This window comes from Hemicordylus capensis, chromosome 10, assembly GCF_027244095.1.
Source record: "Hemicordylus capensis ecotype Gifberg chromosome 10, rHemCap1.1.pri, whole genome shotgun sequence".
NCBI lineage: Eukaryota > Metazoa > Chordata > Lepidosauria > Squamata > Cordylidae > Hemicordylus > Hemicordylus capensis.
In genome coordinates this window covers 26727787-27016144 of record NC_069666.1, presented here as the reverse complement: position 1 = coordinate 27016144, position 288358 = coordinate 26727787, and the positions used below count along the sequence as shown (strand labels likewise).

The following is a 288358-nucleotide window of genomic DNA, read 5'->3' as shown; positions in this document are numbered from 1 at the left end:
TGTGATGTGCATCATTGCCCATTAAAGATTGAGAAGACACAGCATTATTCCTCTGGTATCGTTACTCGGATCTGAATCACAAAAGCGTCGTAATTCCCAGCATGAGATCTCCTCCAAAACGAGTTAGTCCTTAATTAAACAGAGCTTCGAGCTCATTCTTTAATTAAACAGATGTAAATGTCCAATCATTCAAGCCTTCCCAGCATGCACTGTGCATCCGTTAATGGCATTGCCTTCAAGATGAAGGAAGAGTTGGAGACTTTGGCCAGTTGTTGTTCTTGTTGTTGTGGTTTCTGCTGCTGCTGCCCTTTTAACCTGCAGGATTCTTCAGAACCATCTTGTGGGAGGAGCCACTAGTCCAGACTTGTCACAATTCCAGTGATTTTCACTTTCACTGTATGCTCAGGCACATCAGTGTGGACTGGGGAACTGAAATGTGCCTTGAAAAATTAAGTGCCCATTCTGGATACATCCACCACTATGTGCTTCTGGAATTCCATCCTATTTCTTTTTGTTTTTGGAGTTCCCCTCCATTGAGCAAAGAGGCACCTTTCAAGGTTTTGGTGCTCTCATATTTAGCACGGGGAGAGGAACTGGCCCTATCCAGCCCAAACACAGCATCCCTCCAGTGGCTGTTGCTTGTACGCACCCGTGTTTCTTTTTAGGTTGTGAGCCTTTGAGGCAGAGGGAATAATCTTCTTATTCTTTTCCAGCTTGTGTAATGTAAGTCCCTTTGAGAACTTTTTTTGGTGAAAAAGTGGTATGGTACAAATTCAAAATAATAATTAATAATAATTAATTATTATTATTTTAATAAATGATGGTGATGATGTCAAAGAAAATGAAGAGGCAAAAATCCTTTGGGATTTTCGAAGACAAACTGATAGGCACAGCACAACACACCTGATCTCACAGTCATCAAGAAGAATCGGGTTCTGATCATTGATATTGCAATCCCAAGGGATAGATGAGTCAACGAAAAACAATTGGAGAAAATAACTAAATACAAGGACCTTCAGATTGAAACTGAACGGCTTTGGAAAAAGAAAATAATTGTTGTGTCAATAGTTGTGGGTGCCCTTGGTGCAGTACCAAAAGAACTTGAATACCATCTCGACACCTTGGGTATCGTTAAAATGCAACACATCACCTACAGAAGGTCACACTACTTGGGACAGCATGAATACTACGACGATATCTTTAATTTTTCTTTAGTTATCCTAGACCCTTGGAAAGGGCCCGATAATTAAAGCTCCATATCCAGTCAATAACATCTTGGCAGACTGTGTGTAAATAGCATAATAATAACAATAACAACAACAACAACAACAACAACAACAGTGCAGCAAAAATAACAACACAAGAGCTCGGATATAAGATCAATGGATCTGTAAAAAAAGAAAGTAGTACATCACCTAAATGGAAGATTAGATTAGAAAATAAAATCTCCAGGCTTAGATCAGATGCTAGTAAACTGAAAGATATGAAAGACAAGAAGCTGAAGAATGAAAACACCAAACAGTATCTGATCCAAAAATACCACCTAGATTCAAGAAAAATTAGAGAAGTCCTGGAAACAATAAAGCAGCAAATAACAGCAGTGTCAAAGAAGATTAGCAGATATGGAGCCAGAATTACACAACACAGGCAGAATCTCCAATTCCAGTCGAATCAGAGACGTTTCTAGCAAAGTATAGAAGGAGAAACTGCAAGAAACGTAGAAACACCAAACAAAGAAGAAACAGTGCAATTCTGGGGGAAATTATGGGACAATCCAATAGATTATAATAAAAAAGCAGGCTGGATGAAAGAGGTCAAAACATGTAACCAACAAATGCAAGATCTAATAATAACACCAGAATTAATAAGTGAAAGAGCAAAGAAAATTAAAAATTGGACTGCGCCAGGCGACGATGAATTGCATGGCTTCTGGCTTAAACACCTAACAAGCCTTCATAAACAACTAGCAAAACAGTTCAATCACATTTTGCAAGGAGGTGATATTGAACAATGGCTAACAACTGGGAAAACTCATCTCATCATGAAAGACCCAGCAAAAGGTGCAGTTCCAAGTAATTATAGACCTTTAACCTGTCTGCCAACCATGTTCAAATTATTAACTGGAATAATAGCAGATGAAGTGATGCAACACTTATTAACTAACAAACAGCTTCCAGTTGAACAGAAAGGAAATTGCCCGAACACCAGAGGCACAAAAGACCAGCTGCTGATTGACAAAATGATTTTAGAAAACTGCAAGAGAAGAAAAACCAATTGAAGTGTTGCATGGATTGACTACAAGAAAGCCTTTGATTCATTGCCTCGCACATGGATACTAAAATGTTTAGAAACAACTGGTGTCAGCAAAAACATTCAGATATTTATAAAAAAAGCAATGAGCATGTGGGGTACACAGTTAACAGTCAATGGTGAGACACTTGGACAGGTTAGCATTAGAAGAGGCTTTTTCCAAGGGGACTCACTATCCCCTCTGTTGTTTGTAATCGCCATGACCCCACTTTCACAAATACTAAACAAAACAGGCCTCGGATACCAAACATCTAAAACATCAAGTCAAATCAACCATCTGCTGTACATGGACGATCTGAAGTTGTATGGAAAGTCCCAGTCAGAAATTGAATCACTGCTAAACACTGTCCGTATATTCAGTAGCGATATAGCAATGGAGTTTGGACTAGACAGGTGTGCTGCATTAATAATGAACAGAGGGAAAAGAACAAAAACAGAAGGAATAGAACTGCCCAATGGAAGCAAGATCAAGAAACTGGAAGAGAAAGAACATTACAAATACTTGGGCATTCTCCAGGCTGATAACATTGCACACACTGAAGTTAAAAGAAAAATAAGAAGTGTTAGAAAAATCCTCAAGTTCAAAAATCATCAGGAGAGTTAGAAAAATCCTCAAGTTCAAACTCAATGGTGGGAACACCATACAAGCCATAAACACCTGGGCTATACCTGTTATCAGATACACTGTAGGAATAATAGACTGGACCCAGGCAGAGCTAGAGATGCTAGATTGTAAGACCAGGAAAATAATGACCATCAATCATGCTCTGCACCCCCGCAGTGATGTCAATAGGCTATACCTCCCTCGCAGCTCAGGTGAAAGAGGAATGCTGCAAGTCCATCAAACAGCGGAGGAGGAGAAAAGAGGCCTTGAAGAATATATAAAGGACAGTGAAGAAGATGCACTTCAAATGGTCAATAATGCAAAACTATTCAACACCAATGAAACAAAGCAGGCCTACAAGAAAGAACAAGTCAAGAACCAAGCAGAAAAATGGAAAAATAAGCCCCTGCATGGTCAATATTGGCACAATATAAGTGGAAAATCAGACATCACCAAGACCTGGCAATGGCTTAAGAGAATGGCAACTTGAAGAAAGAAACAGAGGGTTTAATACTGGCTGCACAAGAACAGGCACGAAGAACAAATGCAATAAGAGCAAAAGTTGAAAAATCAACCACAAACAGCAAGTGCCGCCTTTGTAAAGAAGCAGATGAAATCGTGGACCACCTAATCAGCTGTTGTAAGAAGATCGCATAGACTGACTACAAACAAAGGCATGACAAAGGAGCAGGGATGATACACTGGAACATCTGCAAAAAATACAAGCTACCTGTAGCCAAAAATTGGTGGGACCATAAAATTGAAAAGGTTGTAGAAAATGAAGATGCAAAAATATTATGGGACTTCCGACTACAAACAGACAAACATCTGCCACACAATACACCAGATAAAACTGTAGTCGAGAAGAAAGAAAAACAAGTCAAAATAATCGACATAGCAATACCAGGGGATAGCAGAATAGAAGAAAAAGAAATAGAAAAAAATCACCAAATACAAAGATCTACAAATTGAAATTGAAAGGCTGTGGCAGAAAAAGACCCAAATAATCCCAGTGGTCATTGGCGGGTGCAGTTCCAAAAGACCTTGAAGAGCACCTCAACACCATAGGGGCCACAGAAATCACCATCAGCCAATTACAAAAAGCAACTTTACTGGGAATAGCCTATATTTTGCGACAATATCTAGAATAATAGCAACAATATTGATAACAAAATCCAGCCATCCCAGGTCCTTGGGAAGGACTTGATGTCTGGATAAAACAAACCGGTCAATAACACCTGTCTGACTGTGTAAACAAGAAATGATAATATAATAATAATAGCTGTACTTGCAGCCCTTTGACATCTTCATGCCTTGGCTGGCATTGGGAAATGGGAGTCCACCCCAGAAGTTCCTGTATCATTGGGGTGCTATCTGGGAAGATCTCCCATTGCCCTTACAAAGGCGGAGCTAGGTAGTAATTGGAATCCATGCCTAGCTATGAGAGAAATCACGACGCAGCTTGCTTGCATGAGCCATGCTCATTTCTTCTTCTTTCTTTTCTTCTTCTACAAGATCCATTCTAACTGGGGGGTTCCTGTCTTTGGGATGGTTGGGCAGGTGCAGAGTTGGCTCCCTGTAGAAGACGCAGCTCAAATAACTTCCTGTTCCTGCCAGGGCTACATGCCCATTGCTAGGAGCCCAGCACAGCAGGCAACAACCAGCACCTGGGGAACGTGCAGGGGAGGTGAGCATACTGAGGCTGCTGGGGCTGATGGGAGTTGTAGTCCAGCAGCGGGAAAGCCTCCTCAATTTCAGCTTCCAGTGTGTCCTTCATTAGTTCTGAAGTTAGCAACAGAAGCTCACTGTAGAGACAGAGCAGCTCGGAATAGCAGGCTGTTGGTGAGAACTTATTTATTTATTTATCTTATTTATTTGTTATTCCTCTGTGTGTAAACCGCCCTGAGCCATTTTTGGAAGGGCAGTATAGAAATTGAATTATTATTTCTTGTTTACACAGTCAGACAGGTGTTATTGACCGGTTTGTTTTATCCAGACATCGAGTCCTTCCCAAGGACCTGGGATGCCAAAATTTTGTTATCAGTGTTGTTGCTGTTATTATAGATATCATCACAGAATATAGGCTGTTGTTGTTGTTGTTGTTGTTTGATCACATAGGTCAGAGAAAGATGTAATTCCAGGGTGTTCATTCACTGCTACTACTACATTTTTAATAGGGCAGTTCACACAACCATAAACTGGGTAGGAGACGTTCCCTAGCCTAATTCAGGAGCTGGGCATGCTCCCGATGTTCAACAAATAGAAAAGGGGTCGGAGACAGGGAGCTTGATTGGCAGCCAAGCCCCAAGTGGGTAGGGATAATGCACCTTAACCAGATTCTGTCCCCTGATTCTGAACGAGGTAGGCGGGGAAATCATCCTCCCCAGCTGCGGTTTGACTGATGATCAAGATCCCTGCCTCCAACCTTGTTTTTATCGCAACCCGGGAGGGTACCCAGCTCCCAAACTAGGGTAGGATAGGAGGCATCGCCTTCTCTTGTCATCATCATAGCAATAGCAATAGCAATAGCACTTACATTTATATACCGCTTTATAGCCGAAGCTCTCTAAGCATTGCCCCCAACATTCTGGGTACTCATTTTACCGACCTCGGAAGGATGGAAGGCTGAGTCAACCTTGAGCCCCTGGTCAGGATCGAACTTGTAACCTTCTGGTTACAGGGCGGCAGTTTTACCACTGCGCCACCAGGGGCTCATGTGGCCTGCCCTAATATTTATGATATTTAAAAAATGAATGTACGTATGTTTCTATGTATAATTGTGTCTGGTGTGGCTGGCCGTCCTTACCTCTGAGGGTGAGGCTGCGAGATGTGCCGAGGAGGCAAGGACGGACGGCAATGAGGGACAGGAGAAGAACGGCCCACCAACAGATGGAAACTTGGCCCCAGCGGCCTGTTACAGCCTGTGGCAGGCAGAAGCCTCAACCTCAGGGCCAAGGAGGAGCAACCGGAACCCTGAGAGGGCTGACAGGGAGGTGCCCAAATCATCATCATCATCATCATCATCATCATCATCATCATCATCATCATCTCATTATTATTGATTTCTATACTGCCCTTCCAAAAATGGCTCAGGGTGGTTTACACAGAGAAATAACGAATAAATAAGATGGCTCCCTGTCCCCAAAGGGCTCACAAGCTAAAAAGAAACATAAGATAGACACCAGCAACAGTCACTGGAGGGACACTGCTAGGGGTGGATGGGGCCAGTTACTCTCCCCCTGCTCAATAAAGAGAATCACCACATTAAAAGGTGCCTCTTTGCCAAGTTAGCAGGGGTGAGGGGGTTAGGAAGATAAAGGGTGGCACAGCCGGACAAATTGTTATTTTCACATAATAAACTATGAGTGGGCTGGTGCTGCTGAAACCCGTCTCCATGCTGGGCTAGTTGCAGGAAGTTTTTTTGCATGGCAGAACATTAAAAAATGGTACCCACATTTGCAGCCTCTCTGCCACCTGAGGATTGTACCACCTGATTCTGCTTAAGATTAGGCCTTAAGGAGACCCCCTGAACTCCACTTAGACCTCGGCTGTTGAGCAGTGGTCCTGGGGCTATCAAAGCAGGGAGGCGTGTTCTGCATTGGAGGCTCTTGGCAAATTGCCCTCCATGGGCCCCAAGAGAGTTCCTCCTCCTCCTCCTTCCCCTCCTCCTCCAACACCATCATCACAGAGTGATGGTCTCAAGGATCATCAATGGGCCCTTGGCAACTGCCCAACAATATCTTCTCCCAACAAGCCCTGACATGATACATCGGTTGCTTCAAAGGGGATGTAAACTTTCCTAAATCTTCCATCTGTTCAAGAATAACTAGTTGACGCCCCCAGTCTCGTTACAATGGGGAATAAGGCCAGCTTCCCCCATCATTAAACTGGATTATCCGTCACATCCACAAGAAGGAACGGAGAGCAAGGAATGGAAGTTCCCATCAAGACAGTTTGGTTCCAGTAGATCTCCATCGATAACCTTTACTAGTCTCAGTAGGGTCATTACATCCCATTAGGCTGTGGACTCAGCACCGCTTGAGCTCTTAAGTTAACAGAAGAGAGGCTTTTCCTCTCCTTCCTGTTTGGAAGTCGCGTGTGCAATTTCAGTGATTTCTTAGATCATGCCATAAGTAAATCAAATATTCTTTCAAGCCCAGTTATCAAAATGGGACCCTTTGCATCCACCTCCTCCATCAAAGTGCAGTAATCCAGATCAACACATTTGAAACCTCTGCTAGCACGCCTAATATCTTCCTAGCAGATAGAGTAATTAAATTTGCACTTTTTTTCCTAAGACATACTCAATAAATCTGAATAAATTAACAACGCATTACTAAGGCTGCTACATTAAATTTGCATAGTGCATCTAATGAATATGCAGCAGCCAGTGAAAAGGTCTGCTACTGTGAACCCTCCGCATTAGCATAAGCACTCCCAGCATCTTTCTTAAATAATGCACTCATTTGCACATCACTGACTTGGCTAATTCTGACTTCAGTCAGGGTAGCCTTGTAATTAAGACTCTTGCTTTAATTTTTAATGAAGTTTATGTTACATCAATCCTGACATTAATGAGGGGGACATGGAAACAAAAAGGCTCCTAATAATTAAATTCACAAACCAGTTTGAGGGATAATAATTCCTGAGGAGAAATTACATGACTAATTATTAATTAAATATTCATACCATTGCAGGCCTGTCTCCCTTAACGGCTCGTCTTGTTGGTAATAATGCCAAAGCTATGGACGCCTTCCCAACAACCATGCCGGGTTTTAAGGTCTTTGGTTAATTTTAGTGCGCCATTAATCAATATGACACACGGAAAAAAAATAAAATTGTTTTAATTGGTCTCATTTTATTGTGTCTAAATATTACTACAGTTGGTTTAGTTGGTGTAGAATTAATCTAGTTAGTCGGAGCTCTCTTTTATGGAAACATAAATTCACTTTATATCCATAAACCTCTAATGGCAGCAAAACTTGACCTTTTTGGGTGCCATTACTATTTACAGATAATTACATCAACTCTTTAAAAGGTTGTTTAATAGCTTTGCATTTATCATAGCACAATGAAAAACACCCACTATTATTTAACTCTCTACCATTCTAAGGAGGTCTATGAGACTCTCATTTCCTCCTGCTGGAAAGTAAGCAGAATTAATTTGTGTGTTTTAAAGAAACATATAAGAGCTTTTCTTCAAATGTGTACTAGGAGGATTTAAAATGTTTGTATATGGTCCAGTATTTGTCTTCGACATAATGCCGAGAACATCATTAAAAAAAGAGGTACTGTTTTAGTGATAGCTTTCAGAGACCCTGCTTTTCAAGAGAGATGGTTCAAATGCACAAAAATGTTCTTGGAAAGGGGATGATCTTCATTTTAAAAACAGGTTCTCAACTAATTTTATGTCGATATTCCGAGAAGCCAACTCAATGGCATGTGTGGGAAAGCATAGCAAAAGCAAGAACAAGATTAGATGTTTCTTAAAAAAACAATACTCCAACAAATCTCAGCCACATGAAATTTTGTCCAAACTTATTATCTATCAAATCAGACACAAGCTTCTGCAGCATCCGATTGATCGTCAAATTATTAAAAAGACATCATAATTCACAGACTTTCCTTCCTGAAGGGGCATCTGGAAATTCTCAACTAGGGCAAACATTTTGTTTCATTTTTCTAATAATTCCAACTCGTGGGCTCATCAAAGTGAAGCAAGCGTCCATTGCCGTCCATTGGGCACCCACACCCGTTAGCGAGCGCTTGTCAGCGTACTACGAACTGACAGGCTCACAGGGCATGATTACGGGCTCTGATTTGCACCCCTCTTATCCCTTTTACGAAATCTTAAAAATCTTTTTAACTTTTGCTTTTTTCTCTACTCTCTTAAACTAACACCTGAAGGCAATTTGGAAAGGAGGGGAAAACGATGGCTCCATAATGAAATACTACTTTGGTTCTCCTCAGTGTTAAGGCCTCATTATAAGCCATCTGTTTCCAGTTCTGCTCTCAGTTTCTTCCATCGGGGAAATTATCCCAGGCATGAAGCACCTCACTGGAGCAACACACAATACCTGAGACTGCTGGGATACAGTGCCACAAAAGGAGGATCAACTCACTTAGATCCATAGAGGAAAACATCCAGTGTGGCCCACTAAAATAAGGCTGTTGAACAGACACACACACACACACCTACCCGTGACCTCCAGCTCTTCCAGAGATTTTCATCAACACCACCCTATGATAGCCAAAGGTTTCATGCTTCCTCCCCTGGTGCCTCTTCTTGTGCTTGGAAGAGTCTTTAAAAGCACTGTTGTGATGTAAAACCTTGTGATGTCTCCTCTCTTACTTTGCTTCCTCTTTAAGACCACATTTTCTATAAAAACTTTAGCGAAACATCTTGGTCTCCATACCCTACCACAGGGGTCGCCAACCTTGAATCCCCAGATGTTGTTGACTACAAATCACATCATCCCCAACCACCATGGCCAGGGGCTTCCATTTCTCTCCCTTTCCTTTGTTGTCTCCCTTGTGTCGGTATCTATCTATCTATCTATCTATCTATCTATCTATCTATCTATCTATCTATCTATCTATTATCATATTTCTATACTGCCTGATATGTACATCTCTAGGCGGTAGTCCAAATGAGTCCCCCCCACTCCCACCACCATCTCTAACTGTTTTCTCCCCTAGGCTTAAGGTGCCGTGGAACTGTCTAAAACTGGGCATTCTCACAGGGTAGGTGGGCTCAGGACGTTGACCTTGCATCCTGATCTCTCAACCATTCTGAGCCCTTTGTAAAGATCTCATACCTGGATGACATTGCAACGGTGACCACAATTTTCTTGCACACATTTGAAGGACAACCATGTTGGGAATCGGTGTCTCCCCCATTGCAGTCACCCAGTTATGGCCCCGTAGGATTCGACAGAGGTAAGACGTGGTGCTTTTCACTTTTTTGCTGAAACTCCAGTGATATGAAACTTCAGTCTATGCATCTATTTTAAATGGCTTTAATAATTTAAAGAACTTAAATAATTTAAACGCATGTGTTCTTATGCAACGTCAGTGCTAATTTTCATTTCACACTGTCAAATCAGAGTTATTGGTATGTTAATAGCACCATGGAACATAGGAACACAAGAAGCCGCCTTACACCAAGTCACATCATTGGTCCATCTTGCTCAGGATTGTCAGCACTGGCTGGCAGCGGCTCTCCAAGGTTCCAGGCAGACATCTTTCCCAGGCCTGCCTGGAGATGCTGCCAGGGACTGAACCTGAGACCTTCTGCTCTTTCACTGAACCGAGGCCCCACCCCCTCAGCTGAATATCTTACAGTGCTTGGACATGTCGTCTCCCATCCAAATGCAAACCAAGGTGGACTCTGCTTAGCCAAGGAGACAATTCATGCTTGCTACCACCAGACCAGCTCTCCTCCCCTGGCTAATGCTGGTGCCATGTAATGCTCAAGTGTGAGATTAACGCTAGTAAGGGTGGTGAGAGCAGAACACAGGAAAAGGAAGAAAGGGTTTATTTTATTGTTATTTATGGTTACAGCTGTATTTCACCGCCTTTCATTAAAGCAATCCCAAGGCAGTTAAACAATCCCAAAGCAGTTTATCAGGGAGAGGCTGAGAGATGATGAACTTCTCTCCCAAGCACAGGGCAGCTGCGATACAGACGACTACCTAGCCCTGGCTGAGAGAGCCGGGCGCAAGGCCAACGTCCTTCCTGTGCACCCATCTCCCCTGTGGGAGATGCCCAGTTTTAGACACTTCCCCGGCACCTTAAGCCTAGGGGAGAGAACAGTTAGAGGGAGGGAGGGAGGGGGCAAACTCTTCCTTTGGACTCTTCATTTAAAAGGCCTGAGCTGTCAGTCCCAACGCATTTGGCCTGCCCTATTCGGCTCTGGTTGACTGCGGAGCCACGAGGCCTCCCTGACAGGCAACCCTCGTCGGCCGCAGTCATCCCCTTGGAGGGGCTCTTCCCGTCAGAGAGTTCTTAAGGGGGAGTCCCAGCAGTGGCAAGTTTGAGCCTGATCATACTTGCAAGGGCTCGACCAGGATCCATCATCTGCTGCCTTTTCATGCTTATGGTATGTCAAAAGCAGCAGCAGCTGCTGCAATGCGTCCTAATGAGCTGTGGGGGGGGGGATGAGGTGAAGGCAGCTGCCTCTGGTTCTCTGCACCCCAATTGCGCCTGCTTCTCCCATCTGCACAGCTCTACCTGATGAATGGCCAGTCTACCCACACAGCTCTACCTGATGAAGGCCAGTCTGCAGGCTGCAAGGATCCAGTGGAGCCTGCACAGCTCTACCTGATGAATGGCCAGTCTGCAGGCAGCACAGTTTCTCATTAATGCAGGAGCCCTGCTGCTCCTGCATTAATGAGAACCGTGCGGCCTGCAGACTGGCCATTCATCAGGTAGAGCTGTGCAGGCTCAGCAAGAGCTGCGCTATCTGCAGGCTGGCCATTCATCAGGTAGAGCTGTGTGGTCAGCCCAGGCAAGAGGTGAGGGTATGCCCTCTCTCTTGCTGTTGCTCTTCTCAGAGGTGCCACTTCTCAGAGGTGCCACTGAGCTATGGCCCCATGATGGCGGGGTGTGCTTCCTGTTGCTTTTCTGGGCCCCAGGCAACTATGAGGTTCTACAGTTCTAGAAGGTTCCTCGGAAGTCTTGTGCCTCAGAACCACACCATCCAAGTGAGAACACCATTCTGAGAACATTCCCCTTTCTGAATTTTCTCTCTAATATTTAAGCTTTATGCGGTTACTCCTGTTCCACCTCTAACCCTTATGCCAATACTTCATACATACACAGAGGAACAGCGGAAGCTGCTAGACAAGTCAGACCGAGTCATCTGAAGGCAGTGGCTTCTCCAGGGTTGCAGGCAGGAGTGTCTCTCAGGCAGGGAACTTGGAACCTTCTGCATGCATGCGTGCAGGTGCTCTTTCCAGAGCAGCTCCATCCCCTAAGTGGAATATCTTGCAATGCTCATATGTAGACTCCCATTCAAATGCAAACCAGGGCAGGCCCTGCTTAGCAAAGGGGATAATTCATGCTTCCTATGGCGCAGTGGGGAGATTACTTGACTAGCAAGCCAGAGGTTGCCAGTTCGAATCCCCGCTGGTATGTTTCCCAGACTATGGGAAACACCTATATCAGTAGCAATATAGGAAGATGCTGGAAGGCGTCATCTCATAGTGTGCGGGAGCAGGCAATGGTCAACCCCTCCTGTATTCTACCAAAGACAACCACAGGGCTCTGTGGGTGCCAGGAGTCGACAGTGACTCAACGGCAAAGTTTGCTTTTACTTTTACCACAAGACCAGCTCTCCTTTCATCACTGATTACATTTCTATACTGCCAAAAGCAAATGTCTCCTGTGTAGAGGGTATAGAGGGTTGCCAGTTCATGAAACCAAAAATTCTTATACCTGGATACTAGGCACTGGGGGCAGAGCTAGAGACTGGTAAGAGAATTCTTTGCCAGAGTACAGCAGTTTGGTCCAGGGGGCAGAACTGCCAGCATCGTGATGAGGAGAGACCCGTCCCATGGTTCAGGGCCTTTTGGAACATAGTACTCCATCCTAAACAGGAAAAAGTAGAGTGGGGGAGAGTGAAGGAGGGAAACCAATCAATCAATCAATCAATCAATCAACCTTTATTACGGTCCTAGACCAGCATAAAATTACAAGTTAAAAGAAAGTGATACTAAGGGCGCTAATAAAATGTACAAATTATAAGTTACATGTTTAAAATAATGTTGATTGCAAGTACAATGCAAAATATCATGAATAGGAGAAATTAAAAATAATTGCAATTTTAAAGAGACAAGCTAAAATAGATAAAAATTACGTATATTAATACTAAAAAAATTAAAAACCTGCTAAAAATAAAAGAATACTATATCTATTATAGAAAATGCACAGAGAATATAAAATGGAAAAATCCAGTTTAAAAATTAAAAAGCAATAAAAACAATAAGAGAGGAGGCGTGGGCTGGCCAGCATCATCAGGAGTCAGATGAAGGCTAAAAGGGCTCACAGCCGATCATCCTCAGACGAATTCTGATCGCAACCGCACAGTATCTGGCAACGCTATATGTGATGGAAGGCTTCATGTCAGAGAGTAGCCAGAAGCTGTAGAATCGCCTACATCCTGGGAATTTGTTTAACAATGGGAGAATGAGAGAAGCACAAATGTCTCTATAAAATGAGCAGTTTAGGAGGATATGCTCAGTAGTTTCGATCTGTCCTGAGCCACAGGGGCATAGTCGCTCTGCAAATGGGCTCCTTCTATACCAGCTGGAGGGAAACCAAAATGATCAGGGAGATGATGGAGCACCTTCCATACAGGCATAGCTTAAAACATTTGGAACTTCTTAGCTGAGGACAATAGATGGGGAAGGGACTTCATAAAACATGATCCAGTTTTCTAAAAGGGTTCATGGCAAGTGGAGCGAGAGAAGCTCTCTCTCTCCCCTCCTCACTCTAGGGCTCAGGTTATCCGACGACACGGACTGCCGGTAGATTCCATGCAGGCAACAGGGAGGCCTTCTTCATACAAGCCAGAATGAACTGGCGGAGTCCACCGGCCTGGCACAGCGTGTGGTGATGGCCTCAACTTTGGTGGCATCACAAGGGCTTCGACACATGTATGGAGAATGGGAATGCCAGCTGGGCCTCTGGAGACAGTTTGCCACTGGGGGAGAAAACTGGGGGCAGGTCTGTCCCTTCATGCCCTGCTTTGGGGCTTCTGGGAGGGATCTCATTAGCCCCAGTGCTGGACAAAGCAGACTCTTTGGTCTGACCCAGTCAAGCAATGTCTTAGGCTCTTCGGTCCTTCTGCTCGCCCCCTCGCTGTTCAGGCAAACTGCTCCAAACAGACAAAAACCCAGCTCCATGTGTTTTTTCCTGGTTGATTGACAGCCTCACTCATCAGGAGAGAGAGGGAAGTGCATGTGTAAGGTTTAACCGTGGGTTTGGGCATCGTGTCTGATGAACTGTTCTTGTAATCCATTTAGGTTTTTTTATTCCTCCAAATGCAGTTCTGGGGAGATCGGACGTTTTAGACGCGACACGTGTGATCTGCTTCCCAGCCATCTTTGTCTAATTGCAAAACATGCTACACTGTTTCAAAACATTCTCGTTGCTGGCGTGTTTAATTGAGCTCCTGAGAGGCAGCGTCAGGAAGGCTAGGGATAAATAACCGGGAGTCCCATTGGTCTCCCCAAGAATCCATTGATGTTTCATAAATCCAAGTCGGTACAAATCTAATTGAGTTACCATGCTGAATTAACTGACATCTAAATGGCATTCATGTCTACAAATGGAATAATTAGAGGCTCGAAAATGGGATACATCAAGTGTTATCCCAAGTGACCACAGTGAGGCATTTGTATTCATTCAATTGACTGCTTTAAAGGAAAAAGGAGCGAGTAAAAAAGGAAAAAGGCCAGATGTAACACTCGATTTAGGGTTGATGACCAACAGTGGTTTTATTAAGTCCTAAGCAAGACCCCCAGAGAATTTCAACTATGCCTCTGTGTCTCTTTATTGACATTCATTCCAAAAGGCTCTGCATTGTTTCATATTCTTTTGAAGGATACAGCACAATTTTGCTGAAATAATTTTTACTTAATTTCCAAGTAATGAAGGTGGCACTCTGTAGGATTTTCCTTTTTGCTGGAGTTAGGAGATTTTCCCCCTTACATTGATACCCCATCCAGGGTGGTGTACATAGTTCTTCCCCCCACATCCATTTAATCCCCACAACAACCCTGTGAGGTAGGTTAGGCTCAGAGATAGTGAGGGATCTCCTGACCAATGAACTGCTTGCAGAAGGACACTGGGTGCATGCAAATCTGTTGTGCTAGCTAATTGACTCCGTCTGGAGCTTTTGTGGTTGTGCTACCACAAGCACGCTTTCATGGCAGTTGTGCAGCCCACAGCACCCCTCATTTGTTTTAAGTGGAACTTTTGTGCAAGAGGAAAATTCCACACATCCTAGTTGTTTAGCACTACAGTCTTTTTGCAACTAAGCACAATAGAGCCCATTACAGTCTGTTGCTCAGGATGCCAGCCTGCAATTGGTCCAAGGTCCCCTGGTGAGTGAGCTTCATGGCTGAGCTGGGATTGGAAACCAAGTCACCTGCCATGACCCTAGTCCAACATTCTCAGCCAGGCAGGCCCTAAAAATCAGGGGAGGAGAGCTGGTCTTGTGGTAGCAAGCATGACTTGTCCCCTGAGCTAAGAAGGGTCCACCCTGGTTGCATATGAATGGGAGACCCGATGTGTGAGCACTGCAAGATCTTCCCCTCAGGGGATGGAGCCGCTCTGAGAAGAGCAGAAGGTTCCAAGTTCCCTCCCTGGCAGCATCTCCAAGATAGGGCTGAGTCAGACTCCTGCCTGCAACCTTGGAGAAGCCACTGCCAGTCTGTGAAGACAATACTGAGCGAGATGGACCAAGGGTCTGACTCATTATATGGCAGCTTCCTATGTTCCTATCAGTGGCAGATGTATTCAAAACCAGATCCTATAAATGTCAGTGCCCCTGTTGCTATTGGATCTACACAAACCGAGATATTGTTGTCACTGTACTTGACAGAACAAAATAACCTTCTGGTTACAGTCCCCTGCCAACTGAGCAAAGCGGCACCTTTTAAAAGTGATGATTCTCTTTATTTAGCAGGGAGAGAGCAACTGGCCCTGTCCAACCTCAGCACAGGGGGCCATTTTACTTAATTATTTATATTTATGTAAACTGCTTTGGGAACATTTTGTTAAAAAGCAGTATATAAATATTTATCGTATTCGTATTCCATCTCAGAAGCCGTTGGGTCCATATTGTGCTTAGCAACCGCTTTGTCCACCAGCTGTTTCCATCCCTTGCTTTAAATAATGACTTCATTTGCAGCATTGTGGAATGTCATGGGACCCATAATGCAATGAAGGAAGGTCACCCTTCCACTTTAGAATTCTGGTCCTTGCAAATGTCATGCTCAGTCCACCGATTCTTCTGGGAGCAACTCAGAGGCAGACAGAGGCAGCCTCTGGAGAAGTGGGTCAGCAGGAGTCTACACCAGAGATGCCAGACCCAGTGGTGTTTGAGGTCAGTCCATTCCTTGATCCAGGCCAGCTTTTGAATGGGGCTTTAGTTACTTGTATTCCAGTCCTGGAGTGGAGGCGGGGCTAACAAACAGCCAGCAGCAAGAGCACTGAAAAGCAGTCTGCACTGGCCTCTCTGTACATAATATCTGTTTCATTAAACTGTTAACATTCCTGATTCCACTCCACTGCCTTGCCCTTGCAGACCACAACTCTTTCCCTTGGATTCTGCAGACCCCAAGTTAGCCTGAGGCTGGGGCTAACTTTTCTGGGCCACCCAGAAGAGGACTCGACGTGTCTGACTCTACCTGTGAGGCAAAGAACCGGAAGCTGTCGGTCTCTTCTCTCCTCAGCTGCTCAAAGCCCTGGCTCACATCTAAGCTCCTGGCAGAAATGACAAAGAAGGCCCTCCAGTGAAGCCGCCATACCTGCTGGTCTTCAGCCAAGAGGTGGCCCTGGAGGACACTCAGCGAGCTCAGTTGCTGAGTCAAAGTGGGAGCTGTCCAAGTCCTGCACAGCCTCTCTCAGCCAAGAACCTGCGGCCTGATACTGTTCTGGCCAGGCCGGTGGACAACTTCAGATTGACCCAGTGATGCCAGCCTGGCCAGAACAGTGCATGCACACACACCCCTACACCTCCTTTAAATTAGCCCTCATGAAATGGTCTCATGCCATCCATGGGGAAATTCCAAAATTCCTCAGCAATTTTTGGACATAATTTTCATCTTGACTGCTTAATGATTGGATGTTCACCTGAGGCTGTTAAAGAGACTGCTGGTGGTTCTCTGATCCATGGAGAAAATAAATACTACTGGTAGCCAATGCTTTCCTATCAACCTTGGGGTTTGCATTGGGGGCTTCCTTTGAGAGCTGCTCTGAACCATACTGTGAGTGCATTTTCAGCTACACTGAAGCAGCTATCAAATCAACTTAGCTACATGGGATAATAGATTCCTCTAATTCAGAAACCAGTCTCATTTGCATGCATATTTTATTTATTACACCAATTAAGTTTGGCAAATACTTTGCAATGAGGTCTCTATGACCTCATAATTTACCATTTCTCTTGGGACTACCAGCCCAAATTAGCACTTTTTTGAATAATATTGCAATTTTCCCCTACAGAAAAAAAGAATACAGTTTTACCTTGATGGATTTATTGTGTGTGCATACCTTGCCTTTCACGAATTTTCACTCCAATCTACAGCTAGGTTAAGGAAGTCGAGCTTGAGCCAAGTAAGCTTGGCCCCCATGAGTCTATGAACATCTTCTTAAAATGAATTTCTTTGTATTTCTTGGATTGGAGATTAAATTTTAAACAGTAAATAAAAAAGACTTACCAGCACTAACATATTTGTATAACATATGTCTCAGAGCAGTATACAAATACGTTAAATAATGTCATTCCTGTAGAGCCAGGGTTCTCAGACTTGGATCCTCAGATTTGGACTACAGCTTCCATTAGCCCAATGGCTTTTGGCCATGGTGGCTGTGGATGATGGGATCTGTAGTCCAACAAAATCTGGGGACCCAGATTTTAGAACCGCTGCTTTAGATTTTTTAAAATTAAAGTGCTTTCTTTGACAAGGTGGTATCAAATGTTTTATCAAACAGTTGCCCAACTGCTATTATTTATAATGACCCAAAGTACACTGTTGTGATATTGTCAGAGTGGAAACACAGAGGCAGCTTTAAGTGAGAGCTGGGAATCGGGGACCAGAAACCCAGCACTGAGTACCACAGAAGGGGAGAGTCAGAACAAAATCAGCAAATGCTATCATTGTCCTTTTAGTTGATCAAACATGTATTTAATCTCTTAGATTACACAACTAAACACCGCTGCTGTAGTTATAAAGAGTGAAGATGCTTATCTTTGTAGCGCACAGTGGATTCTATTAAAGTCTCTTACAGTTGTCAGCAAGCTGAATGAGAAGCCATCCAAATACCATTGTGTAGTTTGTATTTATTGACCACAGGATATTTAATCATAATTCTTGTTATTCTGCTTACATCTCTTTCATTTTCAGTCTGCATATTTTTTTTAATACAATTTTTATTAGCTGTATGTGTTTGGTATCTAGTGTTTGTTCGTTTTATTCTTTTTAAACAAATTATTATTTTATTATGTTGGGTAACCTTTTATCCTGTCTTCCAAATTAATTGATCGTCTTATGCTAATTGTGTGGGTTTTAACATTCTCTCCTGAAATTATAGTAAATAAAATGTAAGGTCATACACACGGCCATGAGAGGCATGGGGAGGGAGGGCAGGGGGTGGGGGGTGGGGAGGCAGGGATGAACCTACCTCCCCCCCAGATGATCGATGATCTCTTTGATGCCTCGTTGCACACCCACACGATCCGCGCTGCTCCAAGCAACGTAGATCACTGGAGGCTGGGAAAATGAGTCCCAGCCTCCAGGAATCCCAAAATGCACTGCGTGAGCAACAGAAAGCACTGGGGGATCCCCCCATGAGTCAGGCACTCTAGGATCCCAGCTCTATGGCTGCTTGGGCTGTCTGCAGCCAGGGCATTCACACAACCCCAGACCTGGGGTAAAGGGCACACTGGTGCCCTTTAACCCAGGCAAAAGCCCAGGTTAAAAACTCAAGCTAATGGGAGGCAGCGCTGGGATGGGTCTCAATCCCAGCGCTTCACATGAGCAGCCCTACCCAGGTAGGACTGTTCAAATCTGGGTAAGGCTGCTTGTGTGTAGCCTTTGTGTGTGTAACATGGCAAAGAGGAACCTTTTAACATGGTGATTCTCTTTTATTTAGCAGGGGGAGAGTAACTGGCCCTATCCAGCCCCAGCACAGTATATCTCCAGTGACAGTTGCTGGTGTCTATCTTATATTTCTTTTTAGATTGTGAGCCCTTCGGGGGCAGTGATCCATCTTATTTATTTATTTATTATTTCTCTGTGTAAGCCGCTCTGAGCCATTTTTGGAAGGGCAGTATAGAAATCAAATAAATAAATAAAAATATAAATATAAATATAAATAAATAAAAATAAAAATAAAAATAATAAATAATAAATAATAAATAATAAATAAACATGTGTAGGAAGATGGAACTGGGAGATTAATGTATTGTTTCCACTTTCATTGTTTCTGATTGCAAGGGTTATGAAAATGCAGCAAAATAAGTTTAAAAAGCTGGGGGTGGGGAAAGAAAGTTGAAGACTTCCTCCTGATTGACATGCTGTCAACTGGACTACATTTCCCATGCTGCAATCTTTTTTAAAGGAGAAACTGACAGCTGGCATGAGTCGCTGGGCGAGGAGTCAGGGAGGCAGAGGCGTGAAAATGCAGAGTGCTGTTTCCAAAGGACACAGCCTAAGTGATTGTTTATCAGTATACAAAATACCCAATGAGATGTTCCCATAGGAGCCGCAGCCTGAATAGTATTAACAGTGCTTTAAACTGTAATGAATTCCCAGTCTAATTCATGGCGAGGTTTCAATTTATACCACATTTAGAGTACTCCAGGTTCAAGTAATCACTGCAGTAATTAGCTTACTTCCAGTCCTCCAAAATAAACCCACTAATTTTTGCAATCAGCCTTCATTTGGTTAATCACCAGTTTAATTGATTTAATTAGTTTGATCTGCAAAATTAGTCAAGTGTAAATACTGTTTTGTAAACAGAGTTTCGCTCCAAGCTGTAATATAGGGAATTCTAATTCAAAGCTAGAGTTAATAATAAAACCAACACATACACGGGTTTGTCGTGATATCCAGCAGTTTTAAGTCTCCGAGACACAGATTTATGCTTTCCTGGCTTTTGCTGAATATTCTGTGGTGGCAGACAACACTTTCTGCATCCCTCTTGGATCTTTCTTTAGGCTCTACACAATGTGCCAGGCATGCATGCCTGCATGAAACTTGCTTGTACCATGGAAAACAATTAACTCTCTAAATGCTTTTTTAAAGGCAGTGCTTAAAGGTGTTTAAGGGAAACTTAATTAAGAGTAGCTTTAAATTGCAGCACACTCCATTAAAGCTGTGCATTCTGGAAGCTTTGACTGCACAAAACCGAAAAAATGTTCCCTCTAGTCTGGGGATGGCCAACTTTCATGTGTGTGAGGGCTTCTCCGGTCTCCAGAGCCAGAAGTGTCTCATCCCTATGGCAGGAGTTCTCCAACTTGCGTCCCCAGATGTTATCAGAATGCAGCTGTAAATCTGTGATGGCCTTTGGCTGGGGATGATGGGAATTGTCGTCCAGTAACATCTGGGGCCCCAAGGTTTAAATACCGCAGACTTGCTGCATTTGCATGTTGCATTTCTACCAATCCACACATGATGGTTTGATTGGTTGGTTGGTTGGTTGGTTGGTTGGTTGGTTAAGTGCCATCAAGTCGGTATCGACTCTTAGTGATTACATGATGGTTACAATGTAGAAATAGTTGCTTCAGTTCTGAGAAACAATTTGGAAGGAAAAAAGTATGAGGCAAGAGGAAAATGCGCACATTCAAAGTATCAAGCTGTGCTCTACCACACTGCATTTTTCAACACTGTGGTTTTCATGCTGTCTAATTGCTTTCACTCATTTGTAAACCGCCTTGGGATTGTCAGTTGAGAGACTGTGCCCTAAGTTCAGGTAAGTACATAAAATGCTTACCTACATAATGAGGTTTCATAAAGAAACTGCAGGAGACGGTTATGGGCAAAGCCCAGCGGAGATACAGCAGCCTTCATGGTCTCTTCTTCTACCATTTTTATTCTTTTGCTTTGCTGTATTGCAGAGGAAGCGTTTCCCGGCAATGGGCACGGTCTCCACTCTTTGCCAATGTAGCCTGCAACATGTGGTCATTCAAGGTCTCCAACCTTGGGGGACCCAGATGTTGCCAGACTACAACTCCCATCGTCCCCCATCATACTTGCCATGGTGGGCATAGCCAACACCTATGGCAGATCTTCACCACTAACTTATTTCGATTTTATATCAGCTTAATAGTCATTTGATCTTGAAAACTGGAAATAGTAGTTTGGTGAGGCTTGAGATGGGCTCCCTGCCCCCACCCTATGCCACTGACCTGTTAATTGTATTTATTATGGGTGCTTATATCCCACTTTTCCATTTCACAATCCACCACAAAGTGACTAACAGCACACAAACTAACTTAACAGTAGGGACCATGCAAGCATAGCAATAAAAAGCAAACTAAGCTGAAGAGCAGCAGATAGAACACAGCAGTCAAAAATGGTAAAAACCATAAAAACAGATTTTAAAAATGGACACAGCAAATGAAGTGGCAGAGTGGGGAAATGCTTGACTAACAAGCAGAAGGTTGCCAGTTTGAATCCCCGCTGGTATGTTGGGCAGCAGCGATATAGGAAGATGCTGAAAGGCCTTATCTCATCCTGCGTGGGAGGGGTCAATGGTCATCCCCTCCTGTATTCTACCAAAAGAAAACCACAGGGCTCTGTGGGCGCCAGGAGTTGAAATCGACTTGACGGCACACTTTACTCTACTAGCAAGGGACTGCTCAGCCAAAGGGCCACCACTCAATAGAAGGATCCCACTTCGCTTACAGAAGGTCCCTGGTTCAATTCTGGGCTTCTCCAGGTAGGTCTGGTAGAGAGACCCTTGCCTGAAACTCTGGAGAGCTGGTGCCAGAGTAGGCAGTATTGAGCTGGATGGACCAATGGTGGTCTGACTCAGTAGACGGCAGCTTTGTATATTCTGGTGAGGGTATATAGCACCTGCTTTGCCTGCCACAGTTCTTGGGTTCTGTCCCTGGCAGCATTTCCAGATGGGGCTGTGCAGGCGATCCGGAGAGCTGCCAACAGAGTAAACAGGATTGGGGTTGAGGGACCAAGGTTCAGTGAAAAGCATTAAAGAGATTAAAGGCCTGGAGAGGCAGGGAAGTTTGAGGCACTTAAAAAAAAAGATTCTATTGTTGTATTAATAGTTTTGTGAATAAGGATGTACTCACGTTTTGCTGGTGAGATGTTTCGACTTCAAATGGGCTGTTTCCTGTGTTTTGAGCTTGAAATGGAACACCCTTTAAATAAAGGGCCTGTTTCGAGCTCACAGCTGAACAACCCCCATTTCAATTGAAACATTTTGACATTTTGAGTGCCATTTTGGAGGCCTCCCCCCAAAACACACACACTTGCTGATGGTTTCCCAGCACTGGCTTCCGATCTTGCTTCTTGGTTGGCTTGTTATCATACAACACAAGTGCTGTCATGGGCAACTGTGCCCCCATTGTCTGGGGAGAAGGAGGGGGGACACAAAAGTAGGGACTTTTCAATTCAAAATGTATTCAAAGGGACTGGGAGGCAGAAGAGGATACATTAGGACAGGAGGAAGGAAGGTTTAATTTTGTGGTTTTCTTTTCTCAGCACTGAGTATAATACACTATTCTATTGCTGCAATAACTAACTGGTTTTGTTGGATCTCAGTGTGACAAAGGCAGAAGTTGGTTGCTTGCCTTCCTTGAGTTGTGGTTTGTTTTGTTTGTGAGATAGTGTTGTGGCAAGAAATGGGAAGTGGCAGCATTCTCTCTGTGTGTGTGTCCTATTCCTTGGTGATTGCTTTGATGAGCTCCATGTCTGGCCTTGAGACTAACTTGTGCTTCAGTCACTGCTCTGGTCTGCTCTGCAATCTACATTGCAAGGAGTACTCAGTCAAAATGTGGCTGAAATTGCTCTAGTTGAGAGTATATGGCTGTGCTTGTTGCTAGGGATGTGCACAGAATCAACTGGTGGTTCAGGAGTGGCAGGGGTGGGGCTTTAAGGGCGGGGGAGGGTGCACTTACCCCTCCCGCTGCTTTTCTCCCGCCAGCATCATTTTTTCGTAAAAACCTTTGGGGCAGCAGTGTCCCTCCCTGCCACACTGTTGCCCTCCTCAGCCAGAAGTGGCCAGAAGTACTGGGTGCATGTGCGCCCGTCGCATGAGCGTGCATGCATGTCAGATGGGAGCGCATGCGCACAATCCTATACTGGTTTGGGGGAAAGGTTAAAAATGTGTTTAAAATTGCCTACTTGCCCATTTCTTTTGTGAGTTGGATGGTAGGTAGCACCCATCATGCACTACCACACAACCCACTTTGGTGTCCCTATGAGCTACCCCTGGGGAACAATGGGGTGTTTCGTGTTTCCCTATTGTTCGCTATGGCCAAAACACTTGAAACATTTTGAATTTGTTCACTCGAAACAGCCGGCTTGACTGCTGTTTTGATGGAACATTTCAGCCATTTTGCATTTCATTTCGAACTCAAAATCAGTTTCGTGCACATCCCGAATTGTGAGCCACCTCACAGATTCTAGAATAAAAAGGCAGGGTTATGAACCATTACTAATAACTTTGCTGTTAGAGCTCTGCTCTCCCATTACAGATTTATAGTTCCCACCAGGGTTCTCTGGGGAGAGGGAATGAGTGTTAACCCATTTAAATCTGTAGCATAGATCTGCGCTTAGAAAATGATTCATGAAAGTGCACCGGTAATTGTGCTATGATCCAGAGCAGCAGGGAAATGGACACAGTCCTGGGAAATTGGTCCCATTGGTGTTTGTGGGCGAAATGGAAGCAGAAGCCTAATTCTCCCACTGGCATCAAGAGTGCTTAAATGTGCCTAAAGGTGGCTGGGTTATGCCTCCCCACTCTTTTTTAATGAGGAGAGGATTGAGACATTCGTATGTGTTTGCATATCTGTTTCTCATTTCCACTCGGGGTTTTTCCAATTCAGGGTTCTTCCAATTCAAGGTTCTTCCGATTCAGTTGTGGCCCAAATAGTTTTGGTGAGTGAAGCCGTAATGGCTGGTCCTAAAGATCCGGCAGGGGGCACCAAAGGGGGCAGCTTCAATGGCTCACCTCTCTCTTCAGAGAGACGCACTGCCTGCAGGCTGGCCATTTGTCAGGTAGAGCTACCTGATGAATGGCCAGCACAGATCTCAGGAGAGAGAGAGAGAGAGAGAGAGAGAGAGAGAGAGAGAGAGAGAGAGAGAGAGAGAGGAGACACCCAAGCTAGCCCCTTCAATGGCCCCCATGCCCCCCCCCCCCGCCGTTAGGACCAGCCACTACTGGAGTGAAGGCACTAATGATCAAACCAAGATGTTGGAATTAAGTCAGCCTCTCTGTAAGGAACTTAAGGCAGCATCCAGACTAAATTATCTCTGTAATTGAAATTAAATAGTCCTACAGAGTAACCTAGTCCCTGTTTCATGTCGCATGAATAGAGATCAATATAGTGCAATCCATTATCCTCGTCTTGCATCCTACCTTTTAGACCGGATGTATGACAGAAACATTCCCACCTCCTCAAGATCTTCTCTTCTCTCCCATCCCCTTGAGGGCTACTGCATGGAACTCTTTTTTCTGGAGGAAAAGCCACTGAAGCAACAGACCCTAGGGGGGAAACAGGACTCTGTAGAATAGATTACAGGGTTGTGGGTTTGTTTTTTTTAATCATGCTAGATACATTTGATTTCTTTTTCCCCCCTTATTGCTACCGGTGCTTTTAAGAGGGTTACAAACTACCCATTGGGCACTCATTACGCAGCACAGGAGAATGAGATGCCTAGTAAATATGCATTAAATTGTGGTGATGTTTGCCTCCACATCATGCTGTGCCTGTGCAGAGGTAAAACACATGCTCGCCTGAAAGCTTGTCAGGGGGATCTTTTGCTACACATGGCAAGGGTGTGTGTGTATTGGTCCAGCCCTCCCTCTAATGAGCTCAGGTAGCACACACAGGGGCTGCCCTTTTATCCTCCACACAGAGAAGAGAGTGAACCTCCAGGCTGAGAGGGCATTTAAAACCAGGCGTCCCACACCACACCTGGTACTAGCCACTGCACCACAGTCGTTAGCCCCGCTCTGAAATGGTGTTCAGGCAAGGCAAGCCCTTTGATGCCCTACAGAGCTGAAATCTGGGAGGCCTGTGATGAGATTACAGGGAGCTTGGCAAGGCTGCAGAATTCATTTCTTAGATGACTCTTGGCACTTCCAGTAGGGGGTGCCAGCCACTTTTTTCTGAACTGAGCGTGGCTGCCTTTCTAGAACCTCAAGACTCTTTGGTTATTTGCTGAAATTCCATAAAAGAGTGTTAGCCCTGTTGGCATTCCAGCTGCTTAGGATGGCCTGTTTAGATAATTACCCAAAGGATATGTAGTCCCAATGAGTTCCAGCCATCAGAATAATTTGGGCCCCAGTGAGTTGGAATGATGAGTACGTGTCCAAACCTAGGTCAGGACAGCACCATGGACAGCTCCAAGTGGTGCACAATTCAAATGCCTTTGTAGGCTGGAAGGTGTGGGCAGAACCAAGGGCATTGCATTGGGAGTGGGGCCTCTGTGGGGACTGTCTTGAGGGGATCCATCTCCGGGTCCGGGACCCTCCCAGACGCTAACCTGAGAACTATTCCTGTTCCATAGTAGCGATGCTCAAGTCATTCAATTAGGGCCTTCTCTGCACCTTGTTGAGCATGGCAGTTTTCAGTTGTAGCAGATCATGACCAAAATATCAGCGTGTGTGGAGAGAGAGAGAGAGAGAGAGAGAGCGCACACACACACACACAGAATTTTTAGCCTACTTTCCAATAGGCTTATGAGATCACCTGGCTTTCTGTGTGTGTGTCCGTGTGTCCGTCCGTGTGTCCCCTCTATCAACTTCGCAATACCTGAAACAATATGAACCAAACTGTGTACAGTTGTAGGGACACATAGGGAAACCTCAATGGCGTAGTTTGTGATGATGTCATCCACCCCGATCAAAGATGGCGGACACGTAAACTTTTGATGTGCAAGTGGGTTAACTTGCGAACTGCTTAACCAATTTGAACCAAATTTGCTACGGCTGTAGGGACGCATAGGGATACCCAAATGGTGTGGTGTGTGATGATGTCATCCACTCCACTTCACGATGGCAGCTGTGTGAACATCTGAGGCGCAGGCAGGTTAATTTGTTGACTGTCTAACCGATTTAACCCAAATTACAGTTTCAGTGAGTGACACATGGGGACACCTCAACGGCATAGTTTGTGAAGATGTCATGCACACTGATTCAAGATGGTAGATGTGTAAACTTTTGAGGTGCAAGTGGGCTAACTTGTGAACTGCTTAACCGATTTGAACCAAATTTGCTACAGCTGTAGGAACACATAGGGACACCTCAACAGTGTAGATTGTGACAATGTCATCCAACCCAATTCAAGACGGCAGACACGTGAACTTTTGAGGTGCAAATGAATTAACATGAGGACTGTCTAACCCATTTGAACCAATTTTGATACACTTGTAGTGAATGACACACAGGGACACCTCAATGGTATAGTTCAGAATAATGTCATCCACCCTGATCCAAGATGGTGGATGCATGAACGTTTGAGGTGCAAGAGATCTAACTTGTGAACCTCAATTTGAACCAAATTTAGTCCACTTGTAGAGACAGTGAAAGGAAAGTAGGCTGATTAGTTCTTATTAGAACAACTTGTTTTTCACTCCTCAGCCAGTTCAGTATTATTTTGAAAAAATGCAGTTCTTATATGTGTCCCTTTTCACGTCTTGCAGGGCTGTGCTGCTCTATGAGCAAAGGACTCACCAAGGGAGTAAGGCATCGGATGCATCAATGTCACAAGCAGGGAGCCAGATAAAGCAGGTCAAGTGACAAACCAGGGTCAGAAGCCAAGAGGTCAGGTCTACAGGGGAGCAAGGGAAAGCACAAGGATCAGGTTGAGAGCCTGGCAGCAATGTTGCTTAAGCAAGGTGCTGCTGCAAACTAAGTCCTTTTGAAGGGGCAGTGTGGAGCCTGGCCATGCCCTTCTCTCTGTTCTGTGATGCTGTAAGGCTTAAAGTACCTGTGCCTTGTTATGCAGTGGCTGGCTGCAGCAGAGCTGATGCCGGGGTGCTGGAATGGGGGGTGGGGTGGGGGGCTTCTGCCTCTCCTTCCAAACTAGAAGAGGAAGAAGAGCGCAATGGGGCATCCTCAGGCCACAGGGGAGCTGCAGGAGAGATAGAGGACCCATCTCTCCTGGGAGGCACCCTCAGGTCAAAGCAGGGTTTCAAGAGATATAGGACCACCTGGGTCCTGGAGTTGGGGGATCTCCCAGACTGCTTGTGCCTCTGCATCATTGGTCATCTGTCTGTCTCAGATGAAGGGGGCCAGACCCATGGACCATGACATCTACACTGTGCAATGAGTTACAAAGCCCAGCACCAACGAGCCACCTCCATCCTGCCCCACACAGCAGACCAGGTGAACTAACATGTTCAACATGTTAGCCAACATGGTGAACTAATAGCAGGTCTGGGGCTGGATCCAGTCCTGGCCCCACTTCTCTGGGGTCTAACTTGGAGTCATTAGTCAGGGCCAGCATCATGCCAATGCTGTGACCTCAATGCTAAGAAAATCCTGCTCAGGCCCAGCTTCCCTTCATTGCCTGCTCAAGTCAGGCATGCCCTCTCTCCTGCAGTTTCTCCTCTGCAACTGGGACTCAGAGGCATCCTGCCTTTGAGGCTGGAGGTGGCCTTTCGCCCTCTGACTAGTTGCCCTTGATAGACCTCTCCTCCATGAAGTGATCCAAACCCCTCTTTCAAGCCATCCAGGTTGTTGGCTGTCGCCACATCTTGGGGCAGAGAATTCCACAAGTTGATGATGCGTTGGGTAAAAAAGTACTTCCTTTTGCTGGTCCTAGATTTCCTGGCAATCAATTCCATGGGATGACTCCTGGTTCTAGTGTTATGGGAGAGGGAGAAGAATTTCTCTCTCTCCACTTTCTCCACACCGTGCATGACTTCATAGACCTCTATCATGTCTCCCCGCAGTTGTCTTTTTTCTAAACTAAAAAGCCCCAGGTGTTGTAGCCTTGCCTCATAAGAAAGGTGCTCTAGGCCCCTGATCATCTTGGTTGCCCTCTTCTGCACCTTCTCAGGTGCAGACAATACTGAGCTAGATGAGCCAAGGGTCTGACTCGGTACATGGCAGCTTCCTATGTCCCTAAGGCACTGGGAGCCCTGGCTTGTGACCAGCCCTGGTACCTTACAGTGGCAGACCACCTGCCGTGGCAGGTGGTCCTTGATGGACTGAAAGCCACAGGGCCAGCCTGGAGCCTCAGCTCCCTTTCTGAATGCTCAACTCTCAGCAACCTTTGTCCAGCTTTCCCTTCGGCTTGTCCATTCGCTTTGCCTGGCAACAGTCCATAGTCCTTGTGCGGCTCCTGTGAATATTCAAACACTGTAATTGGAGATGATTTACATTGTTTTGAATTAACTAAAATTCCATTGTTAAGCACAAATACGGCTCCACTAAATCACCAAGCTCTTAATGGGTCCGTGTGTTCAGGTTAGCGAGCCTGCTCAGATTTATCGTGCTCCCAGGAAGCTGACCAGTGTATTATGCGTCCTGCTGCTAGGTAATATGCATGACACATTTCTAGACACTAATTCATTTATTTAATAGAAGCCATATGCAAAAACAGGAGTGCAAAATGAGGCTGACAAAGAAGGTATAAAAGTTTTATTAATCCATAGCTAATCAAAGGCTGGCAGGAAGCACCTAATGGTGGTATTTACAGACCATATCGAATGTGAATAAATTAATTTTTTTGTTTTCTAAAAAAAAAAAGATCTTACTAATAGGATGTATTCCATTTGGAACATTTATACTTTTAATTGTGGAGACTGGCAATTTACTGGGAGGTGGCTGCCTGGGATACTTAAAAAGATGCAACTCCACATCAGAAAGATGCACGCAATCTTTCCTTCAGATAATTGTCAGAGCTTTCTCTGTTACTACTTCCGTCAGGTGCTGCAACAAGGTTCAACCCAGGAGACCTGCAGCTTTCTTCACAAGAGGGCAGGGGTCTCGACTGAGGCCCTGAGCAGTGGGGCTGGGTATGTTATTCACTATCCTGGAGCAGGGAGACACTAACCTCCCCTCTGTGGCATCACCACTGCAAGTGGCTAGGGGGCAGTATTGCCTCTTCCAGCTCAGGAGGGATCAGGTGACCTCAAGGACCAATAAGATTCTCTTTCATCCTATAAAGCTGCTGGCCCTGGCCGGGTTCCTCAGTCATAGCGATGACTGAGGTCTCAGACTGTCCATGCCTGCCTAGTACCCACTTCATGGCTCACTGCCTGTGCTGGCGTTCCCTGGTTGGAAGGGAACTGGAAGCAGCTCAGACTAGGGTGTTTATCTCTTACCCAGGTGGTCTCCCACATCCTGCATTGCTTCTTAGGAACTCAAAGCAGCTTACACAGGATTCCTAGGTGGTCTCCCCTCCCAGCAGCTCAAAGGTCCGGGTCTGCTTTGCTTCTGCAGAACTGCACCCCACAGTCATAGGCGATCCCACTCCGTTCCTCTTCGGAATGGGTCTGCCTCAGATACGTCGATTTAGCCCAGGACACACCTGAGGTCTAGTCGGGCATTATGTTGTACAAGTGTGCAGATGTTGGTACACTCATACTTATTCTCAGCCTCAACCCAGGCAATTCTCAATGGTATGTCATAAGGAAGATTTGCCATATTCGTGGAGGAAAGATCTATCAGTGGCTACTAACCGTATATAACTTCTATATAGAGAAATGCAACCTCTCTATTCAGTGACAGAGTGATTACTAGATACTGGGGGCAAGCAACATGGGTTAACATCCACATCTTGCTCTGATGGTGAATTTCTCCAGGGTTCTGACTGGTCACCACTGCAGACACAGTGAGGCACTAGATGCCACACCCCAACTCGGTCCAACTCAGTCTAAAGGTTAAGTGTGTCGTCGATTCCTGGTGACCACAGAGCCTGATGGTTGTCTTTGGTAGATTACAGGAGGGGTGTACCATTGCCATCTCCCACACAGTATGAGATGATGCCTTTCAGCATCTTCCTATATTGCTGCTGCCCAACAGAGGTGTTTCCCATAGACTGGGAAACATACAAGTGGGGATTCGAACTGGCAACCTCTGGCTTGCTAATCAAATCATTTCCCCGCTGCGCCATTAGGTGGCTTTGGCCAGCTCAGCCTAGGTAGGTCTTACGTTCTTCATGGCCACAGACAACTTTAACTTTAAAATAATGACTTTATTATTATCTGCCCCCTCCCCTTACAAAATCAGTTTATCAGAAGGGCCAGTTCGGAATAAGGAATAAATATCAGAACTGTGCTTATTTTCCAATTCTTATTTTGCCATACAAACAAAAAACTTTAGTTGGGTAGGAATTTTTCGTGAAAAAATGACATTTAGATGGTGTGGATATTCACTTTCTAAATCTCATATCTGGTGTCCTTGTTTCCTTCTCGTGGCTGGTTTACCTGCATCCCTTTCCCCCGCCTGTTGCCACTTCCTGGATTAATCAAAAGGGCACTCCCAGCCAATCAGGGGCGATGCTGTGAATGGGATGATGTCACAATGCTACACAATGACATCAGAGAAGGCAAGTGAGAGTAAGGGCAAGTGAAGGCAAAGTAAACAAGCGAACATTTTAGATGCAATGTTTAGGCGCAATATTTTGAATGCAAACAAAATAAATTTTCAAAGGCGGCGGCAGGGGGAGGGGGGAATTCACCATTGTCATTAACGTTTGGAGTGGGGAAAATCCTGATTTCAGTTCAACTCTAATAAATATTACTGCCTGTGGACTTTGTCCAGTATTTCTGCCAAGCAGCAGCGGCAGCGGCAGCTGCAGCAGCAGCAAATGTCTCAGAGATCAAGTTATCACTGCCTTAAATCCCTAATCATGTTAACATACACTCCATAAACCAGCTGGACAAGCAGACAACATGGAAAGCCTAAAGGTTAAGTACATATGATTGACCCCAAGGAGGCTGTGTTCTACAGATCATTAAATATATCGTGCTCTCCTGCTTCAGCTGGTTGCATTGAAAAAGTGCCCTGGGAACATTATTTAATGCTTAGATCTCCCTACCTACCTTTGTGTGACACAAAATCAATACCTTTCCCCATGTCCCTCCCTGGCTTGGATTATTCTCAGCTTTCCACGGCCTTATGGAGCTTAATCAGTGCTGTGAGTATTCAGTGCCTGCAAAAATCCTGATCATGCACCCAGGAGACCCCAAATTCTCCAGACTGGGTGGATTTGCATACAGTCATTTCCTATAACTGGAAGAGGGAAAGGAGGCATTGGACTTAAGCGGCCTGTTTGGAATTCTCTGTTTCTATTGATTGGTTGTTTCTCGGCAACACCGTAACCCTGTTTATGTGACATGGCATTTTACTGATTAATTTCTACAAAGATCAACAGCCTCCCCTTTCAGTCAAAAAGATGTTAAGAGTGGTTGGCTGGCTGTCATTAAAACACAACAACTGTAAAAATTTGTTTGCAGTCGAATAAAAGCCGGCTATGATCAACTACAACAGGGATGGCCAGTCTGAAGCTCTGCATCTGCAGTCAGACTACAACTCCCATCATCTGCAGCTGCAATGTATTATAACTAGGGGTGATGGGAATTGTAGTCCAACTACAGCTGAGGAGCTTCAGGCTGGTCATCCTTGAACTACGACTCCAATGTAAAGCAAATAAAAACTATCAGTGGTTTTGGTTTGGTTTTGTTTTTTTTAAAAAAAAACATTCAGAAGTCCTGGTTAAATAAAAAGTCTTCACTAGGGGCTGAAAAGACATGATGCTTGGCATGAGGGAAACCATTTTGGGCAGCGTGTTCCATAATCCAGGCACTTCCAACCTTTGGGTCCCAGGGATTACAACTCCCATAGCTGCTATGGCTGAAGGGATAAATATGATGGGAGTTGGAGTCCAACCACAGCTGAGGATCTGAGAGCCCCTGGAGTGGTGGATTCTGTAAGCTGATCACACATTTGCATGGAGAAGCATTTTCCTTTTGTCTCTCCCGAATCCACTGCACAATTTTTTAGGGGTTCTAGCAGCATGAGAGAGGGAGAAGGATTTTGAGGGAGAAGGGCTGGTCTTGCGGCAGCAGTCATGAATGGTCCCCTTTGCTAAGCAGGGTCTGCCCTGGTTTGCATTTGGATGGATGACCATACATGAGCACTGTAAGATACTCTGCTTATGGAATGGGAGCACAGCTCAGTGTGGTAGAACATCATCTTTGCATACAGATGGTCCCAGGTTCCACCCCTGGCAGCACCTCCAGGTAGGATTGGGAGAGACTCCTGCCTGAAATCTTGGAGAAACTGCTGCCAGTCAGTGCAAACAATACTGAGCTGAATGGACCAAGGGTCTGACTCAGTCGAAGGCAGCTTCCCACATCAGGCACAATGTTGTCCGCTTCTATCTTTCCTCCTCAGTTGTCTTGTTTTCTAAACTGAAAAAAACCCAAATGCTTCAGCCTCTCCTCATAAGGAAGATGCTCAAAATGCTGGACCATTCGAGTTCCTCTAGGCCTTTTCTAGCTGCTCACTCCCCTGCATTTTCAAGGGTAGTTTCAGGGCTTGCTCTGTGAACCTTTCCATGAGGCGCAGTGGGGCAGTCCCCTCAGACCTGGAGAAAGACGCAGGGGGCAGCAAGGCCCAGGCCAGCATCCCTGTCTCGTCTGCCCTTCCTCGCCCCACTGAGGCATGCTTTCCAGTTTTCCCTCCTGGCCCTGGAGGGGGGGCACCTCTTCTTCCCCTTCCCTTGTTGGCTAAGCAGCCTCATCCGGGAGTGCTTGTGCATTGCTCCCATTGCCTTGGCCGAATGGCCTGAGAGGGATGCTGAGAGGGAGTGGCCTGAGAGGGATGCAGCCCACCAAGAGGGGGGCAGCATCACATTGCCTTTCACCTTGGGCAGCAAAACGTCCTGGGCCGACCCTGCGCGATGCACAACCTTGCCGAAGCTAAGCAGCTCCAGGTGTCATCAGGGCTTGAAGGAGAGAAGAGACTCCACATAGGCTGCCTATTATATAATAATAATTATTATATTATTCAACATTTGTCTGGCCATCGCCATAAGAATAAAAATGGATTCACAAACTGCCTAGTTGAAACAATAGAAGAAAATCACAGGGCAGTCAGAAAGACTATAAGGGCATTCGCATGATCTTTCAGTGGGCAGAGAAGCCGGGGGCAGGGGAGCCAGGATAGTGCCTACCTTCCCTCCAGATGATCTGGTGTCTTCTTGTGGCTGGGTGGTCCGCGTGCCCTATGTGCCCACATGAGCCGCGCTGCCGTGGGCCGTGTGATCGTCTGGAGGTGAGGGGAAATGCAGCCCAGCCTCCAGAAACCCACAATGCACCATGTTAGGAGCACAGCGGATTGGAGGATTTCCATAAGCAATCGCTTACTTATTTATTATTTCTCTGTGTAAACTGCCCCAAGCCATTTTTGGAAGGGTGGTAAAGAAATCAAATTAATAAGAATAAGAATAAGAATAAGAAGAATAAGAATAAGAATAAGCCAATTACAAAAAGCAGCTTTACTGGGAACAGCCTATATTCTGTGACGATATCTATAATAATAACAGCAATAACATTGATAATAAAATCCAGCCATCCCAGGTCCTTGGGAAGGACTTGCTGTCTGGATAAAACAAACCAGTCAATAACACCTGTCTGACTGTGTAAACAGCAACAATAATAAATACATTGTGTAACTCATTACAGAAGTTACAACAAAATCCATGAATCAAGTCGTCTTCTTCCGCGACCCACATGGACACAGACATTCTACAGTAAGAATTCCAGCCATGCGGCCTCTTATTGTTGTTGTTATTAATTGTTATTAAGTATATTTTCATTGGTAGCTTTGCATACCACCCCAAACCTGCATCTCTGGGCAGTTTACATCAAATACAACCAGGAATTAAAACAGCAATTGAAACATTAAAAACAGTTTAGAAACAAATTAATCATACTAATCTAGTTAAAGGCTTGGATGAACAAATGTGTTTTAGGAGACCTCTTAAAAGCTGTCAGAGTTGGGGAGCTCCTATTTTGACAGCCGTGGGATGGCAACAGAGAATGCCTGTCCCTGAGTAGCCAACAACAACAAATATTTATATACCACTTTTCTACAAAAGGTTCCAAAGTGGTTTACAAAGATAAATAATAAATAAATAAAGATGGCTCTCTGTCCCTAAAGGGCTTACAGTCTAAAGAAACACACCAGCAACAGTCACTGGAGGGTTGTTGTGCTGGGGTGGATAGGGCCAGTTGCTCTCCACCTGCTAAATAAAGAGAATTACCATGTTTAAAAGTTGCCTCCTTGCCCATTTAGCAGGGGACCACCAGACGAGCCCCCAGATGAGCCAGTAGCAACTGCGGGTGGACCTCCTCAAATGATCTCAATAGGTGGCAAGGCTCATAATGAAGATAGCGTTCTCTTAAATAGCCTGGGCCTAAGCTGTTTAGGCCTTTATAGGTTATTTATTTTTATTTATTTACTACATTTCTAACCATTATAACCATGTTTTGCCCCAAAACATATTGGTAGCCAGTATAGTACTTTTAATATAGGTGTAATGTGGTCTCTTCAAGATGACCCAGAGACCAACCTGGGTGCCCCATTTTGCACCAATTGCCATGTCTGGACTACAACCAAAGGCAACCTTATTTAGGAACACCTTGATTTCCTTGGAAGAAAGATGCGATGTAAACATCATAATGAGACAAACCAACAAGAAACGAACAAGGCCATCGTCTGGGGAGCCTGGATTCAGGCCTAGGTGAACTCAGTCAAAGCCTTTGCCAGTTCCACTTCTGCGCGTTAACTGCTCGCCAGTTCAGTTGCAAAACAGGGACTCTCCCTTTGGAAGGTGGCAATATTTATTGTCTACCTTGCTTGTTCACATCCGTCAACCGTGAAAAGTCACCACCGCTTTCCAAGACAATCAGTTTTGAGTAACACCATCCATCACAAAACAGAATGGAGTGAGCAACATTTCCTCAACTGCAATGAATTATCTAAGGGTCAGTTCACCGGGAGTCGCGGTTGGCAAGACAGACATTGGCCCCAGGTAGGAAACCCATCTTTCCAGCTGTTCTCACCCATATGGGTTCAATGAACTGCAGACGGCAGAGGCCTTTAGCTTGTCGAGTGTGGCTGCTGGAACTATTCCATCTAACTGGCATTGTAAAACAAGTAGGGAGGAAGGTGAATGCAATTCATCTCCCCCTCATCTGGTAGCCAACTGCTGACAGAGGAGGAAAATGGAGATGGAAGGGGAGTCGGCAGATGTGATTAAGGAAATGCAGGTGTTCCTGCATTTGAAAACAAGCAACGCTTTTGAATTCATCACCTGCGATCCGTAGGCATATGGACACTCCACTGGTCTAGTTCCTTATGCTGGGAGACCACTTTGGTAAGATACATGTCAGTGACAAGGCTAGCAATTAGATTTAGCAACAGGATGAGGCCACCATTAAGAGCAAGTGAGAATAAAGCCAGAGAGAGGAAACCCTCAGATGCCTCACCAATGCTTTACTGGGCCCGACACATTTTGGATAAATATTATCCTTTTTCAAGGGGACCGAAACATAAATGCAAATATTAATAAGCAAGTTATATACGATTCAACACAAAAAGAGAATGTAACATGTAAATAAACTGTGAAGGACAACAGATAAAGAACACACTTTGCGAGCCTCACACGTTGGAAAACACCATCAAAATATCATAGGGCCATAGGAAGCTGCCTTATACTGAGTCAGACCCTTGGTCCATCTAGCTCAGTATTGTCTGCACAGACTGGCAGCGGCTTCTCCAAGGTTGCAGGCATGAATCTCTCTCAGCCCTATCTTGGAGATGCTGCCAGGGAGGGAACTTGGAACCTTCTGCATGCAAGCATGTAGATTCTCTTCCCAGAGCAGCCCCATCCCCTAAGAGAAATGGGGCTCACACACATAGTCTCCCATTCAAATGCAAACCAGGGCAGACCCTGATTAGCAAAGGGGACAATTCATGCTTGCTACCACAAGACCAGCTCTCCACCCATCACTTATCACGTCACTTAATCAAATTACTGTGCCAAACTCTTGCATATTTCCAGGCTGCCTATTAAAGCAGACTTCTGTGAAACAGTAAAGTAAAGGTAAAGTGTGCCGTTGAGTCGGTGTTGACTCCTGGCGATCACAGAGCCCTGTGGTTGTCTTTGGTACAATACAGGAGGGGTTTCCCATTGCCATCTCCTGCGCAGTATGAGATGATGCCATGCCTTTCAGCAGCATCTTCCTATATCGCTGCTGCCTGATATAGGTATTTCCCATAGTCTGGGAAACATACCAGTGGGGATTCAAACCAGCAACCTCTGACTTGCTAGTCAAGTCATTTCCCGCTGTGCCATTACCCTGCTTATAATAGCTATTCAACCAAATGTGAGCACACAAAATATTTGTTCTTGTATGAAAAACCCCACCCGTTTTTTCCTGCAAACAACATCAGTGCAACAACAACAAACTCAATGATAACATCCACATCATTTCTAAAAACTCAGTATGTCAAACCCTGTTCTATCCAGGTCGTAGCAAGCTGCAAAATGTACCACAAGTGATGGGGCCATTCGAAATGTGTGGCATCCCTCCCTGCTTTTGCCTGGGGGAGCTCAGAACTTTCAGACATGCAAATAGGAAAGAGCAGGGGGACAGGATTGGCCAACTGGTTGCTGCTGTCACAAAGGTCCTCTGCTGTATACACAGAGACCTTATCGCACTTCCCAGAGTGAAAGGTCACAGATCCCACCCCCCCACCCCAAACAGTAAATTCCCTTCCCCTTCCTTTCAGTTTCCTGACAGTTCCTCTTCTTCCTGGAATGGTAAAGAAATTCAGGAAGAAAGGGGACAGATATACTCACAGGTATCTGGAACATTATTAAGGAGAGGACTTTATACTTTCACACAGAGTACCACATTCTGCAGGACTCTGTACACTGCACATTAAATTATGTAAATATATTAACAGTCATTCAAAATATTTTAATAAAAGGCTGCCACATCCTTTCATACCTCTGATGTGTTGTCTTTTCATCCTTAGGGCTTAAAGTTTTCTCTTTTACTCTTTAAGGACACACAAGGTTATCCTCCTAGATTTTTTTTTAAAGCACCACTGTTGATATTTTAAGCCACTAATGATGTCAGGTGTCCTCTGATGGAGATCATTCCCCATTCCCATTTTTGCTGGGAGCACTCTCTATCAACAAAGGAATTCTGTTTCATGAAGAGGGTCGACGGTTTCCGAGTTCTCTCTACTGCACGGGTCTTCTTGGAAACAGAACATTTTACTTTATTTTTTAAGGCTAGTGAAACACTTGAAACCAGAGGTGTTTCACCTGTGATCAAACCTCGTGTTGCTTCATGGAATGGAACAGCTTTGCCCAACTCTCAAGAGAATCCTTGCCATGTATATTTTCAATGAATCTCTTCCTTGTGTCCCTAGTAAATGCTGGTTTGATACTATGCCTTGAATAACGTTGGCTCAGCAATTAAAACAGAGTTGCTTGACAAAATTATAAGCTAACCTATTTAAGGGCACCCAAAGATGTGGAGGCTGGTCACCAGTGGAGGAATCTAGTCACAGTGGAAACTGGGTCATAAGAACATAAGAACAGCCCTGCTGGATCAGGCTCAAGAATGCCCATCTAGTCCAGCATCCTGTTTGTGGATATCTTTCAATATCCACAATTTCCACATGGAGAGGAGAGCTGGTCTTGTGGCAGCAAGCATGACTTGTCCCCATAGCTAAGCAGGGTCTGCCCTGGTTGCATATGAATGGGAGATTTGATGTGTGAGCACTGTGTGATATTCCCGTCAGGGGATGAAGCCGCTCTGGGAAGAGCAGAAGGTTCCAAGTTCCCTCCCTGGCAGCATCTCCAAGATAGGGCTGAGAGAGACTCCTGCCTGTAACCTTGGAGAAGCTGTTGCCAGTCTGTGAAGATAATACTGAGCTAGATAGACCAATGGTCTGACTCAGTATATGGCAGTTTCTTATGTTCCTCAGAGTGGCCCACCAGATGCTGCTGGAAGCCACAGGCAGGAGTTGAGGGCATGCCCTCTCTCCTGCTTTTACTCCCCTGTAACAGCAACCACCACAAATATTTATATACTGCTTTTCAGCAAAAGCTTCCCAAGTGATTTACAGAGAGAAATAATAAATAAGCAGACATCTTTACTTGGCCCTGGCTGGATAACAGTGACCAGGGCCCTTATTTCAGAAGGCCTGAATGTGTTGGGTACCCAGGGGTCTGAACACCAGAGCCTGATGCCCATCTGGTAGCTGAAAGGTGTTTACATGGAAAGGCAAAGGCATTTGAGGCTATTTGGTCTAAGCAGAAAGATGAGCAGGGCCCAGCAGAAGCTTGCAAAACGATACATGGAGTGGAGAGAGATTGCTGCTTCTTCCTTTCTCGCAATACTGGACCTTGAATGTCGTGGAAGGTACCATCAGGACAGACAAAAGGAAGGACATCTTCATTTAAGGTATTTGCTGCCACATGATGCAATTATGGCCCCTAACTTTGAGCCAACGGACATGTCACCTTGAATGCATACTTTGGCTGTGTGTGTGTGTGTGTGTGTGTGTTTTCAATTAAACAGCAGCTGGGGGGGGGAAGCAATTGCTTGCTATCAGGACCATCAGATGCAGGAAGAGTCTATTCAACTTTCCCCTGCTACTCTGTGATCACACACACACACCACACTCCCAAAGTGGCTTTTAGCCCCGCCATTGGCACTGATATCAGCTTCCCGTTCAGTGCTGACAGCAGTTTGGGGAGTGTGATGTTAATTGGCATTGCGGTGCAAGGAAATGGGGAAGATGGAATCGCTGCTCCTGATATTCTCCTGCAATTGATAGTTAACTGAAGAAAATGAGACGCGCAGGGCCAAAGTGTTTACACAACCTGAGCTGACTGTAAAGGGGGATTTGACAAATTCATGGAGGAGAAGGGGCAGGAGGAGGAGGAAGAGGAAGAGGAAGAGGAGGGAGAGGGATATATCAATGACTATTAGTCATTATGGCAATAAAGAGCTTCCATGGTCAAAGGCAGGCTGGAAGCCGTAGTAAGGTAGCAGAGCACCTGCTTTGCACGCAGAAGGTCCCAGGTTCCCTCCCTGGCAGCATCTCCAGGTAGGGCTAGGAGAGACTCCTGCCTGCAGCCTTGGAGAAGCTGCTGCCAGTCAGTGTAGGCAGTCCTGAGCTAGATGGACCAAGGGTCTAACTCAGTAAAAGGCAGCTTCCTATGTTCCTAGCCCACTAGGCTGACACCATGCGTCTGATCATGTAGATTCTAAGGAACATCCTAAAAGGAATGATAGAGAACGCTCACTGGAATGCACGGGTTCCTTCCAAGTGACCATAGGAATGCATGCAATTTCTGAATGGCCAAATTCAATGCATTCCATGGCCATTTGGAAGGAACCAGTGCATTTCAGTGGGCATTCCCTGTCATTCCTTTTAGGATGTCCTGACACTAGTCCAGCATAGGACTTGCACGCTAACGGTCCCAGGTTCAATTCCTGGCAGAGTCTCCAGGTAGGGCTGGGAAAGACCCCTGCCTGAAAACTACGCTGCCAGTCAATGTAGACGCTACTGAGCAAGAAGGACCAAGGGTCTGACTCCGGATAAGGCAGCTGCCTACGTTCCTATGAAGGCATTGGTTATCGTGTTCTGCTTTCCTGGAGGTCTCTGGCTGGCCACTGTGCAAAACAGAGTGCTGGACTAGGCAGGCCCTCTTGGGTCTCATCCAGCAAAGCTCTTCTTGTCTTCTTATTCCTCTCACTTGTGCGTCCCAGATAATTTAGAGAAGAGAGCTGTATGAAGGGGATGCCTTGCCTGCTGCTTACTTGGGCTTCCTTCCCCTGGGTCTTCAGGATGGCCACCAGCAGCGTCCCTCTTCCATCAATTTACAAAACTGTTCTCTGCAGCGATTCATTAAAGGGGCATCCTTTCTGTGCTGTACGGGAACAAAAAGACAGATGGGCTTGTTCTCAGAAAACAACACAGAAAAGAAAGGAAAAACCAATTAGCAGCACACAAAAAATAGATTTTTTAAAAAAAAAAAATCATACATGTCAAACAAATACTTAACAAATCTTCAGGACCCCACAGGCATCAGGAGAGCAAAGGTCACCTGAAAGAAAAAAGTAACAAAGAAAAGCAAGCCGAAGAAGAAGAAGAAAATGGTATATAGCAATGATTTCTGCCAAGCCAGAAGAAGGACTGAAGCATTTCACAGATGAAAACCGGGACACCAAGATAATATCCTGGTTCTCCCCTCCTCCTGAAGCTTCCTGCCCCAACCTGCCCCCTTTTACAGGTTGCTGAAGGTTTGAGTCCATAAACTTCTTTGCTGGATCTATTTTCTCTGCAACAGCCTGAACTAAATCCAAGAAGACGTTTGTTCCGTAGGTGAAGGATATTCTGGAAACGCATCACTGCCCAACAAAGTGGTTTCGTGGTTAAAATACTAGAATAGGAGCTGGGAAACCCGAGTTCAAATCCCCATTCAGCTGTGTAACTCACGGTGTGACGCTGGGCCAGGCAATTTATCTCTCAGCCTAGCCTACCTAACAGGGTTGTTGTGAGGATAAACATAAAACCAAGTGCACTGCTCCAGGCTCCTTGGAGGAAGAGAGGGATAAAAATGTCATAACTCAATGGCAATCTGTTCTCTGTGGTTCAACGTGAGCTTCGGTGCCGTGAGAAATGGCAGGCCGCACATGCACACTGCATGCTGTGCCTCCTTAGTGTTCATGTGCATGCATCAGCGTGGATGTGGGCAGGAGACAAGATGCATCTGTATGCACCCCACTCAGAGAGATCGCTTCTGTCTAGCTACTCCGGGGAGAAAGCTAAACTCAGAAGACACCTCAAACATGCCAAGAACAGGTTTCTAAGAAAAACGTCCCAACCTCTCCCCCAAAGGCAGAAATATGGATAAAACAGGACTGGAGGTTTAGGAACACACATAGGAACATAGGCAGCTGCCATATACTGAGTCAGACCCTTGGTCCATCTAGCTCAGTATTGTCTACACAGACTGGCAGCGGCTTCTCCCAGGTTGCAGGCAGGAGTCTCTCTCAGCCCTCTCTTGGAGATGCTGCTGCCAGGGAGGGAATTTGGAGCCTTCTGCTCTTCCCAGAGCAGCTCCATCCCCTGAGGGGAATCTCTTACTGTGCTCACATATGTAATCTTCCGTCCATATGCAACCAGGGCAGACCCTGCTTAGCAAAGGCAGGTTCTAGGAAGCTAGGACAGTTGGGATGTGTGAGCAGGTACTGCAGCAGTTGCCAGCTCACCTGACTGTTGTGGGACTACAATTCTCATCATTCCAAGCCGCAGTTGCAGCTGGAGATTATTATTTCTCCTTCTCCTTCTCCTTCTTCTTCTTCCATAAATAAGGTGGTCTCCTGTCCCCAAAAGGCTCACAATCAAAAAAGAAATTTAAGGCAGATACAACAGCCACTAGAGGGATGCTGTGCTGGGGCCGAATGTGGCCAGTTGCTCCCCCCCTGCTAAATATAAGAGAATCACCACTTTGAAATATGCTTCTCTGCTCAGTTAGCAAAGAGCAAGCAATTCACATGCCAGCAGGCTTGCTTTTTTTTTTTTTTTTAAAGTCCCCAGTGTCTGTCCCAAAGGCAAAAATAGGGACAAAATAATGGGAATTGTCATTTCAGCTGTAATCACAGTTCTGAGTTATGTCCAGCATTTTGATCACTCCTGATGTACTGGGGGAAATATCCAGCCCCATGTTAGATGCAACCATTACGAAACACCCACAGAGCAGGGAAGCCCCATATTTTGGCTCACCACCATCTGATTTATTTATTTGTTATTTCTCTATGTAAACCGCTTTGAAAACTTTTGTTGAAAAGCAGTATATAAATATTTGTTGTTGTTGTTACAATATATGGGCAGTGATATTGTCTCAATGGAATGAGTACAAATGCCCCCGTATCTCCTGATGCACCTTCGGCTACAGCTGACAGCTATGGGGGAATCCCAGGAGCATCACTGTTGAAAGCAACGCCCACACCTGTGCCTTAATTTGACTAGTCCGGGGCCCTCATACTTGTGTTGTTGGACTACAACTCCCATCATCCCCTGCCACAACGGCTGTAGTTATTGGACGATCTTAAATAGTAGAAATAATGCCAACAGTAAAAATAGTAGAAATAATATTTTTCTAAAGAGAGACAGATAAATAGACTAGAAGAAAAATAATTTGACAAGGAGACTATCAAACAACTACCTGTTGGATTACAGGCAGGCAGTAACTGGAGTGAGCCTTTACAAGCCTGGGCCAATAAGAAGGTCTTAGCCTGATACCTAAAACTGATTGAGGTAGATTCTAGGTGGCCATCCCTAAGGGGAGAGCATGCCAGACCTGGTGCCCCACAACCAAGAAGATCCTTCCCATCCCTGTCTCTGTACAGGCAGTGGGAGACCCTGAAAAAGAGACTCTGAAAAAGGTGCTTCCTTGATTGCAAGAAACCCTGGAACTGGGCTACGTAGCTGCCTAGTGCTATCCTGGATGATGCTTGGTCACACCAAAGAGTGACAGAATCTTGGAAGGCAGGAAAGAATGTTGGGGAACTGCCTTCTTAGACAGAGATACCATATTTACCCAAATAGACTTTAAGACAGCCCCTTTAAAAATAGAGCTTAAATATAGATCATACCTGTATATACCCAAAAGAAATTGGACTCTGAATTTAAGACATCCCCCTGATTTCTAACATCAAAGAATGGGTGGGCGGGGGACCTAGTCTTGAATGTTGGTACTGTATAAAAGTGTATAGGACCCCTCCCAATCCGGCATTCTCTCTCTCTCTCCTAAAACAGGCACAAAACTGCTGTTTCCTCCAAAGGAGATCTCACTCTCTCCTTGGAATAGTTGCTTTCAATTATTTAAACACGCAGCTGGTAAATAACACAGTATTTTTAGGATTAGGATAAACACAAAATGTGTCGCTTCTTATGCCAATTCCAAGGGGAATGTTGAATTATACAGTCTGGTTTATGTTTTAATGGATAAGGAGGAGTGCTGGAGGAACTCTATTCATCATGGTTGAAAAAACAAACTGTTAAATATCTCATTCAGTGGGAAAATAAATGATGGCTCAACACTTAGGCAGCGACTGTTATTCACACGGAGGTGTGTTGTTTTTTTACAGAATCAGCGTGGTGGGAGGAAGCCAAGGGGTTCTCACAGTGGAGGCAGGGAGAACTCCCTTGAGCATGAATATAGAGTAACATTTTTGCCACATGTTTAGAAAAGAAATACAAAAGCACACAAAGAAGATTTTGCATGACTGCAAAGGTGCAGCTCTCTTTAGTCTGACCAATGAAACTTAGAACATCCTCAGCTGTGAAAGTCTCCTGATCTCTTGTATGATTCCACCCTTTCTCTCCCTTGCTGCCCCTGGAGGACCTGGAGTTCCTTCCCAGAATTCTATATGATGTCGCCTCTCTCTCCCGTCAAATCTCCTTTGTTAAGCAGGGTCCACCCTGGTTGCCTTTGAATGGGAGACTCCATTTGAGCACTGTAAGAAATTCCTACCTACCCTCTGTTTCCTGTCTTTCAACCAGTTAGCAGTCCACACATGTACTTGTCCCCTTATCCCATGACTGCTCAGTTTCCTCAGGAGTTTTTGATGAGGAACTTTGCCGAAAGCTTTTTGGAAGTCCGGGTATACTATATCAACTGGATCACCTTGATCCACACACTTGTTGACATAAACATAACCAGTGTACATGGTTATGTTTATCTTCACAACCATCCTGTAAGGTCAGGCTGGGGAAAAGGTTACTGGCTCCGTCACCCAGTGGCTGGATGGGGATTTGAACTTGGGTCTCCCCAGTCCCGGTCCAACACTCTAACCACTCCACCACACTGGCTCTCTCCTAAGGCTTGTATGCTAAGTGGAAGGAACGTTGGGAAAGTGAACTTTCCCATCCCCTTTTCAGCACAGCAGCCTCCTGCACACACACACACACACTGCTCCTGAGGGCTGGGGAATCCTTTGGATGAGGAGCGTACCACATAGGAAAACACTTCTCCCTTTGTGTGATTGCATAGAGGCTTATGATTAAGACGACTGTGACAGTATCACTATACTGCAAAATCCACCACAGAATAAAATGTGTTGTCTACATATAAAGGCCTTTGCCAACACTGCGGCCATCGCAAGGTGAAAACTCACCTCGCAAATGCACATATGTGTATGGGAGAAAACCAGGCAATAACTGACTACAAGTTAGTAATAACTGTAGCAGGCCCTTTGCACCCCCAGCCCCGATGAAGACAGGACATGTATAGTTGGAGTAAAATAGGGCCACTTTATTAATGTATTATAGCAGAAGAAGACTTGCAACGAGGGACCTAAGTAACCAGAGGGCAGGTACTCCTCCCATGTGGGACCACCTCCTAGGGAGGGCCGTCCCACACCAGGGCGAAGGGCTGGGTACTGATTTGGTCAGGCACCAGGTCCTGACTTCCTCTCACCGCAAGGCTTTATCCCACTATGGGGGGGGGGGCAACTCGACCCACCCCCAACTCAAGCCACCAAAGCTCTGAGTTGGTGAATCGAACCAGCAGCCAGCCCCGAAGCAGGAGCCATTCCCAGCTCTCTGGGCTGCAAAAACCTTGAAAGCCTGCCCAGTGACCAGTTACCTTCAGTGACTCTCTCTCCCTCCCCCGCCCCCAATTGAAAATAACAAGATGGTGCCAGCCTGTTTGAATGAAACCAGAGATATCACCGGCTGTGACACAAGAACCCTCATTCCCGCTCTGCAGAGAACCTGGAAATGGCCTTTCTTTGAGCTCATGGATTCTTTCTCTTCCTTCTCTTCCCCCAAAGGAGTTTTAGACTTGTTCCTCATGCGAATGCAAAGAGCAAAGTAGGAAGAGGGGAAAGTGATTGTGTGGGAGCCAGGAGCTGGGTAAACAGGGCACAGCCAACACATCTTCCATCCCCGGCATTTTACTGAGGCTGGAGGAAAAGCTGTCCTACCCACTCTTGGCTCCCCCCCCCCCGTGATCACTCTTCCCTCTTCTGCCCTTGATGCTTGGGTTGACAGGACTGCTGGTTGGGAGTGCAGAGGGGTCTCTCCAAGGCTGGCTGGGTGCTCCTCCAGTCCTCCTTTGGGGTGTATGAACAAGTCTCTTTGACTGCACGCCTCCCGGCTGGGCCTGTTCTTTTAATTTCTACCCAGTGCCTTGTTTTGCGAGCCGTTTGTAAATAAGTGCCATTACAGAGAAGTAACATCCTTACCAGACTAGAATTCAGGGGCGTAACTATAATAGGGCAAGGGGAGACAGTTGTCTGGGGGCCCACTGCCTTGGGGGGGCCCCCAGAGGCAAGTCACATGACCGACTCCCCCAGCCGCGCACCCGCCCGGGCTTCCTTCAGTTGTATTCATCCTCCGAAATGGATGTGAGTGTTAAGACCTGGAGCGACCAGAACCGCATGTCTTTCTCTAGTACCTTTAAATGACTTGCATCATCCACAATTTTATTCACAAGATTTTCCAAGGGACAGCAGTTAAACAGGCAGGAAACGGGTATATTTTTGTGCAGATACCGATACAGGCAATGAATATTCCGCCCCTGACTTGAAGTTCTGTCCCGCCCAGGTGGCTGCAACCACCGTGTCTAAGGGGTGGATTTGCAAAACATGCAAAAGGGCCTTTTGAATGTCACTGGTGCCCTGGAGGGCCCACCCTTCTGATTCCAAAGGGAAGCCGGAGCCTGCTTCTTGAAAGGAGCCCTCCCCGCCCCCTGCTATGCTAGCAGGCCCCTCCCAGGCAGGCTCCACCTGCCCCACGCTCCCTCTTCTCAACTGCTGCCAGCCTCAAGCGCGCTCTTTTGAAGTTCACTGTCCTCGGGAGATGATCCTGCAGGCCCTTTGGAGAAACACAGCCAAGCGGCAGCGTCTAAAATATGCATTGGGAAAGTGGCAACAGCAAGCAGAAATGGAGCAAGAAGAAGGCAAAAGAGCTCGGCAGCCGCCGAGGGGAAAGAGGGTGTTTGAGGATTGCACACAGAGCCCCTCCTGTTGGGAATGGCTGTATTGTTATGCTGCACACCTGTCTACTTTGAACATCCCCCAAAGAGAGTGGGAGAAATCACAGCAGGCTCCTCCTCCCAAGCAAGCAGTCGGCACCCTCCTGCCTTTACTATCTGAGCCACAGCAGTAGTGGAGCCGTGTGTGTCTGTGTCTGTGTCTGTGTGCAGATGCCGGGGTTCCAGGCAGTGGAACCGCCTCCTTTCTTTCCCATCCCGCCCCGGCATGAGCCAGAGCTGTGCTGCCTGCCGGCTGGCCATTCATAAAGCTGCACAGCTCAACCTGATGAATGGCCAGCCTGCAGGCAGGCAGCAAGGCTCTTGTTAACGCCAGGATGGAGCAGGCTGGGGGAGAGAGGAGAGGCAGGCGCACCTCACCTGCCACTCTGCTGGCTCTTTAGAAGGAGTCGGAGAAGATATTTTCTTCCAGGCAGAAAATGTTCCTATCATTTGTTCTTACACTGCAGAGCTGATCGGTAGATTGAAGCAGGTCTTCCCCATTATGTCGTCATTCCTCAATTAGGCATAGTGCCACCTAAAGGCGCAGCGGGGAAATGACTTGACTCGCAAGCCAGAGGTTGCTGGTTTGAATCCCTGCTGGTGTGTTTCCCAGACTATGGGAAATACCTATATCGGGCAGCAGCGATCTAGGAAGATGCTGAAAGGCATCATCTCATACTACGCGGGAGATTGCAATGGTCAACGCCTCCTGTATTCTACCAAAGACAACCACAGGGCTCTGTGGTCGCCAGGAGTCAACACTGACTTGAGGGCACAACCTTACCTCTCCTTTCCTCTAGGCATCGCCTACTTAGCTGGCCTGCAACATAATGAATTAAGATCAGCACCACTCACAAGACTTTAGACCTCACCACTGACCAGCAGCTCATGTTCAGCAAAGGCGTCCTTGCTTGCAGCCGCTCAACCCAGATCTCAGCCAGCAATGGGCTCGAATGAACTGGAAGTCAGTTCCTCTGGACTGACTTCCTGGTGGGTCTGCCCCGTCACTCCACCCACAAGGTCCCGATTCTGCGCAGATGCCAACAACTGCTTGCGTGCAGATGTTGGCACAATGCCCCTTCTTCAGTATTCCTCCTCTTGCACGGTCTTTCTTTTGAGCACAAGGATGTGTTCTGTTCCTCCCTTTATAAAATGTTAGTTGACTCTGTGGGGTGTGTGTGTGTGTGTGTGTGTGTGTGTGTGTGTGTGTGTGTTTTGAAGTCGATATGCTAAGAGAATTTACCAACAGTGGTGGCTTCTACTTTATTTGCTCTCCATTAATCATGCTTCACTGTAAACAGAGTGTCTGTTTTAGTTCCGCTGACAATTATCCACGTGTCAACGTCTCCCTCAAGTATCTCCAGCATCTGGCAACTGTAAATAAATAAATTAATTAAATAATCCTCCATCAAAAAGATCATTTTGTCTCAGTCAAAAGACAGCCATGTGGCAGGTTCTCATCCATTTTCAAACCCTTTCACAGGCAAACTTCAAAATAACTGCTTGAACCGCACGAGAGGGAGGTTCCGAGTGCAATATGTCTTGATTTGATTTAGCAAAATCTACACCAGCAAAATACTAATGCAGCTCAGATATCTTGAGGAACCACCTTTAAATCTTGGTTCCACATGACATCCCCAAGCCTCCGGAGTGTGAATCCCCTCCCCGCTGCCTGTGTGAGCTTTGGAAGAATTGTATTTCCAATTGAAGTTAAAAAGAAAATAAACCAACATCAGCTGTGCTGTCTGAACTGGCTAACCTTGGTTTATGCTAACCAACTTCCTTGAAATAAACAGACCTGAAACCCAAGGCTTGAAGTGGGTTCCGGTCTCAGTTTATTTCAAGGAAGTTGGTTAGCACAAACAAAGATCATTCAGTTCAGACATCACAACTGATCCTGGTTTGCTTTTTAACTTCAGTCAGAAGTCAAATTCTTGAGGCTCACACAGGCAAGGGAACATGTGCTTCTTAGGTTCAGGAGCAGTTCACAGAGCCAAGATTTAATTGAGGTGCCACATGGCATCTGAATTGACCCACAGCTATTTTGTGAGAGCATTCTGTAGACAAAGAATTCCAAGCATATCTCTGCCGCTGTGGCTGAAGGTTCAGACTCCCCAAGCAAAGAATCAGACTTTGCAGGTCTGCTGTCTAACTAGATATCCAAGAGCCCCGGCTTCCCTTTAAGCTCCTGGCAGTGGGCATCCCAAGTGGATCTCCAGAAAAGCGGCAGCCAAGCACCAGGCCAGGCTCTAACCCTTTTCATTCTGGCTAAAGGATGAGCCTTAGGCACTCACAGACACAGTGTAGCATTGGAGGAGACTGGATATCTTGGCATTTTTATTTTATTTTGTTATGTATCTATTTAAAAGATGTATATCCCCACACAGTCACAACATGTCTCAGGGTGTAGTAGTAGTTGTCACAAAAAGTCTCAGGATGGCACAAGCCCTTCTAACACGGTAAGGAGGCACCTTTTAACGTGGTGATTCTCTTTATTTAGCAGGGGGAGAGTAATTGGCCCTCTCCACCCCCAGCACAGGACCTCCACTGACTGTTGCTGGTGTCCATCTAACATTTCTTTTAGATTGTGAGCCCTTTGGGGACAGGGATCCATCTTATTTATGTATTATTTCTCTGTGTAAACTGCCCTGCTCCATTTTTGGAAGGGAGGTATAGAAATCGAATCAATAATAATAATAGTAATAATAATAGTTGTTGTTGTTGTTGTTGTTGTTGTTGTTGTTGTTGTTGTTGTTATTATTATTATTATTATTATTATTATTTTCATCCCAGGTCCTTTCATCCCAATAATAATTTCCATCCCAGGTCCTTGGGAAGGACTCGATGTCTGGATAAAACAAACCAGTCAATAACACCTGTCTGACTGTGTAAACAAGAAATAAATAATAATTTTTACTTGAAAGCAGCCAGGGAGCTCTGAATTTGATCAAACCGGTGCCACTGGTGGAGAGGTGGGTTTATCCTTTTCTGGAATGCCCTTTCCTCCTGTACTGTTCTTCCTGATCCAAATCTCACCCATGGTGGGTAGAGACCACTAGTAGAAAGAGATTTCCCAAAAAAGCTTTCACTGAAGAAGACTCAAAAGAGTGGAAATGCGTTGGGCAAGAATACAGGCACATCAGAAGTCACTACATGAGATTTTACCTCGGGAACGTCCACTTGTACTTCTCCTGCTTCACCAGCAACATATCTTCAATATGAACCATTGGATCCAATATTTTAAGTTGGATATAGAGACTATTTTAATGACCGTTTTGTATAAATTTTATTGAAACCTACAGATCTATATTTATTTCAGTATTATTATAATGCATGCGATTGCATAGAGGCACTTCACACAATGCGTGTGAAGCGCCTGATGGGCTTCTGTGGGGAAAGCTGGCTGCGCTGCAGACGAGCGGATGAGTCTTAGACGCAGACCCGCAGACAAGCAGCAGCTCATAGCTGGGCTGCCGGATCGGCCGCCCACATGATTGCCAGCTCCGTCATGGAGCTGGCAGGGGCTTCGGGGATTGGGGGCCACGAGGCATCCTGGAGAGATCCCCAAGCTTGGGAGGCTGCTTGAAGCCTTCTGGTCGGGGGTCTACTCATGTGTCGCCAAACGCCGCAGTGACACATGAGCACAAAAATAAGGTTAACTGAGTGATTGCTCCATTAACCTTGTTTAAGCGGAGGGGGATTTGACGCACGGCTCCTGTTGAAGCACATGATCACCCAAAAGTGGGCTGGGCTCCCTTAGCCCACTTTTGCGCTATCGTGGGAATAGCCTCAAAGTCTTTTAATCACATGGTTTTATTACGATTCTATTAAAATCAGTACATGACATTTGGATTCTCTGTTAATAATACTCTTACCCAAATTTCACCCTGCCCAGTTGCTCTTAGCCCTGCAGGGAAACAGAATATAGATGCCCACTTTGTCATTTAGATATTCATTTGAGTTCAGAGCACAACCACCATGTTCTCTAGGAGCTGTCCCTGGTCCTGAAGAACTTCGTTGACCACCTGGAAGCTATACTTGCTGCTACCGATAAAGCAAGCTTATACCTATACCTGCTGCTACCTATATTGCTGCTACCTACCTGCCTACTGCTGCTGAGCAACTTCTACTCCAAGGCAGTTGTCTTCAGGCTTTCCACAGCATCTCATGGGCTCACAGCCTGCCTGGATCAGGACAGTCGGTGGCATGGCTGTCGTAGGAATATGTCTAGGATTCAGCCCTGTTTGCATACCACTGCAAAGACACCATGTGTATTTAAAATATGCCTTGGATATGTATCAGTCATATATTTGTTTGTTTGTTTGTTTGTTTTAAAATATTTATACCCCGCTGCTCCAGTGCACTACTGCTCGGAGCGGCTCACAACAATAAGATAGACACAAGATACAATAAAAGTAATAAAATTAACTAAATTAAACAAACAAAAAGTTGTCAGATTAAAAACCCCAATCATTATTAGGTTCAAATTAAAACTGAAAATTATAAAAAGCTAAAGAACCTACAAGATATTAATATTAATAATAATAATAATAATAATAATAATAATAATAATAAGCCTATTTTAAAAGGTGCATTTTAAGATGCTTTTTTTAAAACACTGAGGGAGGGAGCATGGTGAAGTTCTTCAGAGAGGGACTTCCAAAGCCGAGGGGCCACAACCGAAAAGGCCCTCTGTCTCTAGTCCCTGCCAACTGGATCTCTGTTAGTGGCGGGGTCATGAACAGGGCCTGAGATGATGAGCGGAGGGAGTGTCTTTATCCCCAGACACTGCAGTTTCTTGAGTCACCTGGACTTCTAGTGTTCTGAAAGCAGCTCTGGCATAGTGCCTCTTTGTTAATTCTTGTCTTTTTACCTGATAGCTTATCTTGAACATTCCAGGGGGAAGTTGAATGGGAAGCAGTTAGGGAAACTCTAGGAAAAAGAGTGCCATCCTTAGTTCAGCCAAGACATTGATCCCCCAAAAGTCTGTCTTTGGGTCCCATAGGACAGAAGTGCTGCTAGTGCTACCAGACATCCAGGGCATCTGTAGCAGAAAAAGAAAATGATCACAGCATTCACCACTAGGTGGCTGCACGTCTCCCTCAGCAGTGAGGAGGTGTCGCAGTAGCCAAAAAGCTGCTGTGCAGTTGTGCATCCACTCTGGCTAGCTCAGAACAATTTGCAGCCCGGGATGCACAATGCAAAGGCCACACCTGGAAACAGCTGCAATTTGTTACTGGGCCAAAATTTCAACCCAGCGGCCCTGCAGTTCACTAGGCACCCTAGTAAAAGTTCATTCAGAATCCATCTTCCTTGGCTAGCGTGATGGTCAGTACTCAGATGCTTGTTGCATGGCTGCATTCCTAGTGCAGCGACTGTGTCGGTATAACAGGAATTGCTTGTGTGTAAAGCAGATGGCTATTTGGGTAATCAGCTTCCTCATCAAACTGAAAAGTACTGGAAACCCCTCCTGCTTCATATCTCCTGCAACATGTAGAAACGAGGCTGTCTGCCGGTTTCCATTTCTCTTGTCCACTCCACAGGCAAGACTATAATTCAGAGCCTCACTGCCACTTTCTCCAGTTTTCAGCGACATTCCCTGCCAGCGAGAATTTATCAGGAGGCTTTCACTGATCCATTTTCTCTCTCCTCCAGCACAAACCTTGTGATATTTGTTCCCATTCCCAACAAAGATATGAGAGTCGAAACAGAGGCCAGACACAAAACAAACAACTTTTCCTGTCCGAGGCCGCAGCTGACGAGCTTGCATACACACAGCTGTCTCCTTGTGTATCTCTGTTCAGTGCTGCTACAATGATTGATTCATCAACTTTACACAGGAGTAATCCTCACACTTTAGGCATGAGTCATTTCTATGAGTAACCCCTGCTAACTGAGCAGAGAGGCACCTTTTTAAAGTGCTGATTCTCTTTATTTAGCAGGGGGAGAGCAATGGGCCCTATCCAGCCCCAGTGGTTGCTACTGGTGTTTATCTTCTGTTTCCCTTTGGGGACAGGGAGCCATGTGTGTGTGTGTGTGTGTGTGTGTGTGTGTACCATTTTGGGAACTTTTGTTGAAAAGCAATATATAAATATTGTCATATTCACAAACGCACAGTCCTTCATACACCTGGTACTGAGCTGAGTCACAGGAACTGGCTTCTGTCACAAGAACGCCTTCTGAGTTAGTCAGACTCAATGGATGAGGGTTTTTTGCCCTGTCTAATTTATTTTTAATGGCGGGGGGAGAAAACCTAGAATATTTATGTTGAAGAGTGGCATAAAACATAAATTTAATTTTTAAAAAAATGAAGGGGGAGGAGGAGGAAGAGGGAGGGCAGGAGCAGGAGGAGGAGAAGGAGGAGGGGAGGGGAGGGGGAAGAGAGGGAGAAGGAGGAGGAAGAGGAGAAGGAGAAGGAGAAGGAGAAGGGTGAGAAGGAGGAGGAGGAGATGGAGGAAGACGAGGAGGAGGAGGAGGAGGAGAAATGGCCATATTTTGATCATTTCATTGGGGTTTCCAACCTTGAGTCACTAGATGTTGTAGCTGGAGACGGGAACATAGGAACCTGCTTTATACTGAGCCAGACCCTTGGTCCATCTAGCTAAGCACTATTTACACTGACTGGCATCAACTCTCCAAGGTTCCAGGCAGGAGTCTCTCCCAGCCTTACCAGGAGATGCTGCCAGGGAGTGAACCTGGAACCTTCCGCATGCCATTCTGACACTGAGCTATGGCCCTCTCCCCAAATAATGAGAGCGCCAGCCCCACATCTGGGGACTCCAGGGAGGGAACCTCTGCCCTATGAGAATGCTGCTTTAGGGATGCTATGTGGCCTTAACCCATTCTAGCTGCTATTCCGTGCGGGCCTTTTCTTCTAGCAGGTCTAGGACTGGTAAAAGTTTTGTCACTTCTTCCCTGTCTCTCAGCTGAGCTATGGCTTACCTGCATCCCTGTCTCAGCCCTCTCTTCTGGGCTTCTAGGACCAGGAACTGGCCTGCAGCTGGTTCTGCTCTTGGATTGATCTCCCTGTGGGCCTACTTACCCCAGCACTCTAACCCACCTCTGGTCCCAATCCTGCCAGGACTCAAACCTTTTGCTGCCAATACGGTAGGCTCCCTAGAACCAATCACCAGCTTCATAGGGTTGGGCACCCACTTCCTGTGGAACATCACCCACCAGGGGATATGGCTCACTCCTGTATCAACACACAGTGGAGACTGGTTAGATTCTCCTCTTTTTTCTTCTTCCCCTGACAAAAACTAATCAATCTTGAGATGTATAATTGATTTTAATGAAGTGGAGGGTTCTTTCCCCCCTTCGTTTTTGCATTAATGATTGCCTGGAGACAGCCACAAAATCTGGGCACCCAGCACATCTCTTGCCAGCTTTGCTTCCGTGGCTGCTGATGGTTCCCTCCATCAAATGACAAACAACCAGCCAACACCAAAAAGACCACAATGGAATCCCAGCCCAGCCACCCAAAGAAACAGCCCAAGTGCCATCTTCTGGTTGTCACTGCTGCCCTCTTTAACCTCGTAATTTATGCACAATTAATTGAGATATCTTTTATACTTGATGTGTTGTAAAATTAATGCCTAATTTATGTAATTAGTCAATTAACTCTAATTCCAGCATATGGTTCCAAATGCCCAGAAGGTTCCCTTCTACTCGCTCCTGCTTCCCCCCCCCCCGTGGAACTTATTTTGATGTCACCAAATGCAACTAATTAATTTTACATGCATTTTAATTTTAAATGCATATTTAGCAACTCCCTTTGTGAAGGTGGATTTAATATTTGTCTTTCTAACCTTTGTGGGCGGACCAATTCTGGGAAAGATGCTGAAGGAAAGGTGACTTTCAGAATGTATCCCCCCCCCCTTCGTCTAAGGGGGCTTTTTCAGCAGCTTTCCATTGTGGGATTACTGCTACCATTACTGGATGTCACACCTATTGAATTGGAATCCTATGAATATTTAATATTAAACATTTCTGAGGGAATTTTTGTTTGTTTTTTCCAAAGCACAATATCCTACAGACATTTTCTTTCTTTTTTAAAAAAAAGGTCTTCTTAATACAATGATCCCTGGGAAAAAATATATGCATGTTTAAGGACTGCCTAATTAGAGGAAGCATTGATTCCAGAAGAAGAGTCGTGTGTGTGTCTGCTTATAAAAGGGAAGAGTTAGGGTGCTCTAAGGACCAGTTTATTAGATTCTTAGAAAATGTGGAATTCTTCTTTGGACTTTTGATTGCTCGTCAGTTTTAATCCATTCACACAGATTGACATCAAGCACTGCAAACATCTATATTGTGTAATGCAGTAAGAGAGTTTGTGGAAGTTGTGGTGATGAAGCCTCTGACAGTGATTGGCTTGCTTGCTCTGATGTCACAGAAGGATGGGGCAAGCTGAAATGTTCTTTGGTCACTAGCTGAGCCATTCAGATACTGCTAGAAGGTGGCAAGGCTGGCCTTGGCAGAAGGTTCTAGAATGGAGGAGGAGGAGCAGCAGCAGCAGCAGCAGCAGCAAGGGGCTAGGGAATTTGTGGCCAAAGTCCTGAGAAGGAAGGAAAGAAGCTGGAAGCTTAAGAAATGAGGGCAGGGACTTTGGAGAGACTGTGGTCCAAAGGGTAGAAGAGAAGCATTGTAACTGTCTGCCATGCGACATTGAGAAAGGATGGTGAGCCAGTGAGGTAGAGCTGTTTGTATGTTGGACTAGGAGTGGGAAGACTCGAGTTCAAATCCCACTCAGTCATGAATCCCCCCTGGATGACCTTGGGCCAGTCAATTTCTCTCAGCCTAACCTACCTAACCTACCTCACAGGGCTGGGGAGGGATAAAGGGGAAGAAGACCCCACGGATGCCACCATAAGCTTCAGGCAAGATTGAAAACACAACATTTTTATTATTTATTTATTTATTTATTTATTTATTTAACATATTTTTATACCACCCCAAACTTACGTCTCTGGGTGGTTTACAACAAAATAAAAACAGAAAGTAAAACATCCGTTTTACTAACGTTTAATGTTTACAATAAATATCTGAGACAGCCATTCAAGTATATTGTATTTCTAATGGCCCAGCAAGTAAACTTCTGCAAGAGTGACTAAGGAGAAGGAGTGTTTAGGACTGAGAGTGTTCCGCCAGTAGATTCATGTGAAGGACTGCAGGCTCCATTCTTTTCGAACCATGGTAAATTACTTTCCTGTGGGACAGCCAAGTCGAAGTCCGTTTTTGAAAACAATCCCAACATGAGTGTTGTGGTGTCATAAAACTTTTATCTCCTTTCTGGACAAATTAATGAGCAATTTAATTAATAAAAATCAGAGGGTTGCGTAAGTGCAGTGATAATGAAGTTAAATGAGTGCGCAGTAAAATATTCCCTAATCCAGCTGAGTGCCAAATGCCCCTTTAATTCCGCTTAGCACTAAAAGGGTTTTGAACATCGTAATGAGATGCCACTGTCTGCTAATTAATTGACGCTCTCCTGAATATTCATATGTGCTAGCACCAATACGTTCCTAATTGCACCATGGAATGGATCTCCAAGGAAAGGGAAATCGCCATCGACTTAATTAAAATAATATATGCCGGAACCAGCATGTGGAAGCTATGAGATGTTTGCCCGTTGAGTTTGTTTAAAAACAGGGGAGGTGAAGCCATCTCTCTCCATCCCCAAAACACACACACACACACCACAGAAAGAAGTGAGGTTTCCATACAGACACATACCGAAAGAGCATCTCAACAACTTCCCTTCATAGAAAGATTTCAGAAGCCTCCAAGGACTGGTTAGCGTGGCTTCCTCCTGCTTCACCGCAAGCTGCATTCCTTAAAATGCAGGCTGTGGATTGTGGAGCACTCCATTTGTCTGTGTGATTTGGGACAAAATCTGGTCAGGTATGCCCTCTACAGAAAAAGCTGGGGAAAATCCGTTAGAGCTGAGCAAAGGAGGAAAATCAAGGAGGAAAGGAAACAGCTACCACTGTTCCTAGCCGCGTTGTTGTGTGCACACTAAAGTCACCCTTTCCGTGGATTCAGAGTAACAGGTCGGGTTTGGGAGAGCCTGTAGCTCTGTGGAAGAGCATCTCCTCTTCTGCTGTGCATGCAGAAGGCCCCAGGTTCGATCCCTGGCAGCATCTCCAGGTAGAGAATGACTCCTGCCTAAAACCTTGAAAAGCTGCTGCCAGTCAGTGTAGAGACAATGCTGAGCAAGATGGACTAAATTGCTTCAGAAGGAGGCAACTTCCAGTGTAATCTGTGTAATCTCTTATTCTGTATTTTGTAGAGCCGGCATAGCATAGTGGTTAGAGTGTTGGGCTAGGACTGGGAAGACCCAAGTTCGAATCCCCATTCAACCATGAAATTCACTGGGTGACTCTGGGCCAGTCATGTCTCTCTCAGCCTAACCTACCTCATAGGGTTGCTGTGAGGATAAACATAACCATGTACCTCTGAGCTCCTTGGAGGAAAAGCGGGATATAAATGTAAAAAAGAAAAAGGAAATTACACAAGCAACATGCTGGATGTATAGAAACTTCATCTGGTGCAGAATGCAGCAGTGAGAGTTTACACAGGGAACTCCTGTGACTCCACTATTACAGCCATTGCAAGGGTTTCTGGCCAGCTTTCAAGTCCCGTTTTGAAGTCCAGGTTGAGTGCCCTAAACTAGCGGTTCATAAAGCGAGGTCTGCCAGATGCTGCTGAACCAGAGGAGAGCTGGTCTTGTGGTAGCAAGCATGACTTGTCCCCTTAAGCTAAGCAGGGTCCACCCTGGTTGCATACAAAAGGGATCTCCAAGAGAGGGCTGGAAGAGACTCCTGCCTGCAACCTTGGAGAAGCTGCTGCCAGGCTGTGTAGACAATACTGAGCTAGATGGACCCAAGTCTGACTCAGGATATAGTAGCTTCCTATGTTCCTATGTAACTACAACTTCCAGCAGCCACAATAAATTGTGGCGTTGTCGTTCAGCCACTTCTGGCAGACCCCTCATGAAGAACCGCTGCCCTAAACAGTTTACCCCTGCTAACTGAGCAAAGAAGCATCTTTGAAAGCGGTGATTCTCGTCTCTTGAGCAGGGAAAGAGCAACTGGCCACATTCAACCCCAGCACAGCATCCCTCCAGGCGGGGGCTGTTGCTCCTGTCTATCTTGTTTTTCTTTTTAGATGGCGAGCCCTTTGGGGTCAGGGGGCCACCTTGTTTGTTTGTTAATTATTAATTAGTATTCTATGTGAAACGGCATTGAGAACTTTTGCTGAAAAGGAAAAGCTGTACAGAAATATTTGTAGTTGTCATAGTAGCAGTTGTTTAGGGACAGCATATTTAAAGGGCTGCCTTCTCCCCCATGACCCTACTCAACCAAATCAGCCAGGGCTGTCCTGCTACACAAGTGTTGGTGGTGCTACCTGGGGGAATAGCCTTCTTGGTTCTGGAATTCCTTGCCTCCAGAAGCTCAGACACCCCCCCACACACACACACACACACCATGACCTTTTGGATTTGATAGGGACCATGCTGTTCTGCAGATTTTGGAACCATAACTCCTTTCCTTATACTCTTGAGGCTGTGCTTCTGCTTGGGTGTTTTATTTCTGTATTGCTGTTAATGACCTATTATTGTTTTAATGGAAATCTTGTTTGCTGGCTTGAATATCTCTTGGATGGAACTAAAAGTGTAGGATAGAAACATCTTAATAAAATAAATGAAACACAATAATTGATTGTCAGAATACAAAGGTAATTTTTTAAAAAAGTATCTGTGATTTTCAAAAAAAGCTGAATTAAATGTTGTACCTTAAGTGGCGCAGCAGAGAAATGCCGGACTAACAAGCAGAAAGTTGTCAGTTCGAATTCCCGCTGGTATGTTTCCCAAACTATGGGAAACACCTGTATCGGGCAGCAGCAATACAAGAAAATGCTGAAAGGTATCATCTCATACTGCGCGGGACGAGGCAATGGTCAACCCCTCCTGTATTCTGCCAAAGACAACCACAGGGCTCTGTTGGTGCCAGGAGTTGTAATCGACTTGATGGCACACGTGACTTTTACCAGGGTATTCAAATTCTCTGCCAAGAAAAGCTGAATTATGCACCCTGAATACATAGGGTCACTTTTTAACAGAGTTGTTAAAAGCACCTAGAATTATATATAGATATACAATATAGATGTATATGACAGAGAGAGAGAGAGAGAGAAGATTTCCTCTTTAAAGGGCTTCCAAGGTGTGGGCTGTGGAAAAGCTTCCTTGTGAGACTGCTGCAAGAGAAGACCTACACTAGGAGACCAGCGAGCTGCTAATATGGCAGAGCCCCAGGAGAGGAGGAAGGCTCCGAGAGCAAGAATCGCCAGAGAGGGAGCCAAGTCCAAGTGGCTCCACCAGGTGCCTTGTGACATCAAAGAGCCGGCAGCTGCTCCCAGGTGTGGTGTTCCCTGGAGTTGTGGTTGGGGGACTTGCGAGCCCTGGCTGCCAGAGTCGAGGCCTTTGGCCACTGTGGCTGCTCACCAGGAGAGGGAGACTTTGGCTCACTGGCTGTCAGTGCTGCTGGCCAGAAGGGGCTGTGGGAGCTGCTGACTGAGCATGGTCAGGTGCCTTGAGAAGCCAAAGATGGTTGCTCTGAGCCCTACAAAGACATCTGAGTCTGGCCTGACTCATCATTCTGAAGCACTTGTCTTGAAGGAGAGCTGGTCTTGGGGTCGCAAGCAGGACTTGTCCCCTTAGCTAAGCAGAGTCTGCCCTGGTTGCATTTGAATGGGAGACTTCATGTGAGCACTGGAAGATCTTCCCCTCAGGGGATGGAGCCGCTCTGGGAAGAGCAGAAGGTTCCAAGTTCCCTCCCTGGCAGCATCTCCACTATAGGGCTGCAAGAGATTCCTGTCTGCAACCTTGGAGAAGCCGCTGCCAGTCTGTGAAGACAATACTGAGCTAGATAGACCAATGGTCTGACTCAGTATATGGCAGCTTCCTATGTTCCTATGTCTTTAGTGTGAAAGCCAAGGTTATAGATATTCATATATAGTCACACGATATACGTGTGTGTGTGTGTGTGAGTGTAATATCTTATGGTCAGAAAACCTACCAGTTTAAGACCAGCGTTACATAGGAACATATGCAGAGTTAAGGCTATATCATTTTGACTCAAGCTCCACGTGTGTTTGCATGCTTGTCTTTGTGTGTTTCTGTGCATGTGCGCCTGCCTAGATGTATATGTGTGAGTCCATGTGTTTGCCTCTATGTGTGTGTGTTTTGTATGTCTTTGTGTCTGCATGTGCACACATGGCGTGCATGTGTGTACTTGAGCTCTTGTCATATGTGTGTGTGTTTCTCTAGCATGTCCACTTGTGCATATGCACATGTGTTTCTGTTTGTCCTTGTGCATGTGTGTGTGTGTGTGTCCATGTGTTTATGCTGCATGCATTTTTGTGTTTGCATTGCATACACATTTGTGTGTTGCATGTGTTCATTTTTCTCTATTTGTGTGTGTGTGTGGCTGTGTGAATGCATTTTCAAATTACTCCCATACACTCCCAGACCATCCCAGGGTGCTCTTGCTTCTCGCCTGGCTTCCTGCCCCTTTCAGGTCCCCCTTCCCTGAGAACTTACATTTCCTAACAGAACAGGCATATTGCATCTGAAAGAGAATCCAAGGGCTGCCTCCCCCTGTCAACATCCGAAGACTGGCAAACATGTCAGCATTCTGGCTTCATTGTCAAACTGGCCACACCCTGTATAACTTCACCAGTACTTGCTAACCATAGGCTTTATTGGGGCAGGGAAACCTTAATCATTTTTGAACTGCTTCTCTAAAAGGCACTCCTCCAAGCCAAGCCTAAATGAAGTTCATCCGTCATTTTCACCACATTTGAAAAAAATATAAGCTACACTGGTCTAAAAATTGGACAAAAGGGATCTGGAGTGTCATTTCCCAGCACTTTTTAACTGGCTTTACCTGTAAAAATCTTTATCAGATTATTCTGAAATTAGGTACATTTGGACCTTGTCCTGTAGATCATGCATGACAAGTTTCAAGTTACTAGCGCAATAGATATATTTATAAGCAATACAATTTTTAAGCTTATAATGGCAGAACTTTTTTTTTAATGTTAACTAACTATAATAAAGGGGCACACCTTTAATATAGCAGCTGAGAATGATAATGCATCTGAAGAGGAAGATCTGATCCATGGAAACTTATGCCCTGATAAATTAGTTGAACAGAAGGAAGTTCTTCACACCACAAAGAATTTAATTATGGAATTCACTGCCATGGGGCGGCCACAGACCTAGATGGTTTTAAAAAGGGATTAGACCAGATCTGCATAACTTCAGCCCCCCTGCAGATGTTGGACTACAATTCCTATCATCCCTGACTATTGCCCACTGTGGCTGGGGATGATGGGAGTTGTAGTCCAAAACTAGTTGGGGGCAGGGGCTGGAGTTGTGCAGTCCTGGATTAGACCAATTTACAGAGAATAGACCTGTCATGATATCTAAATGGAACCTACTTGAATATCTCTGAATGCTGTGTGTGTGTGTGTGTGTGTGTGTGTGTGTGTGTGTGTGTGTGTGTGTGTATGTAAACGATGTTGCCTTCATGCCGGCTCCTAGATTGCCCCTCTTTGAAAAAAACTCACGTGGATGCTGGGCCTGTTCTAGCAAGACCCCGGGGACCCTTACCCATAATATCTGCAGTGCCGAACAGAATTATCATTAGACCATGCCGATCATTCCATACAATAGGCTTCCTGTTCACACATAGACCCATCCCCACTACCCTGGATTGGAATAATTCCCACACCTGCTGAGAAAGGCACTGGGGGGGGGATATCTGCCCAAGCACCACTATTTAAGCCCCCTACGGTGAGTTCAATGGGGTGTTTACAGGGCCACAGAGAGGTAACCTAGGACCCAGGGTAAAAGAGCATGTGAATCCCCAATTGCAGTCAAAGGGAACCAATATGTTGGGCACCCTTATTCTTGAGGGACCCCCAGATCAGCTTGCTCCCCCCTTTCTGCACCCCTAGCTACTTTAAAGAGTGTTACATGGCCATGATCCTGTAGTTCAAAGACGCTCAAGCTTCCCTCCCCACTCAGTTGTTGTGGGGTTTCAACTCATCATCCCCAGCCAAAATGGTCGTTGTGTTTTTCAAACGTTTGGAAACGCACCTGTTTTATCAAGCTTTTAATGCATGATGTCATAAAGTTTTAAAGAAGTTTTTCATGGTAATTTTAATCTGCTTGATATGATTTTTAGATTTCTTGCTGTTTGGTTAAATTGTGAAGTGCCCTGAGATTCCATATATATAAATACGACAAATAAATAAATAGAGTGTTGGACTAGGACCCGGCAGGCCTGAGTTCGAATCCCCATTCAACCATGAAACTCACTGGGTGACTCTGGGCCAGTCATGTATCTCTCTGCCTAAAACCTACCTCACAGGGCTGTGGCGAGGATAAAAAATAATCATGTGCACTGCTCTGAGCTCCTCGGAGGAAGAGCGGGATATATGTAAGAAATAAGTAAGTAAGTAGTGGTGGGTGGGTGATGGGAATTGTAGTCCAGCAACACCTGGGGACCCCTGATGTCCTTAGCCTGGAGTTGCCCCTCTGAAGTGAAAAGGTGTGTGATCCTCTCTTATGAGCCCTACAACACTCCTCTGAGGACTTCATTCTTCTGGGTCTTGGACAATGGTTTGTTTTTGGAGGCGGAGGAAACCCTCTCCATGGTGCCCAGAAACTGAGCACACACTCCGGCTATTTTGGAAAGAGAGCTTCTTTTTCAAAAAAATCTCCACAGGTTAGAAATGAAAGGGAGTTTATCTGAAGACACACAGATGCATATTTATTATACACATATAGGCATTAACAATGTAAATTACACCGCCAGCACTCAGTGCTTGTTTATTCATTAGGTCTTTAGAAAATCTACATTGCCTCCAGACAGCTTGGATGATAATGTGAAATACACAAGCTGTGTTGTACCCACCAGCCCACTCCGCGGAGAGCGACTCTGGGCTCCCAGTAGGTGTCACCCACCGAGGCAAAGCAGCAGGGAAGGAGGCGGGGAGGCATGCCAGAGGTGCCCCTACCAGGAGGGGTGCAGCAGACCGACACGAGCCATCACCCAGCTGGAAGAAGTCCCCTTGTGCAAGCATCCTGGAAACCAGCAGGTGCTGCTGTGCAAAGGCTCTGGGACAGAAGCAGCTGCTTTATACTGAGTCAGACCCTTGGTCCATCGAGCTCAGCATTGTCGGCACAGACTGGCAGCGGCTTCTCCAACGTTGCCAGCAGGAATCTCTCTCCGCCCCATGCTGGAGATGCCAGAGAAGGAACTCGGAACCTTTTGCATGCAAGCATGAAGATGCTCTTCCAAGGCGGGCACATCCCCTAAGGGAAATATCTTACAGTCTCCATCTACATATGTGATCTCCCATTCAAATGCAATCTAGGGTGGACCCTGCTTAGCAAAGGGGACAGCTTATGCTTGCCACCACCAGACCAGCCTTTTTGCCATCGTAGCCCCTACTTATTTCCATTGGGGACAGGTTGCTCAAGAGATCTTCCCAGAGCACAGGGCCCAGAGGTGTAGCGATACTGGAGTGACTCGGCCCGGCACATAGCCGAAGATGGCCAGTTGTGGCTGGGGATGATGGGAGTTGTAGTCCAACCACATCTGGGCAATCCTTCCCTGCACGACATACTACTTTAGTTTTCATCTTCTGGAACTCAGGTCGCTTTTCTCCCATGTCGTTGACTAGGAACCTACCAGTGACTCGGAATGAACTGACTTGGTTAACTGGCTTTGTTGTAAACTGCCCAGAGACGCGAGTTTTGGGCGGTCTAAAAATATGTGTGTTTAATTTTAATTAATTAGTTAATTAATTAAACTGAAGGGCTGCAGGGTGATTGAGGCGTGGATCCAGGCCATCCCACACGACCCTCACAAGGGTGCATCGATTCAACAGCGGATGTTTAAAACTGCTGCCTTTCTCGTGCCAGAAAATGCCGCTGCGCGTTTCAATAGGAGGCTCTCCTCCCTTGCTCTTGCACACACAGCTTCCATCCGTTTCGACCGGGCTTGCGCAGGAGAATCTCCCGCCAGATTGTGCCTGTCTCGCGAAAGATCGGCGTGTGAAAGGAGAGAGACGCGATCGGGAGCCCTTTGCAGCCTCTGTAGATGCAGGAACCGCCTTCTAGCCATAGAGATGCAAAAGGACTTTTTTTTTAAAAAATGCCGGAAATTAAGGCTCGAATTCAGCCGAAGCGGTGGGCTTGCCGGGGGTTAGTGATCACTTTTCGGTCTTTAAAATGCCAGCTTTGTAGGTGGCATCGCTGTGGGGGGGGGGGCGGGATGGAGAAGAAAAGGCCGCGAACCCCCAAGAAACCCAAAGCAACCAAAGCTTTTGAACGCTGCCCTTTGATACTCCTCTAGATGGGAAATTTATCGCTGGTGTATTGTCCGGTTGCTATTTTTTAACATTAAAAGTGTGTCTTTACCCTTGTTTTGTGAGCCGCCTCGAGGTTCCTATCAGAAGTATTCCGAGAGATAACATTTTAAATCAAATAAATCCTATTTTTGTTCCTGGTACAGCAAAAACAAAAACAACACACACCCAATTTAAGTTCTTTACTGAATTCACACTTTGTTAAAAAAGATCAACACAACTTCCCCCCTCCCTGCTGTGTAGCAAAACATGCAAAATTATCAAGTTTGAAAGGGTTGGGGGTTTTTGTTTTTGTTTTTGTTTTTGTGGGGGTGAGGGGAAGGAACTTTCTTTCTTCTAGAATTTTTTGATCCAAACTTACGACCACATTGGCAGTAAAAAAAAATTCAGAACGTTTTAGCTCTCCTGTAGGTAAAGCCGAATTGTTGAACCCACTTTCACTAATCACTAAGCTAGGAAACCATTTTAATGCTGAAATCATATTCACACTTACCTGTGAGTAAGCCCCGTTGAACTCAGTAAGACTAACTTCTGAGTAAATATGTACAGAATCAGGCTATCCGGCTGCAACCTTGTGCACCCTCATTTACTCGCCAGTAACTCTTGTTGGACTCAGTGCGACTTACTTCCAAGTAAACCTGCACTGGATCCGTCTGGACACGTTTAAGAAGTCGCTTGCTGATAGGGCCAAGATAGATTTCGGGCTTTCCCTGCCAATACAATAGTAGAGGATGCGGGAGAAATGAAAGCCAAGGTATTAAAAATATTTGGAGGGAGTTGCAGAATGACAAGACCCCCAAAAATTCCTCATACAAACCTTATTTATTTATTAAAGAGAGAGAGAGAGAAGCCGTTTCCTCCACCCACCCATTAAGCACCGCACAAAACCCTTTTCTGGGTGGTACCTCACAGAAGTTGCTTCAGTTTTGACAATGCTGTTTAGCTATCATTTGCTATTTTGAATGAATGGGCGCAATCCTCCTTTTTACAACATTTGTTTCCTATTATGGAGAAGTGCAGCAGTTGAGGGCAGACATGTGAAAGTGACTGTTTGATTCTCCTTTTTCTTCCCCCTGACCCGGCCTTTGTCCCTCCTCACCCTGGGAATGTCACGCCTCACTACTTCACTTTCAGATGCTCTGCAAAGTGGCTTTGTTGGGCCCTTTTTAGACATACACGAAATTGTTCTCCTTCCCCCTGCTGTAAAAGATACTTCAGATTGGGGACTCGGTTCAGAAGTGCAATGCAATTTGGCTTAGTCTCAACCTTTGTTCGGCTTGTACAAATGACCAAGCACTGCACACATTATACAGTCGATCAGCTGCTGCCTGAACACCAGAGTTAGGAGCTGGGAGAAAAGGCGAGTTAATCCCCCTCAGGGCTAAGGTGGCATTTGCAATATTTCCTACAAAGCGGGGAGGGAGACGAGAGGGTGGACTGGAAAAGCAACACTAATTTAATTTTTTCAAAAATCACCCCCCCCTTCAAAAAAATGCCACGGATCATTAGCCGTATTCCCGAGGAAACAGTAGACAAATATTCTGGGAAAACTGCGATCTTATGTGCATTTACTTGGGAATAAGCCCCTTTGAAGTCAGTAGGATTTACTTCTGAGTAAACACGGGGATCGGCCAGGCAGCATATGTCCCAAACCATACAAGGTGAAAAAGGAAGAACTCCCCTCATCCCCGCTCTTAAGCAACTGCCTCTAAAAAAAACCAAGCAAATGGGTTAAGAACCGGATCGAGAACCAGGAAAGAGAAAAGACCTCGTTTTAACGTCAAGATGTATTTGTGCGAAGTTAGGAACACTCCAGGTGATGCAGCTTGGAGAGTGCCGAAAGAGGCACTGTGGGTGAGAAACTGATGGAGGACGCCTGGCGACGGCATGGAACGCTGAGCTCTCCTCCGTTCTAAGGTCTCCTTGGCGACAGCGGAGCATCTTGGTTACGGAGGACCAACTTCTCAGGCGCTGCTGTCATCATCAGCCGGGCGGTCCTGATCCACAGGGACAAATAGGCTTGATTCCAAAGCTCTGCCGAACCCTTAACTCTTTGTGCTCTGCCTCTAAATGACTCAGGATTGAGTCCTGTTCTGCCTCAATAAAGGCTAGACACTTCCTCGAAAGTAAGGCTGCAAGCCGAATTGCAAACTGAGACAGAAATAAGCCCAGTTTAAAGACTTCGGAATAAGCATTCTTAAGATTGCATTGAACATCCTAATGGAAGTCGGCGAGATTCACTCCCGAGTAAGCAAGGCTAGGGATCGGGCTAACTGCAGGCAAGGTGAAAAGTCGATACATCACTCCTCCTTCCTCAGAAATAAGCCAGACAGAATCAACGCATTACAGCCACCTGCTCCATTTTATGTTAATTCGACTGACGCGTTTTGGAAGACAGGACAGCTCAGCAGAATTGGGGCCTTAAATCGGGGCTGAGAAGTGAGAAGCAGGAGCAGAGCCCTGTAAAGGAAACTCACGGTCGCACACATGGCATTTTTAACAAGGCACCAACGGGTCAGAAGCAGGAAATAACTGTCCCCTTCAATTATGTGAGAACAACCTTGCTAATCTTCAAGGTGCCATGGGACTTCTTCTTTGTGTGTCAATTAACCCTTATTTATTTAAGCTAGCCCTTCTTGTTTGAGATCAGCCGTGCCCACCCAAACGCCCAAAGCTATAATAAACCTTGTTTCTAGTCCATATGCAATCCTATGCATGTTTCGCTCTCTCTATCCGTTCAGTCGTGTCCGACTCTCGGTCACTCTATGGATCACTGCACTCCATGCCGTCCTATCTCGTACAGCTTCCTTTAATTCATGTTTACTCAGAAGTAAATCCACAGCTTTCACTAAGACTGACTCCCAAGTAATTGTAGATGGGATCTCAGCCCTGATTTCTTTTCCCATTACCCCTTTCATTCTATATAATTAAATATATGTCGTCCTTACTTTCAAGGATGTGATTACATATAAAATGTGTCAGTCGCCTTTTTTCTCCCGAGGCACCTGAGGCGGTGTATGCTATTAAAGAAATCCCTGCAATGCAAATAAGATTAGTGTAAATGTAATGCGGCAGCTCATTATCTGCTCGTAAGGTGAACATTGAAGACCCCACCCCACGTGACTGACAAACCAAAATATCACGGACGTTTATCTTGATGGTGGAGGTTTTCATAACCGCTTCAGCTTCACACATTTTCAAGCGAGTCCGTTCACACGTTCAGTTGTCAACGCACAGCTACACGTGCACCGAAGTCGGGTGAATTAACGAGTTAAGCCTTGAGCAGCCATTGCACAGACTCGTGTCTTCTCACAGCGGTGGAACTGATCCTTTGCAAGGAACAGGCACAACGACTGCATGCAGAACATCCCTTCACTTGCCCCTTCGCACAACCGGACCCAGTCCTGCGTCCTTTGGTGTCAAAGGGGACCAGGAAGAAAAGTCTGGATTCCCACTCCACCCCGCAATAACTTGCTTTCTTGCAAACATGATTCAATGTAGGACTTGGAAGCAGTCCTATATTCAGAGGAAGGCTCCATTCCCCACCCCACCCCCAAATAAATCTTGCGAGCCCCTGTGGTCCGAATTCCCAGCCTAGGCTACATTCTCCCACAGTCCTGGACTCCAGTCTTCAACTCTCCATCACCTTCCGAGGAGAACAAACCTGCACACGTATATTGGGCACGATACCCTGTCGTATGCAATGGGACTTACTTCCAGGTAACACGCAAAGGATCGAGCTGGTGCCCGCTACCGCCTCTCATACTGGCGAGGCAAGAAAGATCTGGTGATTTTGTAGGTTTTTCGCATCTTGCTGTGGCAGATCTCGCTGCAGCTGCAGACACTGGTAATAGGTGGCAGAGAAGATATTAAAGTGCTTAAAGACGACAGTTTCCACCAACACGGTTTACTCAATGGACTTTTGCCGGACTAATTCAAAAGGAGCAGGATAAAAATGTCATCCATCAATCAGAGAGTTTTCAGGCTGAAATCCTATCCACACTTGCTTGGAAGGAAGGAGGTCCAATTACTTCCAAGTAAGCATGTAGAGGATCTAGCTTTTAGGCTGATGCTGTGCATCCGTGCCGCAAGCCCCACTGAATTCAATGGGGCTTAAGTGCACAGACTGCAGCTTTACCAAGCCCCATTCAATAAAGTGGGATTTGTTCCCGAATAAATATGCATTGGATCGGGCTGCACGTTCCTCACAATCGCGTAGGGAAAAGCAAAGCGTGTACGCATGCCTGAGTTCATTTTAAGGAACAACCCTGTGGAAAGTTCTGCCGCGAGTGATTGCTGCAGGAGCATTACTGTATTCATTGGCGTTTACTCACAAGTAAACGTGCCTAGTGTTGCAGAGGTGCAGCCAATACATATTCACTCAAGAGTAAACATGCACGTTCCCCACGAGACAGAATGCAGAAACTTCCAGGGGATTTCCCCCAGCTAACCAAATTCAAATTAGGGTTACGGTTGCAAAATCCTACTCACAGGAAATGAGCTCACTGGGGCTTACTTCCAAGTAAACCGGCATAGGATCTGGCTGCTGGGCTGCGGTTCTCTGCGCACGTGCATCGGGATCCTTACTCCGAAGTAAGCCCCACTGAGCTCAGTATAAGTGGTGTGGGATCCTTACTTCCGAGTAAGGATCCCGAAGCAGGTGTGCCGAGCAGCCCAGCCGCAAAGCGTGTGTTGGATCGCAGCCACAACCTGCAGCCTCTCTTTTTGTGTTATAATTGCAAATATCGGATTTCAGCAGAAGAGTTTTTTAATTGACCGCGGACAGTCTCTTTGAGCGCTGAATAGGCGACGGGAACAGACTTCTTTCCAAACAAGGGACGGGGGGGGGGGGTGGCCGCGGGGGGAGCCTAAGTAGCTTCACGCCACCAAAGTGGCAGATTTGGCGAAAGAATGCCGGGCGGGACAAAGCAGACCGCCCACCGCCCCCGCCCCCGCCCTGCCTTTAAAGTCCCGAGTTCCCAGAGGCGGCCAGATCGCTTTGGCAAACTGCGCCACGCCAGCGCCGGCACCAGAACGCAGATGCCGTCCCCAAACAGAGACTCAGCACCGCAAGTTTAAGACAGAACCGCAAAATCGAGGCAGGGTCCTCCTCTCGCTTGCCCGCGGTTCATAAAGCCCCTTCCCCTCCCCGGGAAAACAGCGTTTCAGAGAGCAGGGTTATTGTCACCGGCCGCCTAGGAGACCTTAAGAAGCTGGTACATCCCGGCCCCCTTCAGCACCCCCCGTCCCCTTCAACCGCCTTCCCACCGATTTGTAAATATTAACAAGCTGGTGTGAGCTTTTCTTTCCGAAAGGGCGAAGTTGCGGCGCCTTTGCGTGTGTGTGTAATCCTTGCAAAAGTTGGAGGCAAAAGTTCACCCCGAGCGACGCACCTGCGCGCAAAGACGCATCCCCAAAATCAATATTGTGCTGTTGTCACTTTGTCCTCGCCTCCCCCCCTCCCCACCCCTCGCCGCAACAGTCACTGGAGCGAATTGTGGATTTATGGAGGGAAAATTAGCATAAATTATTGCCAAATCTGGAAAACGTGTGTGGTCTGGCTTGTGGGAAAGTGGGCTTATAGCGAACTCTCCATGCAGAAAGGTGGTCCATGGGCGGCCTCCGCCGAGCGCCTTGAATACCTCTCGCACCCAATGGATTTCCATCGGATATAATTGACTTATGTGAGTTTTTATACAGTTTTCCCAACTCTGTCCCTGAGCTCCTTATTTGAATAAGGGTTCTCCCCCCACCCCCGGAAAAAAAAAGTCTATTTGTTTTGATTTCCTACATAAAGGGCGCCGGCTTGCGATTTTTTTTCCCCGGCTTGCGATTTTTTTCATCCCACAATCCACACACACCCAGACCAACTGCTGGTCCGGGGCGGGGGGGGGGCGGGATACAGGTTGAGGCTTAAAGATCCAGATTTAAACCTCTTGTTGGAAAGGCTGCGTTTGAGGAAGAAGCACTACACATTCCAAATAAGGATTTTAGGAAGGGGGGGCGAGGTCAGAAAAGACCTACCTCAGTGTATACAGGAGGGAAACGATCCCTTTCTATGCCGATTCACAAAACCTCAAGCCTATGTGTGTTTACTCGTAAGTAAGTCCTACTGCGTGCGATGGGGCTTACTTTCCAAGACAATGTGCTGAGCACTGTTTATGTTTTATTCTTACTTGGAATAAGTACCAATGGAATCGGTGGGATTTACTCCCGAGTAAGCATGTTAGACTAGGAAGACTTATTTCCAGTGGAAATTCCTTATTTGTGCGCAGGATCGCCAGTCTGCTCAGGAGCCTACGCAGGTTTACTCGGGAGTCAGTCCCACCGACTTCCCTTCGGACTTCCTGGTCTCACCTAAATTGTTGACAGTTTGTAAGGAGGGGCGTCCCCCATCGCCCCCCCCCCCCAAATGAGCATCAGCTTGTAAATCTGGTTTGCAGGCAACATATTTAGAGATTGCCAATGTATGTTTTATTTGCTTTTACTTTGTTTAAACTATTAGGACAAGGAACAAACAGCCAGTGGATTTATGGCAATAGGATGAATGTTTCTTTATCACAGCGCATCGCCGGCTATGCTCTTTCTAAAAGGGCCTGGGTGGGTTGGCTTAAATTGTTTGTGGATCGCGATGTTTTCTTCAACGGGAACCACCAACCACAGGAGAGAGGGTTTCTGGAGGAGGATGCGTAAAGCCCGATCCTAGACATGTTTACTCAGAAGTAAGTCCTACCGTATTCAAAAGGGATTACCGGTACTGCTAAGTAGAGTGCATAGGGATGAGTCTTAATACCTTGTACAGATGGACTGTTTTCCGTTCATCATCGAACTAATTAGCTTCCATAAATGTTCCCCACCACCACCCACCCAAAAGACGATTTCAGACACTGGCTGCAGTCTGCTGGGAAACCCTCCTCCATCAACATCTTCACCCCATTCCGACCGCTGATTTTTCCTGATACTGGGCGGGTGATAGATCCCCACATGAACAAGGATTGCCCGCCCGCCCCCCGCCGCATCCCACCCAAGCAACAAAACTCTCAAGCTTTACAAGAGAAGAGAGAGGAAGCAGACATTTGAAGGGGGGGGTTGTAAACTGTGAAACAAAATAACCCTTTGCCTGAGCATGGGGTTCTCCTCCGTGCCTTTGGTGCGGTGTCTCCAACAGTCTCTGGTGGCTACGCAAACAGGACATGAAGATGGAGACTTTGCTTGTCCCCAGCACCTGACGTTCAAAGGTATACTGCCTTTGTCCATGGAAGCTCCGTCTAACTAGCATGGGTAAGGGCGGTGGATAGAAGGGCTGACCTCTTAGTTCCAGATGGAATCAGGAACACCCATCTTTCCGCCAGCCTTGAACCCAGAACACGTTTTACAAAAGGATGGTGTGTGCCTGTCTTTTAATTGGCACGTGTAAAAGCCCCTTTCCCACGGTTGCCTCGCTGGCGGGTTAACCGAACAGCCGGTGCGTCCGGTCCTTTGGAACCGTTCCTCTTTGGAACAGCGCATCCTCGCAAGATGCTTCCCAAGGAGGACCGCTGAGTTTCCTTCATTAGTCTTGGGAAACCATTTGTGCCTAATCGGGACCCTGAATTCGAGGAAGGGGGGGATATTAAGCTACCGCTGCAGACGCATCCCCGGACGCGGAGGGGCCATAAACTCCAATATACACAGCCGTCCAAATTGTGGTGTTAAGCCGCTAGCCCAGAAGCTCCCTTTCCAACGGCAGATTAAGGACCCGCAGAGAAAGCATCTTAGAAGTTGCTGCCGTTGCGCAGAGAATCTTTTCTCCCTCCACGCCCCCCCCCCGCTTTATTTTTGCTGAATTAAGAAGGTGACATTCTTCTCCTCTTCAAGTACTTCTGTTAATATTGGAAAACGTGCCCTTGCATTTCAAGCGTCCGCGCTCAGGCGCCGTAGCCATTTCAATATTAATGAAATTGTTTAATCTCCTAAATTCGTCGTGTTTAAGTTACGTTTTGGTGCGTTATTGACCAGCAACGAAAATGTGGTTAATGGGCTGTGTGTGTGTTAAAAGAAAAGGGGGGAAAGAGACAAAGTTTACCAGCAAATGACCCGACTTCGACCTAATTTCTTTGGGGATGGGGAGCGCAGCCCGAGCCTAGGGGTGTTTACTTGGGAGTAAGCCCACTCATGGGGTTGACTTCCCCCAAGTAATTGTGTCTAGGAGTGCAACCGTGCAGCCCGAGCCTAGGCATGTTTACTCGGGAGTAATGAGGGTGACTCCCAACGAAGGGTGCCTGGTTAAAGCTGTGCAGCCTCATCTTTACTCGCAAGTCGCACCACACAGTTCAATGGTGCTTACTCCCAAGTAAGTGCGTATAGGATTGCATCCTTACGAGGTGCAAAGATAGAGGTGAAGAAAGAAACAGAAAATCTCCTTCTGTTTAAATATCAGTTCGCTTCCTATAACCGGGACACAATTCGTAGTCAGTTCTCCCTTCCCAGGATAGTAGGTCCTAATTCGGATTGCTTTCCCACCTAACCCAGAGTTGCCTTGCTGGGTCTGGTCTATTGACCATGGAGCTGAGCATCTTTTCTCGCTGCGGCAGCTAATCGGCCAAGGGGAAGTTTACAAGAATAGCAACGATCAAACAAGCAGTCTCCGGCGTCTTTTCTATGGACCATTCTGAACCAAGAAGCTGCACCCCCGTTCCATTCTGCCCCGCCACTTACTCACTAGGTGGTCTTAGGCAAGAAGCCATCTTTCTCTCCTCATTTGCAGTTGGGGATAAGAATTCCTTTTGTTATGGTCATTTGCTGTGGTGACCAATACACCATCATGTGGCAAGAAGTTCCACAGAACCATTATTTGCTGTGTGTGTCCGCATATCTTAAATCTGTCAGTTGCGTGTGGGGTTGAGCGGAGAGGGTGGGCCAATCCTTCCAGTCAGTGGTTTCCAGTTTTGAAATGTCTGCCCCCAACACAGGTTGTAATAATCAGCTGTGGATTTTTTTGGTTAATTGTATTTTGAAAGCAAATCATCCCGCCACCCCCATTCACACTCTTCTGAGCACTTTACGAACTACATGCCTGTTGCATTTCCTCTTCAGAATTTTTTTTAACTTGTTTATAATCCTATGTACAAAAGCCCACAATGAACTTGCAACTGACCCACCTTACGGGGCTGTTGTACGGGGGACAACCTATTCGAACCTCTTCACTGTCAAGGCTACACAAATCGTCATTATTCCTAGGAAGCGTGTCTGAGGGCGGGGATGGGGGTAACCCCCCACCCCATCTTTTTAATTTCCCTTTTTGGTGTACTTTCCCAGGTATACCTGTACCATAGTATCATATCATAGTATCCCTGTACCATAGTATCATCTTGAATTCTTTTTAGGCCAATTCGGTTTGGCACCATTAGTTTTGTCGTCCTAAGCTGCTCGGAGAAGAACTTTGGCCCGGGAACGACGAAGTCCTGAATCCGTTTCGAGGCAGAGCGACCGCCTCTTCCCTAAAGGTGTGCCCTCCCCCAGTTCAGACCTGGCGTTCACCTTTCCCTGCCGCTGTCTGTGAGTAGACCGAATAGCCCTTGTAAAGAACCAGCGGGGTCAAACCAGACACCGCTGTCTCTGGTTACTGGCAGCCTCTTGTTCACATCCCGCCCCGCCGTTAAGCTCTACCTGACGAATGACCGTCCTGTAGCAGTGCAGCGTTCCTTAAGAATGTGGCGGCGGCTGGATGGGATATGTAGTCAATTCCTGACAAGGTCTCGCAAGGGTCGCTTTTACCAATGGGGCTCCCCTCTCCCTCCCCAGCACTTCACTGGGCGAACGTCCATCTGGGCCACCCTGTCCTACCAGCTGGCTGCTAACTGGTGTCAAGAGGCGAACAACCAACCTCCTAGATAATCCTAAAGAAGTCCTTGTTATTTAGCTGTCACGACCCCTTTTCTTTTCCCCCATGAGGACCAGAACATTGGCGAATGTCACCAAATCGGCTTTGGAGAGTCCCTGATAAGCCGAAATACTCCGGTGTTACGCAGCAGCAAACCCGGGTTTGCCACTGTGTGTGCACCAACAATCCCAAATTTCTGATGGGTGGACTTGCATAATACACGCGTCTTCGCTTCTTTGTCCACATACACAGGTCACATTTTAAGTGTAGATTTTTTTAAAAAAATCTTAAAACGTAATGTGTGAAACGACCTTTTCACAGGTAATGTGTGAAACGACTAATGGACGTCGGCGAGACCCAGTTCCTAATCCTGATCCCGTTTGGTGGAAGTTTCATTAAAATGAACAACATTTACTTCTGCACAAGCTACCTATTGTATGCAAGGCATTTAGGATCGTGGCGCAGACCGATACTTCAGCTCAGTTTCTGCAGGGATCCCCGGGAATAGGAAACATCTTAGCTCCCAGCAAGCCAACACACACACACACACAAAAATGTCAGGATTGTTCCAGGGATAGAAACTAGAGAGACCAGTGACGACACCTTTCATCGGACCTAAAGGGCATTGTGGACCTTTTCCGCTTGCACAGAACTCTTCTTCAGCCAGGTAAGACAAGTTGCGTGGACCAAAACGCTTGGCAACAACGTTTTAAAAAACACAATCCCGACAGCAACAACTGGGCACGATTCAGCCACTTTCCCACTCATTCCCATTGAAGAGCTAGGCACAGGCTGAATTCTCTCTCATGGCAAGTGCTTCTGTTCGGCTGGATCGTGCCCGTGCCTTTTTAGGTACACTCAGAAATGTCCCTAACGTTTTAGTAGACTCCTGTTATTAAACAAACAAACAAAGATTCGGCGCTTTCATCTCCTCCCTCCCATCGAGAGGACAAATTATGAAGAGAGCAGGGGAAGCAACCCGCAGTCGCCCAGGCGAGTGAGCTCTGGTCCATCAGGAAAGAAAAGTCCCGCTCCTTCGGCAAGAATCTCGCAACCCCCCCACCCCCACCCCCACGAGGTTTGGGGGGCGTCCCAGAAGAGTAACCTGAAGTCTCCAGCCCGGCGCTGCTTTTACTGCAGGTGGGGGGGGGGGCGGCTCACACGGCTGGTGGCCGCTGGATCTTGCCTGGAATCAATATTTGCACGTTTAAAGCCATCAGGGCGGGATCCCCCTCCCCAGCTAAACGCGCGTTCGGTCGGAGGCCAAAACCTGGAAGCGGCTTCAAAACAGACAAGAAAAATAGGGGAAACAACCAGCCCCCCCCCACACACACACCCGCCCACCGCGACCCCTCCTTAACTCTGCACAGCGGCTCTTCCCCTCTTTTGAATGTTTATTTGCAAGAGTCCTTAGAAACACACACGGAAGGGCCGGCCCGCAGCCGTCCGGGAGAGAGCTCCTGCGGCTGGGGAGGGAGGGGGGAGGGGGGAGGGGAGCCCCGGCCCGGGGTGGGGGGCGCGGGGCCGCCCTCCGCTCAGTCAGCCCACAATCCCCACCCGAGGACAATGCAGAACAAACGGAATCGGCCAGGCCGGCCACTTCCACCTCCAACCGCCCCCCGCCGCGCGCCCCCCTCCCCGCCGCCTCCCAGTTGCTCCATTTGTAAGTGTGAATTGCCGGCTCAGCGCCCCGCCGGGTCCGGCGAGGGGTTCGCGGGCAGAGCCGCATGCACACCCCCGGCGAACTGCCGGCCACTCACTCTCGCGCGCCCTCGCGCTCCTGCTGCTGCTGCGGCGGCGGCGGCGGCTGCCTCTCCGGCGGCGGCTGGAAGAGCTTCCCTTTGGCCCGAGGAGGGGTCCGTGTAAGCCGGAGTGCTGGAACCCGATTCTGCCTCCCCCCGCCTCCCCTCCCCTCCCCCTCCCTCCCTCCCTCCCCCGCCTCCCCTCCCCCCTCCCAAGGCGATTGTCATATGATAGCAAAGAAGTGGCACGTTAATGAAGCGCCTCGACAGGGGTCTTTTCTGCTCCTGTCACGGCATGCAACGATCAGATGGTGGGGAGGCAGGACATGGAGGAGGCGGCCGCTACTTAGCTGGGGCTGCCGCTGCTGCCGCCGCCGCCGCCGCCGAGGCGCAGAGGAGAGCGGAGCCCGGGCTCCTCCTCGCCCGGCTCCCGGGGCCGCCTGAGCCTTCCAGGGCGGCGGAACTCCCCGGCCGCCGAAGCCGCCCCCGCCGCCCGCGCCCCCTTCGGGACTCAGGACCTGGCCGGCGCGGCTCGGGGCACAAGCGGCACCCGCAGGCGCCTCGGGCGGGATCCCCGATGCGGACGCTCACTTGGCTGCAACTTTAAGGTGAGGGGGGGGGGGTCCCGCCGTCGAGGGGAGCCCGGCTTCACTTCTCCGGGGGCTCTTGGGTGGGGTGGGCCAGAGGGGCGTCTGGCAAAAAGCGGGGGGGACGAGGAGACGCGCAGCCCCGCGCCGGATCCTCGACGGCCTCGTCGGCTGAGCGCGATGTCTCGCAGGAACGGAAGAAGCGCGTCCGGCGCGCCGTGGGGTGGGGTGGGGGGCGTAGGATGCGGGAGCCGAGAAGTTTGTCGCTCTGGGATAAAGGGGAGGGGGGCATCTGTTTCTTGCGGGTGGCTGCACCTCCTTGCAGGCCAGCCTGTGGACGCGCAACCGGGTTTACTCGCAAGGAAACGTGTTAGGAGGAGGAGGAACCCTGGAGAAGAACCGGGCAGTCTTTGGCCCGCGGAAAAAGTGCAGCGCAGACGGTGGCTATTCGCTGGGATCGATTCGGTATCTGGGGGCGAGGGAGGTCAGGTCTGGACTCTGCAGGCGCTCAGAAAGCTTTCGGGGTGGTCTGTCAGGGCGAGTCTTGGGCAGGGAGGAAGGGGTGAAGCGCGCCTTTCCTGAGGCTTCCCGGGGACTCTCAACTTGTGGACGGGGAACCGCAGAAGCCGAAAACAACCCGCGGGGGCGTGTGTGAAACAGTTGCCGGGGCGGGGGACAAGGAGTCGATTATTTCGAGATTCCAAGCCTGTCTGTTGGTGTCGGCTTCCGCCGTGGGAGGTGGGGCTCTCTCGGTCTTCGCCAGATCCCGCTCCGCCTGTAAACACACCAAACTTTCGGAAAGCGGAGCGTGGGAAAAGCAGAGTCCCTCAACTCTCCCATCCTGCCGCCCGGGGCGAGGCAGAGCCGCACTGCCTGCCCAGGCTGGCCATTCGTCAGGTAGAGCGCAGCGCGAACCGCGGCGGCTGTAACCTGAGGAAAGGCCAGCCTGGGCGGGCAGCGCGGCTCTCCTCCGCCCCGGGGCTGGCAGGGTGGGGGTGGGGGGAGAGGGGCCGCCGGAGCTGCCCGGAAGCAGAAGCCGAAGCGCGGCTCCGGGCTGGCCAGAGCCCCGCCGCCGCCGCCGTCCAGCCGGCAGGCCCTAACGGCAGCCCTCTTGCCTCCGCCCGCTGCAGGTCTCCGCCCGCCCGCCACCATGCCTCGCCCGGGCCGCAACACGTACAGCGACCAGAAGCCGCCCTACTCGTACATCTCGCTGACGGCCATGGCCATCCAGAGCTCGCCGGAGAAGATGCTGCCGCTGAGCGAGATCTACAAGTTCATCATGGACCGCTTCCCCTACTACCGGGAGAACACGCAGCGCTGGCAGAACTCGCTGCGCCACAACCTCTCCTTCAACGACTGCTTCATCAAGATCCCGCGCCGGCCCGACCAGCCGGGCAAGGGCAGCTTCTGGGCGCTGCACCCCAGCTGCGGCGACATGTTCGAGAACGGCAGCTTCCTGCGGCGCCGCAAGCGCTTCAAGGTGCTCAAGGCCGACCCGCTGGCGCCCAGCAAGGCCGGCTCCGAGGCGGCGGCGGCGGCGCACTACCTGCAGCAGCAGCAGCAGCAGGCGGCCAAGCTGCGCCTCAGCGCCCTGGCGGCCGCCGCCGCCGGCGGGCCCCACCTGACCCACATGCCGCCGCCGCCGCCCTACAACCTGGCCGTGCCGCAGCCGTCGGGCTTCAAGCACCCCTTCGCCATCGAGAACATCATCGCCCGCGAGTACAAGGTGCCCGGCGGGCTGGCCTTCTCCGCCATGCAGCCCGTGCCCGCCGCCTACCCGCTGCCCACGGTGGGCGCCGCCGGCTGGCCCCACGTCTACGGCTCGGGCATGCTCGACCCGGCCACCCCCATCTCCATGGCCAGCGGCGACTACGGCGCCTACGGGGTGCCCCTCAAGCCGCTGTGCCACGGCGGGCAGACGCTGCCGGCCATCCCGGTGCCCATCAAGCCCACCCCGGCGGCCGCCGTGCCGGCCCTGCCCGCCCTGCCGGCCCCCATCCCCACCATCCTGTCGAACTCTCCGCCCTCGCTCAGCCCCACGGCGTCGTCGCAGACCGCCGCCAGCCAAAGCAGCCCCGCCACCCCCAGCGAGACGCTCACCAGCCCGGCCTCGGCCCTGCACGCCGCGGTGGCTGTTCACTGACCCCCGCCGGCGCCCGGCAGCCGCTCCGGGCGGGACGCTCTTCAGCACCGCGGACCGAGGGGAAAGGCAAGCGCCCCACCGGTCGAGCCCCTCCACCTCCGCGGCCTCTTCCTGGGCGCTTGTGCTGTCGCTCGTGTGGACGGACTTGGCTTTACTCAGTGGCACTGGGGTGTGTGTGTGTGCTCCGGAGCCAAATCACTCCCCGTTTCTCTGCCCCACCCCGCCCCAAAGGCTCCTTCCCCTCCCCAGCCTGCGTCCAAAGGTACTTCAAGCATCTGGCCACATTTCCAAGCCTGGCTGGAGAGAGGAAACGGCGTCCGCTGAGGCGCTTCTTTTCCCCGCCTTGTTTTCTCTGAGTGGATCGTGTCTCTCCTCCTCATCCCTGCCTGGGGTACTCTTTTTTTTTTTTTTTTTAATGAAATTAAATTAAACTCCTTGCAAACGGCTGCAGATGATGACCCTCCCCAGATCCTCTCTGCTCTAACACAAAACGTGTCCCACTGGCCAGCAGAGAGAAGTGCGCAGAGTTTTCCAAAATGCTGATTTCAAACTCTTTGCCTCTTGTTTGTTTTGAAGTCTGGGTGCAGGTTGGCAGGAAACGCGGCATGCACTAAATGGGCAGCAGGTTTCCCCCCGCCCAACTTGAGAAAATGCCCAAATCGCCCCAGTTCTCTGCTTGGGAAAGAGAACTCTTCCTCCTCTCGTTTAGTTTCCTCCTCCTCCTCCTTTTCCGAATCTCTCCCTCTCTCTTTCCTCTCCTTCCCTGGTATCATCTAGTGGCTGCTGCCCGGGGGAGAGCTCAGGCAGGGAAACGGCCTCCTCCCACCCCCAAGCTAGCCATGTTTAAAGTGCTCCCCAGCTTGTGTTTGAGGTTCCTATGCCTCTTGCTCGCAAGCAAATGCCGGTCCAACCCGTCGGATTTCCTTCCGAGCTGCAGATCTCTTGCAAAGCAAATCAACGAGGTTTTTCTGTTTCAAAACATGCTTAGCTTTGACAGCTTCGGGCCCATCAGGTTTCCAAAGTGATTTGAACACGACACTGTAGTGCGGATCAGAAAGCCGTCGCTCACTGACCTTCCTCCCCCCGCCCCCCCGTCACTTTTAGGAAGTCTTTTCACGCGAAAGTTGCATTTTCAAGTGGGAGAGAGAAATCAAGCAATTGGTTAAGTCTTGGGTCATTTTGAGGAGTGTCATACATATTTCTTTGCTTGGAAATATTCCCAAGTAAAGAAACCACCCGACTCTTTGCTAAGGAGTTTGCACTGCCGGCTTAGAGGAGAAGCAGAGAAAGGAATCCGGGCAGAAAGCGATGCTGTTTGTTTTCTGTTGGAACTTTACCGACAAGCGGAGAGGGGCGGGGTGGAGGGAGCTGTAAATGTTTGTGAATAGGAATGATTGCCACCTGTGTAAAATGCACTTTTGTTCCGTGTCCCCCTTTCCTAGCTGTAGGTAATTTGCTGGAATCCGCCTGTTTGTGAACTGCTTAAGTTAAAAGGAAAAGCAAAATACGATGTTGAAGCGTTCATCCGAAACTGTTAAGAAGTTTAGGGCCTGACCCGGCAGGAAGTGTTCCTGCGCAAGGCCCATTACATAAGATATTGCGCATTTCCCAGTCTGTTTCAGTGGAAAGTGTAGAAAGACTTCCCGCTGGATTGGGCCCTAACTCACTCTCTCTCTCTCTTTAAAATTTCCTGTACAGAATGAGCATGATGTTTTAAATATGGGTGTTCTTGTTCCTTCCAAGCATGCGTGTTTTCGGACAAAGGTTTGGGTTGGTTTTTTTGTTTTTTTAAAATGTCTAAGTTAAATTATGAAACTAGCCGTCCAAATAATATTTTCGCATTAAAATATGTAAATCCGGAATGGATCTTCTCAGTCGTCTTTTTGAGTTGAACGCCCGTTAATTTATGGAAAGTTAATTCGCCTGATGTCAATATTAAGAGGATCTAAACAAACGCGGGAGGGGCGGGGGCAGACCTCTCACAGGGGAACAAGAAAACTGCCTGAAGAGCCGTGGCTGCTTATAAGCAGCTTCTAATTTCTACTTAGAGTGGGATCCACATCGGTTTAAAGGCACCTCGTGAAAACGGAACGGCTTCGTTTTCACAATCATGGACGCAGATTTTCCCAGTATTTGCAATTGTAAAGATATATTTACACACGAATGAAAAGCCGTTTTACATGCGTGTTAATATCCGAGTTTCCAAATTCCCATTCACCGGTCATAGTGTGTATTGCGAGTAAACTCAAAAAAGCCAGCTTGCTTAAGAAGCTTTGAAGTTCTGGGCACAATCCTGCCAAAATTAGTCACGATTTAGGACGAAGCCCACTGACTAGGAAGTCAGACCCACTGAATTCAATGAGACTTACTTCTGAGTTAATGCGATTAGAGATTGCACTCCACGCCTCGCCCGAATCAGGGGCACTTCAGTTAGTCGTGACTAGGTCTCGCTTTTTTTCGTTTCAATGGTAATGAGTCATGACTAATTTTTGCTGGATCGTGCCCAGTTTGGCTGCATTCCTGCTCCATTAAAATCAACGGGAGTTTTGCAGTCTCAGCAGGGACAGGATGGCACCCTAATCTGGACTGTATCTGGCTCTCTCCTTTCTCTTTCTGACATAACACCAGAAACCTCCCTGGATGGGATGCAGATTCTGCCCACATCAAAACAACAGCCTAACGCATTTCTGTGTCATCTAGGAGATCTCCTCGGTCTGGTAGTTTCTGTGCCCTTATATTTTCAAGATCATGGACTGTACTTATTTTGTATGCAGACCAAAGAGGGAGATTTGGGAAATGTATATACATAGATCTAAGAAAGCAGGAAGGAACGCGGTGCTCTATGGATGAAATCCAACTCCCCCGTGTATGTCTGTTTACTCGGAAAGAACTCCTCGGTATTCAGTTGAACTTATTCCCAGGTAAGCGTGCACAATAGGGGTGAGTGGAACTGCTAGGCGCTAAGCTATATGCCCCCCCCCCCGCCCCGTCCCCCGAAATACAGAAGCAGAAATGTTGCCAAACTCAGAGCAGTAGATTATGATGACCTCCCATGCTTTCTCTCGGAAGAGCTTGCAGGTTCTGCTCTAGAGCTCCTGAATGGAGGACGCAAACCGGGGTGTTCAAACGAGCCAACGGACTCCACCTGATTCGGAGTCCATCTGGAGCAGTCCCCACTCCGCCCGAGTTCGGATAAGTCGGCTTCGGAGTGACCCCGTTTCGGATTTCGACGACGCGTTTCTGAAACACACCACCTTAAGGAGCTACGAACATGTAAGGCGTTTTCTAAAGAGCTGTTTTTAAAAAAGAAAATTGTAAAGCGAGTTTGCTGAACCAGTTTGGTTGAATTGCTTCCCTTCGCAAAGGGCAAGACGCTGTCCCTCCTGTGTGTGTGTGTGGGGGGGAGGTATCGGCGGGGTGGGGGAGCAGAAGGGGCTCTTCCTAATCAAGTGGGGGGAGGGAGAAGGGTCAGTTGCGTCTGGTCTCCTGCAGCTCCGGTCGCTCCTCTCTCTCCCATCCCGTCGGCCCGCACAGCTCAACCTGACGAATTGTCAGCCTGTAGGCAGTGAGGCTCTCGATAACGGTAGGGCTGCGTAGGATGGGGCAGAGAGGAGCAACCGCGGCCCAGAGCCCCTGACTCCTTAGGAAGAGCCGCTACTGGGGGGTGGGGGTGGGGGGTGGGGAGAGAAGTTGTAAGCAGCCTAATGCGGAGAGCAAGGAATCGCTTTTGCCCCAGCAGCGACTTCTCCAAGCCGGGCTCTCCCACCCACAGGAGGGAAAAGGTGGGCAATACATGAATCATTGGACTGATTAAAATGCACCAAGCTGCTAAAGCCTGTCAGGAGGGGGATAGCTGACCCCATTCATCAAGTCCAGCCCTCGATTATATCGCCATGATGATCAGCCGAGGGAAGCTTTCAGGCGCAGCAGCCCCGCCCGGACCTCTGGGGCAACACACCCCAGAGGTCCCCCACCCCGCGCCAACTTTCCCCAAACAGGACTTGACCCAGATTTGGGGAGAATGAGACACTCCCCACCCCCCCCGCCGGCCAACAACCTCCTTTTCTGGTTGCTGTTTATTCCACAGAAAGGAATTCCGACCTCAACTGGGCAGTGGGCGAGCGAGGGGAGCGACGCTCCACAGCCCAGTTAAGGCGAAGTGCCGGGGTTTTCCGGCAACCATCCCACACGCACGCCTGCTTCGGAGTAAGACCCCCTGGGTCTGGCCGGTCTTGTTTCCGAGTAAACGCGCAGAGGCTTCTGCTGTTCGGTGGCCGCTCTGGGAACATTTCCCTGGGAGTAAGTTTCGTGGAGCTCCAGAGGGGCTTCCTTCCGAGTAAACGTGCCCGGGATCAGACGCAGGCGGTGGAAGTGGGGATACCCCGGACGCTGCGTAAATTCAGGGGAGCAGTCTGCAGCTCTGCGGTGTGTTTAGTGCGGCGAGATTATCACTCGGTGGCCATCCGGTTGGAGCAGGCTGGATTCCCACCCACTTGCCGCCTGCCTGGAGGGCTCGGTTCGGCTCCCCGCTGGCTGGCTGCAGGCTGGGCCCCCACAGTCAGCCGCTGGGCAGGACTTCTCATGGGGAGTAGCAGGGCGCAGGACGAGAGGGCTAGAAATCTGCGCCCCCCTCCCCCGCCCGTGCGCGCTGACGGGAGAGCAGGCCCCACGCGACACAGCGGGCCTTACTCCCGAGTAGATCACCAGTCAGCGCGAGGCCAGAGAATCCCGAGGGTCGCCAGACGTGCAGTGCCTTGCCAAGTCAGTCGCCGGCTTGGGGCAAGGCCTGGCTTTTCTCGGCCACTTTTGGGGCCACCGCGGGCGGGATGGGGCTCGCCTCCCCTCCGGAGTAGTCGGCACAGCCGAGCTGGGGCGTTGGACGACTTCCTGCTCCCTGGCATTGCAAAGAGAAAGGCCTCCAGGACGGGGGGGGGGGCTCCTTCTCTGGCCACTTCGGCTCCCCAGGAGTCACCCCTAGAAGGCGGATCTGGCCCAACAGAGCCGGGAGACCGTCTGCCTGCGCCTGCCAGCAAGGAGCCAGACCTCCAGAGCTTTGACCCCCGTCCCGGCTCGCGGCGGGGCTCTCCGAGAATTCGGGGACTCGGCTCGCCCCCTCGAACCGACCGCCGCTGAGCTGACTCCCCGAGGCCACACGTTGGCGGGCCAGCAGGGACCTTTCGTACCAAGGCAGATTTCGCAGGCCGCCAGTTTCCCTGGAGAAGCCCCGGCGTGGGAACCCATCGGCACAGTGTTGTCAAGGATGTCTGTGTGTGGCGGGGCGGGCTGGAGGGACTTCATGCTGCAGTTTAAGTCAAGCCATAAGGCTCCAGCAGGACCTTCTCCTGCGCAAGCTCCTCTGGAAGGAATGGTGCTCTTGCGCGCTCTGGTATGTTGCAATGAGGCTTGCGCAGGAGAACTTCCAACTGGAACACCCCCACCCCCCACCCCCCAATTGTCTTGCTGTTGCTTTTGTGGATTTTTTTTTTTTTGTCTGTTGTCTCCAGGGAAGGGGGCTTCCTGCCGGACGTTTACAGCGCCATCATGCTTACTCAGAAGTAAGCCCCACTGAATGCAATGTCTCTTATTCCATAGTAAGTGTGCGACCGACGGCAGCCTTTCCCTTCCCTTCCCTTCCCTTCCCTTGGAGGCCGATATTGTCAGTCTCTCGTCCAGCAGAAAAACAATCCACCGAATTCAAAAGGCTCAAAACGTTGCCTTTCCAATCTCGCTCCTTATGCAGTCAAGCATCATCATCCTTGGCTTTCAGGCTAGGTAGGTTTAGGAATCGAGTTGGCCTGGTGGATCCGCCAAGCAGAAGCCTTGAAGGGGGGTTCTGGTGGCGCCCCCGGCCCCCTCCCTCCTTGTTTTGTTTTGAAGATCTTGGGCAATTTCCAAAGAAGAATGGTTGGAACCCGCCCCCCCCAATACATTTTAAAACCCACAGCGATGGAGGGGGAGCGGGGAAAGAGAAAACCCCAGCCTGCGAAGCCTTGAAGGGACTGTTTGTTTCTTTTAAACTAACAACAAATTATCTAATTAATATGTTTCAATTACAGCCTGTTCAAAGGGGGCTTTGGGCCGCCTGTCGTGGGCTGACAATAGCCGCCGAGCCCCACTCTAGGAATCGACAATCACTTCACAGCTGCTGCTTTATTTCCCCACTTTCCGAGCCCTCGACCAAAAAGAAAGAAAGAAAAGGCAGAAAGGGGAAGGGGGAAAAAAAAATCCCCCCTGCTCTCCAAAAGATCTCTTCAAACCCGCGCTCCAGAAGTTATGAAATATGTCCTTGTGCCGCACTGATTTCGCGTGGGGAGAAGACAAGAAAACGTCCAGGAAAAAGAAAGAGAAAAGGCAGAAAACTTTCGGAGGGGTGCTTTCGACCCCCACCCCCCGCCCCCGCCCCCGCCCCCAGCTCCTTTTGGCATTCTCTGCTCAGCTCGAGGTTTCATTCGCAAAAGGCCCGGAGTGTGAAAGGCCTCCATTGAAAAGCATTAAACAAATATATTAGAATTCTGTCACTTTCTCCAATTGACTAGATCAAAACCAGGGTCCCAGGGCACTTCATTCGCTTGAATAGAAAAATGCAGAGAATGGCAAACCTGGTCCGGGCCACCGATGTAGATTTAGGCTTCTCTCCCCGCCCCCCTCCTCCTCCTCCTCCTCCCTGAGACAAAAAGGCTGAATTTTCACAAACACATTTCTGACTCGGGGACTAGGAAACCATCCCTGAAACTCCTTTGGAATTTAAATGCATTTTCTCTTCCCCTCTTTCTCTCTTTCCCTTTTCTTTTAAAGAAGTAGGAAGGGGGGGGCGTGCTGTTTGCACTGCTGTGCGAGTTGCGTTGCCATCCTGTTTAGGAAGCAAAAGGGTGTGTGTGTGTGAGAGAGAGAGAGAGAGAGAGAGGGGAGATTTATTACAACAGGGCGTTGGGTGGGGAGATACTCAGAATCTAAAAAAAAATGAAAGAGGGATACAGGAAAAGGGGAGATAAAACTCTGACCTCAAGTCAAAACTCTGAGCTTTGTCACAAGACTGTGTGTTGTGGGTGTGAGATTCAGACAGCTCCACAAGGATGGTTAGAGGGCAATGCCATGGACCACTGGATAGGGTAGGGCTTACTTCCGAGTAACCATGCATCAGATTGGACTGCTAGAGTTGTCCAAAGGCACAATAACATAAACTAAGACGTCCCCACCCACTGCTGCAAAATCACCGGACACCTTGCTCTGCAGCCCTAAGTGCCTCACTTCTGGAGTAGCCTTACTGATTTCAATAGGACTACTTTAAAAGTAAGTAGGGAAGGTTGTGAGGGAATGACCTCTCAACTGCTCTGTAACTTGGCCTTTTGCTGGCATCTTCTCAGTCCACAGCCAATCCTACAGACATGTGCTCAGAATTAAGTCCCACTGAATTAGATGGGGCCTACTCCTAGGTAAGTGCACAGAGAAGTGCAGCGTGTATCCGAGTTGGAATATATATATATATATATTTAAGCCTTCCTGAGACTCTGGTCTCCTTTAATATGCCATTTCCACATATCGGGTCTTTTCAAAAAAGCAATCTAATCAAACGGAAAAGGAGCAATTAATAAGAAGGGGTGGCGGGGGGGGGGGAATCAAACCAAACAGAAAAACAATCTTACTTTGCTGCTCTTTACAAACTCGTGCATTGCAATGTATCAGTCTTCCGCAGATATCTTTTGCAGACTGCTCTGCTTTTAACAGGGCTGGTTTAAGCATACTGCAAGTACTCTGCCAGGGGGCCACAGCATTTGGGGGGCCCCCATGCTGAGCTGGGGTCTGTGCAGAAAAAGAGAGAGAGAGAGAGAGACTCAGAAGCAGAGAGGCACTCTTACCCCTGGACTTTGGGGCCCAAAGTCCAGGGCCTCCACAGCCCCTGGGGGTCCACAAATCCTCTTTAGTCTGTCCCAGGTGGGGTGGTCACCCAGCCAAGCATGATGATGCTTAATTTGCAGAGTAGGGAGGGGGTCCTCCAAAGGCCTTGAGGTCCAGGCTTCCAAATTACCTAGGTGCACCTCTGCCCAGAAGCCGTACTCTTGCAAGGCAGGATTTCAGACAGGCTGGTCTTCCACTGATACCAAGAGAGGAGGGGAGGCAGGAGCCAAGGGCCAGCCCAGCCATGGAGAGCTGAAGGGCCTGCTGGCACTTTCTTGCATACAAAGCAGGGGCTCTGCCCTATAAGTTTTCCCTGGACATAGGAAGCTGCCTTGTGCTGAGTCAGGACTTTGGTACGCCTAGCCTCGTCTTGTCAACCCTGACCCGCAGCAGCTCTTGAAGCTTCTCCCCAGCTTGGTTACCCAAGAACCTTGCAGCTAGACACTGAACCTAGGGCCTTCTGAATGCAGAGCGTATGTTCTGCACACTGAAACCCTTCAATTACGGATACACAGTGTGAAAAAGTCCCCTCTTTTCTCCATCCTAAATCTCCTGCCAATCAGCTTCATTGGATGACCCCTGCAACGAAAATGGGGCCAATAGAAAGGAGGAAAGGAGAAGTTGCTTGGAAGCTGTTTTTCCTTCTCTTTTTCTTTGTGGTTGCCAACTTAGCTGGGGCGGAAGGGATTGGGTGCCGACAACCTCCCCACTCTTTAGCCCAGAGGAAATTAGCTGTAGGTAGGTAGGAACCCCCAAACCTAATTTTGTAGTAGGCCCCAAAGTTTCTAGAACCAGCCCTGGCTTGTAACATAGCACATTAGAATGAGTCCCAGCATTGGCTTCAGAAGGAGCTTTTAAGGAAAGTGTTTGTAATCCTGAGCCTTATTTAATCTCTGGTGTGAAAATGATCAGGGGGCCTTGCTTATGCCCCCTGTGCAAGAGTTTAGGAGCTTTGGAATTTCACAGGTGTATTTGGGCTCTTGGGGAAATGTGTCGCTCATTACATGGTTAATAATAATAACGGTATCAGTTGCATTCCATAAATCTGAGTTGCTTGATTGTCTGTTGCTTAAATTTGCACCTATTTGCATATGGGTAAAAACAATATTTCTGAAGCAAGAATGCTGGAAGATAGATAACATTATCATCCCCATTTTACAAATGGGAAAGCTGAGGCTGAGTGAGTTGCCCAAGGCCACACAGCAAGTTCATGGCAGAGGGGAGACTGGAGTTGTCCTCTCTCTTAACCAGGAGCATCTCTTTAGTCAACCAAAAGTTCTAAAATTTATTAATTGAACTACCAAGTGATTGATGGAACGTTGCAGCCCTACTGGAAATTAAGTCCTTCCAAAAGCTCAAGGCTTGATGACCCCATACATGTTTAGCTGAAAGTATGCCCCACCACACCATGTTCCACAGAGCATATGCCCAAGGAAACATGCATGGGATCTGGATGCATTCAAGCATTCTTTTCTCTTCTGAAGCCATTGCAGATCCACAGCACCTGATGAGGGTGCAAGGAAAAAAAATACTTCTCTCCTACAGTTCTTTAAATATCTTCAAAAAGCTCCTGTGCTGAGGTCTTAGTAATATGCATTGGAATTCCATTGCTCCACCTGTGAATTTGTTGAAATAACCATCTAAGGTTTCCAAGCAGTTGATAGAACACATCTTTCCATAGAAAGATGTTTTCTGGCTTGTGTCGGTTGTCTCTTACTTTTTCCCTATTAATGCCAACCGAAAGACATGTCAGAACTTTCCTTGTATTATGTATTTATTATTTATTTCTACATATGTATTCTTCTCTTCCTCCAAGGAGACCAGAGAGGTGTGCATGGTTATGTTTATCCTCATGTTTATGCACTCTACAGCCCTGTGAGGTAGGTTAGGCTGAGAGATACATGACTGGCCCAGAGTCACCTAGTGAGTTTCGTGGCTGAATGGGAGTTCGAACTCGGGTCTTCCTGTTCCTAGTCCAGCATTCTAACCACTACACTATGCTGGCTCTCATTATGGTTTCTCATGCTCCAAAGAAACTTAAACTTGAGGGGAGTAAGGGGTTCTCCAGCTTGGGTCTCCAGATGTAGTGGGACTACAACTCTCATCATCCACTGCCACAATGGCATTTGACCATTGTGACAGTAGAGGTGATGGGAGTTGTAGTCTCAGAACATCTGGGGACTCAAGCTGGAGAACCCCCGTAGTTTGGTATAGTGGGTAGAAAGGCTGAGGACAGATCATGACCTGGTGTTCAATGCCTTGAAGCTCAGGCGGTGACTCTGCTGGGTCACTCTCTCAGCCCTGCCTACCTCACAGGGATTCTAAGAGGATAACATGGGAGGGGAGAGAGCCCTGAGCACTGCCATGATCTCCTTAGAGGAACTGGAGGCAGATAGTAATTAATACTCTTAAAAGAGGGAATTATACCCGGGTGATGACGATCACACCCCTACATCAGCAATCCATTGTACTCAGTCTCTTCACATCTTTCAGTTCTTCATCTAAAACATTTCCTCAACGTTTCCACTGCAATTTAGGGCTCACCTTCTTTTTTTCATCCAGGCTTTTGTGCCTTGAAGAGTAGCCAGGCAGAAATTCAACAGATTCAGTCTTCCCTTGGGCTGGAGATGCTGTGAGGCAAAAAACAAACAAACAAACAAAAAACCTCCACTTGCAGACACTGTGCACCTGTGAAAAGTGTGGGAGCAAAAACCCCTTACGGTTACAAGGTCACATCACGGGAAAACCAGGTCATGCTTAGGGGAATGCAGAAGAAAGTGGCTTAGCCAGACCATTGCTCCGCCTGGCCCTACAGCATGGCCGCAGCAGCCTCCAATCTCAAGCAGATGCACATCTCCATCTTGCTACCCAAGACCTTTTAAGCGTAGATACCCTGAGCCCGTGCCTGCAAAGAATATGTGCTCTTCTCCTGAGCTATGAGCCTCCTCCCTGTAAGCTTTGCCTACTGTTGACATTTTGGATTTTATGACCTTATTACTGGTAAACTCGGAAAGGAAATAAAGCATGCATAGCAACGACAAAGGACTAATGTCGACTTTTAAATGCAGTTGTTGTGACAGTGCAAAGTGAAGTGTGTGTGACACATGAGCATGTCCAGGTTCCTGTGATATGGTGGGGGCTGGAATGTCCCTTTCTCCCTCCTGCTTTTACTATTGGAGGGTATTTTGTTGCAGTTAAGAGGGCAGGGGGAATTGCACCTTTTCATGCCATTTCTGACTTTGATCAAACAATAGGCCGTCAGTGGACTGGTTAATTGGCAATAATATGTGACCGGCCAATGGCCTAGTATCCCAGCTCTAGTGGAGAGATACAGTGTGGAGACAGCTTCCGTTTTGCTCTCATAGGATGACTGGGAGAGGAAACACACTTTTCAATGGAGAGGTGAAAGCAAGTACCTCTGGGACAGAGTACCAGCACAAGATGTAGCATTAACAGCTGTACAGAGATACCATCACAAGCTATAAACCAGAGAAGCTTGCTGCTTCTGTCTGGACAAGGCAGGACACAGATTTATCTATAGGTTGAATTTATAAGTATACTACTTTGTTGCTGATATAGCACCATCAATGCAGTACTTCAGATAAATCAACCCTGCCAAAGGAGCAGAGGCAGCTTTTGAAGTGGGGGCTTCATATATTTAGCAGGGGGAGCAATATTCTCCTATTTGGCCCAGCAGAGCGTCCATCCCAGAGGCTGGGGCTGGTGTCTCTTTTGTGGTTGTTGTTGTTATTATCATTGTTGTTGTCATTGTGAGCCCTTTGGGGATAGGAAACCATTTTCTCATACCTTGGTTATGAAAATCACTTTGAGGACTTTCTTTCTTTTTTTTTGGTTGAAAAGCAGTATGTAAATCATTTATTATTATTTCTTGTTTACACAGTCAGACAGGTGTTATTGACTGGTTTGTTTTATCCAGACATCGAGTCCTTCCCAAGGACCTGGGATGGCTGGATTTTATTGTCAATGTTGTTGCTGTTGTTATAGATATCGTTGCAGAATATAGGCTGTTCCCAGTAAAGTTACTTTTTGTAATTGGCTGGTGGTGATTTCTGTGGCCCCTGCGGTGTTGAGGTGCTCTTCAAGTTGTTTTGGAATTCCACCCAGGGCGCCAATTACCACTGGGATTATTTTGGTCTTTTTCTGCCACAGCCTTTCAATTTCAATTTGTAGATCTTTGTATTTGGTGATTTTTTTCTATTTCTTTTTCTTCTATTCTGCTATCCCCTGGTATTGCTATGTCGATTATTTTAACTTTGTCATGCCTTTGTTTGTAGTCAGTCTGTGCGATCTTTTTACAACAGCTGATGGTCCAAATTACAATCCAAATTCCAACCAAGGAACCCCATGGATGCTGCTTTGATGGGGAAAAGATGATGGGGAAAAGACAGGATATAAATGGAGTAAAGAAATAAAAATAGTAAAGAGAGAAAACAAACTGCTGAGTGACACTCCATGTCTCCCCATGTTTTGTCTAGTTTGCCCTTAGGGCAGGGTGGCTTCTCCAACCTGGGTCCCCAGATGTTGCCTGACTACAGCTCCCACCATCCCCAGCCATTGTGGCTGGGGATGATGGGAGTTGTAAGGCCACATCTGGGGAGCCCCTGCCCTAAGGGGTTAAACCAAAGGCATAACGGAAATGGTCAGTTTTCAGCTGTGGATTGAAGGATGGAAGAGATGGAGCCAGGTAGATGTTCCGTGGGGAGAGTCATCAGGAGGCATCAAGGGAGAATGGGTGGGGTCATTTCCGGGAGCAAGAGGCATTTGGGAGCTGAGGATGGTTGAGCTGGAGGAACAAAGGTCATAGATATAGATGCAGAAGGAGATGAGAGCAGAGAAGGAAGAGGGGAAGAGGCCATTCAAGGCTTTAATGGTCTGCTTTTAAAAAGAAGGCATGTGGCCAAAGATGGGAGGAGGTGATGGAAGAGAGCTGGTCTTGTGGTAGCAAGCATGACTTGTCCCCTTAATCTAAGCAGGATCCACCCTGATTGCATATGAAAAGGAGACTAGAAGTGTGAGCACTGCAAGATATTCCCCTCAGGGGATGGTGCCACTCTGGAAAGAGCATCTAGGCTCCAAGTTCCTTCCCTGGCAGCATCTCCAAGATAGGACAAGATTTATTTATTTTTAAATAGGACAAGATTTTTTTATTGAACCAACAAACTGAGAGAGATTCCTGCCTGCAACCTTGGAGAAGCCGCTGCCAGTCTTTGTAGACAATACTGAGCAAGACAGACCAATGGTCTGACTCAGTATATGGCAGCTTCCTATGTTCCTATGAAGGTGATGAGGTTGGACTCCAAGACTTACGCTACCTCAAGACATGTTTTCCGACTTGCCTGACTCCACAGCAAATCATCCGATAAGCATCTGGTAGACCTCATGTTACAGCAGAGAGAGCAGAGCCGTTACGCAGCCTCTCTGCCCCTTGCTTCTGAAATTTTGATCTTGATCCTCACTCTGCCTGTCAGACTCCTGACCCCCTGCTACGCCAGCCCCACATCTGGTTGCCCAAAAGGCCCTCCAGGAGTTGCAAGGTTAGCCTGCACCTTGCTCTCTAGGCTTTGCTAAATAAAGGCATTAGATGGCTCCATTTTTCTTTTCAGAAGGGCGGTATTTTATTAAGGAGTAAGTAGACTATTTTGCATTAATTAGAGCAGCTCCTTAGAGAGACATTACAGCCAAGAATAATATTCCACCACAGGAGAAATCGCAGCATTCTAATGCCCTACTTTGAAAATTACCACAGACAAGGCAAACCACCCAACATACTGGGTTTATTTGTCAATATTGACTTAGATCTGTTTTTCCCCCGTTTGCTTCACAATAATTAAAGGAAACAATTTTGTTTGCATACATCCTACTGCTTTTTATTCCATTTTTCTCACTGTGAGTGGGTATGAATAAGAAAAGATTGATCTAATATTTGGGATTCTTCCACATTTCCATTTATCTTAGTGCAGGGGTTCTCAAACCTGGATCTCCAGATGTTGTTGGACTACAACTCCCATCATCCCCTGCCACACTGGCCAAAGGACAGAAGTGTTACCCCACCTAGCCTCATTGGTGGGCTGGCTGTGATCATAAGACACATTTCTCCTTATTGAAAATGATCCATTAGAGATCTCTCCATTGCACTCAAACTACAGTTCCTGGGATGTGCTTGGGAGAGAGAATATCTTTTGACCATTGATAGGAACATAGGAAGCTGCCATATACCGAGTCAGACCATTGGTCTATCTAGCTCAGTATTGTCTTCACAGACTGGCAGCGGCTTCTCCAAGGTTGCAGGCAGAAATCTCTCTCAGCCCTATCTGGAGATGCTGCCAGGGAGGGAACTTGGAACCTAGATGCTCTTCCCAGAGTGGCTCAAATATCTTTCAGTGCTCACACGTGTAGTCTCCCATTCAGATGCAACAAGGGTGGACCCTGCTTAGCTAAGGGGACAAGTCATGCTTGCTACCACAAGACCAGCTCTCCTCTTCTAGACCTTGGGGATCTTCTTGTTCATTTCAATGGGGTGAAATGAACAAGGAGAACAGTTTTCTGGATCATGCCCATATTTTGCATGGATAATAAAATTATTATTTATAAACCACTTCTCAACTAAAAAGTTCTCAAAGCAGTTCACAAAGAGAGAGAATAATAAATAAATAAGACGATTCTCCGTCCCTGGAGGGATGCTGTGCTGTGCTGGATAGGGCCCGAATGCTCTCCCCTGCTTAATATAAAGGAAATCACCACTTTGAACATGGCATCTTTGCCCAGTTAGCAGGGGAGATGCGTTGGAGACACATGCGAATTGTACTGTGGGGCATGTTTCTCTCACAATTTGACAAGAACTTTCAAGAGATTGAATGTTGCTTTGCAGCAGTTGGTGGTTTTTACATAAAGGACTGAGGAAGAAGGGGATTCGATTTGATTAAAAATAAAGAAGAAAGGATGATAAACAAAAAACAATGTTTGGAATGAGTTCTAAAAGTCTTGAGCACCCTGAATATGTATTGACATAAAATATATATTAGCTGTGTTTTTAAAAAGGGATAGCTCCTGATCTGGGTGTCACTATCAGTACAGTTGTAACTTTATTAATAAATATCATCAAGAAAACAAAAACAGAAGCAGAAGGCTCTTTTCCACTGATGTGTTTTTTCATATTCATGTTTCCCTGTTAAGTAGTGAGTTCTGAGGGGAAACATGAGACACTTAACACAAGTCCAAACAAGAGGATCACGTCAGAACTTTAAGCTGAATGCCATTAATGCAGTCTAGAAGAAAGTAGTACATAAAAACGATGGAACAAGCCATTTGTAAACTGCTTTTAGGATGCTCTTTATCCATATGTACAGATTAAAAATCTGCTGATCGCAAACTTCTAGCACTACAGGGGAAGATCTGTGCTATTGGCCAGGGCTGTGTGACTAACAAACGCCTTCACACTATCAACCTATGTCAGTAATGCAGGGCTTCTCAAACTTGGGCCCCCAGATGTGTTTAGGCTACCACTCCCATCAACCCCAGGCACAATAGCCACTGCAGCTGGGGATGATGGGTGTGGTAGTCCAACAACTTTTGGTGACTCCAATTGGAGAACCCTGCCTTATATCTTATTGAAAGGAAGCCCAATATGAGGAAATGAACTAAACACCACCCCACTCCCCGGATTTACCTTCAACTCCATCTTTCCACTTCTTCTGTTGTTTCACCCTGTGATGAATCTGAAATGTAAGTTCCTCAGGGCAGGAATCTATTGCTTTGTCTGTTACTCTGTCATGCACCTTGACACTGATATCTAAAAAATAAAAATAACATGACAATTAAGTCTGAATATTTATTATTGTAGTATGATCTACTTCCCTGTTTCATCCTTCCTACCAATAACATCAATGCCATTAGTAGCTTGGCCAACCCCTTATTATTTCTGCCTGCCAAGGGTTTAAAAATGGGGGAGTGGGATGCTGTCAAGAGCTGACAGACCCACAATCCATGGTGTCTGGGGGGCTGTCTTCAGTCATGCTACACAAGCCCCTTTAGAGAAGGACCTTCTATTTTAGGACTGAAGATTGGGCTGGACCTTCTCCTGGGTCCCAAATCAGAAAGTTGTTCCCAGATCCCCAGCCTGGCCCACCTACCTGCATTTCAGTTTGCTCCAGACTCCAATAACCTTCAGTAGGATTCCCCCCCCCCTTTTGGCTCTTCGAATGAGATTTATTCTTGCATGCCATTTTTGTAATGGGAGAATAGGGTGGAGGTCTCTGTGTACAGCGGGTTTTCAACAGGTCCACTATGTAAATTGGAGAAAATAAATAATTAGGGGCAGCTGATTTAATTATCCCGAAACAAAGAAAAGCTGACAGTTGCTTTGAACAGATAAGTCATTTTATGAATGAACCAAATTCCGGTAACGGAACGTGTCACACCGGCCATCTACTTAACGAACACTTACTTTGATGACTCTACCAAGCTTTTATTATCCATTACCTATATTATAATCCTGGAAACATAAGTAATTGGCCAGTTACACAATACCAACACTGAGGAAGGGGAATCCATCTTGGAGGTCAGCTGTGGGCCAGGGCAACAAGACATGGAACGGTCAAGATTGGACTTTTGTACAGTTCTTTGCTCTTAAAGCACACAACTGTGCATGCTTACTCAGAAGTAGGTCCAACTGAGTTCGGTGGAGATTACTCTCAGACTATTGCAAACAGGCTCACAGCCTTGTATTTATTACAACCCCACTGGTCAGGCAAAAGGTTGTGATCCAACAATGTCTAGGGACCCTGAGTAGACAAACATCAAGATGGCAAGGGCATGATCTAGCATGCAATAAGCTCATTATTATGTAAAAAGCAAAGTCTTCTATTATCTATTTATTGTTTGATTTCTCATATGAAACATTAATACTTTTTTCTTCAGGGTTGGGGGCAGCAAAAAAAAAAACCCAATGTATCTCCCTGTAGAGATATGGGAATCACACTTTAGAGATCAATATGTGGCCCAGGACTGAGGGCAAGTACTATCAGATTTTAATAATAATTTACTCCCAGAATGGCCTCCCCAGGGGCGTAGCTACTATTGGGCGAATGGGTTCAAAGAACCCAGGCCACCGCCCCTCAGTGGCCACCCCTCGTGGCCCCGACACACACCCTGTGTCTGATGTCAGATGCATGGTTTAGGTCTCAAACGGGGCCATGTGGCCTCATCCGGGAGTTAAATGGCCAGTGCTGCATTTGCAGCGCAGCCAGGAATGGCTTTCCCTGCCTCAAAGGCAGGGAGAGCCACTTCTAGCCATGCTGCAAATGCAACACTGGCCCCAATCTAGTAACCAATGGGGCCACGCAGCCCCATTCAGGTGCTAGACCACGCCCCCACATCTGATGTCCTATGCAGGGGGAGTGGCTAATGTAGCATCTGATGTAGGGGATGGGGCAAGGGGGGCCACGACAGTGGCTGGACACGGGCCTCTGCTGGCCTCCCTGCACTAGTGGGCCTCCCATCTCGGTAGCCAAAGTTAAGAAACATATTGGTTATTTAAAAGTAGGCAAGGCCTAGGGCAGTGACTGTATCTCTTCTGAAATGGTTAAACTCAACGCGGATTGGGGCATAGCTATAATAGTCCCCATATTTTTAAAAGGGGACAGACACGATCTTGCTAATTATTGCCCGATCAGCCTGTTGAGTATCATGAGTAAGCTTTACTCGAGACACTTAGATTGGAAGCTCCAAGACTGGATGGAGAAAGAAAACATCTTGGGGGATGAACAGGCTGGTTTTAGAATGGGTCAGCTATGGATCATACCTTAGTATGCCAACTTATTGAGAAGTATAGCAGTAAGCCCAAGTGCTCCTTGTATGTGGCCTTTGTAGATTTCAAAGCACTGTTTGATTCAATTTCAAGGCCAAGGTTGTGGGAAAAACTCAGTGATATCAACACTGATAGGCGATTACTTCTCCTCATTCAAAAACTTTATGAGAACACCATCGTAAGGATGAGATATAACCCCCCACGGCTCACTTTCACACCCAATAACTTCCAGCAAAGGAGTCAAACAAGGGTGCATTTTGGCACCCTCTCTGTTTAACCTATATATAAACATCTTAGCCAAAAAGCTCTCAGACCCAGAGTTACATCTGCCCCAAATCCCAATTTTGCTGTATGCGGATGCTGTTGCAATTATTTCTCAAACCCCAGTAGGTCTTAGGAGGGCTCTTAAGCTCCTGGCCAGTTACTGTGAGGATAACCATCTGGTTATTAATTTTCAGAAATCTAAGGTGATGGTCTTTGCCAAAGAGTCGAAGAAATTTAATTGGTCTATAGAGGGTCATTAGATTGAACAGGTTAACAGTTTCAAATACTTGGGTGTGGTCTTTCATGCCACAGGGTCATGGAAGGCCCACGTAGACTATGCTGTCCAACAGGCTCAAAGGAGGACATCAGCAATTCTGAGATTTTTCTGCTCCAAAGGAGGAAAGGTGATTCCTGCAGCACTAAAGCTGTTCATTGCCAAAGCACTAGCCCAACTTCTGTACGGTACACAACTAGGCTCCTATTCCAACTACAGATCACTGGAGATTGTCCAGTCTAAGTTTATAAGAGCTGTACTCAGGGCCCCCCCCAGATGTATTTATAATGCTGCACTAAGGTTTGAAATGGGCTTTCAGAGGGTGGGATCCAAAGCATGGATTTTAATGTTCAACTACTGGCTTAAGATCCCCTTAAAATTTCTGAAAATTCCCCTGGCCAGTCAGATCTGCCCTTGTGGTTTGGGTGAGGTTGAATCCGTCCACCACATGATGCTATATCATTCCTTTTATAATGATAGTCAACGTAGCCTTATTACTCCCTTGTTATTACATTTCCCTGGCCAAACTGATGAATTTTATGTCACATGTCTCCTTGCAGACAAGAAATCTTTTATTACACACAAGGATGCTAAATTTTGTGCGGCTGCTGTTAAGATCCACCAACAACTAATTTCTACCCTTCAGATCTTACCATAAAACATTTACTTTGTTGGTGTATTGTATGATAGATTTCTTATCTGAAGCATGTTTATTTATTGATCCCCTTTCAAAGGGTTCAAAAACGAACAACATATACAAAATAAATAGGACATCATTAAAATTAGGGATTTGTTAAAGGATGTGTTTCATCCTTTAAAGGATGAAACAGGATGATTTGTTAAAGGATGTGTTTCATTTGTTAAAGGATGTGTTTCATAACAGACAGTTAAGGAGGAAAGCTAAAATTCTGCCTATACCAAAGTGCCTAAGCCTATTTTGCAGGAATAGACTGGACTGTAAGCACAAATCTATTCAAGAAGTTCCCTTTCAGAAGAAACAGTTGAACAACAGCACTATAGTCAGAAACTGGTCCACGTTGTGGAAGGAGAAAAATAAGGCAGGGAGGTTTTTTGCATTTCAGTACAGAGCAAGCAATACAGAGCAGCAGCTGACCACCATATATTTATTATCTGAATGTTTTATAATTTGTTGTGTTTTTGTCTGATCTAGGATCATAATAAAGCTCTTCATTCATTCACTCAATGTATCAAATCTTTAACTTTCAGCCATCTTTGGGGGCATTTAATACAGATGAGTAGCTAGCAATTCTCTTTACTGCGTTGGTTTATCCATTTGCAGAACACAACATCTAAACAGTGGGTACATGTGCAGCCCAGGTTTATGCATGTTTACTCTGAAGTAAGTCTCACTGAACTCAATGGGATTTACTTATAGTTGTGCAAACTCACTGTTTGAGACAGGGAGTTCTGCTTGGCCTGACGCTGGACTAGTGGGACCCGTGGCACAGAACTTTGGATCCTGGCCAGGATACTGCTGTTAGCTCAACCAATAGCGACATTCATAAATCACAGTGATGTATATAACACACAATGGATGCCATCTATATTATGCCTGCTAGCTTAGCTTTCAAAACCATGATCTGTGTAGTCATGCTAATTTTCATGAAACAAAGAGTTCATTAGAGGAGACAAATGTGGATAAGTCCATGGAAAGATGGAGTTTGGTTTTAAGTTGTGGGGTGGCAATTTTCAGGATACATGATTTCCTTTTACCTTATTTTCTGTCTTATGAATTGTCAAGATGTACCTGATGAGATGTTTGATTATTCCATTGATGCCTATCAACACACAGGTGTGGAACTGAAGTGGCTTCGAGTACAGAGCACATTGGGGCTTGCTTTATTCATGTTTATTATATGCTTATTATGATGATATTTTGTTAAATAAAGAGATATTGAACAGAATGAAAGGGCAGACCTGGTCACTACCACCCATGCCTTGCTCACACTGAGGGCCCGCTACTTCATGGGACTGCCTTTGAAAAAGGAAACTTCTGCTATTTATGAACATGCACCTTAAGTGGCACAGCGGGGAAATGCTTGACTAACAAGCAGAAGGTTGCTGGTTTGAATCCCCGCTGGTATGTTTCTCAGACTATGGGAAACACCTGTATCGGGCAGCAACGATATAGGAAGATGCTGAAAGGCATCGTCTCCTACTGCGTGGGAGGTGGCAATGGTCAACCCCTCCTGTATTCTACCACAGACAACCACAGGGCTCTGTGGGCATCAGGAGTCAAAATCGACTTGACAGCACACTTTACCTTTGCCTTTACCTGTGGACTAGGCTCATAAGAACGTAAGAACAGCCCTGCTGGATCAAGCCCAAGGACTATCTAGTCCAGCATCCTGTTTCACACAGTGGCCCACCAGATGCCTCCAAGAAGCCCACAGGCAGAGGGTGGGGGCTTATATCTTTGATTTTTCTGCATAACACTTTTACATGTCTTATCTGCATCCTGTTACCTAAAGCCTAAGTGACCTGCGATAGAGAGCGCCTCGTTTATCTGCTGCTTTCTCCTGGGTCCACGCTGTACTATTTTGGAAATGGGACTGCCTCTCCCCCTTGCACTGGCACAAAATTAGATCATGCCCCACTAATACAGAACTGCAAGAGATCTCCCCCACGCAGCCTTTGGTCCCTCCTGCCTGACCTGTCTGTAAATGCTTTCAAGTCAGGTCTGGGCCTTTGGCTGGGTGCACTGGACTCTCGAAAAGAGGGGCTCCTCCTTGTAGTCCAACAACATCCAGAAAGCCCTGCTCGAAGCATCCATAGATGAAAAATGCTCGTGTGTGCAATCAGGACCTACCAAAGACCACTGCTTCAGGACCTTCCCTTTCCACATAGCTGAAGTTCTGATTTGCCTGCTGCATTCATTATTCTTCAGTAACCTATCCTGCATGGAGCATCTCGGAGGAAGGGTGGGCTGTAAATGTAACTCATCATAATAAAATGGCTGAATAAATAAGAGGAAGGGGTGGCTAGGTCTCCCACGGCAGCCACACTGAGATATATATCAAGGAAACGTCTATGCTGCCTTCCCACAAGGTGTCCAAGGCAGCTCATAACACAAATAATATATAAGTGTAAATGACCAGAGCAACACACCGTATTAGAAATCTGAGCAAAGGCAACACCTGCTTCTTAGTTCCTAGCCTCTTCAATCACCCTGGTAGCAGGGGGCATCACTAGGGGGTGGCCCATGGGGCCCGGAGCCCCAATGAATGGCTCAACCCTATCAGCCCCCTCCCTCCTCCATGACTCCTTCCAGAAAGCAACCGCAGCAGTGACGGCACCTGCACAGAGCTCAAAGGGTCACCTGGGTGCTTTCCACACAGCTGGCTTTACCACAGGTTTACTTAGGAATATAGGAACATAGGAAGCTGCCATATACTGAGTATATAGGTCCATCTTGCTCAGTATTGTCTTCACAGACTGGCAGCGGCTTCTCCAATGTTGCAGGCAGGAGTCTCTCTCAGCCCTATCTTGGAGATGCCAGGGAGGGAACGAGGAACCTAGATGCTCTTCCCAGAATGGCTCCATCCCCTAAGGGGAATCTCTTCCAGTGCTCACACTTCTAGTCTCCTATTCATCTGCAACCAGAGCAGACCCTGCTTAGCTAAGGGGACAAGTCATGCTTGCTACCACCAGACCAGCTCTCCTCTCCTAAAGTTTGGAGTTGGTAGGAACATACAGGAACATAGGAAGCTGCCATATGCTGAGTCAGACCACTGGTCCATCTAGCTCAGTACCGTCTACAAAAATTGGCAGCGGCTTCTCCAAGGTTGCAGGCAGGAATCTCTCTCAGCCCTAACTTGGAGATGCTGCTAGGGAGGGAACTTGGAACCTAGATGCTTTTCCCAGAGCAGCTCCATCCCCATAACATCCCCTGCGACGGGGAAGTTGCCCCCTCAAAATGACACCAAAAGTGGATTTTTTAAAAAAACCCCAGATATAAATCAGCCTGCACTCTAAAGCATGATGAAAAACCCGAATTGTGTGTGAAGTGCTCCCCAAGAGCTCGCAGGGACTTCGGGGTAAATCTCCCTTCTGGAGGAGATGTGAGCCAAAAGCCCTGTCTGAAAACCGTACTGACTCTCTGCTGCTTCCAACTTCACCGGTACTGTTTTGTAATATTAAAGACTTCAAGAAACAGGCATAATTATTCTTAGGGAGGGTGTATGTTTGAGTGTAATTCCCAGTGGGGCCAGTGGGGGCAGGCCCCTCATCTTGTCAATACCTAGCAGCGCTCCTGAGCACGGCCCGTACTTTTGCCCCCGTGGCAACGGTGTCCGCCCCCTCAGCACCCCCGTGCACTGCTCTGGAACCTCCGAGTAAGAAGTGGGGTGTAAATTTTAAATCTAAATAAAATACAGTGAGTGCTTGCTTGGATGTTTGCATCCCTAGTTTGCTGCCACTCAGAGCTTAACTCATGCCATTATTGATTCTGGGTGGGAGATCCTGCTCCGGGCATGAATGTTAGCAAGGAAGAACGCAGGACTGAAAGCAGCCGTGCCGGCAGATTCCTTTGATGATCTTTCACGCTAGAGTCATTCTTGGCTGCCTGCACAGAGACCCTTCTGCTAACATGGCAGCGTGCCCAGCCATATTAAGGTGTTCAGCCGGCCTCTCGTGGAAGCATGCAGTGATGGTCAACCCCGTCATGAAGCATGCTACGCAATTCTCCTTTGGCAGGAAATCCCTCCTCTGTGCTTGGCGCTTGACACCTGTTAGGGTTGCTCTGCGAAAGCAGGAAGGCCCTACCGAGGTGGACGGACAAAGGGCTCTCAACCAGCTTGTCGCTGCCAAACATGGCAGGTTGCAATGCAGCTGCCATGGGGGGAAACTCTTGCAACCAGATGGTGTGGTGTCAAAAACATATGCTGTACAAGAGCGCAGCCTGTAGGCAGTGTGTGTCAGGCAAGCCCTGGAGCAGACGGGCTCTGTCATCAAGGAGACGGCTGATAACATCACACAGCAATCAAAGCAGGGGAGCATCAGAACAGACACTGAAAACCGTTCCCCACCAGGAGAAGGAGGAAGTGTGTGCATGCCAGGAGACCGCAAGGTCAAACCTACCGTTTGTAATGAATAAAGGCTTTGCAAACTTTCCACTGGGAAGCAATGTTCACATAATACATGGGCAATCCTTTCTCGTCCGACTAATTTATTATACTGGAGAAATATAACTGGAAAAGCCATCTGGTTTTTTATAGTCAAAACTGGAGCATCTAACCATTTCAGTGATATCCAGAACAGCAGATATGGACCTTTATTTCCACAGCAAGTGCTACTCACATAAGAACATACTGTATGTCAGTAGCCTTCTACTGAGTCAGACACTTGGTCATAAGAACATAAGAACAGCCCTGCTGGGTCAGGCCCAAGGCAGCCCATCTAGTCCAGCATCCTGTTTTGCACAGTGGCCAGATGCCGCTGGGAGCCTACAGGCAGAAGTTGAGGGCACACCCTCTCTCTTGCTGTGAATCCCCTGCAACTGGTAATCAGAGGCATCCTGCCTTGGAGGCTGGAGGTGGCCTTTAGCCTTCCAACTAGTAGCCGTTGATAGACCTCATCTCCGTGAAGTTATCCAAACCCCTCTTCAAGCCATCCAGGTTGTTGGCTGCCACCACATCTTGTGGCAGAGAATTCCACAAGTTGATGATGCGTTGTGTGAAAAAGTATTTCCGTTTGCTGGCCCTAGATTTCCCGGCAATCAGTTTCATCTAGCTCAGTGTTCTCTACACTGTCTAGCAAGCAGCTTTCCAAGGTTTCAGGTAGCAGGAGTCTTTCCCAGCCCTACCTGGAGATGCTGCCAGGGACTGAACCTGGGACCTTCTGCCTGCAAGCAGAGATACTCTTCCACTGAGCAACAGCCCCATCCCACCATGTAATCTCACATGAAATATTGGGTGAGCTGCCACAAAGTATGGTGATTTAAATGCCTCCTTTCTTCTTCCTGAACCCTGCCATATTAAGATCACTGGGGAGGTCTGCTTGCACTTGCCATCAGTTGGGTTGGTGGCAATGCAAACCCAGGGCCTTTTTTAGCCTTGCCCCAGGGCCCTGCAATGCCCTCCCAAACAAAATGAGAGCCTCCCCTTCTCGGGATGTTTTAAAGAAAACCCTGAAAACATCCCTGTTTAATCAGGCTTTGAATTTGTAGTTTTAAAGTTAAAGTTTTAGAGTGTTTAATCTGTATTTCAAATTGTTTTAATTGTCTTCATGTTTTAATTATTGTTGTGTGTTGAATTGTAAACTGCCCGGAGATTTCTATATGGGATGGTATAGAGATGTGCTAAATAAAACACAACACAACAAACAAAGTAAAGGCCATTAGCTTAGCTGGTGTTGAAAAAGGGATCTGACAGATTCTTGGAGGAGAGGCTTACCAGCAGTCATCATCAGCCATGGTCAGGGACACGACTGCCACCGCTGATGGGCAAAACGGCAGGGGAAGGTTCCTGCATACATGCCCAGTTCATGGGGCAGCCCTTCCGTGAGGCGGGGTGAGGCGGGAGTTTCAGGCACAGGTGTGAGGAGAGGCCCAAGAGGAAGCAAGCACCAGGCTCCCGCCAGGTATGACCCCACAACCCACTGCCCCTCCCTTCCTCACCCTGCTGGAACACACTGTTCATTGATGTGGGGAGTCATATTGTCCATGTCCGCAGGCAGCAAAATGGGTCACCCCGGCTATTTATGAGTGTCCAGATTTATTTGACTGTCACCTGCTGGAAATAGAAGGCTGAACTTGATGGACCTTCAGCTGAAACAGCAATGCCCGCCTGTATGTTCTTCAGCGACAAAAGAATAGGTCCAGATGATCGTACTAAGTTATTGATACATAAGATGATACGGCAAGAAGAGAAAGCCCCTTTAGTTAAGGCAAGTAGCATTTTTTAAAAAAAAGCGCCCACCATTATAAGCCTCAAAACTCTATTGCTTATACGCATAACAATGGTTGAGCTAATAACTTGAAACTCAGCATGTGTGCTCTACCTGATGAGGTCTACAAATGTGCCAAATTTCAAGGAGATCTGATAAAACACACCAGAGTTACAGCAGGTTAAAAAGTGCTGGAAACTGACGCTTTGGTCCTCTCTCTCTCCCCATTCCATAAAGAAATTAGAACTGGGATCATCTGTGTGCTTTTGTCTAACACAGTGCATAATCCAATGGGAAGTTCTCCTGCTCAAACCCCATTAAAACAAAAGGAAGCTGTGCAAGAACATATCTCTTTCTGTCTGTATTCCAACTGTCATGTGTACGCTCAGTTTCCCCCACTGCAGGTGTTGCTGGCCCATCCACTTTGGGCAGAGCGATAACTTTTTCTCTGAAACATCGAATTTCTCAGGGCCGCTCCTGAGCACAGGTTGGGTTTTCATTCTTCTCATTTCCCATCCCCAGTAATGGAGTAGGGCTCTGTCTATCTGTATCTATATTACTTAGAAGAATTAAAACAAGCTGAATGTGTGATCTCTCCAGACAAAGATGAAGGTTAACAGAGCTTAAGGATGAAATATGTTCAGCCCCATTCAGAACCACTGTGGTGCAGTTTAATTAAAAGGATTCATTAAAGTGGTGCCCCATCTATGGTAATTAGTATTTGTAATTTATGCTTTGCCTAATACACAAGGGCAGGCGTCTGAATTATAAACTCACGTTAACCTTAAGTGGGAAAGACTGAATGGTCAGATGTTTATGTTGGTTTGCTCACGAGCTAAGGTTAAAGGGGTGAAATCCAGTTATACTTAATTAAAACCTTAGGTTTTCTTCCTGGAAGGACTCTTTGCCCATTTCCCCCCCAAACGCAGATACAAATAAATATGAGGCAGGGCTATATAAAAAGACTCCAGCTGCAGTCTTGGAATTGCAGACTGCAGTAAGTAAATAAGAGTTTGATTTAAATGGCCGAAGAGGTCTTTGGAGTGCCAGGTGGTAACTTTTCAAAGCAGTAGCAACTCATCCTAAGGAGCCTGGGGGATGCCAAAGGTTGCTCCTCTCCGCCCCCCGCCCTCACCCGAAAGCCGTGCTGCCTGCAGGCTGAACATTTATGAACACCAATACAACAAAAATTTCTATACCGCTTTTCAACCAAAGTTCCCAAAGTGGTTTACATAGATAGAAATAAAGAAATAAGATGGCTCCCTGTCCCCCAAAAGGGCTTACCATCTAAAAAAAAGAAAATAAATATAAGATAGACACCAGCAAAAGCCACTGGAGGGCTGCTGTGTGGGGGATGGAGAGGGCCAGTTGCTCTCCCCCTGCTAAGGAGAATCGCCACTTTTAAAAGGTGCCTCCTTGCTCTGTTAGCAGTGGACATTTGCCAGGTGCACCAGGTGTGCAGCGCTACCTGATGAATAGCCAGTCTGCAGGCAGCACGGCTCTCAGGTGAGGTGGCGAGGAGCAATCTTTGGTGTCTCCTGGGCTTCTGACTGTTTCAAAGAGTTTCAGTAGAGGGACGTGTATTTTAAATGGAAGCACTCACCAAATTAGCATCAACTTAGTATTTACCTTCATGGAAAATCCCATACTAGGGATTGTTAGGAAACTGCAGTGTCCTTACAGAAATCGGTGGTGGAGCCACGCTGGGATTCTGTGTACAGTGTTGGCCAACCCATCCCCCAAAGAAGATATTGTGCAGCATCAAAACGAGCAGACCAAATAATCAGAGGTTTGGAGCATTGCAATCTTTCCCTTTCACTATGAGGAATAACAACGTTTGGGCCTTTTTGGTTTGGAAAAGAACAACAACCAAGCAGAGGGGAGCGTGATAGAAGTTTATAAAATTATACCTATACAGAAAGGGGGTAGAGGTCCCACGCACCCACCCACACCCAATTTCTCATAATAGTAGACATTGGATTGCTCAGTGAAATTTGACTGGCATATGTGAGAGCAATACAGGAACATAGGAAGCTGCTTTCTACTGAGTCAGACCATTGGTCCATCTAGTTCAGTACTGTCTTCTCTGACTGGCGGCAGCTAGCCAAGGTTTCAGGAAGGAATCTTTTCCCAGCCCCACCTGGGACCTTCTGCATGCAAAATAGGTGCTCTACCTCTAAGCTACAGCCCCATCCCCTGAACAGGAAATGGTGATAGGAAAGAGACAAATTAATAAAATTCATTTTGTAGAGCAAATGGATGTCATATACACCAACAAATATCAAAGATTAGGCTTTTGATAAAATCAGGCAAGATAAAAGACCAACCAGATGTGTTCTTTAAAAAGAGAAGAGAGCTGGTCTGGTGGTAGCAAGCATGACTTGTCCCCTTAGCTAAGCAGGGTCCACCTTGGTTGCATATGAAAGGGAGACCTGATGTGTGAGCACTGGAAGAGATTCCCCCCAGGGGGTGGAAAGATATCCCCCTTAGTGAATATCTTATATATCACTATAAGATATTCCCCTTAGTGGCTCTGCTCTGGGAAGAGCATCTGGGTTCCAAGTTCCCTCCATGGCCTCTCCAAGATAGGGCGGAGAGAGATTCCTGCCTGCAGCCTTGAAGAAGCTGCTGCCAGCCTGTGTTGACAATACTGAGCTAGAGGGACTAAGGGTCTGACTCAGTATATGGCAGCTTCCTAGGTTCCTAAGCTGATTAGAATCAGGTGTGTTAATAGAAAAGAAATTGCCAGCCTGAGTTTGAATCAGAATCTCTGAATCAGGAACACTTCAGTTCTTGATATTATATATAGTGTTGGACATCTAGACTGCACTAGTGCATGGATATTGTGCTATCTAGTTCCACTAAGTTGGGAGCTTGAGTTCCAGATGAGTGTGCCGGGATTGATGCAAAGCCGTCCTCTACCCTGCTTGTGGGAAGGACAAGCCTTGCACAAGCAGAGCCAGAGTGCAAGAGATTGAGCCCAGTTGCGTGACCTTCTGGCATGCATGCATCGTTGCATTCATGCCACCTTAGTCTGGATGTGTTTGGTGCTTTGCAAAGTCTCACTTACAATAAAAAAAAACTGGGGAGAGATGGAGGTGAGCTAAGCAGGGAAAGATGATGAGTTTACTTCAGTGACAAGTCCTTGGGTTTGGCTGCAACAGAACACAAACGTGTGCAAATCCTGAGACCGGTTTTAAGACCCAAACTCAAGGTGACTTTTGAACAGTGAGACGCATGTCCGTTTCATGTCCATTTCATCTTCCATTTATATACTGCCTTTCCATCTATCGAAGCACTCGAGGCAGTTTAAATTAAATTAAAATTGTTTATGAAATTATGATCCCTTCATGACTCAGGCAGTTTCCAACAACATGGGATAAACACTTCAATAATGAAACTGTTCAAAGAAACCATAATTAAAGTGACAGGAAAGGCAGAGCTAAAGCAGAGCTTATAACCAACTGTCAAGCCATACACATCTCAAGCACTGGAGAGGGCTTGGTTATATAGCTATTGTTGCCAGATCCTAAGGGGTATACTCGTGGGTCAAATGGGCCATAACCCAAGTTAGCCTTTAGGTGCTGGAAATGTAATGCCCAGCATGCAATATGTTTGATGGTCATGATGCAATGTAGTTTGCATTGTCCCCTGTCACAGGGAGAAGCGCTTGTCTCGTGGTAGCAAGCATGACTTGTCCCCATAGCTAAGCAGGGTCTGCCCTGGTTGCATATGAAGGGGAGACTATGTGTGGGAGCACTGCAAGATTTTCCCCTTACGGGATGGAGCCACTCTGAGAAGAGCAGAAAGTTCCAAGTTCCCTCCCTGGCAACATCTCCAAGACAGGGCTAAGAGAGACTCCTGCCTGCAACCTTGGAGAAGCCGCTGCCAGTCTGGGTAGACAATACTGAGCTAGATAGACCAATGCTCTGACTCAGTATATGGCAGCTTCCTATGTTCCACAGTGGCCTTCAACTATGGCGGCAGGGGATGATGTGAGTTGTAGTCCAACAACCTTAGGGGACCCAAGGTTAAGAACCCCTGTTATAGGATTCAGATGTATTGGCATCAAATACTCAAACAATGCAGCAAATAAAAGGAGTTGAGGTTAAAAGCGGAGGCACCAAGCATCAAGAAGACAAAGCCTCCTAGAGCACAGATAACTGGCGACTTATGAACCTTTCCCCAGCCGCAAACTGGCACTGATGGAGACAGGGTGGACCCAACGACACATTACATTAACCATGTAGTTTGGCCATGCATGTTTCAGTTCAGCAACAGCCACAGAGTGGAGGAGGCAATCCGGACAGGAGCCCTGGCATGTTGGGAGGGGGCATTTGACCCTTTCCCACTGCAGTGTGTTCCTGTTGAAAACCAAGCCTCCTCCTCAGCAGCTCTTAGCTTTGGAAAGGAAGTGTCTGCTAAACGCCCCTTTCAAAGCTCATAGCAGCTCTGGGGCTGCAATTTTTGCCAGCACTAAGTCTTGTGGGAAAGGGTTAAATATAATGCCCCCATATAACTACGGTCCTGACACGGATCCTGCTAATCAACTTCTACAAAAACATGCAGGGTCCACCAACATATCTACTGTCTGTACGCTGGCCCTGAATTAGCTGTGACTTTCCAGGAAAGAGATCTTGGAGCCATAGAAGAAAACTCTCTGAAAAGTCCATCCCTATCCTGATGAGGGAGTGTATTATTTTCTTAAAGGCCCAGTATTACTAATGCTGAATACTTATTGGAGGTCCTTGCGAAAGAGGGTGTATGAGTGAGAAGTCTCAGGTTTTTATTTTGTTCCTACCAGACCTAATCAAACAAACATATATAAAAAACATACATTCAGCATTCAGGATTCTCAATTTGGGGCTCATTTCAGAAACCACAGAATAAATATTGATCTATTATAACTGAGTCTATTACTCACTTTCTAAGTAAACCACTGGCTCTAATTTACTTACAATTTTTGCAATGGCATCATCCTAGGGAGAAAATTAGATTTTTACATATCGGAGGAAATCACAAAACCAAAATGTCAACTTCATCTATCAGGCAATTACTTGTACTGTTTATTTTGGGGGAGAATTTGTACATTATATTGACTTAGAAAGCCACACGGGTCCCTCCAAAATAAATAGGGACTATAATTCTTGCCAAAACCCCTCACAGTTCAAGAGCGCTGCTCATCAATTTTCTGCCGCATTAATGAGAAAAGGCGCGGAGAGAGTCATTCATACTGTCTTTATGATAAGACTAACCTACAGGGCAAATCAAGATTGAGGACAAAAGGAAGACAAATGGATAGGAAGCCGCCTCCGTGCTCATTTCATCCATCACTTGACTCTTTTTGTTTACCGTCTCAAAGTCTGAATGCTGCACTTTCAGAGAAGGCAAGAAGGAGAGGTTCTCCTGCAGGCCAGCCGCCTTCCACAAAGAGTAAAAGGGAGGACGTACTTTGGGGCAACAGAGGGTGTTAACGGACAGCTCTGCAAATCGGGGAGGAAAAGAAAACGACCACCATTGCAAAATGGCTCTGCAGTTGATTTTATCAGGGGCTTAAGCCAGAGGTTCTCGCGTTTGGGCTCCTGGATGTTATGGGACTACAACTCAATGGATAATGGATCCCCAACCACAATGGCCTTTGGCTTAAGTCCTGGCTTAAGTCCTACATAGACACCTTAAGAAGAGTCCTGTTGGATCAGACCAAAGGTCCTCCTGGTCCGGCATCCTGCTTCCTACAGAGGCCACTGGGAAGTCGGCAACAGACTTCTTCCATTGTTGCTTCCCATCAAAGAGTGCAGTGATATACTGTCCCTGAATATGGAGGCTCCATACTGCCACTGAGAGACCTCTTCCTGAACTTGTCTAATTCCCCCTTCAAAGCTGTCTAAAACTGCGGCCACCGCCACATCTTGTGGCAGCAAAGGCAGTGGTAAAGATCTTCACCTGAGACTGCATACATACATATGTATGTATGTATGTATGAATGACCTTTCTATCCCACTCTTCCTCCAAGGAGCCCAAAGCGGTGTGCATGTTTTATGTTTATCCTCACAACAACCCTGTGAGGTAGGTTAGGCTGAGAGATACGTGGCTGGCCCAGAGTCACCCAGTGACTTTCACGGCTGAATAAGGATTTGAACCTGGATCACCCTGGCCTTAGTCCATAACTCTAACCACCACGCCACTCTGGCTTCTGCCACATAGTTAGCATGGAGGAGGAATGACAAGGGATTCTAGCTTGCTGGGGGAAGTGGCTGCAGCAGAAGCAGCAGCAAAAGGCAAATGTTGTGTGGGGCCAGAGAGCATCTGCTTAGTACACGAAAGGTCCCAAGTTCAGTCTCCAGCTACAAGGAGGATTCCAGGTTGCAACCAGGAATCCTGGTCTGTCTGCTGGGCTGGTGCCAGAGAAAGGAGGTGGCACTGGGTTAGGGTTAGGGTGGAGAGCTTCTGCCTTTTAGGCTCGAACGTCAACAGTCAAGGATCCAGCAGTCAAGAAAGACACCGCAGACTAGCACTTGGTAGGGTCGCAATGAAGGCTGTGGAAAGGATATTTATACTTATTCAATTTCTATACCGCCCTTCCAAAAATGGCTCAGGATGGTTTACACTGAGAAATAACAACTAAATAAGCTGGATGCCTGTCCCCAAAGGGCTCACAGTCTAAAAAGAAACACAAGATAGACACCAGCAACAGCCACTGGAGGGATGCTGTGCTGGGGGTGGACATGGCCAGTTGCTCTCCCCCTGCTCAAGAAAGAGAATCACCACTTTAAAAGGTGCCTCTTTGCCAAGTTAGATGCTGTGATGTGTCTATACCCTATAGCTACAAAGCTTAGAATCGTTCGGACAATGGTTTTTCCCGTGACACTCTATGGATGTGAAGGCTGGACTTTGAAGAAGTAAGACAGAAAAAGTATTGACACTTTTGAACTTTTGCGCTGGAGAAGACTTTTGAAGAGCCGACACTGACTTGATGGCACTCACTCAATCAATCAATCATATGTGCAGCAAATCAAATAATAGTTCAGCTGTCTGTTATGATATACTAGTGAATTTCGCCCCGTTGAATAACAGGCGCTAGTAACGGCGCTCCTGGCCCCCCACCGCCATTCCCCCTCCTGCCGCCGCCAGCCTGCATGCCCGACCGTCCGCCCGCCCTCCCAGCTGCTTTTTGAACCAACCCCCCCCCTCCACGATTAAGGGCCAAATCGGCCCATGCCCTTGCCCCCGTGGCCACTGCCGCCGACCGCCTGCCCTCCCTCCCAGCTGCCGAGACCTCCACAGCCCCGGCCCACGTCCTTCGCTCGATCACAGTTCCTATTTAGAGGAGAAGAGAGGAGCTCGCAAGCAGAGCTCCTCTCTCTTTAAAGCCTCTTCCCGAACCGGCGCTTTGGGCGCAAAGGACGCCTATTGTGTCTTTTGTGTCCATAGCGCCATTTTGGGCACTGACTTTGCACAGAGAGGAGGTCTGCATGCGAGCTCCTCTCTCCTTCTCTAAATAGGAACTGTGATCGAGCGAAGGACGTGGGCCGGGGCTGTGGAGGTCTGGTGTGGATAAGGAGGTCTCGGCAGCTGGGAGGGTGGGTGGTCGGCGGCGGCAGCCGCGGGGGCAATTACATGGGCTGATTTGGCCCTTAATCATGGGGGGGGGTTCATAAAGGAGGACTTGGGGAGCTGGGAGGGCGGGCAGGTGGGCGGTTGGCGGCGGCAGCCGCGGGGGCAATTACATGGGCCGATTTGGCCCTTAATCTTCGGCAACATGGCCGCCCGTGTCTGGGCGGCCGTATCTTTTTCGGCAGTTCTGAGCATGCGCTCTGCGCATGCCCAGAACTGCCGAAAAAGACACGGGCGCACGGGATCACACACAGGGCTTTTATTATATAGGATTATATAACTTATCTCATCTTATTGCCATAACAGCCGCCACCGCCACCGCCACACTAAGAAAGAAAGCTTTTTGTAAGTACAAAATTGCTTCAGAGCTTATGGGAAGATTCCAGTGACCTCACAGGTACTAGCTAATCAAGAGCATCCTGTGCGTAGTTGTAGACCCAGCTGTTTCCATAGCTTGCCCCTGCAAGGAACAGGGGTCAGACCATTGGTCTACCTAGGCCAATATTATCTCTAGGGACTGGCAGCAGCTTTTCTGGGTTTTGTACAGAAGTTTCTCCCTGCTCTACTTGAAGATGCAGGAACAGAGCTTGGACCGTAATGCATGCTGAGCAGGCAGTGGTGGTCCTTCCTTCCTTCCTTCCTTCCTTCCTTCCTTCCTTCCTTCCTTCCTTCCTTCCTTCTACCCTGCTAAAAGAGCAAAGGGGCACCTTTTAAAATTGGTGATTCTCTTTATTGAGCAGGGGGAGAGCAACTGGCCTTCTCCATCCCCAGCACAGCATCCCTCCAGTGGCTAAATGTTGCTGGTGTCTATCTTATATTTCTTTATTAGATTGTGAGCCCTTTAGAAGACAGGAGCCATTTTATTTACTTTATTTATATCTATGTTAACCACTTTGGGGACTATGGCTGAAAAGCAGTATACTGTATAAATATTTGTATCCGTAAGCCAAAGCGACAGCCCCAAAAGAAAAGGTACCTTTATTTATATTGAATGAGTGACGTGCTTCTAAACTGCCCCCAGACCACTCTAAAAACACATTACTTACTTACTTACATTGATATCCCACTCTTCTTCCGAGGTGTTCAGAGCAGTGTACCTGGTTATGTCTATCCTCACAACAACCCTGTGAGGTAGGTTATACTGAGGGATACATGACTGGCCCAGAGTCACCCAGTGAGTTTCATGGCTGAATGGGGATTTGAACTCGGGTCTTCCCGGTCCTAGTCCAGCACTCTAACCACTAGGCTATGCTGGCTCTCTGTCTTCACTCTGTCTTCACTCAGTCGCAGCCCATCCTAAGGAGCCGGGGGGGGTGTCAAATGAGAGGCTGCTGCCTCTTCTCACCAGTAGCCTCTCCTTCCCATCCCATCCCAGCTCTGGATCTTCCTTTCCTGAAAATCTGCCAGTGTCCTGATATTTGGGGGGCTGGTGCCAGATACGCCTTTTGCAGCAGAGAGGCAGCATTTAGCGGCAACTCCAAGCTTGCTTAAGCAACAAGACGAGACAGAAGCCCAGTCAAGGCACAACAGCAGCCAGACAGAGATGCCAAACAGGCCAAGTAGTTGGGGAAAGCATCATTTAGGATGCCCTCCATGTACGGCAGCTGGGTGCCCCTTCCCTGGCAAGGTCTCCCAAAGCGGCATTAATACGTCCTTCCGCCCAATAGATTTGGCCCCTATATCCAGAGTCAGCTGGGTTTTCCAATTGCAAGATGAACATAGGAAGCTGCCTAGGAGTGAGTCAAACCATTGGCTCCCCCCCCCACCTGCCCCCAGGACCTGAGGCGGCCTGGTGAACTGCATCCCCACCCATCCTGGGCAATGCATGGAAAGTATCATTCTTCTCCACATTTCCTGGGTGGGGCGCAGACAGAGGTGCACCTAGGTAATTCGGGAGCCTGGACCTAAAGGCCTTTGGAGGCTTGGCCCCCACCCCCGCCGGCTGCAAGTTAAGCATCATCCTCCCTACACACACACATACACACACCGTGACACACACAATATTTTTGACATGTGGGTTCTTGAGGGCACAAGCAGCGACTGAACTGACAAGAATGTCGAACGCTCACCCAGGCCTATGGATGCAAAGATGCATTCGCAGAAACATTTCAACCCGCCACTTCCCATCTTCCCACGGATTTCTTTCCCCAGCCCTCGGTCTCCACAGCAGAGGTCACGCTCCGCTGCCCGGTGCAGTGGGGGCCAGCGGCTGCGCAGTGATCACACCACCCGGGACTGACTGGAGAGGATTTGGGGACCCCCAGGGCGTAACTAGGGAAAACGGCGCCCAGGGCAAACACTGAAATTGTGCCCCCCCCCACACACCCCCCCCGAGCGCCCAGAGCCTTTGGATGGATAGGGCGGCAGTATTTTATAGTAATAAAATAGTAGTAGTATAAAATAAAATAGTAGTAATAATCATGTAATAAAAATAATAATAAATACCACAAATGTGTGTCCTCCGAGGCGAGGGGATGGCTGTGGGCGGCGGGGGAGCAAGCGGAGTCCGGACTCGTCCCCATAGTGGCGGCCGCCACCAGAGCAACGCCGAGGTCTGCCGTGTGGCCCGGCGTCGCTAACCAATTGAGATGGGGCAGGAGCGGGGGTGAGCAAGCGGCAAGCAAGGTCCTTGACTTGCCGCAGTGGATGTAACACAGACGCCGAAGCCTGCCGTTTGGCCCGGCGCTGCCCACAGCCATCCCTCGCCTCGGAGGAGTCGGAGGACACACGGCAGCAGGCAGAGGGACAAAAAACTTTAGGCGCCCGCAGCAATGCCACAGCGGATGTAACACAGAGCCCAACGCCGAGGCCTGCTGTTTGGCCCGGCGTTGCTTCTGAATTGCAAGGCGCGCCTGCGCAGTTTCAAGCTTTGGCGTGCAGGCGCGCCTTGCAGTTCAGAAGCGACGCCAGGCCGAACGGCAGGCCTCGGCATCGGGCTCTGTGTTACATCCGCCACGGCAAGTCAAGGACCCCGCGGCGCCCAGCAGCCAGCCGAGCCAGGCAATGGGGGGGGGGGCGCCAGGACCGCTCATGGGGGAGGGGGTGCCACGCGCTGCTATGCGCAAAGGGCGGACTGCTGCTGCACTGGCGCTGCCATTAAATATATATATTTTTAAAAAATATTTTTTTAATGGCACTGTTTGGCGCCCCCTACCAAGTGGCGCCCAGGGCACGTGCCCTGCCTGCCCTACCATTAGTTACGCCCCTGCCCAGGGGGTGCGGAGGCCCGGATGTCCAGGGGTAAGAGTACCTCTGGGCACAGAAGGCATCACTCTGGCTCCCCGTTCTCCCCCACCCCTACCCCAGAGGCTCCCTTAAACCCTTCCCCCTCCCCAGCAAGGCCTTTCTCCCCCCGCCTCCTCACCTTATCCCAAGACATGCTGGCCAGGGCACTGCGGCCTCTATGGCATCCTCCAAAGCCAGAGGAGGAGGGCGTGAAAGGCAGTGTGGAGGAGGAGCAGGAGCAGGGGCATAGAGTGTGGAGCTAGAGCACAGCGCCACTCTAGCTGCTATTGACTCTTCTCCACACTTCCTTTCACTCCCTTCTCCTCTGGAGGAGGAGGAGGAGGAGGAGGAGGGTGGCAGCGGCTGGTGCTTAGTGGTGCTTAGTATGGAGACTGGTGCTTAGCCAGTAAGGTGGGGAGGATTCTGGGAGGCAGCAGGCTTCATTCATGGGCAGCCCTGCCTCTCCCTCCCAAGCCCCATCTGCTCCTCTCCCACCCTGCACATCGCCTGCAGGCTGGCCATTCATCAGGTAGAGCTGCAAGGTTAACCATGCAGCTCAACCTGACAAATGGCCAGCCTGTAGGCCGTGTGCAGGGCATAGAGAGAGAGGAGCAAGCAGAGGAATAAAAGATGCCAAGGTCGGAAGGGGAAGGAATGTAGCAAACAGAGTTTTACCTAATTAGGCTTCATTCCAGCTAGTAGGGTTCTTAGTCTTCTGCCCCAGAGAGCTTACAGTGTAATGCTTTGGACATTATGGGGAGAGGAGAATAAGGGAAACATAGGGCAAATGCATTAGTTTCAAGATTGTCCTCTGAAGGTAGTTTTCATGCTTATATGGAGTAGCATTGTGCAGAGAGAAATAAATGTGACTGAGGGGAGACCTGATTGAGGTGTACACAATTGTGCATGGTGTGGAAAGAGCGGAGAGAGATATTTTTCTCTCTCTCTCTCACAGCACCAGAACCAGGCATTGTCCCATGAAATAACTGCCAGGAAATAATTGCCAGGACCGACAAAAGGAAGTCCTTTTTCAATGGCAGAGCCGATGGAATTCTCTGCCACATCACGTGGTGATTGCCACCAGAATAGATGGCTTTCTAAGGGGCTTCGACACATTCATGCAGGACAGGTCTGTCTAAGTTGGCTAGTCTGATGGCTTTAGGCTGTCTCCAGCCTCAGAAGCAGGATGCCTCCAAATACCATTTGCGGGGGGGGGGGAGCAACAGCAGGAGAGGGGGGCCTGCCTTCATCTCTGGCCTGTGGGCTTCCCAGAGGCATCTGGTGGGCCACTGTGAGAAAGAGGCTGCTGGACGAGATGGGCTTCCTTGGGCCTGATCCAGCAGGGCTGTGATCATGGGGCCATTTGAGTCTCCCTCCTCAGAACTGGAGAAGAAACGCTTTGATTTTTAATCAATATACCAAACCAAGCAAAACAACCCCTTTGGCTTCTGCTGAGATGCTTTTCTGAGGTGGATGGCTCATGCCCACTCAGTCTCATGCAAATCACCCTCCAGGACAGGAAGGCTTCTCTCACAGACTGGCCACTGACTATGCCTTCCCCTGATTGCATATTCAGGACTTTCCTGGGGTGGTTTTCTCTCTGAGCCAATTCCTCTTCTCTCCGAGGGCTCACTCATGATATCAGTTCAACTTGTTGCATGAACAGGGGATTCCACTTCATAAAGTCACACTTGTTTTAGAAACGCAAATGGCTTCTCTCTCCTGCCCCCCACACCCCAGCCGAACCCCGTGCCTGTCGCCATCTTCATAACCAACTGAATTAAGTTTAAAATTGAACCAGTGTGTATTGTTTTTCCTTCATCCATTCGGCAAAGCCCTCTGTACGTTGCAGAGCATTTTTCCGTGGACACTCGGAGTTCCTTAGCAACCCTGTGAAAGGCCCTATATGCATTGATTGTACACAATTGTCTTTATGGGGTGGAAGTGTTAGGTGGATAAACCCCCATGGGTGACTAGACAGTCATTCCTCTCATGTTGATAATCTGTTTACATCAAAATATTGTTTACTCAGCACTCTGATCTCTGGGAATTTGCATGCTGCTGAAAGGATACAGTTAACTCCCAATGGTTCGATGCACAAGTTTCAGCTTTATGTACTCTCTCGAAGGTGGATAGATTAAGGAGATCCGGCTGTTGTGTGTGTCTCTCCCTCCCCCCCCCATTCTTAACTTAGCTCTCCTTGATAAAGCATTGAAATGCCTTTGACAGTTAACCACAGATGATAATGCACTCTTGATTCCATGGTCCTCATCAGAATGGAGAAGTTACAAGACCTTCATTGCTCCATGAAGATAATAGAGTCCCCCCCCCACCGCCCCTCGCCTGCTGTCTTAGCACTTTTGGGGCTTCTGTCTTTGTTAACAGTGTTGCCATTAATTACCTATGGAGGGTGGGGGGACTTGCATAGTTACAGCATTTTGAAAGAGAACTCATTCAAATATTGGCGCAAAGCTAAGTTGAGATGCATTTTGAGAGGGGATGCTTTGGTTGTTAATAAAGTTGTCCAGCAGCCAAATATTATCTAGATTGTTTTCTTTCTTAGTCACTGTATTATAAAGTAATCTATTCCTGTTGGCTTTGATAAATGGAATTCCTTTCATGAAAATGAGGGTCTTTTGCTAAAGAGTTTGAAATTCTAAAATCTCCACCACTTCCCCCCTCTCCAAATCAAGATGCTTTGGAGGAAAAAATCAATAAACACATGCTCAATAAAAACATATAAATGTTGCAATTTGTCCTGATTTTTTAATTATTATTTAGTCTTTATTTTACATGTAAAGGATACATTGCAGCACCTGTGAACTTACTGAGAAATGTAAGCAGCATATTTCTTATAAACACAGCCCACAAAACAATGTTCTAAAATCCAAATTTTGCCAACCATTTTTAATGCAAATATCACTTGCTGATTCTCAGTGAGGTTACTTATGTGCAGAAGGTAACAACCCCGATTGCATCACAGCGTTCAAGGATACTTAAAAAAAAAAAAAGCTGGGCTTTTTGCCAGAAAAGAGCTACCTCATCAGGCTGATATAAAGCGTGTTTGGTTTGCGAAATGGGGACAAGGTCACACACCGTGTAAACGTTTCATTACACTGCAGTTTTCCCCGAAGTCACTTTGAATCAGCTTCCCAAAGCATGAAGAATTAAACAACTTGAATTTTATATTAAGGCTGTCATTGTAACCCAGTCTTCTTCTGTCAGAGTGAATAAGTTTCATTGGACCAAATGTGTGTGTTGGAGAGGGAGAAATCAATGGAGTTATGCCAGGGATTAATTTGACTCATTAATTTCAATGGACATTCCAAACAGAGGATAGTGATTCGAATCTGACCTAGTGGCAAAGCTTCTGTTGTTTTTATTTGATACAGAATTGAGAGCAATGCCTTTCTGTGGACCAACAATACCACTAGGAGAAAAGGTATAGATGTGCACAGGGCCAGGGGTGAGCGGGGGAGATGTCTAACTGCTTAGCTTATGTTGAATCTCAGTAGAATAGACAAACACATGTCTGCAGATACTTTGGATGAGTCCTGTTTCAATTCCCTGCAAATATAAAGGAGCTTTTTATAGCAGCTAAAATATAAAATGGATGAACAGCTGTTGAGCAGAATTGTCCACAGCCTCTCTCACTAGTCCTGCTGCATCTGATGACCATTTGCGAGTTCAATGGCTTAAACCAACAGTTTTCAACTCTAAATAGTTTGATTTTACAAGACTGCATCTTGCAGGGCATTAACTCTAAGAACACAAGGGATTGCAAAGAACAAAACTAGACATGGCTGGTTTTCTTTGAGGTGAGTTAAAAAGGAGACCAAAATGGAACTCAGCTTAGATGGTACTACTTGATACGTTTTGTTTGAAAACGGGCTGCTTTTTAAAGAAGTTACATTGAAAGCTGAAGAATCTGGGGCAAGGGGGTGTGGGAGAGAAATCATAAACTGAAGCTCCACCACACCAATGTTTCTCTATTCCCCCCGCCCCTTGCAAAACAGGAAAAATTGTAGTCTGACATATTTTGAAATTGCTTGAAACACAGTCTTTTGGACCAGAAAAAACAACCCTCAGTTGCAAAAGGAATAGCATTTCAAAAACATCACCAGGGGATCTCCAGGGAGTGAAGTGACTTTGGTTGTAAGATGCCAGGAGAAACCTGGGTGAGCTCATTTCGCCCCTCTCTCTTTTCTTCCAAAGGCAAATTGGAGCGTTTTCATTGAAGGGGAGCCAAACCCCAGGTCTTTTGCGAAGAGGGGGAAGTTTTTATAGCTTGAGCCAAAGCTTGCCTCGGCTTTCTTTATAAAAGATTAATTAGCAAATTGTACTTCTTTCCCCACCCCTCAGATACATTTCGCTTCAAACAAGGAGGGTGTGAGACTATTAAAAAGAGAAATGCTTTCCCCAAAGATTTGATTTAGCTGAAGTTTTATTTGAAGAAAAACTTCTAGTCACGTATTTGGAGTGGTTCGAAGAAGGATTTTAACAAATGAGCCTAAAATTGGGATAAGGCCATTTCCAAATACGCAGGCAGGCAGGCAGCTATCATAGCTCGAGACAGAGAATTGCTGTGAGGGTTAGACCAAACGATCTTGTGTGTTGCGGGTCTCGAGAAGGTCTTCCCAGGATTTTCATCCTTTTGGACAAAACTTCCCAGCCTCCTGGGTCTAATGATGTTGACATATTAAAATGGTCAGGAGAAGAACTGCAGGCACAGCGCCCCTCCTTTTAGCTAAATGCTCTCTGCTTAGACTAATATTGCAATTGCCACCCACTGACATAATTTGTTTCACAGTCACTGGCTGGCAGCATGAATCAAATGTTGACATTCTAATTTCATGCACACATGGGTGTTTGCCTGGGCAGCCTCGGCGTCGGAAGCCCTTGCTCCCTACCTGGCGTAAATCAGGGCGACAAGGTGGCCCTGCCACAGGCAGCCTGAAGAAGCACTTGCCGCCTGCGAGGAGGCTCTAGAGGGAAGGGGTGGCCTCCTGGCTTCTGCCCCTTTCCTCAGCCTGGTCGGGGATGTATTGGATTCTGCAACCATCTATTTGACTTCCAAACCCTACCCTACCTTTCAGGCACAAGGTGGTCAACCGATTATTCTGGAAACTAAAAAAAAATCATATGAAATACTAACGATTGAAGTCTCTGTGTGTGTGTGTGTGTGTGTGTGTGTGTGTGTGTGTGTGTGTGTGTGTTCCCTCCTCAGTCGGGATCCATAAGAACATTAGAACAGCCCTGCTATATCAGAGCACAGGCCCAGCCAGTCAACCATCCTGGTTTCCACAGCCAAATGCCTCCAGGAAGCCCACAAGCAGGACCTGCATCATGCAACAGTCCAACCCTGCAGTTTCCTACCAGCAACTGTGATGCACAGGTATGCTGCCCCCGAACCTGGAGGTTCCCTGAAGTCATCATCGCTAATAACAGCTGATAGATGTGTCACCCATAAATGTGCCTAATTGCCTTTTAAAGGCACCCGAGCGAATGGTCATCGCCACATCCTGTGGCGATGGGTTCCACAGATAAATTATGTGTATGATGAAGAAATCCTGTCTTCTGTCTGTTCTGTTTCTCTCTCCGTCAATTCAACAGAATGACCTAGAATTAGGGAGAGAAAACTCTCTCTCTCCTTCCTCCACACTAAACAGAACCGGATAAGCCTTTGCACATGCAGTTTTCCAGGGCCCAACTCCTACCACTTCAGGGATATGAAGAGTGCTATCATTTCTCCTCTTCTTCAGGAGCTTTCCCACACAACAGGCTTTACTGCGGGTTTACTGCAAGTTCAAAGTTGCCCCCTCCCCCCCCACCGCCAAAAAAAAGATGCAAAAAGTGGAGTTTTTAACTCCGGATATAAACCGGGCTACACTCAAATGTGTGATGAAAAAGCCAAATTGTCTGTGAAGGGCTCCCTGACAACTCGCCAGTATGTGAATGCAACCCTCCATTCCAGAGGAGATGATATGAAGTAAAAGCTGGGTGTGGAAAACGTCCAGGCTAAACATGCCCAGTTCCTTCAACCTGTCCTCAAGGGGCTAGTTTTCCAGAGCCCTGAGCCTGCAAAGCTCTACCTGATGGACGGCCAGCCTGCAGGCAGCATGGCCTCCATTCCAGAGAATCAGAATCAAGCTTTATTACGGTCAGAGACCAGCATAGAATTACACATTAAATGAAAGTAAGACTGGAGAAAAGTTACATGTTGAAAGAGGTGATAGCAAGTATGATTGTCGCTATTGTGAAAAGGCTAAAATTTAAAATAATTACAATTTAAAAAGAGACAAGCTACTAAAAAGAAACAAACAAGCTACTAAAAAACTAAAACCGCTAAACATACTTTCCCATAATAAAATGAACAGAAAATATAGAAGGGGAATTTATACAGTAGTAGTAGTAATATAGCTGGAAATGATTTCATATGTGGTAGAAAGCTAGATTTAAAATTAAGAATGGTTAAAACTATAATGGTTACCATAGCTTGGACTATTACTAAAAATGGTAAAGTTACACGGAATTGCACTAATGGTAAAATACACTAAAATACGCTAAATGGTGAAGTTACACTGCATTAATCTAATAAAATGTTATGCATTGCCATGGCACAATTAATATGTCCATTCCAGAGGAGATGATATCAAGTAAAAGCTGGGTGTGAAAAACGTCCAGGCTAAACATGACCAGTTCCTTCAACCTGTCCTCAAGGGGCTAGTTTTCCAGAGCCCTGAGCCTGCAAAGCACTACCTGATGGATGGCCAGCCTGCAGGTAGCATGGCTCAAGGTAACACGGAGGTGAGGCAGGATGGGAGAAACAGGCACCATTGGGCTGCTGCTGGGAACCAGCGAAAACTGTGCCTCGTTTGACGCCCCCCCCGCCCGACTCATTAGGACGAAATGCTTCCGAATGATGTAGGCATGGAAGCCAGGCCAACTCTGCCTTCATGGCGTCCTTTAAAAAATGTAGGAAGAAAAACATGGCACCACACAGAGGAGTCCAAAGACATCCATTCTGTTTCGGAAACAAGGGCATGCAATTTGGAATGCCACAATCTGAGAATCCCGTCGGAAGAGGGGAATTTTGGAGGGCACCCATAGCACTGCTTTTATTTGTTTGTTAAGTTTTCGATACATTTCGATATTTCATGCCAATGTCTCCATGCTCAAGGAAGATACTTCCTTAGCAAGCAAAACACATGCCTTTCCAGCAAGAGAGACTGCAGAAGCAAATGAGACCTACGGCCTTCCTTTTGCTTGGCCAGTATCATGGACATGCTCCTAGATGGACAACAAGGCACAGGAAACAACCCTTGGAGATCCTACCAGGGCATAGGTCTGTCTCCTGAGTTGCTCACACACGAGCAGCTGCATCTCCTGTTTTTCTCCAAAAGTTGCAAGTCTCAGAGATCAGCATTTGTGTAGGTTTGGCTGCACACTCTCTCGGTAGCGGCTTATTTTGTCAACATTTTATTAAGAGAAAACAAGCAAGATTTTGCTTTTTCTCCTCCATCCTGGTTGTTGTTGTTGTTCTTGTTTGCCATCTGGTTAGGCCAGAAGATGAAGAGGGCTGGGAGGAAGAATGCATTTCCTTGTGTTGTTTTTTGTTGGGGATAATGAGAACCTGGCAAAGGGCTGTCTAAGCTAGAGGGCGAAGACGAGCTTCCATTGAAGCCTCACATCGGCTGACAATATGCTATCAAACTCCCTGAAGCTGGCAGGTGGGTCACCACACCAAAACCGCAATAATGAAGAGAATGTTGGATTCTGCTTTTCCCCTTTCAAGAGTCTCAGCTTCAGAAATATCAAGGCAGATGTAACCTGGAGGATTTCCACCTGCTAGACATAAGGAAACCAAGAGAGGATGGGGAGGGGAGGGGAGAGAGGGAGGATGGAGTCCTTCCTTGAAATAAAATTTTAAAAACAGCCCTCCCAAAACCCATTTCTCTGTTGTGTTCATCAACCTGCTGAGCTGCCACAAGTGTGGGCGTTTTCTTTTTGTCTTTTTGGTTTGCTGTGGGTGATGGATTGGAGAGAGAGAGAGAGAGAGAGAGAGAAGTCAGTGGCAAGACTAAGATGAGAGCAAGTGAAATCCAAGAATCAAATTAAGCATCTTAATTTCCCAGCCCCCAATTTTTTTTTCATTCCATTAGGTCAAGCCTGTGATATATTGCTTAGGAAGTGTTATCAATGGATCTGACCTACTTATATCAATAGGGGCTTTGGGGGGCTTAGGAGTACATTTACAGAGGCTTAGTGGGGAAATCTTTCATATTACTCCTTCCGAATACCTAGTGGGCTGCCAAGGATTGGATGAGAGCGAGGGAAGCATGTTTGACTATGAAGCAGTGAGGCAAAGGGAGCCAACAGAATGACAGGGAGCAGGGTGATGAAGGAGAAGATCTAGAAGGGGGATGCAGTGGGACCCTGTGGAATGGGTGCTTCAAGGGGGTTTATTGTTTAATTATTTTTTCTGCACCCAAGCAAGCCAAACTTTGCACCCCCAAAAGCCAGATTGCTTGCATAAATGCTGCAAACCAGGTTCATTTGCATATTTCCTCATACCTTGCATAATTTGGTTGGCAGTGGTTTCTGTGTGGTGTGATTTATTCCACTTTTCTGGTGATAGAGCAAAGCAATCTGTTATGCAGGAGTAACGGACCCTTGCCCCCAAACCCCTGGAAATCCTACCAGCAGAGATCTGTCTCCCGAGTTGCTCACACATTTCCAAACATTGCAAAACAACAACAACAACAACCCCTGCCTCTAGTTGATTGGGAAGTGGGGGGAGATTGTGTGTGTGTGTGTGTGAGAGAGAGAGAGAGAGAGCGAGAGAGAGAGCGCACCATAAGGGCCAGAAATTCCATTTTTTTAAAAAGAGAGAACCAAATTAAAGCTGAGATTCCTAGAAATCTGAACACTACATTTAGGAGCAAACTAGATAGAACATGGACACAGGCCTCTCTAGGCATGAGGAAGGAGAGTTGAGCACACTCTCAACTGTGGCTGTGTGCTTGCAAACATCAGGGTAAGAGGCAGGGAGAAGGATCCTGTGGCAGGTGGCCGCTGAGTCAGAGGGCTTTCCCTCCTAGCTTGGTAAAATGTGGGAGACAACAGAATGTGGGTGGGACGTGCATGTGTCCGACCTGTCCCAAATACCCACCTCAGGTGTTGCAGGAAGAAGAAAGCTGCTGGGCGCCTGAGGAGGAGGAGCTGGTGAGTGGCTGCCTTAGCACAGCACCGTTTAGACAAGCAAAAGAAAATGTGTTCCAAACTTCTAGGCTTCCACTGACAGAAAGATAAAGGAAGCTGGCACTCCAGCCAGGGAATCCTGAAAGCGCTTTATTTAAATCTGTCCCTCTAAGGTAGCCAATTTGCAGTTATGGTTGCACTTAAGTCAATTAAAATGTTTTATTTGCATGCCTTTGAATCCCTTCCCTTCATTAACATTTAACAGTAAACGCAAGAAACAAGGTAAATAAAATATTCTCTAGTTCTGCAAAGGTCAGCTCCGATGGAATCATCTGTAGACTGCTCAGGAGGAAGGGGCTGAACCTGGCGGGGCAGGACGAGGGAACAGGCAAAGAAAAGGCAAGCCTGCTAATCAGCACCCAGTGGCAAGGGAGTCCCACCTGCCAAGGCTTTAAAAGTTTAAAATATGCTTCCGTGCCATTTTGATCGGACGTGGAACAGGTAATTTTATTTTCCTACACCTTGAAGAGGATAAATCATGTTGAGCACTGAACACTTAAACTGATGATCCAGGAGTCTTGATCCAGCTAGAAAAGAATGGGTTTTTCTTTTTCAAGCCATGCAGAAGAAGGTGGCCTGCAGGCATCTGGCTTGAGCTGAATGAGGAAAAGGCATACACTCTGCCTGCAATGCCCCCTTCACTCTGAGGAAGTGCATGAAACTCACTGGGTGACTCTGGGCCAGTCATGTGTCTCTCAGCCTAACCTACCTTACAGGGTTGTTGTGAGGAGAAACATAACCATGTACACCTCTCTGAGCTCCTTGGAGGAAGAGCGGGAAATAAATGCCAACATAAATGTAGGTCCCAGGCCCTGGTCTGACTTGGAAGGAAGAACGGAGGTGATGCAGCCATCTTGCGCAAACCACATATGCATTTCATTTCATTCATTTATTTTCTATAGTGCCCATTACAGAAGGGCCCATAGATCTGGGTCTGCTCAGTGACTATGTAGGAGCCCTCTGTCTTGAGCTTCCTGGAGAAGAGGTGGGGTGTTAATGTTTAAAAAGCGGGCATCTTTCCCAGGAGCTCTTCAAGAGGGTAGTGAAGGTTCTCTCGCGTCCCCCCTGCTCAACAGCTGATTGTTGGGATTTCACTTTCACTTTCAAAAAAGAGCCCATGCAGAGACTTCCTTCCTTCCCCTGTTCTGGGTGGACTCTGATCAGATCCTTTTGTGTGTCACTTTAATTTAATTTAATTCATTCATTCATTCATTCATTCATTCATTCATTCATTCATTCATTCATCAATCATTTCATTTGTACACCGCCCCAAACTTACATCCTCGGCAGTTCACAAAACAGATTAAAACAAGAATTAAGACCTCAGAACTGTTTAAACCACAATTCTGCTAAAAAGCTTGGGTGAATAAGTGTCTTTAAAGACTTTTTAAAAGCTGTCAGAGATGGGGAGGCGCTTATTTCAGCAGGGAACGCATTCCAGAGTCTCAAGGCAGAAACAGAGAAGGCGCGTCCCCGAGTGGCTACCAGAGGAGCTGGTGGAACCACAGACAGACCCCTCCAGATTATCTCAAAGGGTGATCCCTCAAAGTTAAGCAAATATAGACCGGTCTCCAACTCTCCATGGCTGGGCAAGATAATTGAGAGGTTGGTGGCCTCCCAGTTCCTGACAGTCTTGGAGGAACCTGATTCTCTGGACCCATTTCAAACTGGTTTTGAAAAGGTGCTGGGGCTCAAAGGGTGATGGGGCTCACAGTGAAGAAGGCATTCTCTTAAATACCCTGGGCCTAAACTGTTTAGGGCTTTATAAGTTATAAACAGCACCTTGTGATTTGCCCAGAAACATATTGGTAGCCAGTGTAGGAAGTGACTTTCCTAGGGAGTCGCCAAGAGTCGACGGCACAACTTTACTTTACTTTAATATGGTCTCTTCGAGATGACCCAGAGGCCAACCTGGCAGCTGCATTTTGCACCAATTGCAGTTTCCAGACTACATACAAAGGCAGCCCCACATAGAACACATTGCAGTAGTCAAGTCTGGAGGTGAACAACATATGTACTACTCTTCTGAGGTTGTTTATCTCAAGAAACAGATGGAGCTGGTGCATCAGCCGAAGCTGAGAGAAAGCACCTCTGGCCACTGCCTCAACCTGAAACACCAGGGAGAGGTTTGGATCCAGAAGCACTCCCAGACTGCGTACCTGTTCCTTCTGGGGGATTGTGACCCCATCCAGAACTGGCAGATCAAAATTGTCTCCTGAGTTCCAACCCTGCACAATAAGCACTTCCGCCTTATTGGGATTTAGTCTCAGTTTGTTATCCCACATCCAGCTCATCACTGCCTCCAGGCAGACATCTAGGGAGGTTATGCCTTTTTCCGATGGCTCTGACATGTAGAAATAGATCTGGGTGTCATCAGCATACTGATAACACCTTGCACTAAACCTCCTGATGATCTCTCCCAGCGGTTTTATGTAGATGTTAAAGAGCACTGGAGACAGAATGGAGCCCTGAGGGACACCATACAAAGGCTCTTTCTTCACAGAGCAACAGTCTCCAAGGGACACCATCTGGAATCTGCTCCAGAGGTAGGAGCGGAACCACTGCAAAGCAGTGCCTCGCACTCCCAACCCCCTCAGATGGTCCAGAAAGATGCTATGTTTTATAGTAAGTCACCGAGAGATCCAAAAGGACCAATAGAGTCACACTCCCTTTGTCAATTTCCCATTGGAGATCACCCATCAGGCCGATCAAGGCAGTCTCCACCCCATAGCCCACCCGAAAACCACTTTGAAATGGGTCTAGATAATCAGTTTTCTCCCAAACTGTCTGGAGCTGGTGGCCATCACCTTCTCAGTTATTTTGCCCATCCATGGAAGGTTAGAGGCAGGCCTACAGTTGTCCTTTGCTAAGCAGGGTCTGCCCTGGTTTGCATTTGAATGGGAGACTGCCTGTGTGAGCACTGTAAGGTTTTCCCCTTCGGGGCTGGGGCTGCTCTGGGAATAGCATCTGCATGCTGCCAAGCAGAAGGTTCCCAGTTCCCTCCCTGGCAGCATCTCCAAGACAGGGCTGAGAGAGACTCCTACCTGCAGCCTAGGAGAAGTTGCTGCCGGTCCGTGTGACCAATACTGAGCTAGATGGACCAAGGGTCTGACTCGGTATAAGTTATTCCTTAACTCTGAGGAGTCCAATGCAGGCTTCTTCAGAAGAGGTCTCGTGATTGCCTCCTTAAGACAGGAGGGCATCCTGCCCTCCCTCGGCGAAGCATCTAGCATCTCTACCAGGTCTTCTACAACAACCCCTCTAAGAGATATTATAAGCCATGTTGGACATCGGTCAAGAAGGCAAGTGGTTTTAACTGTTGTCAGCCAAGGTTTCACAACTTTGGGTCTCTAGTTGTTGTTTGACTACAACTCCCAGCTGCAATAAATCGGGTTGTGTGGTTTTATATACAAATATGCATACAAATACTATGTAGTTCTAGCAAGATGGCTGTATCACGCCCCTTCTGAGTCAGCCCATGCCCCGCCAGGACTTACATGCACTCCCTAGGAGTGAACGGGGGCATTGCAGGCAGAGTCTGTGACCACCCTTGTAAAACAGGAACACACGATAGTCCAAGGCTTCCTTCTAGTTAGGCCTGGCTTTTCTTTGGTGCTTTCCCAAGGCTGTTGGGGAATTCCTGCTGCCTGCCTGTCTGCATGCAAGAAGGTTCTTCAGCCTGAACTGCAGAGTTATGCTGACATGCAGGTTATGAACGCCCAGCCCCTGAAGAACTCAAAACATCCCAGATATCTGGTTCAGCGATAAATATTTGCAAATCCATCACCAGCTCACTGGCCTTTGGCAGTCCCCCCCCCGCCCCCGGCCTTTAACTGCATAGAAACGCTCTCTGGAGTTCAGGTGTTATAGGAGTTAATTTCTGCATTCTTTTGCCCCCCCCCCGCCCTTTAACAATGTGGACCTAATCAAGTCATCAAAGGCAGAGAAAGTTCAAAGACTAATGCCCGAGTAAAGTCTAACCGAGTATCTGGAGTCTGCTGCCATTCTGATTTTACATCAGTCCCCTCGTTTCATTAGTGTTAACATTCATCATGTAAGGAGAGCAGGATGGTATGTTCGAGGTAACTTAATTTGAAAAGAAAATATGGACAGACACCAATAATGCAGGAGCTGACCTCAGCGTTACCTGCGCAAGACCTGGAGCAATGAGTCAGATCAAAAAGGCAGCCGTAAATTTTTGTTTCCCAGTGTTCAAGCTCTCATTACTGTGCGGTAAACTTGGAGCAGGGCAGCAGAAGGCAAGAAAGCGAAAACACTTTGCTGACACGGATAACATGTTGGAATTGGATAACATGTTGGAATCGTTCCTTAGGTCAAAGACAGATGTCGAGGGTCTTTCTTTTAACTCGCGTTCAGGTTTCCCGCATCTGCCTATTGCTCTTGTTTGGGCCGTAAAATAAGATTGAGTTGTACAGATCACACATTAAGAGTGCATTCTACAAACTGCACACTTTCTCCAGGGTGCCTCTATCCACCGGAATTCTTCTTTTCTGGAGGACCAACCTCACATGGAAATATTGAGCCATTGAATCAATGCAAGCAGGGCAGATATTCCAAATGCATCCCTGGTCCAATCAGGACCAACCCTGGGCAAGGTGGGTGGGTTGTACCCTAGGCAATGTTTGATTTTGGTACCCACCCACCCACCAACCCCCCAGCCGAGAAGTGCAGGGCCTCGGCTTTAACTTGAGCCGTGCAGGCTGCTCATTTGCAGGGTCAAATGACCAGCCCACGGGGATGACCAGCGGTTGATTAGCCCATGCTGGTTTGAGGTTACAGTGGGAGAGAGTTCACAATTTATTATGGGGAGAGAGAGAATAATTGGCCGTGCTATATTCTGGCATTGTTTATGAACACCCAGCCCCCTCAAGAATTGGTGCCCTAGGTCAGCGCCACAGTCTGCCTAGTGGATGGGCCGGTCCTGGGTCCAGCTACTCTTAGTCCAGTGTGAGCCAAGGCCAATGGGAGCAAGAAACGGAAGGACCCAATCGCAGCAGTGACCGGTTCCAGGAAACAGGGCCAGTAATAGTCTGACTCCGTCTATGGCAGCTTCCTATGTCCCTGTGCTGCCAGGGAAAGAGCAGCAAGCCGTCAGGGAGGGGTCTCGGGCTGGGCCTGCGTCAGCTATCCCCTGCTGTCAGTCAGAAGCCTGCCCCCACCCCACCCCCATAATGGAACTCTGTCAAGCGATCTGGCGTGCCAGACAAGTGTTAGGATAATCACATACTGGCGGATTCCAAACATGAGCGTTTCACTAGCAGCTTTTGTCCCGCAAGGTAATTTATGGCTTCTTCTGGAAAATCTGGTCTTTAAACTCACACTCGGGCCAGACTTCAAAGCCTCCATTATCAGCAAAGGTGTAAGAAGGGCTGCCTAGTGCCAGATCAACCGATAAGGGAGGTTTTAATGGTGCAGCTGCTGCTCAACCTTTGGGTGTCTGGAATGGCAATTTCACCCCACCGCAACTCAACAAGTCATCAAAGCCCTATCAAGAACATATCTGTACATACCACACACACACACACACACACACACACACACACACAAGTCATCAAAGCCCTATCAAGAACATATCTGTACATACCACACACACACACACACATATACACGAGTTTAAGAAATCCTGGTTGATTCACTCATGTGAGCTTTAGCTGATATAATGGTTGGTCCAACTTGCATAAATCTGCATACAGATGAAAACCATGGGTTCTCAATCTTGGCTCTCCAGAGGTTGCTGGACTACGACTCCCATCATCCCCAGGCACAATGGCCAAAGGCCATGGGAGTTGTAGTCCAGCAATATCATTCTGGAGACCCAGGTCTGAGCACCCCTGGCTAAACATGAGTTCTGAAGCAAGAATCACAGCAAGCAGCATCACAGCAGAGATGTTTCCTCCCATGTGAGAGGGGACGTGTGCCGTTTTTGCAAGTACTTGTCTGAAGAATAATATTCTTTTCTTAAAAAAAATAAAAATCTATGGCCCAATTAGACAGGGAAACCTTTTTATTCCATACACCGTATCTAAATTGACTAATTAAACTGAGTGCACATTGCAGGCCATATATCAGCCAATTCCCAGCAGCCCATCACATTGGAAGGCTTGTAGAGCACTGTTCACACATTAGGGCAGTTCACACAATCATACTTAGGGTAGGAGAGGCTGCCTACCCTAATGTGGGAGCTGGGGGCCCTCCCATTCCCATCAGCTGGCTCATCCTCTTGGCCCCCCACCCCCACTTTCTGTTTTCCTCCATGCTGGCAGCCTAGGGTACATACCCAAGCCTGCTGATGTGGAGGAAAGATGGTGGGCGGGGCGGGGGGGGAGGCTTCTGCCTCAATGCCCCAATAAGACCAAAAGAAGAAGTTACTGGCAGGAGAGGAGGGGCTGGAAGAAGCTCCCTGCTCTGAAGGTTTCGCTGCTGGTAAGTCGGATCCTTTATTAGCTTGTTTGTTTTTGTCTGGGGATGGGGGCACTGCCCCTCCTGCCCTTACTGGCCAGCCTCCCCTGTCTTGGGCCAACCCTCCCTTCTGCTCTTAGGCCAACAGGTGTTGGTCGAGCAAAGGATTGACAGCATCACTCATCCCTGCTTGGAAACTGGGCCAGGTGGGCCTCTTTCCAAGACTGCAGGTTGACTGAGCATCCGGGATTAATTAGCCACTCCGACAGCAGGCATGAGACCAGTAAGAGCTGACACTGGGCAGGTCCTCCTCGGACTCCCTTCCCTCTTTCCCGGTTAGCTAGCTTCCCATCTCCGAGGGATTCATCAGCTAATGTTTGCACATTCCTGGGCAGATGGAAAGGGACAGCTGGTGGCCATCAACACAGCTGCAAGAAAGAGCCTGCATAGACCAGTTAGCCAGACTCTGCATAGCTGAGGTCGAGGGCAAGTGACAAGAGGTCATCCTTGCCACGAGCAAAGCCACATGGCCACTGCTTCTCAGGGTGCCCGTCCTCGCTCTGTGGCAAGGCAGTGACCGAGCCTCCAACCCCGTCATCAGACGCAGGGCGGCACAACTTTGGCTGCCCTAGAGATGTTGGACTACAGTTCCCATCATCCCTTACTACCGGCCACTGTGGCTGGGGATGATGGGAGTTGTGGTTCAAAGTTGTGCAGCCCGGATCTAACAGGTGCAGGTAGGGACATCCTTGGAAGCCCCCTGCTCTGAAAGCAAGAGATGCTGCCTCAAAGCCCTCTCCACCTGCCCACGATCATACATTTGTGGAAAGCAAGGGTTCTCAACCTTGGGACCCCCAGTTGTTGGACTACATATCCCATCATCCCCAGCCACACCACGGGCCAAAGGGAGTGGTAGTCCAGCAACATCTGGAGACCCAAGGTTGGGAACGCCTCTTCGTCTAATCTACGTTGCAGAGATGTTATAGGAATACAAAAGGACACCATCTGTCTCCTCTTGGTGGAAAGGCAGGGGATGAAAGATGCTCATGGCAAGAACCGAGACTGAAAGCTTACCCTGGACTCTCTGCCGCCCGTTGCTGGGCTTGGCCACTGGCCAGCCACCACTCCCTCCCCAAACACCCTTGAGAACAGATTCCCTAGGACAGGCGTTGCTGGGTGAAACGGAAGCCTAATAAAATGCAATTATATTTCTATTGTCAGCTTGGATCCCTGGGAAACGACAAACAATAAATTATCTGATCCCCTGATTTTTATGTGGCTTTGCAATTCTCAGGCCTGCTCGCTTCCCCACTCATTCGTTTTATGAGTGTTAACAGCCCTGCTGATTCCTTCAGGGACTGAAGGAAAGTGTTTGGTGTGGGGTGAGGGTGGTGCCCTCGATGTGGCAATGTGCAGCTCCTGCTTCAGGTGGTGGGGAGGAAACTATCTAGGGAATGAGAAAGAAGAAGCAGCAGGATTCAGAGGAGAGCTGGTCTTAGCAAGCATGAATGGTCTCCTTTGCTAAGCAAGGTCTACCTTGGTTTGCATTTGGATGGGTGACTACATGTCTGATGTAAGATATTCTCTTTCGGGGGTGGGGCTATTGCTCAGTGGAAGAGAATCGGCATGCTGGCATGCAGAAGGTCCCAGGTTCAATCCCTGCTGCCTGGGAAAGACTCCTGCCTGAAATCTTGGAGAGTCACTGTTGACAATCCTGAGCTGGATGGTCTAAGGCAGCTTCCTATGTTCCTAGTGCACTAGGCTGAAACCATGCATCTGATTATGGGGATGTACTAAAGCGAATGACAGGAAATGCCCACTGAAATGCACAGGTTCCTTCCAAATGGCCATAGGAACACAAAGAATTTCCAAATGGCCAATAGGAACGCATGGAATTTCCGAATGGCCAATGGCCTTTTGGAAATTCAGTACATTCCATGGCCATTGGGAAGGAACCTGTGCATTTTGGTGGGCAGTTCCTGGCATTCTTTTTAGGATGTCCTGACACTTGTCCACAATAGGACTTACATGCTTACAGTACTCCCAGGTTCAATCCCTGGCAGCGTCTCCAGGTAGGGCTAGGAAAGACCCCTGCTCGAAACCTTGGAGAGCTGATGCCCAATCAGTGTAGACCAGGGATTCTCAACGTTGGGTCCCCAGATGTTATTGGACTTCAACTCCCATAATCTCCAACCAAAGGCCACTGCAGCTGGGGATTATGGGAGTTGAAGTCCAATAACATCTGGGGACCCAACGCTGAGAATCCCTGGTGTAGACAATCCTGAGCTAGGTGGACCAAGGGTCCGACTCAGTCTAAGGCAGCTTGGTTCCCCAAACCACTGGAAAATGCATATGGGTAGAGCAGTTTTAGCTCTCTCTAATTACCTGTTTCATACAACTTGGTTGCACAACAGATGTTTTCTGAGCCCTCCATATTTACTTCAAGGAAAAAGGTGGTGCAGCTGCCACAGGATGTGTATTGTGCGTTGGGGGGAAGATTATCAGCGTAAACACATGGCTTGCCTTTATCTCTGAAGTGCAAATCGTTTGAATGAATATGGTTCTCACCCAAGGGGGCAAATCAACTGGGCCATCTAAGGACCCAAGCAGCCTGTCATTTGTGACAGACTCAGTTGCCCATAGTGCCCCTGAAGAAGAGGCCATGGTCTTCCTGGGGCCCTAAAGGACAATTATTCCCCAATGAGTTGCATCAGAGGTGCCTATTAGCACTTGGCTGTTGGGTGGCAAAGTGACGCCTAGAGCTGAGCTTGGGCCAATGGAGAAGATTAAAGCCCTTTGCTCCAGAGGTCCCCCCCCTACCCCGCCCTGCACTCAAAACCACAGCAGCAATTTCCTCTCCAATTGTAGGCCATTTACGGCTTGGGTGGAGGCCTGGGGTTGAAACTAGCGGCCATTTGTGATGCAGAGAAGCATTTATGGTGGGCGGTTTCACTGTTGTCCACTGCTGCCACCCCCAGCTAGATGGCAGCTCCTTCTGCCTCCTCCTTTTCCTAGAGGCAAAACCATGGCTGGGTCACTTTGAGTTAGGTTAGCATGCTGCAGCAGAGTGGCCTTTTCGTCCTGAAAAGGGGCCACTTCAAGCTCAGTCAGCAGCCCTCTTCCTTGATGGGTGCTGGTAGGAATAACAGGCCGAGGGACAGCAGTGTGGAATTGCTTTGCTAGATTAGCAGATGGGGCTATGGGGGGCGTTGTAAGAGACCCTCACATTATTGAGGAGAAGGGTCTGCTGCAGTAGCAGTCAGTGGTGTAGCTGCAAATTCAGAAGTGCAGATCTCCATGACAGCCCCCATGGCCATGTCCACCCCAACCTCCAGAAGCCAAGAAGTCCCTACGCTCCGTCCCTGTGCACACACCCCTCCACTACACCCCTGGTAGCAGTCATGCCTCCGTAGACGAGAGTGACAATTATAATTTCCCTTCATTTTAATTCCAAGGACAAGCTGGTAAAAAGAAGCCGCTGATGAAGACTTTTGAGTCAAAACCCGTTTGGTGAAAATACATTTTCTGACATATCCTACGAAAACAAAGGATCCATCCATTAACCAGAGTGGGTGGCCACATGTTGCAATTATGAAGAGACTTTCTCAAAGCCAGTGATTATATATTGTGAATGATGAAAATGGATTTTGTGTTTTGGATCATTATTGAGCATATCTTCTGCTGACTGAGGCTTCTAGATTACTATATCAATATTAAGTAACAATATGTTATGGCGTATTTACCCAAATAGAAGGTGACTTTGAATTTAAGACAGTCGTCTTAAAAAGTAGAGGTTAAATACAGGTTATACCGGCAGCTTTTGCTTGAAAGGAACAGGCCTCTGAATTTAAGACCGCCTCCTGATTTCTAATATCAGAAACCTTGGGAAAAACCTCATCTTGGATTCCGGTAAATACAGTATGTTTGGTATACTGGATCTTTGATCCTCTTTTATGCACACCGTCTCATTCTGCAACCTGTGCATCCCCCCGCCCTCAGAAGCCCTAATTAATTAATTAACTAACCTACAGCCGGCTTCTCCAAATTGTTTGAAGTGGCCTGCAACATTCCGTAAAGCAAACATAGCAACGAATTTCGTTCCATGTGGAACTAAAAAAGGCACAACTCCCGTAACCAGCGTGAGGTCACTCCTTCGCCTCGCTCCTCCCCTTATTCCTGGAGCCAGTTTTAAAGTGTTTTGGGGTATGTTTTGGCAAGGTGTGAACAAAGTTCCTCTTATATGTTATAATGTGTCATATGTGTTAAGGAGAAACTTTTGGTTGTCGTTTTTTAATTTGTTAGTAGTTTATTGGAAGTTTTCAAACATTTTACCATTTTACTTCTAGTTTTTAAGCTGGTGGAGGGCAGGCGGGTGTCAGAGAAAATGGGTCTCCCAGAGCTTTTCAGGCTGGGAGGATGGGGGTGGTATTCCAACAACATCTGGAGACCCAGGTTCTTGGGAAACTCTGAGCGAAGTGACAAGGGTCCCCAGTGGGTTCTCTTGCTGAGCAAGGATTTGAACTGGGATCTCACAGCCCAGAGCAGCCTTCCCTCCTCTCTTGGGTTTGTTTGTTTTTTAATTTACATTTTCTATCCCGCTCTTCCTCCAAGGAACCCAGAGTGGTGTACTACATACTTGAGTTTCTCTTTCACAACAACCTGTGAAGTAGGTTAGGCTGAGAGAGAAGTGACTGGCCCAGAGTCACCCAGCTAGTTTTCATGGCTGAATGGGGATTTGAACCCGGGTCTCCCCAGTCCTAGTCCAGCACTCTAACCACTCCACCATGCTGGCTCTCCTTGCAACACATGCAGGGGTCAGAGGGGTCCCAAAGAAGAGCTGCTCCAATGGCCATAGCTGGGGTCCTCCTTTTGCTGCCCTCCTGGGTCCCCAATAAGCACCTCCCCTTGCTTCCTGAAAGGGCCACCCCTGAATGGATGACATGCAATGTTATCTGCAACGGGCAACCTGTAATAGCTGAAGTGCTTGGAATTGAGTCTCTGGCAGAATCTGATGACTGATATTCAACGGCAGGTAGAACATTTTTAGAGCTGACAGAATGAGATGTTTCATCTTTGATTCCTGCTAAGTGGTAGCAAAACAGAGATTGTCTCCTTTGCTAAGCAGGGACTGCTTTGGTTTCCATTTGGATGGGGGAGACTACATGTGAGCACCATTAAGATATTCCCCTTAGGGAATGGAGCCATAGCTCAGTGGAGGAGCCTCTGCACACTTGATGCTGCCAGTCAGTGTGGACCATACTGAGCTCGATGGTCTGGCTCAGAATAAGGCAGCTTCCTATGTTCCTATAATATTGAGGAGACGCTAACAGGGGTTAAGTTGAATTTCAAATTCTGGGGCTGAATTTTGCATCCAAAAAGCTCAGTAGTGGAATGCCTCCAAAAAGCAGCAGGTGGGGGGCAGGAACCAGAGGGGTGGGGCGGTGACTGCCCTCAGGCCTTGCTTGTGGGTTCCTCAGGGGCATCTCGTGTGAGCCACTGTGGGAAACAGGATGCTAGACTAGATGGGTCTCGGATGTGATCCAGCAAGGTTCTTGCACATCTATAAGGTAGAACTCCATCCCAGAACCTTTTTGCATGCCAGGTCTCTGACCTGAAACAGGGAAAGCCATTGCAAAGCACAGGGTGCTTCTGAGTATGTACAGAGGGCCTTCCCTCCTTTCCATTGAGTAACCACAGTGAATCTACTCTTGGGATTTAAAGGGTAGGCTTCCAGGTCAAAAGACATTGCTTCCGATTAAGCTCAAGTCCCAGGACGTTTCTCTTGGAGACATCCTGCACTGCTGCTGAGCCATTTTTGGAAGGGCGGTACAGAAATTGAATGAATGAATGAATGAATGAATGAATGAATACTGCAGCCCGACTTCCCTACCCAAAGGGGGTCCTGTGGAGAGGACAAGTGCACTGCCCTGGAAGCAGCAGCATTTGCTGTATATGTTTGTACGAATTTGGCAACTCAAGATTTGTTTCCCTTTACATACACTCATTGTGGCACTCTTGAAAATGGGAAGGAATTAGAAAACACTACTGAAAAGGGAGAGCCACCTAATGGCGCAGCAGGGAAGTAACTTGCTGAAGGAGCAGGGGGTTGCCGGTTCGAATGCCCACTGGTATGTTTCCCAGACAATGGGAAACACCTATATTGGGCAGCAGCGATCTAGGAAGATACTGAAAGGTATGATCTCAACCTTCGGAGGAGGTGGTCATGGTAAACCCCTCCTGGATTCTACCAAAGACAACCACAGGGCACTGTGGATGCCAGGAGTCGACACCGACTCGATGGCACAACTTTACAGAAAAGGGAAGCAGAACCAGGCGAGAGGCAGACAGGGCATTTCATGGCTGTTCTTACATGACTTGCTTTGCTCTGAGCTGTAAGCCATCAAGGGTTCCCTTGTCCAAAGCTACAAATAATCACAATCAAAGCTCATCCTCAACTTCCTGGGACCTTTTCAGTTTGTGCCCCATCTTGTACTGCTTTCGATGCATAAAACCATTTATCAATATAGTTTAAAGCCATCACAACACACAGGCCAGTGACGGGAACCATGAGATCAAAATGCGGCCGCTCGGGGCAGAAACTTTCCATTTAAATTAAAAACCTGATAATAAATGCTAGAAATGCTTCTAAAAGCAATTTCGAAAGATGTGATTTAAGGGGCAGGGCCGCTAAAAGGACTCCTCCAACATCGTCTTGTGCATGAAGCAAAATATACAGACGTCCACTGAGTGGATGCTCTAAATGCCAAGCGTAGGCCTTCAAAGAGCATGAGTGAGTCTGTTTCCCTCTTTCTTTCCCTCTCCAAAGGAACTCGGTGGTTCTGCTCTCCCCACAGAAGGGAGGGAAGTTAAGTACATTTTTTCTTGGTTAAAGAGAAAGAAGGCATTTCCCCCCCTGGAAACAGTTGGGATCTGAGTACCACCAACAGCTATAATACCAGCCTCCACAGAATGCCGATTAACAAGCCAATGCATCATTGCTTCCCACATCGGGCCTGTTAGCTTCCTGAGCATGGAGAGGTTGCATTTCAAGAAGCCACAAATCACAGGCTAACATGATCTGGCCTCTTCAAAGGGAAAGAGAAAGGGGCAGGGGAGGGGGGGAGAAGATGGAAGAGATGGGGGCAGGGGAGAGGGGGGAGACGCTTAAAGTGATTTACGGCCCCCCTTCGAGAACAAGCCAGTGGCAGACAAAGTTTTGTGCACCTGGGTCATTATGAGGCAAAGGAGGGGTGGATCTCTGGAGGGCCAGAAGACATTCAAATGTACAAGTGGAAGATTAGGACGATTCAGTCCTGCTGGGGATGGCTTGGGCTTTATCTCGCCTGCAAAGTGAAAGGGGGAAACATTATATGCCGCTTCTCTCTTTTCCAAAGAATGAAAGAGAATGGAGATTAGAGCAGGGGGAGCGGGGGGGGGGCCCTCCGGTGCATTCAAAGTGCTAAATCAGAAAAAACCCCTCCCTCCCTCCCCTCTCCAATGCACTCATGAAACATTTTAATTGTCTGACTTAGCATTCCAAAGTCTTGTTTTCCACTCTTAATTGCAGGCAGCTTTAAACAAATAATTGAAAGACATGACTTGTGGGGCCTGGCTTAAACAATTAAGAATGTGCTCCACAAATCGGTCCCCAAGCCAACCCCCCCCCACACCCCCTCCACTCACTTGCTCTCTATGATTTTTTTTATTTATTTATTAAAGTGTGATATTAGGAGCCAAGTTTAAAAGCCAGCTCATTTGTAGCATTGCGATCTGGGTCTGTTGACAGCAGCCAAGCCTGGAGTCGGCCTTGTGTCAGCAAAAACAGGCTCTAATAGTTTAGCCGGGTGCCAGGATTACCTTTCTGCTGAGAGCAAGGGGGCGGGCGTGGGGTGGGGGGAGAGCTTTTCTAAATACAACTCCTTCAACGTTCAGCGTTGCTGTTAGTTTTGCACTGGCCTGCAATTTATGAAGCTGGTGCCCTGAAAATTCCCTTTGTATGATTCCCACTGTTGTTCTGATAAATATAGGTTTCTTGCCACTGCATTTGTAAAACCACATAATTATCACCACTGTAGAGTATTGCTTCGTTCGTTCCCACGATGCACAATTGGGACCGCATAACCGCATTTCCCTTTCTCTGAATGTTTTTTTAAGAAGGACCTAAAAACATTACCTGTTTAGTCAGGCTTTTTGGTTGATAGTTTTAAAGATTTGGTTGGAGAGGTTTCTATTGTATTTTAAATTGTTTTAATTATGCTAATGTTTAATAGTTTTATATTGTGAACCGCCCAGGGACTTTTTTGTATGGGGCAGTATGTAAATGAAAAAGAAAGAAAGAAAGAAAGAAAGAAAGAAAGAAAGAAAGAAAGAAAGAAAGAAAGAAAGAAAGAAACCCCTAAGACCTGACAGTTAAAAATAGGGATACATTTATAACACCCCATTTCTTGCACCAGTAATCACTGCATGAACCCACCCCCACATCTCACAACACACACACACCCCACACACACTCATACACACCGCTGAAAGCTCTGCTCTGTCTTTTGTACCATGTATTCAGGAACTCTGGAGGGTATTTATTTATTTGGCAAGCAGATTCATTTGAAAAACAGAATTGTCCCCAAACAGGCCATCAGCTGTCCAAATATACCTCTGCAGCTACACTGTGTGCATTGCTAGGGTCCACTCTTCATGGTGCAAATACAAATATAAATACAAGGAACACGTTCATGTGGATGTGTTCTAGAGACAAAATGCATCCATCTCCCACTCAGAGGTTTAAGTTCTACATATCCTAGGGAGGGAGCTGACCCTTGAAGCAGGAGTTCTCAAACTTGGGTCCCCAGACATTGGACTACAACTCCCATCCTCCCCATTCAAAAGGGCCAAAGGCTGGGGATGATGGGAGCTGTAGTCCAACATCATCTGGGGACTCAGGGTTGGGAACCCCTGATCTAGCTCAATATTGTCTATACTGACTGGTTCTCCAGGATATCAGATCAAGAAGGAGCTTTCTTCACCTTATCTAGAGAAGCCAGGAACGGAACCTGGGACCTTCTGTACTCAAAGCACACGCTCTGACATTGGGCTACGGCCCCTCCCTGGAAACCAGGAAGCAAACTAATGCTAAACCAGACCATTGGTCCATGTAGAGTATTTTTGACACGAGCTGGCAACAGCTCCACAATTTCAAACAAGTCTTTGTTGGCAGTCTTAGCTTGCTACGAAAGGGTTTGAACCTGGCCTCCTGGTCTACCATTGTTCTTCAGCGCCCGCCCCCCCACCCCGCATTATTGCTTGGAGGCCTACTCCCCCGCCACAGTCCCGAACCTGAAAATAGCCTGGAAAATGCTCCAACAACCCAATCATTATAACACAATGTTCTCCGATAACTGAGCTGCACAAGACAGATATTGAAAGAAGAAAATGGCTCACTACAAACCCATTTGCCCAGCAATGATGGCAGTGCCACAGAAGTCCATCAGAGTTGCTCACATTTGTGCCTCGTTGAATGAGCCGTTTGCATGCGTCTGGCAAGGCGACGTGCCATTTGGGCTCTAATCAGCCAACACGGGGCACTCTGCGAGTTGAGTTGCTCTCATCACCCTCCTCAACATGAGCAGTAATTGCATCATTTCCATAACAAGCTCATCTTTCACCATTGTGGGATTTGGAAACTAGAGTTCAGCTGCTCATGGAGAGCCAGACCTCCGAGTCCATTGTGCAAGCCATCAGACCTCATTAAGTGGACCAGAAGGTGGGTTTGGGGGCTCATTTGCTGCCAGTCTTCTCTGCCGCTTGGCAAACCCTCAGTTAGCTTCAGCTTGTTAACACCCCTATAATTCAGTGGTGGCAATCTTGAGCAATGAAAACTTCGCTTTGCATAGGCACAATCCACCAGTAGGAGAGCTTTGGAGGAAGCCCCATTAATGAATGGGAACTGTGCAAAGCATGACTTCCCAGGGGATCGGGCCCTAAAGCTTTAAGGCTTGAACACAGTTTTTGTGGCACATGAGAAGTTGGAGATCTTGTGCATGACCTTCTCAAATGCTCCATCCAGATACCAGGAATTCTTTCCCAGCTGATTTCTGGGAAGGAAACAAGGAAGTCAGGCTGTCAGGAGAGCAACTGGTTTGCTGACTTAAGATGGTGATAAATGATGTCAAAAAGTGGTAATCGAGTGGGCAGCTTCAGCAGTATCAAAATCTTGTTCTCCCTTTATTAAGCCTCATGTTCTGAACCGTTCTGAGTTGTGATGAAAACTAATTAGCTGACTTACCCTCTTCCCCACTGAAGATACACATATGAGACGGTACATACGTAGGACAAATAAATAAATAAATAACTGAAATATAAATCTTCTGCATGTAAGCCTTCTAGATCATGCCCAAGGACTATCTAGTCAAGCATCCTTTTTCCCAGTAGCCCACCAGATGCGTCAAGGAAGCCCCCCAGCAGCAGATGAAGGCATGCCCCCTTTCCTGCAGGAAGGCATGACCCCCTTCCTGCTCATGCCCTTGCAACTCAAATTTCGAGATGCTGCTGAACCTGGAGGGAGCATAAGTCATCAACACTAATAGCCATCGATCACTGATAAACCTGTCCTCCATTAATGTATCTAATTCCCTTTTAAAGCTACTTAAACTGGTGGCCATCACCACATCTTAGTGCAGTCCACATGGCCATAAACTGAGTAGGATACACCTCCTACCTTAGCTTGGGAGCTGGATGTGCTCCCATGTTGCGATTGTGTGTGAGATAGAGACAAGGTTGGGAGCAGTGAGCTTGATTGTCTTCAAGCCCCAGCTGGGTAGGACATGTGTGTCCTACCCAGATCCCGTCCCCAGCTTCTGTAGGCAGGAAAAACATCCTACCCACCTCCAACTGTGCTTTTCCCTAACACACGGTCACAAATCAGGAGTGTGCTCAGCTCCCGAAACTGAGTAGCTCTTGTCTTCTACCCAGTTTATGGTTGCATGAACTTCCCTCTTGTTTAATTATGTGCTGTGCGAACAACCTAGGCCTTTTCTCTGCCCTTGATCTCCTGTCAATCAGTTTCATCAGACGACCAGGGGGTTTTTGTGTTGTGAAAGATGGAGGAAAAAACCACACATTCTATAGAACCAATCCACAGAGTCTCAGTTTTCCAATGGGGCGCAGAAGGACTTAGATTAGCTTCACACATCTTCGGGTAGTCCCTTCAGAGCTGCTTGCAAGCCCATTCTCTAAACCCTGCTGGCAAGCGCTGTCGGTTAGAAATGCCAACCCAGGTACTGCTGAGTTTGTTTAAGTGGATTTGTGATTCTTTTCTGTTGGATTTTCACCTAGAAGTTTGATTTTTGAAGTCAATGGTGCCACTGCTGTGTAAATTTTTGACACACTTGACCATCAACACTGATTTTATAGTACACCCACAAATCAATGATATGAAGCGACGACATTGCTACTGCTACTGATACCGCCCCCTGCCCCGGGCGGGGGGTGGAGGTGGTATCCAGGAGAAGCAGTGAGGAAGGAAGTCTGAGATTAAACCAAAATGCAAGCTGATCCCCAGTGGGACTGATATTGGGGCCTTTTCCATGCCAGGAATCTTGTTGCCTGCCAAGGTGAGCGGGCAACAGGCCAGGAGGAACTTGACACAGAGAGGAAGAAGAATGTGAGACATCCAGCCAGGGCCTCTGAGTTTGAGTCCCTTTAAGACCCCACCACTCTCCAAGCCTTGAGGTGGAGCTCCGGGCTCAATCCTCGCCTGGCCAGTATCGCTTGGAGCTATCCATGGTCCTGAAACACCTTGCTGCATCCTTGCCAGAGCCTGTTTCATGCCTCATCAACCCTTCCAACACAAGGTCCACAACACCTTTTCCATCAGAAAGGGCCAAACTTCCTATCAGGGCTTCCTCTGAATAACCAGATCACTCCTCCACGTCTTGCGTCCCTTAATAGCTACTAATTTCTTGGGAAGCCACACATTATGTTGTTACTATTGATAATTATTTATGTGCCATTGTAAGCATGCATAAAGATTCAGAAAACAAACAAGACAAGTTCCTGCCCTAGAGAATACGATTAATTATTAAAGTATTTGTCCTTATGCGGAAGTGTGTTTCTCTAATGGAACAAGGGTGGGGGGAGGGGAAGCTTGGTAATAGCAGAACAGAATAAGGAGAAGCAGTGAAGGTGCAGCCGCTGACAGCAGCCCATCCCGAACAGGATAATCAACGCATGGATTCGATGTGTGGGTTCAGATCATGTCCCAACCTTGATCATGATATATTGATCCAACTCTTCTGTACAGAACTGCTGAATCAATGAACAGAAGTTGTGGGAGGGGGCCCAATCCTGACTCCTTCCCCAGGCACTGACTATCCTGATCTGAGCAACTGAACTCTCTCTCTCTGTTATAATAGTAAAGTTGTGCCGTCCAGTCGGTGTCGACTTCTGGTGACCACAGAGCCCTGTGGTTGTCTTTGGCAGAATACAGGAGGGGTTGACCATTGCCATCTCCCATTCTGTATGAGATGATGCCTTTCAGCGTCTTCCTGTATCACTGCTGCCTGATATAGGAGTTTCCCATTGTCTGGGAAACATACCAGCGGGTATTCGAACCGGCAACCTCTGGCTTGCTAGTCAAGCCATTCCCCACTGCGCCATTAGGTGGTTTCTCTGTTATAATAACCTTGGTTATTATATTGCAATGCACTGCTAGCCCCTTTGGGAAATCAACTGATGGGACAAAAAGGGCACTAAGTTAAATAGGAATAGAACTGCATCTCACAGATAACTTGGGAGATATGATAGCTATCTTCAAAAAGTTGAAAGGGCTGTCATATAGAAGCGGATTTGTTCTCCACTGCTCCTGAGGGCAGTACAAGGACCAAGGGGTTGAAATGGCAAGGAAGCAGATTTAGGCTAGATATTAGGGAGAATTTCCTAACTGTACGAGCTGTTGGCCAGTGGAACAGTCTGCCATATGCAGTGGTAAGCTTCTCCTTCATTGGAAGTTTTCAAGCAGAGGCTGTATGGCCATCTGACAGGGATGGTGTAGCAGTCTCCTGCATTAAGACGCGAGTGAACTAGAAGACCCCCAAGATTCCCACCAACTCTAACATTCTAGGATTCGATGGCTCTTCCTTAGGTTAACCATCAGAGGGATTTTGAAGGGACCAAAACCAGCTGCTGTAAGACTTGTGGAATTTCTTAGAGTGTGCCCCCATGTGTAGGTGTTGCATCTCTGAGCTGCCCCTGAATTTTTCCAAACATTAAATTGAAAGTAAGCCCGGAAGTTCTTCTTTGGGCAAAATATTTGAGGAACTTCAAGGGAAGCCAGATGAGTTTTAATGAGACTGGCAAAATTTCTCAGGGAGGTTTTGAATTCTGACTTGGAAGGAAAATATCAGGAATAATTTGCAGTAACCAGAATACAATAAAACTAGCTAACAACCTGAAAAGATAGTTTAGAATGAGCATAAATTTAGTGGAGGAGAGCCAGGAACACAAATTTAGACAAATATAACTTTCATATCAGAAGGCAACTACTGTAATAACTCACTAGTCCAATAATAATGCAAAATTAAAATATTAGGTTCAGTTAAATTTAGAAGATATGTGGCAAAATGAATAATATATGCAAGCACAATTGAGAGTTCTGTTTTATGCATACAACGGGAATAATTAACTGAACTGGAAACATGCAAATTAGGGCTTAAAAGCATTTTCAAAATAGCACATTCAATTTCAGTTACACACGCTGAAGTTGTTACATTATAATAATTAGATTTTTTTTAAACACAAAAGATTTATTTATTTTGAACAGGAATATTAAATATTATACTAATTACTGGTTATTTTACTTTGCACCCAGAGAAAAAAAGAATGAATATTCATAGGTTTCCTAAAGCTACTAAACCCCAACAGACCACGAAGCGATGTTTGGTATGAAACTAGATTTCCCCCACAAATCACGCAGACATCTATTTTGCTGGGTGACTAAACGAACTGCAATATACAACAACTCACAGTACAGACAGACCAGAAGAGCTTTTTCAAAGGTAGCGTCTTCTTACATAATCCCTGCAGGAAGTATTTTTGATTGCTGTCATTCCTGGAGGTGTGTGGAACAACTCAACTGCAACTGTAAAGATCAAATTTCAATATATCCTGAAGACAAGTAAAAAACCAAGGTCAGAATACATTTCAGCTGCGACTTAGAACTCCAGCAGAACACAGCAACAGGCAGACAATGAGGTCATTCACACAATCGAAAACTGTGTTCTACCCAGGTTTGGGATCTGTGTGTACTCCCAATTTTTGATTGTGTGGAAGCAAGGTTAGAGGAAAACCTGGGTAGAAGTGATTTTGTGGAAGCAAGGTAGGAGAAAAAGCTACCCAGATTTTCCTCTAACCTTGCTTCCACACAATAACTTCTACCCAGGTTTTCCTCTAACCTTGCTTCCACACAATCAAAAATTGGGAGTACACACAGATCCCAAACCTGGGTAGAACACAGTTTTCGATTGTGTGAATGACCTCAGTATCTTTCTACCATCCCATAAATGTAAAGGTCAACAACAATGATGTGTATCTTTGCAGGAATATCTCCACCAACATTCCTATAGTAAAGACTTGAAATCTACCTATATTAGAATACTATATTATTGGTATTACTATTTCAGTCTAGCTTAAAGCTGCACTGAATCTTTTCAGCAATTCTGGAGAGTTGGAACTATTTCCTGAAACACTTTTTAATCATATGAATATTCACCTTTTCTCAATATTCAGTGCCATTATTTTCTCTGGGATGCTTCGGCACCGTTTCCACCCTCCATTGCTCCTTCCTGGATTAGTCCTATGGCTGATCCCAGCTAATTAAGATCACACAGCAAATGTAATGACATGCAACAACACAAGGCCAGATTTAGGTACATGATGATATTGGGCAAGTGAAGGCAACGGGGGCAAGTGAAGGCAATGGAGAGTGAGAGTAGGGGAGGGCAATGTAAACCAACAGGTGAATAATTTTACAGTGTCAAATTGTGAATGGTTCCAGACCAGTAATTGTGATTAGTGGTTATGCACACTGATTGTGATAAGTTTCAAGTTTGTTGAGAAAATGTAAAGTAAACGAAATTAGATCAGCATGTCCCACTTAACCAGCTGAAACATTTTCAAAGGGCTGGAATCCAACATGCTTTGATGATGGACTAATGCAAGGCAGACCCGTTATGAGCTTCCCTGAGAGTTTAGTTCAAATGAATGACAGCATTAAAATATTTTGTCTCTTTGCTCTATTCTAGGAGGCTTACTCCCAAGAATGCATGTTTAGGATTGTAGCCTTTGAATGGCCTCAAGTTTAAATGGTCACAAAATGTGGATTACTTCAGTTTCCAGTCTTCCTCAGTCTGAACTTTTCCACTTTTCAAAACAAAAAACTCCCAACTTGGGCACTGTGAATTTATAGACCAGCAAAACTGGTATGAAACAAAAAATAATCACATAAAATGCACCATTAATATTTGAGAATTCTACGTGATTTATCTATGCATGCATCTAGATAAATAACATAAAGAAGCCAATTACACAAAAGCCACTGAAGTGTAAATAACATTAAAACTTTGCATTCTGAATGCTACTGTAACAGCATAATAAGGTATTTATCATAAGCACAGAACAAGGCAGGTACAACTAGTTTCTGTGACATCTACCTATATAGTATGGCAGTTCACATGATTATAATTAGGGTAGGACCAGTGTCCTACCCAAGTTCAGGAGATCCTGTTTTGTGATCATGTGCAAGGGAAACAGCAAGGTTGGAGGGGAAGGAAACGATCGTCTGAGAGAGAGGAGCTGGGTCAGATCTGGTGGTGATTCCGCCAACCTCAGTAAAGTGCTGGGTATGAGAGCTGGGTGTTCTCTGACCCAGCTCCTCTCTCCCAGATGATTGATCACTTCCTCCCCCTCCAACCTTACTGTTTCCCTTGCACACAATCACACAACAGGAGGATGCACACAGCTCCTAAACTAGGGTCGGACAAAGTAGTAGTAGTAGTTGTAGTAAGTTTATTACAACCATCGACCAGTACAAGGTAGAACAAAGTGGTCCCTCCCAGTACTTGGCCTACGCTATTGTGTGAATGAGCAGATAGATCAAGAATCAAGTGGTGATTCTCTTAAATTTAGAGCAACTGGTCCTCTCCAACCCCAGCACAGCATCCCTCCAGTGGCTGTTGCTGGTATCTACCTTACGTTTCTTTTTAGATTGTGAGCCCTTCGGGGACAGGAGACCGTCTTATTTAGGTATGATTGATCTTTCTATGTAAACCGCTGTGTGAACTTTGGTTGAAGAGCAGTATATAAATACCCATAGTGGCAGAGAAGAGGCAGGCAGAGAGACAGTCAGATGGAAATGGTCTAACTAGTAAGGATCAACCTGGGCACCTGAGCATCTGGGTCGCTGCCAAACCCTTGCAAAGGTGGTTTTTTTTTGGGGGGGGGGAATGGGAAATTTGGGAAAGCAGCACATGGAGGGTGCTTATCTTTTCCTCAGCCACTGCCTTCCCCTTGCTTTCTCCTCCCCCTCGCTGTTTTTCCACATAGCGCTGCAAATGAACTCGGAAGCCTGTTTGGAAGAAAAGTGGCCAGACAGAGGGGCTTACGGAGGAAACTTGGCAAGGAAAAGTTAATTCTGACACACACACCCTCTGCAAATTTGGACACACACACCCTACGCACACACAAACACAGGCACCGCAAATTCTGACACACACACCCGAGACACACACACACTGCAAATTGTGATACACCCCCCCTACACACACACACACACACACACACACACACAGCGAATTCTGTCACACACACCCTCCATGCACACACGCACTGCAAATTCTGACACACACACCTTCCACACACACACACTGCAAATTCTGATACACACCCCCTACACACACACACACACACACACACACACACACACACACACACACACAGCAAATTGCAGCATCCACCTTCTGCTTTTCAGCTGTTCAGTGGGAACCTGCATTCTCAGACTGGAGTCTGTTAACAAGCACCCAACTCAGCCCCAGACTGAGGCATGTGTTAGGGGAAGGACATTCAGTGACATGTTTCAGAAGAATATCTTACAAAACGTTAACTACTTGACTGTGGCAAAGGGGTAGGAAGCCATTATTTGAAGTGCAACAGAAAGGGGGGGAGCATCTTGATCCACACACTTTATAGTCTGACCGGGAGAATATTTAAAATTCATTACAGCCCATTAAACTTGAGTGGAACAATTAGCTTTGTTGCAAAGGCAAATAAATAAATAAATAAATAAATAAGTGGCAAAGGTGCTTGGATCAGCAGAAATTCGGATAAAATCAGCAAAAGCCCAATTAAAATGTGAAAAATGTCGCCCGCCATTGCTATTTCGTTGGAGCCAAGATTTACAGGAAGGAAGTGAATTCAATGTTTATTTTCATATCAACTGACATCACACTGTAAATCGTCAAGGATTTCTTTTTAAAAAAATACTTGTCGGTTCCTCTGCTGCAAGGACATTAATCTTTCAGGGCACAATCCACCCGGAACTGCTCTGCCTGTTGTTGTTGTGCAAGTCCATTTGACATTGGGGTGTGTGGGGGACGGGGGGAGAGGTTCTACCCAGACACCCCAGAGTTGGTCCCTCTGGGGCCCCAGGAGAAACCAAGGCTGTAACTGCAGGCTCACCCTAAACCAATGACCTTCACTATTGTCCAAGCAAGAGCCACTTTGGCAAACAAAACTTCAATGTGAGAGTCATTCACCACCGTACTAACCTCTGCACAGTGCTGTACTTTTCTCAGTGCCAGGAGAGCCCTTTAAGAGCAGTGGAGCCCTCTCTTATGAGCTCTAGGAGGAAAGCCCTGGTTTCACCCTCCAGCTCTCTGTGCATGCTTTCCAAGATGGCGCAGGGGCTCAAGAGGGCTCCGTTTCCCTTAAAGGAGCCCACTCCAGCAGTGCTGAGCAAAGTGCAGCACTGCATGGTGGGAACGGTCATCTCTGCATGGTGCCAACCAGGGGACTGTGCAGAGTCTTCTGCTTCAGCCAAAGCTTTGCACAGGCTCAAGAAACAATGAGTCAGGGGGCCGCACTGAGGATTGATGAGCTGCCCCTGGACCCTGGGCCTTACACTGAAGATTGATTGATTGATTGATTGATTGATTAAGTGCCGTCAAGTCGGTGTCGACTCTTAGCAACCACATATTGAGCACCCTACAAGCAAGGTAGGAATGCTCATCTGCAAGCTGGGTACAGATACAGAAAGAGGGAAGATTGTGCCATCGTCGAGTCAGCGCCAACTCCTGGCAACTACAGAGCCATGTGCTTTTCTTGTTAGAATACAGGAGTGGTTTACCATTGCCTCCTCCTGCGCAGTTTGAGATGATGCCTTTCAGCACCTTCCTAGATCGCTGCTGCCCGATAGAGGAGTTCCCCATATTCTGGGAAACACACCAGCAGGGATTCGAACCAACAGCCTCCTGCTCTCTAGGCAGGTTGCTTCCCCGCTGCGCCATTCAGTGGCTCACGGATGCAAAGGCAGCGGCAAGCCCAGAACTTGTAGCCAGCTCCCTGTGCCTCCTGCCTCCATAACCGGCTTGCCAACAAGCATTTCATGGTGAGAACTCTCACAATGGCCCATCACAGCTCCCCAAATAGGCTCGGAGGGCGGCTCCTCCTGCCCTAAGGCCAATCGTGAAAACAACCCAGGGGAATTTTAGAGTTGTGAGGGACCTTGGAGGTCTCCTATCCCAACACAGCCATCTCCTACAGCGTCCATGGCAAAGTTTGGTCTTTTTATGATAATTAAGCTGTATGGCATTTAAAGTAAACTTGAGCCCTATTCCAAGATTACGCTACACATGCAGACAGAACTGCACCTGCATACTCTGTACACAGAACACATAAGTGTTAAGGATGCATTTGTGAATAAGGGTTTTGTGGCTTCATAATCCAGATAATAATACAATGCTGTTGTTTAGGGTACTATTCCGTTTCTGAGATGCTGACTTAGGCCACGATCCAATGGGAAGATCACCTGCACAAGCCCTACTGAAGTGAGCAGGAGCAGTGCTAGAGTACAACCCAGTTTTCTATCCATTAAGAGGAAGACGGATCTGAAATGTTAGTTTGAAGCTCAAGGGTTTGGATGGCGGGCTGCAGATAAATGGGGAATTGCAAATGGTGTGAAATTTGAATGACTTTTCCACTCCAGTTGAATAAATTGAGCAGTGCATGCCAATGATTTTAAAATGCTGAAAATAAGCAGCATTTGGAATTAATGGGTGTCATATATTCATACTCTTGCACCCATTATTTCTAAATTATAGACCCTCCACATGAAAAACTGCTATGAAGTTAAAAGCAAAAGCAATTTTGCTACTAAATATTATCATTTATATATTGAAAAAGATGGGCCTGCCAACCCCAACAGTCAAACCCTTGTAGATGCTTGCTGCACTCTCGGTTTCCCTCTCAAAAAGAAAGGAATCAGCAGTTAACAGCTAGAGGGACTGGGTGACATACGTGGAAACAAATGCCAAGGGTTTGCAGAATTCAAAGTTTGAGTGATGCCAGATTATTCTAGGCTCTTCCACATGACCCTAAAAAGAGCTGGGGAAGCATTCAGCCAGGGTTGGAGAGTGGTGCACAGGCTTGTGTGAACTCAAACACCAAGAGAGGAGGAGGGGAGAGCGATTGTGTGGGAAGTAGGAGCTGGGGAGGATGGCTTTTCACCCACCCTCGATAAAATGCTGGGGACAGAATGAGGGTAGGCTGTGCCCACCCCTCCCAGCTGCCGCCTCCCACACCATCACTCTCGCTTCCTCCTGTCTTGATTTTTCAGTTCACTCGGTCACAGATCGAGAACATGCACAGCTATCCTGTCCTGTTCAGGGTCATATGAACAAGCCGTGTATTTTCGCAATATGGTTATAGAGAACTACCCTGAACTGACCAGTCAGCATTTCCCAGGGTGACCTCATGATAGGACCTCAAACTCTATAAATGACTTGCCTAGCAAGTCAGAGGTTGCCGGTTCGAATCCCCACTAGTAGGTTTCCCAGACTATGGGAAACACCTCTATCGGGCAGCAGCAATATAGGAAGGTGCTGAAAGGCATCATCTCATACTGTGCGGGAGATGGCAATGGTAAGGTAAAGGTAAAGTGTGCCGTCGAGTTGCTGTCAGCTCTTGGCAACCACAGAGCCCTGTGGTTTTCTTTGGTAGAATACAGGAGGGGTTTGCCATTGCCTCCTCCCGTGCAGTGTGAGATGATGCCTTTCAGCATTTTCCTATATCACTGCTGCCTGATATAAGTGTTTCCCATAGTCTGGGAAACATACTAGCGGGGATTCGAACCAGCAACCTCTGGCTTGCTACTCAAGTAATTTCCCACTGCGCCATTAAACCACCCTCTTGTATTCTACCAAAGAAAACCGCATGGCTCTGTGGTCACCAGGAGCTGACACCGACGCGAGGGCACAACTTTGCTTTACTTAAATTCCTAGCAGAAGATGCAGCACAGAATTCAGGGAGCTTCTGCTGCTGAAGAGCCCTCACTAAGACAAGGACAGAAGGATGGTTTAGGAAGGATTCCCAGATTAGGCTTTGGGCAGAGTAAGTCTGCATTAGTTATAGCCCAGGCACATTCAGGGGTTGGGGTGAAATGGATGGCATTTCATTCATTCTCCTCTCCTCATCCCAAGTTTGAGAGCTTCGGTGCAGGACAAGGACACCTGGGCTCAACTCCCTGTTCAGCCACGAAGGTCCCTAACTGTCTCTCACCCTAACCTGCCCCACAGGGGTGCTATGAGATAAAATGGAGCAACCTTCGTGAATGTTGTCTTAAGCATCTTGGAGGAAAGGTGGGATACGAATGAATAAAAGATAAAAGGTGTGTGTGTACAGTTCCGTAAGCAGGAACCTCCCCCCCCCACCACCCCCCAATGTATGGGCTGCCACTTCCTGCAAATCCTTCCTCAAAATGAACTGCAAGGCCTTTGGGATAACCCTTTACCCCCCAATTTCCAACTGCAACCAAGTTAAATACATGCAACAACATTTGCTAAAAATCCATCCCTCACTACACTTGCCTTCTCCTCCCTCTCTTGTGTTCTGTTGTATCCTTTCTAGTAATCTTTTATATTTTATTTTTGAGAAGTTTGTCCCAGTGGGGATCCTGTAGAAGGAAAAGGGAGGGAAAGGAGAAGGAGAAAATGGAATGGGTTCTGAATAAACCTTTAGTTAAATCTATATAAGATTACTTTGAGCCGAGTCTCACGATCAGTGGGACCCGGTTTGGGAAGGGAAGCGGAGAGAGTGGGTTAAGCCCGCTCCCCCTGCACACGAGTAGGGTGGGAGCCCTGGGTGGCCGGATCGGCCGCCCACATGATTGCTGGGTCCGTGACGGAGCTGGTGGGTGCTGGGGAGCTCGGGGGCCACGGGGCCCCTGGAAGCTCCAGTGTGCCCTGCGCAAGTGTGCAGGGCATACTGGAGAGACCCCTGGAGCTGGGAGGCGGCTTTTCGCCTCCCCTCCGGAGGTATACTCATGAGTAGCCGCAGCACAGAGCCGCGCCACGGCTCCTCACGATCAGAAAAACCAGGTTTGCGGAGCGCTCACTCCGAAAACCCGGTTTAAGGGGAGGGGTACTTGGGCGGGTTCACCGCCAGGAGGCTACCGGGCTCGGCTGCAAGCCCGGTGGCTCCCAGGGTCATCCAAAATCAGGCTAGGCTCCCCTAGCCCGATTTCGGCTGATCATGGGAATAGTCTCCTTATGTTTATGAGGGAAGCAGCTATAAAACTTGTTCCTAATCTCTTTTAAAGGTATGCTCTTTGGAATATGGACCCATCTCCTTTTTGCTTCTGATTGATTGATTAAGTGGTGTCAAGTCAGTGTTGACTCTTAGCGACCACATAGATGGATTCTCTCCAGGATGATCTGTCTTCAACTTGGCCTTGAAGGTCTCTCAGTGGGGCATTCATGGCTGTTGTGATCGAGTCCATCCACTTTGCTGCTGGTCGTCCTCTTCTTCTCTTTCCTTCCATTTCCCCCAGCATTATGGACTTCTCAAGGGAGCTGGGTCTTCGCATAATGTGTCTGAAGTATGATAGTTTGAACCTGCTCATTTGTGCCTCGAGTGAAAATTCTGGTTTGATTTGTTCTATGATCCATTTGTTTGTTTCCCTGACTGGCCATGGTACCCTCAAAAGTCTTCTCTAGCACCAAGGTTCAAAAGCGTCAATGCTTTTTCTGTCTTGCTTCTTCAAAGTCCAGCTTTCGCATCCATAGAGTATCCCAAGAAAAACCATTGTCCCAACAATTCTGATCATTGTAGGTATAAACACCTCACAGCTTCTAAATCTCCTTTCCATGGCCTTCATTCCGACCTTACCAAGTGCTAGTCTGCGGTGTATTTCTGGACTGCTGGATCCTTTACTGTTGAAGGACAGAAGACAGAAGCTATCCACCACTTCAGTGTCTTCATTATCAATTCAGAGGGTGGTTGCTGCACCTGTTGTCATTAGTTGAGTCTTCTTTACATTTAGTCATAGTCCCATTTTTTCACTGTGCTCCTTGACTTTCATTACTAGAGCTTGCAGATCATCTGCATTCTCAGCTATCAGAGTGGTGTCATCAGCATAGCGCAGGTTATTGATGTTTCTTCGTCCAATTTTAAAACCACGCTCTCAAACACTAGAAAACACCATGTGCATTAAAAACACACAGGAACACCTTAAAGTCACAAGAGGAAAAGATGTTTTCCCTCACCAAATCTCATTATAGTGTACACCTGTACAGAAATTCACAATCCTGCTACCCAACTTTGGGTCCCCAGATTATGTTGGATTACAACTCCCATCATCTTCTGCCATTGTGGCCTTTGTGGCTGGGGTTGATGGGAATTGTAGTCCAGCATCTGGGGACCCAACGCCAAGAACCCCTGAATTATATAGGCTACATCCACACAATCATAGTGATCCTAGTTAAAGAGTGAACCTGGATTGCAGAGCCCTACAGAGAACCTATCACCTTAAGTGGCGCAGCAGGGAAATGCTTGACTAACAAGCAGAAGGTTGCCAGTTTGAATCCCCGCTGGTGCTATATCAGGCAGCAGTGATATAGGAAGATGCTGAAAGGCATCATTTCATAGTGTGCGGGAGGCAGCACTGGTAAACTCCTCCTTTATTCTACCAGAAGAAAACCATGAGGTTCTGTGGGCGCCAGGAGTTGAAATTGACTTGACGGCACACTTTACCTTTACCTTTTCAGAGAATCCAGAATCCCAGGCGATCCTGGTTAAACTGCTGTGGTTAAACCACATTTAATAGAATAGATAACCAGGATTATCCACAAATTCTGGACTCTCACAATCAGCTCTTGCAGGGCTCAGCTAACCTGGTTCACTCTTTAACCATGATCACTGTGGTTGTGTGAATGGAGCCACAGTCAGATATGTAGTTCATGGCATATGAAAACAGTTCTCCTCTGATGGAATTTTGTTGTAGTACTATTTCCTAATAGTCCCACATTCATAAAAGGCCAAAGGACTTTGACCTTGGTGAGTTAACTAAGCAAGAAAAGGCAATCATGTGTACAAGGATGTCACCTACCCCACAAATTATGATAAAATATAGCTCAGCCCAGGAAAAAAACAGCTGTATGTCTTCAGTTGACACCCTCTGTACTACATTTAAGGATTTGAATAGGACAGCAATTCATTTTGCACTAAAATGTTTTATGGTTACCATAAAGCATTATGTCTTCAGAGACTGAAAGGTGATGTTTTTATGGACACTGGCTCCTTGTTGCCTTATCTTTGCAGCTTAAAAATTATCCCCTTTTAAAAAAATAATAAATATCTGCCTCCGTCATTCGCCTAACAAAGAATATAGAAGAAGAGCTGTCTGATAAAAAAAGAAACTTGGTGTTAAACAAAGGGTACAAGGAACATATTTCTAAGACCAAAGAGATTCGCCATGAATGATCAGGCTGCTAATTAGTGAAATAAATAATAATAATTACCTGTCCCTCCTCGTTAGAGCCTTTGAGAGGAAATGGAGCCCCAGAGCAGAGTTCCAGCTCTCTTTTGATATGAAAAATTGGACCTTGTTAATTGCATTATCCCTTTTGCCAGAAGGCTAAACCCCAAAAAACAGCTGAGCCGAAAAAGGACGGACAGACAGATAAAAACAGTCCTACAGAATAGATGGAAAGACCTTTCTTTGCTTCCTTTGAAGAACAGCTGTCTGCGGTCTGGGAGTGGCCCCCAAAGTGATTTATCTGGCTCGCTGGCAAATTCTAATCAAGGCACAGTGTAAAAGAAACTTGTCCACATGTTCACTCCTAAGGATATGAGAAATGTCTCCAGTTTTTGTGTGTGTGTGTGTGTGTGTGTGTGTGTGAGAGAGCGAGAGAGAGAGAGAGAGAGAGCGAGAGAGAGAGAGAGAGACTCCACGCTTCTAATTCTGTCTTGTGGATTTTGTATGCAATACCCTACCTATGTCTGAGCACACGTGCTCCTAACTGGGCATGTACTCCATCACTGGAAGGCCAAGATTTGGCCACTGTGACCCATGTCATAGTGCAGGGCTCGACAGCCTTGGGTTTCCAAAGGCCAGTGTGACTGGGGACAATGGGAGTTGTAGTCCAATGGCATCTGGGGAACCAAGGTTGGAAAACCTTGCATTAGTGACCTCGACATCACTGGAAGACGGAGATCGAGTCACTGTGACTCATGCCTTAGTGCAAGGCTTCCCATCTTGGGTCTTCAAAGATGGTTGGGGATGATGGGAGTTGTAGTCCAACAATGTCAGGGATCTGGAGTTGGGAAACTCTGCCTTAGTGACATTAGACATCTGTGATATGGGAGGCTGTTAAGAACATAAGAACAGCCCTGCTGGATCAGGCCCAAGGCCCATCTAATCCAGCATCCTGTTTCGCACAGTGAGAACCATTTGGAATCGGCAAGTAGTTCATCTAACGTGGCCACTTGGTTCAGTTCAGGGTGCGAGGCAGTGGGATTACTTTCCCCCCAGTTTTGAAGATATGCTGGCTAGCAGTCTGTTTCTGGACCCAATTCAAAATGCAGCCCTAAGCAGTGTCCCAAACAGCCTGCGTCCCAGCTACCTCTGCTGATTATTTGATTTGCTAACTTTCTTATTTTATCTGCTCTGCAGCTTCAGTGTTGCTTTTGTATGATATTGTACCATTTCAACTATTTTTAAAAAATCATTAATTGTAAGCTATCTTGGATTTTTTTTAAAAAACTGAAATAAATAAATTACTGGCCAGTGCTATACACTGGGGTGGGGGTTGCGGTAGCAGCAGGAGGGAATTTTATTTTTATTTTTTACATTTTATATCCTCAAGGAGCCCAGAGCAGTGTACTGCATACTTGGGTTTCTCCTCACAACAACCCTGTGAAGTAGGCTAGGCTGAGAGAGAAGTGACTGGCCCAGAGTCACCTAGCTAGTATCATGGCTGAATGGGGATTTGAACTCGGGTCTCCCCGGTCCTAGTCCAGCACTCTAACCACTACACCACGCTGGCTCTCTACACCAGTGGCCAATTTCCATGAATGGGTCATGGATGGGTCAAGCTGCTCTTCCATAGGAAACCCCCGTTTTTTCTTCTGCAGAACCTTGGTTAAAATCCAACACAGTTATGCATTTGAAGTTAGGAAGAAAGGGACTAGGACCAGAGTGTCTAAAGAATGGCTTCCATGTACATGTCTCCCTGATCCTCAAGATCACCTGCTGAGGCCCTGCTCTCTCTTTTGCTGCTGTCTGGGATATGGTGGGTGAGCACAAGGGGACACGGCCTTTTCTGTGGTGGCACCCAGGCAGTCTAAGAGCCTGCCAAAATAGTTCACCTGGGCCCAGTAGTGTTGTACTTAGTGTTTGCCAAGCTGAAAAAATATTATATATATATATATATATATATATATAATATATAATATATTATATTATGTATAATATATTATATTATATATAAACGTTTTTCAGTTAGCCACCTTAGAAGAGAGCAGATGCAAAAGTCTTAAGTAAATAAACCAAGTTCCTCTTTAAAAACGAGTAAGACTAAGAAGCTCACAAAATCATGAATGGTAAATGGAAAATGAACAGAGATGATACCCCTCCTAGTCCTAGCACTTGAGTTCATCACACTAAATCCATTGACAACAGATTCAAGACAAACAACATGAAGCAAGCTCGGTATGCCAAACGTAACTAGCTTGTAGGACTCATGGCCACAGGATGTTGTCTTAGGTTTTTAAAGGGGTTAGCTGCAAATATCAATTGCTATGACTGATCACGATGACAACCAATATTTTCAGAGTCGGCACATCTTTAACCCCTGCTAACTGGGCAAAGAGGTACCTTTTTATCATGGTGATTCTCTTTATTTAGAAGGGGGAGAGCAACTGGCCCTATCTATCCCCAGCACAGCACCCTTCTCCCTTTGGGGACAGGGAGCCATTTTATTTATTTATTTATTTATTTCTATATAAGCCGCTTTGGAAACTTGTGTTGAAAAGCAGTATATAAATATCCGTCACCATTGTGCACATCCCTTCCACAAGATTCTTGGATGGTTTTGCTTGTATTTCTTGATACTAATCTCTGCAGAGGAGTAGGCCTTAAATGTTAGCAGATGAAGAGAAACTCAACTTAATCCCGTGACTCTTAAATGCTTGTAAAAATCTGTCGGCTTTTTATAATCAATTTATTTAGGCCTGGACTTTTTCTTTGCCAAGGTAAATAAGTATAACCCCTGCTAACTTGGCAAAGAGGCACCTTTTAACGTGGTGATTCTCTTTATTGAGCAGGGGGAGAGTAATTGGCCCTATCCACCCCCAGCACAGTACCTCCAGTGACGGTTGCTGGTGTCTGTCTTGTGTTTCTTTTTAGATTGTGAGCCCTTTGGGGACAGGGAGCCATCTTATTTATTTGTTATTTCTCTGTGTAAACCGCCCTGAGCCATTTTTGGAAGGGCGGTATAGAAATCAATCAATCAATCAATCAATTATCAGGCATTGGAGGCAGCAGGAGCCATTATTGCAGCCATGCCCTGTTTCTTTGGACCCACTGTGGATCTCCACCCAGCAGCCTGAGAGTTGTGGGGCAGGGATTCATTCTGTGAGCCACCACCCAGCTCTGTGTGGGTACCCAAACAGAGCCAAAGAAGGTGTGGCGGGAGGGGGGAGCAAGCACACACCCATTCTCCCCACTCCACAGGTTTTGGATATGCTCACACACTGAACATCAGGAACGTGCTTCTGATGGCATCAATGTCCGATCCTCCACCATCAAGAATGGTGGATGGTGAGTCTGTCCTGGTAGCACAAGCAGCTGAGCAATCAATGGCCTATTTTTCACACAGAAATGAAATTGAAAGCAAACGAGAGAGAGAGAGAGAGAGAGAGAGAGAGAGAGAGAGAGAGAGAGAGGAGTGAACTTAACAATTTTAAAAGATCTCATTAGAAGGTTTTTCCCTGTTTGTACCGATTATTATGTTGCTGCTTTATGGAAACGTATAAATCTGGCTGAATTAGGTTTCCAGGCCTTTATGCCGGATAATTTCTTCTCCCCGTGTGGACTTTTCCAGGATATGAGATTTAATGAGTCATAGTACTCACGGATAATCACAGGAGAGCTCATTAGCTTTTTGTCAGATTTGTGCCTACTGTTTGCCCTCAATATGCCTGAGAGATCAGTTGTGTTCGATATATTACCAAGGAGGCCTGAGATCACAGTGGGGTGGGAGCAGAGGCTGGGGGAACGTTGCCTCTCTGGAGCCTGTCGAGTCGCGTGGGACTTGAACTAGGAGCTGTGCCAGTCAAGCACGGGGTACCTTCATCTGGCATTACCAGGGCATTCGTAGGGGAAGGGAAGGGAAGGTGGGCCAAGCTAAGACACTTCCCCCCTGAAACCACCTTTGGTCAACAGTGGGAAAGTCATGGGAACACAGGAAGACCTTTGGTCCATCTACTAGCTCAGTATCGTCCACACTGTTTGGCACCAGCTTTCCAGAGATTCAAGCAGGAGTCTCTCCCAGTCCTGTTTAGAGATGCCAAGATGTACAACTGGCCTTGTGATATGACCTTGTGCATGCAAAGCCAATACCCCATCCTCTAAGGAGAATACATTACAGCCGGTGGAGCATTCGTATGAAGTCACCCATCCAAATGGGAGCCACAGCAATCCCAGCTTAGCAGAGGGGACAACCCATGCTCACTACCGCAAGATCAGTTCTCCTCCCATCATGACCCTACCGGCGGGCTCCATCTATATGAGCAGAGGACCGGCGTGTGCTAAAGTCCCTGGTTCAAGGCTTAACCACATGGAGAAGTCTCCACACAGTGGTGCAGGTAGGGCAGATTCACACAACTGCCTATAAGTACATACAAGGTAGGTACCAGAGGGACCTGAGGTCATGGGGAGCGTGCACTCCCACTGGGTGTGGTGTTTGAATCTGCCCAACTCTGGTGTGGATAGGGCAGAATAGACTGGACAGGTTCTCACAACCACCTGTACGTACTTTCAAAGCAGATACACACACTCCCCATGACCTCTGGTTCCTCTCTGTAAGTAGTTACAGACAGTTGTATGAACCCACTCATTAAGTCCCAGCATTAAGTCAATTTTAAGATCAGCAGCAGGAGGTAGCTACGTTGAGCTGATGTACTGTAAGTCAGGAGCCTGGGATGGGATGGAGACATTAGGACCCTGGACAGAGCACAAGGGAGCTGGATTCTAGGTCAGCTAGCAGGACTAGGTAAAGTGTGCCATCGAGTTGGTTTCGACTCCTGGAGACCGCACAGAGCCCTGTGGTTGCCTTTGGTAGAATACAGGAGGGGGTGACCATTGCCATCTCCTGCGCAGTATGAGATGATGTCTTTCAGCACCTTCCTAGATCACTGCTGCCTGATACAGGAGTTTGTGATATTCTGGGAAACACCCCAGCGGGGATTCAAACCGGCAACCTCTGGCTTGCTAGTCAGGTCATTTCCCCGCGGCGCCATGAGGTGGCTACTAGCAGGATGACTACTCCGGTGTAAAGTCAAGGGCATGCTGTGAACTGAAATGCCACTACAGGGAGGTCTTCTTTAGGACAGTCTTCTGTCCTAAAGAAGACTGGAAGCTTTCTAGATGACCAAATTTGGAAGCAAATGCTGAACTAGATAGGCTTTTGGCCCGATCCAGCCAGGATCTTTTATGTTCTCAAGATCCACTTCCAAGGTACTAGTTTGGTTCTAGTGCAAGGGTTTTCATCTTGGGTGCTCAGATATTGTTGGACTACAACTTCCACCGTCTTCAGCCACAATGGCCAAAGGCTAGTGACATCAGAATTTAAAACAATACTTTGCAGCTGAGTTAACAGGAAGCCGCCTTTTACCAAGTCAGACCATTGGTCTATCTAGCTCAGTATTGCCTGCACAGACTGGCAGTGGCTTCCCCAAGGTTGCAAGCAGGAGAGAGAGAGAGAGTCAGAGAGAGAGAGAGAGAGAGAGAGAGAGAGAGAGAGAGAGAGTCAGTCTCAGCCTTATCTTGGAGATGCCAGAGAGGGAACTTGAAATGCAAACCAGGGTGGGCCCTGCTTAGCAAAGGGAACAGTTCATGCTTGCTACCACAAGACCACCTCTCTTCCCATAAAATTTAAGCTGCATTATATCAAGGCAGACCATTGGTCCATCAAGTTCAGGGTTGTCTACACAGACTGGCAGCAGCTTCTCCAAGGTTGCAGGCAAGAGTCGCTCCCAGCCCAATCTTGGAGATGATGCCAGGGAGGGAACCTGGAACCTTCTGCATGCAGGTACTCTTCCCAGAGCAGCCCCCATACCCTGAAGGGAATATCTTCCAGTGCTCACACATGTAGTCTCCCATTCAAATGCCAACCAGGGTGGACCCTGCTTAGCAAAGGGGACAATTCATGCTTGTGACCACAAGACCAGGTCACTTCCATTACTCTCCGCCATTCCTGTGAGCGAGGAAGACAGGCTCGCATCACTTCTGCCAAGCAAAAGGCAGCCCACCACCCATGCCTTGGGGCAGCCAGGTGCTTCTCACTCCTTTTTTCTTGGTAGTCAGGGCCAAGCTGCAGAAGAAGGAGATGCATGAATCCCCGGGGGGGGGGACCCCCATGCTTGGCAGCTGGGTTTTGCACATCCTGGTCAGCTACAAGGCATGCAGACCTGATCGCAGGCCAGCTATTTCGGAGGCGTCCTCCCCCCAATCGCCCCAACCCTTCAGGTGCCTCCTGCAGAACCATACAACTGAGACTCCAGCCTTCGTATGACTTCAGGGTTCCCGTGTCAGCCATTCATCACTTCAACGGCATGCAACGGAGCTCCTGAGTTTGACAAAACCTCTTCATTTGAATGATGGCCTTGGGTTCTGCAGTGGGCCATGTATTATTCTCAATATAATATTTCTTTAAGGGGTGGGGGAGACACAACCCACACGGAACAATTAGAATGTATAGATGAAAAGTCATAGCCTAGGCAAACAGACCGCCCTCCGTCTTGGCTTTAAGCAATGGGTTCCACTTCATGTGTGGTGCATTTTTCATACCTCATACCCTTTTTATATAAATGTGCTATCTAAAATGCCAGATCTCCTTTGCCAGCTTAAAGGAAAACAAATATGTCAGGGTAATGATGCTAGGCCTCTCCCTTATTGGGGAAAAAAAGCAGTTTATTAATACCTTATTGCTACAAGCTAGATCTTATTATCATCTTGGGTCATTTAGAATCTTATTAGGTATTCTGATGGTGGATGAGTAATCCTGTGATAAATTCTTTGCCGTGTCCTTCACAGTTGTCATAGCAGGGATCATAAACAGCATCCATAACAATCTAGCCTGGGGTGGGGGGAGAGGCTTACAACGGTCTGTTTAGCATACAGGAATTATTCAGATCGGCTGTGTCTGGTTGGGCTCCAGGCCCACACAAGACATGCCAACGTTAAACGTAGCATGGGAGACTGTGAAGATGAGCTTCTGGAAAGGTAGTGGGCTGAGGATGTGAGGACCAGCCTGGACCCCAAAGGTGAGCTCCCAGTAAAGGCTAGAATAAATGTTGGGGGGTGGGTGGGGGGGAATTCCCTTATCACAGAGAATGGCTGCATTCAGACAATCACTGGAACTGAGCGCAGAGTTAACCAGAATTGTCGAGCCCTGTGGAGCTGAATGTGTTCTTGGTCCAGAAACAGCAGCCAGGTTGGTCTTTGGGTCATCTCAGAGAGACCATATCACTCCTATCTTAAAAGATCCACACTGGTTGCCGATAAGTTTCCAGGCAAAATACAAGGTCTTGGTGCAGGGGCGTAGCAAGGTTGGAGTGGGCCTAGAGACAAGATTGTAAAAAGGCCCCCTCTCACTGAAGCTCAGCTCATGAAGTAAAGAAATCTTAAATGAGGCTGAATAGTGGTAACAAAAAGTGTGTGTGTGTGTGTGTGTGTGTATCTCCTATGTGCCACAATAGAACATAATCCTAAATTATTTTTTTAAAGGTTTTGTAAATTTAATGGTACTAGAGAAAGACATGCTGTTCTGGTAGCTCCAGGTCTTAACACTCACATCAATTTCGGAGGATGAATACAACTGAAGGAAGCCTGGGCGGGTGCACAGCTGGGGGAGTGAGTCATGTGACTTGCCTCTGGGGGCCCCCTCAAGGCAGTGGGCCCCCAGACAACTGTCTCCCCTTGCCCTATTATAGTTACGCCCCTGTCTTGGTGATAACCTATAAAGCTCGGGACCTGGGTATTTAAGAGAACATCTTCTTCGCTATAAACCACACCACCCATTGAGATAATCAGGAGAGGTTTGTCTCGTCTGCAGCTGCCACGCGCTCCCTACTGGAACAAGAGCCTCCCATCTGACAACTTTTAAAAAGGTAGTCAAGACACATTTAATTAGATTCAATGTGTCATTTAATCAGGCATTAGATATTGAGGCTATTCCCACGATCACTGCAAAGCGGGCTAAGGGAGCTTAGCCCGCTTTCCAGTGATCGTGGTAACCACTGGGCCCGCAGACAAGCCTGGTGCTCCCAAGGTGGCTCGCCCGCCTAAAACACCCTCCCCTTAAATGAGGTTAACGGAGCAGGTGCTCCGTTAACCTTGTCTTCCTGCGACACACGAGTAGATCCCCGACTGGGAGGCTACAAGCAGCCTCCCGGTATTGGAGGTCCCCCCAGAATGCCTCGCGCACTTGCATGGAGCATCCTGGGAGTTCTGGGGGCCATGCAGCCCCCGAGCCCCACAGCCCCCATCGGCTCTGTGACGGAGCCGGCAGTCATGTGGGCGGCCAATCCCGCCACCCAGAGCGACCTGCTTGATCATCTGTGGGGAGCGCAGGCTCAACCAGAAGCACTAATCACTGGTCGTCAGAAGAGCTTAATCGTTTGATTTTTTAAATAGTTTTAACATTGTATTAAGTTTTAAATTGTTGTAACGTTTTAACCTTTTGACTTGTTGTTTTTATTGTTTTGTTGTAAACCGCCCAGAGACTTATATCGTTTTGGGCGATACACAAATATGTTAAATAAATAAATAGATAGATAGATAGATAGATAGATAGATAGATAGATAGATAGATAGACAGACAAACAAACCGTGCAAGGGCCACCCTCTCCTTGCCCTCTCAGTCAGAAAAGGAATAAAAAGCAGAGCTTCTCTTTCGCTTGTGTTTGCCTTGCCGAACGGCCACCTCCTGGCAGGGGCTCTTGTCTTTTAACATTCTCTGTGCAGCAGTGAGTGTCTTTCAAGCACCATGCAAATTAATAATGATGATGAAGAAGCTCTCCTTGGCTCTGAGCCTGCAAGGACATGGAGCCTCTCCGTCATCAACTGCTGAGCCTTCTTCTGATCATTTGCAGAGCCAGGCTCTTGACCTCTGCCTCTAAAGGCAGAATTGTCATGCTGTAGTGTGGCAGCGTCAGCACCACATTTCATGGGGGCCCAGCAAACTGTCCTCCATGGGTCCCCTCCTACCTGGGTGGGCCCCAAGAGAGACATCCACACCCCCCTCCCGAAAGGCAGTGGCACAGAGAGCAGGCCCTCCTGAAGACCCCTGGCCCCCGACAGCTGCCTGATGAGGCTGACTCATGCCACCGGCCCAGACCACAAATGAGTCCAGGATTTCTAAAGAGGCCATGGGTCCCTCCAAGTACTGTATTTACCTGAATCCAAGACTAGTCCCCATTTCCCGCCACTGAGTTCTTTTTTGTTTCAAAGCCGGAGGTTGTCAAATTCAGACTCCTCTTCCTTTTGAGTTAACACAGGCATAACCTAAATGTAGCCTCTATTTTCTAAGGACGTTGTCTTAAATTCAGAGGCATCTTCTGTTTTGGGGACTGCAGTATTCCACCTGACCGTTACACCAGAAGAAAACACATATACATTTTCCCTCCAGTGTTCTCTCTAATTTTTTCCATCTGTGTGTGGAATGGGTTTTGTTCTGGGCGGCAGTATCAAGGCAGTGTGTGTGCACACCATGTGCATTCAGAGTGGGGCCTTCCTGATTCAGCCTGAACGGGATCGAAAATTAACTGAGCAGACATCAAAAAGACATGTGAGCGTGCACACATGCACACGCCTTAAAGGGAACACTACTCCCTAGCCATTCCCAAAATCTCCTCTGCAAATGTTGATGGCAAATATTATGTGTCTGCATGAATATTTGGTGACTGTTATTCGGCAGTAGTAGTTGGAGACCCAAAATGTTTCAGCAGTAACCAATATTTGACAGTTATCAGACATGTGGCATGCCACAAGAACAGCTGGTACTTTACACTAGCTGAATCTAACAGTGGAGCTACAGATGATCAACAAAGCTTAGTTGGTTTCTGTCATATTGTGGGTCCTGCCCCTTCTCCTTACCTCCCATGACCTAGGCTTGTCGCTCCCTACGTGAGAGCCCTACAAGGCTGAAGCTACTGGAACAAACCCAGATTAAACCGTGATTGCAGGTTCAGACATAGAGGTGGGTCTCACGATCAAAGAGGGTGAGCGGGTGCAGACGACCAGCCAGTCTGCTCTGGGTGGCTGCAGCTGCCGCCCACACAACTGCCGGCTCCATCACAGAACCGGCTGGGGCTGGGGAGTTTGGGGGCCGTGTGGCCCCCCTGGGAGCTCCAGTATGCCCTGAGTGAGTGTGCAGGGCATACTGGAGAGAACCCCGAGCTGGGAGGCTGCTTTTAAGCCTCCTGGCCGGGGAGTCTCCTCATGGGTAGCTGTGGCGCGGAGCCGCGCTGCGGCTACTCATGATCCAAGAAAGCGGGTTTGCGGAGCACTCACTCTGCAAACCCGGTTTAAGAGGCGGGTTACTTGAGCGGGTTACTTGCTCAGGAACCACCAGGCTCGGCTGCAAGCTTGGTGGTTCACACGGTGGGATGAAATCGGGCTAGCGGAGGCGTGAATAGCCTCATAATCAGAGACCATGGCTAGGACCAACAAACTTCCAACCTTGGATTCAGGTCATTCACACAATAAAAATTGTGTTCTACCCGGGTCGGGAGCTTTGTGTGCTCCCAATTTTGGGTTGTGTGGCCCTCTATGTGCCTGTCTCTGTCACTCTTTGGGCTGCACGCAGCCCAAGGAGTCTCATGATACCCGGGAGCTGGGTTAGGCAGGAGGGGAGCAGAGGGATCCGAGAGGATCCTGCTGCTTCTCACGACCAGCCTAACTCTGCCTGGGGCAGCCTAGGTTTAGGTTTAGGTTTAGGTTTAAGAATCTAGGTTACAATGGGTTGTCAGCTTAAGCAGGATTGTGAGGCTATTCCCATGACCAGGAGAAATCAGGCTAAGGGAGCCTAGCCTCCCAGTCGTGTGCTGCAACGGGAGCCGTGTGAATCCTGGCAGCAAACAAGAACTTCCTGGGCCATTAGCTGGCTTCTCCCAAGCCTCTTTGCAGCCCTCATCCACACAGGACACCTAAGACAGCAACAATTCCTTTTGAAATTCCAGACTGAATTTCTGAATTCCTCTGAAATTCCAGAGCAGCTTCCCCAAAGAGAGTCCCTCAGCCCTATCTTGGAGATGCCAGAGAGGGAACTTGGAGCCTTTTACCTGCAAGCATGGAGGTGCTCTTCCCCAGAGCAACCCCGTCGCCTAAGGGGAATATTCTACTGCATTCATATGTAGTCTCCCATTCAAATGCAAACCATGGCAGACCCTGCTTAGCAAAGACCCTGCTTAGCTTAGGGAGACCCTGCTTAACAATTCATGCTCGCTACCACCAGACCAGCTCTCCTCCCTTTGTGTGGGTTCAAACAACCACTTTGATGTTGGTAACCCACATGAAACCCAGATTCAAATGACTGTGTGAACAAGCCTATGTCCATACATGGAATTTTGTTCCCCACTTTCTGCAAACGACTTCCTGTGCCATTAGCTGGCTTCCTGCCAGCCTCTTTGCAGCCCTCATCCACACAGGACACCTAAGACAGCAACAATTCCTTTGAAATTCAGGGGCACACATTGTTTCTCCCTCTCTCTTTGAAAATCAGTCTCCTTCTAAATGACAACTGCTTGCTGCCAGGCTTTTTGAAAATTAGCATGAAGATAAAATAGCCACATCCCCATCAGATGTTCAAAACATAATCTCAAGGAATAAATTAGCAGGCTGCAACAAACAGTCATTCTATACTGGACTGGATTCCAGATTAAGTCATCAAGTCCTATAAAAGTTTGGGAAAAACCTCCAGAGATAAAGTGTGATGGTTCCACTGGTGCTTTATATGGAGCTGCCCTTGAAGAGCATCTAGTAGCTACCATTCACAGCTGGATTACTGTAATGCACTCTGCGTGGGGCTGCCCTTGAAGAATATTTGGAAACTGAAGCTAGTGCAAAATGCAGCATCTAGGATTTCATCTGGAGCTGCCTGCTGGGATCATATTACACCCATTCTGAAAGAACTGCTCTGGCTACAAATTTGTTTCTGGGTCCACTTCAAGGTGCTGGTTTTGACCTTCAAGGCCCTTAATGGCTTGGGCCCTGGATATCTAAAGGACCACCTGCTCCCAAGGGCTTCTGCCCACCTGACAACATCTTTGGAGCAGGCTTTGCTCTGTGTGCAGGTGGTGAGAAAGGCTCGGCTGTTGAGCACATGGGACAGGGCCTTCTCAGTCATTGCCCCCAGGTTTTGGAATACTCTCCTGCCTGGCATCTGCTGCTCATCCTCCATCACAGTTTTTAGAAAGTAAAAATGCAGCTCTTCACCCAGGCTTTTATATGAGAATATAAAACCTAATGGCGCAGCGGGGAAATGCTTGACTAACAAGCAGGAAGTTGCCGATTCGAATCTCCGCTGGTATTATATTGGGCAGCAGCGATATAAGAAGATGCTGAAAGGAATCATCTCATACTGTGCGGGAGGAGGCAATGGTCAACCCCTCCTGTATTCTACCAAAGACAACCACAGGGCTCTGTGGGCGCCAGGAGTCGAAATCGATTTGACGGCACACTTTACAGCTGCTGCTGCTGCTGCTGCTGCTGCTGCTGCTTTGTGTATTTTGTGTTACTGTTTTATATGGGTTGTAAACTGTTAAATAGAGATATATTATTTTTATATTTAATATTTGTACTTTTAATTTGTATTTTAATTGTGCATTGGTTTAATTCTATTGTAAACTGCACTGGGATTGTTTTAATGAAAAGCAGTATAGAAATAACAAAACTAGCAGCCAACCAGCTGTCCTAATAGGAAGCAGAAGCAAATGCATTTTTGCACGGGCTGCCATTGTGAATCTGGGCCAATTCAAGGTGGTGGTTTTCACCCAGGGTAGGGAAACTTGTGAACTGTTTTGGATGGTGACTGGGCTCACTCTTTCCAACCTTCTTCAGTGAGTTCTCAGAAAGCACCTCAGCTTTTATCCATGACAGCTAGCAAGGCTTTAGCCCATTCCAGAAGCTTCCCCAACAGCCTCCACTGGCCTCTGCCTTCTGTGCTGCTGCTTTCCATCTTCCATCCCTTGCAGGCTCACCATCCTCCCCGCCTTTCCCCAAAAGGAGACAATCCTGCCGCGAGATGAGGCCAGGCTATTTGGTGCTTCAGTTGAAGTTCCTGATCAGTGCTGAGTTGTAAGGCTCCTAACCTATCCGGATGGCCAGGGCACGTTATTTCAAAGGATGTTCAAGTTTCCTGGGGGATGCAAGTCGGGATATGTCAGGACATTCATGTCCCTGATCATCTCCCTGCATGGCTGGACTCCAACACTGGCATGTGGCAGAAGTTGGCCTGGAACATGCTACTGTCCTGAAGAAACTGGAGACAGGATAGGAATTGGCAGATGGGAGCAGGCTTGAATCAGGACCTTGGATAGCGTCCAGGGCAGGGTTCAGGACTGGGACGGAGCCCCTCACAAGTAGAGCGGAAATTGCTTGAGTGAGGTCCTACAGTGGACCGAGTTCTTCAGTGGGCCTGCCTACTGATTGCTGCCTTTGGCTCCACCAGGCTTAAAGGACCCATCTTGGGTTTTGCAGATGTTGGTTCCAACAGCTTCAGGGGGCCTCTGCTTCAGTGGGCTAATCCTCCCCCTCTGGATCTGAGAATGATAGCAAGGGTGCATCTTTCAGCTGTGACAGGGGGTGGGAGAGCCTAATTCCCCCATGGCAGGGGAATGATGGGAGGTGTAGTCCAACAACATCTGGGGACCTAAGGTTAGGATCTCCCATCCTAGGGGAGTCTGGCTTCCCCGCCGGACTCATGCCCAGAACGGCCCGCTCATCCCCTGGTTGGGGGAATGGGTCAGGGATTCCCCTGGGATGGGAATGTCGAGAACTGACCTTTTCTTTTGTAGTTGGCGGGATCAGACTGCAAGCACTGCAAAGCTACCTTTCCTTTCATGCTGCTGCTGGGCAAATATTTGGTTTGTACTGCAAAGGTCACTGAGTCTGAGAGTACACGCCGCACTTTGGAAAGACATCTCGCCAGCAGCCACCTTCTCCTGCGTCCACTGCAAGAAGCCCAGTGACCTAGTTTGTACTTGAAAAGGCGGCTGCAAATACAGCGGCGCTGGTTGTCCTTCGGAAAGGCAGACACTCAAGAGTGAAGAAGTGATTGCTTTGCACCGCTGATTAGATCAATTGCTGCCACAATTCCCCAGGAGCCAACCTTACAAACCCACACGGGACTGATTGATTTAACAGTAGCTAATTAAGAGCTTAAGTGTCTAATTAACAAGAAATAGATAAAAGGCCTCCACTATTGACTCTGGAAGTGTATCATTAATAGACCATTAACTCTTGCACCACAGAGGGGTTAAAAAAAGGCAGAGGAAAGGCCGACGTCTGCATATCCATTCAAGGAATGAAACGCAAAAGTGGTACCCGTCATATCACCTGCATTTCTTAAAAATTCAACTTGCTAAGGAATTCAGGGAAGTGTTGATCTTCCACACCCTCCTTAAACACCCAGTACTTCCAGTGACTGTTGCTGGTGTCTATCTCATGTTTCTTTTTAGATTGTGAGCCCTTTGGGGACAGGGAGCCATCGTATTTATTTGTTATTTCTCTGTGTAAACTGCTTTGGAACCTTTTGTTGAAAAGCGGTATATAAATATTTGTTGTTGTTGTTGTGTTCTCCTTTCAATTTTTACTCTACCAATGACTCAAGCCTTTCCTTGCCATTTTCCCCACCAGCAACTGGTATTCCGAGATATCCTGCTGCCTCTGAATATGGGATCTCCATTTAGTTATCATGACTAATATTTATTTATTTATTTATTTAAAATACTTATACCCCGCCCCTCCAGTGCACTACTGCTCGGGGCGGCTCACAGGAATAAGATAGATACAAGATGCAATACAAGTAGTAAAATTAACTAAATTAAACAAAAAGGTTTTCAGACTGAAAACCACTATCATAAACCTTTGTCTAAATATCCTCTGAATATGGATAAAGGTAAAGTGTGCCGTCAAGTTGGTGTCGTCTTCTGGCAACCACAGAGCCCTGTGGTTCTCTTTGGTAGATTACAGGAGGGGTTGACCATTGCCTCCTCCCACGCAGTATGAGACTATGCCTTTTGGCATCTTCCTATATCACTGCTGCCTGACATAGGTGTTTCCCCAGTCTGAGAAACATACCAGTGGGGTTTTGAACCAGCAGCCTCTGGCTCACTAGTCAAGTCATTTCCCCACTGTGCCAATAGGATACCTACCAAATATCTGATGTGTGCACCTTACCACATCTTATGAGATTTGGTTTCAACATTCCCTGTTTAACGTGGAAGTTTGACAGGTTTTGATAGCTGGCATGTCATAAGCCGGCGTGGTCAAAAGGGCTGACAGACTCAGCTAGAGGCGAGGAAGTCCCTGGTTGGAGTCTAGCCTCTGCCATGAATTCACACATAGAACAATGCTGACCTACCTACCTCGCAGAGTTGTTGTTAAGGTGAACTTCTCAGAGGAAGGGTGGGATGGGCATGTCACTAACAATACGGAGAAGATAATCTACGTGAATCACTTTGACACTCTAAAGTGCTAAATGAAAGCTTTGTATTAATAGTAGCCAGAATTCAATAATTTCAAAGCTCTGCCTTCTACTTAGTTGGACCCTTGGTCCACCTAGTTGACTGGCAGTGGCTCTCTAAGGTTAGGAACATAGGAAGCTGCCATATACTGAGTCAGACCCTTGGTCCATCTAGCTCAGTATGGTCTGCACAGACTGGCAGCAGCTTCTCCAAGGTTGCAGGCAGGAATCTCTCTCAGCCCTGTCTTGGAGATGCTGCCAGGGAGGGACCTTGGAACCTTCTGCTCTTCCCAGAGCGGCTCCATCCCCTGAGGGGAAGATCTTCCAGTGCTCACATGAAGTCTCCCATTCAAATGCAACCAGGGTGTTACAGGCAGGACTCTGTCCCCAGCTCTACCTAAAGGTCTCTGGAGATGGGGATGCGGCCAGGAACTGAATCTGGGACTGTCGGCATGCAAGTCCTACGGTGGACTAGTGACAGGACATCCTAAAATGAATGACAGGAAATGTCCACTGAAAGGCACCGGTTCCTTCCAAAGGGCCATGGAATGCATTGAATTGGCCATTCAGAAATTCCGTCCATTCCTATGGCCATTTGGAAGAACTGGAAAAGGTGCACAAGAGGGCAACTAAGATGATCAGGGGCCTGGAGCACCTTCCTTATGAGGCAAGGCTACAACACCTGGGGCTTTTTAGTTTAGAAAAAAGACGACTGCAAGGAGACATGATAGAGATCTATAAAATCATGCATGGTGTGGAGAAAGTGGATACAGAGAAGTTCTTCTCCCTCTCCCATAACACTAGAACCAGCGGTCATCCCAGGAAATTGATTGCCGGGAAATCTAGGACCAACAAATGGAAGCACTTTTTCACCCAACGCATAATCAACTTGTGGAATTCTCTGCCACAAGATGTGGTGACAACCAACAACCTGGATGGCTTTAAGAGGGGTTTGGATAACTTCATGGAGGAGAGGTCTATCAAGGGCAACTAGTCAGAGGGCTATAGGCCACCTCCAGCCTCAAAGGCAGGATGCCTCTGAGTACCAGTTACAGGGGAATAACAGCAAAAGAGAGGGCATGCACACACCTCTTGCCTGTGGCTTCCAGTGGCATCTGGTGAGCCACTGTGTGAAACAGGATGCTGGACTAGATGGGCCTTGGGAGCACATACTGCTCCCAAACTAGAGTAGGAGGCCTACCCTAATCATCATCATCATCATCATCATCATCATCATCATCACCACCACAAGAGCCAGCCTACAGTCATTGGCTGATCTTGCAATCCTCCTGAATGAGAAATCCAGAGCACAAAAGCTACTGCTGACCATGACATCGCAATCTGGAAAGCAAGTGACAATTTGAAAGTTTCCCAAGCCTTCTGTCTTCCAAGTGGGCAACATTAGCATAACGGATGGCAGGATCTGATAATGACATCAGAAGTATCCCCAGCAGATTTTAATCCATCCAGGGAAGGGAGCTCAGTGTCTGTTGCCAAGGAACTGTCAGCCGACTTTAATTATGATTAACCACACACACACATACCTGCAAGAATTTTGTCCATGTCATGGCTAAATATTACCTCCCTTGCATCTGCTGCTGGCGTTTTTAATTGTAAAATGAAGTCCCTAGTGCCTCATCCTCTCTAGGAAGAAAAGAAAAAAGTATTTGCAGGGCGTCTATGTGTGGCAGTGGCAAATCTCTTTCCTGGAAGACCTTTGCTCTGGGAACAGACAAATGACTGGCAGCCATTGTAGCTGGGGATGATGGGCATTGTAGTCCAAGAACATCTGGAGAATCAAAGCTCTCTGGCCCAGGAGATAAGACACCAAAGCCCACAAGAAGCTTACAATCTTGTGGAATGCGCTCCCTACTAAGATACAATCCACTCCCATCTCTGGCAATTTAAAAAAAAAAATCTGAAAACCCATCTTTTCAAGCAAGCTTTCTCAGCTTTTAAAAATTTGTTGGTTTTAATTTTGTGATTGATTTTAAATTGTTGGATTGTTTTAACTTTTAATATGTGTTTTAATTGTTTTATGTTAACCGCCCCGCGATGAAAGTTTGGGCAGTATATAAATGTGATAAATAAATAGACGATAATAAAGCAGACAATGGGGGAAACAACAGGGAGAGAAAACACATAAGGACAGAAGAACAGCCCTGCTGGATCAGGCCCAAGGAAGCCCATCTAGTCCAGCCTCCTGTTTCGCACAGTGGCCCACCAGTGGCCCATCACATAGGCACATGATGCTACAAATCATGTGCTTACAACCAAGAATGGATGAAGCCAAAGGCCATGTGGAATAGCTGGGCCTGGAAGAACTGAAGGAAGGGAGAGAGAGACGAGGCGGCACATACAGGTTCACAGAAGGAGTTCCATGCAGAGGATGTAGCTAGTAAGAATGGGCAAAGTTTCTGAATGGCAGAGATTCTCTGCTGGCCAGACGCCCAGACCTTCCCCGGAATACTGTGCCCCATTCTGCATTTTAAGAAGGACGTCGATAAACTGGAATGGCTCTGGAAACCAAGACCTATGAAGTATGGTTAAAGGCACTGGGTGTGTTTGGCCTGGAAAGGAGGAGACTAAGGCGGGATATGATGGCTGTCCTCAGATATCTGAAGGGCTGTCACACAGAAGGAGGACCAAACTTATTAGGTCTGTTCACACAAGCATTTGAATCTAGGTTCAATGTGGGTTACTAACACTGAAGTGATTGCATGAACCCATGCCGGTGTGGGAATCTCGGACCATAAACCACATTGGCATGGGTTCACACAATCACTTTTAGTGTGAACATCTAGATCAGTATGGTCTACCCTAACTGGCAGCAGCTCTTCAAGATTTCAGGCAGGCGTCTCTCCCAGCCCTACCTGGAGATGCTGCCAGGGATTGAACCACGGACCTTCTGCATGCCAAGCAGATGTTCTTCCATTGAGCTGTGGACCCATCTCCTAAGGGGAATATCCTACCCCGCTCATATGTAGTTGCCCATCCAAATAAAAACCAAGGCAGATCCTGCTTAGCAACAGGGACAATTCATGCATGTTACCACAGGATCCTTTTCCAGAGCCAAGTCTGGAAAAATTGAGAAAACGGAACCTAGTGGCTTATGGGTAGAGCTTGGTAGAACTGAGTTCTCTTCCAGAAACTTGGGTGTTGTTGCTAGATCAGTAAAATAGCCAGCAGGTTGCTTTACTGATATAGTGTACATTGTGTATGTCAGTGCCATCTACAGGACAGGTAAACTCCATATTCAGCTCTTCTGTCATTGTAACAGGAATATTAAATTCCAATCTAGGCAGCATATTAGCAGAGAGACATTGATTAATTGATAAGAGTTCATAAAACAGCCAAGAGAGTTAATGAGGGTGTGTGTGTGTGTGTGTGTGTGTGTGTGTAAGGAGAGATTTGGAAGCAGGTTTTAAGCATATATAATGACACTTTGGCCTCAGTCGCTCACTGACAGTATTCAAATTAAATCAAAATTATTAAGCACTTCTGCAACACATAGACAGCTGAAATGTCTGTGTACATACATAGAATGTAGTCCAAGTATATTGCCAACTTGGATCATCTGGAAATAGTTAGAAACTCAGGACATGAATTCTGCCTAATTACCGCGGCCACTCCAGGCCAAAACAAGAGAAGGTGTGTATGCAGGGCCAGCTTCATAATGAGGCACTCAGAGGATCTAGTAATCTGAGGTCATGAATTACGGTATTAGGGAGTGGCCTGAGAGCATCCAGCCCACCCCCACCCCACTACTGTCAAACTCACTTTTGGAGAAGAGAGGAGAGCTAAGCCAGAGTAGTGGGGATCCCTCTTAAATTCACCCTCTTCTGCTCTGTCCCTCTTCTCTCCTCATTCTTATGTGTGGAGAATGCCTCTTCTAAGACAATACAAGCAGTGACAGAGGGATGCATTATCTAAAGATTAAGAGCGCTTTCTCTTTAAAACTTGTTTTCTCATAGAAGTCTGACAACTTTTAAAAAGTCTCTAAAGACACGTTAATTCACCCAAGTTTTGTCACTATTCTTCTGTTTTAAATTTTTTTTAAGGTTTTAATTTCTTTTATGTTGCTGTAAACCACCCAGTGGCGCAGCGGGGAAATGCTTGACTAACAAGCAGAAGGTTGCCGGTTCGAATCCCCGCTGGTACTAGATCGGGCAGCAGCGATATAGGAAGATGCTGAAAGGCATCATCTCATATTGCGCGGGAGGAGGCAATGGTCAACCCCTCCTGTATTCTACCAAAGAAAACCACAGGGCTCTGAGGGCACCAGGAGTCAATATCAACTTGACAGCACACTTTACCTTTACCTTTAAACCACCCAGAGACAGGTGTAGTGTACTGATATGATATATGATATATGCTATGATGTGATATAAGCCATTTTGGAAGGGCGGTATATAAATCTAATAAATAAAATAATAAAATAAATACAGTATAAGTAGATTTAGGAGGCAATCCTATGCATATTTACTTGGGATTGAGGCCTATTGAATTCAGCTGGGTTTAGGACTGAGTAAACATGAATGGGATTGGACTATCAGATGATGAATTGACTAACACAAAAACTGACTAATATTTCTTTCATCAGATGAGAGCGACAAACATGAGGCAGCTGCCGCTGGGTACTGGCAGCCTCTCTCTCCCGCTGCACCCCGGCATTAACGAGAGCTGCACAGCCTGCAGGCTGGCCATTCATCAGGTAGAGCTCAGCTTGCACAGCTCCACCTGACGGATGGCCAGCCTGCAGGCAGTGAGGCTCCCACTAACGCCAGGGCGGGGCAGGGTGAGAGATCAAGAGGGGCTGCTGGAGCTGCCGGGAACCAGAGGCAACTGTGCCCCATTTAGCGCCCCCCCCAGGCTTGTTAGGACAAGCCACCACTGCACAGTTTCGAGACCCCTGTTTTTTGGACTGGCTTCTTCGAGGATCAAAATTGTTGAAAGGAAGCACAGAGGAGCTGCTCGCAGTGGATGAGCCCCAGCCCTGGAGTATGCCGTTAGTTTATTTCCTCTTGATTAGAATCCTGAAAGACCAGGAAGGCCTCGAACACCTCCACCTTTGCTGACTTCTGGTTTTGTTGTCTCTGCCTAGCTCTCTACCTCATGTTAGTGAGCTCCCATCGGGTTTCGCAATTAGCATGAGGGAAGCAGTATGATAATCAGGCGATATTAATGGTTTAAAAACATAATCTCATCCCTCCCTTGGGACTTGTTTCATGCAACCAGACAGTAAAAAGGAAGAGAGGGGGAAAGACGAGAACAGGTAATTGATTCTTATTAAGAGCATTATCCGACACGGAGCACAAGCAAGCAATCTACGCAGAGAAGATTTTTAAGCTAAAAAGCATGTGCGGGGAAACTAAAAGCAAGCTAGTTTCTGAATGAGAAGGGAGGGACAGTAACACGGGATCCCTTTGGGCAACTTTGGAGGGAATCCTGACGTTTGAACTAGGACCCTCAAATCTTGGGGCAAGATCCCAGAATACATGCAGGGATCTGATAAAACCACTGGGTAGTATCCAAAGAAAACTAGTCATGACTAACTCCTATGGAAATCAGTAAGAGATGTGAGTCATGACTGACTAAACTTCCATTAATTTCTGTGGGATTTAGTCATGGCTAATGCGCCCTTTGGCTTCAACCCTGGGAGTCGTAATTACTCCTCCTGGGTGCTTTCCAGACTAGACCTACAACGGGGTCAGGACGTATCTCGGAAGTGTGCTTCCACACTTCCTGCGTCGTGACACCGCAGTCCCTAAGGGTACAGCAGGGTGCCGTTCACATTTCCAATGCCTTGTTGCAAAATTAATCACTGCAACATAGAGCAAGGATGTCGTACATCCGGCATGAAAAAGTTGCTGGTTTTTCCGGGTTGTTAGTTGCTGAGAGACGGCTCCCCCTGCTGTTTACATCCCAAATGCGACTTGCCCGAATGGAGGCATTTTGGTGCTGTTCCAGCAGCTAGTCTGGAAAGAGCCCTAGCTTCCAAGACACAAATTACCATGTAGGAAAACAGTGTGTGCTGTCATTTCGGAAAAGTGGTGTGTTTACTTTGGCTCTCATCCTTGGATCAGGAAGCAACTAGATATGAGGGTGTAAAGTGGGCCTGGATTTGCACACAAGCTGCTAGAATTTAAGGGCAGACGTAAATGCTTCCTTGTGCTACAGCTGTGGGGTTAGAGTAAATATTTTAACTGAACACTGCCTTCAATTAGCAATTTTGTAATCAACGGATGCTGCGAAATACTGATTAATCTAAATGATTGTGTAATTATGGTGCAATTGGATGCTCTGCTAGTTGAAGAAGGGCAGAATCAGAGGCAAGTGATGGACGGGGTGTTAGTTTTTCTCTAGGCCACTGATAACATCCCATGCAGTTTACTGAGTCAAGCCTGGCAATGAGTGGAAAGGGATATAAGGAAGTGGTGTTGTTTTTTAATGGATGGTTATCTTTGTGGTTTTGATCTGAGAGATTTGGGTCTGGGTGGGAGAAAATCCGGCTGCTGCATGGTGTACTCATGCAAATTGGCTCATGCCTATCCAAGGAAAGAGGTGAGAGAAGGGCTGTGAACAAAGCTGGGACTTGTCAGGCTGGAATGGGGGTTGCTCCAGAGGGGAAATCAAAGAATTTTGGGACTCCTCCCATGGAGTGGCTGAAATTCATAGCGAATGTCAGGGTACCTAAACAGCTTGGGCCCTGGGTATTTAAGAGAATGTCTTCTTCGTTATGAACCCCACTGCCCACTGAGATCATCAGGAGAGGGCCATCTGCATTTGCCACCAGCGCGTCTGGTGGCTAATCAGGGATGGGCCTTCTCCATTGCTGCCCCGAGGCTTTGGAACAAGCTCCCTAGTGAAATAAGAGCCTCCCCATCTCTGACAACTTTTAAAAAGTCTTTAAAAATGCATCTGTTCACCCAGGCTGTTAACTGATACTGTTTTGATTGTTTTTTAATGTTGTTTTAGAATATTGTTTTAAATTTTTTAAATTGTTGTGTTTTAGATTTCTTGTTTTTGTTTTTAACTAATGTTTTAATGTTGTTTTTATCGTGTTATAAACCGCCTAGACACTTAAGTTTTGGGTGGTATAAAAGTATGTGAAATAAATAAATAAATAAAACCTCTCAAGGTGAAATTTCAGACCATTTTCTCAGATGGTTTCTCCATCTCCCTAACCAACAATATAGGTCTAACTTCCTGAACCTCTTCACCAAACCGGAATTCTGGCTCCTCAAGGATGTGACTGAAGTTACAAAATGTTTTAGGGAGCAATATGGAAACCAAGAGAGAGAGGTTTTTAAATTCTCATCACTGAAAACAACAGCAATTCAAAATAACACCACAATAAAAATGGAATGCTTACTTCAAATTAAAGTTGTGTTGAGTGACAGGTGGGTGGATAGGTTGAGTCTAACATCTTGCAGGAGGCATTGACAGGAGGGCACGGCCAAGGGAAGGAAGCTGTCCGTGGCTTTTGTCAAGGCCCTCCTTTCAGCAGAAGCCCACCCATCTTCTGGTCATGCCGGAGTGTGACCAACACATACACACACTGTGCTTACATATACAATAATTGCTGGGTACCATTTTAGCTAGTTACCATTTGTATGTATTGTAACTCGACAAAGCAAGTTAGGCATCCAGGTTCCCCCTAATTTTTCTCAACTGTGCACAGAAGGAGTTCTGTTCAGGGCAGCAGTATCAAGGCGTTGTGTGCACACATGCATTCAGAGTGGGACCTTCCTGATTCAACCTGAGCGGGATTTAAAATGAACGGAGCGGACATTTAAAAACTTGTGTGTGCATGCACATGCACATGCTTTAGAGGGGACACTGGTCAAATGTGACTTCCCAGAGGATTCTCAGTGAGCTCGGTTAATAGGTTATCCAAAGAATGCTGGTGGATTTGGATTATCCACTTTCCCAGGCAAAGCATCACTGAAACAAGATCTTTACATCGAAGTTAAACTAATGAAAATTCAGAAGTGTCTTTGCAAAGAAAGGTGGGGGGGATTCTCAGCTCTTTGCCTCTGAGGAGTTGGCCTTACACCACTCAGGCAAAAGGTTTACAATATGTTCGTTTCACTAACGGCAGTGGATTCATCCTACTGTGCATCCAAAAACTCCCATGTGTATGTGTGCCTGCATTGCAACAATGAAGTGGTCAGAAGTGAAGCAAGAGATGCTTAATCTAATGACTGCATTAATTATCAGAGCATAACACACAATTTATTTAAAATTGTTTATCTTGAAAAACAAGATTGCCAGGGGAGATGGGAAATCCCTCAGCTTTCTCGTTTCCGGTGGCAATCTGCTAAGAGCAGCAAATTACATTCAAATTACATATCAACCAATATTAGTATTAATTGTAAACTAACCTCAGCTCACTTAATTGTGGGTATAATGAAGTATTACAATTAGCCATAATATATTATTTAACTAAGAAATATCAATATTATTTAGAACAGGTGCCAGTTACGACAGGCCATGGAAACATAAAGCAAAAAAGAAAACAAAAGAAAGAAAGCATCTCAATTAGGCATCTTATTTTAGCGAGTGCTAAGCAGCGGTGCTGGGTGGTGGTTGTTTTAATCACTTGAGTGTTTGTTAAATACAGACCAGACAGCCATTGTTTTATTGAGGCGAGTGAAAGAGTCAAGGGTTTGTTTGGTAAGAAATTAGCAAATCTTCAAGGAAGCAAAATACAAAAGAGCAGTTTAAGTATCTCCTATTTTAATTTCCGAACTGGAAATAGGAGAAGGCGTCTCCTTCTTTTTGTTGTTCGGCAAACACATTGGCAGACCTCCAGACTAACGAGAACAATGTTGTGCTAGAGCTGCATGGAATGCTCAAAGTTGCGTTCTTGTGCAAAAGTTCCCCAAGGAAAAGGCTTCACAGCAGGAGATGCATCACCTTGATACACAAGCACAAACACGTTTGCACTAGTGCAAAACCCATCCAGAACGCAAGCTTCTGATTTAGCCTATCTGGCTAATACAACATGCTTGTGCTAGCAGAACATGATTGCACCGGTTCAGCAGTGTTCCCTGTAACAGGGATCCCAGATGTTATTGACTGCAACTCCCATATATCTCATTGGCTTTAAGATGGGTTTGGATAAATTCATGGAGGACAGGTCTCTCAATGGCTACTAGTCTGGTGGCTGTGGGCCACCTCCAGCCTCAGAGGCACGATGCCTCTCAATCCCAGTTGCAGGGGGGCAACAGCAGCAGGAGAGAGGGCAGGCACATAGCTCTTGCCTGTGGGCTCCCCAGAGGCATCTGGGGGGCCACTGTGTGAAACAGGATGCTGGACTAGATGGGCCTTCTTGGGCCTGATCCAGCTGGGCTCTTCTTATGTTCTCATCTGCAATGGCCTTTGCAGCTGGGGATTATGGGAGTTGTAGTCAACACCATCTGGGAATCCCTGTTACAGGGAACACTGAAATTGGCTGCCGATATGTTTCCGGGCAAAATACAAAGTGCTGCTTATTACCTTGTTGGGAGTTCCTCCCCTTCCCCGCGAAACAGAGTTGTGTACCCAGCCAAACGGCAGGGTGCCAAGGGAAGCCGGGGGCTCCAAACGCCAAGGCAACCCCAGTAATTACCTCTCAGGAGTCAGGGAGGGCTCGGAGGGAAGTCCAACAGCTGCTGCGGGTTGGGCAGGGACAGCCCAGGAGACAGCGGCTGGGTGGAGAGGGAACAGCAACCATATTAACTCCACAGCTGAAAACGGGTGCAGGGATATTAAGGAAAGGGGTGGAGTTAGAGAACAAGTCCCTTTTGGGAGCCAGGGGTTGGCTGGCCACGACACCTGCCCAGCCAGGGAAGGTTGAGCAGGTTGAAAGAGGGGAGGAGTGTCTGAAATGCAGGGCTCTATGGAAGCCAGGGGCTGCCAAGGATGAGGAGATCTTGTTGGTCTGACAGTCTCCCAGAGAGGAGCTCAGACCTTATTGCTCTCACTGATAGGAGAAGAAGGGAGTGAATGAACTTCCCTCCTTCCCCAGCTCTGAGGCCATGCCCACACCTAGAATTTAGTGCTGGAGGGCAGAAAGTTGGCCTTGGAGAATTCCTCGCCCCAGGAACGCTGACATATCTTTAAAGCCCTGAACGGCTTAGATCCGAGTTATCTAAGAGAGCGCCTTCTTCTGCATGATCACCACCACACATTAAGGTCATCTGAGGAGGTCCGTCTCCAGTTACCACCGGCACGTCTGGTGGCGACTCAAAGGTGGGCCTTCTCTGTAGCTGCTCCTCGGCTGTGGAATGCACTCCTGGCAGAAATCCGTAATTCATTACTGTCTTTCAGGAGAGCCCTTAAAACCTATCTGTTTGGCCTGGCCTTCCAGGGTTTTTAAACTAATGTAAACTGTTTGAAATAGTTTTAAATGGTTGCCCTGGTTTTCCAGGGTTTTTAGCTGTTTGAATGTTTAAATCGGTTTTATTTGGTTTTAATTGGTTGAAATAGTTTTAAATTGTTTAATTCTTTAATTGTTTTTAAATTGTTTTAAATTTAATTTGTTTCAAATTTAATTGTTTTAAATTTTAATTGTTTTATTTGGTTTTAATTTTGGTTTTATTTGGTTTTAATTGTTTTTATCCTGTTGTAAACCACCCTGAGACATTTTGGAAGGGCGGTATATAAATCGAATGAATGGATGAATGAATGAATAAATCTGCCTCCCAGAGTGGTGGTGGTGGAGCATAAAATAAAGTGTAAATATGACGACGACACTGTATAAACAGCCAAAGACGATAATGAAATTCTGACCCCTGAGACTGACTCCAGGTTTCAGAGAGACTTTGCCAACTGGCCCCTTCTTACCAGGGCGAGCATCTCCCTAAAGTGTATAGTGGGGCTTCCCTTGGCAGATGGGAGGGAGAGAGGAGGCAATGAGGGAGCCAGTTTGCTCCACCATCACTGCTCAAGAGCTATGGGCACAGGTGTGGTCTAGGAGGTAGGCAGTGGGCCCTTGATCATCACCAGTGATGCTGGTCCCACACCCTGACCAAAACAGCAAACCAATTAAAACATGAGACACCATTAAAAAATGAAATGATGTTCAAAACATCAGAAACCATGCCAGATGAGCCTCCCTGGGGAGAGGAGAGCTGGTCTTGTGGTACCAAGCATGAATTGTCCTCTTTGCTAAGCAGAGTTCACCCTGGTTGCATTTGGATGGGAGACTACTTATGACTGCAAGAGGATAGGGCTGCTCTGGGGAAAGCAAGAAGGTTCCAAGTCCCCTCCCCAGCAGCATCTCCAAGATAGGGCTGAGAGAGATTCCTTCCGGCAACCTTGGAGAAGCTGCTGCCAGTCTGTGTAGACAATACTGAGCTAGCTGGACCAAGGGTCTGACTCAGTAGAAGGCAGCTTCCTATGTTCCTATGAGCATATTCCAACCTAGAAGTCTCTAGGTCACCACCAGTATTCTCTGCAACATGCATTCCCAGATGTTGACTACAACTCCCAGCATCCCCAGCTACAATGGCATTTGCCTGGGGATTATGGTTGTTGTAGCCAACAACATCTGGGAATGCCTGTTACAGGAAACCCTGGTCACCACCCATCTCATCTCAGAAGATGGGGATACAGGACCTCCAGGGTAGATCTTTGTAGCTAGGCAACTTCATGTGGGAGCAGGCAGACATTTGTGTATCCTTGTCCCAAGCCAACTGGGGCTTTTAAGGTCAAAACCAGTACCTTAAATTGCACCCCTAATAAAACAGACCCCCAGCCAGTTCAGCTGTTCACCAGCCCCAGTTAGCTGCTGTATTTTGTACTAACAGAAGTTTCTGAACTGTCTCCAGGGGCAGCCCCATAGCAAATGGATTGCAGTGATCCAGCCGGGATGTCACAAGAGGGTGGATCTCAGCAGCTAGGCAAAGTCTTAGCCTGATTAGAGCAAGTGGCAAGGCAAAGGCACACACTTGCAAACGCGTTCGTTTCGGTGACAAGAAGGCCCACAGTGATGGAACTTTTCTTGGTGCACATTTAAGATCATTTCTGCACACTACAATTATGTGCCTAATTAAAATTAAGAAATTAGAACACAGTTAAAAGGAGTAATATTTTGCTCACAGCTAATTTCATTAAAGTATTAATGAACAGGACTCATTTTATGGCTGGAGGGCAAGTATTTTCTGCAAAGTGCCTCCATGCTAGCTAATTTATTCATGCATGAAAAACAACCCAATGAGAAATGAGCGAGCCGGGAACTTCTGGTCCTAATTAAAATATTTAAAACACCACGTCTATTCTGTTTCCATCTAGCCAAATACCTAAGCTAGGAGCCAGCATGAAGCCAATTAACATGGAACAAGCAAACACACAACACCCACAGACTCTGATTAAAGTGTGCATTATCGTACCATACGATATATTGTTGAGCACATGTATGTAAATGTTTAATTAACCCATGTCTAAATCACTGCAATAGTCAAGGAAGGATACTTTAATCCCTGAAAATAGAGGCAAAGCAACAGCATGCCACCCTCGTTTGTTATAAATTGCTGGCACCTTGCGTGAGAGAGAATCTAGAGGCACCCTGCAAAAGCTCTCACGGAAGGTCCTTTTTACTCTTTTCTCTTTCTTTTTTTGTTGCGCGAGGGAGAAAAGGGAAAACTGAGATGGAAACATTTTTTTTTCCTCTTCTGAGCTCTGCAGACAACGGTGAAACTTACTTGCCAGAGGCTTGAAAGAGGTATTCAGTGTCGGATTCGCCTCTGGTAATACAATTTTTTCATTAATAATTGAAGGCACATCCTAAGCCTAAGTTGTCTATCTTGGACACCGAAAACACAAACTCCAAACTGCTTCCCTGATCCACCAAAGAACTGCTTTTGTATCTGTATGGAGCAGGCATGGGGGGAGAACTCGGGGGACATTTGCCACCAGGAAGGGGGAGGGAAAAAACATGCTGAAAGGAAAGACACTGGGAGAGTTGAGAATTTAGCAGAAAGCAGGATCCAGGGGGGAGAAGAAAAAAACCTTTAAACTTTACTTCACTCACAGATGGGGGTGGGTGGCTGAGTTCAAGGAGACTTGAAATCATTGCATCTTGTTCCTCAGTTTGTACCATTGTGGGTCTTTCCGTTTGAAAAGGTTGTGTTGTCTTTTTTTGGTTGATCTTAAAGTGTTCTACAAGAAAACTCATTTTCTATAGAGGATTTCCTTTCCTGCTCCCCCCCCCCCCACTTTCCTCCAACCGATCTCATTATCAAGAAGCAGAAGAGAGATATACCCAGCCCCTCTGAAGGATGTTGTGAGGAAATTTATGGTTGGCTAATTTTTTGGCTGGCCTCTAAACAGTAGCAGTTTGTCCTAACGAGCCCGGCTGGTGGGGGGGGGGGCACTAAAGGAGGCATGGCTGCTTCTGGGTCCTGGTGGTTCATAAGAATATAAGAACAGCCCTGCTATCTAGCCCAGCATCCTGTTTCACACAGTGGCCCAACAGATGCCTCTGGGGAGCCCACAGGCAAGAGATATGGGCATGCCCTCTCTCCTGCTGTTGCTCCCCTGCAACTGGTATTGAGAGGCACCGTGCCTCTGAGGCTGGAGGTGGCCCACAGCCACCAGCCTAGTAGCCACTGAGAGACCTGTCCACCATGAATCTGTCTAAACCCTTTTTAAAGCCATCCAAGCTGGTGGTCATCACTGCATCCCATGGCAAAGAATTCCATAGGATTCTCCTATCTCTCCCATCCTGCCCTGTCCCGGCATTAACTAGAGCTGCCATGCTGCGTGCAGGCTGGCCATTCGTCAGGTAGAGCTGCCCTCAGACAGTGGAAGAGCAGGTGGGGCCCTCTACTGCCGCCACATGCTTCAGAGGAATTGTGAGTTCAGCCCCCACACTGGAGAAAGCCTTCCATATCATTCATCAGGGAATTAGGCTAGTTGGTAGGTCCTTTCATGGGGCGAGGTGAGGTGGTCACCACCTGGCTTTGCAAGGAGCTCTTCTCCTCTCCACAGCCTTTGCAAAGCTTTCAAGGAGCAGTTGGAGCAAAGAGGAGGCTGCCGGCAACTCTCCTCTCCACTTTCCACACTTGCGAGGGTCAGTTTGGAAAGTGTATTTGGCACCTTGCCTCAGACACTGCGGTACCTTGGGCCACCCCTTGGAGGCAGAGCTGCACCTAGGTAATTTTGAAGCCTGGACCTTAGAGCCCCCCCACCCCACTGCCAGTTAAGCATCATTCCCCTACACACACACACACAAACACCCCGTGAGGCACACAGTATTTTTAACACATGGGTCCTTGAGGGCCCAAATAGCAACTGAACTCACAAGAATGTAAGACTATAAAACAGGCCTATTGATGCAAAGATGCATCTACAGAAACATTTCGACAGGCAACTTCCCATCTCGCCTCTTTCTTTCCCCACTCTCCCGCCTCCACTGTCTCTAAACACTTGGCACGGGTCACAATCACACTTGGCAGACCTGGAGTTCGGACCGGAAGTCTGGGGGTAAGAACGCCACTCTTGGAGCAGCACTGCGATGCGTGTAGTTAGGAGAGAGTGGGCTCATCTTCGCCCCTCTCCCCAGTGGCCCCTCATATGCACCAGCCATGTCCCCTGCATGGTGTGTCACAGGCAGGGGGTGTGGCCAGCACCCAGAAGGGGCCCCTCCAGAGCTTTCCCCAGACAACTAAGCCAGCTGGGAAACAAGCTCTGGAGGGACGTGTGTGGCCCTTCTGGGTGCTGACCACGCCCTTGCATGTGATGCAGGGGCGTAACTATAATAGGGCCCACTGCCTTGGGGGGCCCCCCAGAGGCAAGTCACATGACTGACTCCCCCAGCCACGCACCCACCTGGGCTTCCTTCAGTTGTATTCATCCTCCGAAATTGATGTGAGTGTTAAGACCTGGAGCGACCAGAACAGCATGTCTTTCTCTAGTACCATTCAATGACATGCATCGTCCACAATTTACAAAACCTTTTAGAAAATAATTTAGGATGATGTTCTAGGATGATGTTCTAACCCACCTCTTCACCCAAGCTTTTTCAGTTCTTTGAAATTTTAAGGTTTTAATTTGTAGGTGATTTTTAAATTGTTAGATTTTTTATATATATATATATTTTAACTTGTTTTATGTTATTGTTAACCGCCCAGAGATGAAAGTTGGAGCAGTGTACAAATGTGATTAATAAATAATAAATAATAATTAAATAATATTGTGGCACATAGGATATATATATATATACACATACTATGCTTTTTGTTCCCCACTATTCAGCCTCATTTAAGATTTCTTTACTTCATGAGCTGAGCTTCAGTGGGGGGGGGATTTCTAAATCTTGTCTCTGGGCCCCCTCCAACCTTGCTACACCTCTGATGTGATGCCACACACAGTGGGTGTGGCCAGCTCCCCGAAGGGCTAGCATGGCTCTCCAGAACTCCTTTCCTAGCCGTCTTGACAGTGGACTGGTTGTTTCCTTCGTTCTCTCCCTCGCTCCGGGGGAGAAGAAAATACCTAGCCAACAATAGGAAAATTATGAAAAATGAAAAAGATAACCAGCCGACAACACAACCAGCTGGGAATGAGGCTGTCCAGAGCTCGGGGCGAGCCAGGCGGCTCCCAGGAGTTGGGCAGCTGGGTTCTTTGAATCCGCCCGCCCAGTGATAGCTCCACCCCTGCTGCAATGCCTTTGAGCCTTGGGTTCCTGCCCCATGTGCCACCACACACGAACTGCCTCCAGTAACACCCGGACCTGGGCTCAGTGTTGCTGCTGTTGGGACCACAGCTCCATCCTCCCATCCATCTGATGCAGGAGAAACTTCTGAATTCTCCAATGCTCCAGAGAGTGGAGGAAGCAATGCAATATGGCCAGAAGACACAGACATGTGGAGCATGGGAGCTCCGAGACTCAGAAATGGGAATATGCAAGTCAGATGAAGAAATGAAAGGCATTGGGACGAGGGAAAGGCGGGGAGCTGAGGAGCTCGGAGGAGCTCTTGGAAGGAAGTCGAAGGCAGGGGAGACAAGAAGGAGAGGCGACTGAGGAAGTTCTGTAGGAAAGGCGGCCAAGTGAGGAGCGCAGTGGGGAAGAACAGAGAGAGGCAGCCAAGGTGGAAGTCTGGGGAAAGAGAGAAACGTTTGCTGGGGGGCAGTGAGATGGTGGTGGGGCTGGGAAGAGCAAGCAGGGAGCTGCTCTGTTCCAAAAGGAGAGGAAAGTGGAGTCGCAGGTCCGCAGCCACTTGTCTTGTCCCTTCTGCAAGAGCAAGCAGGTCCTCCCAGCCTGTCCCCAGCTGGGCGCAGCATACTTTTCTGTGCTCTCCCAAAGAGAAACACTCAAACTCTCTTCTGAGCAATCTGTGTGACTCCTCTCGCTTGCCCAAGAAGGGGGCTCATTTTTACTAGTTATGTGTCGCGCTTTGTGGAGATGGCTGTTAGCTGGCTTTATCTTGAAGAGGCAGGACAGAAGAATTTTAAATAAAATTGGAGACGTTTTTCAGGCACCATGGAATATCTGGTGGGGGAGGGGCAGTATATAAAGACATAATCTACCAAGAGCCAAAGGTCCATCTAGGCTGGCATCTTCCATCCCACAATGGCCAGAGAGATGCCTCCACGAGCAAGGTCTGAAGGGAACAGCCCTCTGGACGTGGAGGCCATCGAGCTATCTGAAGAGCCTAAGAAGAGCCCTGCTGGATCAGACCACAGTTCCACACAGGTCCACCAAGGTCACTCTCCTGATTCCAGCAGCAAACAGCCAGACCTCTCTACGAAGCCCACGAGGAAGGCATGAAGGCTGCAGCCCTCTGCTGCTGTGACAGACCGCCTCTGAGAATGGAGGATCCATGGAGCCTCTCATGTCCCACCAGCCAGTTATGGTTTCCTTTCCTCCTGTTTGATCCTCTTTTAAACTCCCTTAACCAGCAGCTGTCATCTCATCTTGTTCTGTATATTAATTACGCACCGTGGGATACAAACTTCCTTTTATTTGCCCTGGATCTAAAGGTTAAAAGGTGCTGTCGAGTCAATGTCGACTCCTGGCGACTGCAGAGCCCTGTGGGTGTCTTTGGCAGAATACAAGAGGGGTTGACCATGGCCTCCTCCAGCTCAGTATGAGATGATGATACCTTTCAGCATCTTCTTATATCACAGCTGCCTGACAGAGGTGTTCCCCATAATTTGCTAGTCAAGTCATTTCCTTGCTGCGCCATTAGGTGGCTGCCCATGTAGCTTGAATTAAATATTTGGAAAGATCGCGGTTGTTTAAAGAAGCCCCATTCACTCACTCCTCTACCCCAGAACAAGCAGCAGAAACCAGTGCAGCCAGTTCAGTAGGGTGCAGCCTCCTCCAGCCCGCCAGGAGCCAGGATGGCCAACCCCTTCACTTCCTTCCTGGCCAAGCAACTCAGCTGGGTGAGAGCATGTGTGCAGGGGAATGCAGGGGAATCTCAACGGCAGATTTCATCTGGCCTGGTATGGACCTCTTTCTCTACCCCAGGCTTTTCTCCCACAGGGCCTTTGACAGGAAATAAAAACTAGCCTGAAAAACAGACTGGAAGGTTTAGCCTAATCCAAAAAGACAGCCATTTCTAAGAGGAATCTGGCCCATTTTCTGGGTAAGTTTGAAAATGTCAAGCAAGTTTCGTTAATAAGGTAAACCATCTAACATTAGTTACCCTAACCTTCCATAAGCATTTGATATATAGCAAACATCTTGCTCCCCCAATCAGGGGCATAACTATAATAGGGCAAGGGGAAACAGTTGTCTGGGGGCCCAATGCCTTGGGGGGCCCCCCAGAGGCAAGTCACATGACTGACTCCCCCAGCCGCACACCTGCCTGGGCTTCCTCCAGTTGTATTCATCTTCCAAAACTGATGTGAGTGTTAAGACCTGGAGCTACCAGAGACAGGTCCTAGAAAATAGGATCCAAATCCCCAATTTTATACAGAACTTCGCTTGTGCCCAAATATTACTGTTCTGCATTTGTGCCTTCTATAGCCAATTAGTGAGGATCATTATTGCAATATATTAGGACTCTAGGAGCACAGGAGAGGAAAGAAATTGAGCTCCCACAATGCAATGGTATGAAGAACTTCTTTGCCATTTCTTCTGACAACCACTAACCGTGGATCACCAGGCCGTGTGTCGTGGCAGCCCCAGATATGTCACTCTGCCACTGATGGGGTGTAGCGTTTTTGTGCCACAGACAGGCTCCCTGCCTTTGTGGGGTGGTTGCGGAGGCCAGGTTCAGATCTTCCCTGCCTCTGTCTCCAGCTTTTCTGGGGAGCGGGGTGGGTGGTGGTGTCACATTCCACGGCAAGGTAATGTTTCCAGTTTGTTAAGTACATTTTAAAGAGACATTCGGTATCTTAATGGCCATTTAGGAGTGTTGGCTATCAACAGCCTGCGCTCCCCGCCTGTGGGGCCTGCTTGCGAGGTTTATTAAATATTAAAAAGCTGTTCATTACACGGTGAAACTGTGACAACAGAACATCTGCATATTTAAGGAAGTACAAGTTAAAAGGGTGTGCTTTTTTAAAAAAGAAGAAGAAGAAGGAAGCTGCTACCGTCAGTGTGAAGGACTGGTGTTTGTCTGACTAAAGATGCATAAAAGAGGCTTCTGTAAATTCTGCTTTTTGCACTCTCAGTTACATAGAAAGGGGTGGTGTTGACTGAACACGCTCCACTCTCCTGTCCCGGCCAAGTGCAGAAATGCTGCTCTCTCTGTCATTTGAACAGTATGCTCCTATTGGCATCTGGAAGGAGAATCTTCCTCTGCCGAGGCATGGATAATACTGTGAAGCAGCCATTTGAAAAAGGGGCCTCTGAGAGTGTGCCGAGCCCTTTCCCTCCTACTGGGCAGCTTTGGTTGAAAGCAAGTGTGAGCTAGTGCGTAAAGTGTCGAATGCCGAGGAGGAGATCTGGGTTCAGAACTTTGCCGAGCCACCACTGGGTGTGACCTGGGCTCAGTTGCTTGGGCTCGGTGCCGCCTCCTTCCCCGGGAACCAGGTATGCCGGATCCTTCTCAAAGTTAGGCCCCCCAGAAGTGGTGGGGCTGGAACTCTCATTATCCCCAGCTGCAGTGGCCAAAGGTAACCATGGCCACGAAAGGTGTTGTAGTTCAGTGGAATCCGGGGGCCCAGCCTTGAGAACCCCAGGCTCTAGACAGATCAGATAGATCTGATGATCTCCCCTCTCTTGAAGTAGAGGAGAGCTGGTCTTGTGGTAGCACGCATGATGTCCCCTTAGCTAAGCAGGTTCCTCCCTGGTTGCATACAAAAGGGAGACTAGAAGTGTGAGCAGTGTAAGATATCCCCCTTAGGGGATGGAGCCGCTCTGGGAAGAGCAGAAGGTCCCAGGTTCCCTCCCTGGCAACATCTCCAAGTTAGAGCTGAGAGAGATTCCTGCCTGCAATCCTGGAGAAGCTGCTGCCAGTCTGGGTAGACTATACTGAGCTAGATAGACCAATGGTCTGACTCAGTTTATGACAGCTTCCTATGTTTCTATGTGCCTATGATGGCTTGAGAAATGGTCAGAGTCTGAGGGATAGCTGAAGGAAAAAGAGGAGGGAAGTTTTAGAGACTCTCCCGGAGTAGGAGAAAATTGATTGGTGGTAGATTCAGGGCAGCCAGTCACCTAATGGCACAATGGGGAAATGACTTGATTAGCAAGCTAGAGGTTGCTGGTTCAAATCCCCACTGGTATGTTTTCCAGACTATGGAAGCAATGATATAGGAAGATGCTGAAAGGCATCATCTCATACTGTGTGGGAGATAGCAATGGTAAACTCCTCCTGCGTTATACCAAAGACAACCACAAGGCTCTGTAGGCGCCAGGAGTCGAAATCGACTTGACGGCACACTTTACCTTTATAGGATCATAACATACTATGACTGGATTGTCTGACACTTTGCTGTAAGGTTCCAGTCTGATGGATGGGGGAGCAGGAAATATTCTTGCGGAAGCGCCCGCTACCCCTTGGAATTATCCCTGCATGATGTCCTGATTTTTCCTTTGGGAAATGCTTTTTTAAAAATCCCTTTGGTGTGAAATGCTAGAGTTGTCATTCTTTAGGGTTCAGCACTCTTCCTCGGGTTTCTAGAAATGAGACCTGAAAGTGAGAAGGAATTCATCTAGTGCACATGCATGTCAGTGCAGACCGCTGGAGCTGAGGAGGCATAATTTGAACCATTGATGAGATATTATTCTAGCCTGTCTTTAACCAAAAGAACGAACACCCTCTTGGAATTTAACCCAGGGTTCTTCCCATAGCAGATATATTCCAACTTCAGTGCAATTCAGTTCAAATTATCATGAAAAATGAAATGGGAAATCCACACTACAAAGGAGGAGGTTGCTTTGTATGCTTAGTGCCATCTGCTGGCAATCGGTGGCAATCTATGAAACAACTTGAAAAGTTAGAATAAAGAGAGCACCAAAAAAGACAGTTGTTTCATGGTTTGTCCCAGATCACCAAAAATGTTCTCTTAACTAGTTTTCAAAGTCCACCCAATGTGTTGCCCGAGCCGACAGGCTCACTGGGCCTCATTGGTGGATGGCCCTGTTATTCAGCCATGTCCAATGGGCATTAAAAATATTGGCACCAGGCAACTGCACAAGTTAGGCTTCATTCACACAAACACGTGAAGAGGTGGTAACATTTTTCCAGGACTGTACCACATCCGGGGGGAGGGTCACACGACTGAATACCCCTCCATTTAAAAAATGTTTTACTGAACTGGAAAACTAGGTGTGATGCTGTGTGGCTTGCCAGCAGCCCTGTTCTGCTTCCTCTCTCCCCTGGTAGAGATGCACTGAGAGCTCCTTGCCCTCTCAGTTTCATTGGTGGCTGCTGACAAGAGGCAGGGAAACTCTCAGGGACAAATCAGACATGGCATCTAAGTCACATGATGGGCACTCCCCATGTTCTTTCCCTCTCCCTCCAAAAACAGTCATGATTTGGATTGGGCCGTGATGTGGGGAAGGAAGTATTAAGCCATGGTTTCTCAAACCTGGGTCTCCAGACATGCTTCGACTACAACTCCCATCATCCCCAACTACAATGGCCAAAGGCAAGAATGGCCGTTTTGGCAGGCAAGGACAGGAGCTGTAGTCCAACCACATCTGGGGACTCAAGTCTGAGAAACCCTGAGTTAACTCTTTGCCTCCACAGCACGGCCTGGAAGGCCAATGAGCAATCCACCATGAGACTTGGGGAGAAGTTGGGGGAGAAATCTGCACAACATAGCGTAATCTGTTTTCACTGTGGCACACCCACTTCATGGTGATTTTCTGCTGATCTCCACCACTGAGTGGATTTTTTCCTATCAAAACAGAAGGAGTCCAGTTCCGCCTCGACCCAACAAGTGTGGTCAGTGCAGAAGCTTAAACTTCATCTGTGAGTCTCTCTGTATCGAAAACTGGCATCATGGCTCATCGTTAAAGAGAAGTCAACAAAAAGAGTATTCCCAAAGAGTCGGTTTTTCCTCACCCTGCCTCACATGGGGTGCTCTTAACCCTTAGAGCTCAAGCTACCTTTAAAAGCAACAAGAAACTGCCGCATGAATTCTAAGTAGCCACTTGCATCTTCTGGACACTGCAGGCCTATGACGGGCAACCTCCTCCCTCCAAACAGAAAGGACTCGATGCCTGCACTGGAACCCTCCTCTCCACGGGGTTGGAATTACAGACAAGACATGCCAAAGGTAAGTCTTTTCTTGGGGTTTCGACATTTCGGGTTGCCTTTTCATCCTCCCCTCTTGCCTCTCTCTCTCCTGCAGAATGCATTTCTGTGGCCCACAGCGAGTGCTTTCGACTTTTTTAAAGGCACGTCCAGATAGAGATGGATGACACAAGTAATCTACTTATCTTCTTCTCCCATCACCAATAAAAGTGACAGTCTGCCTAATTAGGCCTAATAAAGCCGGAGCCACGCGAATGGAGCAGCAGCGATCTAAGGAGGAATGGCATTGACCCACAGAAAAACAGGTGCCGCCGGGAGGAAGCTCTGGAATTGCTTTATCTCCGACATATTACAGCGAGTGAGCGGCTCATGCCATATTCAAATGCAAGTAGCATGTTTTGCTCTCCGATTCTTAGATCAAGAAGAAGGAAAAAAAGGGGGGGGGACAATCCCTCCCTCCTCTAATCAAAAAAGGCACTGGCAATTTTTTTCAGCTCCATATTCAAAGCAAAGAGTCATTCTGAACACTGCACTCCGTATTCTATTTTATAATATCACTTAAAGCTATTTCTTTGAATCGCAGACATTTCTTTGTTAAGAAGGGAAATCAAAAATTCATCAGAAGGAAGTGCTCAGGTTTTTTTCCTTTGGCCCCCCTCGTCTTCTTTTTCAAGCCACCCCTTTTCTGGCTTTTGTGTTCCCCGCCCCCTCCCCGCCTTGTAAGCAGGGCTCCAGCATGGGCTTTTGAGCTGCAAGGAGTCAAGGCTTCGTTTGTAGAAGTTGGGGGCTCCTTAAGCAATTATTAGCGCTCGGTGCTTGACACACTCCAGAGTTGTCAGCGGCTGACCTTAAGCAAAGTAGAACCGGGGAGCGGGGGAGAAATAAACAGGGCTCTTAGCAAAATTAACAAGTGGCGCTGCAAATTAAAAACAAAACCTTATTTTTTTACTTTTTTTTATGATCGGCCCCTCAAATAGAATTGACACAAAGGCAGCTACCAATATTTGAGGAGTTGGCAAAGGACAGCGCCTGTTGTTTTATGCTCACTGGAGCCCATCCTGCAAACAGTTACGGAAACAAAAAGGGACGGGAGCATCATCAATCATCATCATCATCATCCCCAGAATCAGATCTGCTGTGGTTACAAGTATTTCGTCCCTTTAAAATTCCAAAGGTTGCGCATGAAATGACGGGTTGCCAGAGAGTTGGGCTGCACCCCTTGCTAGCAATGCATGTTGAACAAGACTGCAATTCAAAAAGGAAGAAAAGTGAGCTCAGCCAATTTGCCACTTGCCACTCACCATCTCTGCAAATGGGGGGCCCGGGAGGGTCTCACAAAAAGATCAGCTAGTGGTAGAGATCGGCTGGTGGAGGGTGGTCAACTTGAGGCCCTCCAGCTGCTAGGGGACTACAACTCCCATCATCCCCAGTGGCAAGTGCCACTGGGGATGATGGGAGTTGTAGTCCAACGGCAGCTGGTGGGCCTCAAGTTGGCCACTGCTGAGCTAGTGCCATAGTTGACGTGCTTTTTCATACAAAGCATTGGTGTCTGTGTTAGAACTGGTTTTTCTGATCCTGCAAACCACTTAGCTGTATGCAATTAACTCATATATTTAATTCTAGCTGACAGCCACAGCCAGTAGCACAGGGTCAAACCGGACGTTACTTTAAGTGCATGCTTGGCAAACACGTTTTTTTAAAGTGTAAAGAGCTTCCAAATGGGGCCGTAGCTCAGCGTCAGAGCACAGAGAGTGGCAGAGCCTCTGCTTGGCGAGCAGAAGGTCCCAGGTTCAATCCCTGGCAGCATCTCCAGGTAGGGCTGAGAGAGACTCCTGCCTGGAACCCTGGAGAAGCCGCTGCCAGTCAGGTAGACAATACTGAGCTAGATGGACCAAGGGTCTGACTCAGTATATGGCAGCTGCCTATGTTCTAGATCCCCTTTCCCAACAGATCATGACCACGGCAGCATGAGTTGGGAAGTTTAACCCAAATCCCTTTATGGCCCCAGTCCAGATAATGTCTCCCCAAATCTGCATTTTGTGCTGGCAGGGACAGCAGCTATGAGGTGGGAGGTGGGGAGGAGGACTCTATGCTGGGACAGTTGCAGGGGGCAGGATTAAAGTCCCTGCCCCCATGGTCCCAATCCGGGGTGTTGCTGTTTGAGAAGCTTCGGGTTGGCCCATCCTGGGCCGTTGCACATTACATTGTACATGATGCACATTTTAAAACTGCGCATGTCCATCACATTCCGTTTGCACGGATTTAGGGTGTCCCTCAACAATCTGGATTTGTGTGGTCAGCATGGTAATTGGAGGACCAAAGGCAGTGCTCAAGTAAGGAGCAATACTGATTTTAGGACGGGGATAGGGGATAGCAGGAAGTTTGGGTACATACCCCAGCAGGAGATGATCCCAAGATTCCCCTCCCATTTCTACACCTGAAAAAGAATCCCCCCCAAGAGTTTTTTATTTCCCCCCCCCCTTTGACCCAAAATGGACTAGAACCTTGTTATGTTTTAAAGATAAAATCCGTGACCGCGGTCTACATAACGTTCATGAAACGCAGGGTTGCTCCCACAGGCAAATCCCCAAAGGCCTCCCCCATCCGAGCACAGGAAGGCATTTCCCCTGCGTCTCTTTCCAGCTCCTCGTCTTGATGCCAGCGCATAAATTGCTCTACTATCGGGAGCAGAGCAGCAATCCGGGCTTAGCGCAGCCATTGATCTCACGGCATCTGCTGGCTCAGCACTGCTAACTTGGTGTAAACCAGCAATAAACTGAAATCAGACTCTCAACCCTTAATGAAGTGAAATAATGTGATCTGCTGAAAACGGCTAGCTTGGCGCTGTTATTATTTTTTAGGAACTAGCCGGCAGTCTACGGCCATGAAAGCAACCCTTGGGTATCACGCTAGCGTATGGGCGTCAGTTCTGTTCACGGCCCCAGATGAACATGCGCGTGGGAAGCGGAGCTTGCAGGCTTGACCCCATTGGATTGGCATTCATAGCCTCATAGGAACATAGGAAGCTACCATATACTGAGTCAGACCATTGGTCTATCTAGCTCAGTATTGTCTTCACAGACTGGCAGTGGCTTCTCCAAGGTTGCAGGCAGGAATCTCTCTCAGCCCTCTCTTGGAGATGCTGCTGCCAGGCAGGGAACTTGGAGCCTAGATGCTCTTCCCAGAGCGGCTCCTTGAGGGAAATATCTTCCAGTGCTCACACTTCTAGTCTCCCTTTCGTATGCAATCAGGGTGGATCCTGCTTAGCTTAAGGGGACAAGTCATGCTTGCTACCACAAGACCAGCTCTTTTCTCAGACGGGTCTCACGGACGGGGCTTCTGGCTAATGTCCAAGCAGGTAGACTGTTATGAACACAGGGGCAACACACACAGCCCTCTCCTTGAAGTGCTTCTTCCAATTAGTCCCAAGTGGCGGCACAGTTAGGAAATTCTTCTCAAAGTCTAGCCTTAGTCTGTTTCCTTCTCCTCTCAGTTGGCTCCCACGGGTTCCAGCCCTGCCTTCAGACGCCACAAAGAAAATGCATCTAGAACTTGTAGAATATAATAGGCCTGTTCACACCATCATCTGAATCTAGGTTTCATGTGGGTTACCAACACTGAAGAGATTGTGTGAACCCAGGCCAAGGTGGGAATCTCAGGCCCAGGGGTGGAGCCACCATTGGGTGAACGGGTTCAAAGAACCTGGGCCGCCACCAATCAGGGGCCACGGCCAATTCTGGCAGCATCTTGGCGGCAAACCCGCCTAGGCAGCCACCCTCTAAAATGAGGTTGTGAGAGTAAGTGCTCTGCTAACCTCATGTCTGTGACTGCAGAGATCTTTGGGTAGGGGAGAGGGGATCTACTGCCTCTTTGGTAGGGGCAGCTTTGGGTAGGGGAGAGGGGATCTCCATAATGCACCACGCACTTGCACAGTGCATTATAGGGGCTCCAGGGGGGTGGGTGACACATCGCAGCACCCCAGCCAATCTGACTGCCAAAGAGGGAGCCCTCGGTCATCTGCAGGGAGGTAAGCTTACATTGGAACACCGGAAGCTGCCATATACTGAGTCAGACCATTGGTCTATCTAGCTCAGTATTGTCTTCACAGACTGGCAGCGGCTTGTCCAAGGTTGCAGGCAGGAATCTCTCTCAGCCCTCTCTTGGAGATGCTGCCAGGGAGGGAATTTGGAACCTAGATGCTCTTCCCAGAGTGGCTCCATCCCCTGAGGGGAATATCTTACAGAGTGCACACATGCAGTCTCCCATTCAAATGCAACCAGGGCAGACCCTGCTTAGCTAAGGGGACAAGTCATGCTTGCTATCACCAGACCAGCTCTCCTCTCCCAAGTTTTCTAAGGCTTCCTCTCCGCTAGCCCTCTTGCCCTTTCTCACGCGTGAGGAAGGGCTCAGGGCTATTCTGATGAAACCCAACAGGACTGTGTAGACAGCAGCAGACTCGATTCTTAATAGAGAGCATCCTTAGGGAGCTGATTTAGCACCCACCGATGTTCCAGAACGCACCCTCTACATCCTCTTGCATCAGCCAAGAGTTGCTACTATCTGCTGTTTGGCAGAGTCCGTGGAAAAAATGCTGCATGTTGGCAGAGGAGGCAAAACAACTTGCCCTCCAGTCTTGACCTTGGGTGGCCTGGCCCTTACTGACAGGCACACACCCCCTCCCTCTCCACACACACACACCCCGGCTCTTTCAATATCCAACTCCCCCCTCCACACACACCCCACCTCCCACAGCGACGGGCATTTTCTTAGGATATCATAATAGCCCTGGATCAATTGCCAATACAGTCTAGCAATGGCCCTGGAAATCAATACATGGCTGCTCCCCTCCACTAATGATCACATGGTGCGGCCCTCTCACTGCCACTTGGTGAATAAATAGAAAAACGCTAACCTTAGCAGATTTGGAGGCCCATTTGCGCATGCAGCCATTAAGTTATCTCTCGGTTATTTATTTCTCCAGCTTGTTATTAGCTGTGTGGAGAATATTATTCTAATTATGTCAGCCCAATCAGCAGTATTGCATGTCCTGCCTCATTTGCATTAGCTTGAGTTTTGTCTTTCACACTGTGATACTAATTCAATGAGACATCAAACATTTAAATCGACCCAGGATGCCGGGGGTCGGCCCGTTTCGCCCTTCCACTCTATTAGCACTCGAGTGTAATTGTGTTTGTCACTCGCCCCGTGACTGATAGTAGCAGGGTGAACTATCAGAGCACAAATGAGCAATGCGTCCATGTATTATTTTGTTCCATAATATCAATATGTGTTTATTCAGTGGTGGTGTTAGCCAAGTTGAAACGTCCACTTTAATACTGGAACCATAAACCGCTCCCTTGCACAGAGGCCCTCGCTCATACAATTACGCTTGCAGCCAGAGATTTCGGCCGAGGTGAGAAGAATCGGGAAGTTGCTTGACTTTCACTCTGGCAGTCGCTGAGCAAGAGTTCAGCTTGAGTTTGGGGGAGAAGGAAAAGATCCAAAGCAGGAAACCTGCAGAATACGTAAATCAGCCCGGGGAAAACAGTCAAGCTGATCACACATTAAAAGAATCACACACTGGCTGCTGGTAGGTTTCCAAGCAAAATACAAAGTGCTGGTTATTGCTTATGAAGCCCTGAACAGCCAGGGTCCAGGGGACTTAGGAGAGCACCTTCTTTGTCATGAACCCTGCCGGCTATTAAGATCATCTGGGGAGGACCGGTTACATAGAAAGCTGCCGTATACAGAGTCAGACCCTTGGTCCACCTAGCTCCGAATTGCCTACACAGACTGGCAGTGGCTCTCCAAGGTTACAGGCAGGAGTCTCTCTCAGCCCTATCTTGGAGCTGTTGCCAGGGAGGGAACTTGGAACCTTTTGCATGCAAGCAGGCAGGGGCTCTTCCTAGAGCAGCCCCATCCCCTGAGGGTAACACAGTTGCCACCAGCTCGTTTGGTGGCAACTCAGCAGAGACTTCTCTGTGGTTGCCCCAGGGCTTTGGAATACGCTCCCTGTCAAAATAAGAGCATCTCCATTTCTGATCGCTTTTAAAAAGACCTTCAAGACACACCTGTGTTCTCAGGCTATTCATTGAAATTAATTTAAAACCATTTAATTGTTTTTATTGTGTTTCCCTTTTTGCTGTATTTGAAACAATGTACACTGCCTAGAGAGAGAGATTGGGTGGTTTACAGATATGATCAACAAATAAACAGACTAGTTAAGCCTTGCTGGGGAGCCATTAGGGGCTGGTACCCATCAGCACCAGACAAATGCAAGATGTGGTGGGCTAAGCCAGCCAAAAGAAGCCCACCAGCCCTGCTTGCAGGCCACCAGGAGATCAATATGCTTCCTCTTTGCAATCTAATTTGGGCTGCCAAGTGCAGGCAGGGTTGCCCAGCACCTGGCAGGCTACAAGACATGATTGTTGCTGTGATTGTTTATATAAAGTTTCCAAAGCAGTTTACATAGCCAAAAGAATAAGATGGTCTCCCTATCCCAAAGGGGCTCGCAAATCCCAAAAGAAACACAAGAGAGAAATTTAGCCCTTTCGCATCTTAGCCCTTTTGCAACGGGACAAGCTTTCAGGAGGGAGAGGGAAATTTCTTTCTCTATGTCTTTTTCCTTCCTTTCATACTCCACACACATGTCCTTGGAGATTTGGCATCACATGTGAATGGGCCTGCTGTCAAACCCGATCTCCAAAACTCACCTGAGAACAAAGGGCTTGGCAAAATATCTGGAATTATTGAACAATGTTGTGCAGCAAGTCTCTGGATTGGGGTGGGTGGAGAAGGGTCACATAGGGCAGGCTCACAGGGCAAGTCAGTAAGTCGGTAACATGTCGGCAAAATGTCAGGACGCAGGAGTGCACACTCCTGGTGGGCTTGACCTCTGAACAAGCCCCGGTCTAGATCCTGTGCTGCACTACCGACCTTTGCCCGACATTCTCCACCCAACTTCAAACATCTGAAAATGGGTGGAGAATGTCAGGTGAAGGTCAGTAACTCAGCATGGGAACTGGACTTGGGCTGGCTCAGATGACTCGCCCACCAAGAGTGTGTGCACTCTTGCGTCCTGACATTTTGTCGACATGTTACTGGCTTATTGGCTTGCAGTGGGTCGTGTGCATCTGTCCATAATCTCTGTCCCAACACTGAAAAGGCCCTCTTCTGAGTAACCACCCCCATTAGTTCTCCCATAGGTACGGCACGTGGATCAAGGCCACATGATTGGAGAGGTTCACACAGGAGAAGCCGCTTCCTGAGACGGCGCATGAGTGCAGTGACCTGCAACTCTCTCTTGAACGCTGAAGCATGTCAAGTTTATCCAGTGGGGGTCCTGAGCCCGGCCAAGGGAGGAGAGGGGGAAGAAAGTGGAGGCGGGCAGGTGGGTGGATGGATGGGTGGGGGGAGGAAAAAACAGCAGTGGTGGTTGATGGCGGGGGGTGGGGAGAGAAAAGCGGTGGTGGCGGAAGGATGGGGGAGGAGAAAAAAACGGCGGCAGGCGGGATGGCAAAAAAAGCCATGGCAGGGGGGAGAAAGCAGCGGCGGTGGGCGGGAGAAAGCAGGGACTGGTGGGTGGGCTTGGGGGGGGAGAAAGGGGGGAGACTAGAGGCGCAGATGGTCTGCACCTGGTTCAGCTAGTATTTATATCCCGCTCTTCAACCAAAGTTCTCAAAGCAGTTTACACAGGGAAACAAGTAATACATAAACAAGATGGTCCTAAACAGGATTAGAACATTGTCCCCCCAGGAAGTTTAACATGCCACACCTCCAACGATAACAAAGGACTAATGAAAATGAGCTTGCTACCAAATGAGCCCTTTCTCACGATCCGTGAGAAGGGCTTGATGGGGTGAAGGGAGGAAGCGTGGAAAAGCTGACCTCCCCCACAGACAATCCTTTCCTTGTCGCTGGGTGGGCGGATCGCATAATGCACCGCGCAAGTTTGACGGTGCTGGGTGGGAGGCTGCTCCTGGCGTGTAGGTGCTGCCCAGAGGCGGGTGGCACTGACACACGACCAGTTAGCCTGGGCTAAGAGCCAGGGCTCCCTTGTGGGTTTGCCACTCCGCCACCCCCAGAAACCGTGTGGCTCCCCGTGTTTCTTATGCGTAGGCAAAACCAGGCTGGGCTTCCCTAGCTTGATGTGGCCTGTGTGTGAGAACAGCCTCAATGTCTTTTTCCCCGTGCTTGGCTCTGTAATAGCTGTTTTGCTGAATCTTTCCCCTTACCCATGGTCCACACGCCAGACACAGCATGCTCCAATGTGTATATATCAATACCCATATACACACACAGAGTGTCAACACATTGTGTAGTTTGTTTGCCAACATATTCAGAGTAATTAAGCTCCAGTGTATTCTCGGCATTCTCATGCGACCAGCCCTTTCATTTGACAGATCAAAAGACTACCCAGCTATTTTGCTTTGAATAATCTACAAGCGAGGCAAAACACAAGGCAGTCACTACTTTTGGAGGACATTCACGCTTTCCTCTGCAATAAACACAATGACATTCTAAACACAGTTTCTTTCTGCAATGGAATAATTATTCTATTTAAAAAAAAGGCTTCCATGCCACACCAAGAAATTTCATATCTCTTCACAGCCCAACAAGAAACAAACCATTTCGCCTGCAAGTACACATCCATTTCACTAGCAAATACAAGTACATTTAGCAGTAAATACTTAATAATACTCACCATGATGTAGCAGACCTGGCTAGTGTGAAGTTGGTGGAGTCCACAGAAAGTTAGCAAGGCGGAGCATGGTCTGCTCAGTTGTCCAACACCCAGTCTGCGTGCAAAGTATGACTACTTTTTTTAAAAGCAAAAGCAAAAACAAATAGTCTGCTCAATATAAGGCAGCTTTGTGTGTGGATATAGATGGGTTAATAATTTAAAACTATCGGCGGATGCTCAGACTTAAGTTACCCACGAGTAACCCTGTTGGGATTTATGGGGAAAGTTAGTCATGACTATTTTGTTGAAAAGCGGTATATGAAAAGCAGAACTTTTGTTGAAAAGCGGTATATAAAGATTTTGTCATTCGTCGCCATTCATTATTTGGCTCAATGAATTGCAATGGGGCTGTTCGTGCGCAACTCAGTCTGGATGTCAGCCAATGACAGCTATTCCCACGACCAGGAGAAATCGGGATAAGGGAGCCTCGCCCGCTTGCTCCGGGTCGTCTGCTGCCACCAGAGCCACACGGCTCCCAGCAGCAAACCGCCTAAAGTACCCCCCTCCCCTTAAACAAGGTTAGGGGAGGTAGTGCTCCACTACCCTGGTTTGGTTGCTCGTGTGCTGCCACGCCGTGGCTCCACGTCATGGCAACACACGAGGAGACCCCCGCAGGGGGCACGCTCACGCGGGGCATCCTGGGACTCCCGATCCCCACAGCTCCCACTGGCTCCATGACGGAGCCAGTAGCCATGTGGGCAGCCGATCCAGCCCCCAGCTAGGAGCGGCTGCTCATCAGTGGGGAGAGCGGGCTAAGCCCACTCTCCCCGCAGAACCCCGCCAGGCGCTTCATATGTGTCCTGTGAAGCGCCTCAGTATCTTCCTCCTTCTATGTTACCCCTACCCTTAAAATCATTGGCTGGCTGGCATCCCGACTTGGACTCCTGCTAAACAGTCCAACTGAAACAAAGAAGTCCTTTAGTGTAACTCCTGAGCAGTACGATTGACTAACTTAGCCTGGATGTCAGCCCTTGTGAATCGCCTCAAGCCTTTGGAGTCAGGCGGTATATAAATTTTATTATTGTTTACATAGTCAGACAGGTGTTATTGACTGGTTTGTTTTATCCAGACATCGAGTCCTTCCCAAGGACCTGGGATGGCTGAATTTTATTGTCAGTTGTTATAGATATCGTCGCAGAATATAGGCTATTCCCAGTAAAGCTGCTTTTTGTAATTGGCTGATGGTGATTTCTGTGTCCCCCCCCCCCCCGATGGTGTTGAGGTGCTCTTCAAGGTCTTTTGGGACTGCACCCAGGGCGCCAATTACTACTACTACTACTGCTACTACTACTACTACTACTACTACTACTGTTCTTCAAGGTTGCTGCAATGATCCACTGGAACTTTCGCAAGTTCCAAATTACAAATTGCAAGCAAGCAAGAAAGGGTTGAATCATCCGATTCAGAAGGTCACAGAAAATTAAGAGGCAAAAGTCCTTTGGGATTTTCGAATACAAACTGATAGGCATTTAGCGCACAATATGCCAGATCTGACAGTTATCAAGAAGAATCAAGAAGAATATTTGATATTGCAATCCCAGGGGATAGACAAGTCGATGAAAAACAACTGGAGAAAATAACTAAATACAAGGACCTTCAGATTGAAATTGAGCCGCTCTGGAAAAAGAAAACAATAGTGGTGCCAATAGTTGTGGGTGCCCTTGGTGCAGTACCAAAAGAACTTGAACACCATCTTGACACCTTGGGCATCGATAAAATCACAATACACCGACTACAGAAGGCCACACTAATCGGGACAGCAACATACTACGATGCTATCTTTAATTTTTCTTTAGTTATCCTAAAGGTAAAGTGTGCCCTCGAGTCAGTGTCAACTCCTGGTGACCACAGAGCCCTGTGGTTTTTCTTTGGTAGAATACAGGAGAGGTTTGCCATTTGCCTCCTCCTGCACAGTATGAAATGATGCCTTTCAGCATCTTCCTATATCACTGCTGCCTGATATAGGTGCTTCCCATAGTTTGGGAAACATACCAGCAGGGATTCAAACCGGCAACCTCATGCTTACTACGCAAGTCATTTCCCCCTGTGCCTAGAGCCTTGGATAGAAGGAGTCACTTTTTCTGCTGGTGAGAACAGTTCATTTATCTCGAGGAGCTGTGACTGACCTCTGTGTAGTCCCATCCCCTTCATCACCTTCACACCTGCTCAAGCTCACTGTCAGAAGAACCGTTTAGCAGGCAACCTTCTTCGTGCCAGGGCTTCATCCCAGCTCCTGCTTTGAGTAATAATGAGGACCAGGACCCACCCAAGAAATGGGAAAGGGCCACAGCCAATCACGCTCCCCCTCCTCCCAAAGTGTAGGCACTTTCCTCTCCTGCTTGGCACCAGTGTGCCCTCTAAGAGGGATTCCCAGAAGTTGTAGACTACAACTCCCAGCATCCCCAGCTGCAATGGCCATTGAAGCTCAGGATGCTGGGAGCTGCAGTCTACAACATCTGGGATCCCTTCTTACAGGAAACACTGTTTGGCAACTGGCACCTGTGTTCCGTCTAACAGGGATTCCCAGATGTTGTTGACTACAACTCCCAGGATCCCCAGCTGCGGAGATGTTTGCTTGGGAATTATGGGAGTTGTAGTCAACAACATCTGGAAATCCATGTTAGGAGGAACACTGATTGGTACCCATGCAAACAGTGAAGGGGTGCTTTTTTGGCATCATATTCAGCCAGAGGGAATACATGGTAGGGGGTGGGGAATGCACTTTGGGGGAAGCTCCTCAAATGCTTAGGGGGGGCGATCTGCATAATCTAGTTAAGTCTGCAAAAAAGCTCCTGCCCTCCATCTCAAGTTTGTTACTAGTTTGAACTTTCCCAGCAGTGATTCTCTTCTATTTAGCAATGGGCCCTGTTCAAGCCCCGCACAGCAAGGGAGACGAGCCGTCTGTCCCCAGAGGGCTCCCAATATAAAGAGAAACACGAGAGAGGGAGACACCAGCAAGAGCCAAACAGAGCCTTCCAGGTGAGCTTTCTGGTAAACACACACACAGAGAATTCTAGAGCTGGACTATGAACATTTCATCAAGGTAAATGTGTAAGGACCTAATCTTCTAAGGGCATAATTCACAGGTGCATGTAAATGTCACTTAATTCAGACATGCATTCAAATCATGTGACTGCAAGGTGGATGTGTGGACTGACCCCCTTGGAAAGTTTTGTGTTTTGAGGTGACCGAGGTGAAATGAACACTCTGCTTGCGGTGGGCCCCTGCATGCGCTCATAGATGTAAGCCATCCCTTATATTACAGGAGTACCAAACAGTGTTCCCTCTAACAGGGATTCCCAGATGTTGTTGACTACAACTCCCATAATCCCCAAACAAAAGTCTTTGAAGCTGGGGATTCTGGGAGTTGTAGTCAACAACATCTGGGAATCCCTGTTAGAGGGAGCACTGGTTCCAAACCTAGGGATCCCAGATGTGCTGGACTACAACTCCCATCATCCCCTTTGGCCATTGTGCCTGGCAATGATGGGAGTTGTAGTCCAGCTGCATCTGGAGACCCAAAGTTGGGAACTACCCGTCTAGTGCTTCACCTGCATGTGTGAATGGACCAGCCTTTAACGGTCACATGTCTCCTTTCAAAAGCATCAGCCTTGACACTTGCTGCCTACTCCCATGCTTATTGACTTGGAAGTAAGTCCCACGGCACTGAATGAGACCTACTCCCAAGTAAGGAGAATAAAGCTGTGGTCTGCTTCAACCTTTTCTTTTGCAATGAGTTCAAAGATGCTTACTCTGCATTGGCTTCTGGCCATTCTGGAAGTTTAATGTGCCAAACAGAAGCAGATATTCTTCACGAATGTCCAGGGCTCCTATTTATTATGGAGTTCTGATGTATGTACAAGATGTATACCACGTGCTCGTGCTGCTGGGTCATGTCCATGCACCTCAATGCAGCTTGCCCCACTTCTGTGGATGGAGTTTATCAGCAACTGGTGGAGTTGGTCAGCAACGAGTTTATCATACATCTAGACCCTAGTGACGGAGGCAAGCAATGAGGAAGGCCGCCAAACTAGCATGGCTGATGCAATCAAGTTGTGGAGGGAGGAGAGCTGGTCTCGTAGCAGCAAGCATGATTTGTCCCCTTTCCTAAGAAGGCTCCACCCTGGTTTGCATCTGGATGGGAGACTACATGTGAACGCTCTAAAATATTCCTCTCAGTCAATGGGGCTGCTCTGTGAAGAATATCTGCTTGCTTACATGCAGAAGGTTCCAAGTTCCCTCCCTGGCATCTCCAGACAGGGCCTGCAGCCTTGGAGAAGCTGCTGCCAGTCTGTGTAGTCAATACTGAGCTAGATTGACCAAGGGTCTGACTCAGTATACGGCAGCTGCCTATATTCCTAAGAGGGCCTGTCCATCCATTTCAGAGGCCACGTTTGAGGAAATTTACAAGCACTGCCTTTAACTAACACCTCTACGCCTGCACAATTTGCAAGGTGAACTTGGCCAGCCAAAGAGAGAGCCATTGTGTTAATGGTGAGTCAAAGTAACCCTTCCCCAAAAAAGGAAAGAGGCAGACCAATCCACGGCACCTGTCAACCCCCGTGCCATCACCCGAGCGGTAACTAGTCAAGAGCCCATATCAAAGTCGGCCTGCTTCTCCCCCTCTGCGCGATGTTCTGTTTGAGCTCCTGGTGGCTGCAGCTCCTTTAACAATATTTATAATGAAGGAACAACGTTGGAGTTGTCAGCCCTGATTATTCATAAAGGCTCCTCCTGACCGGTGCTTCCCTTAGGCGAACTGTCGAAGTACCTGATTCCCAATTCTCAAACACGAAAGCGACGAGAGCTTGAAAGCTGCGCTGACTAATAAAGTTTGCATATCCCTAAGAACAAGAGCACACAATGAAGAAGAAAAGGAATGGCAAGATTAAATAAAAGCAGTCAGCTTAGATGGGAAATAATAAAAATTTGAAGAGGCAAGAACTTAGTGGGTTTCCTCTCTCTCTCTCTTGCACTCTTTGGCACGAGTTCATTTACATTTCAGGGCATCTGAAAGAAGCATCTGTCCATTTTATCTCTTGACTTTGACATCAAAGCATTTTAAACATTCAGGCACTGAAATAGGATTTTTGGAGACAGGAGGGTGGGTGGAGGAGGAGGCCCCAGGTGTCCCCTGGATGTCTTCACCAGCTCTGGGCTGGGGGCAGACAGAGAGAAGGAGGAACACACTGGGAGAGACAGAGTCCAGGTCACTGCTTGGGTCCATATTTATTTTCTGAAGTGTACACACCACACTAGGCTATCAAATCAACAGAGAGCAAGATTCTGTTGATGGGAGAAAAATTGGGGCATGGGACACTTGGTTTGATTACGACATGGATGTGAGCGAAGAATTGTAGAGAAAGAGAAACACTCAGAACAGCACATACACTCAGAACAGCACATACTCCTGAACAGAGCGGTTTTAAAAAGGCATGCTCAGAAAACCATGACCTTTTTAGTTCTCAGTGAGTTTTTTGCTTTTAACCATTTTCGTTTTTAATTTTTGCTTTTAACCATTCTGTGCTTTTTTGCACAGCACGCAGGTGGTCTGGACATTTTCCTTGCCTTGAGTAAAGGGAAAGATTATTTTTAATGACCTGACACATTCAAAGTGAGATGAGCAGTAGTTTTCTATGGTTCTCGGCATGCTGGATGTTCTCTGGGTACTTGAAGCAGTGTTTTCTGGATGATGTGCTCCAGGAAATCCTGCTGAGAAGCAAGATGCTCTAATATTCTCCATTACGTAGTCAATTTATTTGATAGCTATTAGTTATTTGATAGCTATTTGATAGCTATTTGAAAAATATTTTTTAAAAACATACAATCTGTTCAAATTCACATCCATTACTTTGTGATCATGATTTAACAGTTATTTCAAAAAGTTTTCTGCTGTTTTGTTGCAGATGTGTGCATGCTCTTAAGAACAGAACGGTCTCCAGGAAATGCATCTGTTCCATAGCTGTTAAATCTCAATAAACACACTTGAAGTCATCAATGGGAGTTTAATGTGCAATTACTGTCTTATTGCATCAAAACAGACTGCCTCATCCCTTAGCAGCACAAGACTGGAGCTCCTCCTCCTAACCCGTGGAAGCAAAGTGAACGGAAGCTGGAAGACAAGACAAAACCACTGGATTCCACAGACGTCTTAAAAATTCTATCTCACTTTTTCACCCTAGAATCCCAGGTAGTATATATTGAACTCCAGCAGCCACCATGCAGGTGCCTTCAGTCCATTCCCTGGGACCACTCAAAAGTATGATGATTCAACACAACACTGTAAGACTTATCGGCACTAAATTGGATCTTTCCATCAAAGATCCTTGGGGAATGTAGGTGTGTGTAGGTGTGTGTGTGTGTGTGTGTGTGTGAGAGAGAGAGAGAGAGAGAGAAAGGGAGCGCTAGCTTGAGGTCTCAAACAACAAATTCTTTCAAACTAAAATTCCCAGGATGCCTTGGGGATAGCCATGACAGTTAATCCAGTTTAAACCTGATAAGTAAGCTTGTAGTGTACAATTGTCTAAAGTCTCATCATCACTGAAACATCCACACCCATCCCACAAGCACAGGGGTTCCTAACCTTGGGTCCCCAGATCCTGCTGGACTACAACTCCCATCATCCCCAGCCACAAAGACCTTTGGCCATCTGTACTCTACATTTCTGAGGCATCTAATTGCCAGTCCCTTTCTCATTTCCCCCTGCGCCCCCCAAATGCAGGGAGGAGCAGAACCACTGTTTCCCTCTTGCCCCCCCATGCCCCCCCCCCAGTTATCTATGTTTGGGTTTCTTGAAGGAGGATGAGCCATACCCAGGCCCATCGTGATAGCTGGAATTCTGATCATCCTGGGTTGCTGCTCATGAGATATGGCCCCTTCTCAAGAAAGCTAAAAAGGTCCCATTGTTGGGTCCATGGCCAGGTGGGGCCTTGGCACTCGGGGCACAGGAGCAGGGGGCACGACACAGTCCCACTTCCCCTCCACAGGCTTAATGAATGGAGGGGGGATTCCATGGAAGGGGGGCTCCTCCTGTGCTGACTCTTTTAAGTGAATGCATGAAAACATACATGTGCGTGCAGACTGTACATGCATACACATTAATGTGAGAACAGTCCTGTGGTCAAGAGTTTATCTAAACAGGAGGACATTAGAGATTCAGTCGCTTAAAGATTGGCAGATATTTCCATGCCATTGTGTTGAAGAGATGCTTACCAAAATAACTACGGCACTATGCAATTTATTTGAATTGAAGCCCCCATCATGTTTCTCTCTCTCTCTCTCACACACACACACACAAACACACCCATATTTCTTTCTTTATTTTATGTTTTCCTTTTGCCTAGAGCACAACCAGGCTTTCTTCCCTCTACGTTTTGCTTTATATTGTCAACTCGGCACAGACAAACAGAAGGGTGGAGATGACACCTCCCTCCCTCCCACCACCCTTTGTGAGAGAGCTGTAGGCCACAGTTAGCAGTTCCTCTGCTGCTCATCCCCATTTGCATATCCAAGGCCTCCCGAGGCATCTGCTGCACTCCCATCACCATCGTCTGGGAGTGGAGAGGAACCGTGCAGCTCCCACCCCACGAAATCCACCCCTCCTCCTCACAGATCCTTTCTCGGGGAGGGGGAAAGCCCCTTCAGTGAAATTGCACATGGAACGGATTTCTTTTCCCAAAACATGCTGATTAAAAAGAGTTCACAGTCAGGCTGAGGTGGTCTGGCTACAAAAGCATGTGAAGAGGCCCACTGGGTGCCGTGAAGGGCATCAGACCGATGGCGTCCATGGGCCACAACCCACCAGCAGGTTCTCCTGGAAAGGTCTGGTTCATGGCAGAAGGGCTTTCACAGGAGAATTTCCTGGTGGATTGGGCCCTCATTTTATTAGTAGGTGGGTCCCTTCCCTGAATGTTAATCTTCTCTTTTAAATAAATGGGGAGATGCAACCCCCAGATAAGCCCTTTTCCAACCGGTTGTTCAAATGACGAGGTCATCTGAGGGGGGCTCTGCTCCGGGTGCCGACAATGAGGGAGGCTCGGTTGTCATGCACGTGGGACAGGGCCTTCTCTGTGGCTGCCCCCAGACTCTGGGATGCTCTCCCGGTGGCCATTCACTCCTCAGACTCCATCACAGCTTTTAGGAAGCTTGTTAAATCTTGGCTTTTTATCCAGGCCTTTACATGATTGTTTTATTGCTGCTTCTGTGTCTTTTTATCTGTATACAGTTTTTATGTCTGTATTTTATATATTTTAAATTAGATTTGTTGTCATTTTTTTCAGCTTAATACTTTTAGCTGTCATCATTATTATTATTATTATTATTATTATTAAAATTGTAAACCGCCTTAGGATTGTTTTTAATGAAAGGCAGTATATAAATTTAACAATAGATAGATAGATAGATAGATAGATAGATAGATAGATAGATAGATAGATAGATAGATAGAATAAAATAAAATAAAATAAAATAAAATGGGAGTTCTCTCATTGAAATCAATAGGCCTGAAAAGGATTTCGCTTTGGCTCCACTGTGCTCTAGGTCGCTTGTCCTTGTGAAAAGGTGCGCAGGCTGTATGTTGCTTACGTTAGGGTTTCTCCGCCTTGGGTGCCCAGACATTGTTGGGACTTCAACTCCCAGCATTCCCAGTCACAATGGCCAAAGGACCCAGCTTTGAGAATCCCTGGCCGAACTGATCTGAACCACAGTAGCTCCAGTTCATCCTGCTCCAGACCCACCGAAATGAATACTGATGGACTAGACTCCTTCGTTTCACGGCCGCTCATGCCCAAGAACTTCCAAGTTGGCTGTGCCCCATGTAAATGAGTGACCATGTGACATATAGGCTGGCCTGGTGTGCGGCTTCTGAGGCCCTTACACATGCACACTGAAGGACATACATGCACATGTGGATGCCGGGGGGTGGGTGGCTCGGGAGCACGGTCCTGCTCTCCCTCCACACATTCAGTGTATGCAATGGGGAGGGAATTGAGCTTTGGGGCTGTGGGTGCTTGTTTCTCTCACTTATCCACCTCCAAGGGCGGTCCTTCCATGAGGCGAGGTGCGGCATTCCCTCAGGCGGTAGATTATTGGGGCATCAGCATAATAGCTAGAAGCCATTGGAGCAGCTCTTCAGGACCAACCTGACCTTTTTAAGCTTCGCCAGGCGTGCAGGGAGAAGAAAGGAAGCTGCCTCCTCTCCTCACACTCCCTGAAAAGCTTGTAGGAAGCACGAGAAGAGACTCCTGAGAGCCTCCCTGCCACCTGCGCCCTTTTCAAAGCTTGCAAGCGTCTATGTTGAAAGGGGGCAGGGCAGGGGCAAAGCAGCACTGGGCACCTCATCTCAGGCACCAGAATGCCTTTGGCCACTCCTGTCCACCTCCACGCCTTTGACCGCTTCTGCAGAAACCACAGTCCTGGTTTCCCAACCAGAGCTGGGGGAAATGAATGAAAGCAGCACTCACCATGCAGTTCTGCCTAAAACTGACCTGCAGAACATATGAAGCTGCCGTATATTGAGTCAGACCATTGGTCTATCTAGCTCAGTATTGCCTTCACAAACTGGCAGTGGCTTCTCCAAGTTTGCAGGCAGGGGCCTCTCTCAGCCCTATCTTGGAGATGCTGCCAGAGAGGGAACTTGGAAACTTCTGCTCTTCCCAGAGCGACTCCATCCCCTGAGGGGAATATCTTACACATCCAGTCTCCCTTTCATTTGCAACCAGGGCAGACCCTGCTTAGCTAGGGGGACAAGTCATGCTTGCGACCACTAGACCAGCTCTTCTCTCTGAAGAACTACGCAGGACCACCTGGTCCTAATGAGCCGGGGGTGGGGGAGAGAGATGCCAAAGGAGGTGTAGTTGCTTCTAGCTCCCAAAACTCTGTTTGTGCTCCTGTCTCTCCTGCTCCCTGCTGCCTGCAGGCTGGCCTGCATCAGATGTAGAAGCAGATTGGGGGGGGGGGACCAGGAAGAACCCAAAAAGAAAAGTGATAAAGGGAACAAAGTCTCATGGTGCTGTGGAAACTTTTATTAGCACAACGCAGACGTTTACTGTATACATCACTCCCCCCCCAAAAAAGAAGGCTGATCCCAGGGCCTCCTTTGCTTTGTGAGGTGCACCCTGGTGCCCTGGCACGTGCCGTTTCCAGTGATTTCCTCCCCTCTTCCTTTTGCCCTGGACCCACAGTCAGATCTAGTCTGCATCATCTATTCTGACCACAGAATTTGCTTTTTGTCACTGCAAAATACGTTCGGCATGATATATGCACAGCTCTCCTTAATCGATGTGTCTGTCACTGCGTAGTTTAGGACTGACTGAAAGGTAACTTTGCCAATCAGTTCTTTGAGGATCAGGGCTGTCTCCCTTTGCAAAATTGTTTTGTAAGGTTTCCTATACTCAGTAGATCTCTTAATTGCTTTAATCACTGCTTCTTGCCCCTGGCCATTATAAGGGGGTTGGGCAACCACCTTCCCTTTGGAAGAGGCTCCAGATGCAGCTCCCGTGATTGGCTGGAAGGGCTGCCAGAGTGAGACGTACAGAGTGAACCAAACATCCCACTGTATGCTCTTTGGACATCTGCTCAGCTCACGGGCTCATCTTCCAAATCCTTTCCAACCTGGGAGGCTTTCTATTTGCGGCTGTCTTTCTCAATGTGCAGCACAAGGGAGAAAACAGGAGAGAAAACCTTTTTTAGGAAATGGCCGGATATGTGAGATGTAGTGACTGTATTTGCAGATTTTCCGTTGGTTTTTAATTTCTACTAGGAGCCTGGTTGCTTGTCATGGAGCCAAATTGCCTCTAAATATTATCTGTTCTGTGACAGTACCTCCGAGGCACACAGATAACAGTGGCACTTGTGGAGTTCCACCATCTGGCACTCCGCTCGGTTCCATCTTAAGTGAACGCAAAAGGCAAGCCGATTAAATGTTCTGTCTTGTCTCAGTTCAGGTCGGACACAGTTGCCCCAGCCAGGAGCCATCACAAGTCTATCATCTCCTGTGCAAGCCCTTGCAAAAGAGAAAGGCACTTCCCAGTGGGATACAGCCCATGACAAAACATGCTGGCTGGGGCACCTTCTTCAGAGCGTACGTGTGCTGCACATCTAAACTAGAGTCACTCCATCTCCCCAGGGGAACTCTATAGAAGTGTAGTTCTGGGTGAGGAACTAGGGATCTCTATCGGAGAACTCTCACCTCCTTCTCCAAAATCAGTTCCTGGGATTACCTGTGACAGGTAAGCAAAGCGCCACCATTGCTACTTCTACCTACTGCTACAGTTGCCATTCTGATTGAAGTTATTCCTCCCCGCCCCCGCCCCCCCATATTATTTTCTAGTATTTTTCACAATATCAAGCTGTTAAAATCTCCAGCTTCACTTGCGAGAGTCATCTGGAGGCTTATGCCAATGGAGGACTGGCAACTCTACCTTCTAGCTTTTAATGGGTGTTTTTTTTTGACTCGCTATTTATTTTATTTTATGTACGCTGCTCTGGGAGCCTTATCTACTGAAGTCTGAGATTAAAATGTTTAAAATAAACTCATATAAATTTGAAGAATAGAAATAGGTAGCACTTGGAAAACTAACTGAAAGAATTCTAAGCTGGTTTAATATAGCATAAGCTTTCGTGGGTGACAACCCACTTGGCCAGATGGAGAAAACAGGCCGTTACTGGAGAAAACAGGCCACTGAAAAGCACAGGATAGGAACATGCTAAGATTCTTAAAGGGGTTAAAATACGTCAAATACTGTGAGGCAGGAAACCACAGACTCTGTTTAATAGGACTACTGGAGTGGATCTTACTCGGATCCTACAAGCATCTTGAATGCTTTATAGATTGCATTTTGGTTACCATTTTGGACTTCTTCAGTACTGATGAGATAAAAGGAAGAGGCATTTACTATTGAAACTATTGGGAATCTTCCCGATCTGATCTGGGAAGAAAAGATGTGGCCTCACCAACACCATCTGAATATATTTTGTTCTTTTATATTCTACATAGGTTTATTAATGTATCCAGACATGGTTTAACAATTGCGAGACTTTTAAAAATATCCACAGTGGTTGGCAGACAGATTAACCTTTCAGCAATGTGCCAAAGGTTTCCTTCATGTAAGCGGGGGGTGGGGGGGCTGATTTTCAGAATTCCCCTTTGCTTCTGCAGCCTCCTGTGCCTCCTAAAACCATGTCCCTGAGGGTTGGGACATAGAAAGGGGGGCCACTAAAATCACACCTCTGTACAGTACTACGTGCTTCTGGTATTCCTTTATGGGGGGCAGAGTTCCATACTACCCAGCGACGGATTCACATCCATGCACATCTCCAACCATCAGCATAATAAAGATAGGTACTGGTAAAATATCAGATCCCTTCCACCCTGATCCAGATTCTGATGGTCTAGCAGTGGTCTGGGAGAGTGCCATACAGATGCTACATGCTGTCAATCTTTCATAATGGTGTAGAACTGCTCTCAGAATACTTTCAAGAGAGAAAGGGCAAGGTTTAATTCCTCTAAAGTACCCAGAATGTTGGGGGCAATATGCTAAATCATTGTAAACCGCTTAGAGAGCTCCGGCTATAGAGCGGTATATAAATGTAAGTGCTATTGCTATTGCTATTGCTATTGCTAAAGGAGAATCCAAGGCTGCCTCCATGTGCCCTGGAAGGAATCCTGCTCCTTAATTCTAAGCAGGTGATGGCAGGCAGCACAGTAGCTCAGTGCTAAAAGACAGTTGCTCTGTACATGCTCAGATATACTCATGGTAGGAGCCTTAATTATAGCCGGTGAGGGGAATTTGCAGCAGAGGGAGGGAGGAACAGGGTAGGGAAGGTGTGATTTCAAGTCTGCTCCTGAATTCTTAGCCTTGGGTAAGAATAGATGGAGAAACATTTAAGAGTAGAAGGTGCAGCATTTGAACAAAGGAGCAAAGAGGGGGTGGGGGATACAGTTCCGCTTCTGACGAGGAGACTTTAATTCAATTTGGTTGCTTCTTTCTTCCGAAACTGTGCACATAAATGGAGTATGCTTTTGCTAATGCACAGAAAGGGGGTGGGTGTACGAGGGTGTGGCGGTGGGAGAAGAAACTTAATGCTTTCTATAATGTGCTTAATTTCTGGTTTTGCTGTTAAATGTGGGAGAAAATCAGCCCCGTTTAGAGCCATCTGCTTAAAATCCAGTGGGCTTCTAGACGGCAGTTTTCCACACCTGCCAGCAATTTTTGTGTGTGGGACTAAACTGCAGACATGACAAATGAAGACAAACAGTCATCAGAATGAAACTCACTTAACGGACAAGAATCTAGCAGTGTTCTTTTGTGTGCCTGCAAATTGAGCTCATGCTGAATGCACGTTTAATTCCCAATCCCGCATTTCTGACTCTTGCTCTCCTCAAAGATTAATTCCGTTTAGTTTGCTGCAGCCAGGGAGCTTAAACCTCGCAGGCTGGGTTAAAACTGCCCTCTGGTCTCCTGGCCACACCTTGCTCCTCAGGGCACCTGATCTTGTGGCTGGGTCACGGGAGGCACCTGCCCATCAGCTGACAGGGGTGGGGGCAGGGGTGAAGGAGGCACAGCTGCCTCTGCTTCCTGGAGCTCCATCTGCCTGCCTCCCCACCCACCCACCCCAATCCTGCTCCACCCCAGCATTCATGAGAGCCGGATGGTGGGAGTTGTAGTCTGTGGCGTTTCCTCTGCACAAGTCTCACAGCCCATGGGCATACAGGCCTCAGAAGGATGGGGGTGGGGGGGAGGGACGTGCATGGAACCGGACTGGAGGCCCTTTATGGGAAAAATACAAATGCAACAGGTGGTAAGATTTAGAAGAATGCAAAGAGACAGCACATTTTCTCCAGTGACACCAAGACCCTGGTATAGTCCGTAAAACTTTCAGATCTTCCCAGCATTGCTACGAATATTGTATTTGACTGGGTCCAAAGACAGACTTGTTGCCCATCTGACCTATATCAGTCCACCTGAGTTGTTCCCGAGCCAACCGCCCTGGCATCGACAGTCGGGATATCCACCACTTGCTTTGTCTCTAGGGTCACGCGAGCCTCATCCAGCCAGTCCTGTGCCACTCTCCTAGAAGTGGAGGGAGGGGTAAGTGCACCCTCCTCCACCTTGCACCCTGCCCCGCCCTTAAGGACAACCTTATTTATTTATTATTTCGCTGTGTAAACCGCCCTGAGCCATTTTGGGAAGGGCGGTGTAGAAATTGGAGAACTAAACAAACAAACAAATCCATAAAAATACCCCCTCTGCCTTTGAACATCCCCCGCCCGGTTCCTTGCACATCCCTAGGGGTGGGGGGCGCTTTAAGCACCCTGTTTCTCCTCCACTTGCCAGGGAGAGGGAACGCCTTGCTCCTCCCCAAGAGCCCATCCAGGCAACCACCCTCCCACTCCACTGGCTTCAAGCCCCTTATATATGTCCTCAGGGTCAGCCACCACCCCTCTCAGCCCCTCCCTCCCGCATTCTGCCTGTTGGCCCTTAAAGGGGCCGCCTTACAGGACTCCATTTCCTCTCCCTGCATCATCTCCCAGGGTCTCTGCAGAGCAGAAGGACCTGCTAGTTTCTGGCTGCAGCCAGGCAATGGCATTCCGGCCCAGTCAAGGATGGCCGTCCTCCCAGCTTCCTCCCTCTCCCCCACCTCCCAGCAGGGTTGCTGTCGGCACAGCTGGGCAATCCCTGGCTGTTGATCTGCTCGCCACCCGGTTGGGCATGAGCACCCTGCCCTGCTGGGCATTGAGGAAGAGTCCCGACACAGTCCAACAACATCTGGGGGCTCAAGGTTGCGAACCCACGTGCGAAGACTCTCCGTGGCAGTTTCATTATTAGAAACGTTTCCTCTCATTCGATGCAGCTGGATCCTCTGGGCCTTTTGCAGCTGAGTACATTCCGTGTAAACAAAAAGAGAAGGCACCTGTAAATCTTTTAATTTCCAATTTAATGAATCCACGTGCCTCCCTTCCCTCCGAGCGCTTGCCCTAAGAAAGGTCTTGATTTAGACAGAGTCTCTATCCGGAGCAGTGTTTGCAAGATGCATGTAATCAAACTCACCCACTTGTCAGGTTACTTCAGATATTAAAATGTTTAAAGATAATAAACAGCAGTAGAAAATTGACTTGTTTTATCCGTGCCTGGGCTAAGCGCAACTGGATTACCGGCAGATCTGAGGTAATTAATTATAAGCTTCGAGGGGAAATGTGGCATAACAGACTTGTTAATAGAGATGTTACATTTGGATAGGGTTTTTTGTTTTTTTTAAAGTTTTTATTGTCATTAACTCAAAGGAAGGATGTTTGACATAGAGTTCTGAAAACTTTACAGTGAATGGGCTCCTACAAGGGGCACCATTTAGGGAGGCCAAGAAGACAAATACTATCCCACACACACACTCCCGGCCAGTTCACCCAACCATCAACATTGGGGTTGAGAGACCCTGGTTTGCATAGTTGTGTGAACTCACAAAAATCCCTCCAACCCAGGTTGCCCAAAGCAGGGTAGCCCAGCTTTTACACCCTGCTCTTAACCATGGTAGGAGGAGAGGAGAGCTTACCTACCCTTGCTTCTATAGTTGTGTGGATACACTCACTTTTCCTAGCTGCAGCAGGCCCAGAAATGGCTGACATCCATTAATGTGCCACTCTGCAAAGCACACTCTATGATTCTATACTTGCAGCTGCTTCAGCAGGGCTGGGCACACCTCCTGCCCCTTTGTGGCTGATCAGAGGACAGCTGCTGATGTAATGGGACTTTATAATCTCCTGCCAGCACAAAGCATGCTGGGAAGGCCTGCAAAGCCTTTGGAGGACTTTCCATGTTTCCAGCTTCCAGTTTCAGCAATGGATGCCTCATCTGGCTTACTCATGTGTTTCCTGGGTTTGCTGACCCAAACAGAAGTTCTGATTGTCTGTTGCTACTAGGGTAGGGGCTCTCTAAACCCTCAACCCATCCCCATATCATGTTAAAGGCCCTTCCATCTGTTTATTAGGGGCGGAGCCCATTTTCTGGTCCCTCTTCCAGGTTAATCCACCGTCTGTTTCCCCCTAGTTTTGACTTTTGGAGATGCTAGAGTTGTCCTTCTTCCAGGTTCATCTCCCTCTCAGGGTCACTAGAAGTTAAATCTAGTTACCTCTGTCTTGCTTGGATTCCGCTTCAGTTTATTATCCCTCAACCAGCCCTTTACTGCCTGTAGGCAGGCATTTAAGGAGCTAATGCCATTTCCTGATATTGATGATGAAAAGAAATAGATTTGGGTGTCATCAAATCCCCTGATGATCTCACCCAACAGTTTCATGCAGATGTTAAAAAGTACTGGTGACAGAATGGAGCCCTGAAGGACTCTATATAGTAGCTCCCATTTAGAAGAGCAACTGTCACAAAGTGCCACCATCTGAAATCTATCCAAGACATAGGAGCAGAACCACTGTAAAACAATGCCTCCTATCCCCAAATCCCTCAGACGATCCAGAAGGATACCATGATGGAAGATATTGAAAGCCGCTGAGAAATCCAAAAGAACCAGCAGAGTCACACTCCCTCTGCCAGTTCCCTGGCAATTGTCACCTGCCAGGCTGACCAAAGCCATCTCTACCCCATAGCCCACCCCAAATCCAGTTTGAAATAGTTTAGATAATCAGTTTGCTCCAAGATTGCTTAGAGCAGATTAGCCACCACCCTCTCAATCACCTTACCCAGCCATGGGAGGTTGGAGACTGGCCTTCGTCAACTTGGTTTAATGTGGGTTGCTGACATTAGCATGGTTGTGTAAACCCACATCAAAGAAATAATCCCAGATTTATCTGGCGCTGTGAACCAGCTTGGCATGGGTTCAAACAGTCACACTAATGTTGGAACCCACATTAAACCTAGAACTGAACAACTGTGTGAATTCAGGCCTTAGTCTTTTTTCCTCTTCAATGCACAGTATCCATTGATGGTATAGTGAGAGGTCCCGGACGAGCTTGGATCTGGCTAATGTGCCACAGCAGAGCTCCTTGACAGATTCTGTCCACAGGTTGTGGTACAGCACTGCACAATGCTCCCAATTATATTTCAAATTCAACTCTCCCAGTGTTGTGGTACTTGGGGCCAAAACAAAATTACTCCTCAATTCATGACTGAGACTCAAATGCTGCTGAACTTCTTATGAACCTAATACACAGTGAGAGCTACTGTTGCCATTAATACACTTAATCCGTGAAGGCATTAATTAAAACTCACTAAAATACTCACACCCGGCAATCTAAACAACCCAAAGAAACAGCCAAAGTTCCTTATTTTGCATAGAAAGTGATGGCAACCCACTTCAGAAACAGATTTAGCTTCATTAATTGTAAAGGGATCTAAATTAAGCCAAATTTAGGGTGCATTTTTTTCTGAAGGAACAGCCAGGGAAGAGGGCAATTAAACTAACTAAAAAGAGGAATGACTTGGTTAACGGCAGGACTGAGGCTCAACTGAGAGGAACTGCATGAGTTTTCTTCTTGGCTCTATAGTAAACGGATTGTACCCAGCAACATTAAGAAGGAATGAGTTATAGGTATCAGTGGGGATCCATCCACTTAGTAAAAGTGATGCCGGAGGAGCATTTGACTTCCAAAACAGGAGTTATTTTCAAACTGAAGTCTTGGAGTCCAAAATGTAGCTGGTTATTTCAAGTTGCAGGGTGAGGTGTGAAGGCAGATCGTGCAGTAGTCTGGCTAAAATTAAGGAGATCTTGGTCTGGTGAGTTTCTGGATGGAAGATCCCGTGGGAATCACCACGGGCACCGCCTTGAGTTCCATCTTGAAGGAAAGCCGGGATGCAGACGTAATCAATGAATGAAGAAGCTGAATTCAGCTCCCTCAGTGCCGCAGGTTTCCTGTGCCTCGGTGTTCTTCACTGTAAGGCCTGGGAGCCAGTGGTGGCCCCTGCTCAACCCTATGTGTGGCACAGTTCATTAGGCCTGGGCAAAACTGCTGAAGTCAGATACTCCACACAGCTCCCCTGGCACTGTGCAGGGGTGACCATACCCAGTGCTGGTGGGGCTCTTGTAAGGCAAACTGAGCCTTCCCAAACCCCAGTGCCATCTTGGAAGGTGAGCATGGAGCACTGGGACGTGTAGTCCTTCCCAGTGCTTTCCTCTTAGAACTCTATGGGGGAAACTCTGGGAAGCCCATATCCTCCCGCACAGGGGATACTCCTCCGGGGGGGGTGGAGGTCTCCTTGTAGTGGGTGATTCAATCATTAGAGGAATAGGGAGATGGGTTTGTGACCCATTTGTTGACCACATGGTGAATTGCCTGCCTGGTGCAAAGGTTGCGGACATCACACAGTGACTAGATAGGCTGTTAGGCAGTGCTGGAGAGGAGACAGCTGTCATGGTGCACGTTGGCACCAACGATGTGGGGAAATATAGTTGGGAGGTCCTGGAAGCCAAATTTAGGCAGATAGGTAGTGTATTGAAGTCCAGGACCCCCAAGGTAGGATTCTCAGAAATGCTACCTGTTCCACACGCAGGTACAGTGAGACAGGTGCAGCTGAGGGGTCTCAATGCGTGGATGAGATGTTGGTGCCAAGAGGAGAAGGTTAGATTTGTTAGGCACTGGGATACATTTTGAGACAAACAAAGCCTGTACAAAAGGGACGGGCAGCACTTGAACCAAGATGGAACCAGACTGCTGGCACTTAAAATAAAAAAGGTCGTAAAGCAGCTTTTAAAATGACTCCTGGGGAATAACCGGCAGGAGCTGATCAGTATCTGCTTTAGCAAAGCCATCCCTTAAGGTGTAAGGGTGTAAAAGATTCAGATAAAACAGAAGGGGACAGAGCAGAACCACATAAGGAGCAGACAGGAGGCTGTGCTAGCTGGTCAAAGAGATCAAAGAGCCAAAAGAAAGATAGCACATACCAGATAAGAGATTCAGTGTATAGGTGCATATATGCCAATGCCAGAAGCTTCAGAGCCAAGATGGGTGAGCTGGAGTGCTTGGTTGTTAATGCAGAAATAGATATAGTGGGCATAACAGAAACATACTGGAACAGTGAGAACCAGTGGGACACTGTTATCCCTGGGTATAAACTCTATAGGAAGGACAGGGAGGGGCTCCTTGGAGGTGGAGTAGCATTGTATGTTAAAGAAGGGATAGAATCTGACAAGCTAGAAAACGTAGGTGGACTGGAGTCCTCCACAGAAACCATGTGGGTGACAATACAAGGCCTGAAAGGAAATGTACTACTGGGGACGTGCTATCACCCTCTGGATCAAAACGCTGAAAGTGACTGGGAGTAGCAGAAGGAAATCAGGGAGGCATCAAGGAGAGGCAGGGCAGTAATAATGGGTGAATTCAATTACCCACACATAGACTGGGTAAATTCACAGTTAGGTAATGACAAAGAGGTCAAATTTCTAGATATGCTGAATGACTAGATTTCTAGATATGCTGATTTCAAGATATGCTGAATTTTTAAATATGCAAATTTCTAGATACGATGAATGACTACAACATCTGGGGCTATTTAGTTTAGAAAAAAGACAACAGCGGGGAGACATGATAGAGGTCTATAAAATCATGCAGTGTGGAGAAAGTGGATAGAGAGAAAATCTTCTCCTTCTCACATAACACTAGAACCAGGGGTCATCCCATGAAATTGATTGCCAGGAAATCAAGGACCAACAAAGGGAAGTACTTTTTCACACAACACATAATCAACTTGTGGAATTCTCTGCTACAAGATGTGCTGACAGCCAACAACCTGGATGGCTTTAAGAGGGGTTTGGATAACTTCATGGAGGAGAGGTCTATCAACGGCTACTAGTCGGAGGGCTACAGACCACCTCCAGCCTCAGAGGCAGGATGCCTCTGAGTACCAGTTGCAGGGGAGGAACAGCAGGAGGGAGGGCATGCCCTCAACTCCTGCCTGTGGCTTCCAGCAGCATCTGGTGGGCCACTGTGTGAAACAGGATACTGGACTAGATGGGCTTCCTTGGGCCTGATCCAGCAGGGCTGTTCTTATGTTCCTTTAGATGCCAGGTAAAGATCTTTTTGTTCACCCAGGCCTTTTAAGTTCTGATTTTCAGATTTGAAATTCTGAAAATCAGATTAAATTCTGAAAATGAGATTTCTGATTTTTAACTAATTTTAAAATGAGTTTTAAAGCAGCTTTGTATTGTATATTGTATTTTCTTTTCACCTTTTCTGTCTATTATGATTTGACGTGTTATGTGTGTGGGTTTTTTTTTGTTAATCCTCTGTTGTGAGCTAGCCAGAGAACAATTTGTTATGGGGCGGCTAACAAATAAAGTTTATTAATTAATTTATCATCATCATCATCATCAAATTAATGGCATGATACCTAGTTTTATGACCGAGGAAGAAAAACTCCTCTCTGGCCACATCCTCCATACTAAGCAATGAGAAACACTCACAGCTTTGAGCTCAGTGCATTGCGGGTGAGGGGACTCAAAGGGGCTAACCCATTGGTCACAGGAGGGAACAGGATGGCTAAGTCAGGAGGGAAGGGCAAGAGAGAGAACTACTCATTTCCCTGATGCCTCACCTTTCTTCCGTTATGGAACTCAAGCAGGGCTTTGGCACCCGAGGCTAGCATGACTGTAATGCTCCCTGTCCGCTATGAAGTGCACAGCCCTGGCTTTGACTTGAGCTGTGCAGGTGGCTCATTCACCGGGTCAAATGGCCAGCTCACACGGACAGCCAGAGGACAACTAGCCCATGCTGGCCGGGGGGACACAATGGGGGCGGGGAATCCCCAGGCTATGATGGAGGCAAAACTCTAGAACATCAGTGATGGAAAGATTTGGAAATCCAGCCAGAGACCCTCTCTTTTTGGAAAGGAATGTTGAGGCAGGCATCTCCTAGTCAAGAGAGGGAATGCAGCTTCTGAGACTAGCTGTTTATGAGGCTGAGGTGATGAGCCAAGAAGACAGTGTTTTGGGGGGTGCAGAATGTGCAGGCCCTTTGAGGAGCTGGGGGCAGGATGACATTTGACATCCTTACACCACTGTGCAGAACTTCAGGGGTGCAATACAAGAGGGAGGGAGAGAATAATTGGAAGGAATACATTCTGGCGCTGTATATGCACCGCCCCCTGTCAAGAATTGGTGGCCTAATCTGCCGAGAGGATGGGCCGGGCGCTTCCATGCAATTCTCAAGCAGTCTCTCGTCCAGGCACAGCCAAACCTAGACAAGCTTAGCTTCAGCAAGGCGGCTGCATCCAATGCCCCGAGACCCAGAGATCAGGCTGTCTTTCAGTAGGCTGCATGATTCACCACCACACTTGCCTTGTACATCAAACTCGGAGTCGGCTTTTCTCCAGCTGAACAACAAAAATTTGTTTTCCTCTGACGGGGCCTTCTCAATCATGGCGGCACCATTAAACATCTGGCTCCTTCCTTGCCGACCAGGCCTCCAATGAGGAAAGTGTGTTTATAATTCTAATTTGAAAACGCAGCACATTAATATGCTGATTTTCATCATGTTTGCCTTAACCTGTTTGGAGAAATTACGACTACAAATATCTTGTACACGGCACCTCTAAACTACCAGCTTGAGCAAACAACATAAGAGTTGATACAGACTCACACAGCTGATTAGAGCCACTTCAGAGGCGGCTGTGATTAGCGCCTTGGCTCGGAGCCATCTTTTCTTAACACATAAACAAAGCATCTGCTTTGGCCCAGGCGGGGAGACCCACCTCCACTATTACTAATAAGCACATTCAAGAAGGACAGATGGCCCCCTGATGAAAGAGCCCCAGCTTTTCCTGCGCGTTAGGCATGCTGGAGAAGCAGAGCCGAACTTGGCTCCAGATTGCATTTCCTTGGGCTCTAAGAGCCAGTAAGGCACCACCGAAAAACTGGCTTCACAAAAGAAGAATGTAAATTTGGGAAGCATCCATTATTTACGCGTGGTGGTCCCAAGCCTGCAAATGCTCGGCCAGATGATTCCCCCTTCCTTCCTCGGATGTGTGGAGGTATGTTGAAGGGACATGAAAGGCAACAGCGGCCCTGCAAAACTGTGTGTCACGGCAGGCAGCCTCCCCTCCCTGGGTTTGCTTGGGAAATCCTGCCACCTGAAAACCCCTGCCGACAGCCAAAGAGCAGAGCTCAGCCCTCTCTGCCACATCTGAAAGCATGTGGTGGTGGGAGGGGGAGAGAGCTGCAACCCTTACTAACAGAGTTGTACTTCTCTTCTCATTTTGGTGCTCCATTCCAACACCCTCCAATGAGTTAGACCAAGAGTTCCCAACCTTGAGTCCCCAGAAACTGTTTGACTACAACTTCCATCATCCCCTGCCATAATGGCCACACATGTGGGTCATGAGGTTCTCCTTCTGCAGAAGCTCTTCCCACATGCTGTGCAAATGTACATATGGGTTCTAAGGGGCAAGATGGTAGCCCAGTGCAAGAGAGCATCTGCATGGTGCAATCCTTAACATCTCCAGGGAAGGTTAGGAAATATCCAACTGAAACCATGAAGAACTGCTGCCAGTCAGTGTAGACTAGACTGAGCTAGATGGACCAATGGTCTTACTTGGCATAAGGTGGTTTCCTGTGTAACCTCTCCTGTGTGGATTTTCTCCTGCTGTACAGGTTTGGACCTTGTCCTCTTAGGGAAGCTTTTCCCAAAGTGAACAGAGGAAACTGACTTATTCTGAGCAGTCAAACCTTTAGTCCATCTAGCTCCGTATTGTCTATACAGACTGGCAGTGGCTTCTCCAAGGTTGCGAACGGAAGTCTCTCTCAGCCCTATCTGGGAGATGCCAGGGAGGGAACTTGGAACCTTCTGTGTGCAAGCAGGCAAGTGCTCTTCCCAGAGTGGCCCCATCCCCTAAGGGGAGTATCTTACAGTGCTCACATATAGTCTCCCATACAAATACACTCCAAGGCAGACCTTGCTTAGCAAAGGGGACAATTCATGCTTGCTACCACAAGACCAGCTGTCCTTCTCTGATCAGCTCTCTGACTTCTCTCCTCTGTGCATCTTCTCGTGTTTCAGTAGGTAATATTTTTGGTTGAAGCTTTAAGATGCCCTCCACAGTTGACTCTTAGACCACCAAATGACTGGTGATTGGAAGGCAGTTGGGGGAGCATTATGAATGAGTTGCTGCTATGTGTATGGAAGAAGAAAAGTCGCCTATAACCAACAGCTTTTCGCTGTGTACAGCTAACAAAAAGCTGCCCTTCCATACTGCTTAATCGAGAATTATCAGGAATACAGTCACATTTCATCAACAAAGATGATGTTCTAATCAATGCTATACCCTCCCAGATTTTGCACTTCATCTTAATATTCCCCTACTAGAATGCTAAAATTGTCACAGCAATGACTCCACATTCCTTTCACATTCTTATAGGTTTGTGATGAATTGCCTTTGTGCAATTTTAAGGGAAAGTCCCCACTATGGCTTCCCATGGCAAATCACTTACAGATGCCACTTTGGCTACCTTTCGAGGCCGTTTTATTTATTCATTTGAAATGTTTAACTTGCCTCTTTGTACTTTTAAGGTAATTTTACTGTACCTACAGAATATGGACATTGTAAAAGCAAAAAAAGTCATAGTTTTGCACCAAAAATTCCTGCATTTCCAAATATGACTCAAAATCTTACATCCCTTGAAAACAATACTTCACCAAAAAAAAGCTGCACAACTTATTGGCTGTCAAGACATTTTTAACCGGGAACTTCTCCTTTCATTTCCTTTATTATATTTAATCATCATTACTCTGTTACTTTTTAAAAATCTCATCTTATTTTCATTTGCCACTCATAAGGGCTGCCGTTTTCTGAAGCACAAAATGTTCACACTGTATGGACTGTGAAACATCAGTCAGGAAAAATACAGCAACTGATACAAAAACATCATAATGTCCCTTCCAGAGTGCCAGACCACGGTTCACTTTATGTTCAGATGGACTAAAGTTGTCCCATTCTGGTAGCCAATAAAGTCCCAATAACCAGTTCAGCACATTTCCAAGCTGGTTCCGTTCCATTTCACAAGGTAGAGCGAGGTGATGGCTCCATTTTGTAATAACAAAGTGTCGGCCACAACCCACAAGTACTGTGAAGTAGGCGTGAAATGAGAATAACTAGAACGCTTAATAGCAAATGTATAACATGTTTCTAATTTGTACTACTTAATTAAAGTGGATTATACCCTAAACCCTTAAAGCAGCTGATCCTGCTTCTGCTACCAAGTCCTTTCAGAGGACAGACACATCGAAATACAGAAAGTGTGTGAACTGAAAATCCTCCCAGACACTAGTTTTAGCATGTGCCTGGTTGGGGCCACTGAGCGTATTGCTACATCAGGTGCTTTTTAGGTGAATCCTTATTTGGCACCAATATATTTTTTTTAAAGGTTCTGCTCTGATTCCTGTGCACCAAAGAATTTCAAATAGGAGTCTGAGTTTCGTTCTGGTTCAAGAAATTTAGTTTTTGGTTCAGGTTTAGTTGGAACCCCTGACCTTTAATTTCAAAGATCCCAGTTTCATAAGACTCTAGAAAGAAGATCTTTCTCATCACCAGAGCATTCCTTGCTTGCTGAAGTGCTTACTTGGTACGCTTATGTGCACATACCAGGCCTCTCCCTCTCCAATAAATGCTCCGTCGTTATTCATCCTGATAAAAATCCCATCTACCCAATTATTATTTCAGCAAAACTGTCAATGTATATGGTACTTTAACTTCAGTAGAAATTAGAGGTCCCTGCCCCAAGCAGCCTGCAAACTGAATTTTGTCAATGGAAGAAAGAAAGGGACTGCAAGAAGGAAAGCAAGAGAAGGATAAAATGGGATGAATGTGATCAGATGCAGGATGTCTGGACGTGAATACTCCAACACACAAACATACACATACACACATGGCCCAATAGTGGCTCATCCTAACAAGCCTGGGGGGTACCAAACAAGGAGCAGCTGCCTCTGGTTCCTGCACTGCCTGCAGGCTGACCATTCATCAGGTAGAGCTGCACATCCCTTTCCCCCATCTATGAAATGGGAAAAAGATGAGTTGTGGTAAGAGACCTACAAGATGGAGAAGGAGCCAAAGAAAACCAGAAAGAGGGAAAAGATAGATACGGTGGGTGAGGGGCGGGGGAAACACAGCAGGGTTGTTAGGGAACTCCTCCATTCTATATAAAGCCCAATAATAAACTCCTGATACAGCAACCTGGAAAGTCGGGAGTTCCATGTCGGTTCTGTGTCAGTTCATGCACTAGAATGCCATTTTGGAACGGTCCCAAACTATTCCTCTTGCCTGAGCCTTTCCCTTCCTTTTATTAGTTTAAAAAGCTATTCCTCAAAAGGTTGCTTTAGTTACCACAGCAGCTGTTAAGGTGCATCAAACATTTCGGGATGAAGATGTACTTGATTGTTTCTGGGATACAGACCAATAGCACCTGTTTAATTGTACTGTTTGTTTTAGTGGGCTTTTGAGATTGCTCGAAACCATCAAACTGACTGAATACAAAAGAGAAATGCAGCTTTCGCAACTTTGATTTGTCTTTGGCTTCATCACCACACTTAGCTAGCTAGAGCTACCAACAACAATAATATTTTATTACTGTTTTACAGTTTTAAGAAGTTGATGTTTTATTGGTTAAAAAGTTGATTTATTGTTTTAAAAAAAGATGTAATTTTGAATAAATTTCATTGTTATTCCTTTTCTGTGTAAACTGTTTTGTGAAGTTCTGTTGAAAATCGTATACTGTATAAATAACTGCAGAGGCAGCAGGTATACCGGCACTAATGTGGACTCCACCTTTTGTCACTTGGGGTTTACTGACAAAAGGTGGTATATAAATGAGAGAGAGAGAAAAAGAGAGGGGGGAGAGATGGGAGAGAGAGAGAGAGAGAGAGAGAAAGAAAGAAAGAAAGAAAGAAAGAAAGAAAGAAAGAAAGAAAGGTAAGTTTTTGTCTTGCCAGGGTCAAATCTGAGAATCTCTTATCCTCCTCACCTTGATGACTTCCACATACTGTATAGTTATCTCAAGCAGGCTGATATTACAGACAATACTGAAGTTATTAAGCACATTGAAGGTGGTACAAAGTCAACATTTCTTATGGCATACACAGTCATGTGTTTATGTTTCAGTATGCCCTCTGGTCAAACAGGTTTGCAGGTTTACCTGAAACAGGTAAAAGCCCTGTTTTCCAGAGATAATATAGTGGGAAGATTAGCACACCATAGACAATGATGCCTCTGTCTACTACCTTCAACATTCTGGAAAAAAACTGTAGACTCTCTTCAACCTGAATTTACTCCATGATGTTATGGGGCAGTGTGGGGGAAACTAACTTTTTGGGCCACCTTCTCTCTTTCTTTTCCACCAAATGACTTCCTTGAGGTCCATAATTACTGTACTTGTTCCTTTGCTGACACTTTTCAACCTGGCATTTAGATTCTGCCTCAGTGCCATCTCTCCAGCGTTAGGGAAACTGTCTATCTACCTAAAGAGGCTCGGCGCTTAGCATCAGCTTTCATCCTTTTGCATTCTGCAAAAACAAAAATCCTAGTAGTAGACAAAAATCCTAGCTTTATTTATTTTCTTACCTGAAACACTGCAATTCAGGCAGTGTTTGTTAAAATACATTTTGCCTGTCCTAGAGGAAGAGAGAAGTCTTCCTTCCTTTGTTTTAAATATTTAAGTACGCATTTTGACTTGGGGGCGGGGGGATGAAAAGTAATGTTTTAAATCATATTTAAGCAAATTGATGTATTAATGCCATATAACCTTTACAATAAATTTGTTGTATAATGTAGTTTTGTTTAGAGGCTATTAAAAGGACCATTTGAAGTAAAAAATAGTGTTTGTTTTTTTAAAAAAACAACAACCCCTAAATCAGACAGCAATATTGTAGATTTAGGGCTGACACCTGCTTAGGAATCTTAGTCAATTACACATCTAATATTTACTTGCTTATTTAAAATATGGAATCAGTATTACAGTTTTACTAAAGCACAGTTTTTAAGGGCATTTATTACAGGCGGCTCTTTCTCACAAAACAGGATCACAGTTAATTTCTTAAATTGTGTCCTGGCTTAAGTGCACTGAGGCTCTCTCATAACACCATCAAGCCTCAATATTCATTCAGAAGAGATTTGTGTTTTAGCCTTTCATAGAATGTCTACAACTATCTAAATTCTTTTTTTCCAGAGTATGAAATCAGTCCAGTTCTGCTGCCTTCAGCCCTGATTACAAAGAACTTGAATATACAGTCAGGAATACATCCCCCCCCGCCCCCATCTCTGTATCCAAAATGCATGCTGTTGCCCTCAGTGTGTATTCAGATATGATCAATGGCACATAAGAAAGAATATGTTGGATGAGATTTTAAAAAATCTCAGACTCAGAACCGTATCTTCCAAAATACTCTAATCAGTAAAAGCTTTTTAAAATGCATGTATTTATTTATCTATTCACTGCCAGGGTTACATCTGTAGGGCAAGATCTGTTTGGGAAATAGTAATACGTGTTTGGTTTTGATAGCTGTAGCTGAACACTTGCTTAACTACCTGTAATGGAACTCAAAATGAGCCTTGTAGTAAAAACATGGAAAATGTAACATTAGATTAATTTCCACAGCTTTGATATTTTGGAAACCACTTGTATCATCAGGGCCCAATCTGCTGAAGTTGTCCCATTGAAATGCATGGGAATGCACAAGAGCTGTGCCCCAAATATTGTTACCTATGTGTTTTTAGCCCTACAGTTTCACATTGATGCATTATTCAAGTGAATATTTAAAACACAGTTTCAGCTGATTTTTCCCCATTTTATATTAAGAAAGAGGCAAAGGAAATTAATCTCTTAGCATTTTAATAATTATAGTTTTAACTGTACTACTACACTGCACTCTTTTCCTTATAATTTTACATACAACTCCCTGGAAATAAATTGAAATTGAGATGGGTCATTGAGGTTCATCCTAAACAATGTTGGAAATAAATTCCAACATGCATTTTGGACATAACTTTTAGTATCCCTTTCCCCCCATTTATCTCTTAATGCCCACCTCAGAATATGATAGGCTGGTTAAGTGGACATAACTTTCCTCTTCTTGGGAAAGGTAATAAATTTTTGGAATAATCATTACCAAAAATGTGTAATTGTTAAGTCATATATTTGTAATGTGAAAGATTTTAAGAGAAATGTGAGCTGTAATTGTTTTGAGTATATCTCAAAATATACTCAAGTATATTTACAAATTGATTTGTTAAAAAGAAAAACATGTTGACATAGAGTGTTAGACAATAGGCAGGCACAATCCTGCAAAAGTTAGTTATGATTAAAACAGTATCAAATTCATAAGGAAGTTAAGTTAGCCACGACCGAGTCTGCAATCCTGAACACATATTCTAGGGAGTCAATCCAGTGACCTGAATGGGATTAGTTCTAAGCAAATATGAACAGGATTAACTGCATGGCTACAATCCAAAGCACACTTACCTGAGGGTAAGTCTGATCATGGCGAATACATCAGGACTTCCTTCTGAGTAAACTTGCTAGGATTAGTTTGCATGTGCCATTGCCATGGGAGTTAACTGGAACTAACTTTTTTTGATTGACTTTTTTCAAAGGCTGAACATGTGGTGGCCTAAAGAGAATGAAAACGTGCTTTAAAACCTCTGTGTTGGGTTTAAAGTTTAGCCCTCATGCTAATTCTTTCCTCATTGGGCCCAGTCCAAAATTCATTTAACACCTTGGGAAGTTCGCCATTTACTTCGATTACTTGCAGGGCACCCACTGCATGCAACCTAACCATTTGTCAGGCATAACCTGAGCATCTGTTCATGATGCAATCTGTCTTGTTCTCCCTTGACTTCTACCGGCCTGCTTCTTTCTTCCATTCAACCTTCTTACGTGGTCAAATATGACTTTGCTTGCAAGCATTAAGTGCAATTACAGGGAAGAAGCTGCAGCCAAAAGAGGCAGTAACTTAGCTGGGGTTAGCTTTTCCTCCATTTTCCGGCACTAAAATGCACAACCTGGGCATAAACAAGTCACTCGACCTAATTAAATGAATTCTTTCTCTCTATTAAAAATTGAAAAGTGTTCCCCGAGTGTAAACAAGTCATTTTGAAAGGGAAGAAAGGAAACTCTAATGTCCATGAATAATTGGAAATCTTTCCTTTAACCGGGCTACTTTCATAACACATTGGCCCATAAATTACTGTAATTCTTCTCCTATTGGTAACAAACATTCTTGAAAAGCAGGGGATATTTAACTGTTTGTGATTAAATCCTTGCTGTATTTATCCTAACAATAGTCATGCATTCTCGGTTTTCTACAGAAGCTGAGAGGATCTCTGGGAACACGCAGGGTTTGAAAACTGGTAAACAGATAAGAAAATAATTTACACACACACACACACACCATGAAGTAAGGTAAGGCAGCTGTCTCCAACACTGGACTTTCCAGCCATGATGTATGGTCTGGTGGTGAGTGGGAGACAGGCTCTTCTGAGCTGTGAGGGATAATCCATGGTGAATTATTTCACGTGAGCCCTACGAAAATGAAGTGGGCAGCTTCTGTTCATCTCACTGGAGTTTTGTGCAGGACATTGTCCCAATTAGTTGTGCCCATATGAAATAATGAGCACCCAAACTACCTTTGGACAGCCTTGTCCCTCTCATAGTGCTGCTGGGGAGAGCCAGACTTTCCAGGGACCCAGCCGAGTAAATGGCATCATTTACCTCCTACTTAAAGGATCTTCCTATAAGCAAAACTGAGAGCTGATTTCACCCCCTTCCTCTGCACCATGGACTTGGGGGGGGGGGGTGCATCTGCCAGTGAAAGCACTGAGAGAGATATTTCCCCTGCACTTGGCAGGAGGGTTTGTGCATAAAGAGAGAGAGAGAGAGAGAAGCGAAGAATGGTTTTCTGAGACAGTTATTTGGAGATTAATCCCAAGTAGGAAAATGTAAATGCTCCAGGTCCTAACCTTCTCCTTTGCTTGTTTACTACTCCTTTACCTCTAAATATACATTTGTCTTCCTTGCTCCATTTTCAGTTATCGACTGCCACCCCGTGGCAAGAAATCGCAGGTTTCCCCCTCGAAAGAGCATCGGGCCTGTTGCTGCTGAGGAGGGGATATATCCGTATTCCCGCAATAAGAAACAGGCATGAAGGGACCCCGAGGTAACACAGCTGTCCTGGGCGGGTGAGGGGCTCTGCTGCGGCCCCCTCTGCAGGTCAGCCTTGGGCACCCGTGTTTCAGGTGAGGGTGGGAATTCAGAGTCCTCAGTTTCTAGCTTTTAAAATAACTTGTAATTTGAAACTTTGAAGAAAGAAATGGCAATTTTAAATGTGGTTTTAGCTTGGTCTTTTAACTCGTTTCACTTAAATTTGGTTAACTTTATTTGTTAGACCAAGGGTCTGACTCGGTATATGGCAGCTTCCTGTGTTCCTATGCTACATTTGGTATCTCGCTGATTAAAAAAAACACCCAGAGATAACCACGCACGGCCCTCACTTCGCTCCGCATTTTCAGCCCGCTCCGCCGCAAGGCGCTGCTCTGCACACGGATCCTAGCCCAGGGGCGGCCAGCTGTTGTCGGACTACAATTCCCATCGCCCCCAGCCGCCGCCCCTCTGGTTGGCCACCTCTGCCTAGCAGCTGCAATCCCATTGGCCTCTCTTTCTCCTCGCCCCGCCCCCCGGGGGGGGAACAGCCGAGGGAACCCTCGCTCAGGACAAGCGGTGAGAAAAGGAACCTCTGCCCGGGCATGCGCACTTCTGCCCGCCAGCGCTTCTAGGCAGCAAGCCATCTCCCAAGGCGGCCAGCCCGATTGCGCAGGCGCCCTCGCTACCGTCCTCCAGGAGCGGTCAGGAGCGCCTCGCCTGAGACCGATTACGCATGCCCAGCTAGCGGTCTTCGGTGGGAAGGGGTTGCTCAGCTGACGTTATTTGGCGCCGGAGCTTCCGGTTGGCCGGGGTTTGGTTCCGGGGCAGGGTCGTGCCCGTTAGGAGGGGTCGCTCTGGCCGGCTGAGGAGGAAGAATCAGAAACAACAGCAACAGGAGGAGGCTCACGACCCTTCCCACCAAAGGCTGGTGAGGAGTACTATGGGATAGGGGATGCAGGCTTGGCGGGGGGGGCGAGCATTATGGGATAGGGGAAGGCCCCTGTTATTTTGGGTGTGGGGTTTGTCTGAGTCTCCCGCAGAGCAGGCTTAAAAATAATAATAATAATAATAATAACCTTGTCTTTGTGTTTCTCTCAGTGCAGAGTTATGTTGCTGTTTATGTCTCTTGCCCAGATAAAGGAAAGCTGGTTGAATAGGTTTGAGTGGTGGCAGTCAAGTCCAACACCCACAGGGACCTGCCTTTGTTGCTTATTGGGGTCTTGCCAACCTGCCCCCTGAGCAAGTCTGTAAAGCAGCCACGGTGTGTCTGTGAGTGCTTGCATGGGAGTGAACCCCACTGGGTGCTGCAGGGGCTCGCTTCTGAGCAGTGTTCCCTTGCACAGGGATTCCCAGATGTGGTGGACTACAACTCCCAGCATCCCCAGCTGCAATGGCTTTTGCTTGGGGGTTATGGGAGTTGTAGTCCACAACATCTGGGGATCCCCGTGAGAGGGAACACTGCTTCTGAGTTGACGTGACGTTGTGCTGCGTGGCTGTGGTCCTGTGTACAATGGCCTGGGAGTGCGTGCCACTGAATAGCAGGGAGGCTTGCTTCTGAGCAAACATACATAGGGTGGTGGTAATGCTAAAAAAACAAGCCATTAGAAAGGTACCACCCCTTACAACTGTCAGTAAAAACTAACTGGAAGTAGCATTAACTGGGGCAGTACATAGGAAGCTGCCTTATACTAAGTCAGAACCTTAGTCCTTCTAGAGCAGTAATGTCTACCCAGACTGGCAATGGCTCCTCCAAAGTTTCAGGCAGGACTCTCAGCCCTATCTTAGAGATGCCAGAGAGGGAACTTGGAACTTTCTGCATGCAAGCAGGCAAGTGCTCTTCCCGGAGCAGCCCCATCCCCTAAGAAGAATATCTTACAGTGCTCACGTCTCCCATTCAAATGCAAACCAGGGCAGACCCTTCTTAGCCAATGGGACAGTTTAATTTCATAATTAAAATCAATTTTTCTGAACAAGAGGAGGGTGTTAGTACTGTCTTGGAACTTGGGAGAGAAGAGGAAATATTTTATTTATTTATCATATTTTATACTGCCTAATGTGCATTCCTGGGTGGTGACAATACAACAACCAAAAAAAAAAAACAAAACCCCAGGATGACAAGATTAAAATAATTATGATAATTTGAAATTAATTAAAAGCCTGAGACCATGTGTGTCTTGAGGATATTTTTTAAAAGCAATCTGAGATGGAGATGCTCTTATTTTGACAGGGAATATATTCCAAAGCCCTGGGGCAGCCACAGAGAAGGCCTGGTCCAGAGTAGCCTCCAAACTAGCCAGTGGCAACCATAACTGGACCTCCCCAGATGATCTTAATAAGCGGGAGGGTTCATTACTAAGGAGGCAGTCTCTTAAATACCCCGAGATATGGTACTTGTTGCCTACTGTTCTTCTGCAAGTATTTGTATTAGAAACATGATTTTTAAAAGTAATATGGTGCCTAATCTGATTGGCTGATGGAGGCACATTCTGGGAAGCTGTAATACACAGACTCCATTGAAATCTTTTTTGATACAACAAAGGGCTTTTAACTGAACAGCAAACTGGTTATTTAACTAAATGTTGGAACTTGAACAATATTGAGGATTTACCTAGTACTAGTAGGTGTTCAAACATCTTGTATTTTATTGTCGTCCTTCCAAAGGCGCTCTAAGGTAGGCTGGTATAAATCACCACACTGCAAAGATGGAGTACTACTGCTATTTATACACTCCTATTCTGCAGTTCTCAAAGTGGCTTACATAGAATAATAAAATGCAGGGTATCTTGCCTATGACCACCCACTAAGCTCATAGAAGAGGCTAGCCCTGAAGCAGGGGCTTTGTGGCTTATAGGTCATTATCCCTTGGCTACACCAGTGGTCTCTGCTACCCTGATCCAAAATGAGTGATGGGGAAAGGAGATGGGGCACCTGTCCCATGAGGGAAGGTCAGGATGGTCACCCCAGTGGCAACTCTTTTGATCCAGCCAAGAAGAAAGCTGCACCATGTAGCAGACTGAAGAAAAGTTGAAGCCAGTGTGGGGTGGGAGAGCAGTATTCTTTGTGAATAATACATCTGGATCAACCTGAACAGTAGAACTAGGAAGCACCTTTGAAAAAAGCTTGAATGAGAAAGAATGAGAATGTGTTGCCTACAAAACAGCCCCAGGAAAGGTGCTCATGCGTGCACGCTCTTTCTCTCTCAGCTACCAGTATTGGCCTCCTAATTTTCAAAGTGCTTATTTGGGGAATAATCCCACAGTCAAGCCTTTTGTATTGTTGTGGCCCTTGCTTACACTGATAAATGAAGGATACTGGGTTGGAAGGGTGATTATAGGGATTTTGCTAGAAGTATCCAAGGCACTGAAAGGTTGCTGTGTATCTGTTGCAGAGGAAGGAAGTAATAGTAGAAGGGTGATTTGCAATAACGGCTGTAATGCAGAAAATGGGGCTTATGTCCTGAAAACAAAATGCCATTTCTGCTTTTAAGATGAAGAGGAAGCCTGTTTGTTAAACTGGAGGGTTGTGGTTTTTTCTAATAGGGAATCCATATGGCTTCAAAACTTGTTGTGCATTGAGGCTAATTGACCACGAAGGCTGCGTAAAAGCAAGAAACTGGAGCCTTTTGGATTAAGCAGAAAACAATGTGTTTGGCTGTCATGGATGTATTGCAAACAAAAATAAGAGTCTTGACTGAGTGGTGGTCTTGAACAGGAAATGGTGGGGATAGCGGCATGCTTTGTGAACTATCCATTAATTGTCGCCTCTGCTTGGTTGGATTACACAGAAGGATATAAGTTTGTTTATTATTTGGACTGTCTTTGGCCATAGTGACTTGTTCTGCCTAGCTTTTGTGACTGAATTTCAGCATAGCTTCTGAAATTGTGAAACTCTCTGAATGCCTTTTTACATTCTCTTACAAAATAATTCAAGTGGGGGAAATTTTTTTAATATTCTGTGGAGTTCTTCAGTTGTGTACAACTGTGTGTGATGGGATAGCCCAGCAGTTCCCAACCACTGGTACTCCAGATGTTGCTGAACTTCAACCCCCATCATCCCCAACCACAATAAATTATAGCTGGGGATGATGGGAGTTGTAGTTCAGCGACATCTGGAGTACCACTGGCTGGGAACCCCTGGAATAACCCGTACAGATAGCTTTCAGGTTGGCAGGTTTGGCAAGGTGAGCTAAAGCACGGAAATCCTGAGAACACCTGAGGGCATTCTGCTTGAGGAACTGAATCTGTGTGTAGAGTTTAATGTGGGCCTTAAAGGAAGCTGCTCAACTTGACAAGCTGCATCAACAGCATGAACCATCTTGATTGTTGCAGTGCCACAATTCTGTGTTTTTGTTCCCGAAGGCTGTTAAATAACTGCCTTATTAAGCAATAACATGTGTGGGGTGGAATATGCTGAGATAATAGCACCTTGGGTTATGTTAGGAGGCACCGAGCCAAAACGGTGCCTGTCAACTGCAAGCAATCGCTGCTTTCAGTGTGCTGGGTGGAGTTAGGAGGTTATGAAATCTTCAGCTTGGCTGTTCTCTAGTGACAGCTCTAGCCTTGATTCAGCTACTTGGTTGCTCACCCTGGCAATTAAGCACAACTGACCTTTGGGGACAGGCAGGCTGGAAGCAAGGACGTGGGGGGTGCAGGCTGAAAGTCCTGGTCCTCAGTGAAAGCTGCCGAGTGGCCCTTGAACAAGGAACTCTCCCTTGGAAGAACCAGCATCTCATCCATGAGGAAAAGGCATCCCGAAGGCCTTGGGACATGACAAGATGGAAATAAGAGAAGGCATGGATTATCTTAGGGGGGAGGCTGTTAGCCAAGGCTGTTAATATCAAGGGGAACAAATCGAGGAGCTGGATGTGGAAGCACCATTTGCGCTCAAGCTCTGGCCAAGTGAGAATCCCCAGGCACTATTCCTAGATTTGTTCTGCACTCAATGGTGGGTGCATTTGGCTTGCTTTCTCTTGGCCTAGGGTTCCCTTCTATGCAGAAAAGTATCTATGTCCAGTAGTCTCTCTCATTTTTTTCATCTGTGTGCAGAATTAGATTTTTTCTGGGCGGCAGTATCAAGGCAGTATGTGCTCACATGCATTCAGAGTGGGGCCTTTCTGGTTCAGCCTGAGTGGGATCTAAAATTAACTGAGCAGACATTTTTTTAAAAATGTGTGAGCGTGCACACATGTGCACGCCTTAGAGGGAACACTGTCTGTGACTTGAGTTTACTTGCATGTTCCCAAGCTTCAGGGCAGTTGTAGCTTAGTGGTTAAGATGGAACTATAGATCAGGAAGTCCCTGGTCTGAATCGTGTTTCTGCCATGTCCTTAACTGAGAGAAGGACAACGTGCCTCGAATCCCAATGTAATGCTGATTTGGGGGCTGCCTGTGAGCTTCTCAGAGGCATCAGGTGGGGCCACTGTGTGACAGAGGATGCTGGGCTGGATGGGCTTTGGGCCTGATCCAGCTGGGCTGTTCATAAGTGGTGATAAGAGTGTAGCAAGATCAAGTTTATTAAGTGCATGGAATATTCTGAAGTGGTGCATTTTGTGAAGTGATGGTGTGGTTGGAGAGCTATGAATGGAGGCCCTGGGGCTGCTTTTCCCTACTTTTGTGACTGAAATATGGTGTACTTATTCATGCATGTTCTTCTCTGCAGAATTGGAAGCACCTTAACGGGGGCAGGGGAATGTCACACATGCTTTGTTCTGATTTTTGGCCAACCTCTGGGTTGCAAGGATGTGGCGGGTGGGGGGACTAAATCTGTTGTTGTTTTTTGGTTCTTTAATAGATTTGGTTGGGAGGTTAAGGAACTAAAGCAGAAATGCTGCTGGCTTGGGGCTTTTCCCAAGAATTGTCATCTTCCTATTTTTCATCTGACGTTAAGCTTATGTGTAGTGCTAGGCTTCTCAGGAATACACTTTGTAAGTGCTCATGTTTCAAAACTGCTAAGCAAACACTTCCTACAATGTTTTGCAGTTCTTCACTAGCATCTAACTCAAAGAGGAGGAATTCTGGATCTCGCGGAATCTGTATCTGCCATTGAGGCAAAGCTGAGGATGGAAGGAGTTGAGCTCAAAGAAGAGTGGCAAGATGAAGACTTTCCAAGGTGAGGGTGTCTGCAGCAGGGCCCAACTCAACCATCTCCACTGTCTTTCAAACAAGGGCCATTTTGGCAAAAGGCCTTCAGTGTGAGAGCCACTTCCCACCATGCTGACCTCCACACCGAGGAACTACTGCACACAGCCCTATAGCAAGATGGACTAGCTGACGTAGCCATACTGATATGTGCTATTCCAGAGCTTTTGCAGTTACCTTTACTCATTGGACATGCCAATGAGTAAAACTCTGCCTTCTTGAAAGTGCCCCTGGTATAGATTAGGGTTTTGGTTTTTTTACTGGGAGTTCCTCTGTGACTTGTCAGGCTTTGTGGCTTACAGTTCCTCACAGACTACAGAGTTCTTGGTGGATGGTCTTGCTTGCTTGTCTGCTGACTTCCATGCTGACTTCTCAGCTTTGGCCTTTCACTCAAGTCTTCTACTCAGGTTTCACAAATGGAATATCATGTAAGAAGCTATTTAACAGACACCGAGATTTTTATCCTCTATTTCAGACCTCTGCCAGAGGATGACCATGTTGAAGATATGTCAGATCCAGCTGGACAAGGCGACCAACCTGGTAGATTACTCTCTCTAAACTTTCATGTAAAACATTGAATTTGTTTTGAATGTAACAATTCAGTGGCATCCATTTTTTGTAATCAGATATTTCTGTTCAAATATTTGTGGCTTTTAGGAAGACCTTTACAGCACACACAGTTAACATGGGGCACTGTGTTGAGTTTTGTTTTGACTAAATATATGGCAAACATACCAAACTCAGGTCACAGTCTATTGAGGTCATTGGAAAGCTTTGATTCATAGTCTCCGTCCACCCTCTGAAAATCCACATCACTGATTCTATTTCAGCGTTGCCTTGTTTGTCTCTTTCAATTGGCGGGATGGGTCACTTCAGACAGAATATGAAGCTCGGAAATGCTCTTCCAAGTATCTGAGAATGAAAAACATTCTCTTGTCTAAACCTTAAATGTGCCTGTGAATCCCCTTGCCCAGTTTATATGTAGAAGTGTCTTAGTTATAATAGATCAGAAGACAACTGCTCCCTCAGTCTTCTCTTAACTGTCTAATAGCAAAAATGTAGATTAGTATCTAATGGGCTCATTTTTGCAGAGTTATATTAAAGTGTGCTTTCTGTAACTCTATGAAAAGGATGGTTGAAGAGCACTACGACTTGGTAGCATAGTACCTATGTTCAAGTCACATCTTGACAATCACTCTTTAAAAGCTTGCTTAGCAACATTCAAGATCTGTTGCTGGAGTGAAATGTTGGTTCCTTCACAAATCGCTTCCCCTCAGTGTTTTCTGGGCTTATTCCTGGCTTTATACCTCTCTGTTCTGGATCTTAAGGAATAAAAACACATTTTTTTCTTCCTGTCTGTCAGAAGTGAATGGCAACAAGGTTAAGAAGAAACTAATGGCTCCAAATATAAACTTAACCCTGGATCAGAGTGAGGAATCCATTGTGTCTGACTTAGATGAGAGCGGTGATATTGATCTGGATGATATGAACACACCGTCTGAAAACAGTAATGAGTTTGAATGGGAAGGTAAGGCTCTTGACTGTATCCAAGTGTTGCATATGTGCTGCGTTTGGTAGCACTGCTGGCCTGTGGAGCTCTTTCGGGTGGGAGTTGGCCTGTGATGGAGTCCTTGCTGCTTCTCTCCAGCGGTGGAGTTACCTGCAGCCGCTGCAACATGTTAGCAAGACTGAGGAAATGTCTCCAAATGAGGTTGTGTACAGCAGCCTTGTAATTAAGCACCCCACTTGCCTGCCTGCAAAATGTTTTGCTTGTTTGCTTGGGGGTGGAGGCTTACCTTGGTGTTGGTGTTGGCAAGGCCTGTTTCTTTTTTTAGCTGTACTCCTGACGGCAGCAGCGTTAGCAACACTGGAAACATTCATAAGATGCCCAGCAATTGGCTCTTGCTGGTCTCCATTTCTCTTTTTCTAGAATATACCAGGAAATGACCCTACAGTGTGTCATAGAATCACTTCCTGGAGCATTTGGGGGAGGATGAAGAAATGGTGACCAGGAGGACCCAGCTGCTAAAACAACTGCTGGCTTCAGAGTTGTGGGGTGGGGGGTGAGTTTTAAAAAGAAATAACCCCCCCACACACACACCTCCATGCTGCGTGCCCAGACATCAGTTGCAGGCCATCAGTGGCAACCAGCCAAGAGTTTAAAGAAAAGACTGGCCACCATTTAAGGGAGGGGTCTGCCATGGGCCCATTTTTGTCACGCTTGCTTGACTTTGTTCCCATCTGTTTGGCCACTTATGTTGAAAGGGGACTTGAGAGTTGTCTGGGCCACCATACGTGAGCTGGACCGCTTGTCCATCCTGGCTGGTTAAGGCCCTTGAGTGGTGGCTTCATCATCCCAAAGAAACCGGCCCCTCTCCAAAGAACAGTCCTGAAATGCAAATGTTTTTCCTCTTGGACCTCTCAAGCTGCTGCCCTCTTCAAAATTTCCCCTTTGCGGAATGCTGTGGACAGGCAACTACCTGTCGAAAGGAACTTGACCACTTTGGATGTGGCTGAAACCCACATTCAGGTTAACAATCAGCCACTGGGTGCACCTTGTAGGGTTGTTGGAATAAAATGGGGTAACCGAGTGTTTCCCTCTGAGCTCCTGGAAAGATGGCAGAAACTGAAAGTCCATCAAGCCCAGAATTTGTCTTGAGGCTGCACAACTTTGGCCTTCCAGCTGTTTGGGGACTACAACTCCCATCATCCCCAGTAGTCAGGGATGATGGGGATTGTAGTCCAGCATCTGCAGGAGGGCCAAAGTTGTGCAGCCCTGATCTCTCTCCTCGCAGTGGCCAAGTAGCTACCTCCTAGAAGCCCACAAGCACGACACAAAGAACAGCCCTTCCATGTTGGTTCCCAGCAACCGGTATTCGGAGGTATGCTGCCTCTGGACATGGAAGTTCCATTGAGCTAGCATGACTGATAGCTGCCCTCTTTCATGAAGTCGTCTGACCTTTGATTTAGGCAGACTTGGGGAATGCCTCTTTTGTCTGAGCACCCTGTTCACTGAGCTCGGGAGAGGAAGGGAGGCTTGCTGTAGACTCCCTTGGGACCTATGTCTGTTAGCAGGGATCTTTCTCGCGTGTGATATTCAGGAAGCAGCAGGTAAGACCTCTTTTGTGCATGCTTCCGATGGGTGTGAATTTGAGCGATCTCTGTGGTGTTCTGAGGATTTAACTACAATAGATAAGACTATAAATGGGTTTTTTAATAATAAGCAAAGGTTAATAGTGCTGCATAAATTGCTTAAAACTTAATAAGGATTGTTTTAAAAAGTCACAATACATTAAAGGTCCTCATACATGTGCTGGTTAGGTAGTAAGTTTAGATATTGTAAAAGGTCCTTGGACATATGTTGGCTAGATCATGTAGTCCTGTGATTCCCAGTGAGTTTCCAACACGTCTGAGGACTTTTTACAGTATTTGAACTTATTACCTAACCAGCACATGTATGAGGACCTTTAATGTATTAGACTTTTTAAAACAATCCTTATTAAGTTTTAAGCAATTTTATGCAGCATTATTAACCTTTGCTTATTATTAAAATACCCATGCATAGTCTTGTCTTTTGTAGTTATATTATTAACCTAGGACCATATTGCAGTTTTTCTGATCTTTTGTATTGCTTTGGTTTACCTTTTGGATCCGATTCATACCCTGCTTTGTTTTGTGTATCGTGTTCTGAGGATTTAACTGATGACTAGTGCCTGTCTGAGTAGCCTCCTAGGGACATGGCAAGCATCTCGATGATGATGTTTTAATAAAATGATGATCAGGACAGGTTCATATGCTTCACAGTTTTTTTATTTAGTGTGATGAACGCTGGACTTCAAGACTGTGGAATGTGTTTTAGTTCATTTTATAAATGAGCTAAATCACTACTGGTAGGAAAGAGTAAAGATTTTTTGCACAAGATGGATTTTGTAGATGGTTCAAAAATTAATTTGGGAGAATTGGAATCTGTTGTACCATCTGATTTTGGTGTTGAGATTAGGAGAAGCATTTCTCTAGTCTGAATTTATTCGCATGCTTTGAACACCTAAATAAACATTGGCTCCTGAGGTGATGCAGGATTTTTGCTCATTTGTGCAAGTTTTTCTTTGCAACACATTGGGTGAGACAGAGGTTGGAGGGAGTGGCATATCATTGGAATAAGGTTTCTGTCTCTTCTCTCCTTCTCTTTAATGCGGCTGTCTGCGTTTTCCCGGAAGGATAGTTTCCATTAACAGCTCTGTCTTGGAAACAAACTACTAACATGCAGTAGTTTTTTCACACCTCTGTGGTAAGGTTTGTGCTACTGAAATTCCTTTAACAAAGCCATGATGACGATGATGCGTTCTTCAGAGTTTTCCATAAACGCTTCCAAGATTATGCTTAGTTCTGATTGAAATATCTTATCTGCATGTCTGCCACAAATCAACGTATAAATGATCTGCTACTAAAATATAATCAATGGGGAAATGGATGTCTAAGGGAACGTATACAGAGCTGTCCACCAACAAAGGGTTTTAGTGTTATCAGCATCTTAATCCATGGATTGTTTGGAAAAATAAATACAAAGAGTGCTGAGAATAACTTGATATGCATATTTACATTTTAAGAAATCATTGCCCGAAATTAGGTGTGCCTAGATTCAACACTGAAAACTCCTTTCCTGGGAACAGCTCTGGTTTACAAAGGTAGATAAGACCTGATAAGGAGGTTGCTACATCTGATCTTAATTTTTAAGCTTTACTATGTTAGAGTCTTTGTAAAGTAATTACAAAATTTAATATTTCCAGTGTATTGGTGGTGTTTAATCATTCTACACAGTCACTACTTATTCACAATGAAGCACGGGGGAACAATTTCTAGATAGGAAAGTTGGCACTTCATTGTAATGGCTTCACTTTTAAAAATTTCAGACCATTTGAAACAATCCTGCTTGATCTTCTCTGGGATTCCTGCTTAGACAGTCTCTTAACTACATATTTATTTATTTTACAATATGGACAGATGACCTCCCAAAGCCCAAAACTACTGATGTTATTAGAAAAGGATCGCTTCCAGAATACGCAGCATCGGAGGAAAAAGAGGAGGAACGTCGGTGGCGTCTCTTCCGGATTGGAGAACAAGACCACAGGGTAGACATGAAGGCAATTGAGCCCTACAAGAAAGTCATCAGTCATGGAGGTGAGGAGGGCAAGAAGGACATGCTGTGTTCACCCTTCAACAGCAGAGGATGCCTTCCACAAAAGCATGACCGGGATCTCTTTTCTTTTTTCCAGGTTACTATGGTGATGGGTTAAATGCAATTGTTGTCTTTGCAGTTTGCTTCATGCCAGAAAGCAGCCAGCCAAACTACAGATACTTAATGGATAATCTGTTTAAGTAAGTGGTATTTGGTAAATATGTGAGCCTGTCGGATAACTTCTCCATGTGGCCCAGGCGTGTTTGCTCTGGTTGTCTGGGTTCTCGGAAAGGCTCTGTCCAGGACCCTTTTTTGAACTGGAGATGCTAGGCTTTGAACCTGAGACCTTTTTACCCATTCGAAGCATGTGCTGCACCCCTGAGCTATAGTCTTCCTCTCTCATTTCATTAAGTCCAAGCCAGAAATGCAAGTTTGGATTATTACTGGCTTCAGTTTACCATCGTCCTTAAATGGGAACCAATTACAAACTAACCTCCCGAGCTAACAGGTAGTGATGTTGTATGTGGGATACTAAACTAGGATATGCTGATCCTACTTTTTCAAATGTTGTAAAGCTCGGATGGCATCCTTAGCAAGCCTCTACCCCAGTCAGAGCTAATCACCCCACTCTCCACATACATCTCCTGAACAGCAGTGTCCCCCTGCCCTTTAGTGGCCTTCTCTTGGCCTGACTCGCCTGCTAATTTGTGGTGCCCACAGGTTCTCCTGTTTATATACCTGGCATCGGTGGGTTCCACGTAAGAGAGAATAACAATGTACGAAGAAATCTGTCCTCAAAGACACTTCTCTGTGCGTTGCCTAAGAATGTTGATCTGGTACCTGCCCCTCTATGGTAATAACAGAAGATCCCTGCTGGATTGGAGATCTAGCATCTCCGTTATCACAGTGGCCTTTGGGAAGCTTCCCAGCAAAGCCCAATGGGCTGTTTCCCCTCCAGTTGTATTCTATGGCATAATGCCTCTAAAGCTGGTGGGTCTATATAGCCATCGTGACTGGCCGTCTCCCTCCCATGAATTTGTCTAATCCTTTAAATCCGAAAAGCAAAATTCTGTACCTGTGGTCTAGCTGCCCAAAGTTCTTCACTTTTCCTCTCCCACCCTACAACAGCTAATGTTGGATAGATGGTAAAATTTTTCCCTGTGATCCAGTGGAAAAAATCATCTCCCAGTCTCAGCTGGTGGCTCTTGAGTTGAAAGTTGCCTGGTAGAATGGCCAAGTGAGAGACACTCGGATGTGGTGGTCAGGATTAAAGTTAACGGAAACCTTAAGTAGTTGCCTTTACTCTACCCTTGCAGGTTTGTTATCGGAACACTAGAGCTCTTAGTAGCTGAGAACTACATGATCGTTTACCTGAATGGTGCTACAACGCGGAGGAAGATGCCGAGTCTCGGCTGGCTCCGGAAGTGCTATCAACAGATCGATAGGCGGTAAGAAGGGATGCCAAGATGCCTGACTGCAGAACATTTGAGTGTGCGCCCCAGTCGTGCCAGATGGGAAAGCAAATGCAATTGTGTCACCCTGTGTGGTTTGGGTTGCAAAGGTCCAGGCTTGAAATTGGGGGGCTGGAAAACAGGCTTCTTAAAAACCCTTCAGAACGGTCTGTTTAACAAGTCTGCATGCTGGGCAGTTGAGTCTCTTCCTAGAAGGAGAGGCAGGCTTTCAGGTCACTAATGTATAGCTTAAATGGCTCTCTAGGCAAGTGCCCAGTGCTTAACCGTGCTGCAGAAAGGAGCCTAGACCAGGGGTAGGGGACCCTGGATCTCCAGCTGTTGTTGAACAGCTCCCTAGCCACAATTGATTATGCCTGGGGAAGAGAGGAGTTGTAGTTCAACATCTGGAGAACCAACGTTGCCTGTCCTGGCCTAGAGCGAAAAAGAAACAAGGCATTTTTTATTAAGCTCTTAGCGTACCTTTCTTGCTCTGGGTGGCATGACTCAAAATATAGTGCAAGCATTTCTCAAGTTAAAGACACAATGTCTTAAAAATGTCTCACCTTCTCATTATGCCCCCTCCCCTCTCGGCTTGAAATTCTAAACCTCCCAGTCCATTCCCAGTTCTGCCAACAGCCTTGTGTGTGCAGCCTCTCGGTGGGTTCATCTCTTTTGTCCTGGCAACTAGGTTGAGGATGCAGGTGTGCAGTCCCGCCTCTGCTCTTCTCCCAGAGTGGCTTTCCCTCCCTGCTCAGGAAACCTGGCCTGTCTCCCTGCAGGTAGGGGCACACGCTCCCCTTCAAACAACCTTGGCACAGTTGTGATCTCGCTAGTCTTTAGTCCAGCTGTAATAAGAGGTTGCTGAACTTAGCTCATTAGGAGTCTCTTCTAGTTTACACATAACTAGAGCAGCAAGTACTTCTAATGCTTTAGTAACTTGCTTTATGCCAGCTAGTATTCTTTTATTTCCGATGCTGATCATTTGTTTCCTTAAATTTAGGTTAAGGAAAAATCTGAAATCCTTAATCATAGTTCACCCTTCCTGGTTCATTAGAACACTTCTGGCAATCACAAAGCCTTTTATTAGGTAACATTTCAGAATATTGATCTCCCAATTACTTTTAAAGTACTGGTATACTAGACCTGTGTAGTAACTACATACCCACATTTTATTTCTAGCTCAAAATTCAGCCAAAAAATCAGATACGTCTTTACTCTGGCAGAACTAGCCGAACTCCTCCCCATGGAATATGTTGCTATCCCAGAGTGCATAAAACAGTAAGTTACGTTGAACCCAAAATGCCATTTCAAGACATGACATGTTAAACCTTTAAAAAGTTAGCCTTGTTTATCTCTGAGTTGTGGCATATGTGTGCACCTGCCCCCATTTTTTTCACTCAAGATTGGCCCCAAAGCTACTTACAGTGAGCATCCATGAAGTAGAAATAGGATGCCTTTGTGGGGAGGGGGCAGTCCCTCCTGGTCTCTGGCAACTGGTAATGCAGGTCTGGCTTTAGGCTCTTCATAGGAAGCGTCTTTATACCAAGTCAGACCGTGGGTCCATCTTGCTCAGTATTATCTACTCTGCTTGGCAACTGCTCTCCAGGGTTTCAGACTCCAGCCCTGCTTGGAGATGGCAGGGAGTGAAGCCGTTCTGATAATCAGTTCCATTGATCTTTGAGGTAGAAACTCTAGCCCACTTCAGGTGTTCCAAAAAAGGGGTGGGGCACATTCAGCCCACCTACGGTATCCCGGGAGTTTGCCCACAAGCCCCACCCTGGCACGGGCGTGCTCGGAAGCCTCAGCCCCCACTGTCCACCGTTAACAGCATCTGCCTGCTGTTACCAAATGCTGTCCCCATGAAGAGATTCTTTCCGGTGCCCCAACCTTGCAGTCACAGAAAGCATCTCTTCACACTTGGTTTTCAGGTTAATGCTGTGAGGGCCTACATGAAATAGATGATGTTGGCTTCAAAATGTTTTGAGATTTGCTGGTATGCAAACTTGCGTTTTGTTTACTAAAATCAAATTTTCCCCACCTGAAGGTATGAAGAAGAAAAATTTAAAAAGAAAGCCAAAAGGTATATGCACATCTTGATCAGGGCTATATCTAATCTAGCCAACTTTGCACTCTGCTGACTGTGGAAATGGGTTCTGCTTGCTGGAATGCATACAGCATACGGGAATAAATGTGCACGCTCTTCACCATCTTGCACATGGCGAGCTTGTCTCTCTTCTCTGCACATGTTATGCGGGTCGCTTGTTGCGTCAGAAGCAAGTGAAGCAGTCGAAAGACTAAACTACTTGTCTAAGTGTAGCACGATTCCTAACACACGTAACTGCAAACTCTTCCAAACTCTGATATAGCAGTTGCTGCAAAATACTTCCTTAAATTCCCGACTGAAGGGGACTGTGACTCACAGAAGGTCAGCAGTCGCTTCAGCTTAACATTCCTTCAGTTTGTCAATCCCGTCTAGATTGGCTGGGTGGCTTCTTGCTGGGTGCTCTCTGCATTTACAGTCTGCATTTCCCTGGCCTTAATGCATGCTGGGTTTTTCTGGTGCTCAGAAGTGCATGGCCTGCTAATATACCTCAATAACTTCACCTTGCAAAACACCGTCCCATCCAGATCCACCGTTGCTATTGCCACTAACACAGTCACTTGATCTAGAATGTGTCCATTGTGCAAAACTGCTCCAGATGCCTTTTTGTACATATCCATAACTTCCTCTTGCAAGGGAGGAGGCAAACTGGTACCTAGCAAGGCAAAGTTAGTCTCTCTTCAGGGTGGTAACACAAGCCAAATAAAAAATTAGAAAAGATACTGCATGTGGGCATGAGGGTTTTTAAATACTGCATGCAGAAGAATAACTTGAGAACACAGGAAGTTGCCTTCTACTTAGACCATCTAGCTTCTCCAAGGTTACAGGCAGGAGTATCTCTCAGCCCTGTCTTGGAGATGCCAGGGAAGGAATTTAAAACTTTCTGCATGCAAGTGTGGAGGTGCTCTTCCCCATTCCCTAGGAAGTATCTTCCAAGTTCTCACACATGTAGTCTCCCATTCAAATGCAGGCCAGGGTGGACCCTGCTTAGCAAAGGGAACATTTCATGTTTGTCACCTTAACTAACGCAGCGGGGAAATGCTTGACTGACAAGCAGAAGGTTGCCGGTTTGAATCCCCGCTGGTATGTTTCCTAGACTATGGGAAACACCTGTATCAGGCAGCAGCGATATAGGAAGATGCTGAAAGGCATCGTCTCCTACTGCGTGGGAGGTGGCAATGGTCAACCCCTCCTGTATTCTACCAAGGACAACCACAGGGCTCTGTGGGCGCCAGGAGTCAAAATTGACTTGACGGCACACTTGACCTTTCCACAAGACCAGCTCTCCTCCCCAACTTTAACTCAGTCTCTCCTAAAACTTGAGGATTGTAGCATTAGGAGGGAATTGAGTAATTTTTAATAGGATACGTATTAAGGGGTGTAGCATCACTTTGAGGGGGATCTCTGCTTTTGACCTTGGAATTGACCACCAAAACACACACAACTTGCTTAAAATGGAAGTGGAACTCATTGTGAATCGACTTGCTCAGATGCACTGCTTGTTTTGTTGATCTTTACTCTGACGATGGTTCTTCTATGTGTTTGAAAACATATTTAAAACCAGAATCCAGTTAAAAAGCTTGGGTGAAAAAAATAAGTCTTTAGCAATAGCAATAGCACTTACATTTATATACCGCTCTATAGCTGGAAGCTCTCTAAGCGGTTTACAATGATTTAGCATATTGCTCCCCAACATTCTGGGTACTTTAGAGACTTTTAAAAAGTTAAATAGTTGTTACTTTTTTTTGCTTTGTGAGCAGCCCAGAGAACAATGGTCGTACTTGTTAGCTGGGCCACCAGCAAATAACAGAAAGGAGATTTGACCCATCTACATCTCAGTAATTAAGGATGCCCAACACTGATGACTGGAAAACCTATCCATCTTGTTTCTCTGGATTTCCCCCAGATATCTGGCATGGATGGAAAATGCCACATATCTAGGCTTGATATTAGCACTGTTCTGTTTTTTTACTTCCGGAATGTTTAGAAGCAAGGCAACGTACATAAAGAGCATTCTTCCCACATCAGGGCAAGCTACCTTGAAAGGTTCCACCTCTTAGCCAAGGCTGGGAGCTTGGTACTGGCTCTCTCCTTGCCCCAGTATAGGCTTCCTTCTCTCTGCTCTGCTTGCAACTGGGGTAGTGCTAACCAGGATTGCTTTCCTAGCCAGAGTCTGAAACCAGCATTGGAAACATTGGTTATGAGGGGACACAGCTAGCATTCACCACAGTTGGCACCCATACAGGTTTGACACTACACCAAGGGAAGGGGGAAGTTTACACAGGAGAGGCGGAGGGGATCGGCAAACTTAATTTATTTAGCAAATATATTGACTGCCTGGCTTCCATCGACTCGAGGCAAATTAGCTGCCTACTCCAGCCTTGTGCAGATGCAAAGTTTGGGGACGATGCATGAGTTGCTGGCTGTCTTCCCATCAAACCTAAGCAAGGAGGGCCTTTTCAGGGCTGAAATACTCTCTATGAAGTTCGCCCTCCGGGAGCTAAAACAAACTTCAAGGGCAGTTTCACACATTACATAGCAAGAAACATGGGTTCACTGCCAAGAGTACAGCAACAGATTGCATATGAGGGGGTCATTATAGGAACATAGGAAGCTGCCATATACTGAGTCAGACCCTTGGTCTATCTAGCTCAGTATTGTCTACACAGACTGGTAGTGGCTTCTCCAAGGTAGCAGGCAGGAATCTCTCTCAGTCCTATCTTGGGAGGAACTTGAAACCTTCTGCTCTTCCCAGAGCGGCTCCATCCCCTAAGGGAAATATCTTACAGTGTTCACACATTGTCTCCCATTCAGATGCAACCAGCGCAGACCCTGCTTAGCTAAGGGGACAAGTCATGCTTGCTACCACAAGGCCAGCTCTCCTCTCTATTATACAAAAGGAATAGGAGTGTTGTGTGCACTACAGCTTCCGTTCTGCTAAGCACCCATTGCTCTAGTCCTTGGTCTGTATAACTCACACTTCCGTGACCCACACTGTGCCTGGCCACACTAAGGCTCTATTTTCATTTTCCCATTGTCGTCCTAAAACGTCACCATGTGTGTGAAGTTCTAATTCATGATTCCATGGGGAAATCTCGCCGCTCTTCAGGTTTCATGGCATTTGCTAAGTAATAAGTGTTCTTTTTTCTGTAAGGCACTTAATCTTGACGTGGGTGCAAAAGCTGAGATGGTGACTTTCTCTTTCTTGTGTTCAATAAGCAGAATTGACCAAGAGCTCAACGGGAAACAGGAGCAGAAGACCGAACAGTAAACTTGTTTTGTTTTTTCCTTGAGTCAAAGACTGAAGAATGTGTCGATGGAATGACGAGAGGCTTGTCTTCCGAGAGGCTTGTCTTCGGACTTGCGCCCAATGGGCTACTAGCCACAGGGCAGGTTTGCAAGTCCAGCCTAAACCTTGACACTTATTGCTGCCTTAATTATAATGGTTTCATACTACAGTGTTGCAACTCGTCATAGGAGCCGCCCATGTTCTCTCTCCAAATGTTGCTTACTCAGTAAATATTTATATGCTTAAATGTTAAGGAAAGAGATAATATATATATTTGTATGACTTCTTGAAACCATTTTATAACGTCTGTCTGCAGAACCTAGCAGGTAGGCAAGGCCATGAATGACCGCTGTCATTAATTTGGTAATAAAGTGCATGACAATTTCTAGTAAACGGTCAAATCTTTCTTGGGTATCAACGCCAAAAGCCCCTCAGTGATAGCTGTGCTAGCAAGATGTAACCAGCTGTCTTGTATTGATGTGAACATTCTTGGCCATTTCCTGTCTTGGTTGTGCCTTAACACTTGTGTGTCTCCTGCGTGGGTTGCTTCTCTTGGCACAAAATGGGCTCTGCCCGAGTTCCACTCAACTGGACAAAGGGCTTCTAATTTCTGGCCTGAGCAGCCATGAAAAGAATGGTTTGAGTCACCAAAAATAGTGCCATTGCTTTGGTGTCTAATCAGTGAAAGCGGTTTATGTATCAAATGTCTGGTGTTCAGATGAGTACAAAGGACTGTACTGGTACAGGTGTGTCATCCTCTGAACAAAACCAATGCCAGCCATTTAGGCTGAAGGTTAAGGATGGAATTGTGTGCCCGACAAGAAGCATGAGGCTCCTGCCTGTAATGGCCCCTGTGTGTGGAGTGTTACCCCACCAACACCACCACACTCTGTGGCATAATAGAGTTTACTGGGGCTCCTGATGCCCCCACTTTATGGTTTCTCTGTCCACCATTGGTGTGGAATGAAGAAGTGTCCCATGTGACTTCTCACACGGGTACAGTGGATGATGTTGGGGATTCCTTGTTATAGAGATGGGAAAGCATGATATAGGGGTACTGTTCTCCGCAGCAGCCCTGTGCTTCTTAAGGTCGTGCCACTTTGGGGTGGAAGAATGAAATTGCACTGCCATTTTGTACCTGGAGAGACTGCCATGGCACCTTTCACAAGCACTAAACTCACTTTATTTATTTTTTAAAAGTATTAAGAGTCTGTTTTAGAAATGTATGTCCACAAGCTTTTTTTCCACTGGTGCAGGAATTGACTCGTTATGTCCTGTATGAGTATGTAAACTGCAGACTGATGAGCACCGATTCCTATGGGTCAGTAGTTGATCGTAACAGCCGATATCCTAAACTCTTTGGAATGTTTCATTTGTGTGTGTTAAAATGTCTCCCTTCTTGGCACCAGTCATCTTTCCCTTCTCCAAATGATGCTTGCTTGGGAAATGCTTGCTGTGTGTCATTGTTATAAATGTTAGCCAATAAATAGTGTTTTTACAGAAATGGGGGGAAACCGGGTTTTAATTGGGTGTTCATCTTAACTGAGAGTTCCAGTACAATCCCAGAGTGTTTCAGCGCAGGGCACTGGGTGACATGGTAGCAAATACCAGGTTGCTGTCTGGTGGCATTGGCTTGATGAGAGATTATTCATGTTAGCCTTGCTAATAGAAACGAATATGCTTCTTCAGGCTTGTCTACCCATGAATCATTGGGTGGCTTTCCTGCATTGACACTCATTGCTACTAGAAAGGCTAAACATGTACAATCTAAGCTGCAGAAGGGACCTTGTACTCTGAGATGATTTAGTTCATGCTAGCTGTTTGCAACTGTTAAAGTATAGACTCAGTGATGGGACACCTTCAGCAGATGGCCAGTTCAGGTGACAGGTAACCCATCTTTGTGGTTTTATACGGTGTTTAACAAGGGCGTTCAAGGCAGAAGTGCAGGAAACTGCTTTGCTTCTGTTTGAAATGGAGAGTGGAAAGTTGCCATTCATTACAGGTGTAACAAACGTGTTCTTATGGAATGGGTGTGTTAGGTCCTATACTTGATTTGAAAGGTCTAAGTGGGGCAGAGGGGCTCCAGTCTCCTCATTTCTTTTGTGATGTCCCCCTTAGCGACTATACTTAGAAAGCTCTGGCCGCCTTTAAAGTTGGTGGAGAGGCAGGTGGATTTCATCAAGGGACACTCACACCCTCTCATAGTCAAGCACTAAGTTGGGGCACTCTTGAGTAAGTGCTATCAAAGTCCAAACACCTGGAATCTCTTCTTTTTATCAGGAGACATGATTTTCAGCATTGTGCATGCTCTTGGGGTGGGGGTGGGTGGAAGCACTGTATCCTCTGGGATGGTTTGCTTCCTCTGTTTTGTTCTACAAAGTAGGCTAAATCCCACCAGCCACACACAGCTAAATTCCCAGCTTCCTCCCTTAGTGCACACCCATGCATTTTAAGCATAGACTTCGGTTATACTAAACTAGGCTGGCAAAAGCTTCTCTCCAGTTTTGATATGCCGCATATCTACAGTATGCTGCTATACCTGAAATCCTGCATGTGCTAACTCCCTGAAACAATTCAAATTGTGGTACCAGTTCACTGGAAATAGAAGTTCATGCTTGACTATTTGGCTGGCCTATGGTTCGTATGTGCACACAAGAGCTTTTTAGGCCTCCAGTTCCCATGTGCGTGCCCTGGGAAAAGCCACTCCTGGCAGCCAGGAGACCCACTGGATCAGCGTATAACACTGAGGTCTACAGCAGATGGAAAACCAGAAGTGCCCTAAGCTCTCTGACTCTGCCTGGTCTGCCTGCTGTAATTTGGGGGTTCTCAGACTTGGGTCCCCAATTATGGCTGGACTACAACTCCCATCATCCCCAGCCACAGATGATGGGAGTTGTAGTCCAGCCACATCTGGAGAACTAAGTTTGAGAATCCCTGCCATAACTGATAGCCTTTGTCGTCTGTGCTAGGGTAACATGTAAGTGCTACAGAAAACCCTGGAATAAAGAGTACTCAACACCTAGAAAGTGTGTTCCTTTGGAGCATGTTTCTCTAATCTTGGCAATTAAAGCGTGCTCAACTTTACTGCCACTAAGCAAGTAAATGGAGGCATTTTGCTGTGATCAGTGAGCTCCTGTGAGATTTCTCTTGGCTCTGGCACTTTGAAAAGCACTGACCACTCACTGATAAAGCAGTAGTATTTGAAAAACCTATCAAAAGCAACAGGGCTTTTTAAAGTAGCAATGCTGGTTGTGATTTGCCAGGTTAAAAAGAGAGTTTAGAAAACCCTAAGCTTGGGCAGGGTCACGGGAGGAGAACACATCAGTCACTGTACAGCTCTACAATGAACTCGGAAGTGTTGCACAAACCTTACTGCAACCTCTCCTTGTGGGCGAATATGGCAAAATGTGCATTTGAAGGCAGTGGGACTGTAAACCAGTATCAGGGAGAGTAGAAAGAAGTAGCATTGCCCAGTTGTCCAGAGAAACTGCCAGGACCATAAGCACGGATTACTTCTAAATATTCTGCTGCTAAGAATGGTTCTTGGCTTTCTTAATGGAGTCCAAAATGTTGGCACAGAATGTGTGTGCTGTTGGCGTGAGTGGAAGAAGAGTGTGTAGTGGTGTGTGGAGCGCTCTCTGCATCGTCCGCACATGTCGGGTTCTTCCAGTGACGTAGGGACCAAGGAGGCAATGCTGCTGCCCCAATGGTCCCTTTGCAAGCAGAGCACCAGTGGGGTGGGGGGGGAAGCAGAGGGAGGGGTAAGCGCACCCTCCTCTGCCCTTAAAGTCACCCCTCCTGCCTTCAAACTGTCAGAACTGCTGGTCGTTCGAACCGGTTCGGAGGCCCGGGTCTCCGAACCGGTTCCGTGCACATCCCTACCTGCTACCTCTGATCTTTTTAATTGGAGATGCTGGGAGCTGAACCTGAGACGGTGTGCATGCCAAAGCTAGCACGGAGGCGAGGTCCCCTCTCCATAAAGTGTACCACTTGCTTCTGCCTCTACTGGTGGTGGAGGTTGACTATTGGGGCTTCTTTGCAAATTTCCCAAGTCGAATGAGATCTTTGCTACTTGTAAGCTTCTGGAGCCACCCTGCCTGCTTCAACTTTACCCATTTACTACTCAACACTAGTAAATAGCCTAGTGGATTGCATTGCAGTCCCGTCCCTTGCATTGTCTGGATTAACACACCACCACCACCACCACCACCCACGGTTGAGGAAGAGCTGGGTCTCTCCTCTGTCATGGGCTGAACATTCACATGCAGCAGAGCTCCCACAGTGCCTTGCCAAATCCTACAAGTGAGTGCAAATCCCTCTTCCAGCTGCTTGTGTTTCCCTGAATCGGGACTCGACTGGAAGTGGGTGAGGCAGAGTAGAAATGTAGCAGTGGCAGACATGGAAAGAATCTGGTCTCAGACCGACACTCTGTTTGTTCAAGATGCTCAACTTTTGCATAACGTGGAGATTCCTCTTTGTGGAGCTGCTGCTTGCTGCAAGGTGGAGCTGCTTCCTCTGGCAGTGCTGCTGCTCTTGGCTGCATCTTAAAGCACTGTTGCCTCCCTGAAATGTATTAACCTGCATGGAAGGTGCCATTTGGAGGCATTTCCTCCTGCATGGGAGAACCTCCCTTTTTCTGAGATGATGCTAGCTAAAAGGCGCATGTAACCCACAAGGAGTATGCTGCTTTTAGTTTTCTGCCGCTATGTGAATTCTTAAAACTGTTTAAAATGGATGAAATGTTATTATTACTAATAGTGCAGTCCAGTGCATCATACTCTGAAGCAAGACCCACTATCTGCCCACAGTGGGGCTTGTTTCCCTAGTACACCTGTTTAGGATTGCAGCCTATGAGTTCTTCAGCTAGGTGTCAGTCCTAAAACTAACCTCCTGCTAATTGTTCACTTGCATTTTCCCAAATGGTTACAATTCTCTGTGGAGCAGTTTTTAAAAAACCAAAAACTGTTAGGACACAAGGAAAACCTAATAAATACATTTTTGAGGAAAAAGAAAATTTGTGTGTGTCATCTTGAGTGCGGTTATGGAAGGGTAAGAGTTGGAAGGGACCAGAGAGATCCTAGACCAACCTGCTGCTTGGTGCATAAGGGATCTGTTGCAGCATCTTGGAGAGATGGCTACCCAGGCTTGGTTTGAAACTAGCCAGCAAAGGAGAGCCTGCCAAACAGCTCTTGCCACTGGGAAATTCTTCCCAGGGTCCAGCCTGAATCTGCTTCCTTGTAACTTCTGTCCAGGGGTTCTGGTTCTGCCCTCAGTAGCGGCAGATAACAAGTCCACTCCTCCTATGCCACAGCCCTTCAGATATTTTGAAGATGCCTGTCTCTCCTGCTAGTTTTCTCTTTATTTATTTATTTATCATCTGTATATACCACCTGGTAGGTTTACCACGTGGCGGTGTACACAATTTAAAACACAACAAATATAAAACAGAGTAAAAACAATTTCACAGGATACAAGTTAAAGAGTCTAATTTCACTAATTAAGAGCCTGAGAAAACAGGTGTGTCTTAAGGGTGTCTTAAAAGCAATTGGAGATGGTGATGCTCTTTTTGCAGCAGGGAGCACATTCCAGAGCCCTGCTTGGGGCAGCCACAGAGAAGGCCGGGTCCTGAGTCACCACCAGATGATCTAGTGGCAACCATAACTGGACCTCCCCAGATGATCTCAATAGGCGACAGGGTTCATGACAAAGAAGGCCCTCTTGAGTACCCTAGACCTAAGCCATTAAGGGCTTTATAGGTAATAACCAGCACTTTGTAGTTGGCTCGGAAACATTGGCGGTCAGTGCAGTTCTTTAAAACTGCAGGTTGTCCCAGAGACCGGCCTGGCTGCTGCATCCTGTACCAATTGTAGTTTGCAGGCTATGTGCAAAGGCAGCCCCATGTAGAGTGCATTACAGTAGTCAAGCCTAGAGGTCAGTGTTCCTGCTCTCTCTTTTTCTTCTGCGTGCAGAATGAGTTCTGTTCTGGGTGGCCTCCACCTTGATCAAGCCTGTCTCCAGGCGCAAGGTGGCATTGCAGACACATCTTGGTACTTGGAGCGCTGACAAAAAGAGGCCCTTCAAGTGGTCTCAGTCAGAGTTGGGTCTCCCCAGATGCTGCTGAACACAATGGCCTTTGTGCCTGCCGCTGCGGATAATGGGGGTTGTAGTCCAACAACAGCTGGGGAGCCAAGTTAGAGAGCCCGGGTGTCCCCTACGTTTTTGTAAGCCGCCTTGAGTCGGCGGAGAAAGGCGGGCTCCACGTGTCTGGCGGGTACAGCAAGCACAAGCGTGTGGCCGCGCGGACGAGCCTCTCCCCCAGCTGGGGAGAGCGCCTGAGGGTCAAGGTCCCCGTCTGCGCAGGCGCCGAACTCTTTGGCGCGCAGGCGCACTCTCTCCTGAACATAGAGTCCCACGGAGGCGCTCTAGCTTCTCGCCCGCGCCTCTCAAAGCCACTTCCGCTTCCTGTCTCGGGGAGCGGGAAGTTCCGCTTCCGGGCCAAGCTGCCTGTGGGGAAGGGGAGTAGCGCTGCCGCCGCCGCCGTGACTCTCGCCTTGGTCGCCGCGTTCCGCGCTGGGGTTGTGGAGACCGCGGGGAGTCAGGCGGCCCTCCCCTCGCTGAGGTACCGCCTGCCTGCTGTCGAGCGGGGGCTGCAGCCGCCCCCCCCCGGGGAAGGCGAGGTGCTCCTGCTGCCTCCCCGCGAGGCCTAGAAGGCGGGCGAGGGGCAGCAGTAGCTCCTCCCGAGCATGGTGGCCCCGTGGAACCTCCGCATTCAGGGGCAGTCTACCTCCGGGCGAGGGGCAAACACCAGCGCCCTGCTGCCTTCATGCTCTGCTCGTGGGTTTCCTGGAAGCAGGACGCTGGCCCAACAGGGCCTGGCTTTATCGAAGGAGGGTCGCACAACTTCGGTTCTCCAGCTGTTGTTAGACTGTCCCTCCCATCACCCTTGACTATTGGCTGGGGGCAATGGGAGTTGTAGTCCAGCAGCTGGAGGGTAGAGGTGGTGCAGTCCTGGTTAAAAGGTCAAAAGGAACCTCCCTGTCCAGAGGCAGTGTATCTCTGAGGACCTGAGTTGCTGGTGGGCTTGGTGTTCTACTCGTGGGCTCTCCAGGGTCATCTGTGTGCCTCTGGTGCTTCGCTATAAGCAGCAGGATGCTGGACTAGATGGAGCCTGATTCAGCAGGGCTGTCTTCAACCAAGGCTGCTGTTGTTTGGTTGCCATCTGGAAGGGATAAGTCTGCTGTGATTAATTAGGGAGGAGAGCTGGTCTTGTGGTCGCAAGCATGGCTTGTCCCCTTAGCTGAGCAGGGTCTGCCCTGGTTGCATCTGAATGGGAGACTACATGATATTCCCCTTAGGGGATGGGGCCACTCTGGGAAGAGCACCTGCCTGCTTGCATACAGAAGGTTCCAAGTTCCCTCCCTGGCAGCGCCTCCAAGATAGGGCCGGGAGTGACTCTTGCCTGTAACCTTGGAGAAGCCACTGCCAGTCTGTGAAGACAATACTGAGCTAGATGGACCGAGGGTCTGACTCAGTATATGGCAGTTTCCTATGTCCCTATGTAATGGGGTCCCTGGGTCCACAGAGCATATATCCACATTGTGTTTGGCCACAAACTGAATGATAGCTAGTTTGTCCACAGATTATTTTCCATTTGTTTCATCGTCTGCACTGGTAGATTTTATTTAGAAAATGTATTGACTGCCTGACTTCCTTAAACTTGAGGCAGTTTACATAAATTAAAACAGCGAAGACAAAAAGACACAAACTAAAAACCATCACAGATTGCTGTGATGGTTGGAAATTCTATTATCATAGTTTCTGTGAGTGTGCCTCTGCCTCCCCACGACCCCAGTCAAACTGGATAACTTATGTTGGGTATTTTTCCCTAGGTCTTTGGTGAAAGTTGGGACTGTTGCAGACCTGTGGATGACGGACTACAGTTGTGTGTCACTCTCATAAGCCATGGCCTATCAGCTATATAGAAACACCACGCTGGGGAACAGCCTTCAGGAGAGCCTCGATGAGCTCATACAGGTAGGATGTTTTTAAGCTCTGCCTTCATAGCTCAGTAATTCTGATAATCTCAAGTCAAGTGGATTTTTTTAGTATAAGCTACAAGAGGCATTGCAGATATGTTAGGGTGGAATGCAGAAGTTCTGTTTACGTTTTCCCCTCTTCCTCAAGTCTCTCTCCATATTCGGAGATGTGAGCAAAGATTAAAACAAACTTAACTTCTAATAAAAACTGGTGTGTTCAGTATCTGTCCCCATACATGGTGCTTCTGTGCATGTAGACATTTGACTTGACTTGTTAAAGAAATTAGGTTATATCTGTGTTGGATCTGATTAATCTGCAAAGCTGAATGTATCTCTGTTCCCCACTACCCTTTTCAGTCTCAGCAGATCACCCCTCAGCTTGCCCTTCAAGTACTACTTCAGTTTGACAAAGCTATCAATTCAGCACTGGCACAGCGGGTCAGAAACAGAGTCAATTTCAGGGTAAGAATGTCATATGTGAATTCAAATAGGATTTGACTCCTCTCATGCATCCCATCATTTGTGCAGGCTTTAAAATGTGTAAACCATCTCTGACCCAGACAGTTAGTTCAGGAAAAATATCATGTTTCTGCACCAAGAAAAATGTGGACTAGTGGTTAAGAAGGCGACTCTAAACCCAATCTGACGCAGTGCAAAATATCTTTCAGCATTCATAATACTACAGTCTTTTTTCAAATGTGCCCTCCACCCCTCAAAACATGCACAGACACTGAATACATGGAGGAGAACGTGAGATTGTGATGTCTGCCCACCAACCCCACCCTGACCTCTGCATTTGGTATCTGCATGTAGCAGCCCCACCCTGCTTCTCAGTTACCTTTTTGTGAAAATGCTCAAGCTGACTTGAAAAACCTTAACATGAAATTGTTTAAGCTTTGGCTGTTACGTCTGAGGATGGTGGGAGCTGTAGGCCAACATCATCTGCAGACCCAGCTTTGGGAATCACTGGCTTGAACTGTATTGAATTAGAGCATTATTCTGTGCAAGTCTTCAGATAGTTTGTGGTCCTGTTTTTCGGGGTAGGGGGGCGGGAAAGGTAACTTTGTTGATCAAGTGTATGGAATTGCTGCCGTCACCCTCGGACACCTGGGGCAAAGTCAGGGGGCTTCTCTTGCCCACCTCTTAGATCCAAGCCCATTTCACATCTAGAATGAGCGTAAGGTGGGGATGGTGACAGCTTTTGCCTCTGGACATACAAGCACTCGGAACACCGACCTGGAGAGCAGACCAGGCCACCTTCTGCCGAGTCAGGCCATTGTCCAATCCAGCTCAGTTGTGCCTACACGATCTGGCAGCAGCTCTCCAGCCTTTCAGGAAGGGGTGCCTGAAATTGGGCCTGGGACCGTCTGCATGCAAAGCAGGTGCTCTACTGCAGTTGCCCTTGAGCATGGAGAAAGGGGAGGGCTAGAGCAGAAGCCGGGCGATTCGTTGCCAAATGGTTTGACTCTGTTTGGAGAATGTGGGTTACAGAAGCCTGTCAAAGGCAATCATGGTAAATAAGAGAACAGCTGGGACCTCAAGCAGTACTCCCTGTGTGTGCTGGTCTTCGACCGTAATAAAGACTGACTGACTGATTGAATACTCACTGTGAAGAAGACTGATTGATGTTCACTTGCCCTGATCACTGAGCTAAGAGAAGCAGCCAGCCTAGCATCCTTGCATGTGCTTCTTCCAGGTTGCATGCACCTTGCTCTGATGAGAGCCCATGCACTGCACACTGTTGCAGTGCTTAATACTGGCTCTGCTAAGAAGGATGATAAGGAGAAAGAGGATGCATCTGAGCTAGCTGTACTGTGTGTGTCTTTGCATTTTAAGGGATGAACCAAGCAGTGTTGGGGATGGTGGATAGAGGCTACAGAACTGGGGAACTAGAAAAGATGCTGGATTTTCTAAAGTAGCTCGGTTCTCCCACCACTGCCTCTGTTATTTCTCCCATTTAATGTCCCCTGAACTACCACAAGAGGGCACTAAAAACACACCTTTTTTCAGAGTTGCCCCGGAGCGTTTCTTAACCTTCAGGCCTACAAAGTACAGACAACTCAAGTTCTGGAAAGTTTTAACTGTGTTGCTTGTATTTGCTCAGGCACTCTCTCTTTGTTTTTTTTTAAGGGCTCTCTGAACACGTACAGGTTTTGTGACAATGTCTGGACATTTGTACTGAATGATGTTGAATTCAGAGAGGTCACTGAACTTGTAAAAGTGGATAAAGTGAAAATAGTTGCCTGTGATGGAAAAAGTAAGTTGTGGACGAAGGTGGGTGGGTGGGTAGAAATGCTGAGAACAGGTGGTAGATCAGCAGAGCTGCTTCTAGCTTTTCCTTAAAGTGAAACCTTGAATTGCAGCTGTCTGCGAGAAAATGTTATTGAACTAAAAATAGAAAACCTTTTCCTTTCTGTCCTTAACTATCCAACTAGTGCTTCCTAAAAAATGACTCCTCCATTCCTTGCACTTGAAGGATGCTTTTCTGAATGAGAGAGTTTTCTGCATATTATGTTCTGAAGTAGCATGTAGACATGGGTTTCTGCACATCCGGGAAGCACTGGTTGATGGAAAGATGCGTTTGAAAATTGCACCTGCAAATTTGATGAGGATTTCCTCCAGCCCTTAAAGTCCTTGGTGATAAATATGTTGCGGGGGCTGCCAGACCCTGATAGAGCCCTGCGTCACCCCACTCAGCCTCCCTCCAGTTTGCCCAGGAGGCCTTGACGAGCCTCCTTCAAGCATAGCATTCCAACCAGTTGGTGATGATTTCAGGTGCAGTAAATGATTTCAGATGATGATTTCACTTGCCTGCATTTGACCAGTTTGCTAAACAAAATATCAGGAGGGACTTTGTTAGATGCTTTGCTGGAATCAAGATACATCACATTCACAGCATTCTTGCACTCCCCTAAGCTAGTAGTCAGATCAAAAAAAGATAAGGCGAGCATGGCAGGAATTGTCCTTGTCCAATCCATGGTGGGATCTACTAATCACTGCATAGGCTTGATTTGCTGCCTGACTGATCATTGTCCTCAGGGATACTGCTAGTAGTAGTAGTAGTAAAAATATTTATATCCTGTTCCTCCAGTACAATACTGCTCAGGGTGGCTCACAACAGTAAAATAGTAGAAATAATATAAACAACTAGCACAGTAAAACACAATGTAGAATATAAACAATTAAAACAAACCCAGTTAAAATTTTAAAAAAACCCACCAGGCTGTTATAAAACACATTAAAAAGTCTTTCTAGTTTTAAGGTGGTTTGTTTTTTAAACCTGAGGGATGGAGCATGGCATAGCTTTTCTGGGAGGGCATTCCAGAGCGCAGGGGCCACAACCAAAAAGGCCAGATGAGAAAAAATTAGAGAGAACACTGGTAGGGCCCTGTAACTGCCTGCTGTGGTTTCCCCTGTAATTGTATTTTGTTCAAGGCCGCTCTATGAATAGCTTAAGATTGTGTTATAGTGATCTGTGGCACAAGAACCTCAAGGAACATCAAGATTTTTGAGTAAAATGTCACAATTAGGCAATTCTCTCTTCCTGGTTTCATTTCAGGATTCTGTGAATCCTGAGGCTTAGTTAATCATTTGCTAAATGCTAGATGTGTCAGTCTGGACTTGGGAACTGCAACATTCAGTAATAATTGTCTTCATCTTCTGTGCGTAGATCCTAATTTCCGTTCTTCCTGTTTCTAGATACTGGCTCCAACGCTGCAGAGTGAGGAAGACACCTGGGCCTCCGTGCCAGCTTTGTCTTAATGGGCTGTGCTCCCTGGAGAGAAGCATGGCAAAGGACTGTGATGACGACTGTTTTAGCGATGGAGACATGAGTAATCCATGCTGGAGTGCCTCATGGGACTGTGATGGGAAGATCTCTGTAGAGCATCTTTTGAGTTCACCTCCTAAGGCTTGAAGACAAAGAATCTTGCTTTTAAAAAACACACACACACACGACATTGTTGCTTTTTGGTTCATCAGGGGATCTTCTCCAATAAACCTTTTATTTAAAACTCTTAAGTTGAGTGCTAAGAAAGACCTGCGTCCCCCACCCTGGGTGCAGAGGCCCTTGATGGGATTACTGAAGGGCTAGCAAGTCTGCAGTCATCCCAGCTCATGCTGTGTAAATGTAGCCCACACAGTCATTATCCACAGTGGGGAGGTAACTCTCTGGAAACGCTTGACTTCACAGAAGCAGTAATGGCTCCTCCTAACAAGCCGGGGCTGCAGGGGCCACGGAGGCAGCTGGGGGGTCTGCTCCTCTCTCTCTCCCGCCCTGCCCCAGAGCCACACTGCTTGTAGGCTGGCCATTCATCAGGTAGAGAGAGCTACAGGGTTAACCGTGCAGCTCTACCTGACGGATGGCCAGCCTGCATGCAGCAAGATGGGAAGAGAGAGGAGCCACCTGAGCTGCTTCCTTTGGCGCGCCCCCCCCCCCCCCGCCTCGTTAGGACAAGGCACTACACGGAAGGTAGGCTAGTGTGGCATTGAGAGTCTTCCTCACAATTTCTGTATTGTTCCAAAGCTTTGCCCTTTGCCTGTGTAAAAGGGTCATCCACAAAGACAAGGGACCAGCACCGAGGAAAATGCAAGGGAGTGGGCAGGATCTAAGCACCCTCTGAAATCAATGAGACAAGTGAGTCATTAACTTAGTATGGATCCTGCCCAACACCCATTTTCCAGGTCCGATCCCTGGAGGCATAGCAGGCGCGCCTCGGGAACTGCCTCCCACAGCTGCTCTTCCTCTGCAAGACTCCATGCTGGGAGTGCTTGGGTCCCAATGGGCAATGCCTGGGCTGAGACGCCTGGCCCATCTCTTGCAGGGACTCCAGGCATCCTCTCGGGGGACACCCACACCCCACCTTTGGCGGTGTGCTGCTGGGGTTCTGAGGCAGGCCTATCTCTTCCCAGGGATTGTGAACTATAGTACTAAAAAAATCCACCTCCATATACAGGGATAGGATACCTGTGGATACCAGGTTCTGGAGGCAAATGGCAGACCAGGCCCACTGCCTTCATACCCTGTAGGTGAGCTTGCTCGAAGCATCAAGCTGGCCACCCTCTGCTCCCGAGCTGTGCACAAGCTTGGCGAGAAGGGGCAGGTTCCAGACTAGGTTAGTCAGGGCCGTCCCATCTCTCTCTCTCATGCTTAAGTAGCACATGGGCACATCTTGTGAGAATTTGAAGTCCTTGCAAGAATTCAAAATTTGAAGTCCTTGCAAGACTTCAGTTGGAGGAGGAGGAGGTGGTGGAATGGCTGGGGGCAGGGAGCTAATATCGGGGGAGGTGGTCCTGACTTGCTGAGGCAGGAGGGCGGATCAGCCAGTGGGGGGTTAATGTCAGGGGAGGTGGTCCTGTGCTTGGCAGGCCAGGCTGATTTGGAGCCCGTAATGGGCTGGTCAGCCACCACTGTGGGGAAGAGGAGCAGGCTGATGGTCGGGAGGGCTCTGGGTGCGAGGGAGCCACGGTTGGCCAGAGTGGGGAGAGCCCAGAGCATGTGAGGAGTGCAGAAGAGAGAGAAAGGCAGGGAGAACTAGTGCACAGATGCTCTGTGCCAGTCCAGCTCGTTGAAATTAATGGGACTCGAGCCATGACTAACGCGTCCCATTTCAGTGGTGTTCCTCGTCATTTAATTCCGTTAGTGCTATAATAGTTCGGTATTGGAGATCTTCTTAAACCCCAAATGTGAAATATCAAATTACCTTTATAAATCCAAGGAAAACCAAGACCAAGAAGACCCCACTGTGGCTGCGCTCACGCGAAAAGCTGGTAGCCCTGGTTGACCAAGTTGGCTTACATAGGAAGTTGCCTTATACCGCGTCAGACCATAGGTCCATCGAGCTCAGCTTTGCTTAGAAACCAATGGTGGCTTGGGGTGATAGGAGTTGTAGTGGGAACATAGGATGGCCCTGCTGGATCAGGCCCAAGGAAGCCTCTCTAGTCCAACATCCTGTCTCACACGGTGGTCCACCAGATGCCTCCGGGGAGCCCACAGGCAAGAGGTATGGGCATGCCCTCTCTCCTGCTGCTGCTCCCCCCTGTATCTGGTATTTAGAGGCATTGTGCCTCGGAGGCTGGAGATGTTCAACAACAGCTTGAGAGCCAACGTTGCCTACCCGTGGTCTACCCTGACTGTCCATGGCTTCTCCAAGGTTCCCGGCAGGTGTATTTCAGAGAGTGAACCTAGGTCAAGGGTTCTCAAACCCCTGACCTGGAACCTTCTGCAGACAAAGCAGATGCTCTACCACTGAGCTGTGGCCCCATCCCTAGAAGTGGCATCCAGGGGTCTCCCATCCAGGCACTGACCACGCTAAGGTCTGCTTAGCTTCAGCAAGGTGGCTGCATCACGTGCCCTTCGGCAATAACACTCTGAGACCCAGTTGGCCTCCCCAATTGCACTGGAAGATCCGTCCAGCTGAGCTGAGGAGAACACCGCAGTGCAGGTCAGGATGCACACTTGCATCTCTTGCTCATGAGGAAGCCTGCTTGCTGGAACAGAGTACAGATCGGTAATCCTCCACTAAACTTGAGAAGGTTTCTGTTTTCTGGAAGATGTTGGAATTTCCCCAGGCTCTAGATTCCCCCGTTTCGTTTCTGTCTTGCCACGATACAGACAACTGTGCCATCTCCTGCATTATGTTCCACACACTGCAGAAGAGCCCAGCACTGTGAACATGGCTATTCACACGCTGAGAGCCAGCATGGTGTAGTGGTTAGAGTGCTGGTCTAGGACCGGGGAGACCTGAGTTCAAATCCCCATTCAGCCATGAGACTTGCTGGGTGACTCTGGGCCAGTCACTTCTCTCTCAGCCTAGCCTACTTCACAGGGTTGTTGTGAAAGAGAAACTTAAGTATGTAGTACACCGCTCTGGGCTCCTTGGAGGAAGAGTGGGATATAAATGTAATCATCATAATAATAAATATTCAACAAGGGTAAAACCTAACTTTGTGCAGAAAACACAATTTGCTTGCCACGCTCTTCATCATGAGCGTGAGCTTAATGCGCTCAAACCAATTAATATTTCAGATGCACCCCTGAAATATTACCTTCCCCCTCTTCTGCCTTTATCAGTACATGTCCTTTAAGAATGCAGGTTCTTCTGGATAAATTTGAGCACATTAGATAGATGTTTGAGTTGTGCACTAGATAGATTTATTTATTTATTGCTAACTTTATATACCGCCTTTCATTAAAAACAATCCCAAGGCCGTAGATGTTTGAGCTTGTGTGGGGGTCTGGCTTCCTTCTGGGGTAGCCAGACCTAGCAACATGTTTTGTCTTTGAATGAATTCTTGATCTCTTTCATTTAAGGCGGCTAGCTTTGCTTGATATGAATAATTGGTTTTAAAAATTGATTATAAAAGTGGGCAGAAGATTTCTAAAAATAGTTTCACTTCTAAATACTGCTGGCAACAAGATTGTGTTCTTTGTCATATGTGCCCTTTATCTAAAAAGTATACTTTAGAATAATTGATTACTTATGCACACAGAAGTCAAAACAATCTGCCACTCCTATAATTAAACATTGAAGATTCCTTTATCGCAGTGACCCTCGTTTGCATCTTTCCCCAGCCGTTCTAACAATCTCAACCTATGACTGTCTCGGTGATCATGACGCTTGCTTTTTGAACAAAAAAACCCCTCTGAAACAGCCTGAGAAGTAGAATTAGAGTTATAAGTTTATTCGCTCATTGACCAGCAAACCTGAGAAGTATGTAACTTGTGCTGACAGACATCCCATAATATCAGCGGGACTTCAGGAGTATTTGAATGTGTCTCCTGTATCCAGAGCTTAATACTACAGTGCCACTGAATGCACCTCTGGGGTATCAGCGTACTTTCACCTGAAACTTCCAGTGCCAATTTTCTTGTTCTGGTTTTCATTTCTGAGGCAAGCAGTCAAGTAAATGGACTGCATTCCACATGTATTTATATCCAGGTTGCTTTCTGAGTGCTTTTGTTCAAGATGCCAGAGTCATTTGATTCCACCTCAGTGCTTCAGCAGAAAGAGGCGAATTTGCAGGACAAAAACTGGTTTGACTGCCATGATCTTCTGCTCCGGCCACACCCTTCAGAGTGGGAAGAGGTCCCCTATGTAGTTAGGGGGCAAAGAGGTACTAAACTGTAAAACCTTTCTGCTACACTTGTGCCATTTCATACTCCATGATCGTCCTTAAGACCAGCAAATGGAAGTACGTTTTCACACAACACATAATCAACTTGTGGAATTCTCTGCCACAAAATGTGGTGACAGTCAACAACCTGGATGGCTTTAAGAGAGGTTGGATAACTTCATGGAGGAGAGGTCTATCATCGGCTACTAGTCGGAGGGCTGTGGGCCACCTCCAGTCTCAAAGGCAGGATGCCTCTGAGTACCAGTTGCAGGGGAGTCACAGCAGGAGAGAGGACTCCTGCCTGTGGCTTCCAGCGGCATCTGATGGGCCACTGTATGAAACAGGATGCTGGACTAGATGGTTTTACTTTGGCCTGATCCAGCAGGGCTGTTCTTATGTCCTATCGTAGAGGTGTTGACTGGTGGGATTTCACCACCACCTCTTTCTAGTGTGGTTTTTAATTTAAATGCTTCAGTAAGGTCATTGAGGTCTGTTAGACCCCAATTATAGGGGGGGGGGCAATGAAGTCCTCCATGCCCAAGGCACTGGGGATAAAACTCCCTCATATGGTGAGAGAATGAATTTAACCACACAGCATCAGTGACTTGGTAGATACAGCAATTAGGACTGAGTGGTTAACCACTTTTTAAGAAACTCCAGGTAGTTTTGGAGTTGAAAAAGAGTGCATGGATTGGATCATGGAGGGATTAATTGCAGGACTCTGATGCCATTCACTTGTACTGTTAAAATGTAAATGGTACAATTTCCCATGTTTGATATCAAATTGGAATCAGTATGAAATACATCTCATTATAACTTTAAACAAAGACAATAACAGGGTCTCTTTGACCCCAATGTCAGACCAGTAAAGTGCTTTTTAACAGTATGGTGGGATGTATTTTATATACAGGCATTATATAAATATATTAAACAAAATTTGAAAAGCTCCGGAGGGTTAAGTGAGTAGGGGTGAAGCCTGCCTTGGCTCCTTTGAGGTTGCTCAGGCTTTATATCTGTGTGGGTTTTCTCTTTGGGAAGATTTGTGGCAGGATTTACTTGGTGACTTCCTCTGAAGCCCTTCTCGGAGTTCGCGTCATTGGGCATTCTTCCTGGGCTTTTAACAGAATTTCTACGGTATTAATCTTGTAAAATAAACACTGACTTTGCAAGGGATAATAGATTGTTCAAGCATCTTATTTACTGACACATTGTTCCTCCTTCCTGCTTAATTGACAGTGCGCGCACATTTCAGCAATGCCTTGCAGCTACAACCCACGGCAGTTTGAGCGACACCTGGGTAGGGCTGTGTGAAGCAGGCCCAATGGAGGGGCCACCAGCTTTTTGGGGAGCCCCCGATTCAATGCAGTGCTTTGGGGACAGTGGGGCAGGAGTCCAATTTACTTTGGCCCAATTCAAAGGAGTTTCTTTGAGCTGAATCGAAGTTCCGGTCATTTGCTCCAATTCCCCAACCTCTGTCTTGGGGACTGAAGCTCCCTTGCTCAGCGATTACATGGAGTTCCTGGCGCAAGAGCCATTGACTTAAATAGCCAACATGGCAGTCATTGCTGCCAGGTATTTATTTATTAGACTTATAAATCACCTGATATGAAGCATCTCTGGGCAATTTACATAAAACATCAAAAAATTTAAACAGCCAACAATTAAAACAATTAAAAGCAGTTAAAACAGATAAAAACAATTTTAATTTTTTTAAAAACTAAAAACTTGAAGGAACAAGTGTGTCTTATGAGCTTTCATAAAGGCCGCCAGAAATAGGGGAGGCTCCTATTCAGACAGGCAGCATATTCCAAAGTCCCAGGGCAGCCGTAGAGAAGGCCCAGTTCCGAATCACCACAAAGCGAACCCGTGACAACTGCACTGGCCTCCTGATTATCTCTGTAGGTGGCAGGGTTCATGACGAAGGAGGTGTTTTCTTAAATACCCTGGTCCCAAGCCACTAAGACCTTTGCAGGTAATATTTTATTTTATTTTATTTATCTATCAAATTTGCATACCGCCCCAAACTTTTGTCTCTGGGCAGTTAACAATAGCATAAAACAAGTCAAAACATAGACAAAAACTTAAAACAATTTAACAATTTAAAAATCAACCACAGATTAAAACCTAAAAATTTTAAAAGCTGAAAAAGCAGGTGAAGAGGTGGGTTTTTAAATGCTTTTTAAAACTTTTCAGAGATGGGGAAGATCGTATTTCAGTAGGCAACACATTCCACAGTCTTGGGACAGCAACCGAGAAGGCCTGTCCTCATGTGGCCACCAGCCAAGCTGGCAGCAACTGGAGACGGACCTCTCCAGACAACCTCAGTGGGTGGTGGGGCTCATAATGAATATGTTCTCCTAAATGCCCAGGGCCTAAGCCATTTAGGGCTTTATAGGTTATAACTAGCACTTTGTATTTTGCCTAGAAACCTATTGGCAACCAGTGTAGTTCTATCAGCAAAGGAGAGATGTGGTCTCTCCGAGATGACCCAGAGACCAACCTGGCCATTCTGAACCAATTGGAGTTTCCGGACTATGTACAAAGGCAGCCCCACATAAAGCACAATGCAGAAGTCAAGTCTTCGTCTAATAACCAACACTTTGTATTTTGCCCAGAAACATATCGGTAGCCCATGAAGTTCTTTTAGAATAGGAGTAATATGGTTTCTTTGGGTTCAGCCCGGCTGCCGCATTCTGCACTACTTGCAGTTTCTGGACTGCACACAAAGGCAGCCCAACAGAGAGCGCATTGCAGTAGCCAAGCCTGTATCAACATATATGCACCACTGTTTTAAGGTCATTTATCTCAAGAAATGGACTTAACTGGCGAATGAAATGGGACCAAGAGGGAATGAACTAGATGATTCTGCTAAAGGTGTTCAATGTGGTGTGTTTTCGGTGGAATCTTCTTGTGTAATGACTTGGCAGGGTGTACAGGTCAGCTACATCATCAAACCTGTAATTAGTGTTATTAATAATCACTCTGATGCCTGGACACCTTACAGGGAGGGGAGGGTATTGTAAGAATTCTACCATGTGGCATTGATTTTTCTAATGACTCAAAAAGGGAGTTGCCTTATTCCACATCAGAAAGCAGTAACTCATCTTGTGTCAAAAGAATGGGTGAACAAACAGTAGAAAAGGGTGGGAATCTGTAGTTCTAGTTCTTTAATGTTACAGCCACAAGCCAAGACAGAAGAGAAAAATTACAGTTATATAATTGAATGTATGTAATTAAAACAGGCTGAAATTAGAATTAGTTTAAAAAAATTGACAAAATTGAAAACATAGTGATAATAAAAATTTAAAACAGTATAATATCCTTATTAACCATCCGGTGACGTATATTTATGGCAGCAGCACAGAATTTAGCCACATTAGATGGGAAGCTGTATTTATGGCTCAAATACGTTTCTGGAGAGATAGTGAAATGACCAAAGATACAGGACGTGGGTCTTTTGGTCCCCATCTACCCCCTGTAGCAAGAAAGACTTACCCCAAAGGCAGGCTTCCACAAAGGGCCCCTGCTTTGGATTTTACTCACAATCGTGACCATGTGCAACTTGGTCCCTCCAGATTTGGGGAGTGAGCTGTTCCCCTTGTTTGTTCATGGACCCTGCTCTGCTTACTTACCCCAGTGACTGCTAGCTGAGGCACAGCTATGGTAACCGGATCTCATGCATGAACTACTGGCCTCCTGTTGTACCCAAATTCCCTGGTTTTTGCTCTTTCTGTACTCTGGGTATATATACTGATTTCCTTCTGTTGACCTTTTTATGCATCTCATGATGCCAAGTGGGCTTGTGCCCATGAAGGCCTTCATGCTACAATCAGTATGTGAATCTTAATTGATCAAATCAATCAATCAATATCTTTATTTAAAATGAGCCCCTGGTGGCACAGTGGTAAAACTGCTGCCTTGTAACCAGAAGGTTACAAGTTCGATCCTGACCAGGGGCTCAAGGTTGACTCAGCCTTCCATCCTTCCGAGGTCGGTAAAATGAGTACCCAGAATGTTGGGGGCAATATGCTAAATCATTGTAAACCGCTTAGAGAGCTTCCAGCTATAGAGCGGTATATAAATGTAAGTGCTATTATTTCAGTCTTTGACCAGCATAGTTTTAAAACTCGACAGCTTCACTGCTACCAGGCTAGATTCTGGTCACCATATCTTAAGAAGGACATTATAGAGCTGGAAAAGGTACAGAAGAGGCCAACCAAGATGATCAGGGGTCTGGAGCACCTTCCTTATGAGGCTTGGCTATAGCATCTGGGGCTCTTTAGTTTGAAAAAGAGACAACTACAGGGAGATATGATAGAGGTGTACAGAATTATACACGGAGCAGAGAGAGTGGACAGAGAGAAATTTTTCTCCCTCTCTCACAACACTAGAACCAGGGGTCATCCCATGAGACTGATTGCCAGGACATTTAGGACCAACTAAAGGAAGTACTTTTTCACACAGTGCATAATTAATCTATGGAAAATTCTGCCATGGGATGTGGTGATGGCCACTAGCTTGGATGGCTTTAAAAGGAGCTTAGACAAATTTATAGAGGACAGGTCTATCAAGGGCTGCTAGTTTGAGGACTACAGGCCACCTCCAACCTCGGAGGCAACATCCCTCTAAATCCCAGTTTTAAGGGAGCAACAGCAGGAGAGAGGGCATGCTCTCACCTCTTGCCTGTGGGCTTCTCAGAGGCATCTGGTGGGCCACTGTGTGAAGCAGGATGCTGGAATAGATGGGCCTTCTTGGGCCTGATCCCGCAGGGCTGTTCTTATGTTCTTAAAGTACTGGTCTTGACCTTTAAAGCCGTACCCAGCTTTGGACCGGGGGATGTATCAGACCACATTCACCCACATGAATCTGTCAGGGCCCTCAGATGATCACACCATGCCCTTCTCTTGGCCCTGCCATTGAGACAAATCCAGTTGGCAAGGACCAGGGACGGGGATTTCTCAGTAGTGGACCCCCGTCTTTGAAATGCCCTCCCAGAATGGATTGATCACATCCTCCTTTCAAACTGGCTGTAACTGAGTTTCTGGTGTCAATGAGTTATAATCCTAGCTGCTGTTCTGCTTTGTGTATGTCTTATATTTCCTGCTCTGTCTTTTATTGTGTTTTATGATGATTTATTGTGTTTTAATGGCTTTTATCCTTTTATTGTGGGTTTTATGTTTTTATTAGGAAGCCTAGGAACAAAGTCAGACCACGGATCCTTCTAGCTCAGTATTGTCTTCACAGACTGGCAGCGGCTTCTCCAAGGTTTCAGGCAGGAGTCTCTCTCAGCCCTATCTTGGAGATCCTGCCAGGGAGGGAACTTGGACCTTCTGCATGCAGGCAGGCAGGTGCACTTCCCAGCATCTTTGTAGAAGCTGGGAAGCAGTTACATTATTTTTCTCTAATGCATATTATTATCTTGTTTACACAGTCAGACAGGTGTTATTGACTGGTTTGTTTTATCCAGACATCGAGTCCTTCCCAAGGACCTGGGATGGCTGAATTTTATTGTCAATTGTAAAAAAAATAATAATAATTGCATATTATTATTATTCACATTCTATCCTGCTCTTCCTCCAAGGAGCCCAGAGCGGTGTACTACGTACTTGAGTTTCTCTTTCACAACAACCCTGTGAAGTAGGTTAGGCTGAGAGAGAAGTGACTGGCTCAGAGTCACCCAGCAAGTCTCATGGCTGAATGGGGATTGGAACTCGGGTCTCCCTGGTCCTAGTCCAGCACTCTAACCACTGCACCACACTGGCTCTAATGTATATGCATATACATTCTGGTGTCAGACACTACCTATGAAGCTGCCTTCTACCGAGTCTGACCATTGGTCCATCTATCTCAATATTGTCTACACAGACTGGCAGTGGCTTCTCCAAGGCTGCAAGCAGGGTTCTCTCTCCCAGCCCTATCTGGAGATGCTGCCAGGGAGGGAACTTGGAACCTTCTGCTCTTCCCAGAACAGCCCCATCCCCTAAGGGGAATATCTGCCGGTCAAAGCAGACAATATTGAGCCAGATGGGCCTAACTTTGGCATAATTCATTTTGATATGTTCCTGTCTTCAGCCACCACTGGGCAAGGCCTTATCTTCTCAGCTTCATCTAGGCTGGCTGGCTGCGTCTTCAGAGGCCAAACCGCTGCCCTGAAGTGCTTGCAGGGAAGCAAGCTAGACTGGCAAAGAAAGGCAAGGCCACTCTGGCACCCTTGACAGTTTCCAAACAAGGAAGCTGCTTCCAAGGTTGGTTTTTTCCACACACACACACACAACCCCACTTTGGTTCTTCCTGTTACAAAACAGGAGAGATCATGGGATGGGCCTCACCAAGAACACACCTGCTTCCAAAGCCAACATGGGATTTATGGCAGAGTAAATTGATTCAGCCCACAACAGGTGGAAAGCAGCCTCCAACAATACACGCAGGGATGGCGCCCGGACCACAATCTGTCATGGGAGCCCAGGCGCCTTTTGAGCACACAGGAGTGTCCTTCTCTTCAGCTGTGAAACGTTGGAGTGTCTGCCTACAGCATAGAAAAAGCAGTTTCCCATTAAGTCACCAGGCTCTAGACTTAAACAAACCTTGACCAGGAAAAGGAGCACCAAACCGTGCTGTGATAAAGAAGAAAGGGATTTTCCCCAGCAAAATCTGCTCCTTAACCCTCAAGGACTGAATTCCTGAGTCGAATGACGTGCAACACCAGTGCCAACTCAAGCAGGACCTTAATGCTAGTACTTGGGCTTAGAACTGCCAACTTTTTCTTTGGCATGGCTCCTATGCCCTTAAAAGCCATTGGGGCGTACAGAATTTGGGAAGCTGACGTTTCCACCCCCACTTGCAGCTGCATATTGTTTGTGATTGTTTTTAATGAAAAATTGATTTCAGGTGATTGTTGTTAATGAAAGGCGGTATATAAATTTAACAACACGTAAAAATAATATTCCCCAACACATGTAGATGGAAACAGGGGAGTGATACTCTAGTGTTCTCTTCCTCTGGCTGAGAGAGAGCTGGTCTGGTGGTAGCAAGCATGACTTGTCCCCATAGCTAAGCAGGGTCTGCCCTGGTTGCATATGAAGGGGAGACTTGATGTGTGAGAACTGTAAGAGATTCCCCTTAGGAGATGGTAGAGGTTGCCAAAGATCACTGAACATTTGTCACTGATGTTCAAGTCACTTGGCTCTAAAGAGATCTAGTCCGGGAAGAGAGCTGGTCTTGTAGTAGCAAGCATGACTTGTCCCCTTAGCTAAGCAGGATCCGCCCTGGCTGCATGTGAATGGGAGACTAGAAGTGTGAACACTAGAAGATAATCCCCTCAGGGGATGGAGCCACTCTGGGAAGAGCAGAAGGTTCCAAGTTCCCTGTCTGAAGGCATCTCCAAGATAGGGCTGAGAGAGATTCCTGCCTGCAACCTTGGAGAAGCTGACTCAGTATATGGCAGCTGCCTATGTTCCTATGTTCCCTATGGGTTACCCTCACTCAATTACACCTTGCTGAAGGTTCTCTGTTCTGCCTCCTGTGTGCAAGGATGACTCCAAGGGGCAGCAAGGGGGAGTGGGTGTCCCCCCGCCCCCGCCACACAAATATTTCCTGGTCCTCCATCCACCAGACTGGACCTTCAAAGCAAAGTATCAATCAATCATGTCATAGCACAGGAAGGGCCTATAACTGGAATTCGTTCGTTCGTTCGTTCGTTCGATTTATATACCACCCTTCCAAAAATGGCTCAGGGTGGTTTACATCAAAATAAAAACAATCAAAACCAATTAACGATTAAAATCAAAACTAGAAAAAAAGCATAAAACGAATTAACAATGATTTAAACAGTTAAAAACCCTGGAGAACTGTGCCGAACATTTACAACAATGGGTGTTTTAACTGTCCTCTGTTCATTCATTCCCACCTCCACCCCAGAACAAGCAGCAGAAGCCAGGTACGTAGGAGACTCCTCCAACCTCCCAGAGTTGGGCTAACCCCTTCGCCTCCTTCCTGGCAGGGGCGTAGCAAGGTTGGAGTGGGCCCAGAGACAAGATTTTAAAATGGGCCCCAAAAAATCTTAAATGAGGCTGAGTAGTGGTAACACAAAGCATAGTGAAATGTATATTCATAGGAGACATATATATATATATATATATATATATATATATATATATATATATACACACATATACATACATACATACCGGGAGCTACCAGAACTGCATGTCTTTCTCTAGTACCATGGAATGACTTGCATGGTCCACAATTTACAAAACCTGTCTGGTAGCTTCACACTCACATCAATTTCGGAGGCTGAATTCAACTGAAGGAAGCCTGGGCAGGTGGGCAGGTGTGTGGCTGGGGGAGTCAATCATGTGACTTGCCTCTATTTTGATCATGTGACTCGCCTCTATTGTAGTTATGTCCCTGCTTCTTGGCCCAGTTATTGGGCTGGGTGAGAGTGTCTGTGCATTGGGGTGCTGGTTCCTCTGCCCTGCAGATTTCAGCCGCTCTGGTCCTGACATCTTTCTCCAGCCCAGCCTTTCCTGCCAGGTGGTCTTGGTCAGGAAGAGAAAAACTGGCCTGCAAAGCCGACTGGAATACTAATCCAAAAAGGCAGCATTTTCTAAGAGGAATCTTGGCCCATGTTCTGAGTAAGTTTGGAAATGTCAGGCAAGCTTCATGAATAAGGTAAATAAACAAATGATATTAATTTCCTGACCTTGAAGAGGAGAGCTGGTCTGGTGGTAGCAAGCATGACTTGTCCCTTTAGCTAAGCAGGGTCCACCCTGGCTACATATGAATGGGAGACTAGACGTGTGAGCACTGGAAGAGATTCCCCACAGGGGGTAATGGAGCCTCTCTGGGAAGAGCAGAAGGTTCCAAGTTCCCTCCCTGGCAGCAGCATCTCCAAGAGAGGGCTGAGAGAGACTCCTGCCTGCAACCTTGGAGAAGCCGCTGCCAGTCTGAGAAGACAATACTGAACTAGATAGACCAATGGTCTGACTCAGTATATGGCAGCTTCCTATGTCCCTATGACCTCTCTCTAAGAATTTAACGTAGAGCAAACTCCTTGCTCCCCTAAGAAGGTTCTTTGCCACCTCTTGTCTCTCCCAAGTTACCTGTCCCAAGTCATCCTTGCCTGGGTGCTCTGCTCCTTTCCTTTGCCATCCCCTCTCCTCCACTAATTTAAAAGGTGTGTGTCATTCTGGTTAAAGATATACTCGCGCAAATCATCATTAGCTTATCAGCCATTCAAAATGGGGCCCAAAGGAATTCAGCGTATGAAAAAGCAGGCTGCACATAGCACGGCATCTCTGTGTTCATGCGCCGCCACCAGCTTGTCCTAACGAGCCAAGGGGCAGGGATGTGCACGGAATCGGTTCCGTGCACTCCCGGTTCAGAGGGCGGAGGGTTGCTTTAAATGGCAGGGGAGGCACTGCCCACCTTCCAGCCCCCGCCCTGCCACTCCCCCTCCCCGTGCTTCCAAAAAGTGGTCACATGGGTAGGGTTGCCATATTCAAACTTCCCAAATCTGGGTGGCCTAATTTGCATATTAATGCATATCATGTGGCAATTAACTGCCACATGATATGCATATATACATGTTGTTGTTGTTATTTTTACATTTATATCCTGGTCTTTCCTCCAAGGAGCCCAGAGCGGTGTACTACATACTTGAGTTTCTCTTTCACAACAACCCTGTGAAGTAGGTGAGGCTGAGAGAGAAGTGGCTGGCCCAGAGTCACCCAGCAAGTCTCATGGCTGAATGGGGATTGGAACTCGGGTCTCCCCAGTCCTAGTCCAGCACTCTAACCACTACACCACGCTGGCTCTAATATAACATTTATATTATAAATGTTATAATATAAATATAAATGTAATAATAATAATAATATTCAAACTTCCCAAATCTGGGTGGCCTAATTTGCATATTAATCCATATCATCTGGCAATTAATTGCCACATAATATGCATATATACATGTAATATATATGATATAAATGTAAATAATAATATAATTGTTATTTATATTATAAATGTTATAATATAAATGTAATAATAATAATAATATTCAAACTTCCCAAATCTGGGTGGCCTAATTTGCATATTAATCCATATCATGTGGCAACTAATTTGCATTTTTTTATTTACTTATTTATTTATTTGACAGATTGGTATACTTTCCCTTCCCTTCTCTGCCCTCCCATGTGATCGGATCCAGAGTAAAATCCGGGCAATATAGGCAGCGCATTTGAAATCCGGGTCAATCCGGGTGGAATTTAGCAGCCGGGGCGGCGGGGAGAGCCAAAATCTGGGGGCTACCCTAGATTCCAGGGGACAGGGCAACCCTACGCGAGGGTCTGCAGTATACTTCCTTGCAGCCCGGATCAGTGTTGCCACGCCAAGGAGGCAGACTCCAGCCCCGCGCCCCCACTTTTTTGAAGAGCACTGGCGGGGGCAGAGTGGGAGGGTGGGGGCTGGCAGGTAGGCAGCACCTTCCCTGCCATTTAAAGCGGCCCCCCACCCTCCGAACCGGTTCAAACACTGGTTACCGGAACCGGTTCGGCTCTCCTGGAACAGAGCGCCAAATGGTTCTATGCACATCCCTACTGGGGGTGGGGCGCCAAATGGGGGCACAGCTGCCTCCGGTTCTTGGCAGCCCAATTGCTCCTATTTCTTCCACCCTGCCCCAGCATCAACATCAGTCATGCTACGGGCAGGCTCACACGCAGCCTGCAGGCAGTGCAACTCTAATTAACGCTTGGCAAGGTGAGATGGGAAACACAGGTGCAATTGGGCTGCTGGGAACCAGAGGCTGCTGCATCTCCTTTGTCGCCCCCCCCCCCCCCGCCGGCTCATTATGCACTTTGGTGCCCCCCTGCGGCTGTCATGTGCACACATTACGTGGATGTCCCCTAGAGACAAGTCACATCTTTGAGGTTTGACTTCCAGGGCAGGAGAGGAGCCCCATGCAATGGCAATTCACACGACCCCCTTTTTCACAAGGCATCACGGACAGACAAAAATGGGGTCAGGCTGGCCCATTAGGGAGAAGGGGCAGAAAACAGAGGATGTCGATGTAAATGTGGTGGTCTTTTGGAAACCTAGGGGATGCCTTCTGTTGAGTCAGACCCTTGGTCCGACTCAGGATTGCCTACTCTCTGGCAGCGTCTTCTCCAAGGTTTCAGCCAGGAGTCTGGAGGCGTTGCTAGGTCCTTAAAAGACCCGGCGCCTGGGCCCACAGCCCCCATTTTGATAAATAAACTCAATCATCCCCCCCATGGAATAATTACACTTTTTAAAATCTCTGTTATAATGCAGAGATAATAAAGCCTAAAGACTTGAAAGATGTTCAAAGTCTCTATTGTGCCCACCATGAACGGGCCGCCTGGCTATGGGCCAGACCAGCAAATGTGATGGAGATGACCATGTTGTTCGGCCAAAGCTCCCGCCGGCCTCTCCCAACTGAAGGCAGCGCAGGGCCATGCTGGACTCCGGTCCCTCCGCCAGAAATGTCACCCAGCTCATTGATAGCTGCTTTGCGATGTTGGTGGCAGAGATGAGTGCCAGGCCAAGCAACAGAGGGCCTGCTTTACTGGCACACCAACAGCCCACCCCGTGATCTGGTTATTCATTCCCAGTCTGTACAACTCTGGCCTGGAGGGAGGAGATGACTGAATACTCAATCGCATGAGTGAATACTGCTCTGTTTTTAAATCCCTGCACATAGAAACCTATGTGCACACTCCATGCTGGCTCACCAGCCTGCCCAAGTGAGCAGCGGTGGTGCACAAATGTGAAGCCAGGGGGCAGGGTGTCCGCACTCACGACTCCATGCCGCACTTGCTGCCTGAGGCTCTTGCTTCCTGCCGTCTTGTGAGAGAGCTGCCCCGAGCCACCATTGCATCTGGTGGCAGGAAGTTCCACGAGCCAGTTCTGCATTGGGTGAAGACATCTCGTCTTTCGTCTCTTCTGAGCCTCCCACCTACCTTTTCACTGGATGGCCCTGAATTCTAGGCACGAGAGAAAGTGAAACACGTGGCTGGGTCTGGTTTTTGTGCCTCCCCTTTTGCCCCTGCATTTCTTCTGCAGAAAGAGGAAGACTGGGAGATGCCGTCCCTATGGATTGTGTCCAATCTCAATTTATTTACAAAAGAAACAGAACTGGTATCGCAGAGGCTGCTGCCCAGTGCTTGCATCCACTCTAAGTGGATAAGCAGAAACGGAGGCCGGACAATCAACTTGAGCCTTTTGTACTTAATCTGGATTCTTCCTCTTTAGATTTTCAGTCTACAAACACAGTTGTAGACCACAAAGGTCTGTAATCTTGAACTAACGGAGAAAAAGGCAAATACACCAAGCAACCTCTCCCTGGGTGTACAGAACGCTGCTTCCAGGAAGCCCAAAGCAAACGAAAGTCAGCAAAGTGAAGCAGGAAAGAGTATCAAAGGTGATGTTGGCCTGAGGCTTGCGAAACCCTCTGCAGCCTTTTCTGTCCTTGCCTTCCGCCTGGAATATTTGCACTGAGGTTTATGCCTGTAACACCATATTTGGGAAAGGTATCGCCATACGGCTGCAAAATGGGAGGGGATCCGGTTGCGTCTATGCCATGCATTGATACAGTCAATGAAAGTAAATGACCCATTGAAATTAAAATGTAAATTAACCTCGTTCATGTGCTCCCTCCTGATTTATAGTGAGCCGCCCAAGCTGAAGCAGAGCTTCCCTCTGTCGGTCCCTTTCGTTTGCACAGGGCTTGTACAGGAAGACTCTCCAGGAGATTGTGCTCTTTGCGTCTTCGAGGGCCCCCCACGCCTGCTTGGTTCATTGCTACACAGAGCCACAAACAGATTAGCGCTTCTGGAAAGAGAGTTCAGCAATGACCCAAAGAAAAGGATGGTTACCAAAAGTCTGAGAAATCGTATTGTGTCATCAGTTCACCCTCACCCTCACCCTCACCCCTGCTAACTTGGCAGAGAGGCACCTTTTAATGTGGTGATTCTCTTTACTTAGCAGGGGGAGAGTAACTGGCCCTGTCCACCCCTAGCACAGGACTTCCAGTGACTGTTGCTGGTGTCTATCTTGTGTTTCTTTTTAGATTGTGAGCCCTTTGGGGACAGGGAGCCATCTTATTTATTTGTTATTTCTCTGTGTAAACCGCCCTGAGCCATTTTTGGGAGGTATAGAAATTGAAATAATAATAATAATAATAATAATAATAATAATAATAATAATAATAATTATTATTATTATTATTATTATTATTATTATTATTAATAAAATCACCATCAGCCAATTACAAAAAGCATCTTTACTGGGAACAGCCTATATTCTGTGACGATATCTATAACAACTGACAATAAAATTCTGGCATCCCAGGTCCTTGGGAAGGACTCAATGTCTGGATAAAACAAAACAGTCAATAACACCTGTCTGACTGTATAAATAAATACTACTACTATCTATCTATCTATCTATCTATCTATCTATCTATCTATTTATATGACTTGTATACTGCCTAAACTTTCATCTCTGGGCGGTTAACAGTTAATTTAAAAACAATTAAAACAAATATAAAGTTTAAAACAGTTTAAGAATTTTATTTTTTTAAATTAAAACCTACAAATTTAAAAAGTTGAAACAGATGCGTCTTTAAAGACTTTTTAAAAGCTGTCAGAGATGGGGAGGCTCTTATTTCACTAGGGAGCACATTCCAAAGCCTCGGGGCAGCAGCGGAGAAGGCCTGTCCCTGAGCGGCCACCAGACGAGCCGGTGGCAAATGCAGACGGACCTCTTCAGATGGTCTCAGTGGGCAGTGGGGTTCATGACGAAGAAACCGTCCGTACTAGCCAGGCAGACTCAGGTACACTTTGCTTTCAGGACTCTACATGAGGAAAGGTCTTGAGACTGCATCTTTTGTGTGATGCTGAATGCTTTGTACTTGGCCTGCGATTTGGTCTTTGTATCCATAGCGGCTCGTCCTGATGAGCCAGAGGGGTGTTAAGTGGGGTGCAGCTGGGTGCAGCTGCCTCTGGCACCCAGCAGCTCCAGCTGATCTTCTCCCTGCATTCCCACCCCACCCTGGAGCAAACAAGAGTCATGCTGCCTGCAGGCTGGCCTTTCGTCAGTTATTGCTCCATGGGTAAACAGGGCTCTCGTAAATATCAGGGCGAGGTAGGATGCGGGCCAGAGGCAGCCCCCATGGCTTGTATCCGGTTGTTTCCAGGTCTGGTTTCTCGCCTCGTATCATGTGGCAGTTCAGAGGCTGGGCTACAAACCAGGAAGTCTCTCTTTCAAGTCTCACCTCCGCCACAAACTTCTTTGTGACCAAAGGCAAACTATTCCCTCCCTTAGCTGGATGATGTGATGGACTTTATGTGCGAGATTGCTCTGATTTGATTGTCTTATGACATGGGAGAGAGTGTGCTGTGCTTTGAATATTTGTGACCCTGCTGATCATGCTTCTTTGCTTGGGATATGCAATGTTTGCCCGCATGTCCGAGCAGGTGAACCAATTCCTATAAAAATCAAAGATGAATATCTCAGGAAGATGGACAGTTGGAGCAAGACAGAACCTGCACTGTTGCCTCAAGAAAGTCTGCTTCCCAGCCAGCTATTATTTTACTGATCCAACAGCTGTGATTGGCTGGTCAACTGTATGGGTGGGGTGTAAAACCTTTTCATAAAAAGACTGAAGGCTTCAAAACTGGCCGGACAAAGGTGGTTTATTTCTCCCCCCCACCAATCGTTCCACTTCCAGAACTCCTCACAAGGTTGGCCATGCACTTTGATGGGTCCAGCAACATCTGGGGACCCAAGACTAAGAATCTCCCACTGGGGACACACAGGAATTCTGCAACAGACACGCAGAGATTCCTCAGCAGATAGTGTAGAAACATAGGAAGCTGCCATATACTGAGTCAGACCCTTGGTCTATCTAGCTCAGTATTGTCTTCACAGACTGGCAGCGGCTTCTCCAAGGTTGCAGGCAGGAATCTCTCTCAGCCCTATCTTGGAGATGCTGCCAGGGATGGAACTTGGAACCTTCTGCTCTTCCCAGAGCAGCTCCATCCCCTAAGTGGGGGAATATCTTACAGAGTGCACACATGTAGTCTCCAATTCAAATGCAACCAGGGAGGACCCTGCTTAGCTAAGGGGACAAGTCATGCTTGCTACCACAAGACCAGCTCTCCTCTCCTTTCAGGTTTCCTTAAAGGGAAGGTTTCCCTGAAGAGAGGAAACTGAGGAGTCATGGAGATCCTTACTTGTCTGACTCCTGCCACCCCCTCGGTACTAATTGTGCAATACTTGATTCTGCTTATATCACGTGTCTTTTCCTTGCACCCCAAATGATGGCTTGTTCTGTGTTAGCTTAGACAACACTCCTGTTTTCATGGCATCAGAAAGTGAAATCTCAAAGCAAAGACGAAACTCCAGGAAAATTCCAGTGTTGCTTTATTTCACTCTGCATCACACAAACTCAGTCAGCTTGCAATGTACAAAACAAAAAGGTTGATAAATATGATACATTACTAGGGATAACTGTCCTTCATTTACATACATGGAGATTCACATAAGCCGGTAGGGAGGGGGAAACCACATTTGTGTCCTGTACACACATCTCTGCTGCATGATGTGTTACAACTAAATAAAAATATAACATAATATTTATTTATTTATGTTACTACATTTATATACTGCCTCATCCAAACGGCTCTCTGGGTGCACAGCAACAAAAACAAAACCCACGAATAGGTCATTTTAAAAACAATCAGTACAAAACAATGTGTAAAAACAGCTTAAAATCATGAACAATTAAAACATTTAAAACAGTGTATAAACCCTGGAAGGCCAGGCCAAACAGATAAGTCTTAAGGGCTCTCCTGAAGGCCAACAATGAACTCAGATTCCGGATATCTGCAGGGAGCGCATTCCACAGCCCAGGAGCAGCTACAGAGAAGGCCCGCCTCTGAGTCGCCACCAAACGAACCGGTGGTAACTGGAGACGGACGGACCTCCTCAAATGACCTTAACGTGTAGTGGGGATCCTGCAGAAGAAGGTGCTCTCTAAGATAAGTCGGACTTCAGCCATTCAGGGCCTTAAAAGTAATAACCAGCACCTTGTATTTTGCCTGGAAACATATAAATTTATTAGTTGGAAGATGGAGCATCCCCAACAGTTGGATACACAGATTCTGCCTGAAAATCTCTATTGAGGGAGAGCCCAACACCCCTCTTGGTAATTGAATTGTTAAGAAGAAACTTACTGTTGCAAAGTTTCTCCAAATGCTGAACCGAAATCAACTCTCTTGTAACTTAAGCCCTTTGGATGCCATCCTGTCCTCTGAAATAGCAGATAACAATTCTTTGCCTCTTCTCTGTTGCAGTTCTCTGAAGAGTGCTATCATAGGAATCAAGGAAGCTTCCTTATACTGAGTCAGACCATTGGCCAGTCTAACTCGGCATTTGTCTACCCTGACTGGCAGTGGCTCTCCAAGGTTTCGGGCAGGAGTCTCTCACAGCCCTACCTGGAGATGCTGCAGTCACAGGAAGGGAACCTAGGATCGTCAGCTTGTTGGACTAATGTTGGGACATCCTAAAATGAATGCCAGGGAATGACCCCTGAAATGCACTGGTTGCTTCCAAATGGCCATAGGAATGCATGGAATTTCTGAATGGCTATATGGAAATCCAATGCATTCCATGGCCATTTGGAAGCCAGGAATCCTGAGCTCCTAGCTCAGGATTGTCTACCCAGACTGGCAGTGGCTTCTCCAAGGTTGCAGGCAGGAATCTCTCTCTCCCAGCCCTATCTTGGAGATGCTGCCAGGGAGGGAACCTGGGACCTTGATGCTCTTCCCAGAGCGGCTCCATCCCCTGAGGGGAATCTCTTACAGGGCTCAGACATCAAGTCTCCCATTCATATGCAACCAGGGCAGACCCTGCTTAGCTAAGGGGAGAAGTCATGCTTGCTACCACAAGATCAGCACTCCTCTCATCTTAAACCCATGAATTGATTCCCCACCCCCCACCAAGTGCAAAAGTGCAACTGTGCCTTTGTTGAATATCATTTTCTTAATTTCAGCCCAGTTTTCCATTCTGTCAAGGCCATTTTGAATTTTCCTCCTGTCTTCTAATGTGTTAGGTATCCCTCCCCATTTTGTTGTGTTTACAACAAATTGGATTATTACAACAGAAGAGCGCTTTAAATTACAGCAGATCAAAGTACTGGATATGAATGCTACTGAGAAGGACAGACCAGTCTCAGATCCGATGTGATCACTACAAGAGTCACAACAAACACAGAAACAGGCAAGGAAGGAAGCAGATTAAACAGAGGCCAACAAGCAGCAAACAACTTGCTGCTTCTTTCACATACCTTTTTCAAAGGCGATGGAATACATTGAAAAGGGCATGCCTATAACAACCACCACCAACAGCGTCTCCTGACAATGTGGGGTGGGGTGGCTCCAAATGAGGTGCAGCTGCTTCTGGTTCCCAGCAGTTCTGGTGGCTTCTCTCTCTTCCATACTGCCCCACCCCAGGATTGACAAGAGCCACACTGCCTACAGGCTGGCCATTCAATCAGGTAGAGGTGTGTGGGTTGCACAGCTCTACCTGATGAATAGACAGCCATCAGGCAGACGTACAACTTCCTCTTGCATGGAAGAAACCATCATGAGGGAGAGTGGTGACTAACAACTCCAGTGCCGATCTTGATGAAACTCAAGTAAAATGCATTCTGTCAGTCGTCTTCCTCTTCCCACCGCAGCAAAAGTGCTTTAACTTTTAAGGGCCAAGTTAAGTTCACAGGCTGAGTTCAGGAATAGCTTTCTGCCTGTTAAGTGCCTCCAAAACATGGTCTTGTGGCTGTGCAACTTTCCAAACGGCTGTCTCTAAACTGTCCGCCTGTGAGGGCATTATGTAGACCTCTGCTCACAAAACCTTTCCGTAGATCGCTTTATGGCGCAGATATTCTTCCAGACACTGTATGGCATAGTCATCCACCCTGGGGTCAAACTTGTTGGCCAAGAGGTGGTGTTGATTGATCATCCAGTGGAGGTCGCCTGTTCCATAGACACATACTGCCCTCTGAGAGACACCTGTGCAAGGTGGGTAAGGAGCCCCCTTGGTGACATCTCCTTCGCTATAGGCCCACTTCACCAACCTCGCAATGGCATTCATGTCCGTGAGGTCAAATTTGTCATTGAAAGGTACGGAGCCTGGCACGCCAGGCATCCTTTGCAAGGTGGCCCAGAGATGCTCATCTGGACTGTAAGTATCTTTGGACCACTCCAGGAACTGTTTGGCCACTGGATCTTCAAAAATGTGCTGGACAAACTCCCTTGTGACCACCATGTATGCGTTACCGGAGAACATGGGAGAACTTTGTGGAGGAGGACTCTTTACCGTGTCGGTTTGGACCACAGTATCTGTCACTTCGTGGTGATACTTCCAACGATTCATTTTGCCAGAAGACGGTTTCTCTGATTCCAGATTGTTCTTCCCATTCAATAGTTTCAGAGCTCGGACAATCTCTGCGTTGGTCTTGATAGGGAAGTCAGTCCCACAGGTATTGAGTAGGTACCTCCAATGTATCTTGCTCTGCAGAAGGTCTTCCATACAGTTCAAATCGGCTTGGACCCGGGACCAAGAGGCATACACCACACGCTCCAGTTTAGTTGCCACAAAGACATTCTTAAAGCAGGACACGATGGCCCGGACGGCCTCCTTGAAAGGTTCCGGAGCCTTTGCATCCATGTGGACACAATAGACATTCTGGGGGGCATAGATGGACCGCAGCAGCCTTTCAAACATCTCGATCTTGTCATGGACCACCATGGAATAAGCGATGGGGAACTCCTCCTCCTCCTGGCTCAGGGGGAATTCAAGGAACCTCCGGCTTGCTTTGAAGGCTCCACAGTCCTTGGTCATGTTCAGATAGTCCTGCTCGCCCAAAGGCTCTCTCTTGTTCTTACGCTGCAGCCGGCGCAGCAGAGCTTCATGCGTGGCTTCCATGTCCCCCCTGCTGATCTGCGAGCAGCTGATGATGGCGTCCTTGGGAGGGAGCCTCACCGACTGGTAGAGCTGGTCCTTGCAGAGTTGGCTCCTGGGGTCTGTGGCATCTTTGCCCAGGTCACGCAGCTCACATTCCCACGTGGTGTATTTCAACACCGCCATGCCAAACAGCATCAGGCTAGCCACAGCCAGCAGATGTGGGATCCGGCTGCAGCGTCTCTTCTCCCAAAAACGCATCTTTACTTTTTTCTTTCTTTCTCCTTTTGCAGAGAGAAGCACTGTTGCTGTTGCTGCTGCTGCTGCTGCTGCTGCTGCTGCTGCTTCTTACTGCCGACTGGATGCATGGAAAGATCAGCAGTGCCGGCTGGTAACCGCTGAACGGAGTCAAAGGTCTCTTGCTAGAGTGAGCATCTCCTTGGGAGCAGCAGGTGTCTGAGGAGTGCCCCGTCCTTCCTCCTAACTATATTACCTGAAAATGTAACCTGAGCTCTGATAACCTGACAGGCAAAATCCAAGAGGGAGGGGCTGAAAGAGCTTGAGATGCCAGCTGGTCTTTTTTTTTTTTTCCACCCCAGAAATGTTGCAATCCATGAACGAATGTTATGGGTCACACACAAGAGGAAATAGCCTACTTTTTATGACCTTTTATAGGTAACCTGAATGTCTGGTAGATCCAGCATTCCTGAATTATTGCCTGTACCCAGATGAATAAAACGCCAGAGGGGGGTTCTTGGTAAAGAGTTATGCTATCAGCCCGGTCTGCTCCTGCGATTCTAGGGGGCGCAGAACGTGGTATGATTGAGGACAGAATTCAGCTTCCTGAGAATCTCAGGTTTCACTACTGCTGGGGCAGGTGGGTGGGGGAGGGGGAAAGTAAATTTATAGCCCTTAAGGTCTTGGATGGTTAGCCCATGTTCAGTATTTAGCCGTCGTTAACCTTGGGCTATAGACCTCCCCCTGCCAATTGTTTTAGGCTTCCAAAATTATTGTTAGCATTAGCAAGTACATACTTAAAACTGTGCTGCCGGTGCCTGGCGAAATGTTTTATTGCTCCCAGACACTGACTGAGAACGGAAACTGAGAGAAATGGGTCTTCCTAAGACAGGACAGTGTGGATCCGTGGCAGAAAATCCTTGGAGACAGTGGCAAACATACAAGCATCCTCCTAGGGGAATGCCCACAGAGAGGCCCCACTGCTGCAAACAGGTGCCCACCTGAGTGCATTTTCAGGGACCCGCAGCAGAGGGAGTTCCTTGGAGGTGGTGGGTAGACCCCCTGATGTGGAGCCAGAAGCCCCCCCCCCTTCTTCTTGACCTTGCCCCTTGGGACCACAAGGCTGCACCAGGGGAAGACCGGGCTTCAGAGTCCACCCCCGCCTGCCCAACAGTGTTTCTGATCATGCAGGAGCACCACAGTCTCCAGTGGACCTCCCAGGAACAACACCTCTAAGCAGGGGGGCCAGGTTTGGATGCATCCACAATGCCTGAGTGCTTGCCTGGCAGCCCACAGGCTTTTGGTGGAGGGGTCTCCTCACGGAGGGATCTGTTTAGGGGGAAGAGGCAGGAACACGCCCAGATGTGGCTCACATGAAGGCTGCACAGCAGCTGGAAGAAGGTGGGGTCCTCCTTCCCGGCCCCGGTTTAGGAGTCGCCATTTCTGCCGGCTCTTGCTGCTGCTCAGTCCTTGCTGACTGCATTCCCTCTGCCCTGGTGGGGAGTAATGGATGAACTCCACAAGCCTAGGGTTGCCACGTCCCCTAGAATCTAGGGCAGCCCCCAGATTTTGGCTCCTCCACCCGGCTGCTAAATTCCACCCGGATTTACACGGATTTCAAATGCGCTGCCGGGATTGCCCGGATTTTACTCTGGATCCGATCACATGGGAGGACAGAGAAGGGAGGGGAAAGGATACCAATCTGCCAAACAAACAAACAAACAAATAAATAAATGCAAATTAGTTGCTGCATGATTTGCATAATATGCAAATTAGGCCACCCGGATTGGGAGAGCTTGAACATGGCAACCTTACACAAACCCCAGCCCCTGACTCCCTCCCAGGGCTCTCCGTGCAGGGCCTGGGGCAAATCAGCCAGCGCGGGGCCCCTCCCAGTTAATTGAAATGGGGGGGCTAAAAGAGCGAAGCCTGGGGCAGCTGCCCCGCTTGCCTGGGTCCCTCCCCCCAGTTGCACCCCCTGAAGCTCTCTAGAAATAATGCCAGGAAATGCCGTCGTTTACACACGAGAGCCTTTTTTTACTTACACATATCCATTGATACAAAGGTGTGTCTGTCGCTGCTTCTCTCTTTCCAGTCCTTCTGTCTTCCTTTTCTACCTTCTTCCTCTTTTTTCCTCACTTCTCCCCAACTGGCATGGGCGGGGGGGGGGAGAAGGCGGGTTTGGGAGTGGGGAGGGCTGGCTCAGCGTGGGAAAGGCCAGGGAGGTGGGATGGCCAAATTGTAAATCTCATGATGTCTTACCATAAAAATGGTTAATAAAATGAAAAGAAAAGATAAGGAAACTGGGGCCCCTCTAAGCACTTGTAATTTGAGCCCTGGGGCCGCCCATATAGGCAACTTGACTAACAGCTATGACCCGGAGTAAGGGGGATAAAACTGGAACACTGACCTAATTTGCAGAGCTGTTGTAAATAATATGGAGTGCTTTGAGCATCCTGACGGGCCATACGGATGCTAAAGATGCTAGCCCAAGTTTTCTGTGGCCAAAGACCTTTATGGTCTCCTCTCTCTCGCTTTCTCTCTCCCTCTCCCTTCCCTTTTAGCAGCTGCTCACTTCAAGACTCTTTTAGTGTTTACCTAGGTGCTCATTGTGCATGTGGCATCCACGTGGGGAAGAAAATGGATCCTGTTTCCACAAATGTGACGTTTGCAGGGGAGTCTGGGCAGGCAACCTTTGTGACTGGACGGCAACTGTAAATGCAGTGAGTGAGTGATTCATTATTGGCACTTTGGGTGGGGGAGAAGGATATTTCCTCACATAGCCCGCTTCGAAGATAGCCTATCTTAATTCCGATACGTCGCTGGTTGATCTGATAAGCTTCACACAGCTCCCTGGCCTGCGTCACGTTTCTTCGTACCTTGTTCTGGAAAGTAAGAACTTCCACCAAAGTAAGCAAGCAGAAAAATCCTTTCCATATGAAACGGAACAGCGCAGCCAGGGTCATAAATACCCTGTCGGCATTGACTCTTGTAGAATTCAAAGGATGTTGCCGCTTTCTTGAGCATCTGCTCAACAAAGTGGTCCACTCATCTCAACCTTTGATAGAAGATTCTGACTGGGATGTACCGTAGTTCCCCTCATGCTCACGAGTCAGGGGGGCAAAGCTGACTCTGGGTCCTGGCAGCTCCAGTTGCTTCTTCCACCCTTCCCTGGTGCTAGCGAGATCTGTGCTGCCTGCAGGCTGGGACCAACCAAAGCTGATGGGAACCAGAGGCAGCTGTGCCCCATTTGATGCCTCAGGCTCCTTAGGATGGACGAGCTGTTACTGCTCAGCTCTGTTCATGGAGGAGCAGTCTGTCGATAGTATTAGTCCTGATGGCAACACAGAACCTCCAAGTTCAGAGGCAGTATACCTTTGAAGACCAGTTGCTGGGAATGCACATCAAGTCTCCCATTCATATGCAACCATTCATATGCAACCATTCATATGCAACCCTGCCTAGCTAAGGGGACAAGTCATGCTTGCTACCACAAGACCCCCTCTTCTCTGGCTAGTTCTGAATGTTTGCACAGAGCTCTGTCTCAGATGCACAGGTGCTGCATTTCAGTGCTGACAACAACCATGTTATCTTCTGCATCTCATACCGACAGCAGTAAAACCATTCTGGAACTGCACACTCCTTCTTCTCCATTCCATACATGGTTTGTACATCTCCTACAATGGAGAAGCTGTGTGGTGTAGGGGAACACCAAAGTTCAAATCTCCACTCTTCCACAAAGTGCACCGGCTGATCTTGAGTCAGCCACTCTCTCAACCTAACCTACACCACAAGGTTGTTGTGAAAATAAAGTGGAGAGGAGTGATTCCCACCATCCTGAGCTCCTTAGAGAGCAGGGGGCCTTAAACTTGGGCCCCCAGATGTTCTTGGGCCACAACTCCCATAATCCCCAGCCATAATGACCTTTGCCCCAGATGTTGCAGTCCAACTTGGATGCCCAGATGTTGTTGGACTACAACTCCCATAAGCTGCAGCCACAATGGCTTTTGGGGAATGTGGCCGGGGCTTATGGGAGTTGTAGTCCAACAACATCTGGGGACCCACATTTGAGAAGCCCAGCCTTAGAGGAAGGGCAGGACATAAATGCAAGATTAATACAAAAATCCAACCATCCTGAATATAGATGACAAAGAATAGGGCCTTGCTTTCCAGTGGTGAATCCCACTCTCTGGACCTTCCTGTCCCGAGAGATCAATTTGGCAACCTGTAGGGACAACTTATGCAATCTGCTAAAAGACCTTTTATATCAGGAAGCTGCCGCTTGCATCTGTCTGACAGACTGTTTGTTTGTTGACTTGAAGGTCTTTTGCTCCAGTCCCTCTCGCAGAAAATGTCAGGGCTCTGGTATACCTGCCAGCCATTCAAGGATGAAAATTGGGATGCTCCACTCTAATGCAAAGAACAAAACCACATTCTTTTGAACTATCACACAGTGCTATGCTGGCTCATGGTATTTCCCCTCTGGATGCTGTCTTCTGTTGGTTTAAGGGTCAGGACATGTTTGTTCTTTGGTTTAAAGATATCCTAGGAAAGAAGCAACTTCACACGGCAAGTTGCCAAAGTATACCTCAGCTGCTGCCTTGTGCAAAATTTCAGGTGTTTTAAAGCACCTGCACGGTGCTTTAGTGGCCATGTGCATCCACTGACACGAGAGAGAGAGAGAGAGAGAGAGAGAGAGAGAGAGAGGATGCATCTGGCGACCCTGGGGAGGAAGATGGATGCTGAAGAACAGCTCTGGCAAGTCAGCCTGAAACAAAAAGGAGCAAGGCAAGAGACAGAAATAGGACCACAAAAGGGAGAAGGATGTATAACGATGCTGTCTACATCTCCCATCATCTGGAGACCCAAGCTGGAGAACCCCTAGTATAAGGAATAGGGACTGCCTAGTCAATATTCTCTGGCTGTGGCTGTGCTTTCACATCTGCATCAGAAAACGCATCCAGACATTTCAACAGGGCCCAGACAAGAACCACAGTGTGGACAAACAAAACGCATTGCCAGATCCATTGTGTCTCACATTGGCTACCTAGGCATATAATCCTGCTTCCGCAAATGGATCACTCTTGCTGAATTGGGATATTTTGACCACGGTGCTCAGATGGCCAGATTCTATGGTTTGTTGCAGAGCACTCGTATACGCCAGGCACAGAAGAAAGAAGAAGATGCAGGCCCTGCCCTCAGGCTGACAATCTAAGTCACAAACAGGAGAAGGGAGTGGTGTGTTATACACTAGAGGTGAAAGATCAGGAAGAGAAAGGGAGTCACTCTCTCCATAGCTCGTAGTGTGGGTGTGAGGCTGGTGCCTTGCCTCATCTCGCGCACCAGGTTTCCAACTTTGGGCCCTCCAATTGCCTGTCACAGCATGCAGCTTCTGGACTGGTCAGTCCTGGGA

The 288358-nt window shown here is 46.9% G+C and overlaps 4 protein-coding genes and 2 long non-coding RNA genes across 8 annotated transcripts; 4 read left to right on the top strand and 2 right to left on the bottom strand.

Moving 5' to 3' along the window:
• Window positions 1-63733: 63733 nt before the first annotated feature.
• On the bottom strand, window positions 63734-229877 carry LOC128334850 (uncharacterized). Its single transcript, XR_008311417.1, has 9 exons — window positions 229773-229877; window positions 227746-227893; window positions 93758-93909; window positions 93295-93417; window positions 88152-88237; window positions 85355-85511; window positions 67092-67221; window positions 66326-66412; window positions 63734-64087 (listed from the first exon to the last, which is right to left on the bottom strand). It is a non-coding gene; the product is annotated as an uncharacterized LOC128334850 (long non-coding RNA).
• Window positions 75231-79573, top strand: FOXB1 (forkhead box B1). 2 transcript variants are annotated; one of them, XM_053272252.1, is made up of 2 exons: window positions 75231-75589; window positions 76699-79573. In XM_053272252.1, exon 2 carries the CDS (start codon window positions 76719-76721, stop codon window positions 77709-77711), a length of 993 nt encoding a protein of 330 aa, XP_053128227.1. In that variant the 5' UTR covers window positions 75231-75589; window positions 76699-76718; the 3' UTR covers window positions 77712-79573. The 2 variants fall into 2 exon arrangements, with proteins under 2 accessions (XP_053128227.1, XP_053128228.1); XM_053272253.1 differs by lacking the exon at window positions 75231-75589 and adding an exon at window positions 75944-76008.
• Window positions 80398-84195, top strand: LOC128334851 (uncharacterized). Its single transcript, XR_008311418.1, has 4 exons — window positions 80398-80632; window positions 80781-80984; window positions 83216-83302; window positions 83768-84195. It is a non-coding gene; the product is annotated as an uncharacterized LOC128334851 (long non-coding RNA).
• Window positions 229878-230063: 186 nt separating the features above from the next.
• Window positions 230064-249080, top strand: BNIP2 (BCL2 interacting protein 2). 2 transcript variants are annotated; one of them, XM_053272254.1, is made up of 11 exons: window positions 230065-230350; window positions 235401-235530; window positions 236035-236099; window positions 236923-237087; window positions 240561-240737; window positions 240833-240935; window positions 242052-242183; window positions 243187-243273; window positions 243366-243464; window positions 244231-244266; window positions 247510-249080. In XM_053272254.1, exons 2-11 carry the CDS (start codon window positions 235481-235483, stop codon window positions 247556-247558), a joined length of 963 nt encoding a protein of 320 aa, XP_053128229.1. In that variant the 5' UTR covers window positions 230065-230350; window positions 235401-235480; the 3' UTR covers window positions 247559-249080. The 2 variants fall into 2 exon arrangements, with proteins under 2 accessions (XP_053128231.1, XP_053128229.1); XM_053272256.1 differs by lacking the exon at window positions 244231-244266 and having other exon boundaries at window positions 230064-230350.
• A 4951-nt stretch (window positions 249081-254031) lies between these two features.
• GTF2A2 (general transcription factor IIA subunit 2) lies at window positions 254032-259628 on the top strand. The gene is made up of 5 exons (XM_053271730.1): window positions 254032-254195; window positions 255466-255610; window positions 255970-256074; window positions 257743-257869; window positions 259312-259628. Exons 2-5 carry the CDS (start codon window positions 255539-255541, stop codon window positions 259335-259337), a joined length of 330 nt encoding a protein of 109 aa, XP_053127705.1. The 5' UTR covers window positions 254032-254195; window positions 255466-255538; the 3' UTR covers window positions 259338-259628.
• A 22021-nt stretch (window positions 259629-281649) lies between these two features.
• On the bottom strand, window positions 281650-282969 carry GCNT3 (glucosaminyl (N-acetyl) transferase 3, mucin type). The gene has a single exon (XM_053272874.1). The coding sequence runs from the start codon at window positions 282967-282969 to the stop codon at window positions 281650-281652; it is 1320 nt and encodes a 439-aa protein (XP_053128849.1).
• Window positions 282970-288358: the final 5389 nt, after the last annotated feature.

Excerpts from the sequence above, each read along its gene's own strand:
- FOXB1 (XM_053272252.1), top strand. The coding sequence starts at position 76,719 with ATGCCTCGCCCGGGCCGCAACACGTACAGCGACCAGAAGCCGCCCTAC.
- BNIP2 (XM_053272254.1), top strand. The coding sequence starts at position 235,481 with ATGGAAGGAGTTGAGCTCAAAGAAGAGTGGCAAGATGAAGACTTTCCA. Across the intron at positions 240,738-240,832 it reads GAAAGTCATCAGTCATGGAG|GTTACTATGGTGATGGGTTA; the intron begins GTGAGGAGGGCA and ends TCTTTTTTCCAG. Across the intron at positions 244,267-247,509 it reads TTTAAAAAGAAAGCCAAAAG|AATTGACCAAGAGCTCAACG; the intron begins GTATATGCACAT and ends TTCAATAAGCAG.
- GTF2A2 (XM_053271730.1), top strand. The coding sequence starts at position 255,539 with ATGGCCTATCAGCTATATAGAAACACCACGCTGGGGAACAGCCTTCAG. Across the intron at positions 255,611-255,969 it reads GCCTCGATGAGCTCATACAG|TCTCAGCAGATCACCCCTCA; the intron begins GTAGGATGTTTT and ends TACCCTTTTCAG. Across the intron at positions 257,870-259,311 it reads AGTTGCCTGTGATGGAAAAA|ATACTGGCTCCAACGCTGCA; the intron begins GTAAGTTGTGGA and ends TCCTGTTTCTAG.
- GCNT3 (XM_053272874.1), bottom strand. The coding sequence starts at position 282,969 with ATGCGTTTTTGGGAGAAGAGACGCTGCAGCCGGATCCCACATCTGCTG.